The sequence below is a fragment of the Lynx rufus genome, unplaced genomic scaffold (assembly GCF_022079265.1).
Source record: "Lynx rufus isolate CCGP_SWC_20201006 ecotype Redwood Valley unplaced genomic scaffold, mLynRuf1.p SCAF_2, whole genome shotgun sequence".
NCBI classification, from domain to species: Eukaryota; Metazoa; Chordata; class Mammalia; order Carnivora; family Felidae; genus Lynx; species Lynx rufus.
This window is the reverse complement of record NW_025814834.1, coordinates 123,425,195-123,713,552: the sequence shown is the minus strand read 5'-3', so window position 1 is coordinate 123,713,552 and position 288,358 is coordinate 123,425,195. Positions and strand designations below refer to the sequence as shown.

The 288,358-nt window shown below is 46.1% G+C and overlaps 3 protein-coding genes across 3 annotated transcripts; 1 reads left to right on the top strand and 2 right to left on the bottom strand.

The window, feature by feature from the left end:
* The first annotated feature begins 95,534 nt into the window (after positions 1–95,534).
* VANGL1 (VANGL planar cell polarity protein 1) lies at positions 95,535–146,157 on the top strand. The gene is made up of 8 exons (XM_047084365.1): positions 95,535–95,616; positions 104,326–104,529; positions 111,238–111,370; positions 115,481–116,088; positions 135,762–135,895; positions 137,419–137,551; positions 138,445–138,679; positions 142,838–146,157. The coding sequence occupies exons 2-8, from the start codon at positions 104,459–104,461 to the stop codon at positions 143,096–143,098; spliced, it is 1,575 nt and encodes a 524-aa protein (XP_046940321.1). The 5' UTR covers positions 95,535–95,616; positions 104,326–104,458; the 3' UTR covers positions 143,099–146,157.
* A 10,013-nt stretch (positions 146,158–156,170) lies between these two features.
* On the bottom strand, positions 156,171–219,668 carry CASQ2 (calsequestrin 2). Its single transcript, XM_047084927.1, has 11 exons — positions 219,371–219,668; positions 196,125–196,209; positions 193,281–193,381; positions 191,797–191,908; positions 186,327–186,400; positions 180,465–180,595; positions 178,980–179,025; positions 171,762–171,816; positions 161,302–161,402; positions 159,085–159,159; positions 156,171–157,525 (listed from the first exon to the last, which is right to left on the bottom strand). The coding sequence occupies exons 1-11, from the start codon at positions 219,602–219,604 to the stop codon at positions 157,313–157,315; spliced, it is 1,227 nt and encodes a 408-aa protein (XP_046940883.1). The 5' UTR covers positions 219,605–219,668; the 3' UTR covers positions 156,171–157,312.
* A 64,726-nt stretch (positions 219,669–284,394) lies between these two features.
* NHLH2 (nescient helix-loop-helix 2) lies at positions 284,395–284,802 on the bottom strand. The gene has a single exon (XM_047082657.1). The coding sequence runs from the start codon at positions 284,800–284,802 to the stop codon at positions 284,395–284,397; it is 408 nt and encodes a 135-aa protein (XP_046938613.1).
* Between the last annotated feature and the right edge of the window lie 3,556 nt (positions 284,803–288,358).

Sequence of the window (288,358 nt, the reverse complement as noted above, 5' to 3'; positions counted from 1 at the left end):
TTCTGAAGCCTGGGCGGTGGGGGACCACCCTGCTGTGCCACTAGAAGCTAAAACAGCAAGGGAGCAGTGCCTATGACAGAGCAAAGCTGACTACCTTCCTCCAACCTAGTGATCCTGAAGGATTTTGCAGCTTCCTTGTATGTAGGGCAAGTAACCTTGGGACGTTCCCTGTGAGGCCCATGGCTCCTCTCACGCAGACACAGCCCACTTCGTTCATTCATCCATTTGCACACTCATTGATTCGACAGCTCCAATAGCTTACGTGCCAAGCACTGTGCTAGGCTCTGGGGGTCCAGCCATGAACACAGCGTGTGACACAGAGGCCCCGCCTTCACCAAGCTTACAGTCCAACAGGGAAGACAGAATCGTTATGCTGTGATGAGTGTCACGGGCACTGGGAATACATGGCTGAAAACCAGAAGCTGTTCAGGTCTAGGCTGAGCTTCCGTGCCCTTCTACAAGCCCCGGAGGAACGGCCGTCCGCTCTTGAACCGGATGTGATCTGCCCAACCTGCTGGGTTAGGTAGATGGTATGAGCTGCAGACAAAGGGGTCATCAGGGGGCCACCGCCAGTCCAGTGGGTCCTGAGGTTACCAGGGGAGGGACAGACAGGAAGGACTCGAGCTAACACATGCACATGTGTACTGAGTTTGCAGGCATGCGATCACACCCGCACGAAGTCACGTGCACGCCTTCACAGGGCACACACGCGCGTCCCGCTGGGAATGCTGGAAAGCCGCATCCCACGCACGTGCACACCCTGGAAATCAGGCCTATGGCGGCCCCTGAGCCATGGGAGCATCATGTGGTGTGGAGGCGAGAAAGGCACGGGAACCAGCTTCCGACTGTGCACTGGGAGCCCTGGCTCCAGTCCCCCACACACCCCACTAGGCCTGCCTGATTTCGGGGAAGTGACTTCAGATCTTGGTGAGTCTGTGGACTGAAGGGCAATGAGAGAGACTCGTACCCCCCCTGCCAAACAATAGGCTTCACCAGGAACAAAAGCCAGCTTCCTACGGGCTTTCCTCTACAGGTAAGGAGGTGAGCCTCGCGCGGCCCTGACTTGCCAGGACCCCCTGACCACCCCACCCAGAGCCCCATATGCCACCTGCCGCCTGCCCCCAACCCACCTCAGCAGGCTCACGTTCAGCCGCTTCTTCCTGCTGGCCTTACACCCCCGCTCACCCCCACCCAACAGCCCCACCCGCAGCAACCCAAACCCAAGTGAGGGGGACGCACCTGGTCTGCATTATTCTACTCGCTGTCCTTGTGCCTGGCCCTTTGCTGGGATGTCACTTGGGGACGCTTTAATGGGCTCAGTGAGACTCTCCCGGAGACTCCGCGGGTTGGGCTGAGGGAGGAGCAAGGAAGGTGGAGAAGCTGTGTGTTCTGCCTGCTCCGTGACGACAGCTTGCCAGCCTTGCCATCTGTCCCACCTTCCTCTGCCCCGCCGCACCCCTGCCCAACTTGCCCTTGGGTCCCTGTGTCTCGGAGCTCACAGGCCTCCAAGAGCCTCTGCTCTTTTCTTTAGGAGTCCCCACTTGCCGGGGGAAGATTGTGCTGGGAGGCCGTGATCCCCGCTGTCACCGAGGGACTTTCCACCGCTGAGTTGTCAGCAAGAGCGGCCCCCCGGCCGATCGGAGCAAAGGGTTGGGAATCTGCAACCCTCCCTGCTCTCCAAAAGCACTGCTGCCACCCTGCTCTGTCCCCCCTGGCAGCCCCTTGTCAAGGCACAGCCAGCATTTGCTCTGCCCAGCCCCAGGAACGAGGAGATGTAAGGACCGGGTTCGGGGTGGGGCGGCGAGTGAGAGACGGTATCTCCCACCCGCTGCCTTACCTGCCTCTTACTGACCCCACTATCCTCCACCTGCCCTCGCTCAGGAAACTGCAGCCCGCTGGTGCCCCATCAGCTCCTGGCTGTCTGACCGTGGCCTCCCCTGGGGTGTCTGTGAGGTCCGTCGAGTGGCTCTGTGAGGAGGCCTGCAGGAGTGGTGGGTGGACATTAGCCCATCCCTCAACCCAGGGGCCGCCAGCTCCCCGAGGCTGCCCATGGAGACAAGGGGACCGAGGAGCTGAGCACAGATAAAGAGAAGCCCCAAAGGGAGGCAGATGGGGTGGGACACCACCCGGTCCAGGCCCTAAAATCACCCCAGGCGGCATGAGGCCCCACACAAGGCTTTCTCGGGTCTTCCTGCCCCACCTCTCACATATTCACATATATAACTTGTTCCCCCAGGGAAGGAGGGCACAGTCCTCTCCAGACCGGCCAGACACTGGGCTCTGTCTGCCGGGAGGACCTCTGCGCTCAAACGTCCAACGGGCTCCCTCTGCCACTTCCCACAGTACGTTGAGGCTTGTAAGCAAGTGTGACATCCTCTTCCCCCTCGGAGATGTATTACAAGGGAGGCTCAAATCGGACCCTCCGTGGCAGGAAGGAAGGGGGGGAGCAGTGGCCTCAAGGGAGGACAGGTCATTATGCATAGATGATATTGTAGACCAGTGGTTCTCAAACTTGGTGACATGTTAGACTCACCTAGGGAGCGTTTGAGATCCTAACGCCCAGGCCACATCTCCCTATTAAATCGGATGCTCTAGATACGGCCCCCGGGGCATCAGTGCCTTAGAAAACTCCCCAGGGGACTCCAGTGTGCAGCTAAGTTTGCAAGCCATTATGTTGGTCCCTATACCTCCATTTTCTCATCAAACGCTCCCAGGAATCTTTTGCTGGGAATATTCTCATCCCCTTTTCTACTCAACAGGCTTCGGTAAGTTCAGTGCCTTGCCTGGGATCCGAAGCTCTGCTTGACTGTAAGGTGCCTGATGCTGTTTGCCTGGTGTCCGGCCTCGTGCCTGCATCCAGGATGGGCGTAACCCATGACGGGGTTCATGGTTGCACAGCCAGGATGTGATGGAGGCCTGGTGCGGACCGGGAGAGGAGCAGAGGTGTAGCCGAAGATGGCTGTGAGGATCGGGCAGGGTGAGGAGGGAATGGGCGGGCATATGCCAGGCAGTAGGGAAACACTTGTTTTGGGCCACAGCCTCTGGGAGGTTCCTCTGTCTGCTCTGTGCCCTCAACAGATGTGAAGCTCCCCCCACATACTTGCCTGACCCCCAGTGCTGGCTCTCCCTGCTTGGGGACAAAGAACAAAGATTACGTTCACAACACCATCGCTCTTGGGTTTGCTAAGGATTGGGACAGAGGGCATATGATGCAGAATGACAAACCACACACCCTGAGCAATGTCCACAGATGCCAGCATGCAGGGGATGATGCCATCTGTCTGCCATTGGTGGGGTTCCTAAGTGTGGAGGTCTTTACACAACCACAGGTGGGAAGTTTGCAGAGAGCCAGCCCCGTGCCCCCCTCCAGCCCCTTGGGGACCAACGCTACGGCGGTAGGCTGTGCGTCAGAGACGTGCTCGCAGTCCACGGGAGCCAGCCCCGGGCTCAGTCTCTGCACCCCTGAGCTGGCCAGCCCTGCTTCCGTTGCCCTGCAGAACTCGTGAAGCCAGGGTCTCACCTGGCAGATCGCCCTCTTCCCCCGGTCCCACCCCACAGAGCCGTTCACACACACAGCCTAAAGTACCACCACCTAAAGACACAAAACATCGGAAATCTGAGCAACATTTCCACTTTACACAGGGGGAAACTGAGGCTTAGAGAATGGAGGCTGTTCAAGATGGCTTAGAATCAAGAACCCAGAACGCAGCCCGTCTGATTCAGGTCCTGGGAGCTCTCCACCTTACCACGTGCAGTTGTAGTGTCCAGGGACATAGCTTCCCACACCCTGGTATGGGTCCACCTGCACACAGCAGACGCACACAGCACTACTAGGGTTGCAGAGGTGGAACTCGACGGGTAAATGCTCTTCTCCCCTCCCACCCCTTGGGCTGTCTGCAGGGGATGTGTCCCTGGAGGCGGAGGCAGCATCACCTGAAGACAATGAAGCCGTCCCTCTTCAAAGGAAGTCCCTCTTCAAGGGAGGAGTTTAATAAACTCCATTTATTAAAAAGGCTGAGTCACTGAACTGGGTTGCACGAGACCCAGGCAAACCTCCCGCTTCTAGAATCGTAGCCTGGGGCTCCCCTAGGGCAGCATTCCTGCAGACAGGAGACCTCTGCAGCGTCCCTAGTCCCTATGCATAGCCAAGAACATGAGCCCGGGATGGGGACGCTGGCCCCCCGCCTTGTTTCCCCATAGATTCTCGGAGTTCCTGTGCCCTGCCTGGCTTTATTTCCCCACCGCAAAAGGAAGGGTCAGGGTCAGAATCCTTTTCAGCTCCGACATGCTGAGGCCCCTGACCTTAAGTGGGCACCCCCTTCAGTGCGGTAGCAACTAGCCACACATGACTATTTACATTGACATTTAAATTAAACCAAAGGTTGCACTAGCCACAGTTCAAATGCTCAGAGGTCACGAGTGGCTAACAGCCACTGCATCGGGCAGCGCAGATACAGAACATTTCCATGACTGCAGAAGTTTGGTTGGATAAAACTGGATTCCAGACAATAGAAGACCCATGATTAAGAGGCCCCTGAATAGGCCAAAGGGAAAACAAGGAAATAGAAAGGGCCTTCTCTAGAAGCACTTTTGGGTAGGAAGTAAGGGATCTGGCCTCTTAAAAAAAAAAGTGCCGGTGACTAGTTAGGTCCCAGAGGCAGACAGAAGGGGGGCTGACCGAGGCCTCACTAGGGCAAAGAGGGCTGGCATGCTACAGTGCCCTGCTCAGTGGGTGACAGAGGGTGACCAGAGGAGAGTCTGCCTAGCAAAGGGGCTTTCTCCTAAGCTTGCCTGGCCACTCACCATGTCTCCTCCTACCCCCTAGCAACTGTTCTCAGGCCTATACCCCCAGTACACACACACACACACACACACACACGCACACACACACTCACCACCTGATCCCACCTTGGTGCTACCTTTGTGCCAGGCCTTCACCTCTTCATTGCTAGGGCAAGCACAGACTCTCCCCATCACCAGACCTCTAATGCCCCCAGCAAAGTGGTAGGCTCAGGGACACCTGCTTGCCCACCGCCTGCCCCCAGACTCAGGACAGAGGGGAGGCTTTAAGAACTACTTAAAGAGGGGTGCTTGGGTGGCTCAGTCCGGTGAGCTTCTGGCCTCTGCTCAGGTCATGATCTTGCAGTTTGTGAGTTCGAGCCCCGCATCGGGCTCTGTGCTGACAGCTTAGAGCCAGGAGCCTGCTTCGAATTCTGTGTCTCCCTCTATCTCTGCTCCTCCCCCACTCACGCTCTGTCTCTCTCTCTCCTTCAAAAATAAATAAAAACATTTGAAAAAAAAATTTTTTTAAAGAATTACTTAATGACCCAAACTCAGTCTTGCTCAAACTCCTGGCCCAAGGAATGTCCAAACACTCCCATGCCCCAGAATGCTCGGTGGCTCCCCTCCTGCCCCCATCACCCTATGAGCCTGTGGATGTTGGGGGCTGAGCCCCTGAGGCTCCCTGCAGGAATGGGCCTTTGAGGTGCAGCAGGGTTCCCTGGAAGAGCCTTTCCCAGGGGTCCCCAGACTAAGGGAGGGAGCAGGGACGCAGTAGGCCTGTCTGAGCTGACCTCTAGGAGGGGCAGATCTCCAGGCTCTAGGAAGCCTGGGGCACAAGAAGGGCTGCCCCCCACCCTGTTCTGCCCCAGCCTGCCACCAGGGCCCCCAGCCTGGGAGGAGGGAAGAGGCCACCTCACTTACTGCTCCCAGAGAGACCTCCGGGGGACCTAGTGGGGGCGGGGTCTTAGGCGACCTGCCCCAGCGTCATCCTAGCCCAGAGCTCCAGGTAGTGCGGGTCCCCAAGGGCAACAGGGGCTGCTGGCTCACCCTCGAGGCTCACAGGAGGGGACTGGAGGGAGGTGTTTCTGCCTGCTGCTGTCTCAGGCTTTTAGCAAATCAAGAGCTGAGGCCACCCTGAAAGCCGGAGCAAGTTCTGGCCAAGAGGGAGCAGGGCTGGCAATGTGCATCTGTCCCTGCACCCTTCCGGGCGTCCCAGGGGCGCATGGGTCCTGAGCGGGAAGAGGTTTGTACGGGTGGTTTGTGTATGTGTTTCTCTCTCCACCTCTCCTGTTCACTGAGTGGAGGCTCCTGTGCACCTGCCCCCTGTCACCCGCTGTGCGGGTGGACCCATGCCAGGGGCCCTGCAGGGCCCAGAAGCACATAACTGGCCATCTCTGAAACCTGAGGAGACAGGAAGCTTTGAAGGAGCCCCCACACTCTCAGACACACACTGCCGCCCCTTCTCCAACCCATGGTGGAGAAGCCTCCAGGCCCAGACTTGTCCCAGCTGGGCCTCGATGCCCCACTGGAATTCTATTAGCACCTGGCCTCTGCCCGGGGTGGAGACTTCCCCTCAGCTGCAGCCCCCAGGGGCACCCTCCCCTATCCCAGCTGGGCACCTTCTCCTGCACACAGATGTGGGCCGACTGACTCTCCAGATGACCTACCTTCAGAGAAAAGACACCCTCAGCAGTTCACCAGCCCCTGGGGTTGCCTGTGAGGAGGTAGAGATTCACTAGGTTTCAACCTGCCAATGCTTTTGTTGTTTCCCAGGGATTATTATTCAAGCAACCAGCAGAGGTGAAGGCAACTTGAGTGTTGAAGCCTCGGCAGAGGTTGAGGGGCTCCAGAAAGGAGGCAGAGGACAAGGGGCCCTGGATGATAGGGTCCTTATCAAGGCCCTCCCTCTCTGAGTGGTCAGTCCTCCAACCACCCTCTGCTCTCCCAGAAAACTTCTCCAGAGCTGTTTTTTCCTCTTCACACAGCCCCTTCCCTCTCTCCTGGGACCTTGGATAATGCCTCCAAGAGACCTTGAAAATAGAATCCTGGGAATCTCCTTCTGGGGAGACCCTGGTGGCTTGGGGCAGGTTGAGGGGAGACAGCAGGGGGAGCGTCCTCTAGCTTCCCTGGCGGAGGAGGTTGGGAGGGGGTGTGGCCTGCCCCTGGTGCCTGCTGGGTTGGAGACCTGAGCCTCAGGCAGCGGCTCCCAGGGTGCAGATGGGCCCTTTGGTGGGGAGGGGAGGGAGGAAGTGGGAGATCTGAGAGCTGGGCAATTTTGCCATCTTCCTCTGTCCTGAGCCCTGGGGGGATAGCTGCAGGCAGGGCCTGGAACTGAGTTTTCTCCCATTTGTGCCTCACTCAGCCCAGGACAGACTATGGGACTCCGGACTTGGCTGTATTTCCCACTTTAGCCAATGGCACCACGGGAAATATGGCACAAAAAGAGGTGTGGAATGTGCTTGTGCTTTGGGGCTCGCTTACTTCCTGCTCTTTGGCTCCCTGAGGCTGCCATGTGAAAAAGTCCAAACTAGGCTGCCGGATGATGGAGCTAGGTGAGTCATCTCAGCTGAGACCCCCGAAACCCCCAGACCAACCTAACTTCCAACATGGAAGTGAGGCCATCTGAAATCATCCAGCCCTGTCAAAGCTGTCCACACCAGAAGAATATCCCAGCCAACCTACAATCGTGAGGAAAAAATAAATGTTTGTTGCTTAAAGAAGAAGAAGGAGGGGCGCCCGGGTGGCTCAGTGGGTTAATCTGACTTTGGCTCAGGTCATGATCTCATGGCTAGTGGGTTCGAGCCCCGCATTGGACTCTGCTTCGAATTCTGTATCTCCCTCTCTCTCTCTATCCCTTCCCCACTTGCACTCTGTTTCTCTCTCTCTCTCAAAAATAAACATTTTTGAAAATTAAAAAAAAAGGGGGGGGAAGAGGAGAGGGAAGAGGAGGAGGAGAAGGAGGAGAAGAAGAAGGGGAAAAAGAAGAAAAAGAAGAAAGAAAAGAGACAGAAGAAGGAAGGAAGGAAAAAAGGAAGGATGGAAGGAAGGAAGGAACGTGGAAAGGAAGAAGGAAGAAAAGAAAGAAGGAAAATAGGATGCTAGGACCTTTGGTGTCTGGTCCAGAACATAAGGAGCTTGGAAGTCATTACTCCTGTTCACACCACAAAGAAAAAAATAAAAAAGATGAACAAATGGAAAAATCAACAACTTTTCTTAGACCCAAAAGAGAACTGAGGCCACAGTGCAAACCACTGTCTCCAAAATTAGAGAGACAAGACGAACAGGGAATCATAACTTACCGGAGCAGAAGCCTCCATGGGCACCAGTCCACGGCAGGGAAACCTGAACTGTAATTGACAAATTGCTGGAGGCTCAGTGTGGTGAACATGTTTGAAAATTAAAAACTACAGAGAGACCCAGCCTTGGCGAGGGAGGGGAGGCGGTGGTGCACACGCGTTTATGTTTTACCTCCAGGAGCTCTATCATGTTCTCACAGGGAAAATCAGAGAAAAATCCTCTTGTGCTTCCAGCAGTGGGAGAGCAAGATAGACATTTGAAACACTACCAGAGGACTCTGTTCTTAACAAGGTCTGTACCAGAGCCTAACCACATGGGGTTTTGCCAGAGCTTAATGGACCTGGGAGGAGGGACCTGGGAGAAGGGAAACACGGTTTCACCTAAGAAATCAGGACATGAGCATGAGATAGGGTAGTGAGAAGGACTGAAAAAACACTTGCAAAGGTCACAGTCTAGGGACACAGGCTCACCAGAGACTAAGACCTAATCAGAGGACCACAGGAAATGTCCCCTCCCCCTACATCTTACCATCATTCACTAAAGACCTATTTACCTCATTCCCCTTCCCCAGTACATCACATCCAGTTTTCAGTAGAAAATCACGGAGCAAACTAAAAGACAACAGAGTTTGAAGAGACGGAGCAAACAGCAGAACCAGACTCAGAATCAGACTCCAAGGATTTTGGAGTCATCGGCCTGGGAATTTAAAATAATGATAATTAATAGGCTAATGACTCTAATGGGGAAAAGTAGACAGCATGCCAGAACAAATGGGTGATGTAGGTAACAATGGAAATTCTAAGAGAAAGTCAAAAGGAAATGAAGAATGTCTTTGATAGGCTCATTAGTAGACTGGACACAAGCCAAGGAAAGAATCCGTGGACCCGAAGAAAGTATCCAATCTGAAGAACAGAGAGGAAAGAGATATTATAAAATTAATAGAGCTCCAATCACCTGTGAGACAGCATAAAGGGTATAATATATGTGTCATTGGTATGGCAGATTGAAAGGATAATGAAACCAGGGCAAGTATATATAATACTTATTTATGGATATTTTTATTTCTGTAATGCATGTAGAGAAATGTTTAAAGAAACATGTAAAAATGATGTTTCTAACTATAGTATTTGCTCAGCATGAGAACAGTGTTATATACATGAATAGAGGTGCTGAACATTCTATAATAAGTCCAGGTAAGATACATGGACTCCTATAAATAGTTGTCTAAATACAAAATTGGGGCGGGGGCGGGGGGTGGTGGTTGGCTGGCTTAGTCAGTGGAGCATGTAACTCTTGACCTCAGGGTTGTGAGCTTAAGCCCCACATTGGGTGTGGAGATTACTTAAAAATAAAATCCTTAACAAAAAATAAATGCAATGTCAGGTATATCTCCATGATTCTATGTTTTATGTGTGTGTGTGTATACATATAATATTATATATATTATATATCTCTATTATATTTCTCTGTATATCTCTATATTATATATATTATATATATCTAAAATATATATAATATATATTCATGTATATACTATATATAATATAATGTAGGTATATAATATAGAGATATATAATTGAGATATAATATAGATAGATATATAGTATAATATAGATATATATATATCCTCTTGGTTCTATTTCTCTGGAATAGAGGAGAACTTCCTCAACTTGATAAGAACATCTACAAAAACTCTATGTAATACTTAGTGGTGAAAAATTAGGTGCTTTCTCTTTAAGATCAGAAACAAGGTAAGGATATCCACTCTCATCATTCCTATTTCAGCATTATACTGGAAGTCCTAGCTAAGGCAATAAAACAAGACAAGAAAATAAAAGCTATACAGATTGGGAAGGAAGAAATAAAACCCTTTATTTGCAGAGGACATGATTATCTATGTAGAAAAAACCCAAAGTCAAGGAAAAAATCCTCCCAGAACTAACAAGTGTTAATTAGTTATAAGTCAATTAGTCTTATAGCAAGGTTGAAAGATATGAAGTTAATGTAAACCAGTAAAAAATGTACAAAAGTCACTGCCTTCCTATATACCAGCAACAAACAATTGGAATTTGAAATTAAAAACACAATACCATTGACATAATTGCCAAAAGAAAGAAAAGGAAGGAAGGAAGGAGAAAGACAGAAAAAAGAAAAAAAATAACAATATATGACGAGATCTACATGAAGAAAATCACAAATTCCGATGAAAGAAATCAAAGATCCTGGGCCATCTGGATAGCTCAGTTGGTTAAGCACCCAACTCGTGGTTTCGACTGAGGTTTGTGAGTGTAAGGCCTGCATTGGGTTCTGAGCTGACAGTATGGAGGCTGCTTGGGATTCTCCCTCTCTCTGTCTCTCTCTCTGCCCCTTCCCTGCTTGCTCTCTCTCTCTCTCTCTCAAAATAAATAAATTGCTTATAAAAAGTTTTAAAAAAAGAAATCAAAGATCTAAATAAATGCAGAGATATTCCATGTTTATAGATAAGAAGACTCAATACTGTTAAGATGTTGGTTCTTTCCAATATGTTCTATATATTCAATGCAACATCAATCAAATTCTCGACACAATATTTTGTGAGATTTTGACAAACTGATTAAAAATTTATATGGAAAGTCGAAAGATTCAGAAGAGCCAACACAATATTGAAGAACAAGGTTGGACAACTGACACTATCCAACTTCAAGATTTACTATAAAGTGGCAGAAATCAAAGACAGTGTGGTACTGGTGACAGAATAGACAAATAGATGAATAACACGGATTAGAGAACCCAAATACAGACCCATACAACATAGTCACCTGACATTTGGTAAAGAAGCAAAGTCAATTCAACGGAGGAAGGATAGTCTTTTCACTAAGTGATGCTGAGTCAACTGGACATCCCCATGCAAATAAATAAATAAATAAATAAATAAATAAATAAAAGAAAACCATCAAAGCACAGACCTTATACCTTTCACAAAAATCATTTCAGAATGGATCATAGACTTAAATGTAAAACATAAAACAACATAACTCCTAAAAGGTAAAAAAATGGGAAAAAATGAAAAAAAATGGAAAAAAATCTAGGTGATCTTGGTTTGGTGATGACTTTTTTGATAAAACATCAAAAGCATAATCTATGAAAGAAAAATTTGATAAAATGGGCTTCAGTAAAATTTCTCTGCAAAGGACACTGTTAAGAGGATGAAAAGAAAAGCCAAGACTGACAGAAAAACCTTTACAAACTCCATGTCTGTTAAAGGGCTATAACACAAAATACACAAAGAACTCAAACAATCAAGTTGTCCTTCATACAAAAGAATGAAACAGGGCCACTTTCTTACACTGTACACAAAAATAAACTCAAAATGGATTAAAGACTTATTGAGACACAAAACCTAAAACTCCTAGAAGAAAACATAGGTAGTAATTTCTCTGACATCACTCATGCAATATTTTCCTAGATATGTCTCCTCAGGCAATGGAAATGAAATAAAAAATAAACTATTGGGACTACACCAAAATAAAAAGCTTTTATTTTTTTATTTTTTATTTTAATTCACTACACAGTGAAGGAGACCAGCAACAAAATGAAAAACTTAATGGGAGAAGATATTCACAAATGATATATCCAATAAGGGGTTAATATATCCAAACTAGGTTTGGATGCAATTAACACTGAAAGAACCATCAATCCAATTAAAAAATGGGCAGAGTACCTGAACAGAGATTTTTCCAAAGCAGATACACAGACAGCTAATAGACACGTGAAAAGATGTTCAACATCAGTCATCATCAGAGAAATGCAAGTTAAAACCACAATGAAATTCCACCTTATACCCGTTAGAATGGCTAACGTCAAAATGGATGGCAAGGATGTGCAGAAAAAGGAACGCGGGTGCATTACTGGTAGGGATGTAAATTGGTGCAGCCACTGTGGGAAAACAGTATGGAGGTTCCTCAAAAAATTAAAACTAGAAATACCATATGATCTAGTAATTCCATTATCAGGTATTTACCCAAAGAAAATGAAAACACTAATTCAAAAGATATATGCACCCTATGCTTATCACAGCATCGTTTACAATAGCCAAACTCTGGAAGTGGCCCAAGGGTCCGTCAGTAGGCGAATGGATAAAGAAGCATATACAATGGAACACTACTCAGCTATAAAAAAGGATGAGATCTTACCATTTGCAACAACATGGATAGACCTAGAGAGTGTTATACTAAGTAAAATAACTCGGAGAAAGACAAATACCATCTGATTTCCCTTGTAAGTACAATCTAAAAAACAAAATAAACAAAGGCAGAAACAGACTCATAAATACAAAACATAAACTGACGTTTGCCAGAGAGGAGAGAGGTGGGGGTATGGGTGAAATGGGTGAAAGGGAGTGGGAGATACAGTCTTGTGAAATGAATAAGCCATGGGGATAGAAGGAACAAGCAGAGGGAATATAGATAATAATATAATAGTGTTGTCAAATCACCATGGTTTACACCTGAAACTAACATAACATTGTGTCGACTATACTTCAAGTTTTAAAAATGTAAAAGAAAAAAAATACAGGAAAAAATGTCCTTCAATAAGCGAACAGGTAAACTGTGGTAGATCCATACAATGGATCGGTGCTAAAAAAAAAAAAACTTAAGTGTGAAGCCATGAAGAGACATGGAGGAAACTTAAATGCATATTCCTTAGTAAAAGAAGTAATCTGAAAAAGTTATACACTGTGTGATTCCAAATATATAATTCCGTAAGAGGCAAAACTATAGAGACGGTGAAATGAAAAAATCAGTGGTCACCAGGTATTTGGGGCAGGAAGAGGAGTACGTGGAACAGGGGAGGTTTAAGGCAGCGAAACTATTTGGTATGATACTATAATGGTGGTTGATTACATGTCTTTACACGTTTATCAAAACCCATAAACTGCAGACTCTGGTTAATAATGATGTGTCAATGTCAGCTTATTTATTGTAACCAATGCACCACTCTGGTGGGGTTGTTGATGGTGGAGGAGGCTGGAGGGGGTGGTGTGTGGGAAGTCTCTGTACTTGCCACTCAGTTTTGCTCTGAACCTAAAACTGTGATAAAACATAAAGTATATTAATTTTAAAAACTTAGAAATACCTCTCTGCTCCTCTTTTTTTTATTATTATTATTTTAATAGGGAGATCTAGAGAAGATTGGACCCAATGCTTGGTACTCCCTGTCTGCTGCAATGTTGGGACCAGGGGGGCAATGAGTTCATGTAATGAATGAAGCCAGAGAGTTAATTGCTTATTTCTAAACTTAATAGTGTTAAAGATTATAACAGTCAGTTCTAGTTATGTGCAGCAGTTATGCTCTAGAAAGCCACTGTGAACATCAAATTTGTGAATTCTGAATCATTGCTCCTAGGAGAAATCTATATATGTGAACTATAATTTATGTGAGATATGAATACACATGCACATAAACATACATACACGCATATATCTCACATAGATTATAATCTTCAATCCTGAAACAACTCATCCTGGTAGATTCTATTTTCTTTATTTTACAAAAGAGAAGACAAGGTTCAGAGGTATTCAGTGACTTGCCTGAGGCTACCAGTTTGGTTTCTTCTGACATCAAGCATGTCGTTCCAACACCAACCAATTCTCTAATTCTCCAATACCAACAAGTGTCTAACAATCAATTCACTTCTGACGCTAACTTCACTGAGTTAGCACAGACCCCAGACCCCACAAATTAAGGATTAATGAAGAGTATAAGTATTATATAAGGATAATTCTTTTTTTTTTTTTCAACGTTTATTTATTTTTGGGACAGAGAGAGACAGAGCATGAACAGGGGAGGGGCAGAGAGAGAGGGAGACACAGAATCGGAAACAGGCTCCAGGCTCCGAGCCATCAGCCCAGAGCCTGACGCGGGGCTCGAACTCCGGACCGCGAGATCGTGACCTGGCTGAAGTCGGACGCTTAACCGACTGCGCCACCCAGGCGCCCCAATATCAGGATAATTCTTAAGAATTGGCCCCACTGCAGATGGCAGCTACAAATGGGGACCCCAGGAGATCTACATTTCCGCCTGGATAACAACAAATTCGGGGGTTCCCATGACCACCCCACTCAAGTTTGATAATTTGCTAGAATAACTCACTAACCCAGGAAAGCATTAGACTTAAAACTGTAACTTTATTACAGTTATCTCAGGAATGGCCTGAGATGCATAGGGCAAGTTTTGGGGGACGTGCAGAGCTTCCATACCCTCTGTGGGAGGGTCACCCTCCCAGTACATTGATGCGTTCATCGACCCGGAAGCGCCCCAAACCTTGTTGTTCAAGATGTTTTGTGTTGTTTTGTTTTTAAGTAGGCTTCATGCCCAGCATGGAGCCCAATGTGGGGCTTGAACTCACAGCCCTGAGATCAAGACCTGAGCTGAGATCAGGAGTTGGATGCTTAATTGACTGAAACACCAGGCACCCCTGTTGTTCAAGGATTTTTACTGAAGTTTCATTATGTGGGCATGGCTGATTAAATCACTGCTGTTGGATGATTGGACTCAATCTCCAGCCCCTCTCCCGTCTGCAAGGGACTTAGGGCTGAAAGTTCCAATTCTATTCTCATGGTTGGTTCCTCTGGTGACCAGCCCCCATCTTGAAACTATCTAAAGGACTGCCAGGAGTCACCTCCTAGCATAAACTCAGGTGTGCTCAAAGGGACTTGTAACCAATAACAAAAGACACTCTATTACTCGGGAAATTCCGAGAGTTTAGGAGCTCTGTGCCAGGAATCTGGGTACGAAGACCAAATATTATATTATTATCATACCACACAGCCCCGCTAATAGATTCTGCCAGAGCTGGGATTCAAACCCACTTCTAGCTGGCACCAGAGATGCATTTTTTTGTTCCACGCTGCACTGAGAGCTGAAACAAGACGGCAGAGCGTTGCATTATTCAACTTCAGCTAGGTTTTCTTGTGTTGAGTGACACAAACTTTTTCCCAGTATGTGCATATCCACAAATGACCAGAAAAGCACCATGAATACTGATTGGATATTACAAACACATTATTAGCAAATGGGAGAGTTCGTAAATATGAGATCTGCGGAAAATGAGGATTGAATGTATATATGTGTTTGTGTGTATTATGTCTGTGTACATTTGTAGTCATCAAAATTTGAAAACCAAGGGATATCACATACAAATCTGGATTTCAACTTCTCTTGAGGTTGGCCTTTGGAGGCAATTGATTGGAATAGAGCACAACTACTCGCTATGGATGAGCCGGATTATGTTGTCCTACGGCACCCCAATTATAGTCTACGAAAAGGGGACCAAGTATTCACTACGCCATACGATATGCCTTTACCTTTTGTTTTTCTTGCAGTAGAGTTGAAATAAATGTGGAATATGTCCTGTAACCACGTATCTACCAAAGGTGGAAAAAGGCTGAGAGAATGAGTGATTTTTAAGAAAAATATTTTCTTACGTCTAGCTAGAGTCTCTCTTTTAGAGTCTGGCCCCTGTAGGCATTTGACTTTGCAATCCCTGATTTAAGGAGCTGAAACACCTGGCTGACTCCACAGAGACTCTATCTCAGCTTCTCCCATCATTGCCCCCTGCCCTTTGCCGCACCATCGGCTGGGAAATCCAGAGGAGCTGAGCCATCACTGAATCTTGGGAAGCAATTTCGGTGCTCATGCCAGCTTCGGGGCTGGAGCAGCAAATGCCCTTTGCTCATTTGGCCACCCTCCAAAATCACTGGGCAGTCATCCACAATCATCCAGGGATGAAATCAGGGAGCTCTGGATCCCCATGGGACATATAGCAGGTCACAGATCTGAATGAATCCCGGCTCTGGTACTCAACTAAGTAAGTGACCTGGGGCAAGTTACTCGACCTTCCCATACCTCAGTTTCCTCACCTGTAAAATGAGGATGACAAGAGTCCCCACCACTTAAGGTTGTCATGAGGATTGTGCATTGATATTTGCACGGTGCGTATAACACAGCATGACACTGTTCTAAGCACAGTAAGCACAGTATTGGTGGTTGTTAAAACGCGGCTCCCTCAAGTGAAGTCCAAGGCCCCACCACCCCACCATCACCTGGAAACATTCAAGAGGCAAAGTCATGGGTCCTACCCATGAGTCAGGAAGTCTGGGGTTGGGGCTCAGGAATCTGTTTTAGCAAATGCTCCAGGTGATTCTGGTACATGCTAGCTTGAGCAGCATTGTTAGACATAGTTTTAAAAACAATGTTCTGTGTGGGGAATAGATTTGAAGGAGAATATAAGGCAAAAAAATGAGGTATAGTAAAACATCCCTTAAACTAAACTGGAGGTGCGCTGTATTTGTGTAGCGTATCAATCCTGTATAATAAAGTGTTTCTTAGGAAATATATAATGAATAATGCAATTTTAGAGGGCAATGTATAATAGAGCACACTCATGTCCCACTCATGACCTAGGAAAGGCAACAATGTTTTTAGGTAAATAACTAAAAGAGCATTACATATAAAATACATATAAAAATATATGTATATGTGTGTATATATGTGTATATATACATATGTATATGTATGTATGTATATATATATATATATATATAAGTGTATATACATATACACACACATATACAGTTGGCCCTTGAACAAGGCCAGCGTTAAGAGTGCCACCCCTCCCCATGCAGTCAAAAATCTACATACAACTTTTGATTCCACCCAAACTTAACGAGTAACGGCCTCCTGTTGACTGGAAGCCTTCCCGATAACACAAACAGCCAATTAACACATATTTTGTATGTTATGTATATTATATATCGTATTCTTACAATAAAGTAAGCTAGAGAAAAGAAAATGCTATTAAGAAAATCACAAAGGGGGCACCTGGGTGGCTCAGCCGGTCGAGCATTCAGCTTTAGGTCATGATCTCATGGTTCGTGGGTTTGGGCCCTGTGTCGGGCTCTGTGCTGACAGCTCAGAGCCCGGAGCCTGCTTCGGATTCTGTGTCTCCCTCTCGCTGCCCCTCCCCTGCTTGTGCTCTGTCGCTCTCTTTCTTAAAAATAAACATGAAAAAAAATCATAAGGAAGAGAGAATACATGCACAGTAATGTACTGTATACAAAAAAAAAATCTGCATGTAATAGGCCCGCACAGTTTAAACCCATGTTGTTCGAGGATCGACTGTATATATGTTTCATCGGATTCCATCCTAAAGATCAGATAAGACTATACTCTCTTACCCCTTCACTTCCGAAGGGCACAGTTCCCTGGGGGCTGGTGTGAAACCCGGGACAGGGCACTGGAGTGAGCAGAGAGGCATATACCTAACTTTAGGAACATTGGCCCCCTCCCACCTAGGTCAGGAGAAAACAAGAGATCCCAGCTTGCTCTTGGACTTTGAGCTGTGGCCTGGGTCCACTCCTCATCCCCCAGGGGCCTAGAGGGAGAGTGTCCTAGGAAGCAGGAGGCTCAGCCCACTGGGGCAGGAGGGGTGTGTACCAGTGGGCAGACACGACTGAGGGGAAAAGGTTAGGAAGGAAGTATAGTCCTGAAGTCAAGGGCAGCAATTTCATAACAAACCAAGCCTGGGCTGAAGGTGTGAATTAACTGATCCTGAAAAGAAAATCTTCCTCTCTCGAACTTCAGATAATAATCTTCCTCTCTTGAACTTCTTCAACCATCGGGGACACAGACGGCACCCCACTCTGCAGTGCCCTCCCTTCCCTGCTGGGTCCCACCTCACAGGCACAGTACCTTTCTTTTTCCTCCTTGACCTGGTCTCACATAAGCATTCATAAGAGGGGAAATTCCCAGGGGGAAAAGCTATGGCCACTGGCACCTTTGATGCTTAGGTGTAAGCATAGGGTCCTGAATCTCTGGGGTGATGCCTTTGAGGCCCTGGATTCCCCCAAATCCGGTGTCTAAGACAAGGCATGGAGGGGTGCTTTCCCTACATGGAGGGTCACTGGCTCAGAGTACAGCTCTATGGGGCGTCTTCAGGTGCCTATGCTCTCCCCTTTCCCCTCCCCTAACCAACCCTCTCCTGGCCCCTCTGACCCTCTCCCACCCTCAGAAGCACACACCCGAAGTCCCTTTCTATCCAGAATGAGTCACCAGCCACTTCCTCTTCTAATCAGTCAACCATCTGCTGGTTTGGGATTGAAGGAGTTTTCACTCTCACATCTCGTCATCCAAAATATGTAGATGCAGATAAAGGCAGAGATAAATTCCAGTCACTGCAGCTTGACGAATGACTCAGACTCAGAGATCTTCACCACACAGGCCACCACCAGACTTTGGCCATGGTCTTCTTCTATGCCTAAGCTTTGGAGTTGCCAGTGTAGGCTAGGGAGAGGAGGCTTCGATCAATTTCCCAATTAATACCTCTGAGCATCAGTATCGGCATTATACTCTTACCAACAAGGCCAGTGTGATACCACATGATAGTATGGTAGACGTAACCTGAACAAAGAGTCCTACTCAGTCATTAGCAATCAGTTTAGTCCATCATCATGTTACATGACCACAATGTCTCCCAGAACAAGGCCACTCTGGTTTGCAGGCTTCCATTTGACCTTGGCAGGTTTGCAAAGCAAGAGTGGTCCCAGCAATACATAGCCTCTCGCCCTACCAGGAATCTGGGATAAACGAGCTAAGATATAATACCATTTCTTGCTCTGAGTCCCTTTTTTTTTTTTTTAATTTATTTTTGAGAGACAGAGAGAGGCGGAGTATGAGCAGGGGAGGGGCAGAGAGAGAGGGAGACACAGAATCCGAAGCAGGCTCCAGGCTCTGAGCTGTCAGCACAGAGCCCGACGCGGGGCCCGAACCCACAAACCGCGAGATCATGACCTGAGCTGAAGTCAGACGCTCAACCGACTGAGCCACCCAGGCGCCCCGCTCTGAGTCCCTTTTAAAGCATTAATGTAATATTGGATCTACCTCATTGCCTACCCATTTACTCATTCCTTTACCCTCAACTACCATTCTTCTGTATCTCTCTATTTGTACCCAAACTTCTCTATCCTTTTGATGGGCCGTAGGTCTGGCCTCTGTCCTGGTCTAGTTTGTTGGCAGAAATACTAGTCTAGCATATGCCTCCTTAATCCATCAGACGTGGGCTCAAGATTCCCCAGACCACCCTCACTTTTGACCAGCTGGCTCCAGACTCTCCCATACAGAGATCCCTCTTTCCTTCCCCACTCCTTGAGGCACACTGCCTGGCCATACCTGGATACCCTAAACCACAAAGTGTACAGTGGGATCCTTCCTTCCTTGTGGGCCCCTTGTCTGGGATTATGTGCTCGGGACTTTGCCTCCTATAAGCACAAATTCCTTATAGGAATTCACCGAGATGCCTGATAAATGCTCCCTTAACCCTTGAGATTATATTTTCCATAAGATGCCCCAAAATATCCTTGCTCTGTACAAATGGAAAAATGTGAAGCCAACATTACTCTTGGTTATTTTCAGTTGCACTTTGATGGAAAAATAAGTTATTCTTTACATTAGGCCTTAACCTACAGCTATTCCGACTACATTTCTGAGAAACAGAGGGTTTGTGTGTGTGTGTGTGTGTGTGTGTGTGTGTGTATGTGTTTTCACAGGTCCATTTTGTGTTTCCTTTTCTTTATCCTTAGACTAATATGACTGCCATATACATTTTAGGTTTCCAAGTTGTTTATAAGAACTGAAACTTTTTCCAGGAAAAAACACAAAGGTCTTTATGACTCGGCCCTGCACTACAGCTCTCCCTGCCCCGCCCCCCTGCTCCCCCGCCAACCTGTTCCTCTATTTACATTCTACAAGCTTCCTGTGTTCTCTTCCAGCTCCCCACCAGGCCTTCTGGCATCATGTTTGGGAACTCAAAGCCAGGGGAGAATGGACTCAGGTTTAAATTCTGATTCTGTCACATATGGGCCAGGTGACCTTGGGCAAGTTTGTCAGCTTATGTTCCTCATCTTAAAAAATGCAGATAATAACTGTACCCATCTCATCACAGTGCACCATCACTTCATATCCATTAGGATGGCTATTAGCAACAAATGTGAAAACAGCAAGACTTTGCAAGGACGTGGAGAAATTGAAACTTTTGTGCGTTGCTGGTGGGAATGTAAAATAATACAGCCTCCGTGAAATACAGTATGGCAGGTCTTCAAAAACATTAGAAATTGGTGTCCACATTTTTGCAGGTAATGCCAGAAATGCCACACGATCTCGCAATTCCGCTTCTGGGTATAAACAAAGGGAACTGGAAGCATAGATTCGAATAGATATTTGCACACGCGTGTTCATGGCAACATCATTCACGATGACCAAGTGCTAGAAGCAGCCCAGACAATCATCGTTGGATAAACACACAAACAAAATGGGGCATAGACACACAACGGAACATTATTCACCTTAATAGAAGATCAAAATCCTAACATATGGCAATGTAGATGGACCTTGAAGATATGCAAAGTGAAATAAGCCAGTTACAATAGGGCAAATATTGTATGGTTACACTCGTATGAAGTCCTGGAGTAGTCGTGTTCATGGAGACAGAAAGTGGAATGGTGACTGCCAGGGGCTGGAGAGACACGATAGGGAGGGTTACTGTTTAATAGGTGCACAGTGCCAGGCTGGGAAGATTGATAAGTTCAGGAAACAGACAATGGGGCCAGCTGTACAATAACGTGAATGTCCTTAACGGCTGACCTGTACACTTAAAAATGGTTAAAATTATAAATTTTACAGTATATAGCTTTTACTACGATAAAATTGTAAACTATAGTAGCCATCTCAGAAGGTCACCATAAAGACGTAAAGCTGCAGAATATATTTGGCACGATGCTGGCATATCGCAGGTGCTCACAAACTGTTAGCTCTTCCTTCTTTCTGGAAAGCCCTTATATCACTGTCAGAATAACTCCCACTCAAGTTCAGACATCCATGACTTTTAGAGCCCGTTTCAACTTTTATTTTTTTTATTTTTTTTTTTTTTTATTTTTGGGACAGAGAGAGACAGAGCATGGACGGGGGAGGGGCAGAGAGAGAGGGAGACACAGAATCGGAAACAGGCTCCAGGCTCCGAGCCATCAGCCCAGAGCCTGACGCGGGGCTCGAACTCACGGACCGCGAGATCGTGACCTGGCTGAAGTCGGACGCTTAACCGACTGCGCCACCCAGGCGCCCCCCGTTTCAACTTTTATTGACTTTGCCATTTCGTGCTGAGTTAGTGTCCATCTCGAGCTCCAACACAGATGCTTCCACGATTGCTCTGGCTCTTCTGTGGTTCTTGATTTCTTTATCTGCTTTCCCCTCGAGATTCAGAGCTCCTTGAGGACAGTGTGTGCTGTTCTTTTCTTGTCATGGTACCTGTTTATCCCTCATACAAGTAAGAGAATGATTGGGGGAATTGACAATATTTATTTATTTATTTATTTATTTTTTATTTTAAAAAAAAATTTTTTTTTTCAACGTTTATTTATTTTTGGGACAGAGAGAGACAGGGAATTGACAATATTTAAAGAGACCATTGCTGCCCCACTCCTTTAAAATAGAGGCTTTACAGGGCGCCTGGGGGGCTCAGTCGGTTAAGCGTCCGACTTCGGCTCAGGTCATGATCTCACGGTCCGTGAGTTTGAGCCCCGCGTTGGGCTCTGTGCTGACAGCTCAGAGCCTGGAGCCCATTTCAGATTCTGTGTCTCCCTCTCTCTCTGCCCCTCCCCTGTTCATACTCTGTCTTTCTCTGTCTCAAAAATAAAATAAAACGTTAAAAAAATTTTTTTTAAAATAAAATAGAGGCTTTACTTAACAGAAGACCAGGGGGGAAGGGAAGGGGGGAAAAAAAGTTACAGAGAGGGAAGGAGGCAAACCGTAAGAGACTCTTAAATAGTGAGAACACACTGAGGGTTGATGTGGGATGGAGGGGAAAGTGGGTGATGGGCATTGAGGAGGGCACCTGCTGGGACGAGCACTGGGTGTTGTATGGAAACCAATTTGACACTAGATTTCATATTAATAATAATAATAATAAATAAAATAAGATAAAATAGAGGCTTTACTTAAGTGTGAGGACTTCTTTTTTGAAATCAAACTGTCTCACGGATTCACTTCTGAACCACTAGTTAAATTTTTAATATTTGAGGGTGAATATTTTATCATGACCTGATACAATACAGTCTTATAAATAAGTACCTTTAAAACTGAACGGAGCCAGGGGCGTCTGGGTGGCGCAGTCGGTTAAGCGTCCGACTTCAGCCAGGTCACGATCTCGCGGTCCGGGAGTTCGAGCCCCGCGTCAGGCTCTGGGCTGATGGCTCAGAGCCTGGAGCCTGTTTCCGATTCTGTGTCTCCCTCTCTCTCTGCCCCTCGCCCGTTCATGCTCTGTTTCTCTCTGTCCCAAAAATAAATAAACGTTGAAAAAAAAATTAAAAAAAAAAACAAAACTGAACGGAGCCAACCCACAAAGTTTGGTGCGCATACAGATTTGAAAGGGCAGTGACTGCAGCCCCTGGCCTGCGGGGAGTGGGGCGGGAGGGGGCACGCCTGCAGGCAACCATGCCTCTAAAGGATGTGGCATTTTTCGAGAGAGTTGATGACTTTTAGAGTTTACGATTAAGCCCTAAAGACGAATTTAAAAAAAGAATATGATAAAGTGTTTCTGGCTTATCCTAAATGTGGGCATAAGAAATGAAGCCCATGAGAGTTGCTGGAGTCTTTGTCGAAGGAAACATCGTTGGATTCAGGCAATCCCAGAGCTCAAGGTCAGGGGTTGGAAGGCTTATATGTCAAGCTGGGATCTGCTGAGAAAAAAAAAGCAAAACCCCATGGGGTGCCTGGGTGGCCCAGTCTGTTGAGCGTCCGACGTCTGCTCTGGTCATGATCTCGCGGTTCGTGGGTTTGAGCCCTGAGTCGGGCTCCCATGCTGGTGGTGCAGAGCCTGCTTGGGATTCTCTCTCTCCCTCTCTCTCTGCACCCCGCCCCCCTGCCACTCACTTGTGTGCTCTCTCTCTCTCTCTCTGTCTCTCTCTCTCTAAATAAATGAATGAACTTAAAAAAATTTTTTTAAAGAAAGCAAAACCCTTAGACTCTTATGAGCTCAAGTAAGTGCCCCCTGGGAACGCAAATGGCCCCTTGGGAGATGGTCGATGCCAGCAAAGAAAGTCTATGTGGGAAAACTTGTCCACGTGTGCATTAATTTTCTCAGGCAGCAGCAACAAAGTGCCACAAACCGAATGGCTTTAACAACTGAAATGTATCGTCTCAGGGGTCTGGAGGCGGAAGTACAAGACGGAGATATGCGCAGGGGTGGTTGCTTCCAAGGGCGAGAGTGAGGCTCTGTTCCAGGCGCACCCTCGCCTCTGGTGGTTTTCTGGCAATCTTTGCCATTCTTTGGCTTCTGCCACACCGCCAGCCTCACTGCCTTCATCTTTACATGGTGTTTTCCCTGTGTCTTTACCCAGTTTTCTCTTTTTGTAAGGACCCCAAGTCGTACTGAATAAGAGGCCCGCCTGGGGGCGCCTGGGTGGCGCAGTCGGTTAGGCGTCCGACTTCAGCCAGGTCACGATCTCGCGGTCCGTGAGTTCGAGCCCCGCGTCGGGCTCTGGGCTGATGGCTCAGAGCCTGGAGCCTGTTTCCGACTCTGTGACTCCTTCTCTCTCTGCCCCTCCCCCGTTCATGCTCTGCCTCTCTCTGTCCCAAAAATAAATAAACGTTGAAAAAAAAAAAAAATTAAAAAAAAAAAAAAAAAAAAAAGAGGCCCGCCTGAATGACTTCTCCTTCGCCTCCTAATTACATCTGCGACGACCCTCTTTTTAAACAGTCACATTCTAGGTACTCGGGGGGTGAGGACTTCAACGTCTGCATTTTGGGGGTATACACTTAAACCGTTAACAATGTGTTGCTGCTTCAATAAACAAGAGTCCTCGAGAGACACTGCATTAGAGGTCCCTTGGGCATACATTCCTATCTCTTAGCAGCACCTGCTATCGCTTTTTTTAGGAGATATCACATAATATTACTTTCCCAAGAATGATCTGGAAGAGATGTAAGCATATGCAAAATAAGCATAAAGAGTAGAAAATACATGTAGAGTAGAATCAGGCTTCTCCAGCAATCCAAATAGTCCCTGACAGACCAGCAGCATGTGAGTGGCAGAGAGGGGTGTGACGCAAGGACGTAGGAACTGTTTCCGCAAAGGGCAAGATAGTAAATATTTTAGGTTATGCAGGTTATAATGATCTTTGTTACAATTACTCAACTCCATTGCTGCCGCACCAAAGCAGCCATAAACGATCTGTAAATGAATGAAAACTTCCAATAAAGCTTTACTTGCAAAATCGGAGAGCCAAGCCAGATTTGGCCCATGAGCCTTTGGTCAAGACCATTGCTTCCCCAACTGAATCCTCTGTCTTTTTGCTATTATCCCTTGTTGTCATTCCCCACATCAGGCCACGCCCTCTCCCACTTTCTCCCCCCGCCTAACCCTCAGGGTTTTTCTTCTCCTCCATGCAACTTATCACGAAGGGTCTTCTGTCTTCACGGTGAACCCCCCTTTCAGTGCAAACTTCCATTTCCTTTCATCCCTCCCCCACTATGCAGGCTCATCCCTATAAAAGCATTTATTCTCCATCCCAATTCTAGCAGAAACCGACTCAGGCTCCCCACCGGACGCCATGCCCACAGAAGAAATAACACCAGCCTCCCGCAGGGCGATTTGGTACTGGGCTCGGGCCATGCAGTGTCTACATAGCCATATGCGCGCAGTATACGTGCAAAATCCTTTCAGATCATCCGTCGTAATTTATGAACCTCATTGGCGGCCTTTGTTCTGCTCTCACATGAGGCTCTGCCAAGTTTACAAATACTTGCTCTGAATGACAATAAATTAGGTCTCCCCTAATCTCTCACTCGGTAGATAAAATCTCATTGAGGCAACACTAGCGCTAATCCTTAAAGTTAACTGTTTTCTTGCTTGTTCTTCACACTCCAACCAAATGGATTTTGGCGTCCTCCTATTCATGGTTCATGGCAGCTCAACGCTAGAATTTTTGCCTCCCTGTGTCTTGAAAGTTGGAGGTCAACTCACTTGGATGCCTGCCTCTCACACTGCTCTCTTCTGTGAAGTCAAGACCACTGATAAAACCCAGACCGTTTACAGAGGGGCCTAAAGGAGGTCATTTCTCTGGACACTTGGCCGTACCTTCTTCAACAGAAGATGAATTTACCAGATGCAACAGAAGTGGTTCTTTTTCTCATGGAAGACACGATTGCTCTTTGTTTTGACGAGCCCTGAAGAACTTTTATATAAGGGACGTGTTAACAGTATATCATCTCATATTTGCTATTTCTCTGACTTCTTCCCTCTTTATTCTCTTCTGTAACCTACCAATTGCTTAATACGGTCTCAGGTACACAGGGGACAATTTTTCAATGTGTCTGCCTGTCGTCACTGCTTGTCACCAACCCATTTTTTCTTCTAAACCTAGGCAGCTACCCGATACTCACTCAACCACTTCGTAAATTTTGAGAAACTGGTCAGTCTGGGCTAGAATTATCTTAATAATTTTATGTTGTTGCTTGAATTGATAAGTGCCTAAGCAATCATTGTTTTTAATGGAGGGAAATGACCATGCAGTTAACAGGCTGACAATAAGATGTGTGGTGAGGGAGAATCACCTTTGAATTCTATTTTTTTCCCTATTCATCTTCAAATATGTGTAGAGAGAAAAAATAGGGGGATACAAAGGATAAATAGGAAAGAATAAGCAAGAAAGGATTCAGGGGGAAGACACAGGTGCCCAAGCAGACCCCATGCAGACAAGCAGTCTTTTTGTTCCATTTTCATTTTTCTTTCTCTTTTGTCACTCCTTTGTGTCTGTTTCCTCTTTCTCTCTTTCTCGTTCTTTTCATTCTCCCCTAATTTCAAATAAGTTAGGAAATGGAAGTGAATGGTTATGCTTTCAAAATTTTCCAAAGATTATTCAAACCACTGGAATAACACTGACTTGTGATCTTTATCTTGAGGTTTGTACGATTCAATTACTAATAAATAAGTATTTGAGACACTTATTTGAGAATAGGATCTAGTTCTTGGATCCTTAGCCTGCTGATTCCATGTACCTTAAGAGGTATAATACTAGGAGTGATGGGTCGCTCAGTTGGCTGAGCGTCTGACTCTTGATTTCGGCATAGCTCATGATCTCAGGGTCATGGGATGGAGCCCTGTGTCGTGGGATCCCAAGCCCTGCTCGGGATTTTCTCTCTCTCTCTCTCTCTTTCTCTCCCTCTCTTTTGCTCTGCCCCCTCCCCATTCATGCTCTCGTCTCTCAAATTAAAAAAAAAGGTATAGTTCTAAATGGAAAATAAAAAGGTCTTCATTGTCAGAACAGAAGAAAGCAACGATGATTTAGATCATTTTGTTTCTTCCCTCTTTTTCCTCCCTCTCTCCCTTTCTCTGGTTACTCATACTCAGCTGTGTCACTCCGGTGACCAATGAGCAAGGTGCTCCCTTTGGGTGCCTCCTGGGGGAAATAACTTGTGGAAGTCACCTGTAACTTTCCCTGAGATGGGGCTCAGGGCAGGGCCTTGTATACAGCATGCTGTTCTCCCCATGAAGAGTGTTGATGGACTGAGACACCAGATGGCTGACAGCCTGGCCCCAGCAAATGTGTAGGAAAGATGCCCCCAGCCATGCCCACCGTCAGGTGCATGGACTTTGCACTTCAAGCTCTGGATTCAAACCCTGCCTCCAGCTGTTGAACCTAATGATCGAGAGAGCTTGGGCTTCTTGCTTCACATATCTGATTCCCAGTGTTAATGTGGCCTCTCTCTCGGGCTTCCTGTAAGCATCCATGAGGTAATACCTATATGTAAGGCACCTAGCACAGCACAGGGTACATGAGAAAGAGTAAAGGGAATGGAGGGAGGGAAGAAGAGGACAAAGGGCAGCATCTAGGAGTCAATTTGGGGGCTGTATGGGGGAAATGATCCAAACCCGGAGCCACATATAAAGGCACCAGAGGGAAAGTTGGGATTCGGTGCTTGAGGGAGGGTTGTTTCCGAACTTGCTAACTACACAGCGCCATCTAGGGGCCGAGCACGCTCTGAGCAAATGGTGGTCCTGGCAAGGTCCTCTGACCCAACGGAATCCCCTGGTGCCTTTTAGCCCTTTCTCCCGCCCGCCCCCCACCCCGCCTGCCTCTCTCGGCCTCTCTCTTCTCTCCCACCCATGTCCTTTCCCACCCCTCCCTGTTTTCTTCCTCTATCTCCTCTTCCTGGTACACTGTTTTTCACAGTGGGGTCCTCAGGGCTTTGGACAAGATGATGAATCTGTGGGAAGACGGGTAATGACCATTCCCAAACTTCTCTCATCCCTCCTCCTGTACTCCATGTCCTTCACCCCTCTGGATGGCACCGGAAGCTCCTGATCGTGTTGCCATGCTGTTCCGGAGGCTGTGACGAGAGGCCACGGTGGTGCCATGGACAACAGGGTTTTTGGCTTCTACCACTGCAGGCATAAGGCTGACGCTTCACATCTGCGTCCCTTGAGCCTGCTTTCTCCAGGGCGAATCCCACTAGGATTTTTTTCTTGTTCTCTAAAAAGAGCAAGGACTCTGCCCAAAGAGCTTGCAGGCTGAAGGCAACAGAGTTTTCACTAACGATGAAAAAAAGAAAAAAAAAAAAAAACAACATTCAAAAAGTGAAAGACTATTTTGGCCAACATTCAAAAAGTGAAAGACTATTTGCATATTATAAGACGTGCCAATTTCTATTCCTCATTCTAGAAGGCATGATTTAAAAACAATGCTGAATTATTTTTTTTTCAAAATACATTTATAAAGAGATTTTGGATTCAGTTCAGCATTCTCTCCACACCTCCTTAAATCTCTCTCATTCTTCTTAAGAGCTAAGATTTGCTTTCAAATCCCAACAAGTTGCGCTGGAAATAGCATCGAGTTTGTTCAATGTAAAGTGTTTTTGAAAGCTCAATAGGAACATTGTAACATGATAATGAATTTCCTGAAATGTCATTAGAATTCATCACTGCCACAAACATACCTGTTCTTGTGTTTCCCAGCTAATTACGAATGCCGACTTGAGCCTGGAGTGGGGAAGAACATTGAATATAAACTAATTGTGGAGTTTATTTTCCCACAACCAAATGTTATTAAGTGCACACTTCTGCTCAGATTGTGGCCATCAGTAAACTAAAATTTGTTTGGATTTTGCAAATTGTCTAGTTCATGTAAGGAAGTTCGATGTAGCAAATCCTTTAAAATTCCAACAGTTCTGATTAAGGCAAAAATGCATGAGGAGGGGCGCCTGGGTGGCGCAGTCGGTTAAGCGTCCGACTTCAGCCAGGTCACGATCTCGCGGTCCGTGAGTTCGAGCCCCGCGTCGGGCTCTGGGCTGATGGCTCAGAGCCTGGAGCCTGTTTCCGATTCTGTGTCTCCCTCTCTCTCTGCCCCTCGCCCGTTCATGCTCTGTCTCTCTCTGTCCCAAAAATAAATAAACGTTGAAAAAACAAATTTAAAAAAAAAATGCATGAGGAAATGATCACCTGTGTAGACTGAGGACTAAATAGAAATATAATACATATATTTCCTTCTTATTTTTCTCTTGCTGGTGATCATCTATTACACGTGCAATAAAACTAGTCACCCATGTGATTTCTCTATCCAAAGCACCCTCTCCTTCCAATGTCTGACTAGAAAATACCTAATCATTTTTCATATCTCAGCCAAATACCACTACTAGGTGAAACCGTCTCTTAATTCTGTGGAGGAGCTGTGGAGCTCCTTCTCAGCATGCCCAGATAACTTAGGTATATTTAATTTCATTAAGGCAATGACATTATTATATGATAGTTTTTGGTATTAATGCCAATCTTCTCCCCGGTGGCAACTTCCTTCGTCCTCAATGTAGTAATAGCTACCATGCTGCACCAGTCTTCTGAGACCTTGGCCTATATTATTAATTCATTTAAAACCCTTAGGGTAGTTTCTTGAAAGGGGATCCATGGAACCCTAGCAAGGTTGCTACAGGTTTCATACTGTATCTTGCCCACCTGTGTGTAAGTAAGGAAATAGGCAGACAGAATTTGACCCCAGCTGCAGGTGCTACAGTGGCCCATGAACCTACTGGGTTCTGCCTCTCCTGGTATAGTCCAGAAGCCCCTGGAAAACACTGTGTCAGACAATCACCCGTGGATGAGAAAACCTATGTGGAAGTTCTGGTTTCCAGAGGAAAAGTTCCAGCACTCTGTTGGAGTAGACAGATGATAGATAGATAGATAGATAGATAGATAGATAGATAGATTTGGGCACATTGGAGTGGAGAAGAGGAAAGTATGACTTTACCCTCACTACTCTTCCCCCATGGTAGCACAGCTTAGGAGCAGGAGAGACCCTCTCAGCCTGTGATCGATCCTGTGGGGAAAAGGAGAGTACATGGGCACCCAGCTTCCCCAGCTGTGCATACACTGCCAAAGAGGGTCATTTCTCTATCACCCCACCCAGGTACTGAATTGTGAGCTATGTGAGTAGGAAGCAGGAAGAGGCAGAGAGAGCAGCAGATGGGACTCTCTGGGGATGTTAAAGGGACACAGCTCCTGCTACTACAAATGGACTACATCAACAGGCCCACCACCACCTGCTGAGAATGTCCCACCTGCAATCCCCCCCACTCTGGCCCAGTGGCCCCCAGCACTCAGCATGCCTCACCCACACATTTGCTCAGCCTGTAACAGGCTCTCTGTGTATGCTCCCCACACAGACAGATATATAGGGAGCACATACAGAAAGCTGGCCCAAATCTGCAGGCCAGGGAGAGACCACAAATTTGAGCCTCAGTGCCATCTTTGGGAAGACAAAAGATAGACCATTAGCCCTCAGCCTCGTGTGTTGCAGATTCAGAGAAGGCATAGAAGCCTAATAATTCTGAAACAAAGGGGAGCAAGAAGCCTGGAGGAGGTGTATCCATAGAAGGTATGAGACAGCCTCAGGATCCCTAGCAGGGCTGAAGAAAGATATACCTCTCCCAAAGGCAGTTAGTATAGACTGGAGGAGGCTATGCTACTTCAACTGTGGAAACAGCAACACAACACTCCAAGGAACATGAAAAGTCAGGGTAAAATGACACCGAAGGATCACAATGATCTTCCATTAACTGAACCTAAAGACATGGAAATCAAGATTTCTCTGATAAAGAATTCAAAATAGCTGCTTTAAGGAAACTCAATGAGCTACAAGGAAATACAATAAGATAGTTCATCGACATAGGAAAACAATCCACAAACCAAATGAGAAGTTTAACAGTGAGACAGAAATCATAAAAAAGAACCTCACAAAAATCCTGGAGCCAAAGAATACAATGAAAGAAACAACCAAACAAACAAAATCAAGTGTCACCAGCAAAAACGGATCAAGCAGAAGAAAGAATATGTGAGACAGAAGACCAAAACCTTGGAACTATCCAGTCAGAGAACAAAGAAAACATAATGAAAAAGAGCAAAGAAAGCCTATGTGACCTATGGAATACCATCAAGAAGACCAATTTGCAAATCATTGCCATTCCAGAAAGAGAAGAGCATGAGAAGGGGGCAGAAAGCTTATTTAAAGAAATGGTGGCTGGAAGTTTCCCAAATATGAAGAGATTTGGATGTTCAAGTTCATGAAACTCATGGGTCACCGAACAAACTCAGCTTAAAGAGATTCTCTCCAAGACACATTATTTAAAACCTCAAAATTCAAAGACAGACTCTTAAAAAGCAGCAAGAGCGAGAGAAAAAAAAGCTTATAATTTACAAGGGAACTCCCATAAGGCTATCCGTGGATTTCTCAGCAGAATCCTGGCAGCCCAGGAGAGAGTGGGATGATAGATTCAGAGTGCTGAAAGAAAAAATCTGGCAATCAAGAATACTTGACTCAGTAAAGCTGTCCTTCAGAAATGAAGGGAGAGAAGGCTTTCCAGACAAACAAAAGCTGAGGAAATCAACACTAGATCTGCCTTACAAGAAATGCTGAAAGGATTTTTTCAAATTCAAATGAAACCACACTAATTAGTAACATGAACACATTTGAAAATATTCAACACATTAGTAAAGTTAAACATATAGTCAAATTCAGAAAATTCTAAAACTGCAATATAGAGGAGTGTTAAGTATTTAACTCTAGTGTAAAACTTAAAGGAAAAGAGTATTAAAAATAAGTACAGCTACAATCATTGTTAAGGAATACACAATATAGAGAGGTAAGTTGTGATATCACAAACATAAGAGGGGGGCACGTAAAAGAGTAGGGGTTTTTTATATGTGGTCGCAGTTAAGTTCATATCAACATAAAATAGGCTGTTATATCTATAAGATGTTTTATGTAAGCCTCATGGTAACCACAAAGCAAAACGCTGCTGAAGATTTGCAAAAAATAAAGAGAAGGGAATCAAAGCATACCACTACAGAATATCATCAGTTCACACAGGAAGGCAGCAAGAAAGGAAGAAAGGAACAAGAGAACTACAAAACATCCAGAAAACATTTGATAAGAAAGCATTAGTAAGGTCTTAATATCAATAACTACTCTAACTGTAGATTAACTGAATTCTCCAATCTAAATGCACAGAGTGGCTGGATGATTAAAAAAAAACAAAAAAACAAGATGCAACTCTATGTTGTCTACACCAGACTCACTGCAGCTTTAAAGACACACATAGACTAAAAGTGAGGGACGGAATAAGATATTCTACGCAAGTGGAAGCCAAAAGAGAGCAGGGGTAGCTATACTTACATCAGACGAAATAGACTTTAAGACAAAAAAGTAACAGAGATTAAACAAAAGGTCATCATATAATGATCAAGGGGTCATTTCACCAAGAACATATAACAATTAGAATACATATGCACTTAGTATCAGAGCACCTGATCTGAAGAGACAGTAATAGCAGGGAAGGAAAATTTTTCCCTCCATTCATAATAGTTCTTAGCTTTTCTCCACTCATCTTAGGCTGGGCTCTGTATAAAAGACAGGTTAACAAGAGAAAATCAGACAAATTTATTAATATGTGTATCACACATGTAACATATGAGGGTAACCAGAGATGGTAACTCAAAGAAGTAGCTTAGAATTCAAGTTTATAGACTATCCTCAAAAGAACAATAAATGTGTAGAGAAATGATAGGACAAGGAAAGAGGTTTTTGGATTTCCAAGGGCAGCAAACTGTGGGAAGGTAAATATCTAGGTATTTAATGGTAGATAAAGGCTAGTTAGTAAAGTTTGTTATGTAGATCCCTCTGGTGCTTTCTTTAGGCTGATAAATTGTTCTTGGTGATTAGCTCTTGTCCTTCCTGGTAAAGAGGGGAGAAGGGACACCTTTGAAAACTTATGTTCTGCTTTTAGGCAAACAGAGGAAGGACAGAGAGGTTTTTTTTTGTATCTATGTCTCAATTACCTTCGGCTCAAAATAATCCTTATGCCAAAGTGGCATATTTTGGGGTAACATGTTCTGGTTTCTTTCACTGCCAATAGCATAACTGCTTCTTTGAGCACTGACTGTCACATACCATTATGATCACCCAGAGAGATAGAAAAGGCTCTAAGATCATCCCACTTTTGCAGACAAAAGAGCTAATCTCCTGAGCACGTGTAGGCAATGCCTGAGCAAGTCAGAACTACTTGGGAGGTTGTGAACGGAGTTTGTCTTCCCGAAAAGCAGGAAGCAACAGGACCAGAGAAACACCGATCGTCAATGTTAATGTTGCACCTGAGCTAGTGGACCTGACTATGTGAATGATGTGAGCAGGGTTGTAGCACCTCATGCAGTTCAGGTTTCAGGTGTCTCTCCAAAGATAGAAAACACACAAAGCTTTTGTTTACCTTACAGAACACTGGACCACGTCCTGGGACACACCGTGTAAGTGTCGGTTGCTTTCATGTAGCTCCTGCGTCATATGCACGGACATATTTCACCTAAGTAAGCCTACTGTGTCTGCAGCACCACATTTGATGATTTGAAGGAGACCCTGCAGGCCGCCCTCCTGTCTGAAGAACGTGCTTCCCAATCAACACGTTGCCAACCCAAGCTTCCTTGCCTGAGCCTCGCTCCTCAGTCTATGCCTTTCTCAGACCTTGGGTCTGAGCCTGTGTGTCTCCACTTCCTCTGTCCTGTCTCATTTTCATCTCCCTGCTTCTGCTCTTTTGTTTGAGTAAGCAAATAAGCCCAGAAAGTAATGTTTAAGAGGCAAAAATTCTAAAAACAACCAAACAAAACTCCAGCTGCTGCAGTTTAAAGCTCATTAATGCTTCAGGGGAAGATTGCTGAGTGTAAAATGTATGTTGGTAACATTATTGGAGGGGAATTTGGTGATATCTATCAACATTTAAAATTTGTACACCCTGGGGCGCCTGGGTGGCTCAGTCAGTTGAGCGGCCAACTTCAGCTGAGGTCGTGATCTCACGGTTTGTGAGTTCGAGCCCCGCGTCGGGCCCTGTGCTGACAGCTCAGAGCCTGGAGCCTGCTTCGGATTCTGTGTCTCCCTCTCCCTCTGCCCCTCCCCCGCTCATGTTCTGTCTCTCTCTGTCTCAGAAATAAATAAATATTAAAAAAATTTTTTTTTAATTTATACACCCTTTGATGTCACAATTCCACTTGGGAGATTTATTCTGTAGATAAACGTGCACGAACGCGTATGGCTGTGTACAAAGACACGTCATCGTACCAACTTTACAAAAAATGTTGAAAGCAGCACTGGCAGAATGGCAAGTCAGCAACAACCTAAATGCCCATCAACAGGGCCTGTGAAAATAAATTAAAACACATTCATATATTAGATATCCACATAACCATGAAAATGAGGAGGTAAATCTGTATCTACTGATTTAGAAAGATAACTAAGATATATTGAGGATTTTTTTTTTAAATCAAGTTACAGAAGAATACCGTATATTCCTTTTGAGGTAAAAAAAATAAGGGTGTGTGTGCGTGCGCGCGCGTGTGTGTGTGTGCACGCTCATGTGCATATACCAACATTTATTCAATGAACTCAAGAATTGTTCATAGTTGTTGTCTCCGGGAGTCAGACTGTAGGGTTGGGGATGATGGGGGTGAAGACTTATTTTTCAACTTATACTCACCTGTGCTATTAGAAAATCTCCTCCCTTATGGGTATAATTTACATGTATAATTAAAAATACATGTACATACAAAATGTATAATTAATTCAGCAAAGTTGTGTAAATCATCTTCCACACCCCAACCCATTGGTGTCCATCAGCATGCTTAGTTACTCATAGTCAATCCACTCTTGGCAGTTTGAGCAGGAGGGATTTATTACGAGACCCCGGATGACTCTCAGAATTGTTGAGAGGGCTGCAGCATTGGGTTCCACATAGACTTCCAAGAAGGACACCTGGTGACACCGAATTGTGATGGGAGACCCACAGCCACCACTGTCCCAGGTCAGCGTTAAGCCCTATGCCTAGTCTCATGGAACTCATTCCAACCCGACTCTTGTTCCAAGCCGGACAACTCTGACTTCTGGGACCTACATCACATGTCTGTCCTCTAGCAAAAAAGAAGCTAAGAAATATGAGAAATCAACAAAAGGTCTTCCTTGTGGAGACCGAATTCACAATATGGGAAATACCAGAATCTGGAGAGGTGCTATTTAAAAGATAGGGACAGGGGCGCCTGGGTGGCGCAGTCGGTTAAGCGTCTGACTTCAGCCAGGTCACGATCTCGAGGTCCGTGAGTTCGAGCCCCGTGTCAGGCTCTGGGCTGATGGCTCAGAGCCTGGAGCCTGTTTCCGATTCTGTGTCTCCCTCTCTCTCTGCCCCTCCCCTGTTTATGCTCTGTCTCTCTCTGTCCCAAAAATAAATAAACGTTGAAAAAAAAATTTTTAAAGATAGGGACAGTTGTTAGGGCGCCTGGGTGGCTCAGTCAGTTAAGTGTCTGTTGATTTCAGTTCAGGTCGTGATCTCATGGTTGGTGAGATCGAACCCCACGTGGGGCTCTGTGCTGACAGTGTAGAGCCCGCTGGGGATTCTCTGTCTCCCTCTCTCTCTCTGCCCCTCCCCTGCTATCTCTCTCTTGCTCAAAATAAATAAATTAAAATTAAAATTAAAAAGTAAATGATAGGGACAGTGGTGGATGACCCACGTCTGTGACACCATTCTTTAGGCTACCTCCACTGGGATCCAAGTCAATTAAACATATTTTATCAAAGGAAAAAACTTATTCTAAAATTGTGCTGTGTCAGATTGGAAGGGAATGATAGCAGGGAACTGGAAAATCTCTTAGTTGATCACTTACCAATTAAGTGTAGGGAGACCTGACAGAAATAACCAGGATTTCAAAGACTGCCAAATCCAAGTAAATCTTGGATTTAGATGGTTTTCTCTGAATTCTTGAATAGTAATAATAGCTACCATTCAATTAATGTTCATTGTATTTTAGGCACCATACCAGGGTCTTCATACAAAAGAAGGAAGGAAAAATTATTGTGAAAAATGTTGTGGCCTCCAACCTTACACCTTACCATATCATTCAGGGTTTAGCCTGAGAAATAGAACCAACCACAGGTATATATTGAGAGGTTTATTACAAGAAATTGGCTCACACAATTGTCGGGGCTGGCAAGGCAAGTCTAAAATCCAGAAGGCAGGCCATTGGGAAGGGCAGCCTAGAACTCTCGGGCATGTGGCAAAGCTGCTATACATGGGTGGGCGGGATTTCATCTTCAGACAAGCTTCAGTTCTGCTCTTAAACCTTTCAAATGATTGAGTCATAGCCACCTAGATTAGCGATAGGATTATCTCCCCTGCAATATCAGCTGATTATGGACTTTAATCACATCTACAAAATACCTTCACAACAACACCTACCTTAGTGTTTGAATAACTGGGAATTACAGCCAAGATAAATGCATGCCTGCTGCCAACCATTCAGCAAAAGACAGGGAACATTTTATTTTGCAAAGATTGTTAATGGGTTTTTTTTAGCTATGCAAAGCATGCCATTTGGTGCTAAGCTAGAATGGGAATCACTGGGAGAAGAAAGCTTTGTATTCATTTAATTCCTTCAATTCATTCATTCATCCAATGAGTAGTTAGTGAATGCCTTATTGCACATTTTCCTTCTTGGTGCTTGGCATATATCTGGGAAATAAGAGACCAACATTCCTGTCCCCATGGAATTTATATTCTTCGTATAATAGAGGACTGGCGGTTTGGAACTTTCTTTTGGCAGTTGGAAGGGATTGAAATTTAGGGGCCTGACGTCTGAGAAAAGAACGAAGGAAGACAGATTCGGGGAGAGGATGGGCTCCAAAACAGCAGCAGGTTGGGATCAAGGAAACGCTGACCCGTGAGAAATCCTTTTGTGCTGCTCACAGATGGCTGTTAAAAGACAGTGATCTCCAGTTTCCTGCTCTGTTGTATTTCCTAGAGAAAGATGATCATCAGAGCTTCTGTTAAAGTTAATGACATAACCCACCTTGGATTAGTGAAGCTCATTCATGGAGCAAACCGGTGCAGAGTAAGGCAGCAGCCACAGGGAGCAAGAGAGCTGGCAAGAGAACCAGAACCTGTAGGATATATATGTCTATATTTACTTGTTTGTTTCAAGGAATTGGCATATGTGATTGTGAGAACGCAATAGTTTGCTCCTTGGCGAATCACAGATAGAAACTACACTAGGTGGGCTTCTCACACAAAACTTTCTTTGCAGCCAATAAGATCACCAGGGAAAACTTCCAAAGCCATGACTCATCGAGCAAGTAAATGAGTTCCTCTTATTTAGGGTTAGGATTTAGACAGGGAAACTGAAGGGACCCCATGAAAACCAGCTTTGTTCACTCCTTTCCCTGCCTCTGTTCTTGCTAGGACCTGTACCCCCACCTTACACATGCCTCGTAGAACGAATAGCGTATGTCCTCCTTGCCAAGGTCAAGGCTTTAATGAGCTCTTTGGAGTCTTCTAGCACAATAAGTAACATCTGAAGAGTGACCAGACTCAGCAAGACCCTTGGCTCCTGACATAAGCGACTCATGGAGGGCACCCAAACACTCCTCTTTGTGTCCGGATTGCTGAGAAGACAACATGCGCCAGACCGCCATCCTCAATAAAAGCCCCAGGTCCCAAGCAAAGATGAGACTCACGCTCCTTTCCTTTCTGAGTCTCCCAGACACTCCGTCCATATCTCCACTCTCTCTATATCTTTAATAAACTGCTGTCACTTCCTCTCAGCTTGTACTTGATTTCTATCCTACACAAAGCAAAGGACCCTCTTGGTTGGTCCTGCAGGACCCTCTCTGGGTCCTTGGACCCGGGCCACTTGCATCATGATGAATTTTAGAAAGGGGGCCTTGTTACGGTATATAGAGGTAGGTCTAAGATCACATATGCACCTTAAAGAAACATGCCTAGACATACATTGTTGATAGAAAAAGATAGGCTTCAGTAGGCAGAGAAGGAAAGGTTAGGACCTGAGGTCCCTGAATGGGCAAAAACACATATTTTGGAACAATGCTGGGAGTGTCTGACCACAGCAAACCTTGCGGTTAAGGTTCCTCTTAAGAATGTAACAGACCCCACCTACTCCCCATCAGGTTTCCCTCAGGAATTTGACAAAAGACCTAACTAAAAATAAGTAGACCATAAACTGTATGACCCACAAGGAATGATGTAGCCACAGACCACCCCTTATACAATGGAAACGAGCCAATCAGGAATGGACAAGCCAGCACCTAGAGTTATCAAGCCAATAAGGGTAGGACCTGAGAAGGATCACAGGGGAAGGGAAGGAGGGGTGACCAGAACCTTATAAACCAAAGACCCTTGCCTATTGTCACAGGCATTCACTTTCGAATGTCCCCTCTCTGTAAAGAGAGCTTTCCTCCTAGTCTTACTTTCTGATCTTCTACTCTAATGAACTTTTGCCTGTTGCTCATTTTGTATCCACCTCTTCATTCTTCGAAGCTGAGAGACAACAACGAATCCCTCCCGGGTATTCTGGTAAAAAAAAGTCCTCCAACAATTGTATGTTCTGTAAATGAGGCTTGCGCTCCTCCTTGGACAGAGATTTTCATATGACAATGAGGTAAAGATGACTGTCAGTCATTCCATGGGTCTCTCCAGGGTCCATTTGCGCAGGTGTGAATTGGGGGTTAAGGTAAAACTGGTCTGGGTGGTCTGGGCCACTGAAGCTCTTTGTCCGGGCAGTCATTATTGCTTGAGGGCAGTTTCGGTTTCTTTCTTGGAATGTGATGCCCCTCGGGTCTTTGCCTGAGTCAAAGAGAGGAGCTGGAAAGAGGAGCTTAAGGAAAAATGTGGGACAAAGATCAGTGGGTACAAGCAGGTGAGCTGGAAAGGCCAGGTCTTGGGGTTCAGCCGGTAACAGGGGCTGACAAGTCCAAAACATGCTGAGCAGACCAGCGAACTGGGAACTCTCGGGACAGGGCTAAAGCTGCAGTCTTGAAGCAGAATTTCTTGCTCTTAAGGCTTTCAACTGATTGCATCAGGCCCAACCATATTATCCAGTTAATTCCCTTCACAGAAAGTCAATTGACTGTAGATGTCAACCACATCTAGAAAACACCATCATAGCAACACCTAGGTTCACATTTGATTGAATGACAGAGCACCATCACCTGGCCACGTTTGCATATAAAGCGCACCATCACAGGCAGGAAATCAAAGCGACCAGAAGAAGAATCCAAGGGCCCGGGAATCCTAGGACAATTGAGAATGGACCTGGACTCTTGTGGAAGCTAGAGACAGCTTGTTGGTCTGTTAAAGCATCAAGGGGGAAGAACCAACAACTTGGAAATGAACAATAAGATGACTGCGATGTCCTGAGAGTGTCCTCCTGGAGCACCACAGAGCAGCAGCCCCACCCAAGCATTATCTCGTTCTCTGGAGGCATGTGAGTGACTCATCATTTCCTATGCGTTAGGAGATTGTACAACTCTGGAAGGGTGGGTGTTACCGTGTTGAGAATGTGTCTCATTTTTTTTGCCCAGGCTTTTCCTCATTACATTTTATTGTCTCTCTCACAACTACTCACCTCCCTGGACTTTTGTGTCTAATATGAACTCCACGTCAGTTACATCACATAAGGGGTTCCAGAAGACACCGCCTCAAAATGTGCCTCTCTGACATATGGATTACTCTGAGCTAGAGGCCACTGAGAGCCAGCAGGTGCAGGAAAAGCTGTAAAAAGAGGGCGCAAGTTTTCGTTTTGTAAAGGAGAGCTGCGTTTATAAAGGAAGTTTCAATTTTTCTGAAGGTGTCTCCCTATCAGATGAGGACGAAGTAGTAAATGACTTCACTGAAAGACCTTTTTTTACCATACCTCCCCTGCCCCTTCCCATAACTTGCCTCCCACTTCACTCACTTAACTGTCCTGAACCCCAAACCCCTTTTCCTTTGTTTTATCCTACGATGATAAATAAACCCGAGTTCTAACCACCCCTCTGAGTTACACATCTCTGTGTACTCCCATAGGCCACGCCCTGCACATGCTAATGAACTTCTGGGTTTATCTTGTTGATCTGTCTTTGGTCAATCTCATTTACAGGGACTTGGCTGCATAATCTCAACTGAGTAGACAGAAAAAAAAATCCTTCCTCCTCTACACACAGAAATGAAAATGATTGCCACCCTGAGGAAAGATAATCCCTGAAGTTTACAGGGATTCATTAGCCAGTTGTCACTAATTTAGCAATCTTCTTCAAGTAGTCTTTCCTTCAGTGGCTATAAAAAGTCCTGTCTCTACTCTACTCCTTTGAAGAAGCTTTACCGTTGTGGTACTTCCTTCATCAATGTGTTCATTGGTCTTTCACATGTGCACATTCTAAATTATTTAATGTTTGTTTATTATTTTGAGAGAGAGAGATAGAGCACGAGTGGGGAAAGGGCAGAGAGAGAGAGAGGGAGACACAGAATCCAAAGCAGGCTCCAGGCTCTGAGCCATCAGCACAGAGCCTGATGCAGGGCTCAAACTCACAAACCACGAGATCATGACCTGAGCCGAAGTCGGACGCTCAACCGACTGAGCCACCCAGCGGCCCCCGTGTGTGCACATTGTATATCTGGAGGAGAGTCTGAATATCTTGAGGGTATTTGGGGGATACTTCATCTTAGGTAATTTTCACAGAAACCCAGAAGTTTAATGTTATTATTGCTATTTTAATAGATGAAACAAGAGCGATTCTCCAAGGTTGAAACTTTGCCCAGTACTGCGTAATAATACGTGGCGGAGTTGGGGTCTCCATTTTACTCTTCATGATGCTGTGTTATCCACCGCTGAAAGGCAAGTGGAAGGGATTCCAGAACTCTGGGTCTTTACACTGCCGAAATCCCGTCTGTAAGATCCTTGGTAAGTATTGCTCCTTTCCATCCAATGGGACCGTAGTAATTCACTTTGCTATGCTTTCTTTTCTTTTCTGGCCCATCCTCAGTGTTGTCACTCATTCCTCAAAACGTCCCGGACTTCATATCCTAGACCCTGGACCTTCATCAGTTAGTGACTGTCGCTCTTCAGGAGTGGCAATCTTGAATTGCACATCACGATACACACACATCATAGTAATCGGGGTGGTAAAGGAAACGTGGAGAGCTATCAATCACCTTCTTTGTTACATAGAAAACATCCTTGTATTATTCAGTCTAAGACTGCATAAGCTTTCTTGGGAGTCTCCATAACTGATATGGATATTAATTTTGTATGCAAACAAAACGCTCCTATGCTTTTTCTGATTATTTGAATTTTTTCCTATTATTTATTTCACTATTTCTTATTTTCTCGTGTGGTTTGTTTGTTTGGCTGAGATGAAACAGAAATACGTGGCCCAGATCTCAGAAATCTACGAGAGGAGGGGAGCGGCTCGAAGCAGTATCTGTATTTATTTTAATTTAAAGAAAAAAGAGTATCTTCTTTTGCAGAGGAGCTAGGCTGAAGCGGCCAGCTGCAGAAGTTCCTAGAGGACAAAAGATATGGAAAAAAACAGACACTGACACTGGAGGGACATAGTCTAGGACATATATTAACGCAGACAAGAGCCGTTTGAAACTTTCCAACTGAATTTCTGCACCTTCCAAATAAAATATTGCAATGGCACAAGAAATAAAGCTGTATTTTTGAAAACAAACAAAACCGAATTTTGAAAAGAAGTCATCTGTGTTTGGTTTCACGAGGAATTGAATTGCACGGGGAGCTACTTGCTGGAGCTACAGCTGGAGGCGAATGATTGTAGGAGGACATGTAAATGTGACAGCATCATCTTTTTATACCAAGTACAGCCTGGAGCATCGAGCTGAGTCTATTAGACATCTTCTGGCTGCAGATGACAGAAACCTGTTCAAATGGGTCCGGTAGACAGAAGTTTCGTGAACCCGCAGGTAGGGCCCAGGGCGGCCCCTGACGTTCTCTCGGATTCTGGAGTCTCTCTCCTGCTGAGAATGGCTCCTTCTGCACTGTGGGTGGCTCGATCAACCCACAGGCTCACATCCCTACCCCCAGAGAACTGAGACCCTCATGCCAATCCAGGGAAGGGCTCTCATTGGCTCCTCTTACGCTCAGTTCCTATCTATCTCTGAACCACCCGTTTGTGGCGGGGGGGGAAGAGGGATCAAACAATCGGCCTGGCTCAGGTTACATGGTGACCTCTGAAACAACCAGTCTGGCCAGTGGGGTGGGATCTAAAAGAAAATGGCAGATTCTGTTCTTTTCTGGGGAGAACGAGTGTGTCCAGAACAAGGTAGGGAGCTGTTCCCTTGGGCATTCTGAATCACAGATATTCACTGGGCAGGGGCAATCAGTAGTCTGGAATATCATTTTTTTACTCATTAAAGAACACCAAATTGTTTTTATTTCAGAGTGAAAGCACTATTTATTTCAAACAATTATTCCATGTATCCTGTATGCCTAGTGAAGAGGTGTTAGCGTATAGTCTTCAAGCACCTGTAGGAATAGAAAGGGCTCATTGCTGTTTAGGAACATATCTACCTTTCACGCCTCCAAGAGCTTTTGCTTCTTGGCAACCTCTGATTAAATTCAAGGTGATTGGACTGTCATATACATTAATCATACTCGGAGAGACTCATTTCCCCAACCCCCCCCACTCCATTCCTTTGATCATGTACTTTCATTCACTCAACAAATATTTAATGAGTGTCTGTTGTGTTCCAGTTGTCTAGATATAGGAAGATATATGGAGACAAATACAGCATGATCCCTGCCCTTAAGGGCCACATCAGAAAGGGGATATTGGACAAGTCAACAGCCTGCTATCATACAATATGATAAGTGCTGTGATGGGCTACTTTTCACTAGCCTCTAGACCACAAGGAACAACCTGTCCCTTTGCACCTCAAAATACTTAATTCATGCTACTTACTGATGTCTACATTTTTTAAAGCAGTGGCTAACTTTCATTTACAAATACAGAGAAGGATTTAAATGCAAAGGCCCGTGAGAACTGTTTTAAATTCCCACTGAGGTAAAATGACTAATCTTTATGTTCTTGCCTATAAGTGGGATAACCATGTAATTAATATTTTGGCCGGATCATTTCTAAGGGTGAAAGGGGGTGGGACCCAGGTGAGACACCAGGATGGCAGGCATAAGCTGGAAGGATTCTAGGCGAAGTGGGATGAGTGGGAATACGGAGGCCTTCGTCGGAGCTGGGAGGAGCAGGGGAGAAACACATGGAGGAGGGGAGCCAAAGATCAAATCCCCCTACTTCACATTGTCTCTAATGGCCAACGGCAGAACCAGAAGGCTATTTAGGATGGCGGAGGCTGGTTTAACTTGGACCCATGTAGAAGCTCACCTGTTGACCATGAGTGGCTGAGCATCTGAGATGTAGACAGACCACAGGCCAAGACTGTGGATGATTTGGAAGTTGCCCATGTGAAGAAGGTCATGTTAAGCCATCCCAGTCATTCACATTTGGAGGTTTATCTTCATGGAATCTGGTGGAGAGCAGTCTGTAACAGGGTGTGAGCCACTCACGATAAGCCCGGGGCCTCAAGCTCTGGGCAGGCCCCATACCCAGGACATGCTTGCGGAAGGGAGCCAGAAGATGGGGGAAAGCAGAAGGGCTTGGGGCCCTGGAGAGAGCAGAAAAGCAGGACCAAGAGAGTAGGTGAGGAGTTCTGCAGACAAACTTCACTTATGTCCTCAATTTGCCCAAAGGGAGAAATCCACAGAAAAAAGAGAAGGGCTGTGGGGTGTGGTGGTGGGAGGCATGATGGAAAATTTGTTGACAGTGAAAACAGATAAGAGAGGCCTAAGTCGAGAGGCCTAAGGCTTTTATGAAACACCACAATATTCTGCTCCCCGGAAGTTAAGGAATCAGTGCTCTTTGCTGTCTAGCAAGTGAGAACAGAGAGTTTGTATCCCCACAGCTTCTGAGTAAGGCTGGGACACTGGTCAACAGGGATACTCCACGGAAGCCATGATTCTGTAAGCTCCTTACAGGTGGTCCCTTCAATGGCTGAGAAATGAGCTTTGGCCCATGAAGATAAATTATTGGAAGCAGGCTCTACTTAAACGATTTAACCGCATGTACTGCGTAAGATTCCAGGCTTTTATTAGCCAACGTGAAATATTCCTCACAGACGTTTCAACTGATACAATGTTCTGTTGCATCCAGACATGAGCTCTGTGATAGACACTTGGTATTTCAGAAGAGAATAATTGTTCAGGGCAATCCGAGTGTCTTTTCCTGAAATCAGAGGGCTCCAGACCCACGTGCATTTCTCTTTTTTTCCGCTCTGCTTGCCGATTGCATGAAGTGAAATTTGGAGCTCCCTGGCACCATGTGAATGCCTTGTTAAACATCGTCTGTTTTTTAAAACAGAAATTTTTTCTTACATTTATTCATTTTTGAGAGACAGAGCGCAAGTGGGGAAGGGGCAGAGAGAGAGGGAGACACAGAATCAGAAGCAGGCTCCAGGCTCCAAGCTGTCAGCACAGAGCCCAATGTGGGGCTCGAACCCACGAACCGTGAGATCATGACCTGGGCCAAGTCAGACTCATAACCAACTGAGCCACCCAGGCGCCCCTCATTTTTTTTTTTTGATGTTTATTTATTTTTGAGAGAGAGAGAGAGAGAGAGCGAGCAGGGGAGGGGCAGAGAGAGAGGGAGACACAGAATCTGAAGCAGGCCCCAGGCTCCCAGCTATCAGCACAGAGCGCGATGTGGGGCTCGAACTCACAAACCGCGAGAGCATGACCTGAGCCAAAGTCGGATGTACGACCAATTGAGCCACCCAGGCACCCCAACATCATCTGTTTTCCTCCGGCTAATAGCAACCACTGAGCTCTCCCTCACTGTGGAAATATGAAGTAGCACATTTCCTACCCTTGTTTTTACGAGTCCTTTGGCTCTTCTAGGCTTTTCTTTGCTTCAGCTCAGCCCACAAACCAAAGTGAGTATCTGTTAATATCTCCCCAGACTGTTATTCAAGAAAAAGAACCACTTGGTATTAATCATGATGGCAGAACTCCCTGACTGACAGTCTTTGGTTCATTCTCGACGGTTTGGTGCCTGCACCACACTGCTCTGCCAGCTTTGTTAGTCCCAGAAATTCCCCGAGGACTTCGTTAGCAGTGCCAAGTCCAAAGTCAAATTCCACCAAAGATCCTGATGAAGTGGGTTTGAGGTAGGACTCACACATTTGCCCTGGCCGATTCTAAAGTAGGTAAGGCACAGCTGAGCAGCAACCTTCAAAAAACCTTGCAACAGAGGTGTCTCTTTCTTTCTTTCTTTCTTTCTTTCTTTCTTAGTGAAGGGGTTGGCTCATGGGGTAAATTCACTCATTCGTTCACTCATTCCTTTTTGTTACCAAGCACTTACTATGTGCCTCCTAACTTGATTTTCCATTTCCGAAGACTTTTCATTTCAATTCCATCATCAGGTTTTACTTTTCTCCGGAGAACGGCCAAGGGCGAGGCTTGTAAGAAACACAGTGAAGTTGGCCGCAAGAGGGATCACCCAGCTGTAGGCCAGGAGGTGGGAGGGATGACATCCAGGCAGTGGAAACCATCTGGGAGGGAACCAAACCCGATGATGCGCCTCCCCTAGGGATCTTGGCTGTTTGTCTAAGCCTCCGGAGGGAGGTCTCCCTGCCCCATCATGGGCTGCAGCCATTTCAAGCATCAGGAGGGAGTGGAGGCTTCCACGTGTGTGACCGGGAAGCTGAATAAGACCTTTGTTTGGAAAGCCAGTGGAGCCCCTTCCATTTTCTTTACTGGGGTGCTGTGACCAACAATTGAGTACGTGACATTTGCTGTAACTCAAAAACTGTGGCGCGTGTGGAATGGGGTCTTGTAGATACTCCACATGAAGGCAGCCCCCCCACACGCTCAGGTCTCTCAGAGTGTTTCTGGGGAGTCACAATCCCTCAGTATAAGCACGAGCTCCATTTTAGTGCTGACCCTAAATCAAAGAGTTGGATGGAGACTCTGAGGGGGAGACCTCAGCCACCCCATGCTTGGGGCTTGCAAGCGAGCAGTCTTGAGATTTTGGTTGATTGGTTTCATATTTTAGGGTTCTTTTGCGGGGGGGGTGAGGGGGGTAGAATTTCATGAAGATTTGGTGGGGGTCGCTGGGGAGAGAGATGTCCCAGGGAGGAGGAATACTGTACCCCGACATCACCCTCTGACCTGTATTAGCACACTGGGCTGCCGTAATAAAACCTCATAGACTGGGTAACTTACAGACAGCGGAAATTCTCATTTCTCACAATCTGGAGGCAGGAAGTCCAAAACGACAGTGCCAGAATGCTCAGGTGAGGACCCTGTTCTGGGTCACAGGCTTCATGATGTGTCCCCACATGGCAGAAGGGGCAAGGGCGCTCTCTCTCGGGCATCTTCTATAAGGCATCGGTCTCATTCGTGAGGACAGAGCCAAAGGTCTCACAGTCAAATTCCATCACGTTGGGCATTAGGGTTTCCACATATGAATTTTAACATTCAGAGGACAGCGTGACCTCACATTTTTTAATGGACCGTGACTTGTCTCCAAAGCAGACTTGGGCTAAGTCACATTCGTGTGTGTGTGTGTGTGTGTGTGTGCGCGCGCGTGTGTGTCAATCCTATGTGTTTGCCGGGGAAGGCAGTGTATGAGTGACCGGGGTACACAGCATCCCCAAATCTGCAATCGGGTACCCAGTCACTCATCCGTGCCTTTTGTTTGGTTTGCCCCATATGTGTGGAATTTTCAGGGTCCTGATCCTTGGAGTATATGGAGAAAAATGATTTCAGCTGGGATGAATAGTGATGCCAGACGATGAAAACCCAGGCAGGAAAGAGAAATCTCATGGCTGCTCTGGTCCCCTCAGCAGCACAGCCTGTGCTCACCTACCCCACTGTGACAGGTGAGGATGTCCACGAGGACAGGCCACTCACATAACATGACATGCACAACAGGTGCGGTCCTGGGCACTGCAGGCTGACACCCAGGCTCTGCCTTCCAAGAAGTCTTGGCCATGAGTACCCATTCCAACCCTCCACTCGTTGCCATCCCAAGTATGAACAGGGGCTCAGGAGGTTCTCCTGCTCCCCGAGACGCTCTCTGGCAGGCAGGCTTACTGCCAGCTTTTTTTTAAAAAAAATTTATTTATTTTTGAGAGACAGAGACAGAGTATGAGTCGGGGGTGGGGGGGACAGAGAGAGAGGGAGACACAGGATCTGAAGCAGGATCCAGGCTCTGAGCCGTCAGCACAGAGCCCGACGTGGGGCTCGAACTCATGGACCGCGAGATCGTGACCTGAGCTGAAATCGGACGCTTAACCAACTGAGCCACCCAGGCGCCCCTTACTGCCAGCTTTAATAGCACTATGGACTTGCAGGGCAGGACTCCCTTCTTGGGCATGTGACATGGGGTCACATGGGGTGCTGTCACATGGGGTGGTGTGACAGCAGTGCTGTCACATGGGGTCTTGGATGTACAAAGAAGGGCCCCAGCTTGGTTCAATGCTCTACCGTCACCATCTTGAAATTCATAGTGATGTTTGACAACAGGCCTGGAGATCACATTACCAGCCATGCTTTCAGGGCCAGGAGGATGCTTCTGGCTCTGCGGGAGTCAGGACAGGGTGGCTCCTACAACAGAGTGGCCTGTGACTCTCTCATAGGTCTGATATTCATCATTTGCCTCCTCCTAACTCCATCCAAGAAAAGGACAGAGGGGAGACAGCGCTGGTGTAAGTTATTACCCTCTCTGGTAGGTTCTGGGGCAGAACAGAAGATGGTGAATGTTGGGAATGAATGCACCTTGATTAAGAGAAGGGGCAAGAATGAACCTCAAACAGGCATCAGGCCCAGGGGCAAGTGCTGCTCAAGGGGCAGAGGTCAGCTCCCAGCTTTCCATAACCGGCTCTATCAGTAGATTCTCTGTCCCCCGGCCTGGATCCTGGGGAGGACTCACGTGGCTCATCCTCACCGGGCTTGCCTTGGGTTTGAGGTGCTACTGAGGACACAGCCTCTGCCTGTCACAGCTGCCTGCTGTGCCCGCACATCACCTGGCCTCATCATCCCAGGAAGGAGCAAGCTCATCAAACTCAAGTGTGCTTTGGGTCTTTGCTGTAACCAGTACTGGCTGCCATTTACTGAGCATTTAGTATCTATCAGGCAGTGGGACTTGCTCCCATTTAATCCTCAACATGGTGCTGTCAGATAAGTTACACTCTTCTCCCAGTTCATGGATGAGGAGATTGATGTTCAGGGCACCATGTAACTTTCTAAGGTTGAGAAAGCTCCTATTTGATTCCAGGTTTTTCAGACAACAGACACCAGGCTTTTTCTCATTATATTTTATTGTCTCTCTAACATCTACTCACCTCACTGGACTTTTGTGTCTAATATAAACCCTACATCAGCTACAGGTACATACACATGTGTGTTGGTCCAGCGGCACACCCAGGTGGATGATAAAAGAGGCCCACGGGTTATTATTCTCCTGTAAACCTGAAGAATCAGGATAAGAGAGTCTCCCGTCTCTTTCCATGATGTATTTACGCCTTGCTCAACCGTCTTGCTTATACCTGGTCAGTGAGGACCCTTGGTGGTGAGAGCCGTGATGGCGGCTACATCTTGGGCACTCTTCCCTAGTGCTTCCCCAATTAAAACTCACAACAACCCGGGGCGCCTGGGTGGTGCAGTCGGTTAAGCGTCCGACTTCAGCCAGGTCACGATCTCGCGGTCCGTGAGTTCGAGCCCCGCGTCAGGCTCTGGGCTGATGGCTCAGAGCCTGGAGCCTGTTTCCGATTCTGTGTCTCCCTCTCTCTCTGCCCCTCCCCCGTTCATGCTCTGTCTCTCTCTGTCCCAAAAATAAATAAACGTTGAAAAAAAAAAAAAAACTCACAACAACCCTGGAAGTAGTCATTGTCATCGTTTCCACTTTCCAGTGGTGAAATCTTGGAGAGATTAAGTGCCAAGTTCATACAACTAAACATGGCGGTCATTTATTGACTCATTCAACAAACATTCTTAAAGCACCTGCCATGTGCCAGACCCCATGCCAGACACAAAAGTGAGCAGAAAGCAGCACAGAGCCTATCCTTACATGAGTCAGGATGGTCAGAGAAGGCTGATCTCAGGAGATCCCAGGTATGAACAGGAGTTGACTGGGTCAAGCAGGTATGGGACATGGAGGAAAGTTTCAGCTGAAGGACCACTGTGTGCAAAGCTTGTGGCAAGACACAGCATGATCTATTCAAGGAATTGAAAGAAGGTCAATGGGGCCGAAGTGGACAGAAGGAGACGGTCATGGAGCGAGAAGAACCTAAAGAAGAAGGGGGTCAGGCCTTGCAAGGCCTTTGAGAACTTTGATCTTTACCCTAAGATCAGTGGAAAGCCAATGATGAGCTTTAAGGAAAGTGACAGGATACAGACTATAGCTTAAGAAAAGCAGGCTGAGTGGTGGCGAGCAGAGAACAGGCTGAAGAGAGCTAGAATGGAGACACATGGCCAGATGGTTGGCCATTTTAGAAGTCCAGGAGAAAGACAATGGGTTTGGAAGCAGTGGTGGAGATAGAAAAGTCTGAGAGAGAGTAAAGAGGTAAAATCATCGGAGTTGACTATGATTGGATGGGGAAGGTGAGGAAGAGAGAGCTTCCAAGGATTTGAATTCGGCTCTGTTAGTCTCCAAAGACTATACTTTTTTTTAAACCACCAGCCCTTAAGCATTTGGTTGCTCAGGATTAAGTTCAGCTAGATATAACCAAAATCCCCAAAACCAATAGTTTCAATGAGATAAGCATTTATTTTTCACTCACATAAAGAAGTTTGGAGGCAATCCATCCATGACGAGTTTAGGATTCTGCCATGTTAAGAATCCAGGCATCTTGTATTTGCTTGCTCGGCTTTCCTTAGCACACGGCTTCTACTTCTTGGTCCAAATGGCATCTTGAATTCAGCCAGACCTTCTGCATTCCAGCCAGTGGGAAAGAGGAAGAGGAGAAAGGGAATGTCTCTTCCCTGTCAGGTCATTTCTTGGAAGTCACATGCCAAACTTCTGATTACATCTCATTTACCAGAACTCAGTCAATAAACCATGCTAGCTGCATAAGAGGCTAAGAATTAGCACCTTTATTTTGGGTAGTGACGGGCCAGCTTAAATTAAAGGGGTCAACTACTAAGAAGGAGGGGAGAACGGATGGCAGGCTCCACTACAACCACAAGCCCTGAGTCTGTGCAATACCAAACCCCGTGCTAAATGATGAAAAGTCAAAAGCAGAGACTCAAATATACTGAAGTAAATTCCCCTAGGTCTCAATTTTATTCATACTTCCATGTTCCATTTTTGTCCGGTTGTCGGACTGCTTACTGGTTTCAAAATGCCCATCTCGAATGAAAATGGTACAGCCGCTGTGGAAAACAGTTTGGCAAGGCCCTCAAAAAGTTAAACATAGAATTACCCTACCACCCTATAATTCCACTGCTAGGTTTACCCCCAAGAGAACTGGAAATATATATTCATGCAAAAATGTATACACGAATGTTCATGACAACATTTAGAGCAGCCAGAAAGTGGAGACATCCCAAATGGCCACCAGTTAATGAATGGATAAACAGAATGTTTATGTGTGTGTGTGTGTGTGTGTGTGTGTGTGTGTATACATATATACATATATATATGTGTATATATGTGTGTGTGTGTATATATACACACACACACATATATACACACACATACACACACACACACACACATATATATATACACATATATATTTGTACATATATATAAACATATATATATTTGGTTAAATCCAGTGTGATAACACTGTTTAATTCTGGCTTTTGATTCATGACCTCAAAATCATATTTAGTGATAGGAAGCCAAATACTTGTGCTTTTTTTGCCTGAATTTTACAATTTTTCTGAAGGTGCCCGTCATCACACATCACTGAATGCTGCTGTGTATTAGTTATCTAATGCTGGGTAACAAATGACACCATGCCTCAGCAGCTTAAAACAATGATAATTGAGGACCTCACAGCTTCTGTGGGTCAGGTATCCAGGAGCAGTTTAGCTGAGTGGTTCTGGCTCGGGGTTTCCAGAAGGGTCTCAGTCAAGCTGCCAGCCAGAGCTGCTGTCCTGGACACAAGACCGGGGCTGCGGGATGTGCTTCCAAGTGCTCCACTGGCAGTGGACTTCACCGTGAGCCTCTTCACGGGGCTGCTCACAATATAGCCTCCCCCAGAATGAGTGATGAGAAAGAGAGAGAGAGACAGACAGAAACATGCCACCATGTCTTTTTAACTTAATCTCAGAATTGACATTAAGCACTTCTGCCGTATTCTATTGGTCACACAGACCAACCCGGCACAGCGTGAGAGGGGACACACAGGGGGGTGAATACCAGGAGGCAGGGTCACTGGGGCTCTCTGGGGGGCTGGCTTCTCCAGGGAGACCGCAGTACTCAGGCTGGACAGACCCAGATATCGGAAGTGACTCAACCAGAGAGGTTGAGTGATGTGAAGTGAAGTCCATGCTCCTCAGTCAGAGTGACACAGCGGAGGTCCAGCTGTGAGCACTGCTCTGGGAGCTGCTGCTGAGGACAACATGTCCGAGGGCAAAGGGCACCAGACCCGGAATGAGGCCTCTCTGAGTCTGCTGCCCCTTCCACCCTCCATGAGCTTGGACAGACCACTGTCCCTCTCCGGGCCTCTGCTTCCTCATTTGTAGAATGGACAGTGTGATCAGATCAGTGTTTTCCCATTAGGCTCTCTCTGCCCCCAGGGATCCAAGGATGTGCTGTCAGAGGAGTTCTGGGTGTATCAGGCCCCCGTGTAAGGCTTCATGGGGGGAAAAAATAAAGGTATGTCACTGATTAAAGGTAATACAAAGAACAAAGTGAGCTTGAAAGCCACCGTACTGTGTGATGCTCAAACTCCCCCACGTCTTCACTTTTGAATGTCTCGGTCTGAGACTCAGCTAAGCCCGTGCTACGGGATGGCTCTCAGTCACGCTGTAGGTATGCGAAGAATGTGCAGTTATGTTCCATCCTGTGCTTGGCTAACCAGAGGGAAATTGCCCTTGTATCAGATGCCACAATAATTGTCATTCAATCATTTTCTTATTGCCTGGAAGGGGAGTAATCATAAAGGAAGGGTGGTGTCGGCCCGGTTGACACGAGGCCAACAGATCCGGGTGGAAAGAGAAAGATCAGTCATCGGGACTTGTGGCTCAAGCAGAGAATCAGGGAAGGAGCGCGGGGAGAGGACTGGCTCTGAGAAAGGGCTTGCCAGAAGTCCTCAGTTCTTTTCTCCTCGCCTGGGATCACCTCCAGGATGGCCAAGATGAGCCAAGGAGGTCCTGGCTCACTTGGGGAATGTATGGAAATGACAGTGCCTTGGCCCCCGAGGCTGAAATACACTAGGGGTGGTGGCACTGGAGGGGACAGGGAGGGAAAGTCCCTGGAATGGGGGCAGCCTCCGCTGACTGCCTCTCCCACACAGGAATGTGGGCCCAGGGTTACCAGGCCTTCTCGTTTTTCAGGAGAAGCCAGAAATCCAGGTTTTTATGTGCATATAACGTAAAATGTCCCAATTTTTAAAATACTGTGAAGGCCAAACAAAACTCGTCGCCGGGCCAGACCTGATCCAACGGCCACCAGTGTGCGACCCTGAATTCCAAATGAGTGACTCCGTTTTAACCAAAACACCAAGAAAATTAAATAAAAATTTCCATTCTCCTTCGGAGAACTTGGTCCCCTGGACTCATGTTAGTTGTACAACTATTCAGTGCCTACTGTGTGCCAGGCACGGAAAGGATTCTAGAATGTTCCCGTTTTCTCAACTCCTCTCTGACCACAGAGCCCCCCTTTCTCCTTTGCTCCATCTATTAGGTTCTCTGTATGTGGGAAAGTGGGAAGAAAGGAAATAGAAGGGAAGAACATCGGCCACGAAGAAGTTTGCCATGTGTCTTATTCCACGAGTGGAGGGTAAAATTATGCCCCCAAGCCGCCATCTTTGTACCCTCATCAACTAGCCCAGAACTCATTACTATTTATTGAAAGACCCAATAACAATCACAGCATATATCCATTGATCACCTATATGCATGTATCCCAGTGGTAGTATTATCATCTTATTGGGCCATGAATTTTAGTCCTCATGACGTTTCCATGATGCAGAGACAGCTTTGAGAAAACTGAAGCCTACACGTTTCCATGATGCAGAGACAGCTTTGAGAAAACTGAAGCCTACAGAGGCTAAGTAACCTGCCGGAGTTCATAGAGCTGTCAAGAGGTGGGGCTAGATTTGCAACGACGTGGATGGAGCTAGAATATGTTATACTAAGTGAAATAAGTCGATCAGAGAAAGACAAATATCATATGATTTCACTCATATGTGGAATTTAAGAAACAAAACAGATGAGCATATGGGAAGGGCGGGGGTGGGGGGAAGAGGAAACAGGGAAGCAAACCCCAAGAGACTCTTAGAGAACGAACTGAGGGTTGATGGAGGGAGGTGGGTGGGGGATGGGTTAGATGGGTGATGGGTGTTAAGGAGGGCACTTATGATGAGCACTGGGTGTTGTATGTAAATGAAGTAAATGAATTCTACTCCTGAAACCAATATTGCACTGTATGTTAACTAACTAAAACTTAAATAATAATAAAAAAAGAAAAACAAAGATGTTAGTTGGGGAAAAAAAGGAGGTAGGCTAGAATTTGAAGCCAGGTAGATGAGCCTGACTCCAGAGCACACATTTTTCACATTGTACTGAATGAATCAATGAATGAGTGAATGAATGACTGAGTGAATAAGTGAGCTGAGATCCTGCTCGCCCTCTCCCTCATCGGGCAACCCCCAGCCCTACCCTGCCCTCCAACTCAGGGGCTGGTCCTGAGGCATAAAGACCTCAAGAGTCAAGAGACCAAGAAGAGTTACAATTGTGCTGATTTCCCAAAGGAATCTTGGGCCATCACTCTCCTTAGAGGTTCAGGCTTCTCCTTTTTCTCATGGGCCTCCCGGGAGCTGTCAGTGTTTAGACCTGCACTTAGCTCCCCTCCCCCATCACATTGATACACTCGGCCTTATTTGCCTTTCAAACACGCTGGAGAAGGGGAAAGCTTCAAGGAAGCTATAGGGTTTTTTTTCTGCATCAAGGAGGACTATTTACCAGCGCACTAGTTTGTTATTTTATTCTGTACCCCGAGTGTGTAATCAGAGCTCATAATAGTGCTACTGTGTGGGAGGTCTAAGTTTCCTCCCGATTAAGCATCCCCAGATGTTGTAGATCCTGACACTTCATGCCTCCCTGCCTGCTTCCCGTTCACCTTCCAGCCTCACTCTTCCTTTTTGCTCAGCACCGCCCGCCTGCCCTGCGGTTGGCTAATCAGTCAACATTCCCCAACGCGGCAACTCAATGTCTGCCCCAAAGTCTGCTTCCTCCTTGATGTGGTCGAGTGTCTACTGTCTGCTCTGATTCAGAAATCTCTCTTTCATGTGAACCTGATTCCCAACTGCAGTTGGATCTCCTTGCTGCTTTTGGAAATCGCCAACAGCACTCCCCTGGTGCAATCAGAGAAGTCCCTGTGTGGTGCGTGCTGACCCGATGGCCAGACCAAGCATTTCTCCACATTGCAGTTAGTGAACTTGGGATTTCAGATGTCTGGGTGAAGCCAGGAAACACTACGGTTCTCCAGATAGGTGCAATGTTTATTTTTGCAAAGTACCATGCTCAAAGGATACTAAGGAGAATCCAAATAGGGACCTCTCCCCCACCCCCAATCCACCCAGGACCAGCTCTGTGAGTTTAATGGCTCGGTGTCCTGAGGACTTTGGCCTTAATTACCCAGAAAAGGATACTGGGGGATCTTAGAATAACAAAAGACTTTGGAATCCGCAGAATGTGGGGTGGGGGGGGCACTACATGGTGGGAGGGGGGCTACATTCTCACTCCGCCAAGGGCTACTTCTGGGATCCAAAGAAAAGTCCCTGAATTTGGGGGCTTCGTTTTCCTCACCCACAAAAATAGGAATAATAAGAACAAAAATTGCCTCACAAAATTATTGTGATAATTGAATAAATTAGCATATGCACGTGGATGTCCTTGGGACAGAGTAGCCCTTCATGAACTATCCTTTATAAGATTTGGAACCTTGCACAAATTTGTTCATGCCCTACAGCTCAGTTTCCTCATCTATACAATTAGGATTAATAAGAAAACCCCATAGTTTCTTTTTTTTTTTTTAATTTTTTTTTTTAACGTTTATTTATTTTTGAGACAGAGAGAGACAGAGCGTGAACAGGGGAGGGGCAGAGAGAGAGGGAGACACAGAATCGGAAGCAGGCTCCAGGCTCTGAGCCATCAGCCCAGAGCCCGACGCGGGGCTCGAACTCACAGACCGTGAGATCGTGACCTGAGCTGAAGTCGGACGCTTAACCGACTGAGCCACCCAGGCTCCCCAAAACCCCATAGTTTCAATGTGACAATTAAGTGAGATAATCTATATAAATCAATTAGCAAAATACCCCGCACTAGTAAATGCTTAATAAATATTTGCTCTATTATTATTATCTTTACGTTAGGGAAACAATTGCTTCTGAGGCGGTTGGAAGTCCTTTTTTTTTTTATATATATATGTTGATGGAATATTCTCCCTGAAATATTTTTTCTTAATTGTGATACTTTTTACTAATTATCTTCACTGTTATCTGGATTCATTTGCAGAGTTAAAAGTGGGGGTATAGCCTAGGGAAAGTTCATTCCAGCCCCTGGCATAGTTATCAAAACTTCCCAGAAGAAAAGAGGAGCTGCATTAATGAGATGATCCTGTCCTGTTGGAGGTCCCAAAGTCAGATGGCTGGGGGATGTCCTCTTTCATTCCAGTAACCAAGGGCGGAGGTGGGAAGGTTGCCACTGGCTAAGGCTTCAGGCACTTTCCTGAGTCAGAAGCTGGATGACCAAGACACGCATTTATTTACCAGCACCCCAGAGCCCCACTAACTGTTTTCACTTCTGCTTCCCAGCACATTTCAGAGAGAGTTCTTTCTTTTGCTGGTCGGAAAGGGCGTGGGGATACAAAGGTATTGAACTATTGGTGCAAGCAACACCGTGGACACTTCAGGATGCTTAAATAAAGCAGAGTTTACTCGAAGACTAACCACAAATCATTTCTGAGCTGGCCACAGATTTAGAGGATCCAGGTGAGGGATACCCACCTTCAGCAAGAAAACCGACTCTAGAATGCTGAAAGCCTGTCTTGGTCACCGAAAGCTGATGAAACAATATTACAAACTTGGTCGACAAACCACTAATTGGTTCAGGTTCTTCTATTAATACCCGTTTACCTGAATGAACATTTACATTTGGACCCAATCCAGCCGTTCCTGCTACCAGATGGTTTATAGATGCGTGCTGAGACACATCTGAAAAGTAACATCTGGAAATCTTTGAATCACATTCTTCTTGCTAAAAGATCCCTAGGGGAACGGGGGCCTCAAAACGAGAAAGATCCAAACTTGTAATGGATATTGCAAAGGTTAGGAGATAGTAAAGTTTTTCTGTCTTAATTAAAACTTTGAGAGCACAAAACAGAAATTGACCTGAAATTCTGATTGAAAAAGCATTAATGCCATATAAGAAAGAGTGTCACCTTTTGAATTGTATTGTGAAGATGTCATTTATGAGAGTGCCATCTTTAATCCAAGTTTATGAAAATGCCCAATCCCTCATTAGGTCCGTGCTCAAAACCATTTGTCCAACAGTGGTGACAGATTTGCACAGAACTTCTACACACGTGTTTGCTCCGAGGGGCCTGGAGCAATCAACCTTCCTGGGTCGTTTCAAGGTTTAATGAGATAATGTCCCTGAAAGTGCTTTGTAAAACGAAGGACACTTTATAAACTGTAAAGAGCTACATTAACACATGATTAGTTCCTGTTGCAGACAAACTGTTTGACCAAAAGCATAATACAGCAAATAATTAAGGAGCAAAGAAAAGAGCAAAGAAAAATAGCTCCTGCAGGTACAAAACCACAGCTCAGTCTTTATTTTCAGACCAGTGATCAAACCACCAGATTTGAAGGATCGGTTTGCATTACAGACCTGGGGTGCGGGTAGGGAGGCGGTTCCAGTTTTTTTCTAACTTTGAAAATACACTATATAGAATAGTGTCTCAGTTTGGAACTTTCTTCCCTATTTGTGAGTCTCAGACTTTCTGGGGCCACGGGGTATTCCAAAGGGTCCATGAACCCTCATGCAGAGCCAGACCTGAGGGTGGTCTGAACAATGTGCATATAGTAGGCCCTGGGAAATATTTCTTGAATGAATGAATAATCCATGTGATTCATATATATATTAGTAGATTTCAAATTTTGTAAATATCATTGTGTTTTGATTATCTATTGCTGCCTAACAAACTACTCTGAAATTTAACGGCTTAAAACAACACTGATTCGTTATTTCTCGCGATTCTGCTCCCGGGCCGGCTGATGCCGCTGGTTTTGCCTGGGATCACACATGTGGTTGCATTCAGCTGGTGGCTGGGCTGATAACTCAGTTGGGGCAGTCAGGCCTCTCTCTGTCCCCTTATGGTCTTTTATGCTCAAGGAGGCTAGCCTAGCTTCCTCGCATGATGGCAGTCAGGTGCCAAGACGGCAAACTCAGAGGGTAAGTGAGCACTTACCAAGCTGATGCTGGTGTCGAGACCGCTGAGGTCTCTCTGGCCATAGCAGGCCACGCCATCCAAGTCCAGAGTCATTGTAGCAGGAAACTGAACCAGGAGGCTTGACCTTTGCCAACCGACAGTGTGACGGCGTACAACGCCGTCATTAACTAATTATAAACTCATTTAAAAGGGTTACATAAAAGCTGTCGGTCATAATGCTTTGGTCCGTCATCAGAATGCTCATTAAAACTTCAGATACAACTGGGAGCCTCCACTAAGTTGTTTGACACGTTAAAGGGATCCTCACAGTTAAAAGAGATGGGACCCCCCCCCTTCTCTAAATAAATACACCATCTGCCAAAAATTTACAATATTTGGTCTTACTGGGGCACCGGGGTGGTTCAGTCCGTTAAGCGTCCGACTTCGACTCAGGTCGTGATCTCGTGGTTCCTGAGTTCAAGCCCCAGGTTGGGCTCTGTGCTGACAGCTCGGAGCCTGGAGCCTGCTTCGGATTCTGTGTCTCCCTCTCTCTCTGCCCCTCCCCCGTTCACGCTCTGTCTGTCTCTCAAAAATGAATGAACGTTAAAAAAAAGAAAGAAAGAGGGGGACGTGGGTGACTCAGTCGTTAAGTGCCCAACTTCAGCTCAGGTCGTGATCTCGCGGTTCGCGAGTTCCAGCCCCGCATCGGGCTCTGTGCTAACAGCTCAGAGCCTGGAGCCTGCTTCCGATTCTGTGTCTCCCTCCCTCTCTCTGCCCCTCCCCTGCTCACGCTCTGTCTCTCTCTCTCTCTCAAAATAAATAAACATTGAGCAAAATTTTAAAAACAAAATATTTGGTCTTACTGATGTTGGGGATGATATTGGACATAGTTGGGAAATGTTGCTTTAATGTTTACCGTGTTTACTACCGTAGTAGGATGGTATTAAGTGAAGAATGCTTAAAAAGTGAATTTATTGGGGCGCCTGGGTGGCGCAGTCGGTTAAGCGTCCGACTTCAGCCAGGTCACGATCTCGCGGTCCGTGAGTTCGAGCCCCGCGTCAGGCTCGGGGCTGATGGCTCAAAGCCTGGAGCCTGTTTCCGATTCTGTGTCTCCCTCTCTCTCTGCCCCTCCCCCGTTCATGCTCTGTCTCTCTCTGTCCCAAAAATAAATAAACGTTGAAAAAAAAAGTGAATTTATTACTGTACCTTTGCTAGAGGAATAAGATGGGGTGTTTGTTCTTTCTCATCCGGGACGGACCATATCGGTCTGAGGTATTCAGGTATTCAGCCTAGGGCTCCTATGGCTTTAATATGGCAGAAATCAAGGATAAGCACCACAGGATAAATACAAAACCAAGGACAGATACCAGGTCAAAAGAAAAAAATGCAACAAATCTTTCCCAAAAATGCAACACTGTAAAGCTGGCGATGGCTAGATATAAAACCTCTACATTTTTTTGAGATATAACTGACATACATTATATTAGTTTTAGGTATACAACATAATGATTTGATATTTGTATATACAAATACATATATTGATATTTGTGAAATGCTCGCTATAATAAATCTAATTAATGTCTGTCACCATACACGGTTACAGAATTTTTTTTCTTGTGATAAGAACTTTTAAGACTTTCTCTCAGAGCCACTGTCAAATATGCAATACGGCATGATTAACTATAGTCTCCGTGCTGTACAAGACATCCTCAGAATTTACTTTTTTTAAAAAAAAATTTTTTTTTACGTTTATTTATTTTTGAGACAGAGAGAGACAGAGCATGAACGGGGGAGGGTCAGAGAGAGAGGGAGACACAGAATCCGAAACAGGCTCCAGGCTCTGAGCTGTCAGCACAGAGCCCGACGCGGGGCTCGAACTCATAGACCACGAGATCATAACCTGAGCCGAAGTCAGACGCTTAACCGACTGAGCCACCCAGGCGCCCCAGAATTTACTTATTTTATAATTAGACGTTTGTATCTTTTTCTCCCTTCGCTCATTTGCCCACCCCACCCCCCTCTGGCAACCGCCAATCTGTTCTCTGTACCTATCAGCTTAGTTGTTTTTGGTTTTGTTTTTTGCTCTGCTTCATTTTTTTGGTTTTTACATTCTACATCTAAGTGGGATCACATGGTATTTGTCTTTCTTTGACTTATTTCACTTTGTCTTCACTTATTTCAGCATGATACCCTCAAGTTCCATCCGTGTTATCTGGCACTGCAGAGCTAATATTTAAATGGCAAGATTTCATTCTTTTTATATGGGTGAGTTTATTCATTTACCTATCGATGGACACTTGGGCCGCTTCTACATCTTGGCTATTGTTAATCATGCTGTAATGAACATGGGTGCAGACATCTTTTTGAGTTAGCATTTTCCTTTTCTTTTTTTTAAAAAAAATTTTTTTTCAACGTTTATTTATTTTTGGGACAGAGAGAGACAGAGCATGAACGGGGGAGGGGCAGAGAGAGAGGGAGACACAGAATCGGAAACAGGCTCCAGGCTCTGAGCCATCAGCCCAGAGCCTGACGCGGGGCTCGAACTCACGGACCGCGAGATCGTGACCTGGCTGAAGTCGGATGCTTAACCGACTGCACCACCCAGGCGCCCCTACATTTTCCTTTTCTTAAGATAAATACCGAGAAGTGGAATTGCTTTTTCTTCACTTCCTCGACAACACTTGTTATTTCTTGTCTTCTGATGTGGACCATTCTGACAGGTGTGAGGTGATACCTCATTGTGGGTTTGATTCACATTTCCCTGATGTTCACTCATGCTGAGCATCTTTTTGTGCTCTTGGCTCTCTGCGTGTCTTTGGAAAAATGGATATTTGGATCCTCTGCCCATTTTTTTTAAATTTTTTTTAACGTCTATTTATTATTGAGAGACTGAGAGACACAGAGAGTGAGCAGGGGAGGGGTAGAGAGGGGTGAGACGTAGAATCCGAGGCAGGCTCCAGGCTCTGAGCTGTCAGCACAGAGCCCGATGCGGGGCTGGAACTCACAAACTGCAAGATCATGACCTGAGACGAAGTCGGTCGCTCAACCGACTGAGCCACCCAGGAGCCCCTCCTCTGCCCATTTTTAATCCGATTGTTTGGCTTTCTGCTCGTGGGTTGCACGAGTTCTTTATATAATTTGGATATTAACCCTTTATCATATGATTTGCAAATAATTTCTACGATTGCATAGGTTGCGTTTTCATTTTGTTGGTGGTTTCCTTTGCTGTGCGGAAACTTTTTAGCTTGCTATAGTCCCGCTTGTTTATTTTTGCTTTAGTTGCCTTTGCTTTTGGTGTCAGATCCAAAAAAGTCATTGCCGAGACTGACGTAAAGGAGCTTACTCCTAAATTCTGGGAATTTAATGCTTTCAGGTCTTACATTCAAGTCTTTCATCCATTTTGAGCTAGTTTTTGTGTATGGTGTAAGATAGGGGTCTAGTTTCGTTCTTCTGCGTGTAGCTGTCCAGTTTTCCCAACACCCTTTGTTGAAGAGACTGTCCTTTTTTGTTTGACTCGGGGTGTTTTTCATTTCACTTTTGATTTCTTCATTGATGCGTTGGTTGTTTGGTGGCTTATTGTTTCTTCTCCACATACTTGTGAGTTTTCCAGTTTTCTTCTTGTAATTGATTTCTAGCTTCATACCATTTGGGCCAGAAAAAATATGCTTGATATGATTTCGGTCTTTTTAAATTTGTTAAGACTTGTCTCGTAACCTAACATATGATCTATCTTGGGGAATATTCTATGTGCACTTGAGAAGTATTCTGTTACGTTTGAATGGAATGCTCTGAATGTATCTGCTAAGTCCATCTGGTCTAACATTAAAACTTCCTCTTTTAAATATTAGCTCTGTAGTGCCAGATAATGACTATACAGTGAGAAAGGCATCAACCAGGAACAGGAGAGCCAGCAGGGAAAACAGTGGGTGAGTATATGTACACACTGACCAAGAGAAGCTAGTGGTTATCCAACTCAAAAGAATGAAATCAGAAGTGGAAACGTGAGTTTCCTGATGAACTGGTTATTTTTATTGATGGTCTGAGTCCGTGCTCTCTTTGAGCAATCAATCAGCCGGCTATATAGGCAGACCCAGATCCTTTCCCAAGGAGCCTCCCTATAAGGATGCACACTATACATGTGGTCAGAAGGCAATGCTCTGGCTTATGGCTCGGCTGCAGATGGCATTGGTCCAGTGGACTGCGAGAGGTTGCCTTTGGGCACACCGCCACCAGAACGGAGCGAGCCGTTGTGCATACCAATCCATAGTGGCGGCTCCCTGGAGGGCCTCCCCGTCCCAGTCCACGGTTTTCTATGCCGTCCTGATGTTCCTCTTCAGATATTTCCAGCAGACCATTGTCTCAGTTTCCTTCTGTAGCCTAGAACTCCTTTCTAGTCTCTTCATTTCATCATTCTTTTCCTTATATACTCACTGTGTACGGAGTGGCAACTGAGTGCAAGGCTCTATGCTGATCGGGGCTACACCGTAGAAATGTGGTTGGTTAGGAAAGCAGCTTTCCCAAATAGCCTCCACAAAGGTAGGAAGTGATAATCAATGTCACAAGTGATAGAATAAAGGGTCAGATGAAGGAACTGTTCCAAAGCTCTCCTATTTCCACTGCTTGCCAGCTTTCTTAAGGGCTCTCTTCCCTCTTTGCTGGAACTCACTTCCCACCCTCTTGTCTTCACAGTCTCTGAGCCACACAACCACCCCTCTGGCTTTTTTTTTTTTTTAAATGTTTATTTATTTTTGAGAGAGAGACAGAGACAGAGCACGAGTGGGGGAGGAGCAGAGAGAGAGGGAGACACAGAATCCGAAGCAGGCTCCAGGCTCTGAGCTGTCAGCACACAGCCCGACATGGGGCTCGAACTCACCTGCCATGAGATCATGACCTAAGCTGAAGTTGGACGCCCAACCGACCGAGCCACCCAGGCACCCCTACCCCTCTGGCTTTGGTACCTCACTCCCAGCCCTGACCACTCTCCTTCACTCCCAACCAGATTTTCAACTGTCCCTTAGATGTTGTTGTTGAAGCCTTCCAGGCTTCTCTCACGCAGCGTGTCTAAAACTGAACTCATTCTTCTGGAATCTACTGCCCCTCCCATATTCCCAGACTCCAACAATGGCTTCAAGGCAGTCATCTTGGATAATTGTGGATGCATCCTGCCTCTGGATTTCTGACTCTAATACCTGGCCAGGTGTCAGTTGCTTTACCCTGGAGATGCCTCATCCTCTCCTCTTCTTCCTGACTATTGAATAACCTGGTTGTCTTCTCCCAGAACCATCACACTGCCCTCCTAACTGAACCCCTGTTTCCATCTCTTTCTTCTCCAAATGACCTTCTGCTGATTGGTGTTTATTGGTGTTTTTAATATACAAATGTATGTATTTTAAATATATTAGAATTATATGAATAATTCTTAACATATCATTTAACATATATTACATTAAATAGATATTAATCGTATCTCTCTTCATATATTAATTATTGTATTAATTATTGATTATTATTTCTTGATTATATTAATATATAATTATATGTAATATATTAATTATATATAAAATATAATTATATTAATTCTTAATTGTGTAATAATTAAATATAGTTGTATCTATCTTCATATATATTATATATAAAGTTATATAATATATAAAATATTTATTAAAGTTATATAGCATGTAAAAAATATATTTTTAAATATATTAAAATTATATGAATAATTCTTAACATATCATTAACATATATTAAATTAAATAGATATTAATCATATCTCTCTTCATATATTAATTATTGTATTAATTATTTATTACATTAATTCTTGATTATATTAATATATAATTATATATAATATATCAATTGTATATAATGTAATTCTATTAATTATTAATTATGTAATAATTAAATATAGATAATTCTATCTTAATATATATTATATATAAAGTTATATAATATATAAAATATATATTAAAGTTATATAACATGTAAAAATATATATTATATATAAGGTTATATAATTTATATAAAGTTTTATCATATATAACATATACATTATATATAATAATATACGTGATCATGTCACTTCCCTGCTTCAAAACCTTGTTATTGTGCAGAGCAAAGTCTGGATTTTGTGGATGACACAGAAGGCTGTCACAATTCGGTCTCACGGCTGATACATGAAAACCTCCTTGCCTGGCCCCCTTGCACATCCTCCACCCACACAGATGGATACTCTGTAACTCCTCTACAAAACCTCCCTGCTTCTCAGGGGGAAAAAATATGTCAAGGACTCAAAACTGAAGAAAATTATTATTAGGAACACCTTTTAGGCAACGCTGGCCTCGTCTAGTAGGACCGTCTAGCTCTACAGGGGTTGCGTACCCTTGACTGTCTTTGACAGATTCGGCTACTTCACAGCTCTGTGGAATTCAGGGTTAAGTTGTAGAAAACTGATGTCATGCACATGTTTTCTTCTACAACAATGGGAATGGTCCCTGTCCATAACTGAGCAAATGAGTTTTGTTCCAGGGAGACTGTAAGTTACTGTATGTCAAATCTTGATTTAAACTGGTTTTCACATCCCACCGGTTCCCTCTTTAGTTAAAGAGTTCTATAATCTTTGATAAGGGTCCAATTAAAATTTCTGTCAGAGTCATGGATCTGCCATTTTGAAAGTAATGTTTCTGGGGTTTTGGTGATCATCCCCAAACTACTACAGTGTGCTCTCCTCAGGGGGCAGGTAAGCTGCTTACAACACAGTGTGCCCCTCATACACCTGGGGACCTACCAAATCTCTGGGATAACCCAAAGGGCTCCTGGGAAGTGGCAACAATTAGTTATTTTGCCTTGAAAAAAGGAGGGGATGTTCAAAATAATTAGGTTTGTTTGGCATGCTCCGTATTTCCTCACTAGTTCAACATTATTGTAAGAGCTGCATAGGAAGAATTATCAAATCATTAAAAAAAAAACACTTAGCCTTCCTGAATTAAATTAGAACAGGTAAACTATTATGAATATAAATATTTTTTAAATTGTATGCTTTATGTGAAGACCCTGGAAATTTTTCACTGCATTCACTCTCAGAGGAAAACATTGATCAAATCCACGCAAAATGTACCCCATTTTTATTATCTTATATTCTGCTATTATCGGTCACTGTAATGATTGACCTCAGCCTTTCCATCTTTGTCATCTACAAATAATTTTTGTTTCACTTGGATGCTTGCCTGACATCTCTCTAAGAAGCTAGAGTTTGTGTCTTCATCTATACGATCTGAAGAGAAACCAAAGTATATGTGTGTCTTCATCTAAGAAGGAGTCAGGGACTTTGAACTATTGACACTTCAAAAAGTAGCCAGGTGGGTACAAGCTTCCAAGCTGACACTTCCTCGACAACTTCAGACCACACCAGTCGACTAAGTGGGATTTCCAAGACTTGCTCTAGTCTGGAAGCAAACGGCTTCATGAAGACAAACTACAGACTGAAATCTCGGCAGCAGCAGGATTCTTGACATGGGGCGCCTGGGTGGCTCAGTTCTTTGAGCGTCCGACTTCCGCTCAGGTCACGATCTTATGGTTCATGAGTTCGAGCCCCACATGGAGCTCTCCGCTGTCAGCACAGAGCCTGCTTCAGATCCTCTGTATCCCTCTCTCTCTGCTCCTCCCCTGCTCTCACTCTCTCTCAAAAATAAATAAACATTAAAAAAAAAGAATTATTGACATTATTATGCTAGATTGAGTGACCTTGACAAGGTAAGCTTAATTGGAGCTTTCGGTTTAGAGTGTTGTTCATGCTGGTTTTATGTAATTTTTTTCAATGGATCTATCAGGAAACACTTTCTCTTCCTTCTTAAGCTTTCTCTAACCCTTAGTTTAGTAGACTCTGCTTTGAAACAAATTGTATTCAATTCTTATGGGTGCTCTCCTCACCCACCAACTCAGAAACTCATAGGGAGTCTCCTAATTTTTTTTATGAAGACAATATAGTTATTGCATAGGTTCAATAAAATCTGGCTTTTTTTTCACCAGCATATAATTGTGGATGCTGACTGTACAACCAAGGCCATATCTGGTATGCCATATTTGAGAAAGATTCTCATTTAATCAGACATGGGAAAAGGGACACGTGGCATTAATCCTACAAAGCTCTCTGTTAGCGAAATTGGGAAACACTTTGAAAGGAACAGAGAAGAGACACCTGGGTGGCTCAGTAGGTTGAGTGTCTGACTCTTGATTTTGGCTCAGGTCATGATCCCAGGGTCGTGGGATCAAGCCCCATGTCAGGCTCCACACTGAGTGCAGAACCTACTTAAGATTCTCTCTCTCTCTGTCTCTCTCTCTCTCTTTCTGCCCCTTTCCCCTGTTCTTGTGCTCACTCTTTCTCTCTAAAAAAACAAATTAGAAAAGGTCAAAGAAGATGGCATGGTGTCCTCTTTAGTACTCGTGCTAGGTTATCTCCACTGTCATTATCTTTGAGCTATTTTACAACTCTGTATGTTGTAGAAATTAAGAATATATTGGATTCTTGTCCATGGAAAAGCAAATTGTAGTTGGTGAAGGTGAAATTGATGATTGCCCTGTGACTATCGGGTGGTTTCATGTAATTAAGCAAATTTATTTTGACATTCGAAGTGGTTGTAATGTCCTGAGCTTTCTCACATCAATAAGTCAGTTAAACAAGGGTCTCCTGGGTTTCTCAGTCGGTTAAGCGTCCAACTTCAGCTCAGGTCATGATCTCAGAGTTCGTGGGTTAGAGTCCCACGTCAGACTCTGTGCTGACAGCTCAGAGCCTGGAGCCTGCTTTGGATTCTGTGTCTCCCTCTCTCTCTGTCCCTCCCCTGCTCGTGCTGTCTCTCTCTGTCTCAAAAATAAATGAAAACTTTAAAAAATAAAATAGATAAGTCAGTTAAACAACATGTTTCATATGTGTTTATTTTATGTTTGTGTGAGTTGTGATTTTGTTTTTTGTTAAAAAAAAAATCATCTTTTCACAGTTTTGGAGATTATCTAAGTCACATACTGGATTCACCGGACAGAACGCAGTAAATATCACCTCCGGAGGAGTATACTGCACGGGGGACTCAGACCTGGGTGTAACTTTTCTCACTGACTGTTGGCCAACAGCCTTCTTCAGTTTCCAATTACGGGCCCTTTCCATAGAGCAGGTCACATCCAGGCAGCCACCTTCTCAGAGTGAGTGAGCCATAGAGGGGGAGAGAGCATTCGAGAGGGAAGTCACAGTCTTTCTGTAACCTCACATCAGGGGTGACACCCCATCACTTCTGTCATACTTTCTTCATTAGAAGCAAGTCAGTAAGTCCAGCCCACACTCAAGGAGAGGAGGCTACACAAAGGCATGACTACCAGGAGACAGGATCACTAGTGATCCTCACAGAGACTATCCCAAGGACCTTTTATATAAGTGGGTTATAACTGTCAATTCTATCCAGATTAGAAATTGATACTGAGAATTTTTAAGACATTTATTGATTGGTTCATTTAAAGATAAGCAATGATAGGGGCGCTTGGGTGGCTCAGGTGGTTAAGTGTCCAACTCCAGCTCAGGTCGTGATCTCGAAGTTCATGAGTTCAAGCCCCGCGTCGGGCTCTGTGCTGACAGTGTGGAACCTAGAGCCGGCTTCAGATTCTGTGTCTCCCTCTCTCTGTTCCTCCCCTGCTCACACTCTGTCTCTCTCTCTCAAAAATAGATAAACATTAAATAATTTTAAAAAAATGAAGATAAGCAATGACAAATGCATTGCATGTTAACAAAAATAACATCTTGGTATTATTATTAAAATAGTTTCGGGGCGCCTGGGTGGCGCAGTCGGTTAAACGACCGACTTCAGCCAGGTCACGATCTCGCGGTCCGTGAGTTCGAGCCCCGCGTCGGGCTCTGGGCTCGATGGCTCAGAGCCTGGAGCCTGTTTCCAATTCTGTGTCTCCCTCTCTCTCTGCCCCTTCCCCGTTCATGCTCTGTCTCTCTCTGTCCCAAAAATAAATAAACGTTGAAAAAAAAAATTAAAAAAAAAAATAGTTTCCACCTCATGGACCCTTGAGAGAGAACTACCATCCTGATGGAGAAGAATCAGTTTGTTCCAGAATACAAAAAAGTTTAACAAAGGACAAAGCTTGGAAAGTTAAATGTATTTGTCTTGGTTTACCCACATCTGAAAAAACAAACAAACACCAAAGCCATAAAATGTGTTAAAATTACAGCAAAGTTCATTCCACGTTGACGGGCTTACTTTTCAGTTTACCGATTAATGAATCTGCCTATGAAAGACTATTCTCTACCTTCTTTATAATTTACCTATATAATAGAGATTCTGGGTCTTACTAGAATAATTTTCTGAATTCCATATTGACTTCATTAGGACCTTTATCATTTAAGGAAAAAAAACAAGGGTCTCCACTTACAAAAGAACTAAGATTCTCTTCAATCCCATGTCACTTAAGTTTACTTCTAAATGTTTTGTCATTTTGACAGAACAGGGAACTAATACTAATTCTCAGTCAACCCATGATCCTACCTTAGACAACATTCCAAACCTCCTCTTACAAGTTTTTGTTTTTTTTTTTTTAATTTTGCCTGATCAAAATTGGATCCCACATATAGGAAAAAATAAAACTTTCACTATCTCTCATACACCTAAAATTTCCTGGAAATTCATAACGATTTATTTTTTTACTTTACAAAAAGAGAAGTATTAGAAATAATTTGAGGGGCACCTGGGTAGCTCAGTCGGTTAAGCGTCCGACTTCGGCTCAGGTCATGATCTCGCGGTTCATGAGTTCAAGCCCCGCGTTGGGCTCTGTGCTGACAGCTCAGAGCCTGGAGCCTGTTTCAGATTCTGTGTCTCCCTCTCTCTCTCTGCCCCTCCTCCACTCATGCTCTGTCTCTCTCTGTTTTTCAATAATAAATAAATGGTAAAAAAAAATTTTTTTTAGGAATAATTTGATTTGATATGCTTCTACTACAACAGTTGTATGGAAAGTTGTCACATCAGAAAAGCTACTTGACTCTCCCTGTATTAAATTTGCATAGGCAAAATGTTATGAATATAAATATTTTAGGAATTACAGGTTTTTGTGGGAAAACCCTGGGTATTTGGCAGTGCTCTGGCTGCCATAATGTTTTTTCCCTCTGGGATAACACTCATCAAAAACTCTGATGAAATAGTCTGTTGCATTTTCCTATACTTGTCAGAGTCCTAGAGGTGCTTTGCCTGAAAACAATAGTATCATGTTATATCGATAATGATTTTGCCTATCATTAAAATGTTTAATTGGCCACTTCTTTAATTTGCATAAAGCATATTCTAGGCCAGTGACTCTTAAGTTGGGATGCAGTCTTATTCATGGAGTTTAAAAAAAATACAAATATCTAGGCCCAAATCCATACTTATTATATCTCTTTACTTAATATTCTAAGGAAAAAACATGTCTTCGCATTTGTTATATGTTAACCTCAAGATTTTCCAACCTTTATTTTTTATGCCATTGAAACAAACAAATTTCCTTGACAATTACATCTTCAACTTTATTAACATGCCATCGGATCTTTCACACTTGACAGTAATCAGTCATAAAATAACCACAGCCCTTAGGTCTGTGTTGTGGAAATAAACAGAAACCACCCAAATACGAAGCAGCAAAGGCTATTCTGAGCTTGCTACAGCAGAGAAGGCATCCACTGTCACTTACGTGTTAGCTGAGACTCAAAGGCAGGCAGAGTGGGAAATCTCTATAAGCGGGAAAGAGGCAAGACCTTAGATGTGCCCTGATTCGAAGCTGTTGGCTCGGGGAAGCTGTGGATGAACTAACGAGAGCTAACCATGTGGGCATTCTGTGTGATTGATCATATTTAGGGCATCATGTCTGGCTTTCTCTAGTTGGCCCAAAGTTGGAAGTAGGGGCAAAATTTAGGGAAGCTTTCAGTAATTAATCACGTCTTGGCCACCGGGGGCCAATTGCTATAAAAGTTACCCTTTGGCTCCTTGAACAAGTTACTACCTATACAGTGGGTTGGCTCCCTGGGCTGGTTGCTGCAGGTTGTGGGTCAGTTCCACTTTTATCTGTGGTCTGCCTCTCATCTGTTAGGACATTTAGTCTCTCACTGTCGTTTACAGGTGGCTTTAGTCTCACTCAGTTGCTTGCTTGAAGTCTCTTCTGTAAGCTACCGTCCAGCATTCGTGTCTTCAGCAAAGGACCGTCTCTGAGCCCAGATTGCAGGAAAGACTGTACCATGTACTATAAACTACTGACACTTCAAACACCGGCTCTAGGCCCAGGCTTCTGTGCAGCATTGATCAGACAACTTTCAGGCCACAGTAGTGGACTGAGCCAGGATTTCCAGGATTCGTTTTAGTCCAGACACAGACGGCTTCATGAAAGCAGACTCCTAACCCAGGATCCAGCAGAATAAGAACGAATGACATAAGACCAAATAAACTGACTGAAAGGGCGGGCCTACGCCGGCCGACTCCATCTTGTTCTGTGTCCTTCACCTTGACCACACCTCCTCCCCTTGAGTAACTGCCCCCTCTCACCTGCCTAACAAGACTCAGACCCTTCCCCAGCCAATCGGCTGAGGCCACAGCCATTACCTCACCAACTGCCCCTAGGCCCCCCCCCCCCCCCCCCCCCCGATAAAACCTTTGTCCTTTTGAAACCCGCTCTCTCTCCCTGGTATCTCACCCCTGTGTCGGTGCAGGTAGGGAATTGAGCTCGAGCTAGCTCGAATAAAGGCTCTTTTGCTTTTGCATCGGACTCGGCTCCCTGGCGGTATTTGGGGATCACGAATTCTGGGCATAACACTGACGAGGGACATTTTTACGGTTATTTTATTTTTAATATCATCGGTATCATTTTAATGGTCTATCTTCCCTACAGATAAGAAAAGTCCTTTCTCTTTCTTCCTAAGCTTTCTGTCATCCCAATCAATTTAATAAACGACTTTGGTACACTGAAATAAAACATGTAAAAACGTTGTCTGATTATCCTTGAACCCCAAACCAGAAGTTCTGAATTCTAAGTTTCCTTATTGTCTGTGGTGATATATTTGTGTAAGTTCCTGCCAGGATATAACTAGACAAAAGATTTTACAAGCGAGACCTTAGCAGGAGTGGCACGTTTGAGAATAATCCTCACTGAATTAGGTGTGACCAGCCACTTTTAAGGAACAAGGGTTGACTTTACTTGTGGACCTAATGCCTACAAAGTCCTGCTGGGAATAGGAGTTTGGATCCTGTTCTCACAGGTGGTAAAGAAGGTCACTTCCTGGAAAGCCAGGGACCTTAGCAAATTTGGGGGACCTTGAGAAGAAAAAGAGATTTACTTAAGTTCATAAGTACCACAGGTGGCCTAGTAGATAGAGCTTCTTGGGTTTGGCTTTCCAGCTTGCTGTCCACCCCCTCTAAACTTTCTACATCCACTTCTCCAACAAAAGGATTCCTGCACCAAACCCTAACGTTCTTCCAGGCCCAGCTCAAACACTTCCTCCTCCAGGAAGCCTTCCCAGTTCCTCCTTCCAGGCAGAAGAATCCTCCCTCCAACGTCCTCAAAGCACTTGCATGGTTTCATGATCTTGGCAGACCCAGGGCAAAGCATAGCACATGGCACCACATAGAAGATGAAAATATAGCAAATGAAGAGAAGCGGTAACTCGCAGCCAGGAAGAGATAGTGTGTCTGCACTGAGAATTCAAGAGATTAGATTTTAAAACCAGAGGAGGGAGGTCAGGTTTAAGTGTTTGATGCCTAAATGCTACTTCCTAGCAATACTGACCCATTCTGGGGGGTCGGCTGCCAGACCTTCCTTCCCTTCCTCCCTTCTAGGAACGAGGACATGAAACCCTCATGTTAAAAGCTTAGGAGACAGATCTGGTCTGGAATTCTCATCCTTTACTCCTAGGATTGCCAGCAAGTTCCTAACCTCTGTTAGCCCTCAATTTCCTTATCTCTGGAGTGAAAAAAAAAACAATACCCATAGTGCAGGGTGGCTGATAATGTCTGTAAAACCTGTAGCTGCAGCTCCTGGCAAGAAGTAAATGGTAGCTATTGTACCGTTAGCATCCCTCCCTCCCTCAGGGATTCCCACTGCCTGTTATTTTAGCAAGTTAATAAGCGGCCTGACCCAATTGTTCGCCCTTAACTTATTTGTAATCCTTAGTGGCTGCTTCTACTTGCCAAGGCTTTTACTTTGGGGGGCCAGGGTCTGCCTTTGTCATTGTTGCCCAGCTGGGTGTGTGTTTCTGGGACTCAGACTCCAATGCCCCAGGTGACTGCCCCCAGCCTGGGAGTCGGTGCCTGGAGCCACATCCGCAGAGTCTCTTGTGTGGTGGGGGGGGGTGGGGGGTGGGGGGGTGGGGGGGAGAGGGGTTGGCAGCTGCTGCTGAGGCAGGAGAGGCTGGCCTGTGAGGTGCGGCCCCTCCTGGGTAGATTGCAGCTGTGTGTTAGAGAGGGGCCAGCCCACCCACCTGCAGGAAGCAGGGGTGGGGGGGGCTGGGTAGTCCCAGGCCCCGGGCCTTCACAAACCACTTCACAGCCAGACCAGAGTTTCCCCTCCTAATTCTAGGGAGGGGATGCAGGCTAGGACTCACCTCCACCTGCACCCGCATCATTTTAGATACTCTGTGACCCTCTGGAGCAGGGCCCTTCACCATCTGAAGAAAGGCCCAGCCTGCTTCCATTTCTTGAAGCTTCCGCTCTCTTTTAAAGAAATGGGTAAAAGCCAAAATGGGATAAGAAGGGCTCTTTATAAAATTTTCATTAATGCTTTTTAATAAAGAAGCGTTAACGGAATGACTACATTAGGAAATAATATTGGGGTCACATTTCAGGTTTCCGGAGCAGGGGACACTCAGGCCCTCCCGGTTCTGCCTCCTCATGCCTTGCTCTCCTGTGTGTTCCTTTCCAGGCCGGCCGGTAGCAGTGGGGGGCGTGTGGTGTGCATCAGAGGGGTATGCGCTGGTCGTAGAAACACAGGCTGATGCTGGGACTTGTGGGAGACAGTTTCTTCCTGATCTGGGTGTGAGCAACGGACTCCAGTCCTTCCTTCATTGGCCTATGTGGCCTCGAAGCCAATCCAGCCCAATCCAGCCCAGTCCCCTGTTAATTGGTAAACGGTCATTTCTTTGCCCCTAGGATCACAGACCTAGCCCCTCGCTGCAGGAGCAGACCCCGTCTGAGCCCCGAGCCCCGGGAACACTGCCGGGCCTGCCTGGCCTTGCAGACACTCACCGTGGCCCCGAGAACCTGAAGAGCAAGACTGAGGAGTGTGAGGGCACCAGGGGCAGGGAGGATGGAAAAAACAACCTCAAAGGCAATCAGGTAGGAACCAAGGCTCCCACTTCTGAAAAGCAGAAGTGAGGCCCCTTGGGCTGTGTGTTAAAAGGACGGCTTGGGGACAACAATGGGCCCAGCCGAGTCTGACTGGTCCCCAGAGCTAACCTATTGCCTGTCAGTCCCTGTAGCTGTCCTTGGTCTAGAGAAGGCAGCAAGAGAGCCCTTGTGCTGGTCCCAGGCCCCAGCGATCAGACTGTTGGCTCAGCTCCAAGCCACTGGGCCCAGCTATAAGAGAAGTCTCTGGAAGTCCCTCTGGACTGCTAGGCATATAGTGAGGACATGGCGAGCCAAGAGACCCTTTGCCCTGGATCCCTCTGACCACACCCAGGCTAATACGGAGGCACACAGTATCTCTTTGAACCCACACAAAATCTAGAAGACACGTGTTGCGACCCCCATTGTTCCATGTTAGGCATTAAGAAACTTGCCTGAAGTGTCTACGGTGGAGTATGCTGTAGGGGTTGGCACAGCCCCCTCCAGCTCCAAAAGTCCTTGCTTGTCCCACTGCACCATGATGAACTTGCGAGGGGCTGAACTTCCCATGTGTGTCTTCCATGGTCCCAGCTTCTTCTGCTGCTTATTCTCTTCTAGTCCCACCAGGATCCTGTTCTGCCTTCTCCTCTCTGCTCTCTGCCTCAGGCTGAACTTCGCACCTGCATCAGAGGAGGCCTCTGCCCTCTGGCTTCCCACTGGGTTTGACCAAAGGGAGGCCCCAGTAGAGATCCCTGGGAGTGGAGATGGGAGGAAGCAGGGAGCAGAGATCCAAAGAAGGGGAGGTTGGGACATTTACTCCCCTGGTTCCCTCCAGTCCTCCTACAGCCCCCCCTGATGCCTTAGCTCTTATGCTAGATTCCAGTATTTGTCCGTCAGCAGCCCTTAGCCCCGGGGATGGTAATGGCTCGCTTCCCCGTGTTGCTGGCCCTATTGTGGTCCTCAGCTCTTGCTGGTTTTCCGTGAGCCTATAATCCCTTGTCATTGCTCCGTCATGAAACTCTCCTCCATTACTCTCTTCAGGTGTGTCTTCTCCCCCCCACACGGTCCCTGACTGAACCCTCCCTGGTTTGCTCCCATTCCTCCATTTGTGACACTCGTGCCTTCCCTTTCCAGGAGCCCAGTGCCCCCCCCCCCCCCGGTCTCCCATTCCCTTCGCAGCCTCCTTCCACCCATACTCCCCTGACACAGGAAGTGCAGCGGCCTCTCTGGCCACCGGGTCCAGAAGATGAGAACACGGAATGCCAGGCTGAGGCTTGTGGCTTTGAACAGGCGTACTTTGGGATCTCACAGTTGGCCACACACAGACTGGAGGTCAAGGAGCCCAGGTGGGGGGAGGAGGGGGAGTGCAAGTCAAACACTGTGGAAACGACTCAAGGGCGAGGCACAGAGGGTCTAGGGTGAAGGCAGGAGGATGCTAGGGTGGTTCTTCATTCTGTTAGAGGCTTTTGAGACTCTGTGAGCCTACAGACAGAACGTGGGGCAGCAGGAGTGGGTGTTTTTGAGCCAGGATATTAGAGACAACAGTGGAATTAACAGCTCTCAGCGATATATCCTTCCCTACCTGTAACTTTAGCCTCTCCTGGGCAGACCTTTCATGGGCGATGGACAGTGTCAGGGCAGATACTCCAGTCAGATTGCTGCCTCTACCTTTCCTTCACTGTGAAGAAGTCCTGGCCGAAATCCTTTCACAGAATTTCTTGTAAAAAGTCCAGAGGAGCCTCTAACCGGCCCTTTTCCATTCTGGCTGAGGAAGCGTCATAGCTGGAGATTTAGTGTGTGTTTGGTGCCATCTAGTGACCCAGGAGCCATCAGCCACCCTGCCGGAAACCACTCTCCCATGAAGTCAGTTTGCCTTCTCGCTGTGCAGAGAGGTTCTCAGACTCGGCGTGCGTGAAAATCACCCAGATGCTTGCTAAGCATGAGGGCCCCGGGGATTCAGGCCCTGAGGTTTGAATTTAGTTTGTGTGGGAGGAATCCAGGAATCTGTCATTCTAACTAGCACCTCAGGTGTTTGTGAGGCAAGACTCTGGCCCACACTTTGGGAACAACTCTCATGATGGACTGCATCTTCTAAATATCCTGTTTTGCATGGATAGTTATGTACATTCGCATGGTTTTAAGAATTGTGCTGACGACCCCTAAATCTGTATCTTCAGCAAAATTTCCCAGGTTTCAAGCTGATATTTTTTGACTGGTTTGCATTATAAACAGATACACAGATTCAACATGGTCATCTCTGAATCCTTAATCTCTGCGCCTTATCTCAACCTCCTCTTATTTGGGAGAGGATCAGCTGGTTTTGCTCTATTCAGGCCTTCAACTGATTGAATGAGGCCCACCTACAGCAGGGAGAGCAATCTGCTTTACTCAGCCCTGTTGATTTAAATGTTACACTCATCCATCTCGATTTCAGGGTTGTGAGTTCAAACGCCACTTTAGGTGTGGAGCTTACTCATAATAAATAACAACCAATAACAACAATACACCTACATAGAAAGATCCAGAGTGTTTGACCAAACATCTGGGCACCTCAGGACCCGGAAAGATTGACACAAAAAAATCAACCATCATGAGTCCAACCCTTGTCAAGTTGGCCTATCGCCTCACCTTAAACTATATTTGATCTCCAAATAAAGAAAATTAGAAAGTCATAATGCTACCTCACATGAGGCAAATATCCTACATTTTGTGTACAACTGAAAATACACTAAGTCCTTCCTTAGAAGAGGGGATAAAGTCCTTGAGTTATGTTTATTTTTCTCCCTGATATCATGTAAGTTAAATACATGATATAAAATTGACAACACTTAGTTCCCCTCATCTCAAAGACGGCAGAGGAGTACAGGAACCCTATGCTTGCCTTGGCCCTCGCACACAGCTAGATAATATCAAATCATTCTGCACACCCAAGAAATTCATCTGAGCACTGCAGAACAAGCTGCACAACTAAAGGGAGAAAAGAGGCCACGTTGAGGAGGGTAGGAAGTATGGAGACATAATTTGGGGGAGAAAAGAGTCACAGGTACTGAGGGAAGGGAGCCCCGATCACAGAGGTGGTGGGGAGAGAGAGAGAGAAAGAGCAGCACACAGGGGTTCACACAAGAAACACACTTCCTCAAAATCATTGGGAAAACGAGAGTGGCTGATCATCATGAGTTTTTGCAACCAGTGGAGCGCAAAGACTGAAGTTTTAGAAGTCCATGCAGTGGCAGGTGTAGAATCCAGCGGGCATAGCGATGCTCCGGTGGGGAAGGAGGACAAAGGCCTGGGAGTGGAGAGCGTGGTCTGAGAATCCCCTGGGTCACATTGGGAGAGAAGTTCCCCCTCTTGGAGTGCATTTGGGAGAGACGGCAATGCCTCTCCAGGGACAAAAGAGCTGGCGGGCTCCACTGAGCTGTCCTTTTCATTAGCACAGGGGCAGAGACACCCACTGAGGGTAGCAAACCTGGATGCCAGCTTTTTGCTGCTCTTGACTCTAAACACCAAGCACCCGCATGTTCGTGTCTTTCTAGGACAAATCAGTAGCAGCCACAACATGGTGAGATCAGCACAGGTCCGTGCCACACCAGGTCCTTAAAATTTGGAGTTTTGAAACTCAGCTGGAGTGCTTGAGATAAAACACAGGTGCCCTACACCGCCAGGTGGGCAACAGCTCAGATACAAACAAGGTGAAGGCAGGGATCTAAGGAAGGCCTGGGACACACGAAGGGAGATCGTTCATTCTTGTTTGAGGGCTTCCTGAACAGCGGTGGTGCAAACTCTCCTCTGTAGGGGTGAGAGAGCTAGCTGATGCCATTTTTTACCCCTACCCATCAGCACGGATGGACTTCAGTGAACAGCACAGTGCCCACAGTGGAGGCTTGAGCCGCTTACACCAAGACCCACCTCTCCTGCACTCTACAGGTGCTATTTACTAGGGCAAGTATGCTTGAGAACCAATGCAGCAGGCCCCTCTCCCAAAAGACCAGCACAAATTCCCACATGCAAAGCTTCAGCTCTGGGGGAAATACAATCAGGCTTATTTTAACAAGCAGACCAAAGCACACCTAGTTAAAACCCCCCACACAGTGGACGTGGTTCAAACACTCTCCACTGCAGGCAACAAGAAGCTCTGCAGAGGACCAGCCTGAGGGAAAGAACAGCCAAAACACAACAGCAGAGTTCACACAATATACACCAGAAATACTTCTTGAGGTTAGCCCCTGGACTGCATATGACGTCTTCTTAATATAGCCACTCCTCTCAGGAGCAGGAAACAATGGGCTTTCCTAACACAGAGAAGAAGACAGAGACCTAGACAAAATGCCCAGATGGAGGAATTCATCCCAAAAGAAAGAACAAGCTCAGGTCATGGACAGGGGTCCAATGGAAACAGATACAAGTAATATACCTGATCCAGAATTTAAAACAACAATCATAAGGATACTAGCTAGGCTTGAGAAAAGCATAGAAGACACCAAATTGGGGGGGGGGGGACCATAGCAAATTTTTTTTAATAATAAGCACATACTTTAACTACATGGTATGCCCCCCAGAACTGACAACAGTTAGAAAATAACAATTTTCTAGTTATGACCTCAACACTGACCCAAGAAGAGATAGGACCCTGGAAGAGAAGTTGAATCAGGAATTTTGATTCTCATGGGATCTCAAAGGAGGATCTCTACACACATGCTCCAAAAACTGTGTAGAAAAATAAGGGAAACAAATAGGATTACTCTTAACCCACACCTATACTGAAAGACCATTTACTTACAAGTGGGCAATGAAGCTTTACAAGGAGCAAAGCAGAGCCAGCTTCGGAGCCCTCTCTGGAGTAGAGAATTCAGCGGGGATTTCATGAAAAAGGCACACCAGGATTCGAGCAGGAACAGGAGGAAAATAGCCTCCACCAGAAAGTAACACCAGGAGAACCTTCTGTCCTGAGTGGGGAAATACCGATGGTAAGTTTGAGACCAAGTCGATCAGAGAAAAACACCTGAGCCTTGAGGACCTTAGGGAGAGGGGCATCCCTTAGAGGCTTGATAGTGAAAGGAAAGGAGAGGAAACATCTGAATTTCAGTGTCCTCGGAAACAGTATCACAAAATCAGAAGCCACACACCCTTCATTAAGAAGCTGAACTTCATTGTGCCAACTGAAGAGGGCACTGTTGAATTAAGAAACACAGCAAACTGCGCTCAGTCTGGGTGCCCACAAAAGCAGAGTCTGAGACCAGGTTTTGCGTGCAGGTAATCTGAGAAGATCTCAAGTAACAGGAGTGGAGCGTGAGGGCCAAGGTTACGTTATGGAGCTGATTCTTGCTGTATGCTGGGCCCAGTCTTGCTGGGAACCCTCTGTGGAGCCCTGTAGAATGCAGAATCATCTGCCCTGGAGATGGAAGAGGGGAGTGTTTATTTAATCCACTGGTTGAAATTTAATTGAATCCCATTGGTTCACGTGGCGGCCACAGAGATGTGTTGGTCAACGTCCTTTCGAGATTTCCAGGCACTCTGGGCTGGCAATGCGGAACCTGCTTGGGATTCTCTCTCTCTCCCTCTCTCTCTCTGCCCCACCCCACTTTTGCACACGTGCTCTCTCAAAATAAATAAATAAAACTTACAAAAAAAAAAAAAGGATTTGGCATGCAGCTGTAAGGAGTGAGTACACTTAGCCAAAAGTCTCAGCTGCAGGGCCTCCGGGATCGGCCTCAGCTTCTGAGCCAGTCCTGCCTTTCTGGAGCAGCACCCAATTCACCAGTGAGCATGGTGGGGGTCCTAGGATCTTGCCATTTCTGCCCAACATGGGAGTCCTCTGCTGGACAGCATTTGTTCCAGATCTCTCTGTGGGCCCAACGCTTTATCAGATCTGCCTCACCACCCGAGGCTCTCCCTGTCCAATCCGGCTTCCTCCAGTTTCCTTTCACAGGTGTCTGATCTGCGGGTGGCATCTAGGGGCATTTCCTACCAAATTCTCCCCCTGCCCTCATTTTATCTTTCGGTAAGCCCATGCACCCCTCACTCTGTCTCGGCATCTGTTTCTTGGAGGGCTCAGCTGAACTGCCCCGTGGATGTTAACTCCCTTGGACTTCAAGGTTGTCACATGTCGGAGGACAGCCCAGCGCGCTCTTGCGGGCGCATCACAGGGCAGCAGCGGAGAAATCCCGGAGGAAACAGCTGGAGGTATTCAATGCAGATGAGGCCAGGTGCCGTCAGTTGATGCCTGTGCCCAGGTGACTGCCTCAAGGAATGACCAGAGCGACACAGGTGACCTGAGAAGATGGGAAGCCAGACGTCAAAGGTGCCTGATACAACCAGTCGCTCTTGGCACACTCACATCCGTCCCGGACACACCGAACGACACAGCCTTAGGTGTGTGGCCAGACTTCATACAGAGGACGGAGCAAAACAGAGTGCGTGTTGCTGTAACTTCAGTGGGTCTAGGTTGCTTGCCTGGTGTGATGCTTCAAGACCCTCATCCTCGGGGGGTCGGGGCCCTGCTGGGCCACGGAAAGGCAGTCCACGGGCCTCCAGAAGTACTTCTGTACGGCAGGAACCTGCCTCCAGACCATCATGGCAGCTATAGGGCCAATCATCCCTCCCAATATATTTTTTTTTATGAAATTGATTGTCAAATCGGTTTCCATACAACACCCAGGGCTCGTCCCAACCGGTGCCCTCCTCAATGCCCATCACCCACTTTCCCCTCCCCCCACCCCCCATCAACCCTCAGTTTATTCTCAGTACTCAAGAGTCTCTTATGGTTTGCCTCCCTCCCTCTCTGTGACATTTTTCCCCCTTTCCCTCCCCCCTGGTCTTCTGTTGAGTTTCTTAGGATCCACACATGAGTGAAAACATATGGTATCTGTCTTGCTCTGCCTGACGTATCCCACTTAGCACAATATCCTCCCGTTCCATCCACGTTGCTGCAAATGGCCAGATTTCATCCTTCCTCGTTGCCAAGTAGTATTCCATTGCATATGTAAACCACATCTCCATCCCTTCATCAGTTGATGGACATTTTGTCTCTTCCCATAATTTGGCTATTGTTCATCCCTCCCAATCTTGCAACTCCCTTCTTGGCCTGCTGCTCTGCTGTGAGAAGGAGCCCGACATGACCAGGTAGCAGCTATAGTTTTGTTTTATTGGAATCCTTACTGTGTCCCCTGGTGGAATATGTATAATGCACCCTCCCCCCCTCCCCACTAAGTGAACAGCTGGCCAGGATGGGAGAAGGTTAGTCCCCCCTGAGCTTCCCCCATTTTCTAAGGGCAGCATTTTGGGGCTGCTCATATTTGGCTTGAAGGTAAGGGATTCCCCCCCCACATGGGGGAGAGGAGAAAAAACTATAGCGTTCTCCACTCCTCCATCCCTTTCAGAATTTCCTGCCTTCCTCACTGATTTAATGCTTTCTCTTGATGGGCCCAACATGGGCAAGAAACCTCTGGGCCAGCTCAGCTACTCCTTAGCACGTCCTGTGGGGATGGGTCCAGGGCCTCTCTCTAGAATCCAATGATATGCATCACCCACCGCTTTTAGCTGTGAGGATTCAGCAGAAATTCTGAGACCCCCATCAAATGTCCAATTCAAGATGAAAGTACAGTCAACCTCATAGAAATGGAAATCAAAGCAACAATGAAATATCACTCTTGACATACAGGGTTGGCAGGAATTATTACAAATAATCACAGGGGTGCCTGGGTGGCTCAGTTGGTTAAGCATCTGACTTCGGCTCATGTCGTGATCTCACAGTTCGTGGGTTCAAGCCCCGCGTCGGGCTCTGTGCTGACAACTCAGAGCCTGGAGCCTGCTTCAGATTCTGTGTCTCCCTCTCCCTCTCCCTCTGCCCCTCCCCTGCTCATTCTCTGTCTCTCAAAAATAAACATTAAAAATTTAAAAAAAATAGAAAGAATAATCACAACCAATGTCAGACAGGACCTGGAGACACCCTGCAGGCTGTTGATGAGAATTTGGTTATCGATTTTTCTTTCCTTTTTGTGGTACAGGGAAAGAGGCTTTTGTACCTGGATGACACTAATTATAGTTCACTGTGCATGTGTGTGTATGTGTGTGTGTGTGTGTGTGTTTAATCTAATATGCAATATATTAAAGTTTTAATTTTTAAAACCTAGTTTATCCTAAACCTCCAAATTCAACCTACAAATCATCCTGTTCTATTTACAAATTCAACAATTAAAAAGGATTTTCAAAAATCATTTCTACTGGCTTTTTGATCAATGTTCAACTAGCAAGTTTCACAGGTTAAATCCTTCTTAAACATTTACTCCCCCTTATTTTTTAATTAATCCTATTTCCTTAGACATTTGAAAATACAATCACAATTTAACATGTTGGATTCTTCCAGGCAATTGAGACTCTTGTTGTGGCAGACTTAACAAGGAAAATTATTCTCAGCAATTATTCTACTATCATAAATTAATAAATTGGTCTTGCAAATGTGGCATTTCAGATTCTCTTACCCATTTCAAACATCATAAAAACAGAAAAGCAGACAAAGCATATACAAGGCAGCAGAATGATTTCAAGAATTATTACAAATCCCACACAATATCACCAACCGGAAGGAATTTGGCGTCCATTTTTCCATTTTCTGTATACTTATTTGTAGAGCTGTCCAGGGTTTGAGATTGCTCCTTCAACCAAGGGAAACAAAATTACAGCCTCAGCTGAACGATCCTGTTCACGATGCAGATTGAAAAGTTGACCGATCTTACTACCTGGTGGGAGATGGGTCTCTCTTCCACAGCACTTGCTTACTTGCCTCATCGCTCACTTTTTCGGGAGTGCCGTGTTGACACAGGTGTAGGTGTTGAGTCGACAGGGGGTGGTCCCACAAGATAAAGGAACCTCATTCGCAACTCCAGGGTGGTGAGTCTGCACATCTCACACTTAGAGTCTGATCTCTCCTCCATGCCAGAATGAATGGAAAGTGCCATGCAAGCCCACCCCTCTAGAATGCATTCTTCCCATTTAAATCAAGCAGCTTCAATGGGGTGCCTGGGTGGCTCAGTCGGTAAGTGGCCAACTTCGGCTCAGGTCATGATCTCGCGGTCCATGAGTTCGAGCCCCGTGTTGGGCTCTGTGCTGACAGCTTGGAGCCTGTTTCGGATTCTGTGTCTCCCTCTCTCTGACCCTCCCCCGTTCATGCTCTGTCTCTCTCTGTCTCAAAAAAATAAATAAACGTTAAAAAAATTTTTTTTAAATCAAGCAGCTTCCACAACAGGCTTTCCTCTTTGTAAAAATGTGATTCTTGGTTCAGATAGTTCTCTCATATTCAGCCGGGGGAGTAGCAACACAGTGGCAACACTCTTATTAATGAATCTTCCGGAAACAAAGCCCTTTCGTTTCAGAATTCGCCGTGGTTGAAACACGCATACGTATACGCACACCTCATAAGTCACGTTGGCATGTTATATAGTTTAGCAAATTGTCCACTTAGCCCTTCCCTGTTCGTCCAGGCGGAGTCACAGACACACTCTTTCTGCCTTCACTTCTTTCTAGTTTCTCAACTTCCATGCCTGTCGTTCAGGGGACTGGACCCAATACTTGGCCACCAGGGGTGAGCCTGCACGGGCTCACCCTGCTGCTGCCTTGCTGGTCTGTACCCAGCCCCAGACTTCAGTGTCCGCGGTTCGCAGAACATTCCTCTAAAACACCAGAAGCCTCCCCTCGTCTCCAGCCTCCTTGGCCTGGACCCTCCCCTCCTCTATCAGTGTTTCCTCAAGGGTGGCCCACGATCGCTCAACACAGAATCACCTGCAGTGCTTGCTCAACTGCCAAACCCCAGGCCACATCCCAGACATACTGGATCTCTGAGGACAGACACAGCAGTCTGCAAGTTTGAAAGATGACCGCATGCGCTGCAGAGTTTGAGAACCATGCCCTCGATCATTCTTGTCTATGCCTTCCTTGGACCAATGGAGACGGCATGCTGTTCCCTGCAGTGAACGACCTTGGAGTGAAGGCTCTATTGGCCCTCTGCCTGCGGGCATCACCTCTTACAGGCATGACCTTTGCAATGAGTTCTTTATTGGGGGTAATATTCAGTCAGTTTACCCAAATCCCAGCATGCCCTGTCCCATGGCTTGACTTCTATTCTTGCTTAATTTGACTTGACTCCTTTTGTTTTTTAATCTAATGATAATTTATTCCATGAGTGCCCCACTTCTAACAACTTGAAATGCTAATGACCCTGTGAAACTTCGCTCTGGGCTAAGTGAAGATTCCACACCATCGGGATATTCTCTGAGAGGTCGCTCGTCACAGACTGATGGGTCTCAGGCCAAAGAACTACTTCTTCCAGTGAATCATAGAGCTGGAAGCCTGTAATGAATTATACAGCGGCAGTGTGATGCCCTTCCAGGCAGGGTACAGCCCCCTTTAGGAAAGGCGGTCAATTCTCTTAGGAAGATGAGGCTCTTCCTAAGGTTTGAGCTGCAAAATGAACAGTCCACTCAGCTGTTGGGCTGGCCAGGCTCCTGGAGAATGAGTGTGGGCAGCTGGCTCCGCACGGCTGCAGGTAGAACAGGGAAGCCCATCCTTTGCCCCCTTCCACTGATGAACAGAACCCCACGTCCATCCGGGTGGGCCCTCACTCCCACTCTACCCAGCTGTAACACCTGCCTTGTGGGTTTTCACCATCCTATCCTCCCTGGCTTCCCCGAGCAGACCCACACCAGTTATTAATAGTTTGCTGTGTTACCTCGTTTTCGAATCTATCTATCTCGTTATTCTTATCCTCTATCTCGTCTCTGTGAGATACCCACAGAATCTTAGAATGTCAGACCTTAGATCATCTGGCCCAGCTCCTTCTTCATGAACAAAGAAATGGGATGGAAGTCAGGGAATCACCTGTAGAGGCACACACAGTGGTAGCCTGTGGGAGCCCTGCCCTCATTTCCAGAATCTTCTCTATACCCTCCTACGGCCATATCTGGATGGGAAGAAAAAGGAACAGTCCCCAAACACTGCCCTACCTCTCCTCGTCTATCGCCGTCTCCAGACTTACCCTCTCCTCTGCATGCCAGACCCTCATGTCCGTCTGTCCGCTTGACAGCTCCTCTTGTATATCCAACCAAACATGTCCAAAACTAACCTCTCCAAAGTTCCTATTTCAGGAACTGGCGTGTCTGTTCTTGCAGTTGCTTGAGTCAAGACAACTTGGGGGTCACCCTTGCTCTCCGTCTCTCGTAGCATATTCTAGGCATCAGTACCTTCACTTTCTATTCAGAACCTGACTTTGCACTGCCTGCACAGTTAGATCAAAGCCCCAGCCATCATTTCCTTGTATTGCAATGGCATCCTAGACCGTCTCCCTACATCTACACCTTTCCCCTGCCTGCAGTCTACGCTCTACGCAGCACCTGGGGTATGAGTGCGTCTATGGCTCTCCTCTCCTTCAGGCTTCCCATGGCTCCCATCAGGTACAAGCCATGGTTCTCAGCATGGCCCATGAAACCTGCCTGCCATGACACCCCCTGCTGCCCCACCTCTCCCATGGCTCCCTACTTCCAGGGAGCCACTCTGGCCTCCCTCTTCTCCCTCCCACTTGCCCAGCATGCTGCAGGCTCTAGACGGCTGTTCATTCTTCCCTGCTCAGCTGACTCCCCCCCCCACCCCCCCCCCCCCCGAGCTTAGGCACTCACTCCCTCACTTCCTTCAGGCCCTGCTCAAATCTCTCCTCATGAAAGAGGCCTTCTGAACACCCTATACAGAATTTAATAGTGACCCTTCCCCCATGACCCCCTTCCCCTTGCTGTATTACTCCCCAAAGCACTTACTAACTGAAATACTTTACATTCACTTGTTATTTTTTATTGCCCTGCACATGGGCTCCATGACGGTGGGGGATCTGTCTGCTTACTGCTAAATCGCCAGCGTGTAGAGGGGTGCCTGTCATTGCTAGCTGCTCAATAAACATTTGGTGAGTGAATGGACAAATGGACGATTCTTGTGGTGGATGCTCGGTGGGGCATTTGACGTCCATTATCTCATTTCATCGTCTTGACAAACCCGTAGGGCAGGTATCGTTATGTCATTATCCTCCCTTTACCCTCGAGGAAATGGATTCTCAGAGGGTTAAGAACTAAAACCAAAGTGTTCACAGGGCTCATTGCTGGCAACTGGTAGAGTCAGGATTTGAACTCCGTTCTAATGGATTCAAGGCCCATGCTATTAACATAAAATTGAACCAAAGGAATCAAACAGACTACCTACCCTTCTTAGAAAGATTAGCATTTTAAAGACTTGGGATGGAGAACATGGTACACTATTGAATCACTGATGGTGGGACTCCAAACAGTCTGGCACTAGACCTTCCCGAGCCCTCAGCATTCATGGAGGGGCCTCTGCTCATCCTGTTTGCAGCGTGGGGAGCCTCACCCAGTGCCCGTCCATACAGCCAGCCTGGAAGAGGATTCTCACCACGAGCTGTCATTGTTACCCTGCTGGGCTAATTCTGTCTCATCAGTGGCTGGACACCTGCATCTTACCAAGACATTAGCGCTGACAGATGAGGCACATCTCCAGGGATGTTCCGAAACCATAATAACATTAGCAATCCCATGTTTGCCTGCCCCTCCTGCCCTTTGAGCACCCTCTGAGCTGTCTCCCACCTTTGCTGGGGCACTTTTCTCCTGCCATTCATGCATCCTTTCTTTCACCTCACATACGCAAGGCAAACTTACACAGGTTTCCCCTGCTTCCTCAACTTTGGACAGGCAGAACTGCGCAGGGGGAGCGCGGCTTCGTGGGAGTAGGAAGGGCATTGCAGGTTAGGGGACACTTCGAGGAAGTCCATAATGTCAGAGAAGGGAGTGGCGTTCTTGAGAAATGGCAAGTAGGCGAGTGTCTCTGCATCGTGGATGGATGGGGAGCAGGCTGGGTGTGCCTGGGAGAGCACAGCTGTGAAGGTCAGTGGGGAAGACAGTGGAGAGCACAGGGCAAAGCATTCATCTGGACCCTGAATGCAGTGGAGATGCTCTCGTCACACCATCTCAATGCCCCTTCACCCTGGATGGGGCCGTTCTTGGCCAGTGGGGTTTTGGCAAGCAACCGCGTCAGGCTTTTTGTTCTTCGTTGATCACTGGATTCTTGCCTCTGACCGAGGTGTAAACACCTGTGACCCTCACCCCCTGGGCAACTCCTATTCACCATGTGCTCTCACCTCCCAGGACCCTCAGCCTTTCTGCCTGTCCCATCCCAAGGAAGACCTCATACACTTCTCCTAGCTGGAGAGTCCCAGGCTCATCACCTACCCACGGAGGACCATAATCTCTCCAAGAGCTCAGTTTTCCACGTGTAACATGGGAGACTGACCTCTTCTGGCCATTGAGAAATAAAATGAATCTGATGATAAGAGAATGAGGCTTCCTTCCAGGATGAAGAAAGCTGGCAAGATTGTTATCCTCACGCTGACAATGAGGAAAAGCTGGGTAAGCTACAAAATGATATTCTATGGAGCCCATGAGAAGTCTGCGTTCACGAGGCAACCAAGTAAACCAAACTCCAAAGAGGGACACAGGCAGAGTGGTACATGCAGTGTCTCCCTTCGGCAGAGCATGGGAGACAGATGTGGCTGCCGAAGAAACGGGTAGGAAGTGAACTGAAATGTTAGCAAATTCTTAGAGGCCACAGGTGGGCCAGCGTGTCCGTTTGGAATCGCTGGGGGCCTTAGAAACTAGGAAAGCTGCTTCTCTGGCAAACTCTTCCTCATGAGTCTTCACTGGGCGCTCACAAGAAATATTGGGGGCAGGGAAGGAGACTGCCAGAGGCTCCTCTCGGACACAGGAGGGAAGAAGGTAACAGATGGCTGAGGGGGACAGGCACAGAGCCCTCCTTGCTTCTCCGGCCCCTTTTCTCCGATGAAGCAAAAGCATTAAGCCACTGAGGGAGGGTTAGTGAACCTCTAGACCCAGGGCTTCTCAGAGAAGGTAGAAAAGCCTCCCCAGGACATAGGCAACGAACCGTTGCTGCTGGAAAAAAGAGTACAAGTCATAACCCTCTACCCCCAGGGGACAGCAAGAAATACCCAGGGGCCAGACTTCTACACTGATTCCAAGAAGAAGCCTATCATACTGGGATAGAGCAGATCAACGAACAGAAGCGCAAGGGCAGAAGCAGACCCATGTGAATGCAGTCAACTCTATTTGACCAAGTACAAGAGCAACACGATGGACTCTTCAGGGAGTGGTGCTCGCACAACCGCACGTCCACGTGCCAACAGCTTTCTTACCGAGCTCAAAATGTAAAAAAGATTTTAAGCCCAGAACTTAAAGCCTTTTGTAATGAAAAGGAGGAATTTTATTCGATCCTGGAATTTATGATTTATTTGACTTTCAGATTCTCACCAAGGCGAGAAAGAAACACAAAGAACACTGCAGAGGAATTTTTTTTTTTTTTTTTTAAGGGAAAGGTAGGAAAAAAGAAAAGTGGTAGAGGATGGGGTGGGAAGCAATCGTTAATCAGAGACGGGAAGAGGGAATAAAGAAACAACAGAAAGAAATCTGTCTTAGCTATCTGTCACCAGCGAGAAATTCCTGACTGGGAACCAGAAGGCCTGGGTTTAGCCTCAGTCTTGTGAGCGTGGGAAATGTCACTTCACATACCTGAGCTTCTGTAAAATATCTGCTTTAGAGGATTGCCAGGAAAATACCTTTAAATAATAGATTTAAAATTTTTGCGATGCCTGAGATGTAATTGAAGAAGACAACAAATCTTAATTTCTCCTCTCGGCCTGGTCATTTATATGCTTCACAAATCAGCAAAGTTTCCGTAGAAACTCTGTTTTAAAATTCAGGTTTTAATATGATTCAGGTATGATAAGGCCAACGGATCAGGAGACAGTTGCCTTTGAAAAAACAGTTCCTGGGGCGCCTGGGTGGCGCAGTCGGTTAAGCGTCCGACATCAGCCAGGTCATGATCTCGAGGTCCGTGAGTTCAAGCCCCGCGTCAGGCTCTGGGCTGATGGCTCGGAGCCTGGAGCCTGTTTCCGATTCTATGTCTCCCTCTCTCTCTGCCCCTCCCCCGTTCATGCTCTGTCTCTCTCTGTCCCAAAAATAAATAAATGTTGAAAAAAAAAAATAAATAAATAAAAAATAAAGAAGAAAAAGAAAAAACAGTTCCTAAGAGGAGAGGACACACGGCACTGTGCAGGGTCCCATGGGGAGGTACAGGGTCACTTAGGGGGCAGAGAGATGGACAGAGAACAAGGCCCAGAGCCTCTATGGCTGTTTCACGTGAGAAGGAGTGAGGCGGGGCCAGCAGGCTTAGGACCGGCTACCTTGAATAATGTCAGCAGGTTCTGGGAGGAAGGTCTATCTCTACTTGACTGGTACCTGGTCCTGGGGTGATTAGGGCTGGTAGACAGTGGCTCAGAGCGTGAAAGCCCGATAAAGGGGGTGGATGGGGTACGGGGTCTGGATTGGTGCTTTGCATGGGAAGAGCAGGGTCGCAGGGGGGTCTGCCAGCTCCAAGAATTAGCTAATCCTGGGGACGGGCAGTCCCCCAGGGTCAGCAAAGCCCCAGAGGTCAGAGCCTCAGAAGTACAGAAAACAGAAAGGCATGATTAATGCAAACCCCAATCACGAAGGTGGATTCATGGTGGTATCCTGCCATATGCCCAGACTTGCCCCCCCACCCACCCCGCCGCAGCACCCATGAAGACTGTTTATGAGACACGGGTAAGCAGTTCTGAGTGTGGGCCAGAAGCTAGGGCCTTCCTTCCGTGCCGAGTCGGCTCCACAGCCGGGAGGAGCCTGAGCTCAAGCCAGCAGTGCCAGAGGCTGGTTCAGGCTCCGGAAATAATGCCACCTGCTGTTAGTCTAAGTAATTAGCTTAACGCGGCAGGCAGGGTGTTATTCAAGTGTTTCTCATAAATAGGTAATGAATTACTGATGATGACTCCCTAGATTAAAAAAACAACACTGAAGGAGAAACTTCCAGGCCCCAGAAGGTATTATTAGCCAGTTCAGCCCTGCCCACGACGGGCCCTGAGGACGACCCTCTGCACAGCCCCGGCAAGTGGAATCGCTTCCGGGAACACCCAGAAGCACCGAGAAGGCCCTGTGCGCTGGCTGGGGTCTTCATCAGGCGCTCTGCCCCTGGCTCTGTCCTTTCACTGATAACAAAGCTGCCGAAGCAGTGCAAGGGGTGACTGTAGGCTTGGCAGGATCCTGCTTCTGAGATCAGAGCCCTCCCCGGCATTTAGTTCCCTCCCAGCCCCCGAGGTAATGATAGCCGTAGGGCCTGGGCGTGGGCCTACCTGCCCAGACTGGCACGGGCACCAGTCCCTGGCCCGGCTGCAGAGCCTGCAGGGCACTTGATCCGAGGCCACGGCTGCTTGTTTAGGCTCCCGTGGGCCCGGTGGCTTTACACGGAGCTCATCTGCTTTCTGGTCTGCAGACTACACGCCCACGCCCAACAAAGTTACTTGGTAGAAAATCCCACCATTGCAACTACTTTTTCACGTTTCCATTGGCTGTCCTACCCTCACCTCAAACTCAGCTCATCGAAGACAACAATTCTTAGACACAGAAGAGACTTTAGAGAGCATTAAGTCTGGGGTCCCCCTAAGGCCTTCAGGGTATGTGAGCCCACAGAAATCATTTGAAAAATGAGGGAATGTGCATTTTTCTGTGGCTTCGACCCCAGCGGCAATCAGCTTCTCAAAGGCCCCTGAGGAGCCGTCCATACACCTCCTCTCCCAGCCTCCCAGGTTCTGTGAGAGCATCTTGCCTCCTCCTTCACGGAGAATATGGAGATACCCTTGACCTCTTACACCCACCCTGTCTGATCACCTGTCTCCACCTACGCAAGACCTCTCCTTCCACCGGTCTCCCAAGTTACCTTTCCTTTCTTAATTTCAAAATGGAAGATTTCTTCTCCCTGGTCTATAAACAGGCTCCAAGGGCTTCCTCTGTCAGAACACAATAACAACGACACCTGTCTCACCTCCGCCTGTCCCTGTCTTATCTCTTTGCTTCCCACAGTCTGCATCTCTCTACCCATTTCTTGCTCCTTTAGCCACTGCACTGTCAACTGCACATAATCTCCAAAAACTTGATGCGTTGTCAGCAGCCTGTCTCCTCCCGGTTCTAAACCCACACTACTTAAAAGCAGGGTAGCTTAGAGATTAAAGACAGGGCACCTTGGGGCGCATGGGTGGCTCAAAGGGTTAAGGAACCGACTCCGGCTCAGGTCATGATCTCACGGTCCATGGGTTCGAGCCCCGCATCGGGCTCTGTGCTGACAGCTCAGAGCCTGGAGCCTGCTTCGGATTCTGTGTCTCCCTCTCTCTCTCTGCCCCTTCCCCACCCACACTCCGTCTGTTTCTCAAAAATAATAAATACATGTTAAAAAAAATATTTTAAAGATGAGGCATCTGTGGCCGGCCAGTCTGGGTTCAGAGCCCGGCCCCGCCTGTGAGCTGCTGGGTGACATTCTGCAGCTTTCTTCACTTTCCTATGCCCGAGTCTTCTCTGTAAAATGTAGACGATACAATACTTTACAACGGTGAGGAATAAATAAGACCTATAAAATGCTAAGTGCGGTGCCTCGTATATAACGAATGCTCAGTGTGCTCTACTAACGTTTGCATCTACACACCCCAAAGGTACTGACATTTCAACATGCCTAAAACTGAACTTACCTTTCCTCCTTGCACTTCTTTGTCCAGACTCGGCATCTGCCTAGGATGACGGCATCTGTCACTTGGGTTCCCTGTGTCTCCCCAGCCTCCCGTTGGGTCTTCCTGCCTTCACTCTTTCTTCCCCAAACCACTCTGCACACCTCAACTCAGCTCAGTCCTATTCCTCTCCATGAAAACCCTCCAATAGCTCCCGACTGCCCACCAGATAAAGGCCAACTTCCACGTTCCACCCCGTAAAGCCTTCGGAATTCTGCCCCCTCTTCCAGGCTGTGCCCACCCCCTCTCTCACTCACGCCAGCCCTGCTTGCTCCCTTATGTTCACTCCTTGCAGAACTGCTCGCAGGTGCATGCTGCCTTCCTGTCCTCCCCCCATGACACCACCGGCATCGGAGCGCCTCAGCCCTCCAGATCTGAGTTCCATGCTGCCTCCTGCATAACCCCCTGCCCCACTCTCCAGCTCGTCGGCGCTGCACGCTGCCGTCTGATACAGCCTCCTGGACATGCTCTGTCACACTTCTGTGCCTCGGCCCAGAATGTTGCCTCCCTCATTATCTGCCAAATACTCATCCTTCCAGTTCTGCTCCCAGGGTCATGGCCAGGTGAAGCCATGCAGGCTGAGCTCCCGTCCTGGGACTGGCTCAGTCACAGCGCTCTCAGATGGGTTGCCAGGCTGTAAGCAGTAGCCTCATCCAGCAGCCTGGGCTCCTGCAGGACAGTGAGGTTGCACATGCCCGCCCACATCCCTTCTCTCTCTTCCTGCTATGTTTTCTCAGTAGTGCTTGTTATCATCTGACCCCAATACACATGTTGCTCCTTTGTCCATCTCTGTCTCCCCTCTAGAATATGTATTTTACCAAGGCAGAAGCTTGCGTCTGTTATGATGTATCCCCAGAGCCTAGAATAGTGACTGGCACACAGTAAGTGCTCAGTAAATATTTGTTGACTCACTGATCAGTTACATTACCTATCTTTGTATCCTTAATAGTTAATACATCGCCTGCCTTGTAGTAGATACTAAGTGTACGTTTTTGAATGAATGGATGGATGAATGAATACTTTATGGTGTTGTTGCTAGCCTGTTTAAAAAAGTTCAAACACTGGAGTTAGATTCAAAGTTCTCTCTACCTTCTAATCCCGCCACTCAATATCAAATGTGCTGTGTTTAGCATGAGTGCTTATCTGCTACTGCCCTTGACTGTATCCCAGACACTCGTCTCTTCACACCCCTGTCCACACTCTAAACAGAAATACTATTTACACATTTATTCAACTCATATTTATTAAGCACTTGAGATAAGCCAGTCACCATTCCAGCCACTGTCATCTACCTCTGCCTATCTTACTTCTTTCTTTCCTGAAAGTAAGGACAAGTTGACCCTGACTGACCATCCAGGTCCCTGTCACTTCTCTCCTTAGACACTAATAACCCATAGGTTAGCACCTCATCACTGGCATTATTAACCTAGATAAGATGTGGCTTTTACATATGGGCCTTTTTCACAGAAAACATCTCTGTAGAGAATCAGCACTTTATGACATTTCAAACATTTGGATGGAAATCTTTCAAAAAAAAATTTTTTTTTACATTTTTTCCTGTCTTTTTTTTTTAATTTTTTTTAACATTTATTTTTGAGACAGAGAGAGAGAGAGCATGAACAGGGGAGGGTCAGAGAAAGAGGGAGACATAGAATCTGAAACAGCCTCCAGGCTCTGAGCTGTTAGCACAGAGCCCGACGCGGGGCTTGAACCCACGGACTGCGAGATCATGACCTGAGCCGAAGTCGGACGCTCAACCGACTGAGCCACCCAGGCGCCCCTCCTGTCTTCTTACAGTACTGTATACAGGATATCCATCTAATCTTTATAACTCAGGTTCATCACTATTATTCTGTGATGTGACAGTGTGCCAAGAGAGGTAACTGGCAAAAGGGCAGGAATTTGGGAATTAAACAAGCTTAACAATGACCTTTGCAGACCCTGGGGTCTCCTGAGGTCATCCCCTGTTCTGCTTTGATAAGTATCTTATCTACAGTGGGTTTAGAAATCAGATGATGAAGTTTATCAGAAATGTTTGCAAACTAAGTATAGACAGTATCTAAGGGAGGATATGAGAGATTCTCCTACTCATAAAGTCTACCCACTTTAAAGCATGGGTTTTATACAGTCTATTTTGTTAATCAGAGGACTTTCTCCTGTAACTGCTGTTTCTCAGGTGTATTCAGAATTCTTGAGGCTGGATAAGGGACTTTTAAAAATTATGCTTTTGGTGCATTTAGCATTTTATGTACTGTATTCTCTTCTGTTGTTGACTATCTTTATGTACATGTCATAACTTTTCAATTAAATTGTTCCCTGGTTAGATTATAAACTTCTCAGGATGTCTAGGTGCCTCATTCAGTTAAGCATCCGACTCTTGATTTGGCTGAGGTCATGATGTCACGGTTTGTGAGATCGAGCCTCACGAAGGGCTGTGCGCTGACAGCACAGAGCCTGCTTGGGATTCTCTCTCCCTCTCTCTCTGCCCCTCCTCCCCACATAAATAAACAAACACTTAAAAAAAAGATTGTAAACTTCTCAAGGGCAAGTGGTATTTTATAGTCACTCATTTATTTGCTAAGCTTTTTTTTTTTTTTAAGCAACTACTATGTGGAAAGATCTTGGATGAAAATAAAGGTAAGACGTGGTAGCTGCACATTATTAGGGAGCGAAATGCAAATAACCAATAGAAGCTAAGAAGGTAAGGTAAGTGAAAAAACCCAGAGTGCTGTGTGAATTCAAATAGGGGGGAGGAGTGTTTCCTGGTTGTGAGAACCGGAAAAGGCTTTGGTAAGAGGTAGCCTTTGAGCTGGATCTTGGCGGACAGGGAGAATTTTAGTGAGTAGCATTCTAGGCTTTGGGGATACCATGAGCATGGTCAGGAAGGGAGAAATACACACATGAGTTGGTGAAACATACAGTCATGCAGGAGTCTTAAGAGCACCCAACACATTGTACCCCACGCCCCTACTTGAGTTTGGCACAAATGGAGAATTGAAACAATGGAGTGGTCGTTGGAACCCACAATTTTACCTTCACTACTAATTCAGGTTAAGTTGGAGGATTCAACTTTAGGCAAGAGCTAAATAAGCCTGATCCTCTTTAGGATAGAAAACAGAAGCCAGGGCAAGCCTCCAGGTTACACAGACCACCATTCAGCTCCTGACAAGTTTTCCAACTCTTACCTTCTACACTTGGATACTTGAGATTATTGAATTAAAACATAGAGTGGGGGCGCCTGGGTGGCGCAGTCGGTTAAGCGTCCAACTTCGGCCAGGTCACGATCTCGCAGTCGGTGGGTTCGAGCCCTGCATCGGGCTCTGGGCTGATGGCTCAGAGCCTGGAGCCTGCTTCCGATTCTGTGTCTCCCTCTCTCTCTGCCCCTCCCCCGTTCATGCTCTGTCTCTCTCTGTCCCAAAAATAAATAAACGTTGAAAAAAAATAAAAAAAAATAAAAAAACATAGAGTGGATAGCACTTAAATGCAAATTTATTACCTTAAAATAGAGTTTATTTTACACTGTTCCCCTTCCCCCCGAAAGCACATAGTAACGGTAGCTAGATTTAATAAACTACGGTGAATTATAATCACTTCCCAGGAAAATTTAGTGAGGATTTGTGTATTTCATGGGGGCTATCCAGGAGCATCATAACTAGGAATGGAAATCCCTGGCCTGTTCTAACATTGAAGAGTCTATGTTTTAAAGATGAAAGACACATTTTTTTTTATGTTTATTCATTTTTGAAAGACAGAGAGAGACAGAGCATAAGCAGGGGTGGGGCGGAGAGAGAGGGGGACACAGAATCTGAAGCAGGCTCCAGGCTCTGAACTGTCGGCACAGAGCACGACACGGGGGTCGAACTCACAAACCGTGAGATCATGACCTGAGCTGAAGTTGGACGCTCAACCGACTCAGCCACCCAGGCACCTCGAAAGACACATGTTTTTATAAAGCTCTACATTTCTGCACCTGAGCACGGTGGATAGACAACTGGTTTTACCCTTAAGAAGGTGGCTACCCGCGTCACCAGCACCTGCCCTCTGGAGACAGGGGACAGGTTGGTGAGGGGTGGGCAGATGTCCTGGGGTGGCAGGCTGGGGGTGGGGTTCAAGGTTGGCACTTTGAGCATATGATGTCCTCTGAAGAAGTGTGACATGTGGGAGAGACAATGGGGACGAGAGGGATGGGGCAAGAGGTGGTGAGGGGACAGTGTGGGCTTTGGGGCTGAAGTTCCCCCCCCCAAAGCTAGCTTAGGGTGGGCGTGTGTTTCCCCACACCAACTGCCCACAGTGCTTCATTAGACATGCCTCTACACGAGAGCTTGTCACGTGAGCAACTTTGGGTTCCAGCCGGATTCCAGACTCTCCACAGGGATGCTCAGCCCTACCCAGGCGACACAACTAAGTAAGAAGAATGCAGATATTCAAATAAACAGATGACAACTGTTCAGCGCCTGCCTGGGCACCAGCCACTTTCCATCATCCTCCCCAGACGCTGCAAGGTTGGCATTCCCATCCTCTCACTTTCTGGACAGGGAAACAGACTCAGAGATGGAGCCAAAGGGGTTGAATCCGGACTGAGCCCCCCACCCCGGGGGCTGTGTGCCTTCAGAGGTGTGCTCTTCCAGCAGTTTCCAGAAAACTGGCTGGGGTGGGGATGGGGGGGCAGTGACTGCTCTGTCAGAGGAGAAGGGAGAGGGTTGGCTGTGGGGGTGTGGGGGTGTATGGTTATTTGTGGGCTCATTTCCTGGGCTGTGTGTGAACTTAAGTGTGAGTAACGTGTATTGGTTGGGCGTATATGGACATTTGCAGCTCAGTACTTGGGATGTGTGTACATGAGTGTGTGTGTGGGGGGGGGGGTTGGGGTCAGTCCCTGGTCTGTGTGAATGTATGCGGGGCCCCGGTCAGGGCAAATAGGCTTGGATTTTGTGCATGATTGTGAATATGTGTGTGCGTGTGCGCGCGAGCGTTCAAGGGTGCAAGTATGTTGGGGTGCGGGGTGGGGTCGAGGCCGGGACATGCGTTAACGATGTATGAATGAGTGAGTGAGCGAATGATTGAGTGAGTGTGTGTGGTCAGTCCCTGGGGCCTGTGTGTGCATGAGTGTGCACGCGCGTGTGTGAGTGTGTGCGAGCTTCGGGTGTGGAGCGACCGCGGGCGGGGAGGGGCCGGGAGACGCCGGCCGGTCCCGCCCTCCGCTGCAGGTGGGCCGGGCCCGCGGCGGGGCCGGCCGCGCTCGCTGCTCTTGGCTCGCGGCCGCGCCGGGCTCGCAGGGCTGGGCTCGGGCTGCGGGGCGGCGCCGGGACAGGAAGCGGAAAGCGGCAGTGCAGCGGCGGCGGCGGCGGCGGGGCTCTGCCTCTACGGGAGCCCAGCGCAGGCCGCAGAGCCGGGGCCGCTGTGAGCCGAGAGCGCGGGCCGGGGAGCCCGCACGGCCGGCGCGGAGGTGAGTCCCGCGGGAGGCCGGGCGCGGGGCGCGGAGCCGCTCCCCGCCGCGGGACCCCGCGCCCCGACCCCGGACTGGGACCCCGGGTCCCCGCCCTCCTCGCCTCCCGCCCGGGAGCCCGCTCCCCGCCTGCGCACCGCACCCGGATCGTGCCTCCGGGGTCCCACTCCTCTCCCGAGCCCGCGAGGTGCGCCCCTCCTGCCCCGGCCCCGGCCCCGCCGCCCCGGCGCTCCCTCCCCACGCCTCGGACGCCGCCTTCTGCCCCGGCCGCACTTTGGGGTGCGCTCCGGGGTGCGCGTTCCGGCCGGCTGGCGGGGAGTGGCCGACCTTCCCGGGGCACCCGGGCGGCTGTACCGGCCCAGCGGGGCGGGGGGCCGGGCCGCCCTGCGCTCCCTGGGAGTCGGGCGCGCACCGCGGTTCCCACCCTGCCGCGGGGCTCGACCCTGGAGCTGCCGGCCCCGGGCCAGAAACCGGCACAGAGCCGGCCTGTGTTCGCACCTCGCTTGCAAAACTGAGCCGGCCCCGGAGGCCTGGGGGGGGGGGGGGGGCGAGTCCGGTTGCGCCCGGGAGAGCGCAACAGGCAGGTAGGAGTTTACTTTCAAAAACGCCGGGGTGGAGCAGAAGGCGTCCGGCAAGTCCCCGCCCGAGGTGTCCCCGTTGGAGGAAATCTCACCGCACCGGGGCAGCCTTCGCCACGGGCAGGACCTCCCTTCCTCCTGCAGCCTTTGAACTGCCCCCAAGCAACGCGCCCAGAGAAGTGTGAAGCTTTATAAAAATTTAAACGCGTCGCCGGCGGAGGCAGGCGGGGGGCGGAGCCGTGGCCTGGCGGCCGGGAGGTGAGCGGCTGAGCCTCGGAGCTGAGAAATCTCTTGCTCAGTTTTCGCGTCTTCAAACCAGGTCATCAAGGCCCAGCCGAGGAGGTGTCCTGAGCCCGTTTAGCTCCTCGTTAAGAGATGTCAGAGCGCTTAATATTCTGATGATTGTGTGGCTGGCGCGTGCATTCTGTTGAGCCCTTTGGACCAGGCTGTGGTTGGAAGTGCATGTATTTTTAGACCTTTATGCCAAAAGCCAGCAAGCTGTAAAGAATCTGGCCGTTTTCACTGATATGTTTATGAATTTTACAGAGTTGCTGGAAAATATTATAGCTTGTGTCACCCATCAACAATGCTAATTAGCATTCTTCCTCCTCCGGGTGGGTTGATTACACAGCTCCTAGGCTTTTTAAAGTGACATGGCAGAAACTGCCTAAAACCAGGGAAAAGTAATTAGTCATTTTATGTAACTACTAATTAGAGTTTTTAGAGCTGAATTAAATCAGTGTGATCTAGCTGGGGCTTTGATTTGTGGGAGGAAACTGTTTTATTCTGCAGTTCAGAGAAAAGGACACTCTTCACCTATCCATGAGCCTTTAGAATTCCCAAACATTGGTGTCTGTCAAGGTAATTAGTGACATTATTTGGTTGCAACTTAATTTGTAAGTAAAATGGCAGCGTTTTGAGACGGCATATTTGCAAGGACTGCTTGCCAGGCAGTACATTTTTATTGTCTTACATGTTTGAGCACCAGGACAGAACCATAAAGGAAAGTTTCCTTACCAAGCACCAGTTCCGTGTCACCTTAGTCTATTGAAGAACAGACGTTGAGTGAGGAAGTTATTCTCCCCTCCATCCCCCGATACACACAAACACCCTGTTTGTCACCCCAGACCTCAGCGGCATTTTTGGGTTACATGGGTGCTTATCCCATTGTATTTTAATAAGCAGTTCTACCTTTGGACCTGCAGCTATTTCAGATTCTTTTCTTCCGGACTCTCTACAACGCTTGGGACACCGGGCCTGTGAGCAGGAGTTGAAATTGCAAAATTCTTTGTGGGTTATGTGTGGTTTGGGACAATTTATGATGGTTGCCTGCCCTCCAATGTGTAAATAAACAGTTCTGGTAATTGCTGTATTGCTATTCGTTTTCCATAGCTAAGCGCACAGGTTCTGGAATTAGATTCTCAGAGTTCAAGCCCTGGCTCCTTCACTTACTGTGACCTTGCTTTCTTTAATGGTAGCATGACATTAATATCTGATGTCCTTTACATTGTTGTTCTCAGGATTAAGTGGGATATTGCATGCAAATGATTTAAATGGTCCACAACACATAGTAAGCACACAAGTAACTGTAGTCTGTTAAATTGTTATTGTCATGCTCTCTCTCTGTAAGGTAACTAGCTGTGGTTAGGGGACTAGCTGTGTGTGGGCATGTGATGTGGGCATCGTGCTATGCCATTTTCCAGAAGGTGGACAAGACAGGTTTAAGTGGACCATGTTTCTGCCAGCGGCTTTGGTCTTGCCTGCAGCCTGATGAAAAGGTGCATGCTGCTGTCCCCATTAGTGCCTTTCTGAATGCCATTTATTGGACAGCAATCATTGGACTAGGCACCATAGGATTTACAGAGGAGGTAGTACTCATAAAAATCTGTTTGTTTGTTTTTTAAAAATTAATGTTTATTTTTTTAGAGATAGAGAGACAACATGAATGGGACAGGGACAGAGAGAGAGGGAGACACAGAATCCGAAGCAGGCTCCAGGCTCTGAACTGTCAGCACAGAGCCCGATGCAGGGCTCAAACTCACGAACCGAGAGATCATGACCTGAGCCGAAGTCGGACGCTTAACCGACTGAGCCACCCAGGTGCCCCTCAAATCTATTTTTTGAAGCTTAAAAATCTAGCAGGGGATAAGGGGGTCACTTGAAAACAGATACCCATCATAGAACCCCAGACATGTTAACCATTCACAGCTCTTCAGAAATCCACACCCTGCTGCTGGGGGGTGTTCCAGGGGTAATTAGCGACTGGAGCCAAGAGCAGTCATTCGAGGAAGGTGAGTTGAAATCTTTGGCAAAACAGGTAAAAAAAAAAAAAAAAAAAAAAAAAAAAAAAAAAAAAATGAGGTTAACATTTTCTTTGCTTGTGTATAGTGGCCCAGAATTTATCAGAGGTCTGTTGTAATGAAAATATCAATTGGGTTTGTCACAAATGCCACAGGCCTTCTGACCCCCCATCAGCGACCTGGAGGGTGTTTTATGGTTTAGAGAGCACAAGTTCACAAGTTCAGCAAAATGTTTTGCAGGGCTTTGCCATACCCTTCCCACCCTCCCATACTTACAACCCCAAGGCCCTCCAGATAAACCCACTGGAACACACAGTTTTTTCTCTGATCCCTTTGATAGTCACTTCCCACCTGGGACTAGTAAAAGGAGGCCCAAGGAACAGAATGGATGTCACTAAATTACTTAGCTACAGTTAATGGTATTAGTTCGAGGTAGAGTAGCACTGGCCAAAAAATGTACATATAGTGTAATGCAATTGGTAGGGAAGTCTTGTGGCATACTAAGGTATTCTTCCTAAGGAAGAAGGTATTCCTTCCTTGGGGCGGGCTCTGTGCTGACAACTCAGAGCCTGGAGCCTGCTTCGGATTCTGTGCCTCCCTCTCTCTCTGCCCCTCGCCCGCTCACACTCTGTGAGCTTGAAAAAAATAAACTTAAAAAAAAAGATCTTAAAAAAAAAAGTTAATGGAGTAAATAAACCCTTTAGCATGCTATGTATGATAAAAAGTAATATGCACAGTATGCATAAACACGATTGCACCAGAAACTTCTTTCCCTTGGATTTACTGCGGAAGGAGCGGAGTGGTTCTTTAAATACAGTGTATGTGTCCATACCCCTCACAAGATAACTTTCTACCCTCCAAACCAGAGTGCCCGTAATTACTTCATAGCTGTAGGCAGAGCCGTTGATGTTTTTATAATTTCCTTTTCGTCAAGGTTAACTTATGTTTACCACTGTCATTACCGTAACATATTATTTCCCCCATATGATTTTCTGAACACTGTGTTTTTCTTTTAAGTAGTAGTCAGGTATATTTTATGTGGGTGAACTTGACTTTAGGGAAAGATCCTCTGAGGCCAGTGACCTTCAATTTGTTTTTAATAAAGCATGGCGAAGGGGGTTCTCTCTGACATTTGTGCCTGGGAATCCCAGAATTTAAGATGCTGCCATGCAGTCAAAAGTGCCCTGTGCACCTGTCCCAGTGTTGCCCTGCTGGCCTTCATGAGATGCCACTTGACCAGCCCTCACCCTTTCCTGGTGTTTGCCTCTGTCTCCCACCCAAGCAGTGCCTATAGCTGGTACTACAGGGGTGAAAGGCAGGAGGGCAACGCTCAGTGGGGGGGGGTGGGGGGAGAGGGGGTAGTCAGGGTGTTTGTGGGAAGCAGCTGAACGAGACTGCTGCTGATTTTTACTTAGTGTGTCTGCAGTGAGATTGTTGTGTGAGCAAAAAGTTGGTGGTTCTGACATCACCACTAACCTAATCTCTGCGTTACTTTCCTCTTCTGTAAAACTGAGAATGTAAACTAGACAATGGCTAGGGTTTCTTCCACAGTGGATCTGTGGCCTCCACGGCCTGAGGTCTGCCACAGAAACCCTTACTCAGCACACATTATTGATTGCCTGGTATGTTTCAGGAGCTGAACAGACAGTAATGAATGTGGTCCCTGCCCTGGTGGTGCTTACAGTCTCCACTGGAGCCAGACATTAAGTAATCGTGCAATGTATGATTAGAAATTGTGACATAAAGGAAAAGTATAGGATTCTGTGAAGGGGCCTCATGTAGACTGGAGGGTCCCGAAGGGCCTCTTGAAAGAAGCAGTATTTATTTATTTTTGAATTTTTTTTTCATGTTTGTTTTTGGAGAGAGAGAGCGTGAGCAGGGGAGGAGCGGAGAAAGAGGGGGGCAGAGGATCCAAAGCGGGCTCTGTGCTGACAGCAGAGAGCCGGATGGGGGACTCGAACTCACAGTCTGTGAGGTCATGACCTGAGCCAAAGTTGGAGAGCCTGGTGCCTTGAAGGGCCTGGAGCTGGAGAAGGAAGAGTGCAGCCTGGGAGGTGGGCAGGGCCCACACACAAAATGAAGGATTTTGGTTTATGCCAACTGTCTTGGGACACCATGGACTGGTTTCAAGCAGAGAAATGACCTCCACATTGTGATATGAAAGATCACTCTGGGTGCTGTGCACCTGCCAGTGTGGGTCATCTCTGGGGCCAGGATGATAGAGGGACAGTTCCAGATTCCAGGATCCATATTTATACTTTTTTTTTTTTAAGTTTATTGTTTTGAGAGAGAGAGAGCACACAGGCGCGTGCACAGATGTGCAAGTGGAGGAGGGGCAGAGAGAGAGAGGGAGACAGAGAATCCCAAGCAGGCTCTGCACTGTCAGCATGGAGCCTGATGCAGGGCTCGATCCCATGAACTGTGAGATCATGACCTGCGCTGAAACCAAGAGTCTGACGCTTAACTGACTGAGCCACCCAGACACCCCTATGTTTACACGTTTATATGACTGTCCTATTCAGGCCAGTGTAGCAGCCTGTCAGTTTATTACCCCAGGAACCGGATTCCTTTTCATTACTTTATTATTTTCCTGATAAGGCATCCCTCTGACCTTATTTGAATCCTGCTACTTTCTTGTGCATAGAGGCGAACTGTCTCCGAAACATAGCATTGCAGTTTATATAAGCTTCGCCATGGGTGTTCCTGTGGGCTATATCGAAGCTCTTTCGTTGGCCCTTAAAATGAGTCCACCCGGGATTTTGTCCGTTTGCCTGCTGTTGCTCGTGCTTAATCCTTACTCAGATCTTGGACAAGAGTACATCGCTGAAATAGAGACAGCATGGTTTAGGAGAAAGGGCCCGAGCTCTGTGTAGACTGGATTCTGTGGGGAGACCTGCAGGCTTCGTAATACACGAGCCCTCTGTCCGCAGAGCCTGGGGGAAGTGGGTGGCTGAGCACCAGGAGAGTGACGGAGGCTCCTGAGGACTGACGTCAGCACTTAGTGACAGCAGGATGTGTGCGAGTCACAGGAAAGAGACTGTCAGAAGTGGCACCGGGCTGGACTGTACCCCCCCGGCAGAGGAAATTGGAAAGAGGTAGCCGAGTAGGAGATGTGCCCTGGGGATTCTTTCAGTATTTGTTGAGTACCTACCACGTTCAGAGTATCTTGGTGTAGGCAAATCATAGCTCCTGACTCCAAGGAGCTTATGCGAGAATAAATCCGTGGACAAAGAAGAAGAAAGGGCGAGTTTTGAGACTGAAGGGATAACCCGATGGGGGGAGAGGGAAGGCGCGTTGGAGAAATGGTAGCACCAGTACCATCAAGTCAGAAGCTGACGGGCAACAGAGAGCTCTGGGACGACAGGCCGGGGGCCGTGTGCGTGTGCTGTTGTCTCTGCTGTGTCCCAGCAGCGCTTACCGGGGTCTCCTGTGGCTGCTTGCTAACTGCAGAGGTAGATGAATGCAGAAATGGGGTCAGAAGGTCTAGGGAAAGGAGGACGAGGCTGTGACCTTTGGGTTTGGCCCACTTAGAGCTAGTTCAGTGGAGTGTCGAGGGAGGAGGATTGGGGTGACCGTCGAGAGGGAGGGAGTGGCAGCAGATACAGACCACCCCTTTGATGAGTACAGGCAGGACTTGTGGGAGAACGTGGACGTGGGTGCCGGTAGTCAGGTAAAGCCCTTCCCCAGAGGGCACTCGGGAGCCCAGGATTTCCTTTGAGGGACGTGCCTGGAGTTGTCCTAATAGATGGCCGTAGGTTTTAATGAGGACTTGGAATGACATCCTTGCGCGGAGGGAGGAGGGGAATGAAGCCTGGGTTGCCATGTGCCTTCCACAGGGAGCCTGGTTTAATGTTCTCACCAACCTTAGGAGGAGCTCATGTGAAGTGGCCTCATTTTATGGGCGGTGGGTGAAGTGGCTCAGAGATGTCATGACTGGGAAGCATGAACAGGACCAGCCCAGGTCTCAGGGCCTGGGTCACCTGCCTCTGAGACAGGCCAGCAGCATTTAGCCAGAATTAGCTAATTAGCTCCTGGTACTGAGAGGTTTAGTAATTTGAGGTTTCATAACCAATAAGGGAGTAAAGCCTGGGATTGGAAGCCAGCTCCCGATACCGTATCTGTTTCCATTTTCAGATCACCCCTGGGAGAACAGTGGCTGGCTGATTTATCCCAGTTTGACAGATGAGGAAACTGAGGCCGACTTCAAGGCAAGCGGCCCCTCCCAGGGCGTCCTGGACAGTGAAGAGGTCTGGCTAGAACCCATGTCCCCCCACTGCTCACTTTGGGCTCTTGATGGCAGAGGAGAAATGATGAGTCTGGACACCCAGGCCCAGGGAGGTTCGCCCAGGGTCACAGCCCCTGGAAGTGAACGTGCCTCACTTAGAGCGAATGCTGAGGGCAGACGCATCCTAAGCAATGTTTGAGGCTGAGGGCCTCTAGGTTTACAGGTTGTTGGCAGGGTCATTGTGGGGGGCGGGGAGGGCATTGGCATTTGCAGCTCCTTTGTTTTCTCTCCACACTTATCTCACTGGCTTTGTTTGCACTGGAAGGAGGGGCCCTGAATGGGCGGAGACCAGCTCTGGGGTGAGGGATACAGGGGCAGACAGACTTGTGGTTCTCAGGCTTCTAGAAGTCAAGGTTGAGCATGTGGGGCTCAGGAATGTACTTGGAAATGTTTCCCATTTATTTCTATTGCAATGCAATATCTAATGAATTTGGGGAAACACCCAGGAGCCGGCAACAAATAAATCACCTACTTCCATTTTCTGATGTTCCCTCTTAATCATCTTTACATAAGCCTTTTATATGATTGTAACTGTAACCCAGATTCAGGATGTATCTATAATCCTGTAGTGTGCCTTTTATTTATTTATTTATTTTTTTATTAAAAAAAATTTTTTTTTACATCTATTTATTTTTGAGACAGAGGGAGAGAGAGCGCGAGCAAGGGAGGGGCAGAGAGAGAGAGGGAGACACAGAATCCGAAGCAGGCTCCAAGCTCTGAGCTGTCTGCACAGAGCCTGACATGGGGCTCAAACCCACGAACTGTGAGATTGTAACCTGAGCTGAAGTTGGACGCTTAACCAGCTGAACCACCCAGGTGCCCCTGTAGTCTGCCTTTTAAATTTACCATTATATTGTAAAACTTTCCATACTTTGTAATTATTTTAAACAGCTCTATGATTTTTCTTTGGGTGGATGAATCATGTTTTCCTTACCTATTCCTCTGTTTTGGGGGCATTTAGATGATTTCTCACTTTCCACTGTTACAGACGATACAGTAGTAGTTTTTCTTTAAAAAAAAAAAAAAAAATTCGTTCCCTAGGATAAATTCTCAGGTGTTTGGATTCCTGGATTAAAGAGACAAAAAACTTTTTCTCTCTTTTCTTTCTTTCTTTTTTTTTTTTCATTTGTTTTCAGCAACTGCAAGCAACATCCCTTAAAAGCTGCTTCCCTGTGTATTGTTCTTGGGACCAGCAAACTGGCAGTGGGGGCTGGGCACTGTCTAGGCTGTGGGATGGGAAGTCACTTCCTCCAGCCTGAACCCATGCAGCGAGGCTGTGGCCAGGAAATGGCCAAGGGCCAGGTCTCTCCCGGCTCTGGTTTGCCTGCTGCTGTGGAAGGGGTTTGGCCTGCCCCGCACCTGCCTCCCAGACACCCGGGGAAGCTCATTGCTGCCTGGGCGGTGCATTTAACACTCAGACACTTCTTCCTTGCTCACTCTGTTCCGTAACAGAGACCCCAGAGGAGGTGGTTGCCGTCATTTATCTTCCAAGATCTTTGGGTTGCCTTTGACAGTAAATCTCTTTTTTTCTCTCCACTTTTCCTAGAATTTGTTCCTGTTGAAGAGCGGCTCCTGGATCTCCAGACCCTTTGCAGTCTTAGGAGGCGAGTAGGTGAAATTCCCTACCTCTGAGGAGAAACACTGCCCGCTCCTTCATCAAGACCAAGCTCCCCATTGCTATGGATACCGAATCCACATACTCTGGATATTCTTACTATTCAAGTCATTCGAAAAAATCTCACAGACAAGGGTATGTAAGCTCTGGGTTGTTCCACATTTCCTTCTGGGAACCCTGGCAGGTGGGTCCAGATTTCAAGACTCACTTTTCAAATGGCAAAGCCAGGTTGCAGGGCTGCTGATGGCTGGAGGTTCAGCCCTCGGTGCGTGAGAAGCTGCTGGACGTTAAGGGCATTTAATTCGCGTGGGGGGTAACTATACCACCAATGTATATTTTACAGCTGCCATTACAGTTGACCACCTTAAGTGTTCACAACTGATTTTAAATTAAAGTTTCTCCCTGCAGTGGAAATGTTTTTCATTTCTAAGTGCTTCTCATAGATGACAGTTCTCCCAAAGCTTTACCGAGAATGTAAATGAAAGTTAAAAAAAAAAAAAAAGTGTTAATTTGTTGCTTTTTACCCAAAGCTGCTGACTCATTGTCCACTAGGCATTTGCTGTGAGGTTAATGCAGGAGGTGGTGGGATTGGCTGGTGCCATCTCTCTCTCTGACTAGTTTTCCCAGTGAACAGGCCCAGGTTATGAAAAAAACGCCATCCGAGGTGATGGGGCCCTGTTGCCCTCCTCTGTGCAAAGTGCACAGGTCTGCACTGGTGTTCCTAGAGCCTGCGGTATTCCAGACCTGCAGAATGTTTGGTGAGGAAAGGAACAAGGGAAGGTAGGAAGGAAGAAAGGAAGGAAGGGAGGGAGGGAGGGAGGGAGGGAGGGGTGCTACTGTAACTGGTTAAGAATACAGATGGTAAAGTTGTAGTGCTATGTGCTGCCTCTTACTTAGACTCATCACCTGTGAAATGGGTATAGCAGAACCCTACTTACAGGGCTAGTGAGAGGATTAAATTAGATTGTGCATGTAAAGTGTTTAACACAGCACTAGGTGGGAGGTCACTATCCCGTGGCCGTATCAATGCTGTTAATGGCCTTGGCATGTCAGCATTACATTCAAAGGTCCCAACTGGCCACAGCCCAGAGGTCCAGCTGTGGTCACAGCCCAGTGTGGGCTGGGAACGGTAGTGGAGGTGGTGTTTCCCTGACCAAGCAGTTCCTCATACAAGCAGCTGAATGCAGAGTGGGATTTTGTTTTGTAAAACGGCAGTAAGATGTGTCTGTCTAATTGACTTACTCGTTTGTGAGCCCATTTGGATTTACACAGGCAGCGGGAGGTCTGGGAGGATATTCTCCAAGCTGCCCGCAGCGGTCACCCACAGGAAAGGGTCCAGACACGAGATGGTGACTGATGGCAGTTTTGTTTACGCTTTATCTTTCTGTACCCATTCAGTCTTCCCTAAGGGTGTGTTTCGTAATTAAGAATATGAACGGAATGAAAGAATATAAGACAAAAATCTCCGAAGATTGTTTAATGACCCGAGACAATGTTTATGAATCTGTGTTATAAAAAAACAGGAGTCAAAACTTTGCACGTTACAATAGTTACATATTCTTTATGAGAAAATGAATGGTAACATTGACGATGCTTGTCCTGTTTCTGAGTATAGGGTTATTAAGATTTTGATTGTTGTTGTTGTTTTTGAAACCTCCATTATTTTCTAAATGTTCATGTGTTGGTCTTTTAATCCTAAAAATGTGGGGCAGGGATGTGAATGAGCTTGCCCCAGACCCTGGGTAAGCCTTTCTGGCAGCATGTGGAACAGAAGCCTGCTGAGTGAGGCTTCAAGTACCATAGATGAGCCCAGATCCCGAGAAAGTCAGAAACCCTCTGGTGATCAGAGATTCATCACAAATTTCAGCCGCTGGGTACATGTACCAGATGAGTTCTAAAACACCAGAAACAGCTGTTTGGAAACATCAGATCTTTGGCTCTAACTGGAGAAAGCCATTCCCTTGTCAGTGTGCCAAGCTTCCCTTTTCCACATGGTGGTGACAGAAGTAGGAATTTGGGGTTCTGTTGGTGCTTGGAGATAATTCGGGGAAGACGTGTTCTGAGTAGGAACCAACTCTGGCCTCCCCTGCCTGTATGTGTGTCCCAACTGTCACACTTCAAGGCCCCAGGCTGTGCTCTGCTGTTTCCTCCAGCCTTTCAGGGGCCCCCCAGAAATTGATACAGCAGTGCTCTCGTGGTGACTTTAAGAGACAATAACTTCCAATTAAAACAGCCTGCGGAATTCTTAGTGCCTTTTTGGACCCATGCGGAAAGTCCTTGGCGAATGATAGGACAAGCTGAGACTTTTAATAAAGCAATCAAGGAATGTTCCTGAATACCTATTTAGAAAAGCTCTGGGTGAAGGGATGGGGAAAAACAGCACCCACATGCAGTGAGTTCTCTGAGAGCCCTGGAGGGTGTGGTAACTGACGATGGGACCGAGCCTGTAGTCTGTGGATGGTGGATGCCAGGGAGTTCTTTGTCCGGGCGTAAAGAATATTAAGTGGTAATAATACCCCTCACTGGCGCATAAGCAGGCCCTAGACCCAGCCAAGGGTATTGTGTCCCCCAGGAGTGTCCCCGTGAAGGCTGCTCAGGGATTTGTCAGAAATTTGAATGAAAAGTAGGAAAGGGGAGGGACCTTGGTTTTTGGTAATTTTAGTAGGCCCCTAACTCAGGAATAATGAAGTGTACCAAACTTGATATGCCCAGTGACTCGGCGATCATCTTTGGGGGACTGGCTGGGTTCCAAACAGATGACAAGTGACTCCTTTTTAACAAAGAGGTCAGTGGTCTGGTTTTGTGATGTCTGCTGTCTCCAGGGGGTGTCCAGTTAACTTGCTGGGAAAATGGTGCGGACTTCAGCCGACCTTGCCTTACCTTTTGCGTTCCTGGAGTTACATGCTACAGCTATAACAGTGATGCTAATGAACCTTTGGCAGGTACCTGCTAGGACCCTCAGGCTAGGACCCTCGTGTGCTGAAGTGCATTGTTCAAAAGAGGGCTGCCTGAGTGGTGAGGGAACTGGTGCTTTTGTTCCCAGGCCGCCCCAGAGTCGGTTTGCCAGGTGCCCAGCCCTCCCACCCAACTCCATGCTGACCGGAAGCGGCCAGCCAGCCCCGCAGTCAGCAGAGAAAGGACAGGTAGTGGGTGGTGGTAGAGAAGGAAAGGGAGGAGTGACTGGTGGGGCCGGCTTTCCCCAAATAGAAATAGACCAACAACAGACACAGAGCTGAATAGTCTTCCCAGGAAATGCCGACTGTGGTGGGAACGGAACAGGAATTGATGGGGGTTCTGGCTGGAGCAAGGGCGTTTTACAGCAGCCCCCAAGGGCTCAGCTCTAGAGCCGCCTGGGTAGATGCGTTTGCACACACATACACACACGCAGGTACAGACACGTGCTGGGGCCTCCTGCGTGCTGTCGCTGGCTTCTCCACCCTCTCGCCCGCACGCACACGGGACAGTTGCACTGATCTGGACTCTGATGGGCAGATGCTGCATAGAGACCGACTCACAGGTAAAGACACCAGTTCCTGTGACTGACACAGCTGCCCGGCACACCGGTGATCCACACCACTGAGGCGGAGCCGGAGACCCTCCCTGGCGTGCATGCCTTTGTCACAGCCCTCTTGTGGCGTGGTGGCCTTACCCAGCCCCCTGCTTCAGTCTCCTGTTTCCACTCTTAGATCCCGCAAACAGCGGGGAGCCCTCTCCCGGAGTGCACTCGACACGGCATTTGGAGCCGTAGAGATGGACATGTGAGCACCCACTGTAGTGAGGCGGCCATCCTGCGGCTCGAAGCTCTGCACCCTGGACAGCACCGAATGGCAGTAATTTTGTTGGACTTCTCCATTTAGGACTGGCTCTGACACCTTCCCGGAGTGGTAACTCACAACCGGTGATTTTTGTAAAAGCCGTGTGACCACAGGCACCGGCCCAGTGTTGACGGACCCCGCTGCTGATGCTGTGTCCTGACGCAACGCACGCTGGCCTGAGCCTTGTCCCCAGCCTCATCCGCTTAACGCTATTTTAATAAAGAAGCCACGCTACGCCACAACATTGCGCGGCCAGGCGTTACACTCACAGCTCCCTTATTGAGCCCCTGTTGTATACAGGCATGTCACAAACAGCCAGGCTGCCAGGCAGTCACCCCCAACAACCCTCCTCCCCAGAGCATTTGGGGGGAAGCACCTTGCGGCAAGTTTCCCCGGACCGCCCGCATCTTAATCAAGGGGGGGGGGCGGGGGGGGGGGTGCTGGTGACAAATGCAGATTCCCATTGTCTGCCTGCCAGAATTCCCTAGGGGTGGGGCCAGCGAATGTACCTAAATCCCATCCTGGTGCAGGTGTGGGAAGCACTGGTTTAGGGTATCTGGCTCTGGGGGATGAGAAACCTTCCCGGGGTTATCAGATAGTAGGCTCCTGTCTGGTTTACCTCGGATGTCGCCAGGGGAATGGTTAGGCTGTCACTTCTCCTTTGGGTGCTGCGGGGCCCTTTAAGAGCCGCGGGGGGTGGAGGTGGTCAGGTTGATGGCTGGCCCTAGAGAGGCTGTTTCCATCCCTGGGTGCCTCCCCACTTGCTTTCTGCCTTGGCAACGTTCAGGCTCAGCACTTGGCACTCAGTGAAAGAATTTTGATTTCCAGTGGAATTTGTGCTGTCACAGGATTTGACCCCTGGGACTAGTGAATAGATAGACGGGTTGGGGGAGCATGTGACTTGGCTGACGGTGGAAAGAGTGATGGATGGGAAAGCAGTTGGGGATGGTGGAAACACAGGGTGGAAGGGGAGGCTCCTGGGTCTGGCCGATGGAGGCCCTGGGGAGCGGGGGTTCTAGGCTTCGTCCACACTCTTCATCCTGAAGACTGCGCAGGCACGTGGGAAGGCTCTCCCAACTTGTTTTTTGTTTCGCACACTGGGTCCTTTTGAAGTGAGTGTCTTCGGTAGCCCAGAGCGTGGGGCCCATCGCTTCGTGCTGTCCAAGTTCACAGTGCCTTTGTGGCCGTCAGAAGTAGCTCCACAGGCAGATTTCATGGCTCTGGTAGTTCATCCAACAGAGGGTGTCAGGATGAGCATTAGGAATGTTCGTGCCACCAGATCTGCAGATCAGCACAGCGTAGCGGGTATGAGACGCGGTGGTGGGAGCAGACCTGGGTTCACATCCTGCTCTGCCGCTCACTACGACTTTGGGAAGTCAGTTAACCTCCATGACCCTCAGTTTCCTCATCTGTAAAACAGGGACAAGGCCACCAGCCTCAGACAGTCACTGTTAGGATTGAATGAAGTTAATGAATTGAAGCACACCGTGAGGTGCTCTCTAACTCGGAGTGGGAGTGGAATGATTGGCACTGATGGATGCATCTCTAGGTAAACAGATTCTCTGCTGTTGCCCTCGTTACCTGGTTAAAAATAAAACACCCAAGTTGACCAGAGCACGTGTATTTCTAGACTCTAATTTAGCAATAGATTGGGATGATAAGTTATGCTCTAGCAGTTGGAGATGCTGTCACTGAGAACTTCTGGGACCAAGAAAGCCTCCCTGCTCTTTGAAGGAAATAACCAATGATTATCCTAGGGAGGTACTGATAAGGTAGGAGTTTGCCCCCAGGAAGTCTGCATGTGATTTTGTTTGGTAAATGGTAGGTTAACAGGACACTGTGGAGAAGGAGTTGGATTGTGTATTAATAGCTCCTTTTATATCTCCTTCTTTGAGGCCCCTGTACTGAAATCTGCATACATTATCTGTGGGGTATGATCATTATCCCCATGTCAATAGATAAGGAAACTGAGGTTTTCAGAAGTTAAATAATTTGTGCAAATCGAATAGGGGCAGACCTGAGATCTGACTGATGTCCCCAGAGTCTATGTGTGCAGTGCTCTGCCCTGCCTGGGGGGCCCTGGGAAAGAGGGCAAGTGTTTGAGGGAGGACCGATGTCAAGGAGGCCCTATAAGACCGGAGGTTGAGGGAGCTTACTCTTGGCCACCGAGGGGCTCCTTTGGGGGGGGGCTCCTGAACTGAGTGTTCACAGACGGGGGTGGGAGTCCCAGTTTCCGTAGGTGGTTAATGGCCAGGTTGTGACCACACTCAGCTTCACACAGTAGTTGATCCCTGTTGTAATTTCAACATTGACCCGAGGCAGGGTGCTCTCACGGTTGCCCTGGAAGACCACCCAGGAAGTGCATCTGGGGTAAAATGAGGCAGCAGCCTGTTTTCCGTAGGAAGCCTGAACATACACACACATAGACAGTTGCACCCCTTGGTGTCATTTGTACTAGCTTTTTGTGTTCCTCTGGGTCCTTTGGACTCAGCCAGAGGCTACGGGAATGACTTTCAGTTTGAATTTCTAGGAATGAGAAGTAAATGCTTCTCTGTGCTGGTTTAGAATTTCCTTTCTTCTTGTGTTATGCAAAGGTGTAGGGTGACAGTGTGTCCCAGATTTTTTTGGACAGACCAAAGTGTAAACATTTTGCAGTGTTGCCCCCACAAGAAAGTCCTAGAAAATGAATTTAGGCAGATTGTAAGCAAATCAAGTCAGCTACAGAAATTCTAAAATTCACAGTGTGAGGCTTTGAAAAGGTGTATTTTCAATTCCACTGTTGAGGGTGGAGTGACAGTCTCTGTTTTGGGTCTTTGGATGGCAGGAGGAAAATACTAAGTTGGGAGTAAAAATGAGCTTATTCCTTGTAGGTGGGTGGCGTGGGTGGGTATTGGCTGCGTGTGTGTGTATATGTGTGTGTGTAGAATTTTTCTAAGCTCAAAATCAAATCTGCAATGTATTTTGATGAGAAGTGATTCACGTGGTATAAACGTGCTAGCTGATGATCAGTCATTTTTGTTTTTTTCAGGGAGAGAAATAGAGAGAGACACAAATCACCCCGGAATAAAGATGGCAGAGGGTCAGAAAAATCTGTCACCATTCAAGCTCCCACTGGAGAGCCCCTGTTGGCAAACGATTCCACTCGGACAGAGGAAGTTCAGGTAAGGATCAAAGGCAGTCTGTAAGCACACTGCCACTGGATCAAGACTCTTTTCAGTAAATGTTTTCCTAAGTCTTGTTGCAGTAGGTTCTCTTGGGTTTTTATCTTTATTTTTCTAGCATGATAATTAGTTTATCTATGTCTTGTGGTTTCTTGTTGGTCTAAGGACAGCCTGTCCTGCCATTGGCTGCCTTGGGGATTGTTCTCAAATGCGATTGGTTGGCCTGCTTTGACTATGGTGTTGAAAAGAAGCCAGCCGGGCTGATGACAGGGCAGAGAAAGGGAAAGTTACAGGCTGTCGTCTCCAGAGACTCGTTCCAAAGTGGAACAGTACGGGAGGGAAGGAAATGTCCTCTCTAGCAGCCCTGAGTGGCATGGTGAAGAAGAGGTTCAGAGAGCCCAGACTGGCCGCTAAGAGATATATGAAATAAATCGGGGGCTGGACACTTAGATGCCCGGTAGGAAAACCTGGAAGAATGAAATAGGCCCTCAGTCACAGAGAAGGGACACACACATATCAGGCAGGCTGGGGGCTGAGCAGCAAACTGTGGGGCACCTCAGCGTCCGGACAGAGGCGTAGAGCGTTGGGGTCTGTGGCAAACTAGAGAATGCATTTCCTCTGTCAAAGGAGCAGCAGCTCCCCAGCTCTGGACACGTCTTACTGCTCAGGGGTGCAGGAATTCTGTGTTTCTGGGTGTACTGGTACTTAAGAAGAGCTGGAAATCAGGATTTTATGTGAAGTCACCCAGTTTTAAAATATTGGCAGTGTATTAAAAGACACCGTGTGGGTTCTTCTCTCTGGGTCCTGACTATCTGGCAGCCCGCCTGATTTAAATAAACATCTGAGCTGTACTCAGAAACACGCTTGCATACCTTCCACAGCTCTTGAAATATATGCACGTTCAGCCTTGGCCCCGAATAGATGTATGCTCACACCTGCAGCTGCACACATACGTGCATCTTTAAGCAGACAGAGGCGCTGAAATTGGGATTCCTCAGAGCACACGAGGTACTCTCAGAACCCAACGCTCAGCTGTGGGATGAAGGTGGAGTTTGGCCAGTGATGAGTAAATGTCGTCAGTAGGAACGTTGCACTATCTGCCACGGCTCTGGGAGGGCCAGAGGGGTGGCCTTGGCTGGCTGACCCTGAGATTGGACACCCTTGAAGTGCTGCAGGGCGGCAGTTTCCTTCCGCATGTGGATTCCGCAGTGCTGGCGGCCCGCTGGGAGGACATTTCTTCTTTGCCGCTTCTCTACACCTTGGAGCTCGCCGGGAAGCTGTTTGTGTTTACGCTAAGTTGATGTGATGGGAAAGGCCCTGACATGGGTTTTTGGAGGCGGTACTTCTCAGCAGCTCTGTGACCAAGGGCAGTCATGACCTTTGTGGGCCTCAGGCTCTTTAGATATCAGATTTAGAGGATCTTAGATCCTTTCTGTTCTAAGAACCCCAAGCTTCAGAGGACGCTTCGGACAGCTACGCTCTTTAGGCACAAGGTGTACATCCATTCAGGGGATTTAGTTAGAAACGCTGGCTAAACCATAGCAGCGTGGTGGTCAACAAAATGACCACGAGACACTAGGAATAATTACTTCCACACTGATTATCAACTGAATATTAGGCCCAGTACACAACATGGAATCCAGTATTTATGTTTCACTCTTTCTAGGTGTTATAAAGTAAGTTATTTTATGTAGGCTGTGAACTCACCTTATATTACAAGTTGTTGATTTTTTTTTAATGTTTGTTTATTTTTGAGAGAGAGAGAGAGACAGAGTGCGAGCAGGGGAGGGGCACAGAGAGAGGGAGACACAGAATCCAAAGCAGGCTCCAGGCCCTGAGCTGTCAGCACAGAGCCCAAGGCGGGACTCGAACTCACGAACCCGCAAGATCATGACCTGAGCCGAAGTCGGATGCTTAACCGGATGAGCTACCCAGGCTCCCCACAAGTTGTTGATTTTTGACGTTGTGGCTATTTTTTCCTCTATATCGGTGATTTTTTTTTCATTGTAGGAAATTTACCCACAGAAATGAACAGATTTCAAGTGTAGGGTTTGAGAATTTCAAACAGTTGAATAAACCCAGAGAACTTATACTATCGATACATACGTTTTTATTCCTCTACAAAGTTCTCATGTTCTCCCCAGTCAATTCCCGTCCCCACCCCCACCTCTCCAAGACAGACCCTATTTTGATTTCTACCGCCATAGATTAGTTTTGCCTGCTTTAGAATTTAATATAATTGGGATCGTACTCTTTTGTTTGAGACGTTTTTTAGTCAGCGTAATGATTTTGAGATTTACCAAGTTCTGGTGTGTTTTAGCAATTCATCCTTTTTTATTTTCGCTGAGTAGTATTCTGTCATCTGAATATACTACAGTTTGTTACCCATCCTTCTGGTGATAGATAGACATTTGAGGTGTGCCATTTGGGGCTACTGTGAATAAAGCTGTTAAGAACGTTCTGGCACGGGTCTTCTTGCGGATGTGTATTTTCATTGATTTTGGATAAAACCGTGGGAGTGGCATTGTTGGATCATACAGTTCAGCATATAGTGAAATTTGTATGACACTACCAGACCCGTTTTCAAGAGTGCTTGGACCATTCGGTACTTCCCTCAGACATGTGTGAGAGAGTCTTGGTGGCTTTTGGCTGTTGTCCTAGAGAGTTTGTGGTATGGGATACTTGTAACCTTCCAAGTCGAAGACCTGTTTGTTCATCGGTCAAGACCATTGCCACCGCCCACCAGTCCTTGTCATAGCCTATCTGTTCATAGATCGTGATTCTGATCATTTCTAGATCTAAGGTTCTTGTTCAGTTATGAGATCCCAATTCTTGCTGATTCAGCTGTCAACTTAAACCAGATTTTTCAAAGTTGGTGTCTTACGCATGAATTTCACCCAGCTTGTCCCTACATCAGACTGTTTTCTCCAAGTTAAATCATGTACACAAATCTCTGAGGCAAAAACCTCTTTGGAACCCCTGTGGCTTTTCATTGCCTTTGTAGTGAAGTCAGGTTTGCTTGCCAGCGAAATAGCAGAATTGTTTGAAAATCTTAACAAGTGGATCTTGGTAAAGGAAGAGACTGCTTGCTCCAACTGGAAGCTACCTCAGACTTTAAAAAGAGAGAGGAAAGCACAAAAGTCAGAGACACTGCAATAGTCTGGTAGTTCTGTACCAGTCTGTATTCCGTGTGTCAGTGAGAATGTGTGTTTAGGGAGGAAGTTTTTTGTTTTTTTTTTTTAATTTTTTTTTCAATGTTTATTTATTTTTGAGTGACAGAGACAGAGTGTGAGCAGGGGAGGGGCAGAGAGAGAAGGAGACGCAGAATCTGAAGCAGGCTCCAGGCTCTGAGCTGTCAGCACAGAGCCCGATGTGGGGCTTGAACTCACAAACCATGAGATCATGACCTGAGCCGAAGTCGGATACTTAACCGACTGAGCCACCCAGGCGTAGGGAGGAAGTTTTGAGTTGTCCTGGCCATCCGTACTTGAATTTGCTTAGGTTGCTCGCTGAGAAACATTGTCACGGAGTGCTTGACACTGATACTTCTTGAAGAAAAAAAAAAAATAGTTACAGGTTAGCTGTGATTTGTACATAGCAGTGAAGGTCGCTGGCTCTTCAGAGCTGCTGGGGGGTATTATAATACCTCACTTCCGGAAGTTGGACTTTGTCGGCCTTCGTAACCCAGCCATGAACTGAGGCGAGAACAGAGTTTTCTTATGTTACGGGTGAGCCCTCACATGTCAGTCTCACGGCGGGATTGCTTATTGGGCCAAAAAGCCTCTCCGGAGATTCCAGCACGGGGGATGATAATCAACATGATAAGAATGAATCCCCCAACAAACACACCAAAAGGGTAGACTGCGTTTTCTCTGTTTGGAAAGGTCAGTATATGACCCCCTTGGAAAAATGCCAGTGAAAACCGTTCAGGTCAAAACTTCCTGTATTTGAAGACTTAAGCCTCCGTTTTCTGGGATGCCCGTGGGTGTGGGCTGGTTCAGAGAGGAGGGCCCTCGGTGGGCGCCGCGTGTCCAAATGCTTGCTTCGTGGCTTTTACCAGTGACCTGCCACCTGTGGCTCTTCACGCTCCCTGTTTGTGTTCCCCGTCAGGATGACAACTGGGGAGAGACCACCACGGCCATCACAGGCACCTCAGAGCACAGCATATCACAGGAGGACATTGCCAGGATCAGCAAGGATATGGAAGACAGCGTGAGGCTGGATTGCAGGCGCTACCTGGGCCTCACCGTGGCCTCGGTCCTTGGACTGCTGGTGTTCCTCACCCCCATTGCCTTCATCCTGTTACCCCCCATCCTGTGGAGGGACGAGCTGGAGCCTTGTGGCACAATTTGTGAGGGACTCTTCATTTCCGTGGCGTTCAAACTCCTCATCCTGCTCATCGGGACCTGGGCGCTCTTCTTCCGCAAGCAGAGAGCTGACGTGCCGCGCGTCTTCGTGTTCCGTGCCCTTCTGTTGGTCCTCATCTTTTTTTTTGTGGTTTCCTATTGGCTGTTTTATGGGGTCCGCATTTTGGACTCTCGGGACCGCAACTACCAGGGTATCGTGCAGTACGCAGTGTCCCTCGTGGACGCCCTCCTCTTCATCCACTACCTGGCCATCGTCCTGCTGGAGCTGAGGCAGCTGCAGCCCATGTTCACACTGCAGGTGGTCCGCTCCACCGATGGCGAGTCCCGGTTCTACAGCCTGGGACACCTGAGGTAAGGGCTGCTGACTGACGTCTTTCTAGGAGGCCGCATGTGAGGGGTGAGGACAGGTGCCAGGACCAGAGTCTGACTCCTTCCCTGAGGTTCTGGGAAGACGTGTGTGTGTGCGTGTGTGTGTGTGTGTGTGTGGGTGTGTGGTGGGGGGGTGTCCCTGTCCGTGGACTTTCCTGACTGCCGGGTGGGGTGACACAAATGCTGCCTGTCATTCAGGCTGGAGTTTTGTTGGGCGAGCTCTCAAACATGGCAGCTCCCAACAGAGCTGGAGGAAGGATGCCTAGTGATGGCTGCTGGCCTTGCCCCTGAAATTGGCCTGTGGGCAGTGGACAGAGTGGCCAGCACCTCCAGGCTGCTCAGAATTGCTCATTGTTCCTTTATTTTCCACGCCCAGAGGCGTCCTGGTCTAGGCACTAAATTATACGGCCACCCTAGTGACCCTCCAGTAACGAATCAGGTGCAGGTTGGAGACCCTGAACTTGTGAGTTGAGTGTTTTGAAAATGTACGTATGTGGGACAAAGTTAGAAATACATTGAGATGTCATACTTTAAATCTGCGTATATAATCTACTTGGTGGTCAACTAAAAAAGCGATGGTCGTATTTTATCTCATTTATTTTTATTTATCCCAAGGTAAGCGCTTCGTGTAGATTGTCACGTTTAGCCCTCACAGAACCCTTTGCTATAGGTACTCTTCATCCCAGTTTTTTTTTTTTTAATTTTTTTTTTTAACGTTTATTTATTTTTGAGACAGAGAGAGACAGAACATGAACGGGGGAGGGTCAGAGAGAGGGAGACACAGAATCTGAAACAGGCTCCGGGCTCCAAGCTGTCAGCACAGAGCCCGACGCAGGGCTCAAACTCACAGACCGCGAGGTCATGACCTGAGCCGAAGTTGGCCGCTTAACCAACTGAGCCACCCAGGCGCCCCTCTTCATCCCAGTATTACAGATGAGGGGGATTAGGACACTTAAACAATGTGTAGAAACTAGTAACGGCTGGCCTTCGTTCGCAGTCACCTAGTTGTCGTGAAGCTGGGCCTAGGTTAATGCCCTCATCATGGTATGTCTCACTTTGTGTGTACGGGACTATTTGTCTGTTTTCTCCCACCAACTGAGGAAGGGGCTGAGGACAGGGGCCGTGTCTCCTTCTCATCGCACCCCCGGTGTCTGGCCCCGGAGCGTGGCATATAGCTGGCACTCACAGGGCTCCCGGTGAACGGATAGCCTGGGATGACCGACTTGGCCGTCTCGTCGGGCTCTCCTGCCTCCTCGGGCGATATATGTTGAGGTGTGTAACCTGCCTGGCACCTGGTGAGCCCTTAGTTAATTGTGGCCATTACGGCCTCTGATCGTGCAGCTGGCAAAGCGGCCAGTATCGGCAGGCGCACCTTAGTGGATCTCAGAACAATGGGCTTTGTCATAGTTCTGGCTGGGACACAGGAAGGTGGCCCAGCCCTGGTTTGCAGCTGGGCCAAACCGGCTCAGTGTTGGCACACACCCTCTTTCGTTCCTCTGGCTTCACCTGGGCCACCCCAGGCCTGGGCGGTAGGGGTGGGTGGGTTAACATTGGAAGCTGCTGCCATCCTGACCGGTCCTTGGAGGGAATTGATGTCTGAGTCACGCGCCCTGCACAGCAGAATCCTGTGTTTTGAGTCCTTCACAGATGCCCGTGGGGCTCTGAAGGCAAGTAAGCCGCTGCTGCTTGTTCATCTCTGCTTTCTTTTCCCCTGTTTTGCGGTGGAGAATGACCAGCAGACTTGCATTAGACACCTGTCAGGTGTGCAGCCCGGCACTGGGGCTCCTGATGCGCGATGGCTACCTTCAGGGCTCTGTTGCGATGCTCCTGGGGCCCACGGACCTTTCCCGGTTGTTCTCACCATGACCGACAGCTGCCCAGCCTCTCCCTGCCAACCCTGAAGCCACTAACCCCAGCCCCCAGGGAAACCCGAGCGTAGCACCTTGCCAGCGGCCCCAGGGGGGAGCGTACTGAGAGGCTGCCCTGGTCTTCCTGGTGGCTTCTCTCCGGGCCCTTTGTTTTCCTCCTCTTCCTGCCTTCAGTAAGGCCCTCTTTGTCCTCAGGTGGAGACCCTGCTTCTGGGGTGGAAAGGTGGCTGGGGAAGGGGAGACGCCTTTTCTACACGAATGCCTGGCCGCCCCCATGACAGCCGGTCTGTGCGAGCTGGAGCGGGCTTGGCACCTCTCCTGCTGGCACCGTGTGGGCTCAGTCACCCGCCGACTCTTGGGCTAAATCTGGTCTGCGCCCAGCGGTGGCCGGAAGAGTCACGGGGCCAGAAATAGAACTTCTAAACCCTTTCGTAAAGTGTGGAAACGGGAGGGGTGGGGGAACCAGAGAGACAAAGAGCGAGGCCGGGAATCAGATCAGCTGATGTGCGCGGCCCTTCTCCCTTCCCTTTATGTAAAGCCTTCCCCGTGGCAATGACCTGATGGGCTTAGGTGCAGGGCCACGGTGAGTTCTTAGTCCTTGTTTTGTCCTCAAAGATGATTTTCTTGAATCGACTGAGCTATTTTTGACAGTTGTCAAAAGAATGCCTGTTCTTTCGTTTCTCGAAGCAAATATGCTCCTCGTTAGCTCTCACAAAAGATACAGTGGCCCTGTTTGTTGGCAAGAATGGAATTATGGGCTTATTTGAAAACTTCCAGAAAAATAAAAGAATATTGTGGTATGAAGTGAGACATTGTCAATAGACTAAGATATTACTAACGTTTGTCCAGTGCCTTGGGGATGACAGGGGCTTTTTAGATGTCTGCTGTCATTTCCCTCTCTTGCCCTGCCAGGGTGGGGCAGGTGGTATGGGGCTGCCGCCCTTTACAGAGGAGAACCCAGGGAGCCTAGGTGGCTCAGTCGGTCTGACTCGGGTCATGATCTCATTGTTCGTGAGTTCGAGCCCCACATCAGGCTCTGTGCTGACAGCTCAGAGCCTGGAGCCTGCCTCACGTGTGTGTGTGTGTGTGTGTGTGTGTGTCTCTCTCTCTCTCTCTCTCTCTCTGCCCCTCCCCTGCTTGTGCGCTCGCTTGCGCTCGCTCTCTCTCTCAAAAATGAATAAACGTTAAAAAAAATTAGAGGGGAGCCCAAGCTGCACACAGATCAGGGACCTGTGTGCCCTCCTGGGGGTCCCACCCCTCCCCTGCAGCACCCTGGGTCTCAGCACATCTGCTTTGTAATTATGCATGCACACCTCCCTGGTCACCTCCTTGACCCCATTCTCACAATGAGCTGCTGACTTTTCCAGGATGTCACCAAATATTGGTAAGTTTTGATCTGACCACATTTGGGGAGAAATCCAGAAGAGAGACAAATGGCATTTGATTATCATAATTAATATATTTCTCAGTTTTGAGCTCTTTAAAGCCAAATACTGTGAATGTTGGAGCGTAGAAGCCAGTCGAATTGACTGAATCTGAGATGTAGGAGAGCAGTTTACAGTGAAACCCTAAGGTAACAATCACCTGGTCCCTACCATGTGCCGAGCTCCTTCTGCACTCCTAACAGAACTCATTTAATCTGAACAGTCCTGGGGGAGGCACCATCATCCTCATCTTCAGAGGAAGGAACTGAGGCACAGAAGAGTTAAGCTGGTTGTCTGCTTGTGATTGTGGGAGCCAGAGTTTGAGACCAGGCTGTCTGGTTCCAGAATGTTCTTAACCTTTGGATAGATGTGTCCATGTTCACATCACTGCTTTAAGAACACATGAACGAACTCATCAGCAATTTGGAGTTGCTCACCGTGGGCCAGGCTGGGTGCTGGCGATTTTTTTAAAATACGTGATTCTACTGAACTCTCAGCTGCAGGGCTGGAAAGGAGAGAATGCAGAGAGGATTGCCAGAGATGTCCGGCTTGCGCTCTGCAGCCATTCCGTAGCCCATTGGTTCTTTTTGTTCAGTCAGTCAGCACACAAAACCTGGGCCTTGAAACCATAGCGGTTCGCGGCCGACTCCCCCAGCCACCTCGGGCTCCCATTCTCAGAGTCTGCTTGTTCTTACTTTGCATATAGTTCTAACGTTTGCTTACCGACTTCTGTACCTCAAACAAGTCCACAAGTAACACATTTCAAGGGAGAGCTGCTATAGGGAGGCATGTGAACATCAAGGAAAAGTTGTAGCAGGGAGTCATCAGCAGAGAGACTGGAACCACAAAAGCAGGTAGAACTCTTGCCTGTTGACAGTGACCCGTGTTCTGTGAGATATTCATCTGGCTGAAGCTCCGTTGTACCTAATTCAGCGAGCAGGCTTTGACTGTGTGGGTTTCTAGGCATGCTTCATTCACTGACGTGGAGAGTATCTTATAAATTGGTGCCGACCCTGCACCTTTTTATCAAGGGTCTGGTTACTGACCATAGAATCACCTGTGCTTTAGAAAAAAGGATTCACAGATTGCTTTTCAAACAATGCAGGTTTATGGTCATGCATGATCGTAGCATTGCTGTGTTGAAAGGGGCGGTTGTGTCCCACCCCCAAAATTCATAGGTGGAAATGAGAAACATGTCACTGGAGAGTGGCGAAGAGACCATTTTTGTTATAAAGTGGCAAGGAACTTGGCTGAACTGTGTTCATGTTCTGGTGTTCTGTGGCAGGGAGAACTTGTGAATGATGGAATTGGATTTCTGGCTGAGGAATTTTTTTAATAGTTTTTTTTTTTAATGTTTATTTACTTAGCATGCATGCCAGTGTGTAAGCAGGGGAGGGCAGAGAGAGAGGGAGGGAGAGAGAGGATCCCAAGCAGACGCTGCACTGTCAGCGCAGAGCCTGACCAGGGGCTCGATCTCATGAACTATGAGATCATGACCTGAGCAGAAATGAAGAGTCAGGTGCTTCGACTGAGCCACCCAGGAGCCCCGATGTTTAGCTGAGAAATTTCTAAGCAAGGTGTTGAGGATGCAGCTTGGGTCCTCCTTAACTGCTTATAGTAAAATGTGACAAGGAGATGTGTTGCAGAAGGGAAAGGTCGTTAAGCAAAAGGGAATCCAAACTTGAAGGTTTGGAAAATTTTCAGCTTATCCATATAGCAAAAAATGATGAAGTGGATACTAAAGAGAACAACATCAAGGGTGTGGTCACACAACTGTTTGATGTTTTCTAAAGTTTGTTTGTTTATGAAATCTCTACACCCAATGTGGGGCTTGAACTCATGGCCCCGAGATCTAGAGTTGTGCGCTCTACCAACTGAGCCAGCCAAGCTCTGTTTGATTTAATCAGGATTTGATCAGCCATTCCAGCAGAAGCCAAGAATAAAGATGGGAAGATGGGTTTGTCCCAGTAGTAACACTGTCACCTGGGACTAACAGATACAGAGAAGGGGATGTAGAATGAAGAAAGGCTGAGAACATGTGTTATCCTCACGAATAGGGAGGAATGACCCCAAAGATGATCCAGAGATCATCGGGCTGCCACTCCCACTACAGGCCCCAGGGCCAGGTTCCTTTTTCATTGGCTTCAGAGGTTGGGTCCCCCACTTGGGGCCACTGCCGAGAGCTGCTTGGGCAGGGCCAGCCCTGAGCCCCGAGGACACCGTGTTGAACCAAAGAGGATTACCCTTAAGATCAAGATCTTAGGATCTAATGGAATTGGCCTTGCTAGGTTTTGGACTTGTCTGGGACCCATCAACCCTTTCCTCCAGTTTCTCCCTTTTGGAATGAGAATGCCTATCCTATCCCTATCTCATTAATATATTGGAAGCACATAAGTTGTCTGGTTCCACAGGTTCACAGCTGGAGTGGGATCTTTGCTTCACTGTAGGTTATACCTTGAGTCTCAGCACTTAGATGAGATTTTGCGCTTAGGGCTGGTGCCGGAATGAGTCAAGACCTTCTGGGCTGTTGGGATGGAATTGGCATATTTTGCATGGGAGAAGAACATCAATTTTAGGGGCCAGGGGTGGAATGTTATGGATTGAATTGTATCACCCAGAATTTATAGGTTGCAACTCTAAACCTTGTGTGGCTTTATTTAGAGATGGGGTATCTGAAGAAGTCATTAAGGTTCAGTGAGGTCATAGATCTGATAAAACGCATGCTCTTATAAGAAGAGACACCAGAGAGCTTGCGCACACACACACACACACACACACACACACACACACATATGCTCGCTCTCTCTCTCTCTCTCTCTCACCCCTGTGCTCACGGATCGAGGAACGGCCATGTGTAGATATCATGAGAAGGTTGTCATCTGTAAGCCAGGAAGAGGGTTCTCACCAGAAACTGAATCAGCCAAACCTTGGTCTTGGACATCTGGGCTTCTGAACTCTAAGAAAATAAGTTTCTGTTGTTTAAGCCACTCAGTCTATGGTATTTTGTTATGGCAGCCCGAGCTAAGACGGGAACATGACACAGTGGTGACTCTTGAGCCCAGGGAACATGACACAGTGGTGACTCTTGAGCCCAGAGCCCCAGGAAACCATGGGATCAATGAGCGCAGTTCAACCCTGATGAAACAGAGCTCATATTGTCCCTTCTCCGGCTCACGCCTGCGTCCTCACAGCTCAAGTGGGAGCCTTGCTTCTCTTGAATGCACTTGGGTTTTCTAGTTAGAAGTGAGAAAGCGAGAGTCTCTGGGGGAGATTAAGGTTATTCCAGTAATTCCAGGGCAGATCTACCTCCCCTTGAAATCCTAGGTCTGTGATCCTGGGTCAAGCAATATCCAAGCTGGTAATTACACCGCCGATCGGATTTGACCATCCCGCTGAGCTGTGGGCCCTCCCTCTCACATTCAAGACTGGCATCAACGGGTTTGGTTAGGACCCAGCACCATTGGCTGCAAAGCTGGGGAGTGTTTTTAAATGACCACCGGGGGTTTTGGTTCATGTCATTTATGATCATGGTTTCGTACACAGTTTTCATTTTTAGAGAGGTGTGTTTTGTTTAACTGCTTTTCATCGAAGACGTTTGCCAGTCCCCTAAAAAAGCAAAGGATAAAAACGAGTAAAAGCTGAGGAGTAGAGTGGAAAGGTTTTTGCTCGGATCTGCGTTGCTGTGGGAGAATTTGCCGTTTGCGGTTTGGCCCAGGGGTGCCTGTTCGAAGTGGCTGTAATGAGGGTGTGAGACTCTGGACACTGCAGCCCTGTGTTTGGACAGCTGCCTCTTGGCAGTGGCCACAGCTGGGAAGGCTTCCCTTGCACAGTGTCTGCCCATAAGCCCTGCTCCGAGCCCCCGAGGGGCCAACCCTCACAGAGCGCAGCCACCGAATGGCCAAGGAGCCCGTGGATGCAGAACTGGTCTAGATGGCCTTCCCGTGGGGCCACAGGTGGCTAGGACATGCCAACACACAAGAAGGCGGATGGACAGGTGTCTGCGTTCCCTGTCCTGCAGAGCCACTGCCCGGCTCCGCTCTGTGCCCGTTTTGGCTCCGTCTCTGCCGGCAGAGGTCTAGTGGGCCAGGCTGATGGCCCTCAGAATTCCCGACTTTTCATGCTCTGCTCCCATGGTTCTTCCCAAGGCCAGAGGTACTGATGCTGAGAAATGGGAGGCTGGCTAAGAGAATGCCAGTCAGGCATCCCAGGTAGGTCTGGAGGTACTGTAGTTCCTATCTAAATCTCTGTCTTAGCCCCAAGCAGGCAGTTGTCTTGATGTTTATCTGGTGTGATTCAGCTCAGTAATTTGAAACGCTGAGAAAGCTGAATTTCCATCCCAGGCAGGGCCGGCAGGTGCGGCCCAAATTGGACCCTGCAGGGAGGTGGCGGTGTGATGGGGTCGGTGCCCTGTCCCGGAAGCAGGGCTGCGGACTCTTCGGGCAGACCGTGGCAATAGCCAAACCTGCCGCTTACAGGGAGGCGTGTCTCAGGTTTGCCAGCATTTCTGCTGCGGGAAGGGCCGCCAAGGGGACAGCCCGCCATGACGGGATCACCTCCGAAGGAGGTCTCAAGTGTTGACGCCACACTCAGAACCGCCCGCCCCATGGATCATGGCGTCGTGGCCTAAAAGGGAAACACGCGGGACAGCGTTTTGTTGTCTGGCTCCTGAGACCAGAAGAACCAGGCCGGTGTATGTAGCCGTGAGCTACCTCTCATCCTCCCAGACTCCTCCCAGGGAGGCAGAGCGTGGTCTCTGCACATGTTCCCAGTGTGGTCTGCCTGACATTCGGGAGGGTATTTTCCAGGGTGATCGTTTGTTAAGAGGGGGGACGTAAAGTGCAGAGAGAAGGGCTCTGGTGCTCCCCCAGACTGCACTTTGGAGGCCATTCCTTGGTGACCAACCCCGTTTGAGCTGCTCCCGGCCTCTAGTGTCTCTGCCTCCTGATGGGGAGCCCCTGCAGGGCTTGCGTGCAGCCCCATTTGGTGCCTATGCCAGGGACACTTTCCAACCCATAAATATTGATTCAGAGAACTAGGTTTCTGCAGCTTCTGTGTGGCTGGGGAGCCCGCACCCTGGAAGGGAGCCTCCCTGGGCCGCGCCAGCGGGACAGGGCCCCAGCTGTGGGGCCTCCGTCAAGGTCGGCAGTCTGCCTCCCATCCCAGGATCTCAGGCAGCAATGTGTGTCGCACCTGGCCCATTGTGACAGAGTCCCTGAAAATCCAGGCTTGTGCCCAGCTCTTTCTACCGTCCAGTCCAGGTCTGTCAGTAAACACAAGCCGTTTCCCATTTTCGCCCCTCCCTGTCCTCAAGTTCCAAGGTGATCATTGCCTGTTCCCTGTGTGGGATTCGTGTAAGCCACATTCCCAAAGGCAGTCTCGAGACAAACATTTTAATTAAAAGGCAGGAGGGCCCAGAGATGCAAATGCTTGTGTGCGCGGTTCCCAGGAGAGGTGGCAGCGGCACTGAGGGGCTAATTATACTCGCGTCTCTGGGACTCGGCATGAATATTGCTGCACCTTGTCCTGACTCCTGGTCACCCCAGAGTCACTTTATCTCTACGTCCAGGCCAACAGCGAAGGCCACACATCCAGGCTGCGGCCTTGCTGACTCTTGTGGGGAGAAGTTAGTCAGAACTGAGCCCATCTGCCGGCTCGCCCACACTGGGAGTTGTCACAAAAAGTCGAACCATTTTAGCGTTTTCTCAAAGACCCCGGGTTCAGGCCTAAAAAGCCGTCACCGGATCAGGTACGCCTCTAAGAGTAGTAGGAGAGAGGGAGGCCTTGGTACCCAGGCAGCCTTTACTGTTAGCGTCCTCTGGATCTTCCTGGCCGGCTCTCCCTCTCTCCTACCCACACACTCCCTCTCTGTCGCGCTGTCCCCCCTCACCGTCTCCAACCTTTGCCATCCTCTCAGCCTGGCCCTGCTCTTTCCCTGTCTCCATCCGTCTTGCCCTAAATACATGTGTTCACTTCCTAAAGCTGCGGTGGGACCACAGACTGGGTGGCTTAAAACAGTTTTCTCTGTCCGTTCTGGAGGCTAGGAGTCTCAAATCTAGGTCCTGGCAGGGCCGGGCTCCCTCTGAATCCTTCCTGGTCTTCCTGGCTTCTGCTGGCCGTCCTTGGCACTCCTTGGTTTGCGTCCACATCAGCGCTCTGTCATCACGTGGCGCTTTCTGCGTGTGTCCCCTTTTCTTTATAAAGATACCAGTAGGACCTTAACTCGCTGTAATTACATCTGCAGGGATCCCGTCGTGAGGTCCTGGGTACACACGTGGATTTGGGGAGACACTTCACCCCACCAACAGGGTCTCAAAGCTGTTCTGTGACTCAGCAGGGTGGCCCTGTCGCTGTTACTGTAGTTGTTTGGGAGGGTTGCTTCACACCAGCCTGCTTTGCCCACACCCCTTCCTCTGCCTGGAATTCACTTTACAGCCCGTCGTCCGCACGGCGTGGCCATCATCCATCATTTAACGCTTAGCAACTCCGCTTCGCCTCCGCCGCAGATCTTCACCTGAAACCCTCCACCCCTCCCCTGGTCACAGGTTCTGTCACAGTCTGTGGGTCACCACCGATGGGAGCTTAAGCCTCTTAAGGTTCTTTTCACATCTGTTTCCAGGTCCTTGGGATCTAGCGGGTGCTCCTAATTCATACTAGCCTGTGAATGGTGTTGGAGACACTGGTTGGTTGTTAGGATTTTTTTGAGTGTCAGCATCCTTAGCCGGCTAGTAATGAGTACTTGCCCTGAAAGCAAGCCCTTGCGGATTTTGCTGTGACTGGAACCCTGCCTCTTCAGTGCCTTCCTGTCGGCACACACCGAGGTAACCAGATTAATGGCAGCTGGCATTTACGTGGGGCACTAACATGTAAGAAATGCTTCCACGTTTTTCACGCATGAAGAAAGCTGTTTTTGTTGACAGAGCTATAAAGGGAGCAGATAAATATTTAAAAAGAAGTGGCTAGGGGCACCTGGGTGGCTCAGTCAGTTAAATGTCTGACTTCAGCTCAAGCAACGATCTCACGGTTTGTGAGTTCAAGCCCCATGTCAGGCTCTGTGCTGATGGCTTGGAGCCTGGAGCCTGCTTCAGATTCTGTGTCTCCCTCTCTCTCTGCCTCTCCCCTGCTCATGCTCTCTCTCTTTTTCTCAAAAATAAATAAACATTAAAAAAAAATTTAAGGGGCACCTGGGTGGCTCAGTCAGTTAAGTATACAACTTCAGCTCAGGTCATGATCTCACCGTTTGTGAGTTCGAGCCACGCATCAGGCTCTGTGCTGACAGCTCAGAGCCTGGAGCCTGCTTCAGATTCTGTGTCTCCCTTTCTCTCTGCCCCTCCCCTGCTCACTCACTCTCTCTTTCTCTCAAAAATAAATAAACGTGAAAAAAAATTTTTTTTAATTTAAAAAGAACTGGCTAAAACCTGCCTGAGGCCTCCCCACCCGGCCCTGTCAGAGGAGGACCTTTCTAGCTGCCCGGAGAGACATTAAAGCCTGTAAAGCGCGAGGATCTCAGACCGGCTGAGCTCTAAAACCTGAATATTTCTGATTTTAATAGCATGTCTTAATTTAATTACGGAAGCCACAACCAAATCCAAGGAAAAGCGAACAAAACAGGGAGCTCTCTGTGTGTGCATGCGTATGTGTGCATATTTGCATACACGCGTTTCTAGGCCTCGGTGCCCTTATTTGCGCAGGAAGAGAGTTAAAAAGGGGGAAGTTTATGGCCACAATTGTTTCCTTCAAATATTTGATGAGCTTTCACAAGAAAGGAGGGTTTGGGTGCAGAAGGAAGCGGTGGCAGGACCCCTGGGTAGAACTTAGAGGAAGGTCATTTCAAGGCCAAGTGAGAGAGAACTTTCTTTTCACGGAGAGGCTGGTTGCCGTCCGGAGCGCCATAAAGAGAATCGGTATGTGGATTGGGAGTTTGGCCTAGATGGACTCGGATTTCTTTGCTTCTTGTGTCTCTTGCCTGGGTGAGCATTAAGGTTCCCTTCCTTCTGCGAAGAGTAACATTTTGTGATTCAGGGGCAGGGAAGCTTAGGTCGTGCTTTCACGCCCAGAGACGCACGAAGAATCGAGCCAGCAGCCAGCCTCAGCCCTTTGCTGCCAGGTGCTCATTGCCCTTGGGAGCGGGACCGTTTGCATTCCGTGGCCGCATGCAGTTCACAGATGCTTTTCCTGCCCTTCCTTCGTTTGCTCTTCGGGACATCCTCACGCAGCCCTAGGTGCTCTCTGGCATCTCGGCTCCGGGGACCGAGAAACAGGCCCCGGAAGGGAAGGGACTGTACAGAGCTACAGGGCCGTGGGAGCAGATTTGGGGTCTAGGCCTTCTGACTCTGAGTCTGCTCCTCGTCCACAGCGTGCGTCGTGGGCGCCTCCCAGGAGCAGGGCCCGGTTTGCAGGAGGCTGGGGTTGGCAGCAGACGCTGCGTAAAAACAGGCGGTAGCACAGCTCTAGGGTCTGAGGCACTAAGGAAAGCTGTGCAGAGGGGATGTGTCCTGGCTTATTTCCTGTGGCAGCGCCCTGTGGCCTTGCTTCGGGCCAGGTACTTTGGAATGTAGTATCTCATTTAATCTTTCGAACGTACCTGAAGGGGCGCCTAGGTGGCTCAGTCAGTTAAGCGTCCAAGTCTTGGTTTTGACTCAGGTCATGAGCTCACGGTGTGTGAGTTCGAGCCCCGCGTTGGGCTCGCAGCCTCACTGGGATTCTCTCTCTCTGCCCCACCGCCACTTGTGCGTGTGTGCGCCCTCTCTCTCTTTCTCAAAATAAACTGTACAAAGATTCTTCTTCATTTATTTTAGAGAGAGAGCACTTTGGGGAGAGGGGCAGAGGGAGGGAAAGAGAGAGAGAGAGAGAGAGAGAGAGAGAGAGAGTGAGCCTTAAGCAGGCTCTGTGTTCAGTGCAAAGCCTGATGCCAGGCTCAATCCTATGACTCTGGGATCATGACCTGAGGTAAAATCAAGAGTCAAATGCTCAACTGACTGAGCCACCCAGGTGCCCCTAAATAAATATACTTTAAAAAAAAATACACCTAACCAGGCAAGCAAGCAAGTCCTCCTTGAGAGCAAGAAGGTAGAGGTCTCTGGTTTTTCTCCCAACCTAAATGCCAGCTGACCTTAAAGTCTTGGAAAGCCATAGAATTTGTATTTGTCTCCACTGATATTTAAGCTCAGGAGTTAAGTACAGGTGTCACCAGACTCCAGTCAGATCCTGGCATATTTGGATCTTGCCCTCTGTCCCTGGAATTAAAATTGTTTTGTTAATGTTTGTTTATTTTTGAGAGAGAGAGAGAGAGAGCAAGAGTGAGCATGGGGGAGGGGCAGAGAGAGAGGGAAACAGAATTCGAAGCAGGCTTCAGTCTCTGAGCTACAGCACAGAGCCCAATGAGGGGCTCGAACTCACAGACCACGAGATCATGACCAGAGCCGAATTTGGACGCTATTTATTTTTGAGAGAGAGAGAGAGAGAGAGAGAGAATGGGGGAGGGGCAGAGAGAGAGGGAAACATAATTGGAAGCAGGCTCCAGGCTCTCAGCTGTCAGCACAGAGCCCGACGTGGGGCTCGAACTCACAGACCGCGAGGTTATGACCTGAGCCAAAGTTGGACGCTTCACTGACTGAACCACCCAGGCGCCTCTGGAATTTCTTTTTTCTTTTCTTTTCTTTTCTTTTCTTTTCTTTTCTCTTCTCTTCTCTTCTCTTCTCTTCTCTTCTCTTCTCTTCTCTTCTCTCCTCTCCTCTCCTCTCCTCTCCTCTCCCCTCCCCTCCCCTCCCCTCCCCTCCCCTCCCCTCCCCTCTTCTTTTCTTTTCTTTTCTTTTCTTTTCTTTTCTTTTCTTTTCTTTTCTTTTCTTTTCTTTTCCCAGTTTTTTTAATGTTTATTATTTCTGAGAGAGAGGGAGAGAGCAGGGGAGGAGCAGAGAGGGAGACAGAGGATCCACAGCGGGCTCTGTGCTGACAGCAGAGAGCCCAGTGTGGGGCTCGAACTCAGGAAGTTCAAGGTCAGAGAATAAGCGATAGAGCCGAGAGTCGTGCTGTCTGGGGCCAAAGCCTGGTACCAGCTGCTCTGTGCACACGGTTTCCCACAGCAGGGATGTGGAGAACAGTAGCAAGCGTAGCTGTGTAGGACATTGATTTGGTTTGGGTTTAGGCCTTCAGATTCATCTTTCAAAAACGTCTTTCAGGTTCTTAGGAACTAAAGCACGAACTCTGCTCCCAGGTGTTTGTCTTTACCGCAGTGCACAGGCAGGGCGAGCCCCTTGTTTCTGTTCCCACGGCAATTGTAACAGACGCCAGAGGCCACGACACGTCTCATTCCACCGTCTTTGTCCTGAAAAGAAAGTGGGCCAGGAAGGCAACATTGTCAGCAGTGAGTTTCACATTTAAAAGTGGCTGTCGAGGGGCGCCTGGGTGGCGCAGTCGGTTAAGCGTCCGACTTCAGCCAGGTCACGATCTCGCGGTCCGGGAGTTCGAGCCCCGCGTCAGGCTCTGGGCTGATGGCTCAGAGCCTGGAGCCTGTTTCCGATTCTGTGTCTCCCTCTCTCTCTGCCCCTCCCCCGTTCATGCTCTGTCTCTCTCTGTCCCAAAAATAAATAAACGTTGAAAAAAAAAAAATTAAAAAAATAAATAAATAAATAAAAGTGGCTGTCGAGGGGCGCCTGGGTGGCTCAGTCCGTCAAGCGTGCGACTCTTGATCTCGGCTCAGGTCATGGCCTCACGGTTCCTGAGTTCGAGCCCCGCATCAGGCTCTGTGCTGACAGGGGGGAGCCTGCTTGGGATTCTGTCTTTCCTTCTCTCTGCCCCTCCCCCGCTAATGCTGTTTCTCTCTCTCTCTCTCTCTCTCTCTCTCTCTCTCTCAAAATAAAAATAAAAAAATTTTAAAAAGGTAAATAAAGGTGGCTGTTGAATTGCCTCAGACGTGTGTGCTGACCCGTTGCTGGCCTGTCTTTCCCGCGAGTTCAAGTTCGGGTCAGCCTGGGCCAAGCAGAGTAGAGGGGTGTGCTTTCGCTCTGGCAATGATGTCGGCTCTTCTGACCCTAAATATTCCATCGTCCGTGTGGTCTGTCACATACCTGGCATTCCTGTCCGTGTCTTTACGTGCAGGTTCAAGGGAATTTCTGTTACAGTTCTGCCTATCACCGTGCTGTTTTCCACAAATCCGTGTGGTCTGTGAGCAGTTATTTCCCTGGATCGTGATCTAGGGGTGTATGTTGGAACACGATATCGATTGAGCTCAGCCTTCTCCATCTTGGGGGGGTGGTCCTTGCCGTGGGTTTTGGGTGAGGCCATGTCTATAATCTGTACATCAGGCTCCACCTGCCTGTAATACGGGGTTTCTGCGTAGGGGTTGTTTAGTCAGATTACTAGTTCTCGGAATATGACGGCGATAAGAGAGATGGCAGGTTTCTCACCAACTTGATTGTTCTTGCCCCCGCTCCGTCCCCAGAGACGGTCTGGTCTGGAGACTGGGACTAGTTGAAAGATTTGCTTTTCTCCATCTCTGAGGCCCTTTTTGCCTTGGAAACCCCATGGTTTTATGAAATGCATGCTCTGGACTGATCGTATGCCTGTTGGAATTCTGGGGTTTCCTACACGAGCAAGTTGAGCCAGTGAGTGGTATGTACTTGGGGGAAGTCATAGGAGGTGTCCCTTGCACACTGGGGACTTTGGTGGCCTTGCTGAAGAGGGAGAGTAGCACGCTTGAAAACCCCACAGGTCCTGTGTGGTGGCTGTTGATGCTGTGCATTTTAGGGACAGATCAGTGGTGACCAGAGAGTTAGAAAAGGCTTCCTAAAAGAAATTGGGCCTGCTTGGGCCTTGGAAGACCCCAAGTTTGGAAGATGGTGAAGGACAGAGGCGCAGAAAGATACTGAACCTTGACAACGGCCAAGGACAAGGGTGTTCCTGCATCCTGGCATTGTGGGCCATGGCTGAGGCCAGCACTGGTGCCCTGCAGGATGTCCCCTCAGTGGCTGCTGAATTGCTCTTTTACTGGAAGCCAAATGCCATATTAGTAGCATGTTACTTTTAACCTACAGTCAGTTATCGGACAGACTCAGTCCACGGCATGAATCCGGATCCAGAATAGACATGAAAAAGACCTTAGGCTTTGGATTGAAATAGACCTCAGACTCACGTGCCATAGCGGATGTCACTTAGCTGGAGCAGAGTTCCTCGCTTGGGTCCGCCAAAGCCCTTTTCCCTATTTATACCCAGGCTGAGGATGTATGAGAACAGAAAGATGATTGCCAGAGGCGGGTAGGGAGACAGCACCTAGGAAGGAATCTGATAGCCACAGTGAAGGCTGGAGTACAGAAGAGATGTGAAGAAACAGCCTTGAGTACCCAGCGTGGGGCGTGGGGACAGGTGGCCTCTGTCTCCTGTGGGGTCTGACATTTTCACGGGGCTATGTACGTGGCACAGCTCATAATGAACACATGAAACATTCATCCTGAGTCACCAACAAGGCTTAAGTCACGTGTAGGTTACTGTCTTTAAAAAGGTGAAAAAAGGCATATTGAATTTTCTTTTTAAAGTTTGTTTGTTTTGAGAGAGAGCACATGAGCAGAGGAGGGGCAGAGAGAGAAGGAGAGAGGGAGAACCCCAAGTAGGCTCTGCACTCAGCACAGAGCCCAAGTGAGGTCACGACCTGAGCCGAAATCAAGAGTTGGATGCTTAACCGATTGAGCCACTCAGGTGCCCCACATTTTAAGCCAGATTTTGCAGACATTTAAAAAAGATTTTCTTTTAATGTTTATTTATTTATTTTTGAGAGAGAGATAGAGAGTGAGTGAGCCTGAGCAGGGGAGGGGCGGAGAGAGAGGGAGACACAGAATCCGAAGCAGGCTCCAGGCTCTGAGCTGTCAGCACAGAGCCTGATGCGAGGCTCAAACTCCCGAACCTCAAGATCATGACCTGAGCCGAAGTCAGACACTTAACTGACTGAGCCACCCAGGCGCCCCACAAGCAGTTTTTTGAAGTTGGGACTTCAGTTATGTGTTATTTTTAGTTACGTGGAGCTTTCTGTACCCGGCATTGCTAGATCTGTTGAGTGGTGCACGAGGCATGGCCTCGTTTTCTATGGACGAGGCCATGCACCCCTCTTAGAGGCATTTCTAACCTTCCCAGGGGAGTCCCTCAGCTCCTGTGTCAGCTTGTCAGCCTGGAGTGGGGCTGGCCCGGTCCGTGGCTGCTTCTGGGAAACTCTGGTACCTCTGTGGAGGTGATAGTCCTGGGGAAGGCGAGCACTGCCTGACTTTTCCCCCTCATTCCGAACTGAACAGTTTTCCTGAGCAAAGGTTCTCGAGGACTCGGAGAGCCACACAGGTAACGTCAGCAGCTCCTTTCCCGGGTTCCCTGCCCCATCCCTGTGCGCTCCCCAGGGCCGCCTGGGCTTTGGCGTAAGTGGGCTTCGAGGGAGGCTTGTGGACTTGCCCGGTTTGGAGAGTGTCTGCCCGCAGCCCTGTGCCAGAAGGAGGCAGGGCGTGGGGTGGGCACCCCAGCAAGCAAAGCCGTGCTGGAGCTGCGCCTGGGCAGGACATCCCTTCTCCAGGCAGCACAGCACATTGTCTGTGGTTTCGGGGTAGAGAGGCTGGGAAATGGGGCCACCGGGCTCCCATCCAGCTTTCCCTTTCCTGCCTAGCAGGCCCTGACTGAGTTAGCGGGATCCCCTGGGCTCCTCTCTGCGGCCTGGCTGGACAGAAAAGCCAAACCCAGCAACCACAAGAGGGTTTGCTTTGAAGACGGGCCTGAGAATAGCCTGTGAGTTGCCCTTTAAGTTTTAAGTTTTGATCAGGGAATAACTTTCAGCTGGAATCCAGGAGCCTAGGGATGTTTTCACCTTTCACGTGCATATGGTAGTGTGGGAGGAAATATTTGCACGCCAGCGTGTCTGTGTGCATGAACTGAGACACTGTGTGTGCGGGGACTTCTGGTCTCACCGAGCCCGGAGCCTCTGGAGAGACAGTGCACCGGGAAGGGGGTGGGATGGGTGCTTATGAGGGCGGGTGTGTGTGTGTGTGTGTGTGTGTGTGTGCGCGCACGCGCGTGCACGCGTGATCAGGCCACAGAGAGTCTCTGGATGGAGGGGTGGGGGTGAAGAAGTTCTTGCCCCGCTTTGGAAAATACCAGAGACAGCCGTCAAGGAGGAGCCCGGGTCGTTCTGAGCTGGAGAGCCACTGAGCAGACTTAAGACCTGTGACACAAAACCTCAGCTCAGGGACCCCTCGGCTTGCTCAGGGAGTCTGGACCTTCCCTGCACTCTTCCCTGCGCTCCCTCAACCCACACGTATTCCCGTCAGCTGTCACAGGGCTTGGGTTCTCTGTAGGGCTGGCTAACGAGCAGCCCCTTGCGTCCTGCCTTTGCATTCCCGGGGCTGGGCAGACGGAAGCACTCAAATGTGGAAGGGATATTGAGCAGCCGTGTGACTGGATGACTAGGGCTTTCAAAACGCGCATTTGCTCGTAGGACTCTTACTTCCATTATACAGGGCTGGTCTCACCAGATTCTCCCAGCCTCCTGTGAGTGTGCCTGTCGAGGCTGATACTAAGCAGCAGCCGAGGGTAGACCAGTGATTGACTGAAGCACTGTTGGGATATAAGTGGGATAGCTTTGCCATGGCCCTGCTATCAGGGAGGTTAGCTGATTGACTTCTGGATCGTTTTTAGACTCTGTGCCAAACAAGGGGAGCCGAGCCGGGGTTTGACAGAGTGTCCAGCTGATAGGTTAGGGGGCTGTGTTGTCTTTCTGTGAAGTGCACATCCCTGAGCCACTCAGAGAGTTACAGTGGCCATCCAGGAATGGAGGGCAACCCTGTCCTGGCACCTGGGCTATTATGAGTGACCCTGGTAATCTCACCCACTTAGCAGGGGCTAGGAAGGAAAATAAGCAGGGCAAGATAAAAATAAATTTGTAGAGTTGGTGTCAGCACGTACACTGTCCCACAGGGGCCACGTGTCGCAAGGAAAGAGCATAGGCTGGAGGTTTGAAAACCCAGATTGGAGTTCCAGCTCTCCTGTGTGCCGATCAGAGATTTTTTTTTTTTAAGTTTATTTATTTATTTTGAGAGAGAGAGAGAGCACACGAGCAGCCGTGGAGCAGAGAGAGAGAGGGGGAGAGAGAGAGAATCCCAAGTAAGTTCTACACTGTCAGCACACAGCCCGACAGGGTTAGAACTCACAAACTGCAAGGTCATGTCTTGAGCTGAAACCAGGAGTCCCATGCTCAACTGACCGAGCCACCCAGGTGTCCCTGGTCAGAGATTTTTGAACGACAGTTTTCTTACCTGGAATGATTGTGGGAGTCAGACACGACGGTATGCGAAAATCAGTGCTGTATGAACCCAAGTTTTTCTTTGAGGTGGTGAGTGTCCTGACCAAGAGCAGGTTCTTCTGCCGCCAGTAGGGAGCGTGGACGCCCTCCCTCCTCTGCCCCTGTACCTGTAGGCCTTACCTCTTCCCTGCTTCTAGGGGCCTGACCTTGGGCAGGGAGAGCCCACTGCGTATGCCTCTACTGAGGGCCAGAGACAGCAGAGGGCCAAGGGCAGAAGGCCTCGTAGACCAGGAAAGGTCAAGGTCTCAGCTGAGGGTTCAAGGGGTCTTGCTCCCTCTGAAACACGGAGCTCCAGCTGACCTGGGACAGATAGGATGGAACCCAGAGGAGGGATCGGGATTAACTAATATCTGCAGGCAGCATGCACTTATGTATTTATGTGTTTATATTTATTTATTTTATGAGAGAAACAGCGCAAATAGGGGAGGGGCAGAGAGAGGGAGAGAAAGAGAATCCCAAGCAGGCCCCACGCTGCCAGCCTGGCCACCTAGGCGCCCCACTGGAGCCGGCTTCTATCACGCGCCCTCTGCCCTGTGTGGTTGTAGTTGGTTCTGATTTCTAGAAAACCGAAAGCCCAGCCTTCCTTACAACAGGGGCGATGGGGCTTAGAGGGAGCCCCTGCACGGAGACCTGAGAAAGCTGAACCTACACTTGGTCCCTTCACCCGTTAGCCCCGCCACCATCTGTAAGGCTCTTGACCCTTGTGGGCTCCTCGCTTCCCTCGTTTGTAAACTGAGAAAAACGGGAAAGTTCCGTGCAGCCTAAGCAAATCTAGTTATAACTGATTCCTTTCTCAGCCGTTGTCTCGGTGGGATGTGGCTAATGACATAGCCCGGGAGAAGGCACGGGAGCCCCTTGATGATGGAGCTCAGTCTCACCTTTAAATTCTCGTCCCGGAGACAAATGGGGTGGTGAAACCCACTGCCAGTCTGCCAGGTTACCCTTGGTGTCCTGACTCCAGAAGAGGATTTTTTTTTTTTTCATTTAGGACCTGCTTATTCAATGAAAAAGCATTGCATTAATTTTGCCCTCTTTTCTCAGTATCCAGCGAGCAGCATTGGTGGTTCTGGAAAATTACTATAAAGATTTCACCATCTATAACCCCAATCTCCTAACAGCCTCCAAATTCCGAGCAGCCAAGCACATGGCCGGGCTGAAAGTCTACAATGTAGATGGTACGTGCCTTGAAATGGTGTCTCTCGTTGGTGGATCTAGGGAGCACAGTTTGGGCAACTCTTTAGCTTCAACCTTATGGTCCGTCTGTTTGGTTCTCCCTCCCCTCAGTGTCCATCTCTATGGTACATTCTCAGTTCAGAACCATTTTTTTGCTTTGCTTTGCTTCTCTTTTTCCTTTTCTTTTCTTCCCCCTCCCTCCCTTTTCTTCCTTTCTTCTTTTTGTTCTTTCATTCTCTCTCTCTCTCTCTCTCTCTCTCTTTCTGCAGGCAGACATACTTTCAAAGGAATGTTGATTTACAGCCCACACATGTGGGAGGTTCATTCATTTTGGGATTTTCTGATTGAAAACGATAGTGATGTACGTTTCCTGCATCCTGCTCAGAAAGCCGCTTTTGAAATTTTGGATAAGCTACCCACAGACTCAGCTCCCTAGGTCCATGGAGTCCGTAACTTTCAGTAGTTCAGGCATCTGGTAGATACTTACAGGGATTTCTCAATCCTGGCTAGGAGCTGGGGCTGAGTGGGTGGCCGGAGGCCAGAGGCCAGCCTGGGAACGTCAGAGCTGCATTTCAGAGCTATCAGATGGTTAAGTGCAAGAAACAGGACACAGTGTCATTTCTTGCTCAGTGCCTTGGGTCAGGGCAAGAGCTTTGCAGACCCTATAAGAGGATCATATTGTTAACAAGTCAAGTGATTTATGGATGGTGTCAATTTTTAGTGGCGATATCCTCCCCATTTTTGGCGGGGGGAGGTGGTTTCATGAGATATGCACTCTGGTGGGATTCCCAGAGGGTTGGTAAATTTCATCTGCTCTGAAAACTTAGCATAAATTCCCACGAGTGAAACCAAGTTATTAACTAAGTAGTTGATACAGAAGAAAGCATGTGATCTGCCTTGTCCTTCTGAAAAGCGAAGGTGGTCTGTGGGCAGCTGGGAACAGGGCCGCGAGTTCCAAGTCTGTGTTAACAGACGGGCCATATTGCCAGACCTCAAGTCCTTTTTTTTTTTTTTTTTTTTAATAAACACTGTGACCACTGTGATATTCCAACATGGCTTGCTGTCCTGTGCGTAATCCGTGTGTCCGTGTCCCTTGGCTTTCTTTTTTCTCTGTCCTCGTTCTCCCCATTGCGTGTCATTCTCTCTCGTTGTCTTGTTGCCAAAACGTGATGTTCCACATACCCTTTGTGGCCAAACTGAAACTTTATGTAGCCGATGGTGAGTAACCTCTTCAGCGGACTCTGTGTGTTGTTTTGGGCCAACGTTTTAATCATCTCCTCCTGAGTTCTTTCTCCATTTCCACTGATCCCAGGGGGCTTGGGGGAGATTTCCTTCCCCCAGGGAGCGCACTGAATGTGAGTACAGGAGGTCCTGTCCACCCTCCTGGGAAGCTCCTTCTGAGATTTGTGTATATGCGGGTAGGCGGGTAGACGGTACTGACAGACTAAGGTACTGGCTTTCTGCTGTACTTTGCAGCCCCATGGCATTAAAACCGTTCTTCCGCCTCCACTGTCCTTCCCCAAAGGCCCCAGTAACAATGCCACTGGTCAGTCCCGGGCCATGATTGCTGCTGCCGCTCGGCGCCGAGATTCCAGCCACAACGAGTTGTATTATGAAGAGGCTGAGCACGAGCGGCGGGTGAAGAAGCGGAGAGCAAGGTCTGTCGCCCCCCACCCCACCCCGACATAACCCCCTGTCATAGTAGACTTTTTATTTCTTTATTTTTTTACTGCCGGAATGAAATCTCCATGTGTAAACGTGACACGCTCAAGCCTTAGGAGTGTCTCCCGTCCCAGGGTTTCTCATACTTCGGCGCCCTCGGGAGGGCTTATTAAAGCACGGATCTGAGGGTCCGGGCCCCACCTGCAAAAGTAACTGACTTACTATTCAGTGGGGCTGGAGTTGGGCCCAAGAATCTGCACGTCTTACAAATTCCCAGCTGATGCTGAAGCCGTTGGGCTGCGTGGCCCACGCTTTGAGGGGCCCCCCTCCTACACCCCCAGGCCCTTGTTGGTTTCCAAGTGCTGATCATGTGAACGGAAGCGGACAAAGTTGGTTTCCATCGTGGATGCTGGGCCCCTTCCTTCCTTTTCCCCCCGAGGCTGCTGGTGTGGGTGGCTGGATCAAGGGGGATACAGCTCTGGTTCTTTGCAAGACTGCTTCTGAACCGCCGGCCACCCCTCAGCGTGTGCAGAGCCCTGTGTGTGGCCAGAGTTTGAGTAATCTTACAGCTCTTTTCCTCTAACCCTTCGTTGTGGAGATGGAAGGGTTGAAGCGAGGCCCCTGAGCTCGTTTGTGGCAGAATCGACTTGAGCGGTCATCCCCCCGTCCCAGGGCTCCTTCATCTTCACCCCTCTGGCTCCCCTGCCTTCCTTTCTCCCTCTGTCCCCTCTCAGCCATCTGGAGTGACAGCTAAGGAGGTGAGCCCTGGGTGAGCTGGCGGCAGGCTGGGACGCAGAGGCGGGCGGGGGCCCTTCCAGACCCTTTAGCACCGCTCTGCTCTCAAGCCTGCAGTGGGTCCCGTCCTGATGACTGTTCTGTTGCCCGCCAGGCTGGTGGTGGCCGTGGAGGAGGCCTTCATCCACATCCAGCGTCTCCAGGCCGAAGAGCAGCAGAAAGCCCCAGGGGAGGTGATGGACCCCCGGGAGGCCGCCCAGGCCATCTTCCCCTCCATGGCCCGGGCTCTGCAGAAATACCTGCGCACCACTCGACAGCAGCATTACCACAGCATGGAGAGCATCCTGCAGCACCTGGCCTTCTGCATCACCAACAGCATGACCCCCAAGGTGCCACCTGTCCCTGAGCCTGGGAGGTCCCGCTGTCGGGTGTGCCCGGGAGCGATATGGTCAAAGTCTTCTCTAAAGCACCGACTCGTGAGAATTCATGACTCCCACTTAACTTTGTATTATCTGGGTGCGATTGGGTTTTGTTAAATGGCCCTTTGACAGCCTCTACGTTCACGCAGAGGAAGGACTTTGACTTAGAGACAGTATAGGCAGTAGTTAAAGGTACTCGGCGGGTTCTGGAACCGAGCAGACTCCTTCTAACCTTCCTCCTCCACCAACAAGCTGGTCACCTTGGGCAAACGCTTCGATGGCTCTGTGCCTCACTTTCCTGCTCTATCCATTGGGGCTAATGGTTAATACCTACCTCATCGGGCTGCTTTGGGAACTCAAAGAGCTCGTTCATATGAAGTACTTAGAACAGTGCCCGTCGTATGGCAAGGACTGAATAAATGACTGTTATTAGTGGAGGAAAGAATGCCAGCACTCTGTTAGGCGTTTTGGATGTCGTGGAGTTAGTTTTACTTGAATGGTGTTTTGAATTATGACGTGAGCATGTTTTCAGGGATATTGCAGGAAACGGCTGTGCATCTCAGAGAGGGCTGTGGCCAAGGAAGCAGAATAGAGTAGATGACCTGTCACCAGACAGAGGGGAGCTCAGATCCCAGCTCCACCAGTTGATTGGTTGGTGACTTTGTAGAAGTCACTCTACATTTGTTTCCTCTTTTATAGAATGGGGACAGTGGCAGCATCTACCCGATAGGCCTGTTGTGTGAAAGTCATGTTAAATGTGGCAACACGACGTGTAAATCACAAGGTAGGGAGTAAATGAGCTTGGCATACAGTGCTCATGAAATGATTGGTGGCTTTTGTTCTAAGGGCCCGTGTACACGCATCGCCCTGTACGTGTACAACGTGTGGCTGTGTTGTCACTCATCAGTAGCAACCGTCAGGAAAGCAATACAGAGATATTCAGTGGGGGTCTGTAAGGTTTTCCATTTTCTTTGACTCACTAATTCCTCTCCTAGAAAAAGTATTCAGCGCAGTCAGATACATATACAAATATACATGAAGGTGATTTTTGCAAAATAATCTGGAATAACTCCACGCCGGCCATCACTTAAAAATAGAACAGTGGTTTATAAATCACGGTATGTCACCTGTTAAAAATAGAAGAATCTTTGTTAGAATATTAAGTTACAAAAAACGGAATGCAAGAAAGTACGAGTATGATACATCTACACATGCAAAGTGATAGCTGATACCATGTGGAACGGAAGCCGTTTTCCTTTTATTTGAGATGTCTTACTGTCCTGGTTGCTTTTGTTTTTGTTTAAAAAATGTATACTTTTGGGGTGCCTGGGTGGCTTAGTGGGTTAAGCGTCTGGCTTTGGCTCAGGGCATGATCTCACAGTTTCTGGGTTCGAGCCCCGCGTCGGGCTCTGTGCTGACAGCTCAGAGCCTGGAGCCTGCTTTGGATTCTGTGTGTCTCTCTCTCTCTCTCTCTCTCTCTCTCTGCCCCTCCCCCCCGCTCATGCTCCATATCTCTCTCTCTCTTTCTTTTTTTTTTCTTTTAAAAATAAACATTTAAAACAAAAATGTATACTTTTTCTGAATTAAAACTCATTTCACACTCTTTCTTTGTGTAAAAATCCAGGCGTTAAAGAAAAATACAATGTGCAAAGGGAACTCTCCATTCTACTACCCTAAACTGTTCGTAGTGATAAGGAGTCCGTATGTATGCTTCCAGAGGGGTGTGTGTGTGTGTGTGTGTGTGTGTGTGTGTGTCTGTCTAAAGTAGAAGTGGAAAAAAAAGCAAACCACAAATGGGAGCTTATGCACACACACGCACACACACACGCAGTTTGGAAACTTGCTTTTTTCATTTAAAACGATCCCTTGGCTGTTTTCCCATGTCCGTACCTTCCAGATCTCTGTCCTACAGATCTAACTCGTTCTCTTTAGTGGTTGCATCTTATTCCACTGAATAGCACGATTTGTTTAACCGGTGCTTACGATGCACATCTGGATTAAGATCTTTCACTAGTTTAAACCAGGGCTCAGCTGTTTTTGTTAATCGAGTTTTATTGGAACACAGCCACACCCTTTTATTTCCATATCGTCTATGGCTGCTTTCTCTCTACACAGACTGAGTTGACCAGTTGTGCCAGAGTGTGGCTTGTGAAGCTGAAAATATTTACGTTAGAGAAAATGTTGCCAACCCCTGGTCTAAACAGGGTTGCAGCAAATATCTTTTTTACATGTCTTTGTGCATCTGTGTAACTATTTCCGAAAGATAAATTTCTGGTAAGGGAACAGTTAGATCAAAGGTACAGATCTTGCCAAATTGTCCTTCCTAGGCATGTTACTATTTTACACTTTTGCCTCTGAGATAGGATTGTTTATTTCTCCCACACAATTGATGTGTTGGGTGTTACCATTCTTTTTAATCACTGTCCACATAAGAGGAAAAAAAATATTTTTCATTTTAATTCCTGTTTCTTGAATTATTAATGTGGTAGAACATCTTTTTTACTATGTTAATTTTCTATTAATATTTATTCTATAAATTATTAATTTCATTTCTCTAATTGCTGAGTTATTTCTTTTTCTCATGATTCATAAGAGCTGTTTCTTTTTTGTGAGAGAGAAAGAGAGAGAGAGAGAGGATGAGCAGGGGAGGGGCAGAGAGAGAAAGAATCTTAAAAAAATTTTTTTTAAATGTTTATTTTTGAGAGAGAGACAGCATGAGTGGGGAAGGGGCAGAGAGAGAGGGAGACAGAGAATCTGAAGCAGGCATAGAATCTGAGCTGTCAGCACAGAGCCCGACGCACGACTCGAACTCACAAACCATGAGATCGTGACCTGAACCAAAGTCGGATGCTTCACCGACAGAGCCATCCAGATGCTCAGAAGGAGAGAGAGAATCTTAAGCAGGGGCTCAATCTCAGAAACTGTAAGATCATGACCTGAGCCAAAATCAAGAGTCGGATGCTTAACCGACGAGGCCACCCAGGTGCCCCCGAAAGAGCTATTTTTATATTAGAAGGATGTTGAGGCATGGCTGTACTTCCCGCCTTAGAATATAAGTGTACAGATCAGAAATAATATACTTGGCAGCAGAGTGAGGTATAGAAGGAAGGGGATGCGCATAGAAACCATCCTGTGTCTAGGACCAGAGTGCTGTATCCCCATATATCCTGTCTGAATTGCTGGCTCATTCTTTTCTTGCAGCTTAATCAGTGTATTTATTGATTTAATACACCGCTGAGCCGAATGTCACACGGGAGTCAGGCCAGTGATTATAAGCGCTTGGAGGAGGGTGTGTTCATGTGTCCAGAGGTTCAGGTGGTGGTCTGAGGAGATGTAAACGCCCAGGAGGAACAGTGCATGTGGACACCATTTGGGGTGGAACGGGGGCAGGGTGTGCTGTCCAAGAACTCCCAGGAGCTAAGGAGCTAAGCACTGTTGGAGCAGAAGGACAAGGACATGGGCTCTGGCATCCCTCAGACTTGCCCTGTGCACATTGGTCCCACAGGAGATCACCATCGCTCACACTGGTTGGGTTTCCCTTGTGCCATGCGATGGTTGGAGGTAATCTTTTCATCCCCACAGCGGCCCTGTGAGTTAGGAGCTGTTTCTCTCTCCACTTACAGGGAGGTTAAATGACTTGTCCACAGTCACACAACCTGTGAGTGGTACAGCATGCATTTTCAAGCATGCAAGTATATCCTTTTATGTGTTAGGCTTACATTTCCCTGGTGTCCCTCGGGGCCAGCCCTTGCCCTGAGGAGCTGTCCGTGCAAGAGGAGGCAGGCCCAGCCCAGGGACAAGTGGTGGCATGTGTGGTGGGGCCGAGCCTTGGCTGGGCTGGTGCCTCAGCGATGGCTTCCGGGCAGATTCAGATGCCAGCCACCATCACCCCCACCCCGCCCCATCTCTGGTTGGAAGTTGGCAGAGGGGAATGAGGACGTCCAAGGAGGTTTCCCTACCCAACAAGGTCTCCGTTGTGAGGGTCTGATGGGAATACGGTGTGATAAGCTGGGTTCCATCTTGGTTTGCTGGGAAACATTTTCATCGGCACAGGATGAATAGGTCCCTGGTGGCACTGCCGTGGGCGTGGGGTGATTCTTCCCTGATGGCCTTTCCCCTCTTTTCCAGGCCTTTCTGGAACGTTACCTCAGCGCAGGCCCCACCCTGCAGTATGACAAGGAGCGCTGGCTCTCGACGCAGTGGAGACTGGTCAGTGACGAGGCTGTCACTAACGGACTACGGGATGGAATCGTTTTCGTCCTCAAATGCTTGGACTTCAGCCTCGTGGTCAATGTGAAGAAAATTCCATTCATCGTACTCTCGGAAGAGTTCATAGACCCCAAATCTCACAAATTTGTCCTTCGCTTACAGTCTGAGACCTCAGTTTAAAAGTTTTATATTTGTGGCTTTATTACAAAAAAAAAAAAAAGAATATATGAGATATATATATATGTATACCAGAGGGGCATCCTTTTTTATTCTTCTTCATCGCTGACTGAAACTGGCAGATGATAGACCAGTGTCCTTTCACCATCCGCACTTTATTTGGAAGGAAGCAGGGGATGTCCACCCTGGAAAACAGTGACTGACGACATCTGACTTCTGTGGATGGGACTTCTCTAGAAGCTGTTCCCTGGCGCTTCTGTGACAGCTGTAAACCAAAGCGGAGCTGGTGGCTCTCAGGAGCCTCGCCTTACAGCATCTAGTCCCCGCCTCTCGTCCAGGACCACGCCCTCCTGTCACTTCTGGTCCACCCCCTGGTAGAGCTCCCGGGGAACACATCTTTATTCTGTTCGGGGAAACCAGACGCGACATGTCCACACATGTGTTTGTGTAAGTAAATGTCCAGCACCACATCACCCATGGGAGCCACGGGCCGTTCAGGAAACGCCTGCCTTCATCTTTGTTCTTTGTTGCCTTAAGTGCTGCAGAGAGAGGTCACGACAAAATGTGCACTATCCGTTTACAGCTCTACGTGATTTTATGTTGTTTTCTCCCCCAAGGAGAAAACCTGCCTGTCCTGTTTCTGACCCTGCTTCCCTCGAGTTGAGCAGGTAGACCTTTCCTGACCCCACGATTGCCCACCCATCTCCCTCCACCTGCCCTCCCCTGCACACACCACACACCGGCCAGGGAAGGCTGCCGGGACCTGGCTCTTCACGCGGGCTCGCAGGCTTTGTGTGCCGCCTCCAGTGGGCCCCGGGGATTGTTTGCACAGGGAAGCGTAGAATGCCTACCAGCTAGAACACAGGGCGAGCAAGCCTGCTAGGCTGTCCCTCCCAGGCTGCAGTGGGAGCCCCTCCCCTCCCGGTCCTCCTCCCGGCTGCTCATAGGGACCAGGCGAAAGACTGACACCGGGACTCAGGGACTGGCAGGTGCAGCTCGGAGCCTCTCGTTTCCCGTGGAGATGAGTCCTCACCAAAGCTTCAGAGCCGGCTGCCCTGCCACGGGAAGTGCCCGGCGCAGTGACAGCTGCTGCTGTCCACTCCCTGCTTTCTGACCACCATCACTGTGGAACTCGTCACCTCTGCCACTTAGCACCAGGGAAGGAGCTGCTTTGGCCCTGGTGCTGGAATTTCTTGTAGTTATTGGGAAAGTGGGGAGAGGGATTGGGTAAGCGGCCGAGCTTGGGAGAAGGAAAGGGAGGGAGCCAGTCTTAGGATCCCAAGCCATTCATCTGTGACCGGTTTCTGAAATGCCGCTGGTTTCAGTGGGCTCACCCCTGGCCAGAGGGAGCAGCCGCGGCTTGGGGGTGGGGGTTGTGGCAAGCTGACCCGGCGGAGGCCTGCTGTAAGGGAGCCCCTGTCTGTGCCTCCGTCTGCCTTCCTGTATCATGGCAAACCTTTACAAAGTATTTGGCCTTGCTTTTCCCAGGAAGTTGGGGGTATTCAATCACCTCGCTTTAGAAAAGGAGAGTGCTGTCGGAATGTTCTCTGTGTGTGTGTGTTGGCACATACCCTTACTGGGCTGTGCGTTCCAAAAGTGGTGCAGTATTTGTGTATCATTTTTGAAAATCACAATTGGCTTTGGATATTGGTAACGCACCTGTACCTGAAAAAGTAAACAGCATTCTCGAATCAACAGCCTTCTGCTCAAAAAGACAAGTGTTGGAAAAGCAGAAAGGAGACACCAGTCAGTGTGGCCTCGAGCCAGGATGTGCTGTGTCACTACATGGTTCTGTTTATGAAAAACACATACCATGTAACCATGGTGCTTTTTTCCTAGCTGTTGCCTTTAGGTCCTTTCAAACTGGACATTCCTTATGATATCTTTCTCAGGAAATCTATTTTGGGAGATGGGGCGAGGAAAGGTGTAAGTGGATGAGACTTTGGCTGTGCAGCAGTTCTAATGTCCCAGGCTAAGGGTGTCAGAGGCTTCTGCATCAGGGAGGGACACAGCGGCTGGAGACGCTGTAAGTCCGTAGAGTTCATATACAGGACACGTAGTTCGTAATGACACTGTTCATCAACGTTCTAAAATACTGTGCCTCCGACCCGATCTTAAGTCCCCAGCCCAGGAGTTACGTTGGCGTCACTGCCTTGGTGCATGTATTCCCAGCAGGGTGAAAAAGGGTTTAAATTAAGGAATTTGTTTTCTCTCTCCCCTCCCCCCATCCTCCCTCCCCCCAGTCTTTGCATAGGAGAATGTCAGCCTTTCTGAAATTATTGTTTCGGTTTTAAATTGGATATCGATTTTTGACACTGGCTTCGTATTGAGTCCCCTTTGAAAGAAGAACAAAATAAAATGCAGGATCTTTGGATAAAGCCTTTGCACTTTCAAAACCTTAATAACTCGAGTTGCTGGTGCAGTGGGAACATTGTAAGTGACATTAAAGAGATTGAAGGTTTCAGAAAGATGCGTCACACAATCGAAAATGATGCGTTTTCATTTCAGTCCATGGAACCAATAGGCTATTCTTTTTAAAAGAGGGTAAACTGCCTGAGGGCTAGTAAAATATAGGCGACTTCACATTAGAGGAGTCAGGATTTCATTTGCCTTAAATGTTTATAGATTTTCTATAACTTTCAGCCTAAGGTATTAAAACATGAATGTTCAATGTGAGGAGTAGAGGACCCCGATGAGGAGTGCGTGCCTGAGATCACTCTGTTCCCTGCTGCTGTTTTAACCAGTAGGTAATTTTTGTTCTTCGGTGCCTACTTCTGATGGTGATTATAATTTTCAATCGTCCACGAACTGCATGTTACAGTTAAAAAGTCTGCATTCCTAGAAGGGGAAGGAACTCTAAGGCTTTGTGGTTTATTCATCATCCTCTGCGTTATCAGTTAAGTCAGAAGCCAGAATACTTAATGCTGAAGTTCACAAAGCCCTTGAGAAAATGCTTGGCCAGGTTTTTGCCTGGCTCTCATCGTCTTCCCTCTCTGTCCTTCCCTTTCACATCTACGGCCAGGAGAAACTCTGTGCAGAGGCGGGTGGAGGTAGGTGGCCCTGGGGGGGGTGGGGAGGTGTGTGTGTGTGTGTGTGTGTGTGTGTGTGTGTGTGTGCGCGCGCGCGTGCACATGCACACATGCAGCATTGTGGCTCATTGCTAGAGTTCAAGCGCCTTTTCAGTGTTTGGGGGGGTGATGAGATGAGGTGTCCCTCTCCCCTCTCACCCTACTCATGGCTCCCCTTCATTTTGCGTGCATGTGTTTAGATACGGCTGTATCTCTGTGGCAAGTCCTCTGTCGAGATGGCAGGAATTAATTACCCTGACTCTCCTCACCCCCACCCCCGCTGCCTGGGAAAGTGAGTGTTAGTCACTCCACAAAACCAAGAGAATCGGGCCCTTGGTTCACACGCCCTCTGGCTGGGCTCTGTGATGTAGCGTTCCCTAAATGGGGATGCACACTTGTTTGTGGGTATGTGTTTTCATATCTGTGTGCATTTCTCTTGAGGGTAATTTACGAGACAGGCGGTGTCTGGTTTATATGTTAGCCATCTGAACATCTGTGTTGTCTATAGATGGGTTAGTTCTGTCAGCAGGTAATTGATGCGTGTGTTTGTATGGATGAGTGTCTTGAGGGTGTCTGTGTTTCCCCCATACCCTATGGCGGAGAGAGTTCCTAACAGCACCCAATCCTTCGGAAGGCTTCTCTAAAGTCCGTTATTTCTCCCTTGGCTCCTATATTCCTTTCCATCAGTTATACTGGCTTCTCCCCAGGAGTAAATGGCTTTAGCATAGAAGTGTCTTCTGGAAATTTTGATGTCCTGCAGACAATCCATTAGACTCTCTCCTGCCTCAGGACCCTATGACCTGAAAACAGTAAGAAGCAGAGAAAGAAAGGTCAAGCTTTCTGCTGCTCCAAGTTCACTACCTTGGAAGCCTTATTCTATGTTTCTGAATATAACTTAAAAACTGAGCTTCATAAAAAAAGATAAGACTGATTACTAAAAGTAGCACAGAAATGTTAACATAATATTTAAATAGTCCAGCAGTGATCCTGCGATTGTAAAGTGATGTAAGTATTCCTGGGTAGTGTTTATGCTTTATGGATCTTGTTACAAAAAAAAAATAATAAATCACTACTGTGAATTTACTATGAAACCTTGTGATCACATTCCATCGTTAATAAAATATGAGTCGTTCTTAAGCCCATAGCACAGTTCTTAAATGGTATTCAGGGCAGTAGTGAATCAAGGTAATTTAGACACTACATTGAAGTTGCTGTATTGCACTTTAACCAAGTTGATGCCTAGAAAATTAGATTTCAGGTCATGTTTTTGACAAAACATATTTTGGTCAGACAAGGAAGAGAAGGGTGCCGACACTGTGTCTCAGGTATCACGTCAGGTGCTGTTCTAGAACGGGAACTCCTTGGAGGCAGGGTTATCTCAGTTTAACAGGTGAGAAGGAGGACAATCAGGGAGGGAGGGACCAGTCTCAGGTCTCATGGCTAGTGAATGGGATTTCAAATCTAATGTCTGATTCCAGCCCCTCGCTCTCTGTACCTCGAGGTGTGATCTAAATGATCTGGCATCTGGGAATGTGGAGGAGGGACCTGAGGACACTTGACCTTGAATCTGAACCTGGGGGTGAGGGTTCCTTGGAGGTGGTGGAATCTCTTCGATTCTTTCACTTTGCACCAGAGCTGTGGCCCCAGGGGGAACCTCTCTATGGTGCTGGCATGTTTCTTGCGATTTCTAATTGAAAGAATTTGAGAATGCCCCACCCCCAGGAAAACCAGCACGACCAAGGTGCTGTTGTTCTGGCAGCCACCCTTTGCTTTTGCCCCTCTGGCCCTCTGCCTCCATCCTGCTGGCTTGGGCAGGTGGGCAGCGGGCGGACCAGGCTTCTTCCTGAGCTGAGGAAGCTGCTCGCTGGTGCTCTGCTTCACCTGGTTAGGGTGGGAGAAAGACCACCCACAGGCCCCGCGTCAGGAGCTCTGGAACTGGGGGTCCCTGGCCTCCCCGTGACGTCGGTGCTCTCAGCGAGCACTTTGCACCCCACCCTTTTTCCCCACAGTTGCCCTCAACAGTTTTAACAGAACTGATGAAACAGAACTCTGGAAACGCAGTTTTCCTCTCTTCCGATGCCTTTAAGTTTTGTTCCTTGGAGTACAGACTACCTTTTTCTCTCCTGCTGTTTGCTTTCCGTAAAGGACAGGAAAACGAAGATGGGGCTCTCATTTCTCAGCATGGCTGCTCCTTAGGGATTGGCACAGATTTCCAAAGGGTAGAAAAGAAACTGTAAAACTGCTAAATAAAATAGAATTTGGGGACTCTGTGAGTCTCCCTTGCCAGGCCTTGTCCCATTTTTATTTAGATAATCCAGTTTGCTTTGTTTCACCTGTAAAATAAATCTCTTTTAATGGGTTGTCTTAGAGTTTCCCCGGTACAACAACAGATCTCTAACAGCCGAAGCATTAAGTGAAAGGTTACTTCCAATATGGCACTAAGGATCTACAATTACGATATCTCGCAGCTTGAAAACACCAGTGGTTTGTCTTAGGGGAATAAAAACACTCTTACCTTGAGCCTGGGAGGGGTGGGGCGCAGTGGGACAAATGTGATAAATGCCAAGACTTTGGTCTTCAGAGTGTCTTTGGCACTTCTTTTGGCACTGAAATAAGTTTTGCATACAGATATTTGAATGTACAGTTGTCTGATTTTGTGTTTGCTTATATTTATCGGAGTTTGCCCATGTAACATGAGCTTTCATTCTGAAGGAGCTGGTCATTTAGGAGTCGGTAAGCCCCCCCAAAGCCCAAAGCCTAGGAAAGCTTCATCTCTGAGGACCAGAGACTGTCGCTCAGGGAATTAGTGATGGGACCCAGGCATGGGATCTGTGGGTGACAAGTCTAGTTTGACTCACGTCATAGGGAATTCAGATCGTTGCACACTGTCACCATTGCAGGGGCCAGGTAGGAAGAGGTGCCCCTCCGTTATAGAAACAATGGAATATTCGCTTCATGTGGTTCATCATTCTTCAAGAAAAATGATCGTAAAATTCGAACTCTGGTGGTAATTCCTTATTTTTATAATGGATTTGCTGTAGGGTTTAGTTAAATAGCAAACTCCCCTGAGATCCCTAAATTATGACATTACCCAAACTTGATGTCCAAGCAGTCGTCTGTGAGTACAACTGTTGTATAGAGTACAGGACACTAGCCAGAATGAGAACAGCTGGGTCCTGACTCATGGGGGTGGTGAACATCACTCACCTGGTGAATGACCACTTACTCAACAAAGACTCTAGAGAGAAGGCCAGCAGGGCCGAGTCAGGTCTTCAGAGAAGTTCATTTGCCAACAAATTGCTTTTGTATTGAAAGAAATTTTCACTTGTGGATCTACAACCCGGAAGATTCCATGACAAAACCATCTGTCTCTGTCTGAGGGAGCCAGAATGGTTTGTGCAAAAACGGGGCTGGGGGACTTTGCGTTCTTTCTTGGTAGTTGATACTGTGCTTTTTGTAACCGGGAGGGGGCAGTTTTGCTAATCAGTCTCTGCTCCCGTCACCACGTATGTATGAGAACTTCTGAATAGGCTCTGATGAGGCCTTTCGAACATCTAAATGAATGGATCAACCAGCAGTCATCCACACGAGGACACTTACACACATGCACAAGATGTGTCCTAGGAGATGTCTTCTCATTGTGACATCTATCAGTACCAATGTTAGTGTTTACAGCTGACACGGCGTACCTGGCAGCCAAGTCATTTGGTCCCCTTTTGGGTCCCACCCCCAATCCCAATTAACTGTTAAAACATTTTACATGTTGCATTTTTTTATACTGTAAAACTTGAAAAATAAACTGAACTCCCAAATTGTATTTGGCTTCTTTTTTTCATGTGATTATTTCAATCTAAAAAGTTGTTTGGTGTTTTTCTTTTTCTTTTTCTTTTTCTTTTTTTTTAGGGAACATTTGCGCTCTTGTATGATTTTGATACCCTCTGAAAAACACGTCAAGGTTCCGTGAAAACCAAGACAATTATAATGATAGATTGAATGAAATGTGGATTGCCACTGTAATGAAAACTATCTGTTGTGATCATTTTATGCTCAAGAGAATGTTTTAAAATGAATAGATAACTGGACATTAAAATCATAGGGTCTAAAAATGAAGATCAAATGGGCCTTTTGAATAAATCAGCAAGTGAAAAAAGATCCTGGAGTTAAGTAGGGAGGAAGAAAAGTGTCAGACCCTGGATTTGTTGGGGGGGGGGGAGTAAATATTGGATTGTTTTGGTGAGTGGTTTGGTAATTCAATGTTAATTATTGAGGGATTTCAGATAGGTAGGTCTATTTAAAAGGAACTTGATTATTTTCCAAAGAAATATTGGAACTTGCCTTCTGCTACACTCAGCTACTTTTTACCTGGATAGAATGCTGATAGCACACAATCAAATTCTCACCTGTTGCATGGACAGGGGTCAGAGAAAGCAATTGATTTGAAGATATTCACTGTATAGATTATTGACAAATTCTGTTTCTCTGGGCCATCGGCCAAGACGTGCATACTTTCTTTTTTTTTTTTTAATTTTTTTTTTCAACGTTTTTTATTTTTTTTTATTTTTGGGACAGAGAGAGACAGAGCATGAACGGGGGAGGGTCAGAGAGAGAGGGAGACACAGAATCTGAAACAGGCTCCAGGCTCTGAGCCATCAGCCCAGAGCCCGACGCGGGGCTCGAACTCACGGATCGCGAGATCGTGACCTGGCTGAAGTCGGACGCTCAACCGACTGCGCCACCCAGGCGCCCCTGGACGTGCATACTTTCTATCTGCACAAGCAAACCCTGCTGGAGAAAAGATTAAAGTTGCCTGCAGACATAAACCGAAGAGTCCTCTCTTTTTCATTCACTACCCATTCTACTGCTATGGAATTTTGGAAGAGTTTTGAGAATATCAGATGATAAACTATCAGATTACGGAAGTGGAGTGAGAGATACCAGAATGGCACCAGTTAAGTCACTGCCTGCACGCCCAATGCCGGAGACCGGGCTCACCAGCATTGGCGTGACATGGGCATTGTCCCTGTTTCCAGAGAGACTTGGCAGTTCCCTGCTGGTGTCAACGTGTCACGCAAGTATCTTCTGGTTATACAGGCTAAGGTTGACCTGGAAAAACAAAAACTGCACTTGACTTTTGGGTATGTTCTCTGTATTTACAGTTGAATGTGTTACTGAGGTTCTGAGAATTTGTACTATTTCAGACAAGATGATGATGCATTTGTAGGACTGACACAAGCTTCTTTAAACATTTTCCTTCTCTAGCTTTTTGCTCAGCGCTCCATCTCACCCACTCATTTCTGCCTTCTGTGATCCGCATCTGTGAACAAGCGTCAAAGGGCCGTTGATTGAATACTTGAGCGAATGAGTGAATGAGAACACGATAGCATATTCAGGGCTGAAGCCACCAGCCACAATCTAATCACATGTGATTATTTTAAGGGAATCATTGGTATTTTGTAGGGTCCTAGGGTTAACCTTGAGCATTCTAGCCATCGCTACTCTGAAGAGTTCAGACTGCTAAAATGCCAGATTAATTCCAAAGAGGTCCTTAGTTCACCTTGCAAGCATGTGGGTCTGCAGATGCATTACAATAAATGCACAGTCAGGTGGCTGTGGTTATCCTGTTCCCGGAGAGTGGGGTCTGGGATTTCTGCTGCCATCCCATGCTGCTTTGCTTCCCGTCGTGGTGCCTGTATTTCTAGGTGACTGTGCTTACCTGACTAAAGAACTTCACACATCGGAAGCTTCCTCACTGAGCCAAAGAGTTCCTGTGTTCGTATTTTATTATTTTATTTATTTTATTTTATTTTATATTTTATATTTTATTTTATTTATTTTATATTTTATTTTATATTTTATTTTATTTTATTTTATATTCTATTTTATTTCATTTTATTGTATTTTACTCTATTCTATTCTATTCTACTCTATTCTTTTTAGCAGTTGGCGCTCCGAAGCAACACTGAACAGATGATAGCATTGCCAAAAAGTCCCTGCATGACTTTGGATAATCACCAGCATATTCTTAATGGTACTAATAGCTTTTGATAATCACTAGCACATTCTTAGCGGTGCTAATCACTGTTAAATTAGCTTTGCGTAGGGCTTAGAGAGTACTTAGTCAAACAAGTTTATTAAGTACCTATCAGAACTTAGGCACTGAGGATAGAACAGAATTAGACAAAGTCTTTTCCCCAAGGTTGCTTTCAGACGAATAGACGTACACATAAAAGCATAATAAATTGTAGTTTCTATAAGAGAACTTTACACAGGGTGCAGTGAGGGCTCAGCAGATGAGGTGGCCAGTTAGCTCCAAGAGTCACAGAAGAGTCATAGGATGCATCCTACTTTATACTTAAGGTAAGATAGTTGGGAGTTCGTCAGGCAGGCACAGATGGGAAAGGACAGGCATTCCAGTAGACGGAATAGCATGAGCCAAGGCTTGGAGCTGTTAAGCAGCCAGGAAGTTTCCACAGACTTTAGCTTCTAAGAATAGAGGAGGCAGGTGGTCGGGAAGCATCATGGGAGATGAGGCTGATAAGGTGGATAAAAGGCAACACACATAGACCTTGAGTGTCCTGCAAAGGAAACTGGCCTTTACCAATTACAAAGGTACACCTGACCCCGTAGCCTGTTGCCAGTGGTGCTGATAAAACAACTTCTGATAAAACAACCACCGGGCGCTATAATCCCAAATGGGCATGTGGACGCCATAATTCCAAGACAGACACTCCACGTAGGCAGCAGAAATCACCCCGTCTCGTCCGATGCTTTCCTAATCCAGGATCCCAGATCCCGCCAGCATCAGTCAGCGCTACTCACACTTTGCTTTCTTCATATGGAGGCGAGACACTTCAAGGACTTTGGGTTTTACAAAACCCATTCCGTTTCTCCTCCCCAGCCTCCCACGACACATCCTGGCTCTGCATTCACAGTCAACGACCTTTCCATTCATAGCTCACTCTTTGGCTTCTTCTAGTCAGGAAAAAAAAAAAATTTTTTTAAACACCTACTGGGAATAGAGAGGCACTGAATTTTAAGCATGTGTGTGACATCGGTTTTTCATTTTAGAAAGATCACTTGATCACAGCACTCAGGCTGGGTTGGAGATGGGAGACAGTTGGAACCCTGCTGTAACCCAAGTAGGAGATTGTACAGCCTCAGTTAAACAGCAGGGGTGGGCACAGAGGAGAGCCCAGGACTTGCTCCCTAGTCGATGCAGAAGCAGGACACAACGGAATGGCCGTAAGATTTCTGGCTCGAACACTGCCAGAGGGGGATACCTCTTCCCCACTCCTCTGCTTCTATGAAGAAGAATCATTTCCTACATGCTGCTGGCCTTTTGCCTAAACCTTACTCCTGTCCTGAGATAGAGCGAGTTACCCGGTTAGTGGGTAACAGACCTTTGTCCAGATTTCTTGGGGTGAAGTTCTTGGGGCTGAAGTTAGTGTGGAGGGTCTGGTTTTTTTCTCTTCTCCTCCATCCTCGCCCACTGAAAGGCAATGGCCTTGGTCCTCTCTACAAGTCTGATTCCCTTGGGGAGCCCGCAGTTGGAGGCAGGAAGCTTGGGAAGCCCATTCTTCTCATATCTAGTCTCCAAATTGCCACTCTTCTGTAATAATGGTGATTATTAATTATTATTATTAATTACTAACATTGCACTGCTGACTTCTTGACCTAATTTGGGGGAGATCTTTAAAGCCCCCAAACTGCGTTGATCTTAGGTGCCTAGGGGACCTCCAGATGAAGCTGTCCAGGAGAGATGGTTGGGGTGAGGGGTTTGAAAACAGGAGAGCCTGGCTAGAGACACATGATGCTGGTAACCACAGGCTGAGTGAGATCACCTGGGGGAGTGGATGAGCCGTGGTTCCTAGCCTTGGCTTGTGTCAGTCCCCAGTGACTCTAAAATGTAGATGGTCAGTCTCCAGCTCTGTAGATGGCACATCAGGGTGTCTGGGCTCGAGACGGGCATCTGTGTTTTCTAAATAAGCTTGGAGGACAATATTCTGATGCTCGCTGAGCAGGGTGGAGAATCCCAGTGGGAGTGGGAAGTTGGAAGGCAGAGCCCCAGGACCCACCAGCACTTACGAGGGGTGAGTGTGTCTGCATGTATCAGGATTGTTGATCAAAAGCTACTTGGTAATGATCTATGACAAATGACATTACTAGTATGGGCTTCCTGCATTATACACACTAGGGCCTAGACAGTACACAGCCTTATTGTGGAAAAGATCAGCTCATTTCTAGCTATGAGATGTTACTTAAAAAAATACACTGAAAATGATTGTGCATTCTGGATAGCACAATGAATTTTTTCCCCGACAGGATGGCCAGAACTTGCAGTTCTAATTAACCTCCATTTCAAATATGGAATAAGTTGAGTATGGCCTCCAGGGAAGGAATATCTTGGCTTAAGCAGCGAAAAGAATTGTGGGAAATTCACTTGCGTCCATCTCAGGACACCATCCAAGGAAAAGAACTGGGATCCTTTGATTGCTTAATTTAAGGAATTTGATTTAGTTTAAATCCTTGATTTCAGTATAAAAATGAAGTTACATTTATACTCCTTTAAAGTGTTTGTGTGGCCCTGGGAAAATTCCTTGGGCCCTCTGAGTCTTTGCTTCCTCATCTGTAAAATGGGGAGAATAAGAATTTTGTGAGGATTAAATGACATAATACATGTAAAGCACATAGCATCGTGCTCCAGGCACATACCAAACATTCAATAAATACCAGCTCAAGAGGTTTTAGACCAATAACTAAACAGCACTACTACATACAAACGGTACTAACTTAACACTCAGTGCTTCTAATATGGGAGTACCACGACATGATTTAGACTTAATGCATATTACTCAGCCTCCAGGAACAGGGAATTTTTCCTGGGCTGGAGAACAGACCACTTTCATGACAGACCACATTCCTTGACTACTTGAAAGATTAGCTTCAAAGATTGCTTTGAAAATTTACCTCCCCAAGAGCTTATTAGAGGTGTGGTTGGGTCTGGCTGGGTCACAACATAGTCCAGCTTGGGAAGTGTCTGCCTTGCTTTGTGAAGGGGAGGCCTTGTAAGCATTGTTATCCAACAGCGCTGGGGAATGATACGTATTCTGGTGAATCAATCATTCACCCACCAGTTCAAGAAACGAGTGTGTACTTTGTGCTGGATAAAGTGCTAGTTGCTGAGGATACAAAGATAAATTCCTTGCTTCCAAGAAGCCTACAATTTAGTGAAAAGACAGGCACATAAATATGTGTTACAATTTAAATGATTTTTTAAGTTCACTTATTCTGTGAGAGAGAGAGAGAGAGAGAGCACAGGAAGGGCAGAGAAAGAGAGAGAGGGAGAGAGACAGAATCCCAAGCAGGCTTTGCACTGTCAGCACAGAGCCCAGCGTGGGGCTCGAACCATGAACCTGAGCCGAAACCAAGAGTCGGATGCTCAACCGACCGAGCCACCCAGGCACTCCTATGCGTTACAATTAAGGACAATTTCCATGGTTTGGGGTATGCACAAAATTCCATGGTTGCAGAGGGGAAGGCAGCCCCTTCAGATCACCTTGACAATTGGATACACAGTGATACCACTCTTCCAATATAGGACTCCATGAAGAGGAGGAGGAGAAGTTTAGGGGAGAAGGTAATGAGCTGGGGTTTTGCCATGTTGTTTGCATTGCTTGTGCAACATCCAAACCAAGATGAATGGGGTCTAAAACTAAGAGAGTGGTCAAGGTTAGAGACCCAGACTTGGACGTCATTAGCCCACAGGTGGTAGCTGATGGGCACGGATGATAGTACCTTGGAAGAAAGTTAGAGTCAAGAGATACTGTGAAACACTATCATTTAAAGGGCAGGCAGGGAAAGAGGGGCCAGAAAGGAAAACAGAGGGAACAGAGAGGTAGGACAGGAACCAAGAGAAAATGAGTAGGATCAGGAAAACCAAGCGAGGATTTCCAAGACAGTCTCAATATTTTCAAAGTATAAGTTTAATGGCAGTGTTAGTTGGCTACTATTCCATACAAGGATTACCCTATTTCCAAAGCATTTGCACCATGTCTTACACGTGTTAAAAGATTGAGAAAATAAATTAGAACGTTATAATGCACACTTACTGCTAAAACTATCAAGCACAATGTAACTTCTAGATAGTTTTGAAGGCACTTTGGGATTCTCTCAATTCCTGAGGGCGCCATTATGAACTCTAGCTATTGTCCTGTGCAAGTGTGGGAGGGCTGACCAATGGAGCATTGGTTGACCTCTAGATAAACCAACTTTCAGTCCCCAAGGGAGGGCTCACTAGCAGCAACAGAGAAGGGTATCTAGATCCCAGTTCAGACTAGGAAGCCAGCTGACTCAATCAGGGGCATGAACCCAGAAGAAAAAATTAAAAACCTGTAATCCTCCCACTTTCCCCACCCCCTTGTGCATACTGCAAGATTTGTCATCGCTAAAGGGAAGTTCAGAAAGCAAATCTACCTCCGATCCCAGATCCTAACGTACTAGAAATGATGGTGATATCTGTACACATGGGGTTCAAGGCCTCCGGTAGCTATCCCAACACTTGGATCTGAGCTCATAATGGTCTCACCTACATTTGAAAGAATCAGTTTAACTGATTTATAAACTCGTTTCTAAGGCTGAGCCCTCCCTAAGAGAGAACCTCTTGCCTTGAGGAGGGATCCCCACTGATGTTCTAGGCACGGGAACCAAATGGATTAATTGCGGGTCTCCCTGGGCTCCGACTGTAAGGTCACTCTATGCTCGGAGTTTGCCAGCTGTCCATTCTGTTACCGTCACATCAAAGACAACAAGTAAACTTGAGTAGCGGTGTCAGGGGATTGTTCAACCAGACCACTGGATTCCGGCACTGCTACAGCCGCTGACGGTCTGGCAAAGAACAAGAGTTTTTCCAAGACAATCAAGACAGTCCACATGGCAATAATTCCCCCACTTGTTCCTACTGAGTGGGATTACTGGGTTTAGAGGCATTTGCTGAATGGTACAGCTCCTGATGAGAAGGGGTTGGGGAAAGGGATGGGCAAGGGGGAAGGAGCTGGCGGGCGGAGGCCAGGGCTGTGTGCTGTCCCCCGCTGTGCTGTCTGCATGGTCGTGTAGCTGTGATTTTGCTTTTATCAGTCATCCGGGGTGGGGGCTACTCATCATCATCATCGCTGTCATCATTATCCTCATCAGAATTGTCGTCATCGTCATCGTCATCCTCGTCATCATCCCTGTCATCCTCATCTTCATTGTCGTCGTCTTCAGTGTTTATCTTCCCGGAAAGCACATCCTCGATCCAGTCTTCCAGCTCCTCAGCTGTGGGCAGGTCGTCATCATCTGGGATCTCCATCCAGACGCTGTCGGCCTGCAGCGAGGGACGGAGGGACCGAGGGACCGAGTGAGTGAGTGAGTGCAGGAAGGACGAGTCAGACCAGAGGGGTCCAAGCAGCCTGGCTCAGTTGTCAGGGACGTGTGCACACTGTTAAATGCGAAAGCCTCAATGCAGAACACTCTGGGTAGTATCATATTTGTGCAAGATAAAAGGAGGTGTGTGTGTGTGTGTGTGTGTGTGTAGTTTGTGCAGAACGGTTTCTGGGGAAGGAGGAAGAGTGTGGAGGCAGGGCTGTGGAGGGTTGGCAGGGGAATGGGCGGAGCCCAGCATGCTGAGACTGGCAGCTGCTTCAACCCGGCCCCTCCTTAAGATGCCACCTCCCCCCACCCACACACCCCGAATTTCTTCCTTGCTTCTCCACCCTGGAGTAGTTCCTCCAGATCCCCAGCACTCCCCACCCTAACCTGCCTGCTCTCCTTATTCCAAGCATTAGGTCGTTACTGTGGAAAGTGCTTGGGATGGGGAGGCAGGCCAGGATTGGGGCGGTTTCCAGGGGTATTGAAATCAAGTATTATTATGAGTTGTAATTATGTTTGCACTGGTTTTTTTTCCCTCTGATTACATGAGCATATCTACAAGACACCTATTTAATAAGAACAAACATGTATATGACATTTCTGGTAGGATGGCCATGAAACCACTTACCAGTGGTTCCCTCGGGGAACGGGAAAAAGAAGAAGGTCAGGGCAGTGGGAAATACTTTTGCTTTTCACCTTATCGTCTGCTGTTTTACTTAAAAATGTTTTAACTTGAGCAAATTTTAAAACTTGTTTATTATTATTAATTTAAAAGGCAGTTTCGAAAATAAATAAGTACAGAATTCCCCAGGTGACCAGACGCCCAGCAACAGGGTAAAAGGACATTGCTACCTGGGCCCCATTCACAAACATTTCCACCGCCATTAATTAGGGCTCTAATGACTTCTCTGTGACCATCTCTTTCTGTCCATTGTTTGCCCATTATCTGTTGTATCTGTACCCCTTTCTGGTTTTTTTTTTTTTTTTTTTTTTTTTTATGGTGGAGTTGTATCAGACATCTGGGCTGAGATCTAAAATTCCTCATGCTCTGCCAGTCCGCCACACCAGCTTGCCTCCCTGCCCTCAGTTCAGTGGCGCCTGCATGGTGAGAAGAGGCCCCCTCTTCCTATGTGATCTTCCTCCCCTTCTCCTGTAGCCCCCTTGCTGATCAGCCACTGTGCAATGGAAGCTTCATGTGTGGGTTCTTTTGCATTAAAACAGTCTGTTGTTGTGCTTGGGGAGAAAATTCACAGGAGAGGTTACTTGGGTGGAAAGCTCCAAATAGTAAAACAGGACAGCTGGCCCTGTAAGCAAGGAAACATGGCCATACGTTTCCAAGGAAGTGCCCATGGAAGCGAATCATGAAACCATAGATTAAGACTGGCTCAGACACTAGGCTTGGGCCACACTGGCAAGTTTTTCATTTCAGGACAGGCTAGACTCGTATACGTGGTGGCCCAGTCAGGACGGGACAGTCTGAGGGTGCCTGAGCAAGCTTTCATGGGGTATACTCACATCTGTCACATTCACCACCCCAATCTGTGGCTTGAATAGATCAATCTTGAAAGTCTTTTCCCAATAGGCAACAAGCTGAAGCAACAACAAAAAAAATGAGATTAGACAGCAGACAGAGGGCATTCCCTGTTAAAGCCACATTTTGTGGCTGGACCCACCTGCCATCCCATCATCATAGGTCACCATTGATTAAAGGTCTCCAAAACATCTGCGGGCACTTTGAAAACTGAAGACTTGGCCTCAGCCCTCAAGCACTTTAAATAAGTATGAAAACAAGATGTTATAACACAAACTATGAAAACATGTAATATAAAATCTTCTACAGCTGTAAGGAAGTATGTTACAGAGATGGTCTGACGTTGATTCCCAAATTACTTGTGGCTCTTTTATAGTTTATGTGTGGCGAGAGAGCCATTTTCCCCCACTTCTCTTTCAGTGGCCCATTTAAAAATCCCTTACCTTGCACTACTCTGATCCACGAGGTGGCTGGGAAGGTAGTGAAGTGCCATCCAATTAAAAGGGTTGGTGGCGGGGGAGGCGTACGTTGCCAGGCTTGGGATCCACATGGACTAGACTGGGGGGGGGACTGAAGGAGTAAGGGGCCGTGGGGCTAAGACAGTGCAAATGTTCAGTGACAGAAAGTCTCCAAGGCAAATATATGGCTTGATGGGGACCAGGGATAGTCAGGAACCTGGATGTCGGGAGAGTCTAAAGATTTCTCCTTTGTAAAAACCAAGATAAACAAACACACAGGGCAGGTTGGGAGAGCTGCTGGCCATCTGCAAGCCTGCATAACAAAACAGTCCGGGTAAACTAGAAATACAGTCTGGCAGAGGCTAACTAAAAAATGTCATAATATCTAGGATCTTAGGAGGCCATGACTCTGTTACGATTACCCAGAATGATGACAGTGACCTCAGGTGTCAGGAGAGTCTCTGCCTTCGATTCACTTACTCTGTATGTAGGGTTGGGTTTCAGGACCCTCAAACTCATGAAATCCCCTCCATTTTGACTATTTAATAATGATATGATCCGTCGTGTCCTATGCAACAAATGGTAATTTCGGGAAGAAGACAGGTTATCGTTTATAATCTAATGATAACTAAACGTGTACTGGTCACCAGCAGCTGGCTCATCCTAAAGTCCACTGACTAGCAGACAAAATTTTGGCATCACATAATCCTGGCTCAGGATATCACGTCTACCGCATCATAGCTTCAACCTCGCCAGCTGTTTTTCTTTTCATCTGTCAGACAGGGATTATGATAGCCCCTACTTCATAGTGTTGTCAGGAGGATTAGATGAGATGGTCCGTGTGAAGAATTTACTATGGTTCCAAGCATACAGTAGAGTAAATTAGCTACATCCATTATCACAACCACTGGGCTCGTGTGCTGTATGAATTCTGTTTATTATTCTCTTTAAAAGTAAGCATAACCCTCTCTCTCTCAAATAAAATTTGAAAAAATTGGCTCAGGTCATGATCCCAGGGTCGTGAGATCGAGCACCCCCATCGGGCTCCACGCTGAGTGTGGAGCCTGCTTGGGATTCTCTCTCTCTTTCCCTCTGCCCCCTCTCCTTCTCCCTCTCTCTTTCTGTCTCAAACAAATTAAAAAAATAAATAAAAATAGGCATAATCAAGGTTTTCTGGCCGTTGATCACTGACACCAGCAAGAGTTTGGGACTTTAATTTTCTTATACATTCAACATGTGCTAGATACAATGCTAGAACCTGGGAGAACACAATGCACGTGGCAGATGGTCTTTGCCCTCCAAGAACTTGCTCCTTCTCTCCATGAAGTTCTTAACTCCATGCAAAATGTTCAGGTCTGATTTTAATTTCTTAGTAACTCTGGTTCCCTTGGAATGACGTTCCCCCCTCCCCCAGAACATGAAGGAGGCGATAGCAAGGGAGGTGGTGGGATGGGGACAGCAATGGACGTGCTAGCAGAAGAAATTCACCCCACTCACTCGCGTGGGTGGGCCAGAGGAACCCCTGGTCTCCAGGGAGGTGAGTGCTGGGTCTAATCGTGTCAGTGCGAAAGTCAGTGTTGCCCCAGTGGCCAAGGTCTCCCACACTGGATGGGGGTGGTCATCGTGTTTCTGCAAGTGCGTCTCCTGATTCACACCCTGCTTTGTGCTCCTGGGGCTCACACTAAACACAAGCATGAGACTGTGAAGGTGACCGCCAAAGGTGCCGGGGTCTGAGCCACTCACCAGAGGAAAGTCATCCGGGTCAATCCACACGATGCTCAGGTCAGGGTTGTCCGTGTTGTCCCTGGCAACCTGTTTCAGGATTTCCAGGAACTCGTAACCATCTGAAGCAGGATTCGAGAAGGCTGAGTAACCCCAGCACAGACATGGCTTCCAACACCAAGAGCAGGGAGTGTGGTTTTTCCACGAGGGTTTCTTAGGCCTATTTGGTGCATACCCTTAATTATAGGATTATTCTATAAAATGAGTCAGATGAGAACTCCAGCAGCAAAGCAGCTTCCTCAAAGGAAATGATAAAAATTTTAAATAAAAAAATTAAAAGTTCACAGGGAAGCGGCTGCTTCTTAACTCAAAGCTGGGCTCCACTGGCTAATCTGCACGTGAAAACTGACCAGGCTTGAGTCAGCAAGTACAATCCCAGATCAGAGGAACCCATGCCTGGTCCTCAGTGCCCTGTGCCCTCTTTGGAAACCAGTAATTTGCCATCCCTGAGTTCTACATACCAAGAACATGTAGCCTGGATGCTTAATTTTCTACAACCTGGAATTTCTAAAACTTTCAAACTATGCTTCTGATTTACAGCTGGTTTCATAGCTTTGAGATAGCAAATAGGGTTTCTTTTCCTCCCTCACCATTTCCTTGTATGTCTGCCTTCCCCCAGCCAGGCAGCAGCATTCATTGCCCCCAGGGGAGGGATGATTCATAAGAAAAGCAGAGACAAGCCTTGTGAGCCTCAAGAACACAGTTTTTTGTTTTTTGTTTTTTTTTTTTTGTAATAAAAATAAAAAATTAAGCCTAAACCTTTAAGGACTGGGAGCATAAAATTTATACCAGAAACAAAAAGTTTTGGAAGAATGTTTAGTAAGAAAAAGCACACCCTAACCCCACTACATCCCCACCCGACTCCAAACTAGAAACAAAGAGTGGAGACTCTGGGAAGTATCTGAGAATGAGCTCTGTGCCTGTGCGTATGTGTTTGCGCATACGTGTTTGTATGTGCGTGTGCACAGATGTAAGCTGGTGTGTACATGTATGTCCACACACAGAAACTCCACACTTCCAGGGAAAATCAGACCATAGGGGCCTCAGGCTTTGTTTCAGAATGAAACTCAGGAAAATGGAAAGGCCCCCGAATCTCCTGGAGGACCCCTCAGTGCAGGAGCACTGGGGCAGAAAGGTCTGTCCCGAGGCCCCACCGAGTTCTCTGTGGTTTCTGAGGAACATGGACGATGCCACCGTTGGGATGGACAGGACCAGAGGTGACCTGCTGGGAACAAGGGCTGGAGACCATACGCAACCACAGCCGACACCGACCAGGTGAATAGTGCACCTTGTCTGTGCCCCCGGGAAGTGGCAAGACCCCGGACCTCTAGGGATGGTGGGGTGAGGGTTGGGGTGGGGGGCATCGATGATCAGACCCAGTTCCCACTGGGTACAATTCAGGTTTGGTTCTAGACAATAAAGTTCCATGTCTGGCCTAGCTGATGTGTGGCCTGAAATGTACACCCTCTCTACAAGCAACTGGCCACCTGCCTCCTAATTCAGTCTGGTAACTGCACTTTCATTGTAAAGGTTTCTTCTTGTGCTGAGGTCCCAGGCACTTTGTGCTCTTCTCTGTTTAACAAGCCTCGCCCCTCTCCAGGAGCTCTAGCCTTTGCTTGGTAAAGATTTTTCTCTGCCCTTCCTCATCTCCAATACATTCCAGGCAAAATGCATGCCATCCTTAGCAATTTGGCTCTGAGTGGGTGGAGTCACACTGTCACTAGCTCACACTGCTAACTGTTAGATTCAGACTGGGCCCCCTCAGGCCTTGCTATCTGGAGAGCAGAGTTACTGCTAGTAGTCAAGAGGCCGCAGACTCTTCCAGCAGAGATATGCTCTGCCTGGGTGATTTTTCCACCTAGTTTCTGAATTACAGGTCTCCCTTGATATCCAAAAGTAGAACGTTCCTATGAACCAAAATGCTGTAAAGCGAAGAAGCAATAACATTTTATAAAATCCAAAATCCTCTTTGGATCTCTCTTCATTAGCAAAAGCAGGTATTAACACAGGACTTTTGTAAAAGCAATGTGATGTAAAGCAAATGTTCGGTTAGCGAGGGAAACCTGGAGATCACGAGTTACCTTCTAGGACAGACCCTTGTAAGGAATAGGGCCGCAGGCTTTAGAGTTCATTGTCATTGTGGGGATTGGATGGGGTTGGGTCTGGGGATATTACTCCTGGTGCCTGTAGGAGAGGCTGAGAAGGTCGAGCACTGCGTATTATGATACATAACCCACAGATTCCCTGTTCTGTGGCACAGTTCTATTTCCTGATATCTGGACACCACGGATCTCCCTTCTCTGGGGACAGAACTGTGCCACAGAACAGGGAATCTGTGGGTTATATATCATTACACAGACCACAAGGGGGAATTCTCCAAAAACACTTCCCATGACTAGTTTTAGCAGCCAGAAGGAAGTACTCTGGAAGGTAAGAATCAAATTTAAAAGTGAATTTGAGGAGCACCTGGGTGGTTTAGTAGGTTAAGTGTCTGACTCTTGACTTCGGCTCAGGTTGTGATCTCACGGTTTGTGGGATCAAGCCCTGCCTTGGGCTCTCTGCTGATAACACGGAGTCTACTTGGGATTCTCTGTCTCCCTCTTTCTGCCCCTCCCCCACACTCACTCATGCTCTCTTGCTCTCTCTCAAAATAAATAAACTTTTTTTTTTAAAGTGAACTTGACGGGGCGCCTGGGTGGCGCAGTCGGTTAAGCATCCGACTTCAGCCAGGTCACGATCTCGCGGTCCGTGAGTTCGAGCCCCGCGTCGGGCTCTGGGCTGATGGCTCAGAGCCTGGAGCCTGTTTCCGATTCTGTGTCTCCCTCTCTCTCTGCCCCTCCCCCGTTCATGCTCTGTCTCTCTCTGTCCCAAAAATAAATAAACGTTGAAAAAAAAAATTATCTCTTAAAGTGAACTTGACAAATCAGAAATTCACAAAGAGGATGAAATTCAATGACACAGACCCTGATTCGAGTAGAAACTAAACTCGAGATACAAAAGATGAACCCACATAAAGGGAGGCAAGAAGCCAGTTGGACACTATATTGCAAAGGGGCAAGGGTGTCACCAGAACTACGACTAAACAGGGGCGCCTGGGTGGCTCAGTTGGTTGAGCGTCCGACTTCGGCTCAGGTCATGATCTCATGGTCCGTGAGTTCGAGAGGGCTCTGTGCTGACAGCTCAGAGCCTGGAGCCCGCTTTGGATTCTGTATGTGTCTCTCTCTCTCTCTCTCTCTCTCTCTGCCCCTCCCCCACTCATGCTCTGCCTCTCTCTGTCAAAAATAAATTTAAAAAAAAACTTAAAAAAATACGACTAAACACACAAGATAGCACTATAGTTTTCTGATGGAAAACCCTACAGAATGTTGGAATAAATACAAAGAAATGCTACGTACAGGAACCTTTTCTATTCTACATGCTAGAGCAGACTTGGAGATAAAAATAAAAAAACTGAAGGAATAAAAATTGGGTTCTGCAAGAAAAATCAAATGGACCGGAGTTTTTACATAAACAAGAGAAGTGAAAGTTTTGGCTTAATGCTTCTTTTTAGGAATATAAAAGATTTTTGCATCTATAGAGGAGTAAGGAAATCTCAGAAAACATTCACAGTAATAAATGGATAAATGAGGTTGACATTAAAGCAAGAGAAACCTCATCCAGATCCAAAGGCAGCTTTTTGACTTTCAGGATGACGAATTCCATAATGGTCATAATCCTTCTCCTCCCTGGACAGAACAGACGGAAGGAGCCTGGCATGATGCTTAAACACACGGACCCTTGGGGCAAACAACCTTGGTCCAAATCCAGGTTCTGCCATTTTGAGTGTGACTTAGGGCAAGTCTTGGTTCCTCATCTGTAAAGATGGGATGATGATAATCATAGTACCTGTTTCATAAGGTGGTTGTAGGTTACGTGAGTTCATACCTCTAAAGCACTGAGATGGTGCGTGGCACATAGTAAGCTTTAGCCGTTATTCCTAAATCATCTGGATTCTTCTGCTTGAATACAAGGAATTTGACCATTCATCTCTCCATTCAATGCATCGGTAATAAATACAATGATCTGGGCACAAGTGGTGGGTTAGATACAGTCTTGGCCCCATGCAATAGAGAAGACAGACTCATAGGAAGTTACACAGGGAGACAGTATGTGATGGGGTGGTTCCTTCTGGCCCCTGTTAATGACTCTATGACTGAAGGCTTCAGGGTGGCTGTGCCAGTAGGTGTAGCTATGAGAATCTTGCCTCGATATGTGGGTTAGAGCAAGATTTGTCTCCTTTGTCCTAAAGTCATTAAGCTAACTTGGATATTCCTGATTCAAGGTTCACAGCCTGATAGATACATTCTCTCCCCTTTATCCCAGCCTTGAATGTAGACCTCCTGGAATGGATTCTCATGCATCTGGGAAAGCTGGGTTAAGGTAGCTAGATTGGTTTCCCAGGCATTTAGTTGCTAAAATTGTAAGTTACAAGTTCAATTTCCTCTTAGGGACAGCTTCTGTTTCTTTGTAAAACAGGTGTCCAAGCAGGTGTCTTGGGAAAGGGAAACAGCCATGATGGACCCTCCCTTTCTGACCAGGAAGGCAGGCGTAGGAAGACATATTTCACTTTTGTTATTCAATGTAAAGCAGAAGATGAGCCCAAATTGGAATCACATGAAAAATAGGTGGATTTGAAATGAATAAATGTTTACTTCATCAGTGATGCACTAAGCTTAGAGACCTTGTAAGAGTGTGGCTGTATATCTTTAATTGTTTTTTTGGGGGGGGACAGAGAGAATGTGTGTGCAGAGTGGGCATGTGTGTGCATGGGGGAGGGGCAGAGGGAGAAGGAGAGAGAGAATCTCTCAGGCAGAGCCTACGAGGGGCTCAATCTCACAACCGTGACATTACGACCTGAGCCAAAATCAAGAAGTGGATGGTTAACCGACTGAGCCGCCCGGGCACCCCCATGTAACTTTCAGAAGGAATAGTCCACGATTTTTTAAAAAGCTAGATTAAAAAAAAAAGGAGGAAATATTATTCTGTGCTTTTGGGGGGCCAGTAGTTATTTAGACACCAAAACAACTACAGGACTAGTCTCTGCATTTAATCTTCACATCTGGTCCTGATGGGGTTAGGAAGATCTTAGTATCTCCATTTTAAAGAGGATGGAATTGAGACACAAGGAGAGTATGTGGCTTGCCCTGCGTCACCTGAGAGCAAGGGGCAGAGCCAGGACTGTAACTCAGGTTTTGGGGCTGCACGTCTAGAGCCATTTCCGCTGTCGTTTTCCCTCTGAGAGTTCGGCACTCCTACCAAAGCTGTTGCCATCTTCTTCCCTCAAAGTTGTGCCTGAGATTTGCAAGCTGTGAAAGCTTCAATAGTAGGGAAGCACGGGGCTCCAGGAAACAGCATGGGGGCAGCGTCCTCTGGAGCAGGTGGACAGGGCCGCGCCCCTCTTCCTCCCAGCCCCAGTGTATTTGGTTGGCTAACTCAGCGGTGTCCCTGAGTGTGACTGGAGTCTCAGAGATCGACCTAAATAAAGAAGAGGGACCTGGCACTGTGAGAACTGTGATTCCCTCCCTGCCACACAGGCTTGGAACCTGACGTCCCATGACCCAGCGCTGAGGGCCAGTGTGGAGCCAGGTTTCCCACGGCAGGCGAGAGGCCTCTGGGAATCACAGCTCTGTGGGAGGGGAAACTGGTGATTATGCTCTCCTCCTCCCAGGCAGGGAGGATCTGGTGGGAATGAGGCTGGACCAAGCCCTGGGGGACAGTCCCAGCCATGACAGGAGCCAGGGCTCTGTCTGGCAGAGACCTGTGTATCTCAGAGCCAAGCCCAGGGGCTGGGGGCCTGGATTTGAGCCCCAGTTCGACCACTTCTTAGCTATGTGACCTGGTGACGTTATTTAAGTTCTCCATACCTTTGTTTCCTCATCTGTACATCAGGGAAGATGATAAGGACCATACCTAGTACATAGGGTTGTGATACATGCACAGTTAGCACTTAGCAAGAACCCCAAATGCTAAGTTCGATAAATCAGATTTGCATTTGGAAGCCCAAATAAGCAGTCAGCATGCCCACTGCAGACAACTGGTCTCAAAAGCATTTCGTAAGAACCTCAGGTGGTTGCAATCCGGTTGGAACAGGGCTTGGAGACGTTCATTCTGGGGCCAATCCGCGCCTGCACACGGCAGCCCGTCCTTGCGTTTCCAGCTTGTTAGTGCGAATATTCCCTGGGCCCTTGGAGGATATCCATCCAGCATGCGCTCATGTAGAAACGCCAGTCTGCGAACCTTTCAGCAGGTGTTATAAAGAAGATGTCAGCCTGATGCAGACACATCTAGGGGCGACAGAGGAGAGGCGTTCGTTTTCAAACCTGTCAAACTGTGGCTCCGGGGGCATCCTGAGCGCAGGAGCGGGAGAGGCTCTGGAGGAGGAAGACGGAGCCGCACACAGGGCCTGGGATCTGGGGCGAGAGCAGAGCGCCAGACGTGTCCTTCCAGGGCCCAGAGAGCAGGCACTGAAGTCTGGGAACCAAGCTCACAGCTGGCATTGTCAGGACCGGTCGGAGAAGAGCCCTTGAGGGACCCAGATCACTAGGATAGACGGTCGTATTCCAAATCTGGGAACATCAGTGGACAGCGGGGAGGACGGCTGACCTCCCTCCTTTACTTGGCACTCTCTTCTCACTGCCCCCTTTCTCCTGCCCTCCCTGCCCACCCCTCCCTGCCCCCTCCCCATCTCCACGTTCCAGCTGCATTGCGCATGCTCAGAGCCCGTCTAGGGCCAGGTGGCCCGGCAGGTAGGGTGCTCAGCTGCGCCGGCAAGAAATCGAAGCTCCTGTGTCTGCTCTGCCTCTGGCCATGTGATCTCGAGCACACACTATGGAACTTCTCTGTGTCTTTCACATGGTGGAGGTGGAGGGGGTGGTGAAGGGCAGCAGAGAGGAAGGAGGGCGGGCCAAGTGATCACTGGAGGCCATTGAGGTGGTAACTGGGAGGGGCCCCCAAGTCTGCAGCAAGGCCTTCCTGCGAAGGAAGCCTTCACAGCTCATTCCTGCTCTGCTTCCCCCAGCAGGCCACCCTGGCCTCAGCTTCCTCAGTTGTAAAATGGGAACAAAACGAGGGACGCCCGCGTGGGGTTCTGTCTCATAAGCAGACAAGTGATCATGACCATTTATTTCATCATAATCAGGATGGATTCGGAGGTCAAGAAAGCCTGCTGGAATTTGAATCTTGGCTTAGATACAGCAAGTGATTTGGGTCATTTAACTTCTAAAACCCGCTTTTCTCATCTGAGCTGGGTTGACAATAATCGCACATATATCGCAGCGTGGCTTTGGGGACCGGATGAGGTCATCTCCGTATAGCGCGTTTCCTCAAGACTGTTAGCTCTTTAAGGAGAATCGTATGCACTTCCTGGACGTATGATCGTTCTTTGGCCAGCGGGTAAGGATTTGGTTGGGGCAATCGGCCATGTACAGCTTGTTAGCAAGAGCAAAGGTATATGAGCAACCACTGTCTGGGCAGGAATGAAATTCCTAGTCCTGCAGCCAGGCCCCTCAGCCCCGGGGTTACACATCAGTGACCTTCGGATAATGACTGACTAGCCACACAGTCTGGCTTTCGCAGAAAAGCCTTTCCCTTTCCTAGGCCTGAGTGGGCCAGGCCCTCCCTTGATGAAAAAATCTGCTACGAGACCACACGCCCCCTCTTTCAGTGCATTTCTTCCTGCTTCTCAGTAACAAGCCCAAGCTTGGGCTCCTTTGGGGAAAGACACAGCTTCGGGCCCAGGGATATTTGTGCAGGGAGGAGGTGAAAGTAGTTTCAGGAGCTTGATTCATTACAGCAGCAATCTCTGTCAAACAGGTTCCTACAACTTCTTGGAGGCCTCTTTGTTCCATTGTTCCGAAGAGCCAGACAGGCTTCCCCCACCATCCTGGAAGGGAGCAGGTGGGGCAGGGTGGGGGGTGGGGAGGGAGGAAGCCCCCCCACCCCCACCCTGAGTCTGGCAAGCACACTGCTGCTGATGGCAATTCCATCTCTGTTCACACAACACCAGGAATCCGACTCTGTTTGATTATACCTTGTAAACCCTGGGCAATTGGCTTCCTTTGCTATTTTCTCCTCCAGGGGCAGAGGGGTAGCCAGAAACTGTGGAGAGAAGCTGGAACCATTCGGGCTTTTCTTTTTCAGTCAAAGACTAGATATCCTGGGAGAGTTTTTTCAACTCTGCAAGTCAGTGATGGGAAAACTGAGACAGAGTGGACGTTCAGAACTTTTAATAAAAAAAAAGGGAGGAGGAAACCCTCAGATAATTTGGAGCATACATTTGGTCTTGATACAATGGAACAGTGTTTGGCCCTAACACGGAGTGAATTACTGATGCATGCATGCTACATAATGGAGAACCTCGAACACATTAGGCCAAGCGAAAGGTGCCGGGCGTAAAAGGCCACAGATTACATAATTCCACTTCTATGACATGTCCAGAATAATCAAATCCATGGAGATAGAAAGTGGAGTAGTGGCTGCCCGGGGCTGGGGGAGGAGAAACGGGAGCCACTGCTGATGGGCGTGGGCTTTCCTTCTGAGGGCCTGAAAACATTCTGGAACTAGATAGAACACAGCTTTGTGAATATATTAAAGCTACACCGAATCACACACTTTAAAAAGGTGAATACTTTTGGGGCGCCCGGGTGGCTCAGTCGGTTAAAGCACCCAACTTCGGCTCAGGTCATGATCTCATGGCCCGTGAGTTCGAGCCCCATGTCGCGCTCTGTGCTGACAGCTTAGAGCCTGGAGCCTGCTTCGGATTCTGTGTCTCCCTCTCTCTCTCTGCCCCTCCCTGCTCCCACTCTCTCTCTCAAAAATAAATAAGCAATAAAGACAATTTTTTAAAGTGAATATTGTCATGTAGGGATTATCTCTCAAGTTTGATTAAAAATTGTATGATAACAACATTTAAGTCTCAATCTGCAAGAACTACGCAGGCTGATAATGTATTAACAGCATGCCAGTGGAGTCTTGGGGCTCAGTCTTGGTCAGTCACGTGCTGATCTGATCACCTTCCGACAGCTGTTTATTGAGTATCTACTATTCGTCAAGGCACTGCACAAGGACCAGGTAAGCACGGATGGCCAAGACCATCTCTGGCTCCCTCATGACCTACCACTAATTCCTTGTGCCCTCATGGGAAGTTTGCTCAGCTTCTCGGAGCTTCCCGGTCCTCTCTATGAGTATACAAGAGGCCCCAGGCAAAGGCCACAGTCCTACATTGCCTGGAGCGGCAGTTCCCAAACCCAATGCTGTGTTAACTAACTCACCTCGGAGTTCTGTGAAATTACAGGTTTCTGAAGGTCCTGTTATAACCAGCCCCAGGTGGCTTTGGTGCTTGTGCTATACTGGCAGGTTTGGAATCCCTGCCCGGGCACCTTATGGCCCAAGGCCTGGCTGTTTAGCCATCCTAAATGAAATTCCCTGCCTTCCCTGGTTGCAATCTGGATTTGCCAGGTCTCCCCAAACACACTTCAGAATGTCCACTCACACTTTCCCTTTGGGGATGATTTATCACACAGGGCATTGCCAAAGGGACCTAGCATTTTACCGCCAGCAATATTCATTTTTCCTGCACTTCACTCTTCACGGATGTGAAAAAGAGTGAAGCCAAGGGGCATCTGGGTGCTCAGTTGGTTAAGCGTCTGACTCTTGATCGCAGCTCAGGTCATGATCTCACGGTTGGGTTCTGTGCAGACAGCACTGAGACTGCTTGGGATTCTATCTCTCCCTCTCTCTGCCCCCAACCCCCACTCAAAATAAATAAATTAATTTAAAAAAAAAAAAAGAGTGAAGCCAGGAAATAGTCATCCAGGTTCCCAAATAAAACCAAGTTACTCATCCATTAATAGGGTTATTTTGCACTTTAGAAATTAACTGCTAGTTTTGTCCAGTTCTCATTATTTGAGGGAATATTTTCTATGAAGTTTCCCAAGCACATACAGGATTTTACAAACCAAAGGGTACATTTGTTGTAATTCTAACGTAGGATTGTTATTTATATAGGCTAGATCACAACACTGGTAAATGAACTTTTAATGTGAACAGAAGTTCTCTCTCTCTCTCTCTCTCTCTCTCTCTCACACACACACACACACACCCTGTAAAGCTAGGATGTTTTCATATCCTCCCCAGTACTCAGTGCTCCTTCCTAGTTTGGCCAGCTAAGCAGAACAGAATGAGGTTATGATTCATCCACATCCCTCAGCCACCAGCACAACTGAAAATGAAGTCCTACGTAACAAGCGACCACCAGGGGGTGCCCAATATCTTGCAGTGGCCTTGCAGACAGGAAGTGAGGGAAGAGAAAGGAATGAGGGCCGGCAAAGGTGAGAAGGCAGATCTTGCTCAAGGTGCAAAGGGGAAGATTGGGGGTTTCCTACCTGGGTCACTCCTCTCTGCAAAGGCCACAATGTGGATCCCATTCAAATCATCTTCCTGGAGGAGAAAAGAATCAAAGGTTACGCTCCCAGGGGGAGAGATACTAAGGAGCAAGTCAGAGACAGACAGGGAGGCTGGAACGGAAATGGGCAGCGGGAAGATGGCGGAGGGGCAGTGGACACGGGGGCCAGGGGAACAGAGGGGCGCACAGTAAGGAAGGAAATATTGACGAGCAACTGGGAGGAACACGTGCTGTTTGATAAATGGGTTTGCGAGACAGGAAAACACCACTACACACATCAGCACTGACAGGGCCTCACTCCCATGGGCTGCTGGGTCCAGGAGAGCTGCAGTAAAAGGCACAAGGAGGAAAAACGTGAGTCTGGCCCGTCAGGCACTCTGAGGGCAGCAAGCACTCTGCACCTAGCTCAGTAAACGCCGTTGTCGGCCTGTGTTTCGAGAATTCACCGCCAGAACCAGCTATTAGGGGAACTTCTGAATGCTGCTGACGGACCCTGCAACCAGCCGCAAACTGACAGCAGACAGGACTCTGAGGCAAATTAGGACGTGGGTCTGTTCTGTTCACACAAGAATCATATACAAGTGTAGGGCTTCTCCGCTAACACACCTCCTGTTGAAGAACATTTGTAGTCAGTAAGGGGCACCTTGCTGACGTTGACTTTCCGGGTTTCCTTCCTTGGGGTCCTTTCTGCTTGAGTCCCAAAGCTTGCCGAAGCAGTAAAGGCCTGTAACGGATTTCTATGAGTGTCGGGGGCTGTGGGAAGAGTGGATGTGGGAGCTAGCAAAAGGTGAGGGTATGACACTGACAAGTGGGTGTGGCTGTGGAGGCCCGGGCCAGGCCAAGAATCGAGCAGTTATTTCACATTTGTGGGCAAGTGGCACTCCATGTTTCTACATCCTGGACAGAAAGGACCATACACCTGTGTCTCCTTCGCATCAATCCATCCCATCCCATCCATAGCAGGAGCTTTGGAGGACCCTCTGTGATGAGAACCGTGATTCCCCAAAAAACATGGAGAGGAAGATGTATAAGAAGGAGGCACCGGGGACAAATCTGAGTGAATACTAATGAAAGGGAGTCACTGGGCACCCTGGCTGTCACACTAGAATCATCCTATAGAAAAAACTCCAGGCATCTCAACCCTCCCATGATCCTCTGTTTTCATTTCAATTGATTTTAATGCTGGTGCAATCCTATCTAAATGCTAATTTTTTTCCCTTTGAGTTTGGAATGGACAAAACCTCCAAAAATTCTAAGAGAGATTAAATGGAAAATATTATTGTTAAAAACAAGAGAGTGGGCCTGGGCTTGGTCAGATGCCCTGGGGAATTGAATTGTACGGATATATACGTGTGTGCGCGCGTCTGTGTGCAAGTTTATTACACAAATCCGACAGCAACCAGAAGGGGAGTCTGAGGTTTGACTGTTTTACATTTGCTATTATCGCCAAAGAGAATATCCTGATCAGTTCTCATTAGGCGATCCTGTGTCTCTTGTCTCCTGCCATCAGCTGGAAGTGAGCAGTATTAACTCTGTGGAGCAGGCTTCATTTCTGTGTGTGCTTCTGGAATGCATTTGGAAATTGGTTTTGGAATTAAGAATCTATATTTGTTTGCTAAGAGTCTGCTCATAATATGCCTGTCACTCCCCAGGCCTAAGACGGTGCCTGGATGGCGGACTGATGGGGCTCAAAGATTCAGCACACAGCCCTGTGCTTAACACTTGCAAAGAAGCGGGTGCATGCTGGGTGCCAGATATTTTCAGTAATAAACTCACAGAGCGAGAATCCACGGGCAAGCCTAGAAATCAGGGTTGCTCAGTGAGAACCCAACATGCATGAGTGAGGAAGGACCAAGATGGCCACCCACACGACTGAGACCACCCAGGGGCTTTCTCCGAACCCCACAGCCTTCGCTCCAGATCACCCATTTGGTCTTTGGATCATATTGCCTTGGAAACTATCTTTTTAATAGCACCAATATTCCCTTCTCAACCAGATGGCAAGCTCTCGCAGGGAAGGGATTATGCCTTGAAATAACAATGGTTAAAACGGCCACAATAGTATCTGCCACTTGCCATTTTTTGTATCAGTACTTTGTAAGTACATTATTTCGAAATCTCAAATGAAAATCTTATTCCTGTTTAGTGCTTGAAGAATTGAAGTGACTTACCTAAAGCCACAGAACTAGCATGGACATGGCTGGGATTCCAGTCAGTTCTGTGTGGCCCCACATGCTTGTACTTTCTCACTGAAGGAGGTCCAGAATAAGCCACTGTGGCATAAAAATTACTTTGAGCCGAAGGCATATGAATTCCTGAAATCCTTTACCTACCTAAAAACAGAGCCGCCCACAAGAATTCAATTGTCATCAACCCACTCCCCGAAAGTAGCTCTAATTTCTCAGATAGATATTATCACAAAACTATCAAATCTCCCATCTATTCCCCAAGGGCCCATTTCTCTTTCCAAAAAAGTCATTTGTTTTTCCATAAGTTCTCTTTTACCTCAACCTTCTAACAGGTCACCTATTCTCCCAGAACTGCCCCCTGCCTCTTCCATTTCCAATTAAGATGCTAAGCCCCTTCTTGAGTCACATTTCCTTGTAAACTTCCATGCATAATCGGTCATTAAATCTGTTTTTTGCTCATGCTAATCTGTATTTTGTCAGTTTAATTTGCAGGCCTTCAATACTGAACAAAAGAGGGTAGAGGAAAGTTTTCTTCCTTGACATCACCTAAAGCAGTAGAATGGGTTCCATGAATCTGTTGTCCCCTGCAGGGTGTGTAGGTGTTTCAAACTCAGATTAGTGACTCTTAAGTTAAAGGAGGCTGATAAGGGGCCTTTATGTAAAGTGACTGAGCCCCAGATCCCCCAAAGAACTGGAGATCTAGAATTACTTTGGTGAATACTTTACTCTGAATTCTCTTTCACTTTGTATGTCCATCTGTCATAGCATCAACACACTGGACTGGTTTATACATTTTGAGACTGTTTCATTTGTTCAACCTTGAACTCCTAAGGACATGACAGCAATGTTCATTTTTATAACCCCTGTGCTTAGCACAGTGTAATAGGTTCTTATTAATGCCCATTGACTTAAAAAAAAAAAAAAAAGAATATGGTGATGAGAATCTTAAACACTTGTTGAAAAATCTATAAAATATTAGATTCCAAGAAGAAACTAGTTACCCACCAACCAGATAAATTAATTACCACTGTTCCTGTTTTGCTCTGTTTCCTTCCAGGTTCTGTTGAAGGTTTGTTACTCTCGTTGAGTGGAGAGATGCAAAGGAAAAAAACATGCACTTAAAACTGAAGACTCCCTGGTGCAATGGGATGCTCCAGGGGCTTATCTGGAAGTTTCTGCCTCACCCCCACCCCTTTTAGAAGTACTACTTTGTTACTGCCACAAACAGAGGATTATTTTCTAAGGAACTATTGACTCCCATCCCTGTGGGCTTTTTCCCGGGACTCTGACCACTTGCCAGCATGGCGAGCCGGTTGGAAGATAAAGTGTCAAAGAGGAAGGACACGTCAGCACTCAGTCTGGACCACCTTGCCCCACCTTGATATTCTTTAAATATTCTAAATAAACAAATAGCTATTCGATTTATACACAGCAAGTATAGCTGGCCACCAATTTCTTTAGTAATATTCAATTCTGTGTTTTTTATGGCTTGCTGCTTTAAAAACCCGCACAGCTGGGGAAAGAGAAAAGCCGCTAGTTGCTCTAGCTTGACTTAGTTTTTCTATCTTATTTAAATATTTTGCAATGTCTAGGGAAGTGGGTGGTGAAGTTAAAGGCTTCCAAGTTCATTAACTGGTCACTTTCTCCAGCATCTGTAGTTTCATTTGCTGCAGCCAAGTGGCCCATGGAGGTGCTGTTCTTTGGAGCAGAGCTCTTCTAGGTGGGCAAAGGTAGACGGGCAAAGGTAGATGCATGGAGGGTGGCTCCCCAGAAATCCCTCTGACTTCTCCTTTTTACGGATGGAAAGATGATGCTGGAAGGGTCTGTCCTGGCTTCCCACCCTAGATGGAGACTTGGGACTGGTTAGGTCTGGTTATGGCCTCTGGGGAAGTCATGTGGGTTTTCCATGAAGGGGTGTAGGAAAGAAGGAAACCAGTCTAGCTGCCCTTTCCTCTAGCAGGTTTAATACACAGCCCTTTCCTGATTAGAAAACAACTGAATATATAATAATGTAGAATATACCAGCCGTCATTGTTATATCATAGCAAAAGGCTGTAACGTACCTTGTTCCTTAAGTGAAAAGGAAGCAGAGAATGACTTCCAGTGAAGCCAGACAGTGGAAGGGTCTTTCTGAACATCTGCCTCTGACATAATGAGAAGGAGCATTTCTACTGGGCGGCTTGGGGTGGCAGGGTGTTTGTGGTCAGGGGGAGGGGCAGGACACAGGCTCTTGTGCCATAGCACGTGGTGTCTTGGGTGTGATATGCTGTGTCAGTGAGAAAAGGCTTGAAGGCAGGGCATCTCTTAGGGATGAAGAAAATAAAAAGAACTAAGAATAAAGGCCATAGCACAATAGAACAGTGAGAATCACTCTCAATTTAAAATGGTACTTTGTGGGGGCCCCTGGGCGGCTCAGTGGGTTAAGCATCCAGGTTCGGCTCAGGTCATGATCTTACGGTTGTGAGTTTGAGCCCCGTGTCGGGCTCTGTGCTGACAGCCTGGAGCGTGGAGTCTGCTTCAGATTCTGTATCTCCCTCTCTCTCTGCCCCTCCCCTGCTCACACTCTGTCTCTCTCTCAAATATAAATAAACACTTTAAAAAAAATCATAATTAAAAAATAAAATGAATAAAATAAAATGGTACTTTGTGGGGTGCCTGGGTGGCTCAGTTGGTTGAGCCACCTGAGTGGCTCAGTTGGTTGAAAGCATCCTGATTTCAACTCAGGTCATGATCCCAGTGTCATGAGATCAAGCCCCGAGCTGGGGTCTGTGCTGAGCATGGAGCTGCTTAAGATTTTCTCTCTCTCCCTCTGCCCCTCCCCTGCTCATGTGCGCTCTCTTGCTTTTTCTCAAAGATAAGATGAGATGAGATGAGATGAGATGAGATGAGATGAGATAAATAATAAAACGAAATAAAATAAAATAAAATAAAATAAAATAAAATAATAAAATAAAACAAAATAAAATAAAATATAAAATGGTACTTTGTGTCATGAAATATAAACATCAAGAGCCTATTTGGGATTAAAGACAATTTAGAGAAACATAACAACAAAGTATGAATGTGAGATCCAAGATCAGATCCTGGGCCAGGAAAAAAATATATAGGTATATATATATATATATATTTTGTGCTATACAGGGCACTAGTGAGACACTGGTCAATTTGAATACGGTCCATAGATGAAATAGAATTTTACTAATTTCCTGATTTTGGTAAGTATATTGTGGTTATGAGAGAAATTTGCTGTTTTTAGAAAACGTCTGAAGTATTTAGAGGTAAGGGGAGTTGTATCTGCTACTTACTCTCAAATAACTCAGCGGGAAAAAAGTCTATATCTGTATCTGTCCAGAAGTGTGTGATAAAGCAAAGGAGATAAAATGCTAACATTCGGGGAATCTGGTAAACAGATCATGGAATTCTTTACATTATTTTTTGTAAGTCTGAAATTATTTTAAGTAAAAGGTAAAAATGTTTTTAAAGGAATATTATTTTTAAAGCACTGTTATACACTTTTGTTATTTTTAAGTCTTGTCACAAGACCTCCTAAAGGTTAAATTTTTGAGGGGCGCCTGGGTGGGCTTAGTCGGTTAAGCGTGCGACTTCAGCTCAGGTCATGATCTCACGGTCCTTCCATGGGTTCGAGCCCCACATCGGGCTCTGTGCTGACAGCTCAGAGCCTGGAGCCTGTTTTGGATTCTGTGTCTCCCTCTCTTCCTCTGCCCCTCCCCTGCTCATGCTCTGTCTCTGTCTCAAAAATAAATAAACATTAAAAAAAAATTTTTAAGGTTAAATTTTTGAAAGGTTTAAATGTTAGGAAAATATGTTGCCAAAGCACTGGGTTGTTCTTAAATAGGCCGCTCCTCCAGACGGGATTATTTGCTCTTCTGTGTCCCATGAAATGTTTGCTCTGCCCTCAGATGTACAAATAAGTTACCAGGCAGTAAAACACAAAGTGTTAAGTTACTCCATGGTTCTGTTCATCTGTCACTTTGGGCTCTGAATTAAAGAATAAATAAATAAATAAGTGCCTCCATATTAATTCCTTTCTCCTCCCCCAACAGCCCCTGACAAAATGGTGCCTTATGGGGACATGGCTTCCTCCAGGGGACTCTACTAAAGAGAACATGAGATTTGGCTCCAAACGATCTAAACTGAAGTCCCAAGATCTAATGCTTATTAGTTTTGTATCGTTGAGTAGTTAACTTAATCCACATGACCACAAGTTGCGCCATGTAAAATGACGTTAAATATGACCTGTTCTACATCACTCTTTGGAACTGTTGAAACATCCAGCTTAAGAGGATACATGCTTTGAAAAATGCTCCACAGACTTTGGTTGTTATCGTTTAGGGAATTTTGTGTAAAGCTGAGGTAGGAGGGGAGGTGCACCTCCATGGTCATCTTTCAATATCTATCTTTTTGACCCACCTGACGCATCATCTATGACACAGACCCAGGGAATAATCTGAATTAGCGCTTTCTAGCGCCTTGAGTTGACATTTATGAAAAGGGCTACCGTTGACCAGCCAAACACCTACCACGCTCTGGGTTCTTCGCACTGCTCGTCCCTAACAAAAAGCCCTGATTTGAGAAGCAGAAACTAACTGAAGCTCAGAAGGATAACATAACTTGATGCAGGATGCAGACCTACCAGGTAGCAGATTCTGGATTTGAACCCACGTCTCTATCACCCCCACAGCCTGAGCTCCTTCCATTATATGACCCCGGGTCTCTGGTTGCCAGTCAACAGAAGCCAGTAGTCACTGTGGGAAACCAACTCAGAGATGGAGTAATCTTACCTAGTGGGTGGTACCAAAGACTCTTCAACCGGGTCCATGGAGAACCGGGCTTTAATTTAACTTAATTTAAATGTTGTCCACATTTCAAATACTCCACCCTCCAGACATCCATTCCAGCACAATAAAACTTGGTTTAAGTTTGGGGACTCCCCTCTTGGGGAATATACTCGTGTCTAAAAAGGCAGAAAGGGTTTGCCACTTTCTTACCCATGTTTCAAACATATCTTCTGGGCGCAGGCGACGTAAGGTGGGTCTGAAAAAAATAAAGGTGAGCTTCTTTGAGGAGGGATTTCCAAGGCAGACGCTGCAGCCTCAGCCCAGCGAAATGTACAATGAGATGCAGGTTCATCTGCAAGGGCATGAAGGGGGTGAAGAGCTCTAGAAATCTCCCCTAAGGAGACAGAGCTGTTCTACCCTGCTTGGTCACACACAGAGCTGAGCCTGGAGCTCCCAGCCTTTTCACAGACCCATGTGATCCAAGGATTACAAACAGTGGGTCAGAGGGCTCAGGCTGGGCTCATTCCCTGGGCAAGAAGCCATTTCCTTCCCCATTGACAGGGGACACTCCTGAGAACCCAGAACAGGCCCAGAATGAGGACACCTGGGAGAGAAAACAAAAGTCTTGGTTTTTCCAGCCCAGAATTGCATCGTCTTGTCATTGGGTCATCACCCAAAAGCTCTTTAGGGATGTTTAGGAAGAACAGGCAAAACTCTATTTTGCTCATGGTTTTATGTCTTTCTGAATGTTGGCAAATAGTGCTGGACACGTTGATATTTGCTCCTCCAAATGCCACCTCCCTGTGGGGACCAGGACGACCGGGTGATGCAATCATAATGCTCCAGGTTCAATGAACAATGTGGGCACGTGTTGGAGAAGGTGGGTGGTGAAGCGGTGAACCCACCCCCATGTTCCGTGTTTCAATATTGTCCCTCCCTCAAGAGCAGGGGTCAGCAAACTAGAGCTGGAGGGCAAATCCAGCCAGTGCCTCCTGTATTTGTAAATAAGCTTTTATTGGGAAACAGCCACACCCATTCGTTTACATGCTGTCTACAGCTGCTTTCACACTACAACAGTAGAGCTGAGTATTACAACAGAAACCATCTGGCCCGGGGAGCCTGAAATATTTATTCTCTGGCCCTTTATGGGAAAAGTTGGCCGATCTGTGCTACAGCGACTCTAAGTCGTATCAAATATTCCTCTCCCAGAAGTTCTGTGTATAAAATGTTCAGCCATGGCTAAGCTACTTAACTACTCGTAGCCCAATTCTTGATCTGTAAAATTGGGATAATACTAATTACTCCATAATGTTGAATGTTAGATAAATAGTCTCCATAAGCACTTAGCATGGTATTTGGTATTTGGCTGTCACTAAATCACTTCTGTCATTATTGTGGAATTTGACTTGTATCTTACTATGACTTAGGGGGGATTTGCTGATTGTGGGGAGGTGGTCTAACCCCATTTGCAGGTGTAGACCCATATTTAGAAAAGGTAGCAACATCCCTGCCCAACTGATCAGTGACCAACAAAGCCATACTACTGACGTCAGTTCTACTGGGGCAGTAACTCCAGGTTGTTGTTCTCGGGAGGCCCGCAATGTTAGGACCAAGAGGTTCTTCTCCCTTCCCCAGACCCTAGACCATGACCACCACCACCACCACCCCGTATCCCCTGCATGCCATCTGGGGCACCTTTGGTGCTCCTTGACAAACTCCACGAGCTCCTCTTCTGTGTAAGGTTTGTCGGGGATGGCAATGGGCTCTTCCATAAATGGCTCGTAGAAGTCAACCTCATTCATCTTCAAGGATAATTTCTTTGCAACCTGCAACATTCAGAAATCCAACAATAGTTTCCTTAAATGTCAGTTTAGAGTGGCAGTGGGTTGCCCATCTGTAAGGAGTGCGTGAGTTTTCTGGCAAAGACATGACAGTGTTCTTTACAGTTTTAACTTAAATGTTGAAGTAGTAGAAGGGTGCCTGGGTGGCTCAGTTGGTTAAGCGTCCGACTTCAGCTCAGGTCATGATCTTGCAGTCTGTGAATTCGAGCCCTGGGTCAGGCTCTGTGCTGACCGCTCAGAGCCTGGAGCCTGCTTCGGATTCTGTGTCTCCCTCTCTCTCTGTCCCTCCCCCACTCATGCTCTGTCTCTATCAAAAAATGAATAAATGTTAAAAAATTTTTTTTAAATGTTGAAATGGTAGAAACTCATCGCCGATGCTTAGCTCAACTGACTCGAGAAGGACCGACAGGAAGGAAAAAACCTATCTGGCAGATGAGGTCCAGGCAGGAGCAGGGAACAGTGGGAATAAAAAGTGTGAAGTCTAATTGCACAATCGTCATCACGCCACTGTATTTGCCAGGGCTGGGGGAAGAAGCAAATGTCAACAGAGCAAGCTCAGTGTTCTGGGATGCATGGATTTAACTGAACCAATTTTGATAGCACAGGCAATTGATGGAAACCATTTAGAGCATACAAGTACTCAGAATCAGAGGTCAACCCATTAATCCGTCCTCAATCAGCCCCTACCCCCTCCTTTCGATTTAGGCTGAAAGCACTGGCCCTAGGGTTCTCTCTCAGTGCAGGGCTTGTCCTACGGGTTCTCAGGCTCTGGGAACTGCCCGCTTTGTTGCCAGGCAGAGGGTGACCAGCCATCCTGGTTGGTCCAGAGTGGAGGGCTTTCCCAGACTTCAGACTCTTAGTGCTAACACTGGGCTAGTACCCGGCAAGCCAGGGTGAACTGCTCACCCTCTACCAAATAACAAGCTCGGGGAGCCAGCCTGTAGCCCGGAAGACATCGGTGCTCTTGATTAAAGTGGCCGCACGGTCTGCTCTCAGGGCAGAATGGTTGCTGTGTTTGCCTGCAGAGCTGCTGAGCTCAAATCTCTTTTTGTGAAATGATTTGAGAGGCCTGGAATGTGCAACGCTTTGTAGAAAATCAAATGCCATTCTTTTCTAGTTCAGAGCTGTGGTCCAAGAAAGCACAGGGATGAACAGTGGTTCCCTTGAAACGAAAGAGGAATTGCCTAAGAGCTGACGCCCTGTGGTGGTAACTGATGGTACAGAGGCCCCGGGCAGCCGTGACTAATTGGGGAGGGGGAGGAACTGGGTATTACATAAGCTGTTATACAAGGAGGGCCATTCTGAGCCAACACTGGTGTCCCTATGGCTTTTGTCATCAATTGCTATTAATTCCAGGTCACTATATTCCAAAAGACATTTCTTAGGAACTACAGTCAGTCAAAAGAGATTTATGGTCATGTTGATTTTGAGGGACAGGGAAGTGTGGAGTTTTTTCTTACTGATCCCCCCCTCTTGTACGGGGCCAGGGGTGGTGTGGATGATGGGGTGGGGAGTGCAGGAGGGACCCAGCAACCACACAACCAGTGTCTGGGTTTTCAAACTGTTGTTTACAAAGCTGGGCCCGTCAGAGAATGGGCTTAAAATGACACTGGATTCTGGGTTTCTGACTTCACTTACTACATATGTTAGGAACCAGGGAACTGTGCTTATAGGAAGTGGGAATTGACAGGACACAGGAAAACAGTAATAGTAGCAAGCACAAGGGGTGCTCACTGTGTGTCGGGCACTCGTGCAAGGTGCTTTCTGTTGAGTCCTTTATGAATCCTCACTTGGATTGCTGAGGTGAGAACCATCATTATACTTATTTTACAGATAATGAGCCAGAGGCACAATCCGTGTATGCAATTTGTCAAGATCACATATGTGGAGGGGGATAGAGCCTGAATTTAAATCCAGGCAGTGTGTGTGTGTGTGTGTGTGTGTGTGTGTGTGTGTGTGTGTGTGTTTGTGTCCGGTCCGTGAGCGCCAGTGTCTGGCTTTGCAATGTTAAGATCATGAACGTAAAGTTGGATTGTGATGTTCTTAAGTTTCAGTCCTGGGAAACCCGAACAAAATTTTCCAGATAGTCACCATATCCCCGCCACCACCACCACAGAGTGCCCGCTCTGTATCCCTGAGAAGCCCTTTCTTCCACTCTTGCAGTGGCATCTTGGAGAGTAAGCCTGCCATCCTTAGCTCTTAGATTTTCTTGCTCCATTTGCTCCAGAGATGTTGTGGCTTGGTTTAGGATCAGGATGCGTAGATCAATCCGTACTGGTCCCAAACCTGTGGGCCAGGTAAAACTCCCCAGGGAGCTCTCTGAAAACACACATTCCTGGGCCTGGGCACAACCATAAAAAAACACCAACTTCTAGATGTAGGGCTCAGGAACCCATGATTTTAAAAGCTCCTTGGGGGATACCAATATGGACAGAGGTTGGAAACTACTAACTCCCAAATTTACATCAGCGGCCCTGACATCTCAGTGTCTTTATGGTTCTCTTACTCATATATTTAATATAACATATTTATTGGTTTGTTTATTTACTTTCTGTCTTCCCATCTTCACCTCACCTCCTCCCCTGCCACATTAACTCTAAATTCTACAGGGACAGGAATCTGTTTTGCTCGATGTTGAGTTCCTGGCATCTAGAAGAGCTTCTGGCACATAAAAGGCACTCAATAAATATTCTCTGAATGAGAAAATGAATAAATAAATGAAAGCCATCTCTAGTTATACGTCTTCCCTGCTTGCAGAAAGAAAACTCATCAACCCCATCCTTATGTTGCTCAGTAGATTCTTCTTCCTAGATCCCCTAATGTTTTCAGTAGCTTCAAAGTCTTTGCTGTCTCGAAACAGAGACTTGCAATCTTATTTTTGAGTCTTCTCTTGGCTTTCTCTCCCTCACCTCAATAGTGGCCAAGTCCTCTTGTCATCTCGACCTCTGCCAGTTGGCTTTTCTTCTTTGAGACTATATGAATGCCTCCTTGCCCCTGGACTCTCCTGACTTCACACCTCTACAAAGCACCTCCGCTCTAGTGTGTCCCTCTGGGCTGCCATGCTGTCTCAACAAAAGGTTCTTCCAGCTCCCTCTTCTTCACTAGCGCCCCGTGCTGGACACCATTGAGGCAGCTGCTGGGAGCAGCCAAGCCTTCTGGACTTCACCATCTTCTTCTTGTCTTGGGCTCTGTCTCCCAACTGATGGGTGCAATTTTCAAGCCCCAAGTGACACTGAGTCCTCTAAGTGTGACTGCTTTTCTGTGTCCCATGTAGAGGAAGACAGGGTGTCTTTCTCTTTTTAAATGTTATAAAATCCAACAAGGCTATGTGAACGGGGACACTTATGACTCAGTGTCTTACAGAGTTTTGAGTGAAGAGGTTTCTGAGTTTTTAATTATAGCCTGACCTCACCTTCTTCATGGGCCACAGACACGAAGCCATATGGTTAGGCTGGGAGGCACGTCTGAAAACAAACACTACCCTGAACACAGCGTTGGGCCACCCTTCTCAGAACTGAGGCTTTGTTGCTTGGCCAAGCCCGTCTGCCTGGTTCTGTTCCCTCAGATGATTTCTTACCCAGGAGCCACGTCAGTCACTGCTGGCCTATCATAAATGAACATCAATGATGTATTCAGTTTAGGCTTCCCTGTACGTCCCCTTCTCTCTAAAATTATCTTCCAACCTCCATTTTCCTGGGCTTAGATGGCTGCCTTTTATGCTCAGCAGGACTAACATTTACTGAATGTTTACCATGTGCCAGACGCCAATGAAGTGCTTCACATGTATTGTTTCTTTCTCTGATGTACAGTAAGTAGTATATGGCATTGACTTTGAAGTCAGGCTGGGCTGAGGTTATATCAGGCTTGACTACTAACTCACTATGTGACCATGAGCAAATCACTTAATCTCTTGGTGCCTTGGTTTCATTCTGTGTTGACTGAGAATATTAATCCTCCCTTTATAGGCACGTTGAGATAATCGAAAACAGCTATGTAAAGCTCTCAGTACAAAGCCTGGCATGTAAAAAGTACTTAATAAGTGATAGTTACTCTTCTTCTTGGCATTCTTGCCCAAGATCTCTTTGGACTCTAATCCAACCAGTTACGGTACATTTTCTTCAAGTTTAGGTTACAAGACTCAGATTATAGACTCTCTTCTGGATCCTTTTTAATCCAGAATTTTTATCCATAGAGGTGGTTCAATATACACATATACAAAGATTGAATACGATCTATTTTTGTCATACTCCTTCCCTGCTTCAGCACCTACAGGCTTCCTTACAGGCTTCCTCTTGTTCTTCACAGAATACTTGAACTTCTCATAGTATAAAGGTCCATCAGAACCCCTTCCCCCACTACCTTATTCCTCAGTAGGCCACTCTCTGCCTAACTTTTACTTGAATGTGATCAGGATTTAGTCTGTCCTAGATTTATTTGTTCTAGTAAATATGGTGATTTAGGGTTTTTAGTTGGTGTGTGTGTGTGTGGGTGTGTGTGTGTGAGAGAGAGAAAGAGAGAGAGAGAGAGAGAGAGATTGAGAGAGACAGAGAATCATATATGTGGAGGTGTGGATGTGAGTGTGAATGTGTGTATTGAGTATAGCTAGGTAAGTGTGGTGTGGATTTGAGTGTAAGTGTGTGTGAGGAGGTATGTGTTATGTTTGTGTGTTCTGTGAGTGTGTGTGTTGTATGTGTCTTGTGTGTTGTGTGCTTATGTGTGTGGTGTGTTATGTATGTGTGTTGGGTTTGTTGTATGTGTTATATGTGTGGTGGGTGTTTTATATGTGTGTTACGTATGAGTTTTTGTGTTATGTGTGTCTGCTATGTGAGTGTGGGTGTGTGGGCATGCACTCTGAATCTCAAGGGCAGGTACAGGGTATTCTGCTTAAGTGTGTGGTACCAACGAAAGGGCAGGGGTTTGGGGCATAGGCGGGGATCGCAGCACTACCATTAATTCACTGGAGACCTTGGTTATTACTTAATCTTTCTAACTCTGTTTTGTCATCTGGGACGTGGGACTTCTTACCTTTCAAAGTTGTTGAAATGATTAGAGATCATACAAATGCAATATTGCAAGTTGTACTCAATATATGGAAAGCCCTTGATAAATAGTAGCCATTGGAGTCAGAACTCCAACCACAGTAGACCCCAAATAAACTACCCATTGATTCGAAGTCCCTCACATAGGCCGTTCTTTGGCTTATGAAAGCACTTGCCACATCCAGAAAAGAAAGAACTGGATTATAGACAAGTACATCAAGGACTTCTCTTGAAGATGTAGGCAACTTACTGAAGTGCGCGAGGCTCCAAATGACCAGTGGTCCTCCCCATTCCATCCCATCCTAACTCAAGAGAGCGGGGAGCATGCAACCCTGGGAAGGGGGAGAATCGCTCTAAAAACAAGGAAGCAGTGACCGGTGTCCTGTCACACTCCGCTGATGCATCTCCCACTCTTAGTGATCGAGGTGGCAAAGAGTGGTCCATCACTTTTCATGGACTGTTTTCAGAAATACTCTTCGATCCTCTGGATTTATCATCTTTGTACCCCTCTCCCATTCAAAAGTGATGTCCTGCCATATATCTAGCACTTCTGGAGAAAGTATTAATGGATGGAGGATGGTTAATGTTTCCAAAAGAAGAAAACAGTACTGTAAAGTTCAAATTTTAATCCTACTTGCCTACAAAAGTATTTAAATTGGGGTTTCACAGGTACTTACCCCTTTGTCGAACGTAGCAAAAAATTTGATGTAAGGTTGGAAGTGTTCAGCTGCCTCTTCAAAAGCCTTGTAATCTAAGAGGGAAAAAGATCAAAGAAAGAGACCTTTTCAAGATGCACACTGCAGACATTTATCTCTTTAAATAATGTCGAGAAAGTGGGGGGCCAATTAATCCTGACTGGATAATTATTCAGAAGATATTATTTAGATAGATAATGATTTAGTACTATTTAAACCCACAATTTCCCCCCAAGGAGTTTGAATTGACTGGTATTCACTTGAACTAAAGAAGAACACTTTACCACATTTTTATGTGTTTTTGGGAATTGGTAAATGGGAAGGAGAAAATGGAGGAAACTCAGAGAGGGAGGAAAATAGAATATTAGACTCTAAACCCAAGGGAAAAGTTCTTCCACTCAAACTCACCACTAGTTGTAAGTGTGCCCTCTAGAGAGAGTGCAGCTTACTATAAATGAGTGCTAAGAAGAAAATCCACCTTAGTATGTAAAGCAACCTCAATTAAAGATGACATCATGAAGGTACTTTAAACTTCTTAGCAAGAATACCCCTTTTGGTAAATCCTCATTTTTCTTTCCCTCTCATTAATGTTTTATTTTATTTTTGAGAGAGAAAGAGAGAGAGAGAGCGTGAACAGGGGAAGGGCAGTGAGAGAGGGAGACACAGAATCCAAAGCAGGCTCCAGGCTCCAAGCTGTCAGCATAGAGCCTGACGCGGGGCTCAAACCCACAGACTGTGAGATCATGACCTGAGCCAAAGTTGGATGCTTAACCGACTGAGGCACCCAGGCACCTCTCTTTCCCTCTTTTTAAGTTTTTGTTTTTATTCTGACCCCTTGGGAGGATGATTTAAAATTAATCAAGCCTATGCTTGACTCTGGTCCCAAACGTGAGTCCAAACTGGTCAAGAGAGGCATGAGACACATGAGGATGGCCATACTGTGCCTTACTACATCGGGATAGCTACCTGGCAAATACACTGGTCTTTCAGCCTTAGAGGTGAAGGTGATGGTGATGGTAATGATGGTGGTGGTGGCTCTGCATAATGTCTATAATCCTGAAAAGTGGTCATCCTATGATTCATTCTTAAGATTAGCTTTCTCCCATTTTGTGGAATCCCCTGTCTCTTAATCATTAGAAGCATAGGCTTTGGCTAGGATTCTAGGAGCATGCAGACTTTTCTAATAGTCAATCAAAAACATTTCAAGAATAATACTGGCTCAGGGAACACCAAGATGTAAGACAAAGCCACTGATCTCAAAGGCTCACAACCCAGAGAGGGTATGGATCCTTAGAGAATCACAGTGCAATGTGATTGCTAGAATAGAGGTAAACACAATAAACACAGATGGGGGGGCTTGAAAAATTTACAAGAATGCCTGTACAGACTGATACACATTCACACAAACCCACCCCCATAAAAGTAACTGGGTAGCCAGAAAATATATTCTATAGACTGATAGTTGGGGTAGAGAAGGGGGTGGAGAGAAAGAAGATGGGTGGGAGGTATGGAGAATGCATAAAGAGAAGGTGGGAGAGAATAGAAGTGTTTAAACTATACCGAAGTCATTTATGTGTATCTAAAGCTGCAGTGGGCTCCATCAGAATCCTCCTTCCCTGACCCCCTTGTCCCTGATGAATCTCTCCCCACTTCCTTAACTTCTACCCTGATGGAAAGAATGGCCTAAACCTGTGTCCAGAGAATTCCCTTCTTCCCCTAGGGAACCAGTCTATATCCCTTTTAAGATGAAGAAGGTTAGATAGAGCAAGGCAAGTCCCCAGGGTGGTGCTTCAAACTGTGGCTGAACCTTTAACCTTGCCCAAACAGCAGCTGTCTTGCAGGGAACCTGGTCTAACCGCCTGCTCGGTCTCACCTCATGTGGTCCCAGGTATTTCCTGCCCTCACGTCCTGTTCTGATGCTGACCAGCTCCGTCCTGGCTCCTTCAGTCTGACCCTCCAGTTTCCCCTTCTGGAATAGGCTCCTCAACATTCAGCCTTCAACCTCCAGCTTACTGCAGCCTTATCTTAGCATTTCCTCACCTTTCTTCCCATCTCTCAGGGGTTTCTGTTCTGAGTATTGTACCACCCTCCCCCGCCCCCGCAAGCTCCAGATTTCCCCCAGTTTGGAATTCTTAACATCAGCTGAATTCCCCCCAGAGAGTTCCTATCATGCTCTTTCAACACTAGCATCCATAGCTACATGTTAAAGCCAGATGTGAACCTTTGTGTCCAACTTCCTTGGTAGATGTAGCCCCCCAGTTCTTCCAGGTCCTTTCTAATTTGGTCCCAAATCACTTAGGACCCTCTTCTCCCAAGACCATTCCAGTCTAACTATGTGTGAAACCCCTCCAATTCTCCATTGTCCCTCCATCATTCTTGCTCTATAGGATGGCTTGGGATCATTTGTAGGGCCAATGCTCTTGGTGCCATTAAAGTTCCCTGACCAATCACCCTCAAATTACAGCCGAAATACAGGACGGCTTCCCTTGGTGCCTTACCAACTCCTAGCTTCCCCATCCACGGACTCCATCCTCTTTTGCAGGGCAAGAAGAAACAGAGAGATGTGGATGCCTGATAGAACGTCGTGATGCTTTCAGTCAGTGTGTGGTAGCAACCGGTGCGTCACAACAGCCTTGAAAGACATACATTTTCTTGTGGTGATAAACTTCCTACGTGCTTTCCACAACCATTCAAAATTCTACAGTAGTTAGTATTATATCTGAAAGTCATGGCCCCCTCTGTAAACTTCCTGCATTCTGGAACAATTATCTTCTGCCGAAGACGTCAGCAAGCATCACAGCTAAGACAGCCTTGGAGAGGCCACTCCCCTGACTTCCTCACTGGATCTTCTCAGGTGTTGTGATTGTGACCAAAGTCCACGTTTGTTCGTCATCAGTGATGTTTTTTGGTTTGTGACACTCTGTAAAATAGTCCATTTTTTCGGTTTTGATTTAATATACTCTAATGTTTGTATTTTCTACTAACATCAATGGAATGAATGTATGATTGCTCTTTTTTACTGTGTTCATCATCATCATAATCAGTATTATTAACCTGGTCTGGTATCAGGTATTCCTAAAGACAAACCGTGTCAATTTAAAGACAAAAATTCAGCCTTACAAAGGAGATTGAAATGGCTCACTAGTGATTTTATTATTTGAATCTTCAGGGGAAAAAAATGGTAAGACCAGGAGAGCAATATCTGTGTATTCCTAAGGAAATGCTTCATCATTATTTTCAAATATATAATATGGAAAGCTTTGAATTTGAAATCTATTCAGATTATCATAAGAATATTCCATTTATCGATGAAAAAGAAAGTAATGCCATGAGGGCTAAAAGAACGCTCACACCTTGGAAGGATAGTTTAGAGATTAGATTTCCTGAATTCTGTTCAGTGGTGAGAAAAGACCACTCATCCATCAAAGACAAAGCAATGACCATTGTCCTATCATTTGCCACCATCCAAAGTCTCTTGTCAACTGTGACCATCAAGAACAGAAGAGATCATTTAAACCCTTCACCGGGAATAGCATGTTGCTGTTTCAAAAGCTATCTCAAAAATCTAAAAATATTTTATTTGAAGGATTTATGCAATGCAATATTTGATAACTTTTCTCTTCTTTTATTATTATTATTATTATTATTATTATTATTATTATTATTATTATTGGTAACAGTAGTAGTATATAAAGAAAGCAAAAGAATGTTTTGTTTTGTTTTTCCACTAAGTCCAAATCCTTTCCAGTTTACTCCTATGGGCTGTATAAACATTCCCACGTTTTGTGTGTGCCATGGCGTGAAAAAAGTGTGTAAGTCTTGAAAGTACAAAACAGTGTTTAAGTGTGTCAGCTATAAAGTCATCGTGGCTCTACAGTTTACTTACTAGCTGTGGCTCTACAGTTTACTTACTAGCTGTTTAAGTGTGTCAGCTATAAAGTCATCGTGGCTCTACAGTTTACTTACTAGCTGTGTGACAGTGAGTTACTTTAACCTTTTTGTTCCTTTCATTTCCTCACCATTAAAATGCGGATAATACGGTAACCACCCTACAGGCTAGTCATGAGAAAGAAACGAAGGCATCTGTATGTAGCTCCTGGCATAGGCCTTGGCCCATGACATGTGTTTATTAAAGGAAGCTGTTTTTGTCAATTGGTTTAGTAGGGAGAATAGGAACTGAAAGATGTGCTCTTTATCCCAGTCTGGGCCTGGCCTCCCTCCTTATCTGCTATCCTGAGCTTAATGGAGGAGAGAGAAACAGAGGACAAAACAAACGGAGGGGTGGGGACAGAAAAGGAGAAAGTGAAATAGAAGGAAATTAAAGAGAAAGAAGAAGGGAGTAGGCAGAGCACCCCCACAGTAGTCAGCATCTAAAAGAAACAGAAAAATCGAAGTGAAATCACCCAAAGGACAGCTGGGCAAACCTCTTTGGCTAGCCACCTTCTGCAGGCACGCTGCTAAGGAGGGCGAGTGGAGAGGCTTTTATATAACACATGAGGAAACGGTTACGTTTGGTTACGGGGGAGGGAAAATAGGTGGGTTGTTGGTGCAAAGACCAAGGATGCCAGCTGGCAGACGGGTAACAGCTTTGCAAAGGATTTTCAAAATATTTTCAAAATATTTTGGACTTTCCAGAAACATCATAAGCAGCCCTCCTTTGCATGTCCCCCACGCACTAATGCTACCATGGTTATGCCCACTCCTTCTATCACTCTCCTCTCCACGGCTGAGACTTCAAGAAAAGGATTACTTCATTGGGTCATGCTGCCAAAGCTCTTTGGAAAGAGGTACTCCAGTAGTAGCCTTGCTGGTCCCTCCTCTTCCTGATTCCCCCTTTCTACCCTCTCACCCCTGTATGGGTGGTGGTAGCGCTATAAGGCATTCCTGTGCCCACCCAAAACCTGACCACAAAGCGTTCAAAGGGATTATACCCAAGGGTGAAGCTGTGCTGTTGCAGGGAGCCTTGGTGGTCAGCTGTGGGGTTGGCCAGCAATTTTCCACACTGTGCGGCAGCTGCTAAGCCCCGCCTACTCAAATTTTCCTCTAATCCTGTCCAAGTGACTGAGAAGCTCTCCAACTGGTGACCACAGGAGGGGCTAACATCAGGGAGAGAGAGCCTGCTATTTACTTATTTTAGGGGAGAGTCCCACTGGTAGGTGGCCAGGTGGAAAAAGGGGAGGGAGACTTTTCTCTCCTCTGTAAAGCACTCACCTCCCCGCTTCAAGATCAGGGAACATGGCCCCAACCTTAATGCTCTTCCAGCATCCTTGCCTGTTTTGCATAATTCTTGGACATGGGTCCCACCCATGGCAGAGGGTGCAAGAAAGATTCTCCCTCCAACCCACCCAGCACAGGATATGCAGATAGCCCATCTTCTTTATGGGTGACATGTAACATATCTGGTTGGGAATCTAGGCTTTAGACTCCCAGATGGGGCTGACAGACAACTTACACTCTGAGTCTTCACTCTTGAAAAAGCCAATGAGCTTGATGTGGTCCTCAATGCGTTCAAAGGCTTGGACTTCCAGTTTGCTGTTGATGATCTCCACGGGATCCTCAATTAGCTAGAATGCCACACACACACACGTGTATGAAATATGTTCCAACAAGAGAACTGTTCCTTCCTCAGTGGGGAAATCAGGCACACAAGTAAGCTACTTTGGCAGGAAGCTGTGGACCCCATGTATCCCCAGTGAGCACAGCGGCAGCGCCTTCTGAGGAATGGACTTAACTCAGGAGTAGGTCGACTGGGCAATTCTCTCTGTCTCCTCCTCTATTGAGTTTGGAATAGTCTGTGACTCAATTCTGGCCAATGGCTCTCGGGGTAGATTTGCTAAAAGCTTTGGGAAAGTTCTCCTTTCTTTTAAAGAGAACAAAGGAAGCCAGATCCTCCCCGCACCCCCGCCCTTACCTCCCATTGCATGTGAATGAGATGTGAGTATCAGCTCCTGCCACTGGCTTTCTTGTAACCAACCTGAGAAGAGTCAGCTGGAGGACAAAACCAACACTCTGAAAAGCAGACTACCTGTGATTTGTCAGTAAGTCTAAAATCTGCCCTCTCTCTGCCCTTCCATTTGTGCTTCTAGGTAGCTGAATTTGGTTTCCATTATGTGCATCTAGAAGCCTCCACTTGGCTGACAGAGATGGGCCAGTGCTGGGTTGACCCAGAGTTTTCTGTTGCCTCCTTCACATTTTTAGGGCTTGTAGGTATGGGTCCATGAGAGAGCCGAGAGACTCTTGGGTGCTTTTTTGCAGGAGGTGGCCTTCAACTCTCTTTTGACTCACTCTTTCTGGGTTTTTGAGGCCGTGAGGAAAAGGCCACAGGCCACTGTGCACTAGCTGGTAGATAGGAAATCACCAGCGTAGATGTCATTTACCTGTACAGGTATCTGAAAGCATTCGACTTCACAGCTATTATTGAAAGTGTGAGTTTGTTTATGGATAACATATTTTTATAATGTCTGTTCCTCTATCTGCCTGAGCATATGGATCTATAGTGTCGTGCTTCTGTGGCTGAGAGGGAGTATGATATCGGGGGCTCATTAGTCCGGCCACCCTCAGTTGATTGTTATTCTATCTCTAAGTGATTACCCATCTCTCTTTCCCACTCTCTCCAGAAGCCCTGAAGCAAAGCCAAGGGGGCGTCAGGGGCTCCTGGTGTATAACTGCTAAGAAAACTAATGTGTTGCCTACACGATCCCGATTAGTGACCCTCTGGTCACTAATAAAACAGTTTCTAAGGTAACTTAAGGGCCAGCTTCCCAGTAGAAAATAGCACTGTGAAGTAGGTACTCCCAGATTTTTTGTGAAGCATGAGGAATCTGTCTTAGACCAGGACAGATTATCCAGCTTCTCTGTTTCTACTTTGGGGTTTTACATCCCCCTGTAGTTGAACCCAAACAGCTCCAAGCAGGGCCACTGTGCATAAATGCTTACGTCCAGGAGAAACTCCACCAGGACGTCAGCTGCAAATTCGCCATCAAACTCAATTGTGCGATCGCCCTTAAGAACATACAGACTTCCTTCTTCGTCAAAACCTGGAAGAAACAAAGAGTCCCCAAGACAAGGTCATCCTGATGCAAGAAAAATCATCCCCCGGGCTGAAGTCTGGCTCAAGATCTATGGAGCTAGCATTAACCTCAGGATCAGTTCCCCTTGAAACCACCCCTGTAAAGGACACCCTAAGTACACATTTAAATTGAAATAGTCAAGAACCAATGGCCCCACCTGGACTTTAACTTGATAGAAAAATCTATTCTCTACCCTACCACTGCTTTCATTTTCCAAATATGCTGCCAACCTCATTCTCCCTATAAAATGTTTCAGTGCCCACTGCACTCCCTATAAAATGTTTCAGTGCCCACCTGACTCCTTTTAGCCGGGCATTCCAGTCCCTCCATGACCTAGTGCCAATCCTACCCTTCACATTCTCCCTTGGGTAGACTCGCTCTCTTTGTGTGCTTCCCTCCTTCTTGCCCTCATGCTGATGTGAAAGAGTGTGTAAAGGAAAAGCCACAGAGTGTGGTTCTTTACACAGATGTTCTCCTGGTTCCTCAAATTTGGAGTGACCTCCAACCCTGCTCTCATCCTGGTCAGTTCCTTTGGATCTCGGCTTAGGACTCATCTTTCCCAAGAAGGCCACTCCAATCTCTCTCACCACCATTACTCTTCTCTCAGCTTCATTTACAGGTACTCACTGGAACAGTAAGGTCTCCAAAGGCAGGACCACTGTCACCTTGGTGTCCCCAGAAGCTTGCACAGAGCCTGGACACATCAGGCACCCCATAAATGTCCGTGGCCAGAATGAGCGGCTTGCTTTTCTATCGTGGCTGAATTCTGCACATCTTTTCCCAGTTAGCTGATAATGCTGCAAGGGAAAGTTCTGCCTCTTTTCTGCCCTCCATTGCTGCTGGCGTAATGCTATGCACTTTAACAAATGTTTGCTGGAAAACTATGTTTCCCTCCAGGAATGCTAAATAACTCAGGCTGGCATTTAGTCTAACTGCATGGCATCCTTAATTCCTTAGACAAATTGTTTTCAAACTCTCTATTAGCTGGAGAATGCTTTCTCCAAAGGAACTCTCCTGTAGAGCCTCTAGAGAAGAGGGCACATCCCAGGGCACATCTGAAAAACCCCAGACACATTCTGGAGCACCATTTGTAAATCTAAAGGGTCAAGGTGTCAAGTATCCTTGAGGCCAGCAATGACCAACAACAACGGGTAACTTGGGAACATCAGCCAGTGTCCTGATGTTGGAGTTTTCTCTGAGTGAAACCAGTTAGGAGACTTTTGTAGTAGTTCAGGCATAGCCTGACAGAGACCAAACTCAGGCAAATGGAAGGAAGGATGACGAAGAAAGAGCAGGTTCACAAAATACCACTGTCCTGTAAACTCTGAGAGCCAAACAGTCCAAAAGAATCTGCTCCAATTCCTCCAGGCTGAATGTAGAGAAAAGTTCGTTTAGATTTTTCAAGCTCTGTCCACTTGAGAATACCCACTGGTCCACTCTTATAAAAGCCTGTCCAGCATTTGCCTCCCACCGCCCTAAATTCTTAGATCACTGGAATACTAGTATTTTCCCCTAATTAAAATTTACCGGAAATTCTCTCAAATTCAACTTTCCATGAAAGCAATGGGAAAGAAGACTAGGGTATCAATAGAATCTGGGGGCAGAGAAACAAGTCATTAAATTGCTTTTGACTAGGGAAACAGTTTAACATACTCTGTTCCCCCGACCAAAGGGGGAAAATATTCCTTAATTTATCCCCAGGGAAAGAGATACCCCAGACATTCTTAATAATCTGCTATCGTTTTATAACCATGAGTTCTTCTTTGTGTCCAACCTAAATACAATCTCATAAAATTTAAATCTTAAAAAAAAAAAAAAGGCTGGTCTTCTTGAAAATAAAATAGAGAACAGTTGTTTGTAATGCTCTAAGATAATGAACCTTCGTGTACCTGAAGCCACTAATCTTTTTTCCCCCCTGCGTTTACTACCCCAAATCCAATTAACCTTTCTTCAAAGGTCCTGTTTTATAAGCTCCTGCTATATTTAAATAGCCATTCTTCACTGGTCATGCAGAAAAGGCAAAATGGGCAGTACATGTGTGTGGGTGTTGGGAAACCAGAGGAGCTACCCATATTGTCTCTCCTTGGGATTAGGGGTGTGAGCGTCTTAAAGTGCACTTGAACTTGAGTGTGACGTATTGACACAAGAGATCACAACATGCACCGTGTGGTCACTTAACCATGCTGCATCTAAATCCTCCCTCTCACCCTTAATGATAATGCCCAGCTGGGGTTTAGCTTTACATTTAGAAACCACTGGGACCCCAGGGTCACTACTATTAACGTTATCTTGTGTTGGCTGCTTCAGCCAAGAGATAAGGAAATAATAGATGATGGAAGAAGAGATTTGCTCTCTTCCAGAGAGATAACCATGGCAGTGAGATGAAGAGGCTAGGCTTTTAGCCTGTTCTAGGAGCTGAAAAGAAAGGTTTGACTTCTTTGGTGTCAATTTCTATGGTGATACAAAGATATATTTGATGATTCATGTGAAATTCAATTCAATTCAATTCAATTCAATTCAATTCAATTCATTCACTACTTTCATGAAACTCATCCCCAACCCAAGACTAAGGTGTGCAGAATTGTTTTGTATTCATTGAAAAATAGTCCAGTTACCATGCAAGAAGAAATGAAACTGTACTTTTTTTTGTTTTGTTTTTTTGCAAGACACATTTGTTTCTTCCTGGTATGCCTAAAGAAGTCCCACTTACCCAGTTTCTTGGCAAGCTTGGCTTCTTTCTTGGCATCCACCATCACAAAGCCTATATCTTTATGTTCCAGGACCTGGGCCACAAGCTGAAGGGAAAGACAAGCCAGACAGTAAGGGGACCAAGGGCAGAAAGATGGTACAATATGTTACGGGATAATATTCTGACATAACGACAAGAAGATTGTCCTCCATACATCCTGTTACTCTGACAATTCAAGCAGCAACAAAGAGATTCCATGCCATACCCCCAGGAGAAGGATGGTTTAGCAGAATGCTGAGAACCTAGGAGAAAAAATATGAGGACCAGACCTAAGATACAGGATTTGGAAGTACATCCACTGTCTCACACCCTCCTCTGCCCTTGAGGTAGATCAAGTTTGAACTGAGAGCAAGAAAAATCAAAAAGGAAGCAAGGAGTATTTGGACAGCCGCAGGTACATGACAATGGGCCCAGAGCCCTTCCCTTGCCACCAACCGAACATGGAGTCAGGTGGGGACACAAGATATCACAAGGTACACTTTGTGGTCACTTAACCATGCCTCATCTAATCCTCCCTCTCATCCCTGAAAAAGCTGAGGAACCTTAAAATGAAGGAGACCTGTATCCCCAATACTCAAGCATGGTCCTTGGGTTCCTTCAGCCCCTGGGCTTGTGGAGTTGAAATGCCCACTGGGTGTATCTGGCCAATAGACCCAAGACGGCTTCTGATGCTTTCCCACAGCCCACTGAGAAAAAGAACCAGTGGAGGACCAGAATGGAACCATCAGCCCCAAAAGTGAAGAGGGTGCAGCAGGGTCCTAGGTGGACAGATGGTTGGACACCAGCACAGGACTGGCATCACGTTAATCTTCCTGACACTCAGATTTAAGGAAGCAGGGAGACCCTCAACTGACTGAGATCTATGTCCTGCCATCTGGTGAATGGGAGCTTAAATAGAAACAGTGAAGGAGATACTAGAGAGATCATGAAACATTAATGTCACTTTTCTTTAAATTAAAAAAATTTGTTTATGTATTTATTTTGAGACAGAGAGTGACAGCCAGAAGGGGGCAGGGAAAGGGGGAGAGAGAGAATCCCAAGCAGACTCCATGCTGTCAGCACAGAGTCCCACATGGGGCTCGATCTCATGAACCGTGAGATCATGACTTGAGCCACAATCAAGAACCGCATGTTCAGGGACGCCTGGGTGGCTCAGTCGGTTGAGTGTCTGACTTCGGTCAGGTCATGATCTCACGGGTTCGTGAGTTCTAGCCCCGCATCCGGCTCTGGAGCCTGCTTCCGATTCGGTGTCTCCCTCTCTCTTTGTCCCTCCCCCCCCCCCTCGTGCTCTGTCTCTTTCTCTCAAAAATAAATAAATGTTAAAAAAAAATTAAAAAAAAAAAAAGAACCGGATGCTCAACCGACTGAGCCACCCAGACACCTCTTTCTTTAAACTTTTTAGAAAAGGTAATTATAGATTAATGTGCAATTCTAAGAAATGATACAGAGATCCCTTGCACATTTTACCCAGGTTCCCCCAAAGTAACATCTTGCAAAACGATAGTGCAGTATCACAAACTAGACATTGGCTTTAATGTAGTTAAGATACAGAACATTTGCATAACCACAAGGACCCCTCATGTTATCCCTTTATAGTCACATCCTCTTTCTCCCAAACTCATCCCCTCCCTAAAAAGATTTCTACAACCTTTTCATTTGAAGAATGTTACCTAAGTTCAATCACATAGTATGTAGCCTTTTGGGAGTAGTTTCTTTAACTCATCATATTTCTCTGGAGATTCATCCAGATGCTTATGTATATCAAAAGGTCATTTGCTTTTTATGTGCTGAGTAGTATTTACATGGTATAGAAGTACTACAGTTGGTCAATTATTCATCCATTGAAGGACATCTGGGTTGTTTAAATTTGGGGCTATAATGAATAAAGTTGCTATAAACATTAACGTACAGGCTTTTTGTGAAGGTTGGTTTTCATTACTCTAGGATATACGCTCAGGAGTGTGGTTTCTGGGTATAGCAACTGCATGCTTAATGTTTAAAGAAACTGCCGAAGTGTTTTCCTGAGTAGCTGTACCACATGACATTCCCACCAGCAACGCAGTGATGAGCTGTCTCATTCTTCCACCTCCTTGCCAGAATTTGGAGTTGTCACTATTTTTAATTTTAGCCATTTTTACAGACGTGTAGTGATATTTCGTTATGGCTTTAATTTGCATTTCCCTAATGTCTAATGAGGCTGAACATTTTTTTCATGTGCTTATTTGGCATCTATATGTCTTTCTCCATGAAATCCTTATTCATGTCTCTGCTTATTTACTAAACAGGTTGTTTTTGATTGTTGAGTTTTGAGAGCTCTTTTAATATTAGTCCTTTTTCAGAGATGTGGTTTACAAACATTTCTCCCACTCTGTAGCTTATCTTTTTATCCTTTTAATAGGGTCCTTCACAGAAGAAAACATTTCAATTTTGATGAAGTCCAATTTATCGGTTTCTCCATTTATGGATTGTGCCTTTGGTGTTAAGTCTAAGAACTCTTTGTCTAGCCCTATATCCTGACATTTTCTCCTAATTCCTTTTCTAAACATTTTATAGTTTTAATTTTACTTTTGGGTTCATGAACCATTTTGAGCTACATTTCAGTAACGTGTGAGATTTATCTTGTTCTTTTTTGTTTTTTGGCCAGCACCATTGTTGAAAAGGCCATCTCTCCCCCATTGAATTGCTTTTACACCTTTGTCACAGATCATTTGACACAATTATGTGGATCTATTGCTGTTTTCTCTCATATGTCTGTCAATATCACATGGCCTTGATTACGGTAACTATATAATAGCTCCTGAAGGTGAGTAGACTGCCTCTTCCCACATGATTCTACTTTTTCAAAATTGTTTTAGCTAGTTTAATTCCTTTGCATTTCCATATAATCTTTAGAATAATCTTGTCTCTAATTATAAAAAAAATATTTCTAGGATTTTCATAGGAATTACATTGAACCTTTTTTTTTTTTAATGTTTATTTTTGAGAGAGAGACAGAGCATGAGCAGGAGAAGGGCAGAAAGAGAGAGGGAGGCACAGAATCTGAGGCAGGCTCTAGGCTCTAAGCTGTCAGCGCAGAGCCTCACATGGGGCTCAAACTCACAAACCGCAAGATCATGACGTGAGCTGAAGTCAGATGCTTAACCAATTGAGCTATCCAGGTGCCCCTGCATTGAATCTTTAAATCTGTGTATTAACATGGGAAGAAGTGACATATTTACTATGTTGTCCTCCAACTCAGGAATATGGTATGCCTCTCCATTTATTTAGATCTGCTTTGGCTTCTCTCATCTGCATTGCGTAATTTTTACCACACAAGATGTATGCATGTCTTGTTAGATTTATACCTAATTATTTAAATGTTTTGAGTGATTATTAATAGCATTTTAAATTTTGGTGGTCGTGTGCTTATTGATGGTAAATAGGTATATAATTGCTTTTTCTTTTTTTTTTTTAATTTTTTTTTTCAACGTTTATTTATTTTTGGGACAGAGAGAGACAGAGCATGAACAGGGGAGGGGCAGAGAGAGAGGGAGACACAGAATCGAAAACAGGCTCCAGGCTCCGAGCCATCAGCCCAGAGCCCAACGCGGGGCTCGAACTCCCGGACCGCGAGACCGTGACCTGGCTGAAGTCGGACACTTAACCGACTGCGCCACCCAGGCGCCCCAATGTTTTTATTATTTTTAACGTTTATTTATTTTGGGGACAGAGAGAGACAGAGCACGAACGGGGGAGGGGCAGAGAGAGAAGGAGACACAGAATCGGAAACAGGCTCCAGGCTCTGAGCCATCAGCCCAGAGCCCGACGCGGGGCTCGAACTCACGGACCGCGAGATCATGACCTGGCTGAAGTCGGACGCTTAACCGACTGCGCCACCCAGGCGCCCCTATAATTGCTTTTTCTATGTTTATGTTGTATCTTGCAACCCTGCTGAATTATGATTAATGCTAAGAGGTTTTTGTTTTGTTCTTTGCAGATTCTTTTGGATTTTTCTATGTAGACAATCATGTCATTCACAAAGAGGGACAATTTTTTCCCCATATCTGTATGCCTTTCTTTTTTTTGGGTTTCCTTATGGCACTGACAAGAGCTTCCAGCATTATGTTCAATAAAAGTGGCAAAAGCAGACATCTACACCTTGTTCTCAATCTTAGGACTTGGTCTACTTTTCCTTTCCGTTCTATCAGTTTTTGCTGCACACATTTTGCAGTTCTGCCCCTTTGTGCACATCCCTTTAGTATTTCCTGTTTTCTCTGTGGAGTGATCCTGGATCTATTTGGCTCTGCAGTTTGTGCTATAAATCCCTCTACTTCTTCTTCTGTGGTTGCTTCTCTCATTTTCTCTTCATTCCTACATCTGCCTTCATTTTTCCCGGCATCTCTGTCTTTTCCCTTGGATTTCCTTTCCTCTTATAACTTCTTTGAGGGCTTTCTTTGCCTCTTCACTCTTCCTTGCCATTTTCTTTCTTTCTCTCTGCTAACTACTTCTGTTCCTTTAAAGCTAAGGATATTGGTGGGAAGCACAGAAGCTGCTCTGTGGAGTGTCCCAGGTGACCAGGGGTGGAGGGGCAGACAACAAATGGCACCATCTGCCCCTAGGGCAGTTTTCTCTCCTTTCTTGGATTTTGGCTGAGAATAGGGAAAGCAGGCTTTGGATGAAAGACATCATTATCAGTGTTTATGTTATGACTCATCTTGATCTTTCCTTCAATACTTAAACAGGCTAATATTTCTGGAAAGTCACTTGGCTTTAGCCTATTGCATTCAATTCATTAGACAAGGTCGTTTTTGAAAGAGTTTTCTGGTTGTCATTACAAGCCACTCTGTCCTACTTAGTGCTATCAAAATGTTGATTTAAATGCCCCCTTGTCTATCATGCAAAGTTAATAATGATACTATTAAGTTTCCCTACTCCTACCGCAGGAGCCATTAGCAGTGGCTCTTAAAGTATAGCATGCATTTAAATCACCAGTTAAAATGGGGCTTCCTGAGCCTCAGCACCAGAAAGTAGAGAACAGAGTTGGGTGGGGCTCAGAAATTTACATTTTTACAAGCCACACTACCACATCTCATGATTCTGACACAGCAGATTTCACACTACACTCTAGAAAGCACTGCTATAAATGATTGTCAGTTGATCCAAAAGTGATACGGTGTAATTTTTTTCACCTGTGACCCTCAGGCCCACATGTGGCTCTGTTGACCCCTCTACCTCAGGCATAGGAGAGACATATTAATAATAGTAAGAATATAAGAGATTAACTATGAGAATGACACAGAAGTTTTAACTGACCTCTCCTAGGTATATGCCACCATGTTTTGTTGGGTTTTAAGCCGATGCAAAAACCCAGGCATGAAAAGCATAGTCTCCAATTACTTTATTGATATTTATATGTGACTTTTGAACCTATATGAGTGAGAGGTGCTATCTCAAATAAGCTGAGTTCTGTTTCTTGGGTTTCCTGTTTAAGCATAGCCGGTCACTGTCCTAGGATCGGATGGATGGACAGAGCCGGCACTCACAGATGGGCCAGAAACCCGTGCTAGCTGAGACCTGCCCACCTCTTCCTTGGCACAGTCCCGACAGTGTCTGTCACTCTCGCCTCCCACCCTGATTAGGCCCAAAGCCTGCCCACTTGAGCTCTGTCATCGCTCCCATCAACCCTCGCAAGCACCCCTCATGGGCTGAGCCAAGGGTGGCCGGGGCTGGCAGCAACCCAAGAGAGAGCAGTGAAACTGGGTTGGGGGGAACGTCTGTGGTGAAAGTCCGGGCCCCCCTGGGCTGAGTCCTGACATGACCCAGTCTCCCCAGGACCAAGAATCCCTGCCAGGCTGATGGGGGCTGGCCGGACATCGTTTGCCTCTCGCACTTGGCAACATCTTGCGTCGCCCTTGCTCCGATCCTAAATCTCCAGCTCATATGTTCCTTTCCCCACTCTCCCGCAGCCCAGCTCACTGCGCTCTCTCAGCTGCTGCCAGCCTTGGCGCCCCTGGCTGTAAAGCCAGCTCCAGGCTCATCTTTCACTCCAGCCTCCTTTCTGTGAATTCCAATAGCCCATGGCAGGGGCGTGGCTCTCTGACACTTATTTTGCAGTCAGAGTCATGTCTAAGTCTCTTCTGTTTTGTCCATCTCTCCTCCCTAAGGGGAAGGACCCCATTTTGTGCCTTGGGTCTCTCATCTAGCTCCTTAGAGATACTCAGCATGCTTTGGATGAATGGATGGATGGGCCTCTGCACTTCATAAGTTCAAGGGACTGCTGAGCCAAAGTGGGAAGAGGCAATTGTCACTAATTACAGTGATTAAGAGTTACAAACATGAGGAAGAGGAAAAAATAGAGTCAATATGTCTCCTAAATTCCAAGAAAAATGGAATACTCTCATCCCATCTGACTGCAATTTTCTCCTGTTGACTTATCATCTTTCCCCTGCTGGTTTTGTTAGTTTGGTTGGTTGGTTACTTCTCTGTCGTCTGTCCTAGAGACTGGGGTCATCTCTTATTGGTTGGCATATGCAGTCCTGGGCACTGGTGCAATGCTTATTCTTTCCAGAAACATTAGGATTTGCTTTGACCACAGATGATTCTATTTTTTTTAATTTAATTTTATTATTTTTTTATTTTTTTAAGTTGGCTTCACACCCAGCACAGAGTCCAACACGGGGCTCAAACTCATGACCCTGAGATCAAGAGCTGAGCTGAGATCAAGAGTCAGACGCTTAACTGACTGAACCGTGCAGACACCCCAGATGATTCTTTTGAGTACAAAACTAACTTCATAAAAAAAAAGTTGTACTAATTAATATGCACAATTCAGTGTAAATAAGCATATATGATAGTATACCCTTTCTCTCTAACTTTATATTGCATTGTATAGATATTTATTACACCAGTGTTACCTCTGTATTGATGGAATCAAAGTAGATCTCATCTTTAAATGAATTAATGAGTCTCTTCTTTAAATAGTTTATCCCAGTCATTAAGAATACAGCACTTGGCATCAGCGACCTGGATTCCTGACTTGGCCCTACGTGCTGTGACTCTGCTATAAAATATGGATGATTACAGCCTATTTCACAAGGCTGTTGTAAAGATTACATGAGATAATGCATGCAAAGTTGTTGACACAGCTTTGGGCATGCGGTAAGTGCCAAATAAATGTTATATTTTGTTCTTAATATTATGACAGCTGGATAAGGTTCTGGACCTTGTGCCAATTCCAAAGGATCAGAGCCGAATGGACTGGAATGGAAAGAAAGCAAGAACTATGAATTGAGGACCTGCTATGATCAAGGTACGTGCTAAACAAAAGTGTGTAAGACACGTTAGAGCATCAAGGACCGTGTGATTTCATTAAGGGAGAAGCTAATGAAAAATTACCTGGTAGGTACTAAAGAAAACAAGGGTTATGGAGACTTAGAGCTTGTGAGCAGGGAGGTCAAACCATGCAGAGCCTAGTGGGGGCTGTGATAAGCAGCGTGGATTTAACTTCCACACACTCAGAATGAACTCTCAAATCCCTAACGTGGCCAACAGGGCCCTGCCCAGTTTGGCCTGCCTGCCTCTGCAACCTCATTTGGGGCCACTCAGCCTCTTACTTAATACCCTCTTCTTCAGTTCCTCAAAACGTCAAGCTGTCTCCTGCCTCAGGAGGTCTTTGTACAGGGTATCCTCGTTCAGCTGTGTCCCCACGCCCAAGGCTGGGCACCGGCCGCAGCTGTCTGCCAGAAATGCCTGGTTCTAGTCACACAAAGGCACGGAACGTGCCCTGCTTCCACGCCCCCACCCCTCTTCCAAGAAGAGCCTTTCCTTCATATTTCACCAACTCTTACTAGCCTTTTTTTAAAAAAATTTTTTTTTAATGTTTTACTTATTTTTGAGAGAGAGAGAGAGAGAGAGGCAGGGGCAGAGAGAGAAGGAGACACGGAATCCGAAGCAGACTCCAGGCTCCGAGCTGTCAGCACAGAGCCCTGATGCGGGGCTCAAACCCATGAACTGAGAGATTACAACCTGAGCTGAAGACGGGCACTTAACCAACTGAGTCGCCGGGCACCCCTATCAACTTCTACTATCCTTGAAGTCTACACGTAAATGTCAGTTTCTCAAAAGGCATCCCCTGACCCCCAGTCTGAATTGGGTGCCTTCTGTACTCTTGTCCAAGGAAGCCTGGGCTTCGCCTTCATACCTCTTTCTCAGTTCATAAGCATACCTCAACCTACACAATCATTTGTCTATACCTACTCATTTGATAGCCTGTCAGCTCTCTGTCCACTTCTGTTTTTCTCCCCATACTCTCCTCAGTATAGTACCTGACCAGAATGGATCTCAAAAAACATTAGTTCCTTGCTTTTGGTATGATCTCATCTAAATGTAGAATCCAAAAACAAAACAAAACAAAAAACAAAACTGAACTCATAGATACAGAGAACAGATGGGTGGTTGCCAGAGGTGGGGTGGCAGGGAGGGGGGGTGGGTGAAATGAATGAAGGGGGTCAAAAGGTACAAATGTCCACTAATAAGACAAATAAGTCCTGGGGGTGTAATATAGAGCATAATGGGTATAGTTTTATATATATATTATACATATTTACATATATATTATCTATGTTTATATTATATATAATACTATATTGTATGTATATATAATACTGTACTGTATGTATATATATATATATATATATAACTATATGTATACAATACTGTGTTGTATGTCTGAAAGTTGCTAAGAGAATAAGATCTGAAAAGTTCTCACAAGGAAAAAATTAGCAACTATTTGTGGTGATGGATGTGTTAACTAAACTTACCATGGTGATCATTTCACAATGTATACATGTATCAAACCATTATATTGTATACCTAAATCAAATACAATGTTATATGGCAGTTATATCTTAATAATAATATATCTTAAGATTAATATATCTTAATAATTGTTTCATTGAATATTTTCATAAGACAAAAATAAGATATATTGAAGTCATCTGGTTACATTAACTGATGGACGTGTTATATTACTGAATTCATCTGTAAAATGAAAATATGATAAACACTGCCATACTTTTCGCCTATCATTTAAATCCCAAATTCATAGGATATCACATTCAACTCCTGATTTTCAGGAAAATCTATTTATACAGCCAAAATCTGTTCTGAAAAGTAGAATAGTTACTGTCTTTTGTATCCGCACATTGAATGTTACTATTTCACATCCATGTTGCACATGAAGTAACCTATAAATTGCAATTTTAAGGGACTATGGTAGGTACCATCTTTACAATATGGTGCACAAATTTCTAAATTAAGCACTTTCATATGGAAATTGAGATTTCTGACTTTCCTTGAAGTATCAGAAGAGCTAGAACTACATCTCTACTTTTTAGTAGATAAAAACACCATTTGTTTTTTAAGTAAATGAACGAATGAAAGAGGAGGCTCCTTGGAAAAGGAGAGGCCCACTAGACTTTGAACAAGGAGGAGTGTGTGGATAGGCAGAGGAGAGCAGCGAGAGCATCTCAGGAAGACAAAATGGCAGAAGTGGAGGTTTGGAGATGCAGACGTGCAGAGTGATGTAGAAGAGGCTGACTTACTTGAACAGAAAGCTTATTTGAGGGCACTGAATGGAGTGGTGTATTTAAGGTACACGAGAGAAAGAGTGTAAAGGATGTGAATATTAGGACGAGCAGTTCTGAGTTGGGGGTGTTTGGGTAAGAGAACGATATGGCTAATTTGAGCTTGAGGAGGGTTGATCTGAGGGCATAGCCCGGACAGACAGAAAGAAGAGTGGAGAGGAAAGGTGACCAGCTGAGAGGCTGATGCCATTGTCTGCATGGGAGATGACTGATCTCAGACTGAGGCAGCCGCAGTGGATGGAGTGGTGATGCCACAAGCGAAGAGTCCATCAGACTGGCCACTCTTCCATGGCTTTGGAGAGAGAAGGGAGGGAGACCACACAAAAAGAGGAGGCAAGATGACTCCAGGGTCTCCAGCCAGGGAACGGGGTGAAGGACAAAACAATGGCATCAGGAGGGCATGCCAGAACCGGAGGCAGGGTTCTCAGCTTGGATTTAGATGCAATGTGTTCATGGCAAAGTCCAGCCAAGAGCTCGAGGTGCCAAGCTGGCGCTCAGGGGGAGAGGGCCCAAATGGAGTGGTGGAGGTGAGAGGTGGAAGTTTAAGGGTGGGTGGCATCTTCAGGGACAACAGTGGGTAAGGAAACCACAGGGTCAAAGACTGACCACCTCATAGGAGGCAAGAGCAGGAAGAGAGAGGAGCCCGCTCTGGAGGTGGAGAGGAGTGGGGGGCAGAAATCAGAGAAGACAGGGAGCGTAGTGACTCCAAAGTCATGAGAGGAGAGTGGCTTGAGAAGCAGCAGGTGGTCGGTTCGAATATTGCAGGGAGGAGTCACGGACAGTAGGACCACCATGAGGTCTCCTATCAGGACTGGTAAGTCACTGGTGACCTTTTAGAGAAGAGCTGGGCCAGGAGCCAAAGCACTGGGAGTTAAGCATTTGAGTGGGTGGCAAGGACACGTTAGAGCAGGTGTGGATCACTTGTTTAAGAAGTTTGCCCATGAAAGGTAGGAGAGAGTGGCACAGCAGCACTGGGAGGCACGTCGTGTGGGGCACGTCCCGTGGGCCTCAGGACACCATATGCGGAACACCAGGGCCCCATATTTGTCCCTCCAAGTCCAGTCCCTTTGTGGCATGCCTCAACTCCAGGGACAGATTGAAGAAAGTTACATTCATACTGCATTTCATGGTCAGAGGGAAGATGGGGAAGGCATGGGGTAGCAGAGGAAAGACAGTGGCTCCATTAAAGGGAACTGAGTGTGTGTGGGGGATACCTTCTGCAAAGTCAAGAATCCGAAGAAAAGGGAGGACTGAGGAGCCTGGGGAAAAGTATCACTGATCTTTGCTCCAAGTGAACGTCCCTCAGGCCAGTCATTAAAAATACCTTGGCTGTAATCCTGTTCTTCCCATGTAAGCCAAGAAGCAAACTGTTTTCACCCACTGTCCCTGATACCATCTGGCAACGTGTCAAGCAGTTCAACAACTGTGTGTCCTCCCTTGAAACCGGAGAGCTGATGTTTATCCCCGGTAATCTCCTGTCACTTTCCACCACCCTCAAATGAGGCCCGGGCTATGTATAGCTGGGCATTGCACGTGATGTCTCCACGCGGGGAGCAGGCAAGGGAATGGAACAGCTATTTTATGAGAGTGAAGTAAATATTGGGGCCTGTTGGGGCTGGAATGGGTGGCCTCTGATTATTGGGGTAAGAGGGAGGCTGTTGACTGTTTTATTGGCACTGTGAGGCTCTCACTTTGGTCAATGCCAGGGAAGAAACCCAAGGGCCAAGGCTGTGTGTTTTACACTCTATCATGTTGAGAGCAGTAGAGCAACTATAATAAAAGTATCACCCATTGGGTGTTTGTTCTATGCTCCAAGGCCTTGCATGAATTATCTTATTGAATCTTCCCCAAACCCACATAAGAGTAGAAGTTTGCAGATGAGGAAATGGAGGCATAGAGAGGTCAAACAACTTGCCTAAGGCCACACAGTGCTTAAGTAACATAGCTGGGTTCCCAACCTGACACTGTGGCTCCGGAGCCCCGGGTCTCCCCCATTACATTCTACTCCTGCACCTGGGTCTTAGAGAAACCCAGGCTCCAGTCATCAGCTGTGAGACTCTGAGCAGGTCACAACTTCTCCCATCTCAACTTTCTAGTCTACAGATGAGATCTCATTCTTGTAGAGGTTACAAGGGAGCAAGTGCTTAAGGAAGGTTTGTTCCCTCTAAAGTCACTTGGGGCAACACCATGACATTGAGCTGGTAGTTAGTGAATCCGAGCCCACATCAGCATTACTTGGAGGAAGGTCTCGTGAAAACACAGATTTCCTGGGCCCACCTCAGAGTTTTTGACTCATCAGGTCTGGGATGGGATTTGTGACATGCACTTGCATTTATGATGAGCAATGCATCCCTGGTGACCCTGATGCTGCTGGTCCCAGGCCCACACATTGAGAACCACGGCTTACAACGGTCTCTAACCTATAATCACAATCTTTTATCACATAGCATCTTGCGATGTCCATACAGACTGAATGAGAAAGGCCAGGTTTTTCCCTTTTCACACTAAAAACATTGCTGGAATGGAATTTTTAAAAAAAAAAATGGCTTTGACTGACATGGGACCAGGCCGCGCCCTTTAACCTTGTTCTCAGTGGGGTTCTGTTGTGCCCCAGAGGCTGTGAAAATGACATCTGGCAGTCCCGGAGCTGACCTCTTCTGGTAGCTCCCTCCTCAGCCTGCCTTAGAAGGGAGTCCCACAAAGTAGTCACTATGTTCTGGAAGCCAGAGAGACACCAGCCCTTTTCTTTTTAAATTTTTTTTAACGTTTTTATTTATGTTTGAGAGAGAGAGAGAGAGAGAGCACGAGCACAAGAGGTGGGGGACAGAGAGAGAGGGAGATAAGAATCTGAAGCAGGCTCCAGGCTCTGAGCTGTCATCACAGAGCCTGACGCAGGGCTCGAACTCATGAGCCATGAGATCATGACCTGAGCTGAAGTTGGACGCTCAACCAATGGGGCCCCAGAGACCAGCCGTTTTCTAACTAAAACTTCCATAGTTTGGTGCACCTCATCCAAAAACACACACACAATGCAAGAGGTGCTTCAGCTGACGGAGAAGCTTCCTAAAGATAAAACAATGAGCAGACCAGGAGCTCTTTGACTTGTCGCTCCCAGAGCGCGTGGTGAAAAGCAGAAGAGAAGCCTGTTGCTGCTTGGCTGAACCGTATCAAATGTCTGACCACTGTCTGTTCTGCTAGCATCTGCTAATGACAACAAATAGCATGGATATCCAAAGCGTGGGGACAGCAACATGCTCTCACGTACCCAATAGTTTCAAGAACAGCCCTTTGTTGTGCGCCAAACATGTGCCAGTCGCTTTACACATCCCCTTGTTTCTCTTTGTAAGAGCTCTGTGCTGAAGGTATTGCGGTTTCTAATTTTACAAAGGAAGGCTGGAGGAGTGAAGTGACCTGCCTGTGGTCACACACTAGTGCAAGGACTCCAACCAGGTGGGTCTAACTCCGAGCTGTGTGCTTCTCTGCCAGGGGATATTGAGGGCTCCCGTTTATGTGTTGTGTCCACTTTTTTCTTTGAGTCTGGGGGATGCTCTCATTGTCTTCATAAATAAATCGGGTGAGTGTGGTCAGATACGTTTGGTGTCCTGAGCCAACTTGGCCGTGTGTGTCGGTGTGAGGTACAGGCAGGTGAGCATGTGAGGGAGTACCTGTTGGCTCGCCTGGCCCGCCTCCATGCCCAGCACACAGCAGATGGTGAGGAGAGGCCGGTCTGGCGTGGGGCACCGGGCAGCAGGCAGGCACTCCTGGAACAGGCTCTGCGGGCACTCAGAAGCGGGTCTGGCCGGCCCAGCCCAGCATGCTGCAAGATGGCGCACTGGCCATCTTCCTGCATGGCTGTCCAAACAGAAATGGCTTATCTGGATAAAATCACATCCAGTTTTCAGAAGAGGGAGCCTCTGAGGCTTTTTTGTACAGACTCAGTACTCTGGACGGCTGGCTTTCTTGGTGGAAGAAGTCATTTTAGATGCTAAGGCCGAGCTGTCAATTATACAAAAATCCTCCACACCAACCACTGAGACTCAAACTACAGGAGAGTGGGGCTGCTGCTTTTAAAGAAAAACTGAGTGATTATGAAACATTTTATTTTTGACTTTTTATTTTACTGCTTTATCTTATGATAGTTTTATAGTGGTGACTTTCATGGTATCTCACGTCTCCATTTAAACATGTTTAACTTTGGGAGAAGGTCTACCTAAGGGATTTGATGGCCAGACTTGAGTAACATAGTGAGAGAAGAAACTTCCAGTGGTTTAGAAGTTCTGAGTCAACAGTGTGTTTTCCGTTTTGTGAATCTCTATTCCATCTCTATATGGAAGGAAGAATTTCACTGTCGTCAACTCAAGCCATGATCTTATAATAGCACTTCTGTCTTTCCAACATCTGCCCCTGGGAAGTGCACAGCAAATTCTCATCAAATATTTGGGCGGCACTTGGGCTCTAAGGAGATCTGCAATTTAAGAGTGGGCATGGTTATACATCGTGGGAGAGAGGACTGGCTTTATGTGAGGGTTCGTTCCCAAAGCCAAACCAAAATAAGCCTGACCTCATCCAGTTTTACAGAGGGCAGCAGGTGCAAGTTTGGAGAATGCCATTTTTGGGCAGTGAACAGTTGGAAGAAATACCTGAATCCTGTGTGTGTTGCTATTCTCTGCCCACAGCTCCCACATCATTCCATCTGTAGATTTACTCGACTCCAGCAACTTAATTTTGCCTTCCTCTCCTGGGGTTTAGGAATGCAATCATGGGGACATTTGCCAGTGCTAAATAGGTTTGAAGGCAGGGTCAGCCTCACAGAGCCCAGAAGTTTCTGCCCATGCTGGATATATACTTGGGACTGAGAGTCCCGTGGTTTAAAAAAAATCAGTTTTACCCCTATGTCAATGGGACTAAGCAAAGATGACAAACAGGTCCCTGAATCTGACAGAGTCAACCTAATTTTATACTATTCCACTCAATGCTTTTTTGGAATAAATTTCATGTTAAAAAGAGATCAAGGACAAATATATTTTCAATATAGGCAACACATTTATAATTGCTTGCCTTTCCCTCTCTTTCCATCCATCCATCCATCCATCCATCCATCCATCCAGTGTTTTCTGGATTTTTATTAAATCCCAAGTAGGTGCTAAGCATTAGCCCATTTGCTCACACTGGTCATTTTGGTTCAACATAATCCAATTGTACAATTAAATGTTGCTCAAGCATGGGTGAGAATCCAGAATACAAGCTAAAGACTCTTGTCCCTTTTTAAGTTGGCCTTGCTTACAAACACAAAGCAATCCCTTTCAGCTGTTCCTTGGTTTAGTGGAAGGAACATGTCATTTGGAACCAAACAGACATGAATTCAAATCCTGAAACATGCTCTGCCATTTTATAGCTTTGTGACCTTGAGCAGTCTACTTTCAGGATCAGTTCTTTGCAGATGATGTGAACAAATGTTGTTAAGAGTTAAGCAAAGTAACATATATAAAGCGCCCATACTGGGTACGCTTCATGGTAAATTCATAACAAGTGCTATCTCCCTTCTCCTCCTTCTCTTCTGTTCACTTAACATTCACTCAACAAACACCGCTGAGTGCCCACCATGAGTCAGATGCTAATGTAGGTGCTGGCATACAGCAATGAAGAGAACATTTTGCCTCTGCCTTTGTGGATTTTACATTCTCTAAGGGCGTCACACAACGGGCACCGTGCCAGCCAAGCTCTATGGAGAAAAGACAGAGTAGGGAAGACAGGTCAAAAGGAATGCTCAGAGAGTGATCTGTGTAGGAGGTCAGGGAAATAACTTCTTTCATAAGATGCCATTTAAGCAAAGAACTAAAGTTCTTTGAAGGTGAGTTCTTAGTATTAATGAAAGAACATCTCCTTAGCTGTAAGGGGCCATGCCATCTGCATTTTGTAAGGAAGCGGGTATGAATATTTGATGGATCAATGAAAGGGTGAATGTTTCTCTTTGGGGAGCCATGGGCTAAGTTTCACATTATAGAACACTCACGAGTTTGCTGTAACCAGTTTTCTCATAGTTTCCTGTTAAACATGGTATAACACCTTAGTATCCCCTATTCTCTAGGGTTCTCTGATTTGTCATTTCTTGGCAGAAAAGGGCAATGCAACACAGCAACCCAATAGATGTTTTTCGTCTTTCTGAAGGAAAATGCTAGACTCTGACTGAAGATTTTACTTTCTGATCTGACCTTAGAAAACCCTGTAACTCAAAGGGAAACCTCTCAGGTAGGGTAAGGCTTCCCATGAGCCCAGTCATCCCCTTTTAAGGAGGTCCAAAGTGTGAATCACTGACTGTTAGAGAGGACAGTGGGAGTGCACTGGGAGGCTTGGGTGAGACCCAGAGCAGATTTGAATCCCTACAGCCCCAGTAACCAACTTATCCCAGCAGTTCAAACCAGAGGTGTGCTAACCGGTCCAATAGCACTGGAGAGAGGCAAGAGACAAAGGGTCAAGCAATTACAACACGATTCTGGTCATCTAGAAAATTTCTCTAACCCAAGAGGCCAGTACTATGCTTTGGAAACTTTAACATGCCTATGAATCACTTGGGAAATGCCATTTAAATGCAACCAGCACCCAGGTGATGTCACTGGAACAGCTCTGGGTTCCACATTTTGAGCATCAAGTCTCAAGTGCCTGTAAACTTGGCTGCACGCGAGAATCACCCAGGGAGCTTTTAAATTCTGTAGTACATAGATATCATCTCTTACCTCATCATCAATGAAATCAGGATCTGGGGGGAGAAGACCCAGGCACCAGTATTTTTAACAATTCTGTGGTGATTCCAATATGCAGCCAAGGTTGAGACCTATTGCAACCGGCCAAGAACACAGTCTAAATTTCGAGCAACAGGTGAAGAGAATTAGCAGTTGATAAGCACTGGGTATATATTTCAGACTCTCAATTAGGCATCCTACATAGATGAACCTCCTAAACAGTAATCAGCATAACCAAATAATAATACCTGATACGTGTACAGCTTCTTATAATGTTATCAGAAATTTCCATTCACCTGCTTTCATTGAAGTCTTCTCATTCACTGATAGAAACTACGCGACTGGTTTAGCAGAGGAGCAAAATGCGGGGCTCATCTGTGACTTGCCCTGGATCCAAAAGCAAGTGTCAGGGAATTTCGGCACTCTGAACTCCAGTTGTCTGCTTTTCCTGAGCATGGCTCCCTCAACTGAGGTCAGATGTAAGGGGACGGCCATGCTCAGAAAGCGCACACGAGAGTCACGTCAATGACGCTGGGCGCACTGGCGGGTCTGAAGAGGTTGTGCTCCCAGCCAAAGATATTTCACTGATGTGCAAATCGATTAGGAGACTAGGTTCTGAATAGAGAAGGGAGCTCGGTCTGTTAGGGACCTTGGTAGACTCAGAGCAGCAGCAGCAAGAGATTTGCTTAAATAGTGGCAGAACCCAGAGGCTGACATGGCCCAGGATTCTGATCCTTGATTCTGCTACAGATGGTGGAACCGGCCTCCCCCAGCCCCATAGGGCCTCATGCATAATCTGTGCCAGAGTCACCATCTAAAATTATTGGAAAATAATCTGCTTACCAGTCCTGGAAAATTGGTCATAACAACAGGCTGTCTTCTTCCTGGTGGATAGGCCATTTCCAATAATTTTATGTGACCATCCTGCAATCAATATCTAAGAGGGCCCAGGACAAAGCCACTGGGCAGGTTGTGTGTGGATGGCAGCAACTTTCATGTGGTGAGTGGAAGTCGGACTTCCATAAGCAGGAAGAAGAGAAGGTCCCCAGAGGGGGACACAGAGGAGCAGCCTCGGACCTCACACCCCAGCTGAGGCCTGTTGAAAATAACAGGAATACCAAGTCAACCTGGCATGAAACTACCAGGATGGTGTGGCTGTTCCTGCAGGACCCTGGGCTGCCCGCCCTAGGGACTGCCTAAGGGACCTAGCTCCCCCTCAGCAACTGAACCGGTTTTCACTGTTCACAATGAGGAAGGCACAGCTCGTTCATCACTCGTTCACTGGCTCATTTGTTCATTTATTCATGCTAACGTTACTCAGAGTCTGGTAAGAGCAGTGGGTATTTGGTGAATTAATATTTCTGTTCAGGGATTCACGATACTTATTTTCATGTTCCAAATCGCTCAGTAACTTGCCTGAGAAGATCCCCCAAGGCTTCTCCTAATCCAATAAATATATATCGGTTATGGGTTGGCCTGTTTGCATGCTCCCACAAAACACATGTACACACTTAATAGTATCAGCTTTGAACATGAGGGGTGCCTGGGTGGCTCGGTAGCTGAGTGTCTGCACTGTGACTGAAAATGTGGAAGGGGTCTAGTTAATAAACGGTGTTGGCGAAGATTAGTGCATCAGGCACGGACTTGGCAAAGCCGGGGAGAGCAGAGGGAGAGCTGAACATGGGGAGGGGGTGCTTCAAGAATCTGTGATCATGGGCAAGCCACTCGTCCTCTCTGGGGCTTAGCTGCTTACGAAAAAGCAACATGGCACCGTGTCACAAATCCCGAGCTCTCTGAAAATGGCCTGGTGTCCTCAGTCTGTGAAGTGATAGGGTTAGGCTGGGGCCGTCTAAAATCGTGACTCAAGAGTGGAGTGTGGACTGCAAGTTGCCGGTATTTGTGAAGTACTTCCTGTTTGCCAGAAGCTGTGCTCTTGCCAAGCCACCACCGCCGTCTCTACATCACCAACATGGAGCCCGAATGCAGAGGGGCATCTTCCTTGGGAACGGGGCCCCAGGTCTACCTGACTCGGAAGCCCATGTTAGAGCGCACCACTTCTCAAGTATTTCGACCCAAGACAGATGGGTGATGTTGGAGGACTTTCTGTGACACCCTTTCTAGAGTGTGTGATAGCAGCAGTAACTTGCACGGCAGTTTCAAGGGAAAAGTAGAAGCAAGAAACAAAAGGACAAGGAGGAATCAAAATCACCGGGCACATCCTCCTCCTGTGCCTGAGTCCGGTGAGGCTAACAGAATCTGGCTGCTATGGTGTAACTTAGTTATGGTCTGGGCTGAAGCTGGAGGAAACAGCATACAGCATGGCAACTCCCTTTATAATTGTGTTGACACCTCAACAGGAAAATGGGGGAAAGGCACCGAAAAATAATTCATGGGAGAAAGAAATATAAATGGCAGATAATTTTATGGGAACATTCCATCTCGCTAAAAATCAAAAAATTTTCATTAACACTACAATGAAAACCTCAACAGACAAAGATTTTTAAAACTGAAAATTATGTCAGCATCCCCAAATGGACAACTTATCTTAAGAATATGCATGGTCATACCATGGAGTGCTAGGCCAGCCTTAACATTGTTTGTCAAGAATATTAAACTCTTTCGTGACACAGAAATACAATGTACTGAAGTGAAAAAAGCAGGAAATAAAACTGTATAATTGGTATAAACTCACTGAAAACTGTACGTTTACATATAGACAGAAAGTACAGGGGAGAAATCTATCAGAACGTGAACCGTGTTGCTTTCTGGGTGGATGCTTTTATTGCCTTCTTTTTCCTTTTCCATATATTCCAACATTTCTAAGTGAGCATGTGCTATTTTGTGGATAAAATGCCCAACCAGGAATCGGGATTCCCAGCTGCCTGAGTCCTGTCACTACAAAGCCACGGCTATGAAGTAAAGGTTCAGAACAATCTAGATGGTGTTCAAAGAGAACGTTTCACCGAACATGGCATCCATTCAGCCAGCCTCTACAGAACGTCTCTATAGAACTAGCTACCACGCACTGCCCCTGGTGCCCTCCAGAGCCAGACCCCGGCCAAACTGGAATGCAGTTTGAGCTCGGTGTCACCTGGTGACATTTAATTTGCCCTTTTTCTGCCCAAGCTTTTAGTGACTTTCTATTCTTTCCCTACTCCTCTTCCCCCTTGTCAAACCCTGTTCCCGCACGGGACTCAAACGTGGTCAGATGCAGGTATAAGTGACTGGCAACATTTTAAAGGACTGCTACTCTCAGACGGGCTTAACTGTGTTTGGAGAAAAATCCTCCCCTAAAGGAATGAGACCCTCATGGGCAAATTTTAGGAAAATCGGGTGGGAAGATCCTTGAGGGCTGTCAGAATCCTTGCTCTTGCGGTTCCCTCCCCAGCCCTTGCTTATTGGCCTGGTAAATTTTCCTCGTTTTCACAAACCAGTTCTTCCTTGTTATACCTTCCGTGTCTCTCCTGGGAAGCAGGGCCCTTGTTCTTTGTGCTCTGGGAGTACCTCCTAAGTTGCTCTACTCTTAACAGTGACTCCATTGCATTATAGTTTTTTATTTGCCCTTCTTCCATAATAGGTCAAGAGCCACCTGAGGGTCTCATTTTCCTGTGTCCACAGCATCTATCCCAAGACCCACCCTCTAAGTAACAGACAAATGACTGATTGATCAGCATTCAAGACCCTGAGTCAGGGAGTGACCTGCTCACCCTGTGGAGGGGGATGTTTCTGGGTCATTTTTCTTGTCATCCCTTAGAACGGCGGGCAAAATATACGCATGACCATAGTTCCTCTGGGTTTTTAGCAGAATGGGGTGGCCCTTACATGACAGGTCATGAGCTCCTAATCCCTAAAGATGTCTCAGGTGTTTCAACTGGGGGATAGCAACTAATAACTGTAGAATGAAATCAACTTAATAGGTTGGAATCAATATATTTTTTTTTAATGAAGACAAACAGAATAGACTAGAACAGAAAGAATAAAACAGAAGACAAAAGAATTTTGTTAAAAACCCAAGTATTTCTCCAAATAATAATCAGTATTGTCCCATGAAATCTGTGTTTCCGTTGTGTATGTGTCCCTGAGTACTAGGTTGTGGCGAATTATGACACAGAGATACCAGAAGCCACCTTCCTGAACTGGCTGGAGGAGAGGAGCCAACTGTCCCCTGCACTGTCCACCCATGGCTGAGACCTCACTTCCTGTGGGCATTGGCTGGGGGCTGCGTCCTTGCCTCTTATCCCCCTAAAGCCACCGTGCTGGAACAGGCAGCATACTTCCCTTCATGCAGGTCTCAGGTCCAGGGAATTCAGAGGACAAAATAACTGTTTTGACTATGAAGAAAATGCAGAGGCTTAAGTCACTCTCTTTCTACCCATGGGATTCTTGGAATCAGTTTTGTCCTGGACTCTGAGAAAGAGCCTGCACCTGACAGGTACCCCCAACACCCCCAAAACCTCCCTCCATTCCCACCCCTCACCTCCATCCTCACTAAGGGAGCATGGTCTCCTGCCTGGTCGGGGCATCTGCATAAGTAGTGCCTCCCTCCAGGGCTATGCGCTTCTCAACCGTGAGTGTGATACAGCTGGCCTCACCAGGTCTGGGCCCACGGCAGAGCAACTCTAAGGCAGACTCAAAGCGATCCTCAACAGAGTATCTAGCAGCTAACTGAACACTGTCTCATTTGGTTCTAGTAATATTGCAGTGCAGGGGCTAAAACCACCTTTGCCTGCACTAGTTGGGTGACCCTGGGCAACTTACCTTCTCTGTGCCTCAGTATCCCCCTGTAAAATGGGGATGGGAACTGTACCTATGTCACAGAAATACTGTAAGGATTAAACTAGCTAACATATACAAAGTGCTTAGAACCGTCTCTGTAAACAGTAAGCATTCAATAAATCTTAATTATCGTTACATAATTATCTCTTAGGCCTATATGATGGTTTTTTCTATATTTATAGATGAGAAAATGAGACCCAGAGGAATTAAGCAACCTGCCCTATGTCATGTGCCCAGGAAAGGCAAAGCCAGAATATAAATCTAGATCTCCCAACCCCAAGTTCTGTGTCCTTTTCCCCTAAGGATGCCCACCTCAGCTTTAGCACCCTGCAGGGCACCAACTATGTCCTATGGGTCTCTGCCAGGCACTCTTGGATCAAAGGGGCGTGTAGGGATGGTGAGCCCAGGGGAAAGTGTCTTCTCAGGGCCCTAGGTCTTTGCGGGAGATACATTCTTGGGGGAGAGTGTGTGTACGTGTGTGCATGTGTAGGTGTGTGTGCACATGTGTTTTAATATGATGGGGCATCAGAAATGGGAAGTCATTGCTTGTACTAGCATTCTTTTTGAGTTCCAGGCTGCCAGACAGTGATGAGCATATAGGGTAGGATCTTTATGCCTTCAATTAACTTTTTCAGTCTCTCAATAACTGAGTATGGCAGTTTGAGACAGAGACAATGATATGAGCAAGGATTTCAGGGGCTGAGTAGCAGCTATGCTATACGTCCTGGTTTTTTTCCAGCCTGCAATGTTCCCATAGATAGCACAAAGATCTAAAAACTGTTCCTGCTTTCTCTTTGCATGCAACCCACAAGATGAACGTCCACTTGCAGCCCCCAGGATAAGCCTGAGACAAAACATAATGGTAGTGGTGATATTTTCTAAACGCTTAGTTTTTTGTCAACCTGAGCTCTCTGTAATGACCAGACCGCCACATATAAGTGCTCTGAGAATAGGTGCTTGTATGATGATCGGGAGACACTGAGGATTCTGAAGTACTTTTTAAAGTATCCAACATATTTGACTATATGTCACATGGCTTTCATGGAGTTTATTTGAATCTTTTTTTTTAAGATTCAAATCTATATGAGTTTCATACATGGTAACTCTCGTAATCACAATATTTGATTAAGCTGAGCTTTCTGAGGTGCTAGTTAACAAGCTGCTGTAATTCTCAAATGTCTCTTTCCACAGGTCTGTGCCTGGGCTGGGCACGGGGCTGATAAGGGATCTTGGTGACTACTAGAATTCCTGGCACTCACAGGTGCTCCTGAAGTGTAAGTGACCTTACACTGTCCAGGAGGCGCTGCAGGAATTGGCCCTGGAGCCCTCACCAAGGATTAGAGGATGGGCCCCACAGTGCCAGGCTTAACAGACAGGCCATGTAATGTAGATAAAACAAGAACTGACTTCAGCATCTGCCCTGAACTCACACCAAGAACTTTCTGAGGCAAAAAAAAAAATAAAAATAAAAATAAAAATAAATAAATAAATAAATAAATTCCCGTTAATTAGTGAATGTGCAGCTAAAGATCTTCACACATGTACACTGTGCAATGTTGACTGAACCCAGATCACAAGAGACGAAGATCACTTAGTGATATTCCCCGGCTGACCCATGGAGAGAAGCAAGGTCAAAAGCCTCCTGTCTCTCCAGGATTGCGGCAAAAGTTCAGGGAGCAGAGAGTGGGGAGTTAGCACACCAAATGAAACCAAAATCGTCTCTGAATTGCATTTCACCAAGCCACTTAACCAAACTTTTAAAATTATCTCAGAAAAATAGTTGCTGGGACTATTGCCCTTGAAAACTCAAGAGGACCATCATGGGACAGATTTTAAATCAGACCCATGCATTGTGCAACACATTCGATTGTCCCTATTTTAGGAGTCAGGCCCCACCCTGCGTTGTTCACACACCCCAGCTTTGCAACAAAAATATCTTCAGATTCACATGAGACTAAAATGCAGCCGGACTTCAGGACACAGTCTCCGCTCCTGCGTTCCCACATCCCCAGGCCGCTGGCCAGCCCGTGCTTGCTGGGACAAGGTGGTCAGCATGCCCCCTGCTTACCTCCAGCACAATTTCTTTCAGTTGGAACTGTTTCTGCGCGACTTTGTCTGAAGACACGGGCTCGTGGTAGTAGAGGCAGAGCAAGTCGTATTTCTTCAAAACCTGCTTGAAGTTCTTCTCAGTGAGGCTTACCACGCGGTCCTTGCCGTCATACGTGGGGAAGTTGAGTCCCTCTTCTGCCCTGCAGGAGGACAGCAGGTAGACCCCCACGATGAACAGGTGCGTTCTCTTCATCTGGGAACAGTTTTCGTTTCACTTTCCCAGAAAGACTGAGGGCAGGAAAGTGGCCGGAAGACTCTCAGAGGTCTGGTTGCAAGAAGCGGGGGAGCAGAGAGGCAGATTTGGTCCCTCCTCTCTATCCCTCCTGGGCCTGGAGGACCAACTCTCCACTGCCTGGGCTCCAGCTACTAGTACTCCTGGGCACAGGACACAGGCGTGCGGAGACTGAGGGCCGGGCCGGGCCAGGCCCCAGATACTTCGCATAACTGGGCCCAGCCCCTGTCTCATCAGGAACTCCATTTTTAGGATGCAGTTGTCTCAGGCTAAAAATAAATCATGCAATGAATAAAAAAAAAGTTAGATATGACACTGTTGAGGGATTCGCTGATACAGTTTGTCAGAGGGGTAGCAAGGGAGGAGGCAGGAGGGAAAGAGGAGAACTCGTGCACAAGGAATAAGGAGGACAGCAAGGTCAGGGAAGAGAAACTCAAGGAGGGAGAAAAGATGAGAGGGGAGAGAGATGGGACCGTAAACGAGACAAGCTAGTGGAGACGTCTGCATGTACACAGGGCCACCCAGGCCTCAGAATCGTTCGATTAAGAAGAGAAGTCAGCCTGTCCCCTCTGGGTGGGCTGCCTGTCCCCCTACCTACTCACTGCTCACACAGTCCAGTCCAGGCGGACTTCACGTTCTGCACCTGCCTTTCCCTGCCCCCCATCCTCTCTTCTTGGGAACTGGGCCCCGGGTGGCCTCTGTGCCATGCTCACATGGCCCTGACAGGCACTGGGCAAGGGATACAGGGACACCCTCCCTGTCAGACCCCCCGCCCTGGGGCCTCAGTTCCTCTCCTTCCACCCCTGCCCACAGCTGAACACTGCTGACACCAGGAAAACCCATCTCCATTTTAAAATAAATTTAAAATACTTTAAATAAAGTAAAAGTTCAACAGTCTTCCTCAGAAACTCTCTTAAACTGTCTTAGATTATGACAGACCATCTCTGTTATATCTCTTTTTTTACCTTAACCCCTAATGTGTCATTTTGGTCCCTTTCCTCTTCATTAAAGACAGACTGGTACACAGAGTCTGGAAGTTGGACAGATGACAGCTCCAATCCCCGTTCTGCCTTTTAATGGCTGGATGCACTTTGAAGCCTCACTCACTCTCTCTGGTTCTCAGTTCCTCCCCCTGCCTTGTCACATGAGGATAATTATGACTATATTTATTGTAAGGTTTGGAACACAGAGATGGAAAAGCATTGTACAAAGCAGGTGCGTGGTAGCTATTATACTTACTTCATTCTCACTGGAGATGGTGGAACATAGGTTATTATAAGACTTGTCAGTTTCTAATAATAGTGGTTTGTGAATCCTTTCCGGTCCACTTTCTCCTTGAACCAAGCAGGCAATTGGGGCAGAGTTGATAAGCGCTCGTTTCACAGGTGAGCTAACTGAAATTCAGAGAGATCAGCAACTTGTCTGAAATAGCCTTCCTAACTGCCAGTGTGAGGATTTCAGGTGCTGCTGGCTGCTTTCACTATGACTCAGGGCAATTTCTTAAGTGGTTCCTCGACCATCCTTTCTGGTCAAACAACAGCCCAATCATGTCTTTCCACTCTTTAGAGTGGTCTATGGCTCTTAAAATTTGGACCAAAGTTTTGTCTTCCTTTGGTTGGAAAATCAGCTTTGGAAAGAGTGAGGACTCATTCATGCACAACATTTACAGAGGATTGAAGGAAAAGAGGTTTGTCATCCTACTCGAGGAAGACCAGGCCCCTCCTCTACATCCAGAGGGCCTTATGCTGAGAAGTAGGGTGACAAGGAGCTGTCAGGACACTTTCATGTCCAGGAAGCCAGGACCTTGGAGAACCCATCAGTGAAAACGTGAAAACCTTCAGTTCTTTCTAAAGGTGAATTCTCTCTGCTTTTAAAAATGGAGCCAAAAATAGCCATTCTAAGGCGTGGTTAACTTTCCAGGTCATTGGCAAGCACCAGAGATCTCTGCTTTCTTTAGAAAATTTCCCAGGAACAAGATTTCCGAGTGAAACAATGTATGTCTTGTCTTTTCCAGGTCAGTTTCCCAAACCTGTTCCCATTGTCTCAATCTCACGGGGTTACCTTTATTTAGAATATGCCCCACTTTTCTTAATATGAAAGGTTTTTAAAATTTTACTGAAAAATTTGGAAATATTTAAAGTCAGAGTCTTTGAATTTCTTGACTTGAAACTGATAAAAAGTACCAAGGAAAAGAAATACATTTGGAAAATGTAGTTTAAGCCTTCAAGTCTGGCTTCTGACCAACTGCATGTTAACAGAAAGAAGCTCTAGTGTGGAAAGTTCCAGTCCCCAGATCCTGGACTCTACTGGGGGCTTTGCAGCTCAGCCCCGAGGACACATGTTGTAGAAATCAGGTTTCTCGCTGTCCACGGTCTATTTTTTAGGTACCAGTCATTTCTCTGGCTGCTTTTATTTTCCTCTTTTTGTTTTTCCTTTGCATTCTTGCTCACCAGCCTTAATTAATTCATTTTGTAAACAGGGAATGCTTCTGGACATTTCTGAGTCAATTTTGTGTCTATCTACGAAATCAGCCCTCTCATTCGGGTTTTAGCTGCTGCCCCAGTCAGTGTGTCACCCCCACACACTCCTAGTTTGTGACTGTGCAGAAGTGTGTGTATCCTTATGTGCCTGTAGCAGTATTTTCGTTTCGTTTTGTTTAAACCGGAAGGGATAAAACAAACAAAAAAATGCAAATAGATGTTAATTATTATCACAATGCAGGCCCGTTGTTCTTGCCAGTTCTCCACTTTGTGAGAGGGCCCTACCTACAGTCCTTTAATCTAATCTAATCCCTTCCAATTCTTTATTCTCGCCAGGTGCCAGAGTGATTTTGCATATATTATTTAATTTGATCTTTACAATAATTTATTTCACAGATTAATCAGGACTTGAAGCCATGGTCTTCCCTCTATTTGTTAATTATATTTTTATTGGGCATCTTCTACTTACCAGACACTTCTCTGGGTACTGGGGATTGGTCACTAACCTGATTTTACATGAGTTTATAACCTCGACGGACGATCAAACAAGCAAAACGTAAACGCGGGGTGTGCGCACGCATGCGCAAGCACATGAAGGTGTAGGTGCGCGCATGCGTGTAAGCCTGCGCGTGCGCGCATGGTGTGTGCATACGTAAGGACAAATAGAGGCACATGCTCTGAAGAACAACGGAGAACAACGGAGAGTCCGAGACCGTGGGTAAGTGGAGGCACCTTTGGACGGGTGGTTGAGGAAAGCTCCTCTGGGAGGGGACGTGGGAGCAGAAGAGAGGGAGCCGCGAGCAGGCTGCCCAGGGGGAAGGCGCGAGCCTCCATGCTCCAGACCTGGGGAACTCCACCAGCGGAGGGCTGTGTCCGCCCCCCCCCCCCTTCTTCCGCGCTCAGACTGCACCTCCCAGTGAAACATGTGGATGGGATCTCACCTGCACTGGAAGGTCTACAGGGCAGAGACCCCGTCTGAACGACCCGGAGGCAGCCCAGCGAGAGAGCTTCGGCAGACGACAGGCGGCCGGGGGACCTGGGTTCGGGGCTGGTCTGACGCAGCCTGGCAGTGCGACCTCGGTCAGGACTCCTCCCTCCCGTCTTGGCCCTCATATTTCTCATTTGTGGGGGGAAGGGTCAGACTCACTGGTCTCCCCTGGTCCCTCTTTGGCTCTCAAATTTTTAAATTTGCTGAGGCTCGTAGAGGATTTTCTTTTACCAGGAAAGGCCTTGGCACAGCCCTCAGGTTTGAGAAGTTTGATGACTGACTGCCTGCGGAGGAGGGTTTGATGGGCGTGACTCTGGACAAGTCTGGGCTTATCTTTCTCCCAGGACTTCACTGCCTCCAAAGGTCCCTTCTTTGGCTAAAGTACTCCACCCCGTGGATAAAGCGGAGCATGGCATCTTTCTTTCTTTGATCCGGTTCTTCCCTCCCACTGGGCTGGGCCAGTGGCCTGGGAAGTCAGCCTGCTGGCCTGATAGTCCCAGAAGCGCTTGTGTCTAGGGCCCGGTGCTCCCCGCTCTCAGGCTTCCTCTGGTGGATTGGAACAGGCCTGAATTCAGGCCGTCCCAGGAGCCTTCTTCCCAGCACCAGGAAACTCCTACTAAACAGCACCGAGCAGAAAAAGACCAGTGCTGGTTGAAAAAGAGCCCCAAAGTTTACCAATAATAAGTCCAAGTTGTAACTAATGACAAGTAGTCAGGGAAGCGCCCAGTGTAGACCCCTGGCTGACTCACTGACCTTACACAATAGTTCTCCTTGGAAACATTTCTACCCTGGGGATTTGTTTCCCCCAGGTAGAATGAGCCTTAAAGTAGCCGTATAGTAGCATATTATTGTTAACAGTAATCCTCAAAGTCAGCCTGGCCTGTCACAGTTCTCACTAAATAGTCATTAAGTAAATTGGAAGCACTTAATTTGTGCTAGGCCTTATTTTAAAGTACTTTACAGGGGCACCTGGGTGGCTCGGTTGGTTAAGTGTCCAACTCTTGATTTCAGCTCAGGTCATGATCTCATGGTTTGTGAGTTTGAGCCCCACATCAGGCTCTATGTTGACAGTGCAGAGCCTGCTTGAGGTTCCCTCTCCCTCTCTCTCTGTTCCGTGCTTGTGCTCTTTCTCTCTCTAAATAAATAAGTAAACTTTAGAAAATTAAAAGAAAAAGTACTTTACAAATTTAACTCATTTAGTCTGAATGCTATGAAGTTGGTAATTTTAGTATCCCCGTTGAACAGATGGGTAAACTGAGGCACTGGGAGGTTAACTATAGGTGTAATTATCCCCATTTGACAAGGGGGGGACTGAGAATCAGAGAATGAGTGATCCTCGAAAGTTTATTCAGCCATTAAAAGGCAGATTGGACAGAAACTCTCATCTGTCCAGCTTTCTAGACCCCGTGCCAGTCGTTTACGAGAATGTATGGAATCACATATTATCTGTTCTTTATTTTTTTAATCTGGCTTCTGCCACTCAGCATAATTATTTTTTTAGACTTGGTCATGTTGTTGCATATATTAATACCTCTCATTTTTATTGCCAACTAGAGTTATATTGTATCAGTATACACAGTGTGTTTATCCATTCCATATTGGTAGACATTTGGGTTTTTTTCATACATAAACCCTTAAATTTAGGTCTGTGATTTGAGTTAATTTTTTAATAAGTAATGGTGTGAAGTATATCAAATTTGTGGTGTTTTGTGTGTATGTGTATGCGTAAGGATATCCAGTTGATTTTGCACCACTTAAAAAGTCTGTCCTCCACTGAATTACCTTTGCACCTTGTCAAAGATTAGTTTTATGTATACCTATAAGTCTATTACTGGGCTCTGTTTTGTACCTTTGATCTGTTTATCTTTTTAAAATATCGATACCACATAGACTTGATAATTGTAGCTTGGAGTGTTTTGAAATCAGAGTAGTTACCTTCCAACCTCCTCTTTCAAGTTGTTTTGTCTTTTCTAAGTTCTTTTCATTTCCATGTGAACTTTAGAATGAGCTCATCAAGTTAAAAAAGCTCATCAGAATTTTGATTGTGTCAAATGTATAAATCAATTTGGGGAGAACTAACATCCTTACAATACTGAGTTTTCTGGAACATGAATGAGCAAGGTAGATCTCTCCATAGATTTAGGTCTTTAATAATCTTTCAGCAGTGTTTTGTAAATTTCAGTATATTGTCAGATTTATTTGCAACTGTTTCATGTTTTTGATGATTAAAATGATAAGCTTTTAAAATTTTGATTTCCATTTTTTGTTGATAGTATATAGAGATATACTTGGCTTTTGTATATTGGGCTTGTATCCTATAAACTTGCTAAACTCAATTTTGAGTTTCTGGAAGCTTTTTTTATGGACTCCACTGCATCTTCTGCATAGTCATGTCATCTGTAAATAGAGATCATTTCATTTCTTTATTTGAAATTATGATGCCTTCTGTTTCTTTTGCTTGCTTCATTGCACTGGCTGGAACCTTCAGTACCATGTTGATAGACATGGTGAGAGTAGATATCCTTGCCTTGTCTCTGATCATCTGAAAAGAGAATTCAGTCTTTCAGTATTAAATATGACAGTAGCTATAGATTTTTTTTATAGATGCCCTTTATTAGGTTGAGGACGTTCATTTTTTTTTTTTTTAGTTGTCTGAGAATTTTCATCAGAAATGGATATTGAATTTACTTTTGGGGATAGGTGTTGAAAATATTTTTTCTGCATCTATTGAGTTGACCATATGGTTTTTCTTATTTACTTTGTTGATTAGGTGAATTACCAAATTGATTTTCAAAGTTAAATCGACTTTGGATTTCTAAGATAAACCCCATTTAGTCATGATATACTGTCCTTTTTATAAATTTTGGATTAAATGTACTAGAATTTTGTTTAAAATTCTTGCACCTTTGTTCATGAAGGATATCGGGCTGCACTGCTTTGTGAACATCCAGATTGCACATCTGTATTTTCCTTCTGCCCAAAGGACTCCCTTTGCCATTTCTGTGGTATCAGTTTGTTAACAATTGTTTTAGCTTTTGCCTGTCTCTAAATGTTTTCATTTTGCTTTTGTTTTTGAAAGATATTTTCATTGGATAAAAGTTCTAGGCTGTCAGTTTTTTGTTTTTGTTTTTTGTTTTTGTTTTTTTTTTTTTAGTACCTCAGAGTTAGTCTGCTGTCATCTTGCTTGCATTGTGCCCTACAAGCAATTGCTGTCATCCTTGTCTTTGTTCCATTGTACATAATTTTCTTTTTTACCTCGGGCTTTTCTTAAGATGGTCTTTTAATCCTTAGCGTTATGCCATTTGGTTCTGACTTGCCTTGATTTAGTGACTTGGTGATTTAGTTTTCTTCATGTTCCTGGTGCTTGCAGTTTGTTGAGCTCTTTGGAACTTTGAGTTTATATTTTTCATCTAATTTGTTACATATTAAGCCACTATTTCTTCAAATATTTTTCTGCCTCCTCCCCTCTGAAGAACTCCACCCATACAAATAGAGTCACTCGGGTTGCCTCACAGCTCACTGATGCTCTTTCCATTTTCTAAACTTCTTTTTTCTGTGTTTCCTTTTGGATGGTTCTATTGCTGTGTCTTCAAGTTCACCAGTCTTTTCTTCTCCAAGATACAGGATTTGTTAATCCCAGCCAGTGTATTTTTCATCTCAGATATTAATAGCTTTCATTTCCTAAAAGTCTGGCTTCACTCTTTTTATGTCTTCCTTGAATTACTTTTTTGAATACATGGAATACAATTATAATAATTATCTTAATGTCCTTGTCTGCTAAGTCTAACATCTGTGTCATATCTGGGTCAGTTTCAATTTTCATCATTATGAGTCTTATTTTCTGCTTCTTTGAAAAAGCCAAATATTTGACCTGATGCCAGACTTTGTGAATTTTATCTAATTGGGTGCTGTGATAAGTCTTCGTGAACTTTGTTCTGTGATGAAGTTAATTTTTTGGTGGGGGATCGTTTAGTCTCCATTATAGTCTCAGTGTTAAGGTATTTTTTTTGGCAGGACCAGAAGAACACTTGACCTGAGACTAATTATTCTCCACTGCCAAGGCAGGATTCTTCTGAGCAGTCTACCCAGTGTCTCACCATTACGAGGTTTTTCAGTTTGGCTAGTGGAAACTGGCCTTCTTAGACCATACGAGCACTAGGTGCTGTTCCTCCTGTCGCATGTGTTCTTTTGCCTAGTCTCATGTGTTCTCCTTCTATACATGCACTCATCAGTATTCTGCGCAGGACTTGAGAAGGGCCCTCAGGACTTGACCTTCATGGTTCTCTCTCTGTGCAGCTCTCTTCTCTGCTGCAGCGGCCTGTGAACTGTGGCCTTCTTGCCGACCTGGACCCTCAGCTCCTCCTCCTCAGTGCAGAGGCCCTGCTCTGGTTATCCTTCCCTGTGCCACCACCTAGAAGCTCTCTCTGCAGGCAGTATATTGGGGCAGTTGTAAGGCTTACATCATTGGTTTCCTTTCTCGAGGATCACACTCTTTCATCGCCTAATGTGTAGTGTCTCAAAAACTATTATTTCCGGTGTTTTTATGGATTGTTTGCTGTTGTTTCAGGTACAAGTGTAAACTGGTCTTTGTTACTCCATTTTGGCTGGAAGCAAAAGTCTTGGAAAATTGAAATTAAGCTATGGGCTGTACAAACAAAATAGACAAAAACTGTTTTTATGATGTGATGTTGATCATTCTCATAGTTTGCAGTTAGCTCATTTAGTTTTTATAATTTTTTTTAGTTTGTTTCTAAATAGGAGAGCTAAAGCTAAGATTATGTTAGGATGCAAATAAGAAAAACCCAGTGCAAGCTGGTTTAGCTTGTTTTACTGAAGTGGGGAAGGTTGTAGGGTTGGTATGATTCGTCTGCTTGACAGTGTCATCAGGATCTCTTCTGTTTCCATCTCTCTGTTCTACCTTCTTGTGTCTTCAACCATATTCTTATGGGCTGTGCCTGGTTGTTAAGAAATGACTGCCAACAACTCCTGGGCTCCATGTTTTCTCTTCCACTTCCAGGAGGACAGTGTGAGTTCTTTCCCCCCAGAAACCACCAGGAACCATCTTCTCCAATTTCTGAAGTTAAAATTAGGTCATGTCCCCACTTCTGAAAACCAGAGTCCAGAGGATGCACTTATACTGAATCACTGAGGCTCTGGTGGGATCAGCTTCCCCCAAAGCCCTGGACTGCCAGGAAGGCATCATTGTCCGAAGTCAGAGAGGAATGGGGGGAAGCAATCACAGTGTCCACCTGGGTGAGTGCGTCAGGCTGTTTGTAAGCTCTTTGGGACAAGTAATACAACATAGTAGTCTCTTTAATCCTAATAAATGAACAGTTAAATTCACTATGATAGTATATTTCGGACTCTGACTTTAGAAACGTTGGCTGTATCTGGATATGTGAATTGGGATTTGGGTTGAATAAAGTAAACTCATGGATTTATGAAGATACATTTGTAGAATTAGTTAACATTCATATGCTTCCTCTTGTGTCTTAGCACCAGTGTTCCTTGTATTTTTTGTTTTGCACAATAATGTGTTGTAGGCACAGGTTAGAAAACATGATGACTAAGAGTAAAGATAATTGAAAGCTCTGCAGTAGCCCAGACTGCTGTGGCAGCTGAGTGATAATCTGAGTGCCTGAGTCAGGAGCTGGCCTGTCTGACCCCACTAAGGGCCATGTGTACTCCTATTTAATTGGAGGCTCTCAAGCAGTTTTATTTTAAGTGGCAAGATATTTAAGTTATTATTTTGGGTACTTATAAAAAAAAAAAGGAATCTTTGTGCCATTAATGTCATGAACACTTGAACACTTGGAACACCGTCACAACCCGCCCCGACCGCCCCCCCCCCCCCACAGCTGACAAGTGCTAGAATAGATCATCTTTAGGGCTCACCATTTGCCAAACACTGTTCTGAGTGCGTCACATACAACAACAAATATATATCCTCAGATACCTCATGAAGTAGTCCCTGTGATTATCCATAGTTCACAGATAAAGAAACTGAGGTACAAAGAGATGAAATTCCCTTGCCCAATGCTACGCAGTAGTAAGCGATGAAGCTAGAATCTGAACAGCTGGGATTGATGCTCTGGATGGTGTGTAATTAACCACTACACTCTGTTAAGGGCTTGGGGCAAATTTTTATATAAGTAATGGCTTTTTGCTTCACAGGTATCAGTAAACCGACATAAATATGGGATTTTGAGCAGAGGTTCCTGTATTCTACACTGAGCTCTGAAGTCAGGAAATGTGATTGCTAGTGCCGTCAGTTTTTCTAAGGTCTAAGTCCAGAAGGCCAGATCAGTGGTTCTCAACCAAAGGCAATGTGACAACCCAGGAGCTGTTTGGCAGTGCCTGAATACCTTTTCAGTTGTCTCAAGTCACGGGGAGGGGATTGGCGTGTACTGGCACCTAGTGGACAGAAGCCAGTGATACATGAAACTTTCTACAATGCTCAAGACAGGTCCCCACAATAAGGAATTGTCTGTTCCCAAAATGTCACTAGGGCTAAGGTTGAGAAAACCCGGGCTAGACCAAAAGATTCCTGCTGATGTGCTGATTGAGACTCCCTCCATCTGGACATTACCCAGCATTGTGGTCTTTGTGACTTAAATAGCAATGGTCTTCATCTTGCTCACAGAATCTGAAGAGTATGTGAAGAACCTGAAGAATTGGTTCCTTGTTTGGTATGTGAGCACTGGCTTTGCCTCTGTCCCTAGCCTCACGGCTCGTTGTATAGCTTGTTGCTCTTTATAGCTCTGTCTCCTTGCCTCACAGGCTGCAGGATAAGTTTAGACCGGGAAAGACACCCTGTCCTTAACTGTTCCAAGACAAGCCCCCCCAGCCTGCCTGGTTCTTTTACCTTTCCTGTGGCCCTTTGATTAGTCCTTCTGCCTGTCCTGTTTGCTGGGTCCTTTGGTGGTAGCCACCCATTCTCTGAAACTCCCTGATTATCCCCATTCAGGACACAACCAGCCTGCTAGAGCGAGATGCTGAGTGTGTGTGAGATGTTGTCCTGTGGAGAGTTCTCAAGTGCTGAGGAGGGTGTGGACACATGACCAAAGAGGAACATGGGGCAGAGCCTTCTGCTGTTGTTGCGGTGGCACCCTGGGACTTGTGGGCTCTCAAGAGCAGGAATGACATCCTCTAGATCATCATCTCAGCAGTGTTCTGGGAACAGGCCACTGTACCTTGCAGTGTATGGTCTGGACTTGTAGCATCCAAAAACATTCCTCTGCCACTCCTTCCGAACGCAAAGGGACTGCTAATCCTTCCTCTGACTCATGACTAAAACCAGCTTCCAAAGCGGTGAGGTTCTAAAACTTGAAGGAGGGGCCTCATGGCCACAAATACCTCTTCCATCTGTTTGCTGCTCCAACAAATTCCTGCCCATTCAGTGAGCATTATCACTCAATCCCATTTTATAGGTGATTGTTCTTACACTCAGAGAAGTTAAGTGACTTTCCTGTGGTGACACAACTAATAAGCTGGATGGTCCACATCTACGTATTTCAAACTCCCTACTCTGTGGTAGGTTGTTCTAAGAAATTCCATGGCCTTATTAAGTACTGGGAAGGACCAGTCAAATTATTTAAGGGTCTAAATAACAAGAGTATGTCCCAGTAAAAAACTCAAATGGAGCTTCTAGACATGAAAAATAAAATGTCTGAAATAAAAAGTATACTGGATGGGATTAAAAGCAGATTAGTCATTGAAAAAGACAGTAAAAACTCAGGAATTAGAATAAGGGGAGGGATGAGTAGGCAGAGCAGAGGATCTTTAGGGCCGTGAAAATACTCTGTATGCTGTTATAATGATGGATACGTGTTATTGTACACTTGTCCAAACCCACAGACTGGGCCACACCAAGAGTGAACCCTAATATAAACTGTGGACTTGAGGTGACTGGGGGTGTCAGTGTAGCTTTGTTACTTATATGTACCACTCTAGTGGAGAGTGTTGATAACTGGAGAAGTTATGCATGTGCAGGGGGAAGGGGGGGATGTGGAAGTTATCTGTACCTTCCCTTCAGTTTTGCTGCGGAGCTCAAACTGTTCTAAAAAATAAGGACTTTTAAAAAATACAGTGCTAGAAAACCTCTTTGGTCTTGGCCACAGCAACTTCTTACTCAACACCTCTCCAGAGGCAAGGGAAACAAAAGCAAAAATGAACTACTGGGACCTCATCAAAATAAAAAGCTTCTGCATGGCGAAGGAAACAATTAGCAAAACTAAAAGGCAGCCAACAGAATGGGAGAAGATATTTGCAAATGACATATCAGATAAAGGGTTAGTATCCAAAATCTATAAAGAACTTATCAAACTCAACACCCAAAAAACAAATAATCCAGTGAAGAAATGGGCAAAAGACATGAATAGACACTTCTTCAAAGAAGACATCCAGATGGCTAAGAGACACATGCAAACATGCTCAACATCACTCATCATCAGGGAAATACAAATCAAAACCACAATGAGATACCACCTCACACCTGTCAGAATGACAAAAATTAACAACTCAGGCAACAACAGATGTTGACAAGGATGCAGAGAAAGAGGATCTCTTTTGCACTGCTGGTGGGAAAGCAAACTGGTGTGGCCACTGTGGAACACAGTGTGAAGGTTCCTCAAAAAATTAAAAATAGAACTACCCTACGACCCAGCAATTGTACTACTATTTATCCGAAGGGTACACAAGTGCTGGTCCAAAGGGACACATGCACCCCAATGTTTATAGCAGCACTATCAACAATAGCCAAAGTATGGAAAGAGCCCAAATGTCCATTGATGGATGAATGGATAAAGAAAATGTGGTGTGTATATATATATATATACATACAATGGAATATTATTCGGCAATCAAAATGAAAGAAATCTTGCCATTTGCAACTATGTGGATGGAACTGGAGGGTATTATGCTAAGTGAAATTAGAGAAAGACAAAAATCATACGACTTCACTCATGAGGACTTTAAGAGACAAAACAGGTGAACATAAGGGAAGGGAAACATAACATAAAAACAGGGAGGGGGACAAAACAGAAGAGACTCATAAATATGGAGAACAATCTGGGGGTTACAGGAGGGGTTGTGGGAGGGGGGATGGGCTAAATGGGTAAGGGGCACTAAGGAATCTACTCCTGAAATCATTGTTGCACTATATGCTAACTAATTTGGATGTAAATTTTAAAAAATAAAAAACAAAACAAGTTTAAAAAATGCAAAAAAAATTACAATGCTAGAAAAAATTGGATATTTATAAGGGAAAACGGACCTCAAACCTCACTTCATACCATACACAAAAATTAAATAGACTTAAACATAAGAGCTAAAAAATAATAGTTTTAGTTATGTGGGGGAAAATATTTGTGTCTTTGGGTTGGGCAAAGATACTATTAAGAAAATAAGAGCCACAGACCGGGAGAACATTTTTATAAACCCTATATCTGATAAATAACTTGCATTCAGAATATATAAATAACGCTGACAACTCAATAATAAAACAACTCCACAATAACAACCCAGTTGACAGTTGAGCACAAGATTTGAATTGGCACTTCACCAAAGACAGGTGAATGGCAGATAAGCACATGAGAAGGTTCTTAACATCAGTAGTTGTTAGAAAAGCGCTTATCAAGATCAGAGTAAGAGATCACTACACCACCTGCTAGAATGTCTAAAATTAGAAAGACTGATCACACTAAGTGTTCGAGAGCAAATGGAACAGCTGGAATTCTATATTCCTGATATGCATGCAAAATCGTAAGTGCACTTAGGAAAACCTTTATGTGGTTCCTTTTAAAAAATGTACACTCACCATAGAACACAACAGTCTTCTAGATATTTATCCAAGACAAGTGAAAACTTACGTCCACACAGAGACCTGTATGCAAATGTTTATAGCAACTTTATGCATAATAGTCAAAAACTAGAAACCAAAATTACGAATGAATGAAAATTTGTGGTGTTATTCACGTGATGTATACTATGTTTCATCAGTAAGAAGTAACAAACTACTGATGGATGCAATAACATGAATACATCTCAAAAGCATTATGCTTAGCAAAAGAAGCCAGATACAAGACGACTTACTGTATGATTCTATTTAAAAATGTGAAATTCTAGAAAAGTCAAAACCGTAGCTGTTAGTTTTCTAAGAATTTTATGAGATGATTATTAAACACTGCCAATATTAAAATAATATAAACTTTCAATTAAATTACATTAAACACAAAGTTAGTAAATACTCATAACTCGTAAACTTTCTGGGGCTCCTGAGTGACTCAATCGGTTAAGCGTCCAACTCTTGATGTTGGCTCAGGTCACAATCTCACGGTCGTGGGATCAAGGCCCACATCGGGCTGTGTGCTGACAACCCAGGGCCTGCTTAGGATTCTTTCTCCCCGTCTTTCTGCCCCTCCCCTGCTTGCATTCACTGTCTCTCTCAAAATAAATAAAAAAAATATGTATTAAAATTCATAAAGTTTCTAATTATTTTACTACAGTTTATTAACATATATGTTCTTGAGATTAGATCTGTTGTATTTGTATGGTGGGAATGCTATGGGAATTCTGTGTAATGTTGCTATATTGCACACCTCTTTCCAGCTCTGCATTCAGTGACTGTCATGCTGAGAGCAGGAAATTGACCGTGGTGGGAGTAATTACACCATGGAAATTGACAAATGAAAAATCAGGGTTTTGTTTGATTCTTCGTTTTTCAAGGGAGCAGTTTTAAAACATTTTCCAACACACCACTGAAGGTACAGACAGGAGACCCTTTCTCCTGGAAAGGAAAGAATGTACAGGTTGGAAGAAGAGGCCTTTCTGGGGGAGTTTGAATTTGAACTATCCCTTGAAGAATGGCGAGATCGTAGACCAGCTGAGAAGGAAGGAAAGGGCATGTTAGGCAAGGGAGACAAAACAAAAGGCAAGAGACAGCCTAATTTGGCTGGAGTGGAGGCTGTGTGCAGCCTTAATGAGCAGTAGTGCTTAAACACACAACGGACCCACACTGAGGAAGGTTCAGAATGGCAGATACAGTGGACATCTGCTGTTTTTCTTTTCCTTTCCTCTTTTCTTCCCTTTTCGTAACAGCCACATTGGAGCCAGCCATGTGGCTCCGGTGGATTCTACCCATCACAGAGGATACCCTGCTTTTGTCCTGAGCAGTAGATCCCAGGGAGGGATGCCCAGCCTAGGACGGTCCAAGCAGAGTCCTCCCTTTGATGTCTTTTAATGGACGTGGTATGTCAGTGGGTATTTTACTCTTGTCTAATTACTAAGCTTGAAGAATGACTGTCCAGAACTGATGCTGCTTACTTCAGGAGGTGATAATGGGATCAACACATAACAGAAGCAGAGATAGAAGGAAGAGAGAGAAGTTTTGAAAGTTGCTTTTAGATCAGCTCCTCCTGTCCTTGAGGTTGGATATGTGAACCAATAAATTCTCCTTTTTTTGCCTAACATGGATGAAAATTTGTTTTTTGTCCCTTGCAAACAGACATTAGTGAACAGTACGCCGTGATCAGGATTTTATTATCACGTATTCTTTTTTTTTTTTTAGTTTATTTATTTATTTGAGAGAGACAGAGACAGCACAAGTTCGGAAGGTGCAGAGAAAGAGGGAGAGAGAGAGAGAATTCAAGCAGGCTCCTCACTGTCAGTGCAGAGCCCGACGTGGGGCTTGATCTCACCAACCATGAGATCATGGCCAGAGCCAAAACCAAGAGTCAGACGCTTAACCTACTGAGCCACCCAGGTGTCCCTATCGTGTATTCTTTATTCCTGAAGACCTGAATCTATGTGTATAAGAGCAAAAAGGAAGGGCCCAAACCTTTCACAGACAGGTGTCCTACTGCTGGGAGAGTCTTAATTCCCACCTTTTATGCAGTCTTAGAGGGCATTCTTGCAAATGAGGTGATCTCTCCAGCTTGGAACAGGAGGGACCTTTGAGGTCATCTAGGGCAGAGGTTTGTTTTGGTTTGCAGACTGTGTCTTTTCAGCTGTTGGCTTCCACAGTGCCTCATGGATTGTTAAGGACCCTATAGAAAAGTTCTAGGCTCCCTGCTCCAATGAGAGAAGCTTTGCTTTTTTTTTTTTTTAAGTTTATTTATTTTGTGGTGAGGAGGGGCAGAGACAGAGGGAGGGAAAGAATCTGCACTGTCGGCGCAGAGCCCGCCACGGGGCTCCATCTCCTGAACCATGAGATCATGACCTGAGCCGAAATCAAGAGTTGGACACTTAGCCAATTGAACCATCCAGGTGCCCAGCAGCTTTGCTTTTTTCTATTGGGTTCATCTTTAGACTTTATTTGACAAAAGGCTTCCACAGCTTAAAAGACAGGAAAACAAAGCAAAGGGATCGAATCCAGTTCTCTAATGCCCTTATGGGAAAAGTGAGGGTGATGGCCTGTCCGAGACATACAGCCATCCAAGTGGCAGGCCCAGCCTTGGGGCCCACAGGCTCTGGCTCCTAGGGGGACACTGTCCTGCCTGACTTGCTGGGTCTCTTGGACTTTGTTTCCACATTACCCCACGTGAATTCTTCTAGAGCCAGTACCCTGAGGTCAGTGTGCAAAACACCAAGGTTCACATCTGCCCCCTATTTCTAAGAAATGTGTGATTGCCTAGGAATACAAAGTCTGTGAGGGAAGACGGGGTTAGAATGCATTCCCATTGAATGCAGTGCACTGCTTTACAGCATCTTCCATTTCTGAGCACTTCACAACAAAAATGATAAATCACAAATTAGAATCATACCTTGTACAGAAACCACATATGCAGTCTAAAATAGACCAAGACCTTGAAGGTAGGTGGTCGGTCCTCTGGTCACCTTCTGCACACAGCTGGAACCCTCCCTGCCCTCTCTCATCAGTAGTCCCTTCACTCCTTCTCTAGCACCTTCAGGAGCAGGAAGTGCAGTACATCAGAAACAGCCGTTTCATTGGCAGACAACTCAGGTTATAAGTGCTTTATAAGCAGATAAAGGTTAAATGAATTTAGTGAGGTTAAATCAGTTGAGATTGAGCCTGAATCCGCTTCTAAATAATGTTTCCCCTTTTCCCCGATTTGACTGGAAACCATATGCAGCCAGTCCTGACCCCACCAAAGCCTGACAAAAGGTTATCCCGTACTTTGACGTTTTGATACACCTAAAGTAGCAATTTCATTCCCTTCATTTCCTAGAAGGAACAGAACAAGGTTTCCAAATCCTTTGCTACTCAGAGTGTGTTTGATGGACTAGCAGGTCAAAACCTGGGAACTTGTTTAGAATGCAGACTCAACCCACCCCAGGCCCAGTGAATCAGAATCCATATTTTAACAAAACCCCTAAGTGATTCCTCAGCCCATTAAAGTTTGAGGAACGCTCTTGCAAATTGCAACCACTGGCTATAAGAAAGAATGGGGAGAGGTTCTGGCTACCCTTTGTGACACAGAGGTTGACCTGCGTTTTGAGTGTTAGTGACAGATCCTGACCGTCTCCAGCACTCCCTCTCAGGGACCAGTGTGGGAGTGTTTATCAGTTTCCAGAGTTTCACTTTCTAAAATAAAAGTGTTGGTTAACTTCACTTGCCCTAGCTGGACATGAAGACATGCCTGAAACTTGGTGTGTAGGGCCCTGCCTTGATGGTTGGAGCAACTGGCAGTACTTATGGAGGCCTGTCTTGCTAATGGCAAGTCAGCTGGAAGCATTTTGGTTTAGGATGGATAGCACGTTGTTTCTACCATGCTGTAGCCTGACATGTCATGTACACTGAAACTGTTTTCTTACGAACTCAAACCCCAGAATCCTCCAAGGAGTGAGCAGAGAAGAATGCTGGAAGGAGAATCCACGCAAAGTGTGTGTGTGGGGGGGGGGGGTGGAGGGGGGGGAGGGGGGGTGACTACTGAACAAGAATTCTTAGAAACTGTTCCCCCGTGTTTCACCTCACTTGGGATTCTCACCCTGGGGTCCTTCAGTTCCATTTAAAATTCAGGCTCAAGGGTAGACAAAAGTGTTTCTCCTGGTTCTTCATAACAGCTGAGACAATCTGACATTTTCAAAAAGAATTTAACTAAACACTAAGGGAGAACAAAAAGGAAATAATAGCAGACAATACAAATAGTGAGTTTCCAGAGCACTAGTTTCTGATCCTAAAATAACCACATGCCGGTCTTAAGGATGGTGTAATAATTTGCATTATTGTTAAGCAAATATTCATTTCTTACCCTTCCCACTGTGTGTGCAATATACATCCTTGTCACATTGGTGTTGACTTTCACCATGTGACTTTCTTTGACCACTGGAATGTTAATAGACACAACATGAACAGAGGCCTTAAATGTGCTTGCATGGCTTGCTTTTGCATCCAGTGATCTGCCGTGACAAGGACATGCCTTGGGTAGCACTGAGTCTTCAGCCTGGATCTGAGCATGACACATGGAATGGGCCTGAACCCAACCTGAAGCCAGGAGCCCTGCTTGACCCACAGCCTGAAGCAAAGCCTCCCATGTAGCCCATTCTAGATCAGCTGAATAGCAGAAAAACTGTAGACCATGAACATAAATGCTAGTGTGGTGATGCACTGAGTGTTGAGCTGACTTGTTTTTCAGCATCATTGTGACAATAGCTGACTGATACGGATGATGCAATGTCACAGGCCCTGTCCAGAATCCCTTCCGTGGAGCAAGTCCTGCCCATCTCACTGGCTGCTACCCACAAGCTATAGCAGAACCTCTTGACCTTGTTCCTGTTACCCAGACAGCAGGGTGAAACACAGGACCTGCCTCCAGCCCCCTTTGGAGGGTGACATTTACCATCCTACTCAGGCAGAACCTCTCCCTCATCACCCACCTCCATAGTAGAAAGCAGCCTTGCCTTGCAGCTAGCCTGGCCCTCTTCTGTTGACCTAGAGTATAAAATGTCTGAGCCACACAATAATTGATGCAGTGAATAGTAAGACCTACTTGCAATTGCAGAAGCCTTTTTTTTGCCCACCTGTCCCAGCAGCTTGGAACGCTCCTCGTTCCCTTCCACATGGAGTGAACCCTACTTGTCCCCTCAACTCTCAGCTCTGGTGCCACTCTCTCAGGGGCCTTTCCCAACTGGATCAAGTCCCCCACGGCCAATCCCATAGCTCCTTGCTTCTTCATGGCACACAGAGATGCCGTTTTACATTTACTTGTGGGAAGATTTGTTTAATGGCTGTTTGCCCCCCAGACTATAAGCTTCAGGAAAGCAAGGGTAAGCTTCTGGTTGTTTTTGCTCACTGCAAACTCCGTGCACAGCATGTACCTGGTATTCCAAGTCCTTAGTAACTACAAATCGAGTATAGCAGCCTCATTCTCCCTCTAAGCCTCAGAAATGCCCCTTTCCTAGGGAGTTATTTGATTTCTGGGCTTTCCTTCCTTCCTCTAGCACTTTTTATCCCACAGCTCATGAACTTACATGGTTCTCTCCTAATTTCAAGGTCCCTTCCAGCCCCCTAACGACACACACATGCAGGAACAGAAATGGGATCTTCAATCCCAAGAAGATCTTAACCATCTGAATCTTGGATGTGAGAGCACATTCCTCTCAATTACAAAAGAGGGAAACTGAGGCACATTGTTTCTTCCAAATTTACTCGGTCGGCCATTGGCAGGCTGTTGACAGGAAATTGGTTCTGCCCCTTTTGTTGTCACTGTGGGCATAAATTGTTTTCCTCCTCTAACGATGACTTTGGCACCAAATACCTTTGGTCTGAAACGCTCGCTCCTCATTAAGCAACCCTGGCTTTAGAGGGTCTGCGGGTTGAATAAGGACGGATTGGGAGCCGTCCACTGGCCAGGTGTTTGGTAGCAGCTGCCACTTGCCTTCTTTTGTTTTTTTCCACCATCACTGGTTTGAACCCTCATCGAGAAGGCCACTTTGTCCAGGACGGGAAGGTAATTTAGTCTCGCGTCTGTTTGGCAGCTCCCTGATTACCAGCTGAGCCTGATTACACAGTCTGTGTGCCTGTCCCCAGGACAGACGTGCTGCTGCCATGCTGGAGGAAGAAGGTGGCTCCAACTGTGAAATTGCATTTTGGAATCTCACTTCCAGTGCTTCTTTGTGGCTAACCCAGACCCAGTTCCCGTGGGGAAAGGGCTCCCAGTCCCAAAGTTAATTTCAAAGCTGCTTACTTGCACTCACTTTCTCTGTCCAGCAGGGGGTCCTAGTGGATAGACCAGGCTCTCCTGTCTCTAGACCTGTCTGCCCCTTTCCTTGGATTCCCTGGAGCTTCTTCCCTTTCTCCAGCAAGAACAGCTTCCATTCATGAGTTAACAAGTTTAAAACACTCAGCAAATATTTATTAAGGACTTCTGTGCCAGGAACCTGAGGTGTAGGTTGAGTAAGACACACTTCTGACCGCAGGAGCCCTCACAATCGAGATGGAGACAGCCACGCGGCCTGTTGGGAGTTACGGTAGTGGGAACGCAGAGGAAGAGATTGGTTTCCTCAGAGAAGGGATAGAGCAGAGTAGTTCCTGGGAAGGCTTCACAGAAGTGGCACCATCTTGATGGGGCCTTAAAGGGAATGGGATTTTGTTTCTAAGTGAGGAAGTAATGGCAGGACGGAAGGAGCGTTGTGAGTGACACACAGAGGCATGAAAACCCCAGGTGTGTGAACAAACAGCGTGGGTAACCAGTCTGGTGGCGGCGGGGTGGGGGGGTGTTGGACGAAGGTGGGGGTGTGCCTGTAGGAGACACTGTGAGGAGCCTGGGCAAGAGGAGTGTGAAAGATGAGAGGCTGGAAAGTTGGGCTGAGATCAGAGAGTGAAGGGTGCTGTATGACAAGCTGGTCCACCGTGAGGCAGGCAGAGCCACAAACATGGGTGCCTGTTCAACATGGAGCAGGTAGGTCATCAAGCTTCTGCAGGAAAAGATCACTGGTATATGGTAGATTAAAGATTTTTCCTAGAAATGCCAGTTTCTGGAAGGTAAAACACGTGCCATAAATAAACCCAGGAAGATTGTTTTTGAAAGGTCATTTGATAAAGGGGCATTAGGGATACATTGTGAATAATTGTCAAACAAAAAGCTGTGGCTGGCATCCTTTGAGCACTTACGGTGTACCAGACACGATACAAGCACTTTATGTATATTTCTTTCATTTGACCCTTAGAACAACATGATGAGGCAGGTCTTGGTTTCCCTGTTTGGTAGTTGAAAGTGCCTGGTAGTTGGTAGTTGAAACAATGGGCATTTGGTGAGTCAGGCAGTTTGAAGCCGATCAGTCTTGACTCCAGGGTTGGTGCAGTAACTTACATGCTCTTTAGGAGACAGCCAGAATCCTAGGTTAAGGAATGCCAATTTTCTACAGGCATTTGGGAGCCACGGAGGGTTCCGAGCAAAGAGGAGATCTCCTCAGTTGACAATGACTTCTCTGCTGAGCACATAGGGACAGCTTGCAGAACTTGCAGGGGCAGCACTTCAATGAATGGGGCACTAGCAAAGGGAGGCCAGGCCTGTGGGTAGCTCTTCCTGAAGAAAGGCTTTGTGTACATCTCAGGAGCCAAGCTGCACAGAGTGACAGGCTCTGAGGACAGAGGGCTGCCTGTGCACATCGAAGAATGGCACGGACCTGGTTGCCTACTGGTCTTTTTAATCATCCATATGCCTTAAATCACCCCTCAGCAGGAGCACATGCAATTATGAAGGCAGAGAAGAGATCCTAACTTAAATTCCCTATGTCTTCTTGAAACTGAATTCAGCAATCTAAAGACCATCTCGCAGACCTTTACCTTGCCAGTCCGAACACCCAAAATGTGTGGCGTTCCTTAATAAGCAGGGGTAAAACTTGACCACTGCCAGGAAGCTCTCAGAATTCCTGCAGCCTGAGATGCCTTTCACCTGCTGCAATGGAGTTGTTGCCCTGGGATTCCCCATTTCACTGCTTTCCAGCTGCCTTTGTTTTTTTTTCTGACCACCTTTCCAAATGAACCTCTGAATTTCATTCCTGCTCTTCCTGGGGTCTGCAAATCCTCCGTAATGAGTAGCCATCTGCAGATTTCATTTTTATTCAGCCTCCCCTCCCCCTTCAGATTGGTAATAAAAATATTAAATAGGACTAAAGCCAGTGCTGACCCCCACGGCGCCCTGCAAGACAGCCCCCCTTGGGACTGGCTGCCTTTTATCACTGGCCTTTTTTCCCTGTGGTTGTTTGGCCAATTTAGAGCCATCTTCTCTGCCCTCAGCCTGGTCCATCTGAACCGATTTTGAAAATAAAAATATTGAAAGATATTCCAAGATTTTCTAGTTGAAGTCCAGATCTGCATTTTTTTTTTCTATACAGCAGGAAACAATTATGGTATACAACAGAGTTCTTTTTTTCTTTTTCCCTAACAGGATATTGAATATCAGCATGTTTTGATGTGATCCGGATAGTTGACAAAATGTTTTATTTTCAACAGGTTCTTTTGAATCCTGTGTTCCTGAGTTAACAATTGCTAATAAGGAATAGAAATTCTACTCAATTTCTCTTTTTGATCACAAACTCAGGCCTGGAGCATTTTGTGCTTTGGTTTCTTTGGGCATAAAAAAAAAGTAACCTGGCGAATTTGTGTTCATAACAAACTCCAAGGAAATATTTGATAGCACTACAAAGGATCGTTTATCGCCTAGAGATGCTTGTCTTCTGATACAAATATTCCCCTGTGTTTGGGGGATCCCACCAAGGGACATGCCACAAAATCCATTTAATTGAAAAAAAAAAAAGAAGACTGTTTTTCTTTTTTAGAAAATAGACTTTATTTTTTAGGGGAAGTTTTAGGCTCACAGGAAAATTGAGAGGAAAGTGAAAATTTGCCGCGTACCTTCTGCCTGCACACACGCGTCGCCTCCCCCACCAGAGCAGTACATTTGTTACAGTCGTTGAATCTACATTGACACATCATTATCACCCAAAGCCTATAGTTTACATTAGGGTTCACTCTTGGTGGTGTACATTCTGTGGGTTTTGACAAATGTATTTTGACAGATGTTTTGACACGTATCCATCATTATGGTATCTCACAGGATATTTTCACGGCCCTAAAAATCCTCTGTGCTCCACCTACTCAGCTCTCCTTCTCCCCAACCCCTAGCAACCCACTGATCTTTTTACCATCTCCACAGTTTTACCCATTTCGTGTTTATTCTACACATTCCACACCTTTAGAAGTCCTAGAAGAGTAAAAGTAGCGTCCTGCTCCTTGGGGACTACACTTTGCATGTATGAATGTGCTATGAAATATAAATGCATCTGTTCCTGGGCATTTTCTTTTTTCGCTCGCCCTCCTGAGACCTAGGGCTCGTGGAGTCAAAAGCCCATGTGGTAGCATCTGGCCATGAGAAGACATCTTTTCAGGCTCTGTTTATCTTTGCCTCAGTACCCTCATCATAGTAATGAGGATGGACGGAGATTTAAAAGCAAATATGATCTAACAAATAGGCCAGACCACTTTCTAATCCAGCATCCAGAACAAAAGATAGCACTTCCCGGCATTAGCTCACCAGGGGGGAAACACCCTCAGCTCTTTCTGGAAAGCCTTTTACTTTCTCTCAAGATATATATGTATCTATTTCTTAAAGTCTTTTATTTGTATAAGGACCCCGGAAGAGAGACCTTGAATACTTGGACCCATATTTTTAAATTTTTTTGTGACATTTTTCTTGGTCAAGAGCTTTAACAAACAAGACCATCCAAACTAGAAACCTTAATAAAAATTTTTACGCTACAGCTGAACAAGAGAGCATGAGATAATAGGAACCCCACCATTCTCAATATATTTAAGCTCTATTCTATAGAGAGAAGACGTGATAAAGGGGGAAAGGATTTTATAATTCACAGAACACCATTATATTTCATCACAAATATATTTGTACTCAAGATATCACCATAGCTGATAAAGAAATTTCTGAAAATACTATATTATATATACTACATGTAATAGATGGATTTTTCTATACATGTGATATTTGCTTGTGTTATATAGACACATCTTTTTGAGAATGTACTTATAAAAACGTATATAAACATAATTTTACTGGTTAGCAACCTCATTGAAATGGTGATGTGGGCCCTGGGCCTGGCTTTCTTTGTATCTCAGTACATCAGGTCTCAATGGCAATAGAGTGGGAGCTGTCCCGTTTCAGAGTCCCTGAAGCCCAGGTTTGTGTTTGTGTATGGGGAGAGTTAATGAGAACAGAATGGCTTTCTTTCCCTGCTTCCCCAATCCCATCTGTTCAAACAAAAGGCTGAAAGGGAAAGAGAACGGAGACCCTGCTGGTCAAGGGGGGAGGAATAATAACACATATCCTTGGGCAACATTTCAGCACATGCAACCCTTTTATACTGTGCTAAAGCTTTTATTCAGACAAAAGGAAGTCAGGCCAATGTAGGTTCCCTTTTAAAAAAATCATTATTAAAAAAAGTACATTAGGCCCAAAGGCTAGTTGTTTTTTTTTTCAGTGACTGCATTTGTAAGTGTAGATTAAAAAATGGAAAATATGTAACGAAGGAGAAAGCAATTTGGTTGTAGTGAAATCTGCTGTGTAACCCATGTGTGTAGGGAGCTGTAGAAGACCAATTTTACTTTGCATGAAGTTCAATTAACAGTATCACAAAAGGAGTAAAAGAAGGCACTTTCTGGTCTTCCTAAGGAGAGTCTATGAAAATATTATAATTTCCAGTGGTGAACAAGAAAACACAATGCCCTCTGCCCCTCAGGTCAATGGCTTGTCAGCAGAAGCCCAGCAAGGAACTCACTGGAAGGTCAGAGCTTTCCCTGGAGCAGTTCATTGAGCTTGACTGGCTCCTAAAGATGGCTTCTAGAATACCAGTGGGGGCACCTCGAGGTATTATTTTATAAGGTTTGTTGATACACAGTGCTACTTAGCAAGGCAGAAGAAAAGGCTTTCTGGGGATTACTCCACTACATATAGGTCTAAGCTACTGGGCGCTACCACAGAGGGGAAAGCGAAATTTGCCATCAAACGATTAATTTTCTTGTATCTGTACTATAAACCTTATGTTTCAATAAATCAGTCCTCACAGTAGCTGTGTTGCCATCATGTACAGACAGCCTTATCATTCTTTTGGAGGTGTGCAAAATTAATGCTATCTTCTCCTCTCGAGTTAACTCAGATGCTATCACTCCAGTGACAAGGAAGATAAGAGGTGAAGAGATTCACAGAGATTGCCAAGGAGTGAAGAGGTCTAGGTCACTATATATTTGGGAAAAGAAGGAGACCACATCTTCAAAATACTCACCAGGGGTGCCTGGGTGGCTCAGTCAGTTAAGCGTCCGACTTTGGCTCAGGTCATGATCTCACAGTTTGTGGGTTTGAGCCCCGTGTTGGGCTCTGTGCTGACAGCTCAGAGCCTGGAGCCTGCTTCTGATTCTGTGTCTCCCTCTCTCTCTGCCCCTCCCCCCACTCACACTCTGTCTCTGTCTCTCAAAAATAAATAAATGTTTAAAAAAAATACTTTTCCAAAGGATAAATAAGATAAAGGAAGAGAAAAGGCAAGTATGAGTGTTAAGAAATGTCATGTTCAGATCTCCTGGGAATTGTGGATGTCTGAGGAAATTTCATAAGGAAATGCCATTAAGAATCCCTAATAGGCTAATAGGGACACACCAAGGTATAGAGAGCTAATTCCCTAGAAGGTCTACCGCCTATCCATGAAAGGCAAACTAGACCTAAATTCTAAGGGGGCACAGACTCTGAAAACGAGACATTTCCTACAAGGGAGCCTTGAAGGTTAGTAAAGCACAAATTTAGCCACCCTTGGTCATCGTGATGGCAATATTTTCTCCTAAGCGTTCCTTTTCATCAAGTAGGCAACATTCAATTATGCATGCAAATGGCAGAGAAAGCAGGGAAAAGGCAGTCCAAAGCAGTGATTGATCAAAACCGTATTATCTGGCTTTCACCTGCTTCATATTATTCTTTTTTACAGTGCATTTTCTTCCCTCATTATTTATTTTTGCTTGGGCTAATTTTAAAATGAGTTTTTATTCCCCAGGTACTTCGGTCAGTGTTGGCCCAGAATGAAAAACACACCCCTTATAATCCGCGGAGGATGTAATCCACGACATTAATAACTGGTGAGCTGAATGCATTTGCCTACTCCATTTCCCTCCTCTATCCCTAAAGGAAACGAGGAATATAAATATACCTACTTTACAGAATAGATGAGCTTTTAAAGGTTTGGCTACAAAAGGAAATTTTTGGGTAACAGAATTAGATTTTGTCATGGACGTTCATCAGAAAAGTAAAGCTGTGTACCAGATAAACAGTCTTGTTCGAGGGGATAATGGGAACCATACTTAAAAGATAATAAGGCTTTAAAGATCACACATTTGAAGGAAAGGTGGTCAAGGCTACCCGTTGGGGTGTGGCTACCATTATACCATCCACGCTAAGTCAGAAGAGAAATACAGTGTGGTTGGTACAGACTCCTTAGTTAGCACAAGGACTCCTCTGCCCCCACCCCCAACCCTACAGTTTCAGGCACCTTTAAGGAATGTTTGGCTCATTTTTGCCATCGTTTTGGGTAAGGTTGTCACACAAGTACGTGGGACCCCTTCTCTCTACCATCCTTGACAAAGTGTGCATACATTTAGAATGAGCGGCTGTCTTCTGTGCATTTGACTTCAACTCAGATACATGGATGTATTCCATAATCATTCACTGTGAGGAACTGAACAGAGGCTGCAAGTGATTTGGAAAGGCTGGCGCCCAGGTGCATATGAGGGAGCAGATGACACGGTCTGCCAGGTTTGAGGCTTGGATATTTATTTATCCTGAGGGCGGTGAGGGGCTTCTGGAGGTAGTAAACAGGTGACTACAGCAGTAGTGCCTCTCTTCTTTATCTGGTGTAACTGAACTTTTCCTCATTAAATGAATGCGTGGCATTAAGAGATTCCTGTAAAGAAGCAGCAGGCAAGCAATCAAGAGAATGGTGGGGCCAGATCGCCTACTCTTGGCCTGAGCTCTCAGCCACATTTTGGGGTAAAAACAAAATGGATATACTTAGCTCTGACAAGAAGACAAAATAATTAAGATTTGTCAAGACACTTTGAAATATGGGTTAGTAACATTAACTACAGGGTACAATCCATAGGCTTATATTGTGTTTTCATGAAATGAGGTATCTTTTTGGCCAAGTCTGCCATGAAAATCTAATGGGGAGAGGGGTCAAAAGGTACAAACTTCAGTTATGAAATAAATAAGTCCTGGGGATAGAATATATAGCAGTATGGTGACTATAGTTAATAATAATGTATATTTGAAAGTTACTAGGATCTTAGAAATTCAATTGCAAGAAAAAAATGTGTAACTGTGTGTGATGATGGATGTTAACCAGACTTACTGTGTTGATCGCTTCAAAATATGTATGAATATCGAATCATTACATTGTACACCTGAAACTAATACAATGTTATATGTCAATTATACCTCAATTTAAAAAAAAATCTAGTGGGGAAATAAACCAGGCATAGAACTCCCAACTCTGAATTATTGCATCGTGAGTTGTTTATTTGCTTTTTAATGAAGTATATCCAACTATGTTGCTCTCACTAAACGTATCGTTATGAATGATAATATTAAGAGTATAAAGAGTTTTTATGCCATTGATAAAGTAAGATAATTTAGAAGTATTTTACCTCATCTTTGTTTTTTTTCTAGTTACTGTGGCTGTAAGAACACATCGCTCCCAAACTTAGCAGTTTAGAGCACCGACAGTATTGATCCCACTTACCATTTTACAATGTGGGCAGAGCTCAGCAGGGATAGCTGGTCTCTGTTCCACATGGTGTCACCTGGGTCGGTTCAAAGGCTGGGACCTGCATCATCCCGTCAGGGAGTTGATGGGGACTGTCAGCTCCTGTCTGCCTGGGCCTATCTACCCTTCTGTTTCAGCTCAGGGCCCCCAAGGCACACATCCCAAGAGAGAAAGAGCCAAGCAGAGTGGTATCTCCTTTTATGACCCTGTCTAGCTGGGGTAGCCACAAACTTGCACCCAGGTTCAAAGGGAGGGAACACAGACATCACCCCTCAACGAAGGAGTGTCAGAAAGAATAGGTGGGAACAGATGATGTTGATAATAGCCATCTATGGGAAATCCGGTTTTCCAATTGGTCATTTTTATTATCTTGCTGTGTTTTATGTGCTTTACACAATACGTCAGTATATGTTCACATTTCACCCGTAGCCATGTATATATTTATGAAATTGTCCACATGTTTTATAAATTAGGGCACATGATAAAAATCATTTGAAAACCCTTAATTAGAGGATTGAAGGCAAATAAAACATTGTGTATTTGCATAGCATGGCAGGCACTCAGCATATTTTAGCTTTTGGGTTCTTCCTCATCGGCCTTTAGATTAGCAGAAAGGTTAGTACCCTGTAAAAGCAGTGTTACTAGGATTCCTCACCTTAATTAATCTCTCTTTCCCCTATATTCTGATGGTATACTACGCCTTTGGTGCCACATTTCTCACATTTTTTTTTCTCATTCAAGTTATGTATGTAGATATATAAGACCAAGTCTTACTCAGCTCTGTGTACCCAGCAGCTACTAGGATGCTCTGTACATGGTGGGTGTCCCCTCCTCAAATACCGAGTAGAATGAAGTTGCCAGAGATTTAGGACCTTTCCTCCAGGGAGGAAGGTGGTGGTAGGAGAGCTGATTAACTTAGGAGAGAAGGGAGAAGGGATGTCTGATGTCTGTTCCTCTGACCAACAGCTCTCGCTATCATGTCCTATATGTCTTCCAAGCCAACTCTGAGGGCCATAATAGTGCGGCAGAGGAGAATGACTAGGCCCTTAATCCAAAGAACAGTAAATATCTACTTTTCACCTTTGGCACAGTTGCTGAGGTCTCTGATCCCATAGCTCATGGCGAATGGAAATAGGTGCAGATTATCAGTCATGACATGTGTCACTGACTGAATAAAACTTTGAGCCAATTGATTCTTGGTTTCCTCATCTGCAAAGGGGTGGAGTTGTTTTCATAAGTTCTCAGGTGCCCTGCAGCCCAAAAAAGTTGTGGTTCTTCAGACCCTTAAGGTATGGTTCTGTGTGGGTGGTCATGATGGTGAAGTAAAGGTGCTGATCCTGAATCCTGGTCAAGGCATGGTGCTGTTCTGCAGGCTTGTGGCTTAATGAAAACCATTGAAAATACAGATTATTCCCCAGTGCCTAGCATAGTACCTGGCCCAGCGTAAGTGCTGGAATATTTATTGAGTATGATATAATAAAGAACACAGCTGGTCTTTGTCCCTGGTTCCTGGCACAGAGTTTCAAAAATCCTTGGAATTTCCCATGTGATAGTAGAGTCTTTTATTATCCTAAGAGCCCCTTTGACCATACCTGAGTTTATGCTAATGAGGTGACTCTTGACGGGCCTTAAATAGTTTCAAGGGAGGGACTGGTTATGTCAGAAAAACCAAGACATGGTTATGATTAGAGTATGGAACTTTCTTTCAACCCCACCCCCTGACCTCTGGGGCGAGGAGCAGGGCTGGAGATCGAGTTCGCTCAAGCAGCCTGTGATTTAATCAGTGGTGATAGTACAGTGAAACCCCAGACAAAAACTGAAAACCGGCGCTGAGGAGAGCTTCCTAGTTGGTGAAGAAGTGGATGTGCTGAGAGGGTCACATGCCCAGAGAGAGCAAAGAAGTTCTGTGCCTTTCCCGCAAGAACTTACCCTATGTACCTTCAGTGTTTGGCGGTTTCAGAACTGTAGCCTTCAGTCATTCTAGTGAATTGTCAAACCTGAAGAGGGGCTGGGACATTGGAACCCCTGAATTTGTAGCCAAGTCACACACAAGTGCAGGTATCTGGGGATCCCCCTTGCAACTGGCATCTGAAATAAGGGCTATCTTGGGGACCTTGCTCTTTATCTCGTGGGATCTGGTACTACAAGTAGTTAGAATAAAAGGACTTTACCCTTAACTTCTTGGGTCTGTGCTAACTCTGAGTAGTTAGTGTCAGAATTGAATGGAATCATAGGACACCCAGTTAGTGTCAGAGAATTGGTGTTGGAACGTAGTAGGTATTTGTATCAGTGATAATAATGACGTTAGTGAGCACTTACTCTGTTCCAGGCGCTCTTCCGACTGCTTTACATATGTTACCTCATATGACCCTCATGACAAAATGGTGAGACAGAAGACATTATTATCCCCATTTACATGTAGGAAACTGAGGCACAGAGGTGGTAAGTAATTTCAGTGTCACGCAGATGGTAAATAGCAAAATTGGGATTTAAGCCCAAGCAATTTGGCTTCAGAGCCCACATCCTCAACCACCACCCCCACAGTCTCACTGTTCAGCTCTCTTTTCTGCACCCTCAGGCAGCTAGCTGATGCAAAACTAAAAGTCAGACTTGAAGATGTCGGGCATGTCTGATGGCCAATATTCAGAAACATGGAAAGGATTTCTTTTAAGACACTTTATAAAAGAGGCTGTGATGTAGTTGCCGGTTCCCTGAGAATTGAAATGATGCCACATGCCTCATCTCAACTCAGATATTAAGTGTGAAATTCCTCAGACCCTATTAATCAAAGCAATCACCAGAATCAATATTCATTAAACAGCCATGTGCATGAACAAAAGTTAATCACAAAGAAGGCATAGACACTGCTCCCAAGTTGGCTCTACCCAAAAGGGAAGATATCACTAATGGAGACAAACCTTCCTTCCTGTCTTGGGTAAATAGAGGGTAGAAGGGACTCCCACTTATCTGGATGGATTTGAAGCACTCCACATCTGCCCCTGTGCCCTCCTCATATCTCTTCATATGTAAAGTATTTTCTATTCGGAGGACAGAGCAAGACTAGATTAATAGCAGGGCTGGTGACCCCTATCTGTAAAGGGCCTTGGCCTCTCATAAAAATACTTAATAGAGTTCTTTCCCTTTAATTGCATGCCACAATCTTTGGGGGCCCATCCATCTCTACGGCTGCTCCAGGCACTGGCCTCCCTTTGTATGGTGGTTCTGCCTAAGTGTGGAATCAGCTGATGAGGCCAGGGGTCCCAAGGCAGTACACCATCTGGTCAAGGTCATGGGTGGCAGATTACCAATTAGGAAGCATGGCAGGGAGGATGTTGTGTGGCTTGGGGCCAGGAATAGATGGTGGATCAGCCATTAGTAAGGGAACCAGTGTAGGTGTTGCAACAGATTAATACACAAATCTTTGCTCCCAGGGGATCCTGCATGAAATCTTAGATTTGGTCACTAGGAGCTTTCAGAGGTGGATAATGAAGCAACTTTATTAAAAGATGAGCACGCGCTTAGAGCAGTGAGTCTCAAATTTTAATGTGCAAATGAATCACCTGGGTGTTTTGTTAAAATATATTTTCTGATTCAATGGGTCTGAGATGGGCCTGAGATTTTGCATTTATAAAACACAAGAGATGTTGGTGCTCTGGGCCAGGAACCACTCTTTGAGTAGCAAGGTCTTAGAATACATCTTACCTGCTTCTCTCTTCTCTTCAGAATACCTCTTCTGCAGTAATCAACATCATTGGAACCTGGTTTCCATAGATGTGCCTTCTACCCAACTCCTTAGATTAAATGAGGTCCCTCTCATATGTTATGTTGAATAAGAAAGACCTGGTTTCTACACTTTATTTTTTCTTTTACTTCTCATTTTCATTTTAATTATACAAATAATGTGCGAATATATCTGGAATATTTTAGCCAGCTCAAATATCATTTAATCTGAGAACCCTTTTAAGACTAAGAACCATGATACCATTCTTATTCTCAATAAAGGTAATAATAATTCTTTAATATCATCTAATCTCTAATTCATGTTTAATTGCAGGTAATTTTCCCCCAAGTGTCCTTTTATGGTTTGAATAAAGATCTAAATGATCTCTACAAAATTACATTTGGTTGGTTTGTATCTTAAATTTCAATATATCTTCATCTCTAATAGCTCTTATTATTAACCAATTATTATTAGTATTAATAATAACAATTATTATTATTATTTTGGAATTCATCCCATTTATTTGTTGAAGAGACTAGATTATTTGCACTGTACAACTTCCTTCGTTCTGAATTTGTCCGATTGCATCCTCTTGGTGTCATTTAACCTGTTCCTTTAACCCCTGTATTTCCTGTTATTGGGTAAAGCTGACTTAATTAGATTCAGTACTTTTTTTTTTTGCCAGTAATACTCCATAAGTGGTGCTATGTGCTTTCTACTCTGTCACGTTGGGAGGAACGTATGACGGATTGTTTCACTTTTTGAGATGTTACAATTGATTGGCCACTGGGTTCAGATGATGTTAACTTGACTGCTGTGAAGTCCACCATCAACCTTTTGTGCCTGGTGTTAGCCTTCATTGATGACACTTGTCTGCACTCTGTGCTTCCCTATCACACCACTTTATTTATCAGTTTTCTCTGCTTTATGGTGGATCCGTTCAAGGCAGAATTATGTCTCTCTCTTTACCCCCTAACCAAGTACCTGGCATATAGTGGGTACCCAATAAATAATTATTGACTGAGTGAATTCTGCCTCTAACATCTCCTGAGATCAGTGGATGCCTGCCAGAGATCGGCTCTCAGGTTACATCCTTTCTAGAAGGTATGCAGGACTTTTAAAGGCTTCGTAATATCAAAGGCATTCCTTCTAGCAAGGCTGCCACTTTTGAGTTTGATGTCATGTCAGAGAAAAGGTATTTAAGACATCACTGGAGTTCTCAGGCCCCCTGGTGCCACAGAGGAGATAAGGAGAGAAAAGGAAGAGTCTTTGTCAATCTTTGAGTCAAGAAACGGGTTTGGGGGTCAGACATATGGTCACAGGCAGAGCCTTCCTGAGGGGCACAGAGAAGGGCTTGCTTTGGGAGAGAACCAAGGGATATTCCAGGCAGCAGTTTCTTACGTGACTGTGTGCTCATTTGAAGCATGATAACCTCTTTTCAGAGTGGAGGAATCACTGATGCTCTCATTGAACTTTTTTCTCTTTCTTCAGAATGTCTTTGAATTCAACAGCTTTTGTGTGGAACAGTTCCTCCAAACTGTTCAACTTGTGCAGTGATAGATAACCTTTGAGCTTTTTTAGTACATTTGTTTTTTTCTTTAAACTTTTAATGTTTATTTATTTTTAAGAGACACAGAGAAATGGAGCACAAGTGGGGGAAGGACAGACAGAGAAGGAGACACAGAATCCTAAGTAGGCTCCAAGCTCTGAGCTGTCAGCACAAAGCCCGACGCAGGGCTCGAACTCACAAAGAGCAAGATCATGACCTGAGCCGAAGTCGGACGCTTAACCGACTGAGCCACCCAGGCGCCCCATTCTTTAGTACATTTGTGACAGGGAATAAGGGGTGGGGGTTTGCTAAAATATCCTAGCTGAGGGGGCAACATCTTAGCTTTTGGAGACTGAAGGGGAAACCACAGCATGTCCAGTAGGAGGAGCCCTTATCAATAAAGATGCCACGGTATTTTAAGATGAAGAGGAAATGCCGAAAGAAGGTCGAAGATGGGCAGTGGTTCGATTTAGAACGTTCAACTTTCCGATGGGGCAAAAGCAATATGTATTCAGTAGAAATTATACTTTGGACTTTGAATTTTGATCTTCTCTTGGGTTAGGGATATGCAGTAGGATGCTGGAGCTCTCAGTTGGCCACATGATCACGAGGGTGAACACCCATTGCACTGATAGCCATTCTGCATGCAACCATTCTGTTTTTCACTTTCAGTTCAGTAGTTAGTAAATTACATGAGATAGATATTCAATACTTCATTATAAAATACACTTTATGTCAGGTGATGTTGCCCCACTGTAGGCTAATGTAAATGTTCTGAGCATGTTTCAGGGAGGCTGGGCTAAGCTATGATGTCCAGCAGGTAGGTAGGTTAGGTGCATTAAATGCATCTTTTGATTTAATGATATTTTCACTTTATGATGGGGTTTATCTCAATTTAAACCCCCTTGTAAGTCGAGGAAGGTCTGTATCAGCTGAGGTCCTGAAGTCACCGCCTAAAAGAAATATGTGAGATTAAAAGAGAAATGCTAACTTCCCAGGTTCTTCCCCTGTTTCTCTCTCTCTCTGATTCACAAGTTTAAACTTTAAATGAGTGGTTCTCAACTGGGGATAGTTTTGTCCCCTCCCACCCCCGCCAAGGGGCAGTTATCAATGTTGGTGACATTTTTGGTGATGAGGACTGTGGAGTTGCTACTTGCATCTGAAGACTACAGGCTGGGGACACCACTAAGCACGCTACCATGCACAGGACAGCCCCACAGCATAGTATTATCTTGTCCAAAATGTCAGTAATGTTGAGGTTGAGAAACCCCTGCCTTAAAGCAGTCTTTTGTCTGTTCACCAGTTGTCCCTTTCAGTGGTACAAATTCTCCGGCTCTTCAGTTTAGTGTCTTCTAACTGAATTCCTAAATTCCCACTCTCAAATTCCTTGGAGTCTTTCTTCAGAGTTATCCAAGGACTGGAATATCCAGGAAGTTCTGGAATCTTCAAAGTCAGGTGTCCCAAAATGCGTTTCTCTTTTACTAGCCAAATCTCTGCCCCTCATGCCCATCCCAAAGTACTGTATTCCTCTTTGTGTGTATTTTTTTAAAACTCTGTTTTTCATACCTCATATTGTTTTAGGAAATAGAGAACAGAAATATAGAGAGCAACTAACGAAACAAATGAAAACATCTCTGGTTTGGGCGCCTGGGTGGCTCAGTTGGTTAAGCGTCCAACTTTGGCTCAGATCGTGATCTTGTGGTCTGTGAGTTTGAGCCCCATGTCGGTCTCTGTGCTGACAGCTCAGAGCCTGGAGCCTGCTTGGGTTCTGTGTCTCTCTCTCTCTCCCCCTTACCCGCTCACCCTCTGTCTCTCTTTCTCTCAAAACATTAAAGCAAGCAAGCAAGCAAGCAAGCAAGCAAGCAAGCAAGCAAGCATCTCTGGTTAAAATATATATTCTTTCTGAATGCTCCCTATGTTCTCTATATCAGAGTTAAGGAAGGTCCCCCTAAGGTCCAGTTAATCAGGGCCTTTGGGGGACCACTTGTATTCAAAATTAAGAGATTAACACTTGACAGGAAAGGCTGGGACGTTTTAACCTTTGCTGAATTGAAGAGCAAAAAGCTATGGCATCTCTAGCATCACTGAGTTACCTTAAATATTTTGATGAAGGTAGTTGAAGACCCAAGTGATAAAGTTGGGAGACTTACGGCAACTCTCAAGTTTCTAGCTCTTTTCCTTTAAGTAAAGGGTTGTTTCTAGAATCTCTTCCAGCTTCAGACTTGGAGTCATTGTCGACTCTTAGCAACAGGGTCTAGACTGAAAGTAGTCAGAAGAGACACAAGCTAAGAGGGCAGAACTAGTTGGAAATAACTTCTAAGCAGATTGCAGTGGAAGAGGAGATGGTAGCAGAAGGCATACTTTCCTCCTTTATGTCCTTCTCTGGAGATTGTTGTCTTTTCTTATTCAGGATCCTGGTCATACACGGAATGTGAGATCTTGAAAACACCTTAATAGCCTGCAATGGAGTGCAGTGTATCTCCTGACTCAAGTCTCCACCCTCACCTAGTAATGTTTCCTGTACTGAGAATGCTGGAAAAATTCCTAACCTTCCCTCAACAGCTGGGGTCTGGCATCCACCTTACGTGCACGAGCAGGATTTGGATTGTGGAAGTGAGGGAGGGGCTGTCGTCTTGCTCCAGTGGTGGTTGTTGCTGAGCAGGGTCAAGGACAGAGGGAAGGCCTGCAGCAGTGTCATTCTCTAGCTTCCTGATGTAGAAAGGTGGTTTGGAGGAAGTAGCAGAGGATGTAGACCCTTGGTTAGCAGGCATGGAAGTACAGACTTGAACTCTATAGTTCTAGTGCAGGCTTTCCAGAACCCAGCCTAGAATCCAGTCTTCTAGCCCTTCCAATAACTTGCTACCACTGCGTTTCTTGTATTACCCATATTTCTGCTGTCCACATTGAGCCGTGCCTCATACAAGGTCATAAGCAGGTGAAGAACCTCCTGTCTTGCTTCCCACTGATCTAGGTGCAGTACTGAGGGCCCCGGTGTACTGGAGAGAGGGAGATAATGAAGAGGAAGCTAAACCAGGACATGGCAGGGCCTGGGGAGATGCAGAGTGGCTTTACAAATGTGTATAGGGATGTATTCTGAAAAGTCATTCATTTAACTGAAATACTGTAAAAAAGTTCCTGATGCCTAGGCTTGGAGTTGAAGCCAAGAATGGGTTTGGACTGCAAGTTGAGCAGAAATACATATTGGTCCAGATCCTTTTCTGGATAAATGTGAAGAGAAGGTGGGTGCCACTCATTTGCAACATCTCACATTTTGTCAACAAACCGAGCAAGCGGTAAAGTGAGGAGGAAGGTTGCGCACAGAAAGCTCGTATTCACATCAACTCGAACCTCAGATTTCCTGGCTGTAGATCATACACATTGCTGAGAAGCTTAGTTTCCCTGTTGTATCACAGCATGTTATCCGAATAACCTATAAATTTACACCATAGTGATGTATTATGTTTCTAGGGCACACTGTAGATTCTCACATCTGTTGTTCAGGGCAAATTCTCTTTTACAGAATCTGGAAATTGCCGGCAGTTTTGACACAACTATCTGGCAAAAGAAACAAACTGGAGGGGCAGAGGGAGGATATTACACTTTTTGCAAAAGCTGAAAACAAAAAGGTAAAATGCTTTGTTGGATAATAGAGGTCAGAACCAAAGCAAGCTCCTAGAGGCCACAGGGAGAACAGCAGAGCGACCCTGGATTCTGGAGAAGCCGGAAAATATTCTCCCAGCGTTCCAGGTGTCCTTGTGCCCTCTGTGTGGTACACAAAGTATTCCACTTAGGTTGTTTTTGCAGGACCTGACTCTAAAGTTGCCTCCTCTGGGGTGAAATACTGGGTTTTGGGCTGTGTGCTTTTCTGCTGTCACCCCTTGGTGGGATGTGTCAGGGATACCCAAGACCAGCCTCAGGCTCTGTGGTTTGTTAGAGGAACTCCCAGCATTCAGGAAAGCTCTTATACTTGTGGTTAGAGTGTATTACAGTAAAAGGATGCAGATTAAAATCAGCAAAGGAAAAAGGCATATGGGGCAAAGTCCAGGAGAAACCAGGTGCAAGCTTCCAGATGTCCAGTCCCAGTAGAGCTGATGGGATGTGCTTAATTCTTCTGGTAGCAGTGTGTCAGAACATATGCGAAGTGTTGCCAACCAAGGAAGTGCACCCCAGCCTTGGTATCCAGGGTTTTTATTGGGGAGGGGGGGTCTGTCATGCAGGCATGCTGTGCTGTGTGGCTGACCTCAGCTACTCAGACTCCATCCCCAGAGCAAAATAGGTGGTCACCACAAATCACATTGTTAGCATAAACTATCTGAACAAACTGCTAACATATGGCCCAAGACTTCGGGCATACAGAAACACTCTTATCAGGCAGAATATTCCAGAGACTCTAGAGCTCATCTCCCAGGAGCTGGCCAGGGGCCATGCCTAAATCAGGTGTTTCTTGGGAATATGCAGAGCTTGAGAGACTCAATCCTCCTGAACTAACCTTTTCCTGCATGTGGAGAGGGTTACACCCTCCCTTGGCTGGTGGCTCCAGGACTGAAGCCTCACTCCATAGATACTTAGCACTCCCCCAAAAGCAGTGGTTTGGAAACCACAGGTATCCACACAGGCTGTGTGCATTGAGCATAAGGATTGACTGGTATCCACCTACCTGCAGAGAGCCGTTTAGAGTGGAAAGCCTGCTGGTGGAAGAAGCTGCGGACATGAGTCATCCTTGAGGGTGCCCCAGCCCTTTGCTCCCATCTGGAATACTTACTAGGAGTCCCTGTGTTACCCGTAAACATTTTCCAGATCTTTTTCCCACTCCTTGGCCTCTCTGTTGTCCCAAACGTGTACCAGTAGCCTCCTCCCTCACCTTCTGGCCCCCTGTCTCTTCCCCTCTGCAGCCTGAGAGAGCTTTATTAAATATAAGTCTGCCCTTCAGTGGCTACCCATGTCTTGACTCTGAGTGGAACGTTCTCTTTCCCCTACTCTACAGCCTCTGCCTCCTCTGCCTCTCGTCTCTGCCTTTGGCAACCCAAGTTGCTTCTGGTCCTCAGTTCAGAGTTCATCATTTCTCAGGCAGGCCTGTGCATTTGCACCAGCCTTACTGTCTGGAACACTGCTGTCTTCTCACTTCCTCACCTGAGCCCAGCCACCCTTCTAGTCCTTCCAGATTGAGCCTACATATCACCTCTGAAAGTCTTCTTCAGTTCCCCCTTCACCCCCACAAGCCAGGTTAGCTGCCCTCCCCTGTTTGCTTGTCTGCCTCCCCTTCTAGACTGTTCTCACTGAGGGCAAAGATGGCGTCTTGTTAATTTTTTTATTCTGACTACCCAGCACCCTCCCTACCACATAGTAGGTGCTCAGTAATGGCATAATATATGAATAAGTGAGTGACTGGATTAATAACTGAATGAATAGATGTGAGCGCGAACCCAACTTGAGCCAGACACATCTTGCCCACCCTGTGAGAAGTCGATCTACCGTGTAGGCAGTTTCACGCACCAGCCAGAAGCATCGACTTTGCGAGCGTGCGTGTCTCAGCGCTGCCCCTTAGTAGCTGTGTGAGCTCAGGCCGGTTACCTAATCTCTCTGAATCTGTTTCATTATAGTAAAGCAATATAGTGATACTTTGAACATTAAGTGACCTGAGGCCTATGAAGCGCCCAGTACGGGGCCTGCCACATAGTTAGTGCTTCATATAGGGAGGGCTTTTATTGCTCCCAGTTCATTTGCTTCCATGTCCCATCTGGTCTCCCACCTGGACCAAGTGGAAGAGCCCTCATTGCTATAACTTTCCTGAATTTCCAAGTCTCATGGTCAGCGGGTGGGATAGTGTCTTGTTCTCCTGAGACTGGGATGTTGGTGGAGAGGTAGGGGAGCTAAGTCTTGAGACTGCTGGCATTGTTTACCTGGAGCCTTTCCGTCTAGATCTGGTCACTGGTGCCCTTGACTCCAGGAGCTAATCGACCACCAGGTCTTCTGATTCTACCTGCTCAAAATTCTAATGCCAATTGTCATTGCTGCTGCCAGTAGACTTGAACTCAGGCCCTTCTCCCTGAGCTCTAGTCCATTGAAATCATGTCCTCTCCTATTGCCTCTCCCCTAACCATTCTGCCCCTGACCCATCCCCAAACTGCTGTCCCAGTTCACCGTCCTCAGGGGGCCATCATGAAGGCTAAGTAGGTGAATGCCTGTGAAGTGTTTAGTGGGATGCCTGGATCACAGTGAGTACTCCATAAAGGGTCAGTATTATTAGATCTGATACTATCATTCCTCTGCTTAAAGCCTCCACTGGTTCCCCACTGTGTACAGAATGAGCTCCACGTTCCTGAGCACAGCATTCAAGGCCCTCAGTGATCAGAACTCCACCTACCCTAACCCTTTTCAGCTTTGTCCTTGTCTTACACCACTGCTGCCCTATGGAATACCTTTTCCTATTTGGCCTCAAAACCTGCCCACTGAGGCCCAGTGCAGATACAATTTCCATGAAGCATTTCCTGATTCACTTGGTTGTAATTAATCATCTTTTCTTTTGGACTCCCATAGGGTGTAATTTATATTTCCACTCTACTCCTTTTGGCTCTGTGTTTGCTTTGGTTAATCTGTCACCAGATTTCTTTCTTCCATTCAACTGGAGGATAAACCCACAAACAAATTGTTAGCTGAATTGTTGACTATAGGAGATGTTGGCACCTGGCGGTAGAAAATACCTGGGTGGGGACAGAGCATGTGTGGGAAACAGCTGCAGGAGAGGCTGTTGGAGTTGAATTGAGAGAAGGTGTGTGGGGGCAATATGCCAGGGCAGCTTGTCAGGGCGACCATGCTGGCTTTCTAGGCGCTGGAGATACACGGCAGCCAATGGTCCTGGGAAGGCGTCTGCTCTTTAGAGAAGATGTGGACCTCATCTGAGTGGAGTCAGATTAAAGATTAGCCAGCTCCACCACTCCGTGGGCCGTGCTGCCTCAGAGACACAAGACCATGGTGGCACTCCCTCCTCTCACTAAGGGGTCACAGAGTTGAACACAGGCTCCAATGCCACAGTTGGCCGGCCGGCAGGCAGGCGAAGGACAGAGTGAGAGGGAGGGAAACCCCTCTCTATGCACCCAGTGTCTGGGGGTGCGGCGGGTGTTTCCACCTGCACATGGCTTTGAAGGGAGTCCTCTGGGCCTGTGACGGGCAAGAGAGGCTAAGTCTTGGGGCAAAGGAAAAACGTGTCCAACTCATCCTCTGTCACAATTCTGTCTCAGACACAAAGCTGCTCCCTCTTTCTTGCTGGCTTTTCTCTTGTTAATTCCTTCTCTCCTCTTCTTCCTCGCGTGTCTGAGTCACCTTACGCCACCTTGCCTTTGGTAATTGTCCCAGTGCCCAGACAGCAGCTTCCTCGTTCCAGGCTAATGTTCACAAACATAACTTATTTTTCTAGAGTAAGTATGTGGTAATCCCCGATGACAAGTATCAGGAAAGCCACATAAGCGGTGTTTCTATCACACAGGATTTGGGAATGAAGGATCAGAGACGTGATTGTCCTGATACTGACTGTGTCTACACTCTCCCATCACAGTTGGGGTGGTAATGCAAAATGCACCATTTTCTTACTTTGGCTTTGGTCGACGTCCATAGGAAATTATCACTGTTTTACTTGATTTCTTTTGATGGACCACTTTTCTGGAGAGCTAACATGTAAGGTGCCCCATGAGGCCCAGGGAGGGGTTCGTATTGCAGAATGTTTCTCTGTTCATGAAAGAGGGCTGTCCTGTGGCACTCTCCAACTTTCTTTGCTTTTATTCCATAACACCAAGCACACCTCATAATTCTTTATCTCGTAGGTTCACCACAGGAGATGTGGTGGCCAGCAGACCTGAGAATCCAGCCTACTCAATAATCATATTTCTCATGGTAAATCTAAAACTTGGAATGTGCCTTGGGAGAGAAAGGAGAGAAATGACAGGAGACTGGAGGTAGGACTACATACTTGTCTCCTGTTCCCTGGTCCCACCCTCTACCAGTCAGTTCACACGTATTCTTATCTAAATGAATAAATGGAGAGCCCTAAGGAGTAAAGATAAAAGCACAAAAGAGCAACCATTGGCCAGACAGGAGCAGGTGGAGTGGGGAGAAGCTTTGCTGAGAAACCATGGAAGGATTTGAGGCAGGTTGTTGATGGAGCCTGAGGCTTTTTGAGGCCCTAACTGGGGGAGCCTCATCCCTTACTCCATCGTCTACCACTGCCTGTGATTGGAGATTGAACTCAGCCCACTTCAGTAATTTATAGTCTACTTCCTGTTCCCTAGTATGCATGAGTAATCAAATCAATTAACCCCTGGATTTTAATAAAAAGAAAAGAAGTCCCTCTTGGGGCACAGGGATCAGATGGAAAACACAGAAAGACGGCTATAATCTAGTTATTCTTTCCTCACCCCTGGTGTGGCATGCTGCCGCCATGGTTGGGGGTTGTTGCTCGTGAAGTGGTAAGCAACTTTCCGTCTGCTGCGCAGGGGGAAAACCTCCAAACTAGAGCTGGGTCTGTGGGTGTCTGATGAAAGGAAGGCAGCAACCCAAGTTTGAGAGCTCAGATTGTTTAGGGTGTCTTCCTTTCCATAGCTGTCCATTAAATACTCCTATTCCCATCGTCCTCCAAATCATCAGAGTATCACTGGTAGACCTTCCCTGTTAACTCCTGTTAAGGTGGACAGTGCCTTAGCTCTATACACCTTATTGACCCTTCTTCCCTCCTACAACATAGTAACATTACTGTGGTTTAATTTCTCTAACTTCCGTAAAAATAAGTACACCCTTTTCTTGTTTTGTCATTTCTGATTTCTTACTTCATGAAGGCTAATAAAAGCCCTACACTTCTTTCTGCTCTTCCTCACCGTTCTATCCCTCAACTATAATCAGCCATGCTTTTTCTTTTGCATTTCCAAAATTGGCAACATTCTGTTTCATAACTGTTATGATGTCTGCCATAATTTGTCTATAGCTTTATTCTGTAAGGTAAAAATCAATAAACCAAATAGACCTGAATCCGTGAAAAAAATATATGTTCTTGAACAGGAGGCCTCAATATCATAACGATCTTTTCTTCCTAAGTTAGTTTATAGATTTAATGCAATAATAAAAATACCATCAGACTTTTTTTTACAGAGCTAGATAAATTGATTATAGAGTCCACTTCGAGGGAAAAAAGCAATAGCAGTTAGAAAAACCAAGAACATTGGGGCCAGATTGAGGGCCTAAATCTACTAGATATTAAAAGCACATCACAAAGCTTCTCTAAGCTTTAATAAAAACAGGATGGTATTTGCCCATGAATAGACAGAACGAAGAAGAAAAGATTTTATAAAATACAGTAATATTCAATTGCATTTGGAAATTTAGTATATGATTAAGGAGAAATTCTATTAGGGACACGCACATTTAGGATTATGTCTTCTCGGTAAATTAACCTTCTTAACTTTATGAAGTATCCCTCTTTATCTCTGGTAATAGTTCTTGTCTTAAATTCTACTCTGTCTGAAATTAATATAGTTACATCAGATTTCTTGTGGTCGCTGTTTGCATAGTATATCTTTTTCCATCCTTTTGCTTTTAACCTTTTGGGACCTTGAATTTAAAGTGCGTCTGTCTTTGAACTTGTCATTATTTGAGCTAGGAGGGGGTTGGGGTTGGCTGCAATTTCAGATATTTTCACCTTTAGATTCTATTCTGATAAGTTTCGAGAATGCGGTCATTGTGAAAATGCACAGAACTGGAGGATTTCTCTGCCTACCAGCCTGTCCTTTACTGGAAAAAACTTGGGGAAAAATCCCACTTCCAGGAATCTGCCTGGAATAAATAGTAAATATGCACTGGCAGAAATACCAAATGACACACGCACAAAATTATATATTTACTATATAAAAAACTAAAAGCAACCTTAATGTCCATCAACAGGGAACTATCCTATAAACTATGAAACATCTGTGCAAAAGAATATTGTGCAGCTACAAAGTGGCATTATCTAGGAATGGAATGATTGAGTTATATGCTTAAGTGTGTTTAGTTTTTGAAGAAACCAACAAGGTTAAAGTCCACACAAATACTGGTACATGAATGTTCATGGCAGCTTTATGTGTAATAGCCCAAATCCGGACATAACCCAAATATCCATAAGCAGGTGAATGAGTAAATAATGTGATTTATCCATTCACACTGGAATACTTTGGAATCCATTCACAAAAGGAATACTACTCAGCAATAAAAAGCAACAATCTACTTACTGATAATAGCAACCACATGGGTGAATGGTTAAAATCGTTGTGCAGGGTGAAAGAAGCCAGTGAAAAAAAATACATATTATTCCATTTATATAAAATTCTAGAAAATGTGATCTGATCTATAGTGACAGGAAGCGAATCAGAAATTGGTTGGGTACAAGGGTCACAGAGGGATAAATGACACAGAGGCACAGGGACACTTACGAGAGCAGGAAAAGTGTTTGTTAGCTTGACTGGGGTGCATTACATATGTAAAAATGGATAAAAGTTTGTATTTTAGGGGCTCCTGAGTGGCTCAGTCAGTTGAGCGTATGACTCTAGATTTCCACTAGGTCATGATCCCAGGGTCATGGGGTCAGGCCCTACATTAGGGCTTAAGATTCTCGTCTCTCGCTCTCTCTCCCTCTGACTCTCTCCCCCACTCGTGCTTTCTCTCTCAAATTAAAAAATAAATTAAAAATAAACATTTGCCATTTATTATTATCTTTTAACTATACCTTTAAAATTTTTTCTTCAAAAGGAATGTGAATATTTCTATGTTTTCCTATGGAGTGATGTCCAGGATACATTAAATGAAAACACGATATGAAAAGAAGTACATCTAGTATGCCACCATTTAAGAAATTGAAAGATATGGTATCTATCTGAAAGATATGGTATCTATCTGTATTTATATGTTTATTTGCTTACATAAAAAAGTAAAGGATAAACTGTAAAAGCAAGTTTTCTATAGGGAGAGGAAGGGAGTATAGTAAGAGGTGGTGATGGAAATATAAGGTCAATTCTTTACATATATCTAATTCTATAAGTAAAGCTATTGAAACATGTAAATCATCTATATAATTCTAAAACAAAATTAAATTTACAGAAGCAATTCTGGAAAATTGAAAGCAAAACGAAGCAAGTTATCCCAAATATAAACCCAGTTGGTAGGTGGTATTACCACGCAGAGAAAAACTAGTTCAAGTAACTTTAACCATAAATATGATTATGTATCTCTAGTGGTATATACCTTAAGAAAAAAAGAATTGCCAAAAAAAAATTCTTAGAATGTTTCAGTTATATTTTTCATAGTAGTGTTATTTCTGCTATTCTGTATTGTGTTTTTAATGTAGGATAAAGCAAATAAATAAGTAGTTATATTTTTGTCACTGAGAACTGGTATATTCAGCCTAGAAGAAGGAGATATAAAATTAAAAAGGGCAACAAAAAGCCCTATATAGTCTTGAATTTCAATTGGAAGTAGTGGCTTATCCTAAAGCAAAACAAGCAAACAAAAATATTTTCTAGCTCTTTAGGAGTGTAGTAACAATGACCTGGCCAGTAGTAATGAGAATCCCTATACCCAGACTGTGATCTTGTAAGCACCACCGGGCACTAAATAGAACTATAGCATCTTGGAGGAAAGGCTGGTTTAAGAGCTAGGGAAAGATATGTATACAATGTTGCTAGAACATTCTGCCAGGTCAGAAGGAAGAATATTGTGAAATATACTGAGGTCATGTCAAAAGCATATAGAAGCCAACCTGAAAAGGCTCTCATTGGTCAAGGATGGGGCAGTGTATTTTTTTTTAATTTTTTTTTAACATTTATTTATTTTTGAGACAGAGAGAGACAGAGCATGAACAGGGGAGGGGCAGAGAGAGAGGGAGACACAGAATCTGAAACAGGCTCCAGGCTCTGAGCTGTCAGCACAGAGCCCAACGCGGGGCTCGAACCCATGGACCATGAGATCATGACCTGAGCCGAAGTCGGACACTTAACTGACCAAGCCACCCAGGCACCCCCAGTGTGAGTATTAATAAGGATAATAACTGCAAGGAATGGAAACACATCAACTACTTTAGATACATGATTTCATAAACATATTTTTACGACACAATAAAAATTCTTATTAGTCATTTTGGTAGGATGCTAGAGAATCAACTTGTTAATAAAAATGGGTAAGTAAAGTGAAAGAAACAACAATTTATCCTATCTTTCCTATCTGAGCTATGCTTCAGGTTAATCAAATGGTTGATGACAGGAAGTTTGTCTCTACAGAAGTGTCTCAAATAATAAATGAAGAATGACAGAAGTAGAAGACCCAACTAATAATGGCTAATTAATGACCATCAAAGGCTGCTAATATCACAAAAAGAGACCAGCTAACCTCCTAAAGGAAGTATACACCACTGCCTAAAGAGCAAAAAATTCAACCTGAAATTCAAACCTAGCCAAAAATTCAAACCTGAATCTGGCCAAACTTCTGGATCTACTTCTAATTTATAGAAAATGCAAAAGATGAATGATAACAAATGGAGATTAATTAGAAAAATCCAGATCACAAGAAACTCATTGAGAAAAACAATTTGGTTTCTATAAAAAATAAAAATAAATGCGAGAATGGAGGGAAATCCTACAAATTAAGGAGACTTGAGGGACATATCAACCAATGTTTAAAGCTCATTTGAAAGAAGAATTATTATTTAAAAGTAAAAACTGAACTATTTATGGATGTAATGATATAATGACTTGGCTATATTTCCAAACAATATAGGAGGTGAGGAGAGGAAGAAAATATCAATGAAATAAAATTTGCCATGAGGTGGATCACCGTTAAAGCTGGGTGATGATAGAGGCTCATTGTTCTACACCCTATTTTTGTGTATGTTCTGAATTTTTCATAATAAAAAATGAAAAACTGCAAATAACACATTTTATGACCATGAAAATATTAATCCCAGCAAAGTTGAATAGTGTGCTATGGTTTCAGAGTCCCAGTCTGTGTGTCTCTCAAATGTTTCTCATGCCAAACAAATGTAATAGATAAAAACATAAATAAACAAACATAGATACTCTTTTTCTTACAGTATACTAATTATTACTTTTTTGGGGTTACGTTTTAATGTTTTATATTTGGGCCATGTCTTTCCTAACACATTTCACCTTTCAGAATAGATCCCAGATTTGTTCTTAAAGTCCACTGACTTCTTGATTGTATTTGGGCTGGTTGCCTCATATTTGAACTTTGACATTTTAATGAAGCTTTGAATTTTTTCTGACATTTCTAATGACCCTTCTAATTGCTTTAGCATAGTCTCAAGTTTGTTTTTCCTCAGATATCAAGTGTATGGTGTCTCTTTTATAATCAAAGGCATCCTTCTTGATATCTTCCAACTTTCTGCTCCAAACTGGATTATTTATTTGCTTTCAGGGTTAGCTGTACCATTAACCATTGTCACCTGGACTTGGCTGCTTTGCTGTCCTCAGTAGGACCTCTTCTTTGTTTTATATTATCTTTTTTGGTTGAAGCTCTCACTTTTCCTGCAGTTATGTATTCAAATAATTCACTTAGAAAGGATATGTGGAAGGCAAGCTTTCTGAGGTCTTGCATGTTTAAAAAAGATTATATTCTGTCTGTACACTTGATTGATAACTTGGTTGGATATAAAATTCCAATTTCAAAATCTTTTTTTTCGTCAAGTCTTTGAGAGTATTGCTTTACTTTCTTTTGACATAATATAGTTTCTTTTTAAAAATTTTTTTAAAAATTTACATCCAAATTAGCATATAGTGCAACAATGATTTCAAGAGTAGATTCCTTAATGCCCCTTACCCGTTTAGACCATCCCCGCCTGCCACAACCCCTCCAGTAACCCTCAGTTTGTTCCCCATATTTATGAGTCACTTCTGTTTTGTCCCCCTCCCTGTTTTTATATTATTTTTGTTTCCCTTAGCTTATGTTCATCTGTTTTGTCTCTCAAAGTCTTCATAGGAGTGAAGTCATACGATTTTTGTCTTTCTCTGACTGACTAATTTCACTTAGCACACCCTCCAATTCCATCCACGTAGTTGTAAATGGCAAGATTTCATTCATTTTGATTGCCGAGTAATACTCCATTGTATATATATACCACATCTTCTTTATCCATTCATCCATCGATGGACATCTGGGCTCTTTCCATACTTCGGCTATTGTTGATAGTGCTGCTATAAACATGGGGGTGCGTGTGTCCCTTCAAAACAGCACACCCGTATCCCGTGGATAATGCCTAGTAGTGCAATTGCTGGGTCGTAGGGTAGTTCTAGTTTTAGCTTTTTGAGGAAACTCCATATTGTTTTCCAGAGTGGCTGCACCAGCTTGCATTCCCAATTATATTTTCTTTTGACACAATATAAATCTTGTTCTTTTATAGGACATCTTTTTTATTCCTAAAAACTCTTAGGAGTTCTTCTATATCTTTGAAGATCTAAAATTTCCCAGTGATGCCTTAGATGTGGTGTTTCTGCATTTATCCTGCTCAACACTGATAATATAATAATCACAATGAAATAAAATTTACTCATTAGATGTTGAGGATTGTTGGAAGTGCTTTATATGTATTATCACATTCAACAACCCTGTGAGGTAGGTATGATTGTTTCTCCCACTTTACGTATGAGAAAACTGAAACAAAGAGAGGCTATATGACAAGGCCTTTTTAATTCAAATAATGTTGTATACTTTCATCTATGGAAAATTTTATTGTATTACTTCTTTATAATCCCCCCCTTTCATTTATTTCATTTTTTCTTCTGGAATTACTATTTTAGATCTCCTGAAATGAATCTCCATATTATTTATTTTTTCTCTTATATTTTCCATATTTTTGTTCAATGTCATAAAAGATGGCCTTGTTTTTATTCCCTAATACTTCTATTTTTTTTCCTTTAGGAAATACATTGTTTTAGCCCCCAAAATTATGCTGTTCTCTGGTTTTCCTGTGAGTACCTTTATTAGTATAATCTCTCAGAGATACTCCTCAGGACATTTTTAAAGTTATTATTATTTTCTTAATTATCTTTGTTAATTCTGATGTCAAATTTATTTATCTTAGTGTTTCTCTTTTATGCTGTAGCTGTCCTTCAAATGTCTGGTGGTATTTTGTTATTTGTACATATTTTTAAATGAGGAAGTAAAAAGGTTAACCATGAGCTCTATATATGTGGGTGATACTTGTTGATCGTTGGACTATTTCAAAGTTAAGTGGTGAGAATTTCATATTATATGAAATTTGGACTATTTGGCCCCATAAATGCCAAAACAAAAAAGAGTTTACTTGGGCTCTTAGCACCCATGTGAGGTAGTTCTTTTCTAAAGAAATTGAGAAGAATCCTATTTTTTCCTAAAAGTGCATGTCTAGCTGCCTTTTCCCATGGTGGTAGGAGTGAAGGTGGGAATGGCAGGCAAGTTCATTTGTTCCACATTTAAATCTTTAATCACTTTCTCAATGTTTGACTTCACTTCTCACTCCCAACCCTCATTATGTCTGCTATTCACAACTTGAAACCTTCAGAACTTGCTGGACACATCTCTGACGAAGTCTGCTCAGCACATAGTTTAATTAGGCTAGGGTTTCCCCAGTTCTGCTCATCTGTCAGCATGCGTCCACCTTCTACCAAGTGTGTTGAGATTATTCTTTTGCTGATAACTTGCCTACTGTTTTCTTCATTGTTTTGAGCTTGCACCTATGTTTATTCTTTTACTATAATTCTAATGAGGCCTTGGAAGAAAGGAGATAAAACGTGAGATCAGTCTGCTCTCTTAATCTGGTTGCTCCATGACTCGTTCTTTTTTTTTTTTTTAAGTTTTTATCTTAATTATTATTAGTTAGCATACAGTATCATATTAGTTTCAGGTATACAATATAGTGATTCAGTGATTCCCTACATCACCCAGTGCTTGCTCCATGACTCATTTTATTCATTCTGACCTAAAATATACTCAATATCTAAACTTTAAACATTATTTTATTAGTTTTTTTCTTAAGCAAGGAGAAAATAATTCTGTAGAGATAAGTGTTCACTTATCGACCAAAATCACCCATACTTTAAAAAAATCCTAGCCCCTCCTCAAGTTTAATCATTATTAGAATAGTAAAAAATGGGGTGCCTGGTGGCTCAGTCAGTTGAGCATCAGACTTCTGATTTCAGCTCCGGTCATGATCCCAACCAAGGTCATGGGATTGAGCCCTGTATCTGGCTCCAAGCTCAGCATGGGATTCTCTCTCCTCTCTCCCCCACCCTCTCCTCCACTGAAGCACTCTCTCTCTCTCACTCCCTCTCTCTCTCTTTCTGTTTCTTAAGAAAAAAAAAAAAAGTAAAAAATATCTTCAACATTTATCAACATGTGAGACTCTCCCAAAGGTAGAGCCTGAAATCCCCCATACTCTGTATTGTGGGAGGGAAAAAGAGAAGAAGAGAGTGATGGGGAAGGTGGCAGGGGGGAGGGCAGAAGGGGAGCAGTGTTAACTTACTACATCTTTGTCCCCAGTAGGGGGAGGGGGAAGCTTTGGCAGCTTTGGCCCCTCAGTCTGCCTGGATGTCAGGCAAGCATCCCAGGACTCAGTCACCCTTAGACTTGGGATTTGGGGGTTTTTTTGGTCAATTTGATAATCCATTTAGCTTAGGAACTAAGGAATAGGAGCTCCAATTTGAAGGTATTATATAGGAAAGATGTTGATTTTGAATCTGTTAGAGAGGGAGATGAAGAAAGACACAATCTAGAAGACGATTTTTAAAAATAGGTACATCCAAAAAAAGCGTGTGAAAAAAGTAAATTAAAGTTACTTTTACATGGCTTATTATTGTTGAAAGTATGCCCACTTTTGTGAGTAATACCTCTTTTCCCAACACTCAAAAACCATATATAATAGATTTTAAAACTTTATTGGGACTTCATGTCACCTGGGTCATTCTACAATCCAATAATTTTCTTGTTAAAAATTTGCCCAGCTACTACCTTGTGCTAGGTCTATTTCCCTTCATGATTCTGGAAAATTCATCTGTAACAAACCTTCAAGTTTCTGGAAATTTTCAGGATGCTAGTTTTTAAAAGTTGGGTTTAAGGATATAATTTGCATTCAGTAATATTTGCTCTCTTTAGATGTATAGTTTGCTGCATTTTATATAGTCGCATAACTACCACAATCAAGATATAGACTATTTCCATCACCCCAGAAAGTGTCCTCATTCTTTGCAGTCAGTCTCCACACCATCCCAAACCCAAGCAACCACTGGTCTTACTTCTGTCTTTATATCTTTGCCTTTTCTAAAATGTCATATGGATGGACCAATATGGTGTGTAACCTGTTGTGTCTGACTTCTTAGCATAATGTTCTTGAGAACCACCCGTGTTAATGTGTGGATGGTTTATTCCTTTTAATTGCTGCATAGTGTTCTGTTGTATGGTTGTACTGTAACTTGTTTATCCATTCACTGGTGTGTGGACATTGGGTCCTTTCCACTTTAGGGCTATTGTGAATAAAGCTGCTAAAAAAATTTATGCATATGTCTTTGTCAACATACACTTTCATTGCATTTGAGTGAATACCTAGGAGTGGAATTACTGAGTCATGTGGTAAGTGTATATTTATAACAGATTGGCAAATTGTTTTCCAAAGCGACTGTACCGTTTTGCATTCCTGCTTGCAAAATATAAGAGTTCTAGTTGCTCAGTATCCTTACCAGTACCTGGTATTATAAGTTTTTGTTTTTAATTTTTTAAGTTGTCCTAAGAGTTGTGCAGTGATATCTCATCATAGATTCCGTTTTTATTTCCCTAGCAACTAATGACATTGAGCATCTCTGTGTGTGATATTTGCCATCCTTATCTCTTCTTTGGTGAAGTGGCTCTTTAAATCTTTTGCCTACTTGTTTCCTTTAATGTTTGTTTATTAACTTTATTTTGAGAGCGCATGAGAGAGAGAGTGTGCACATGCACATGTGCATGTGTGAGCAGGAGAGGGGCAAAGAGAGAGGGAAAGAGAAAATCCCAAGCAGGCTCCTCACGGTCAGTGCAGAGCCCAACATGGGACTTAATCCCACAAACTGAACCCAACTGTGAGGTCATGACCTGAGCCAAAATCAAGAGTCCTGCACTCAACCGACTGAGCCACCCAGGCCCCTCTTTTGCCTAGTTTTCAATTGGGTTGCATGCATTCTTGTTGAGTTTTAAGAACTCTTTATATATTCTTGGTGGATTCTAAACATCGTTCTGAACACCTTACCTCTTTCAACATTCCCTTGAAGAAGTTGCTATTGTTACACCCATTTCATACACTATAAAAACAAGGTATAGAAAAGCTAAGTGACTTACCCTAAATCTCATGGCTAGCAAGTAGCCGTGCACTGGGATTTGAAACCAGGTGTTTTGATTTTAGAGGTCTTGCTCTCACCAGTGGTTTTAAACTTTCTGTAAGGAGCCAGATAGGAACTATTTTAGGTTTTATGGAGTATAAATTCGGTTGCAACTACTTGATTCTGCCATTGTAGCTCAAGGGCGGTCATAAACAACAAGTAAACAAGTGGGTGTGGCTGTGTTCCAGTATACTTTTATTTATGTACACTGAAATGTGAATTTCAGTAATTTTTACATCCATGAGTATTGCCAACCCTTGATCTAAACCATACTTCACTGCTTTCTGTTTGAACTACTTACATTTCCATTCATATGTCCCCAAACCCCAGTCTTTTTTTAAAAATTTTTTTTACTGTTTATTTATTTTTGAGAGAGCAAGAGACAGAGTGGGAGCAGGGGAGGGGCAGAGAGAGAGGGAGACACAGAATCCGAAGCAGGCTCCAGGCTCTGAGCTGTCAGCACAGAGCCCGATGCGGGGCTTGAACTCACGAACCGTGAGATCATGACCTGAGCTGAAGTCGGACGCTTACCGACTGAGCCACCCAGGCGCCCCCCCAAACCCCAGTCTTAAGCACTTCTGCAAAACATTTATCTTCTTGTCTAAAAAATGTATATTCCTTTTAGCATGTAGGTACTCAGTAGATACCTGTTGAATTGAATTCAAATAGCTGAATTGAATTGGCATATAGACGAGATAACACAGTTCATTCCTAATCCTCTCTCCAGCTATTTTTTAAGTACCTTCTCCAAGGCTGTTGTTCTTTATATGTCCTCCACAATAAGGAATTTATTATATCCTCTATAGTAGTGGGTTTTGTGATTTCATAATCATTTGTCTTCCTCTCTGGCAATTTCTGTGTCAAACCCTCTTTAACAGTTTGCAAAGCTTTCCATGATGTTCTTTTAGTTTATTATTCACGTATTAATTGAGGGTACATCCTAGGTGCTTATGACTCAGTGGCCAATAAGTCAGATTGCCTGCCTTCAAGTAGCTCAAAGCCTAAGGGAGGAGTCAGAAAAATAAATAAGCCAGTACAGTGTAGTGACATCAATGATATGACAGAGGCTGGCACAAGGGGTTATGGGAGCATTTAGAAGTCTCCCGGGTTAGGGGAATCACAGTCTACATTATTGACCCTTGCTAAGTGCCTTGCATTTTGGTATTGTAAGCCATAACCTCTGGAGGCAGGGATGGAGGGGATCTTCAAAACCAACTTTGGAATCACCTGTTCACTTTCTGAAACCTCCTCTTTACCCATTTTATGACTTTCAAATGTAAGAGGCAAAAACATCACCTGTCCCCTGATCCCTCTAATCGTATTCAGGAACTTCGTATATATTAAAAACGCATTTTGGCTTCTCCTCACTGCATCATTCACTCTTACCTGGGTCAGAAAGATGACCAGCAGGTCTGGAACCCTGGTGAATTTCCACTCAAATATTGATACCTGCTCTGAAGGGAGAGCAGACCTCTGGCTGGCATTGTCAGGCATGCTGTCCAGATCAGCAGATTTGCCCGTGGGTCTCCTTGAGACTGGTTTTCTGCAATTTGCCATTGCCTCTTAGTCTTTCCCAATTTGGATCTCAGGTTGTGGCTTTTTCCTTTTCCTTTTTTTTTTTTTTTTTTTTTTTGTTGTTGTTGTTGTTCACAATGTGGTCTTGGCCGAGATGCCTTTCTCCTTATGTTTATCAGTGGTTGAGAATATTGTTACCTGTGGTTATGCAGTTGATACCAGTACTAATGACCACTGTCTGTGTTAGTGTTTGTATTGTGGTGGGGGTTGGGGGGGAGGAGAGGAGGGCCTTGAGGAGGAACAAATTGCTGTATTTGGAAAAGAAAGGCAGAATGGGATGGGGCGAGTGTTGGGAGAGAAGGGTTTCCAATCACTGGCTTGTTATAGACACCATCTTGAGATTACTTCCTCTTTTTATAGTCATAATTATTATGTGAACGTTTTGCATATTGATTGTACCTCTGTTTGCAGGAGCTGGAGACTGTGGCTTGTTTCTGCAAACCCCATTGTGCTTTTAATTCCAGAGGCCATCTCTTAGTATCACTATCTCTTTGAGGGGCAAACCACCAAGAGATCCAGGCTGTCCAATAGAAAAGAAAGCCTGATAAAAATTCCCTTGTTCTTTGTACTAGAAAATAATTTTAGCATCACATTCTGTCCATCTGGACATCATTAATATTGTCAGCCACTCCCTTCAGTAGCCTTTAATGTCTAAATAATTACTCCCTGTGGCCATAATCCGACATGATGTCACTCCCCTCCTGATTTGCATTTCATAGATAACAGACAGCTTGGGAATTGCAGGGGGCTTTGTGAGCTGTTCTGAAAGCCTAACACTTACTCCCACCATCACCTCGATCACATCATGTCCCCTCCTCTAAATCTGTCACCGAACCGCACAACCTCCCCCTCCCCCCCATCAATTACCCTTTTCCTTCTGTTACACCATCCCTGGTTGTGCCGATACCAAGCTCCTCATCCTGATTGATAACTGGAAGTGAAGTTGACTACTCGGGACACTTCAGTGCTTTTCTGAACGTGGGCATCTTGACAGGAAGTTCAACTCTTCATCCTGTGGGATAACCACTTCCCCCACCATGCGGATCACTTTTCCACTTTGCAGTCCCACCTCTCTGCAGGTGCACAGCCACCCGCCTTGAGTAAGCCTCGCATCCCGGCCCGGACCGTTGCTCCAGGCCTGTTCACGGGTGTCTTCCCGATCACCCCCTTGTGCCCTTTACCACCCAGACACCGGCAGGCAAAGCTGCCTGTCACGGAGCCAGGGGTGAGTGAGGCCAAGGTGCAGGCCATTAGGAAACAGAAAACTGTTCTCTTTTGGAACATTTATTTATTTATTTATTTGTTTTTATCTTCTCACTTAAGTTTTTCCCTTTCATTTCTCTTCTTCTTCCCCCATCACCCCGCAATCTCCCTTCTCTCTGTCCCCTGACCAACTTTTGGTGCCTCTCTTTCCAGGTAGTTATCTTGCTTCTCTGTGTCCAGGTTTGGCCTTTGTCTACACAATACCAAGCATCTGGATATATGGTAAAAACATGCTGTCAAGTACCCAGATGTTTGGGAACATCTGGGTATTTTGGCAACCAGCAGCAACAACAGCTGCATAATGGAATTCATGTTTCCCTTTTCAGTCATCACTTGACATCGGGTGGACAGAGTCTCACCAGCCACAATCTAAGCACAGCCACTCGCTGCTGGCAATTCTGTTTTTCATCTCACATGGGGAATTATCTCTGTCAATCATTTTATTGTCGAAGAAAAGGGGAAGAAATTTGTCTCTTCTTGGGCCTGCAGTACATCATCACTCTATGCCTCAGTTCTTTTCTTATTGAAAGAGCTAGTAGGAGCTGACAATTTCTTTAACCTTTCCTACCCCAGAGGCAGGGAGAGAGAATAAGGCATGTGAAACGCTGTTTTCGCCACACGAGTCTAGAGAATCTGACAAGAACTTGTTTCCTATTAGAGTCACTCTCTCTGGTTTGAGATCTTCCCCCCCCCCCCCCCGCCCATTCTCTCTTACATTCTTTGTACCACTCTATCTACAAGAGAAAGCAAAATGATGGTAGTGTATTATTCCTGCCCACAAAAGGCCCACATTATCTGTTTGTATTTTTCTCAGGTAGCTTAGAATAACACTGCTCTGCCCCAGCGGGGCCTTCAGTAGAGGGATGATCTCTAGAGGCTGCCTCAGACAGCCAAGTGTTCATTGTTATCTCTGGTTAGACCTAGCAGCCTCAGTCCCCTCCAAAGGGTTCCTGAAGCTGTAGGACATCACCACGGCAGGGTGGGCGTTAACTCTGGCTGCAGGACAAATCCTGGCAGTGTGGTTCAGTGGCTGTGCCCACCCGGGGCTATAATCAGGGTGGCGCATCTAGGTCTGCACATGCAGATTGGCGCGGCTTGATTGAAGAGTGCACTCGTGAGCGAGCCACTTTCTAGATCAAAAGATTAAGGCAATGGATGTGTTGGAGGTTTGTTTTCAGGAGATGGGACGGAATAGAGACACAGACCCCAAGTCAGTGCAGTCAGAAAATACGTCAGTCTATTTAGTGAAACCAATTCCAGGGTGAGTGCTCGCTGGCGCCGCGTAGACGCGGCCTGAGTGGCGGTGGATCTCAGAGGGTCAGCAAAGAGCCACGGGGTCGCGAGCCTACGCGGCGGCCCCCAGGGACACAGTGTCATCCCCACGCCACGTCCCCGGCGGTGCTCGCTTGCTCCAGGTCCTCTTCGCCATCCTCCCGCAGCCAGAGCCGATTCTGGCTCTCTGTTCTCCTGCAGTGAGGCCTCTCCCCTCTCCCCCTCTCCCCACTCTCTGCCTCCTTCCCTCCCTCCCATCCCCCTCCCTCCACCTTCTCCCAGAGGAGGTGACAGACGGGCCTGTAATTTGGTTCCATTCGCTCGACTGGAGCAACACCTGCCCCCCTCCCCTGGGACCAGAGGGTCTCATCCCAAACCCTACAAGAAGCCAAAGACAAATCCGGGCCCACATGCAAATACAATGACTCCGGGGACAGGGACACAGAGCCCGCAGCACACACCCCAGCCGCCAGCGTCCTGGATTCTGCCTGCAAACCAAGAAAACCAAACACCTCTTGAAGTCCCAACTACCAAAAAAATCACCCAGAACTTTAATTGGGGTTTCAGAGTTTTTAAAAAATTAATCATGAGCTACTGTAGTAAGTACCATTTCCTCTTGCTCACACCACAGGCCAGAACTAAGTGCCTGGCTGGCATCAGGGGATCTGGACAGCAAAGTCCAGAAATAGAACTAGATATGAAGAACAAGGTGGGGAGACATGAGCAGGTGTGTGTGTGTGTGTGTGTGTGTGTGTGTGACTGCCGTCGGCCCGTGGCATCTGTCACACCAAGGACGCAGTAGACGTGCGATTCCTGGGTGGGCTCATTTTCTTTGTGCGAACCTTTAGTGTCTGCACCTGCCTGTCTTGTGGGAACACTCGTTTCTGTTTCCACTGACTCAGAATTGTGCAAGAGCACTGACCACAGAGGCTTTCTGACCACTTCCCAAAGTCTAGGTGTTGTCAAGGTCACCCTGCAACCGTGACTCCTTGTGGACCTTTCCCAGGCTTGGCCTGGGGCCATGCAGCTTGATGCTTTCAGCACCCAACTTCCCAAAGCCAAGCTCAGAACCACACCCCACACTTGGGCCCTAGCCACCTGCTCCACACTAGAGGGCAAGTCCAGTGGGCTGGGCCAGTGTCTGCTCCAGGGCCCAGGATGCTTAAGAGAAAATGTGTTCTTTCAATTCCTGTAGTTTTGGGTAGTGTTTTGTTTCCCACCAAAAAAAATAAACTCTTGTATTTTTTTCCTTTTTCTCCATTTTCAAAGTATAAGGTTTTGAATTTTACTGCCCCCGCCCCAGCTTCATTTTCCATTCAGAGCTTGCCAGCCGTGTGACCTTGGGCATGTGCCTTAATTTCTCTGTGTTCCAGTGTCTTCATCTGTGATTTAGGAAAAATAAGGGCTCCTAAGTCACTGACTGTTGGGGGACCACGTGAGTAATCATCGAAAGTGCCCTGCCCAGGGTAAGTGCTAAAGTCTGTGCACTTCTTGCTGTTTTGCTGTTAGTCGCGGGGCTACAACCCAGGGAGGACAGTGTGGGCTGTCTGGGAGTCAGAGGCTTCTAGGCGGCTCTGCTGCTGACAAGGTAGGAGACTGTGGCTGAGCCACTTAAGCACTCAGGACGTCAGCTGGCCATATCTCTGTCCTGGGGGCCTGAAGGACTCACAGAGCCGGCATATGTGATAGACTTTGTGAGCTGGAAGGACCGTGCTGGGGGCATTTGTTGCTGTTGTTAATAATCCTCAAGCCTCTGCAGATGCTGCTGTCAGGGAGGGCTCGCAGGTCCTCACTTCTAATTCCCCAGAATTCTTCCTTCTCCAGAGCTCCCCCTCACCCCAGTTCCCAGCCAACAGCTAAGAGAATCCACCTGGCTTTTTGTTTTTAAGTCTTTGAAATCTGCCTGAGTTGGGCTCTGGCAGTGTTGTCTTTTATCCTGGGTTGTATGTAGTTAACCAGCCATCACCCACTAACTACCCAGGTGGTACCCCCACAGCAGCTCCTGTGTTAAACTGGCCAGTTCTTGGGCATGTCCCTCCATTGACAAGGCAGGGAGAGGGTGGTAAGAGGGGCATTCATGGTGTGTGTGTGTGTGTGTGTGTGTGTGTGTGAGTGTGCGCACGCACGCGTGTGCACGTGTGAGAGAGGAGAGAGAGTGCCAAAATTAAGAATTTTTAAAATAGAGGACCATCAGGGGCACCTGGGTGGCTCAGTTGGTTAAGCGTCCGACTTCGGCTCAGGTCATGATCTCACGTTTCCTGAGTTCGAGCCCCGCATCGGGCTCTGTGCTGACCGCTAGGAGCCTGGAGCCTGCTTCAGATTCTGTCTCCCTCTCTCTGCCCCTCCCTTGCTGGTGCTCTCTCTCTGTCTCTCTCTCAGAAATAAATAAACATTAAAAATAAATAAATAAATAAAATGGAGAACCATCAGAAAGACGATCCAACTGGCTGGAGGAAAAGATAATTCAGAAAGGTGGGTTATGCCAGCTGTAAAATTCCCCCCAAAAATGTAGGTACTCACTGATGATACTCAGAAAATACTGCTAATTTGTTTCACACTAATAATGGTAATTTAGTTATGTTAAAAGAAGGTCCTTATCTTTTAGAGATATTTACTGATGTATTTATGGATGAATGATGTGATGTTTGAAACATGCTTCAAACAGCCCAAAGGGGTAGGGGGAAAGTGTGGATAAGAGTATAAATGAAATGTCATCATATTAGAATGCAGTGTACTATGCCCTTTGCTTTTGTAGATGTTCTTAAACTCTCCATTAAGAGTGGTTTTTAATGTAGTTACTCAGAAAATTCATGCTGATTGATTTTTACTCACCAGGCCCCAATCACTCACTCCTGAACTGAGGCAGCCTCCCCTCATAGCAGACCTCGCCTGCCTCCAGCGCAGCTCACCTCCCACTGCTCCAGGAATGACCCCTGACCCTCACTACTTTTATCCCCTAGGAGAGGACTCACCAGGTACTGCTCCACAGACTCAGCTCCTTCCCTTGAGTGTGTCTGACCTCCTGAGCCTTTCAGGCAGACTGATCCCCATGTCCTTTCCCCTCCCAGTTAGCCCATCTGGACCCCAGGAGATCCTGAGAGAACCTCCCCTTTCCTACATCCACCACTCTTACACCTGCCCCGTGATTCCTGATATCCTAATATCCTGTCCCTTTTTCCTAGTGTCTTTCTGGAATGATCATCAAGGAGGTGAGGAACTTCCTTTCTGATCTGGAAATACTTAGCAAAACTGGACAGGAAATTCCAACAATTCCTCTCTTCATTACCTCAAAAATAATTTAGTTGCTTAACTTTCAAAAAGCTCACCTGCTGTAAGAGCCATCATAGTAAGTGCTGCTGAGCTCTTAACATGCACCGGACCTGTTCTAAGTGTTTTACATGAATTAACTCAATCTTCCTAACAATGCTACAGGGTAGGAACTGCTATCGCCACCACCACCCCCATTTTACAGGTGAAAAAACTGAGGCAGAGAACTAAGTAATTTGTTTCAGGGTCACTGCCAGGTAGTGGAAGAGCTGGGGTTTGAACACAAGCGTGCTTTGTCAGAGCCCGCGCTCCTGACCACTCTGCCTGTGACAGCATCAGTGCTGAGGGCAGAAACCACGATGAGAAGATAAAAGGCGTGGGACAGGCCTCGCACATGGGGTGGCGCGGGGGCTTCAGATGTATGCGTCACTTGTAATGTCTGCATTTATGTTTCATTCCATCGCATGCTGTTTACTTCCCTGTAATGTTTTCTGTCTTATAGGACAGGGATTTTTGCTGTCTGACCTCTTGTAGACCTAGCAGTGTGTCCTATACACATGAATACAGGTGGTAGAGACCACAGATCGTTAATACACTCATGAACTATTGATGTATTATTTTTAGTTTCTCCTATACAGTGTCCTATGCATACTATAAATGCAAACTAATGGTAATAGTTCGCATTTATGCGGCACTTACTGTATCCTTGCTCTTCTGGCAAGCACTCTACAATATCCTGTGGAAACCTCATGATATGCATTTGAGATAGATGCATATATTGTCCCCTCCTACACATCTGAAAACGACAGCCTGAGGAGGTATGGTAACACGTTCCACATCACACATCTAGAATGGGTTGGAGCCAGAATCTAAACCTGGCCCCAGACCCCTGGGTTTCAAACACAGGGATAGGAGAAACAAATTCTGGTATAAGGTTTGTGCGTGGGACTCAGGGAGCTGAGTGGCTAATGCTGCCCAAAGAAACCGAGGAAAGTGTTGTAAAGTGGTTACATTTGAGTTAGGTGACAATGGAATGATTGGAAGTTTCTGGGCAAAAAATAAGAACGGAGGAGAGCATCCTAGGGAGAAGGAGAGCGAGTACAAAGGCACAGATTATAAAGGACCAGGCATCTCCAGAGAAGAGAGGAAATCTGAATTTGGCAGGAACATTTAACCTCAGGGAGAATGGCTGAAGATGATGCTAGAGAGTGTCTGCAACAAGCTTGTGAAAGATTTCTATGCCTGGAGAAAAAACTTGAGCTTTATTTATAAGCAATGGGAACTCAAGGAGAGCTTTCAGGCAGGGAATGGCAGGCTATCTTTAAAAGCTGTTTCTCGGGGCATCGGGAGAATGGACCTCAATGTGCTAAGGAGTGTGGGTGGGGTAGACTGAAGAGCCAGCCCCACCGTGGTGGTGAATAGTAATGTCGCAGACAGTGTCCTCCTCCAGGAGGAGCCTGTCCACAGCTGCCACCTGCCTGCAGTGTCTTCCTGCAAAGTAGAAAGAGGCTCCCCTACCACCCGACGGCTTAGTCCCAAGCCCAGGCACATGCTGAACTTGGCAAGCAGGGCACAGGCTCAATCTTAGCCTCCACGGGTCCACTTGGTTGGGGGGCCTGCACTCCTTAGGCGTTACCTGAACTGGAGCTTCTCCTAAGCACATGCATGAGAAGATGGGGTACAAGGGCCAAAGGTAGGGTGTGTGCATGGCACGGCCCCCCTTTAACAAAGGAAAACCACTGAGTGTGACCCCTAAAGGCAGGCACTTGGATAGACCGACAGACGTGGTTTCGTGGCCCTGAGAAAGTTATGTAATTTCTCTAAGCCTCAGTTTCCTCAACTTGTTAAATGGAAGTACCTACCTCAATGGGTTATTGTGAGGATTAAAAGAGCTAAGAATGCACGCAAAAACAGGATGTGAGGGCGATCTGGCCACGACATCTGTCACCCCATTGATCACCAGGGTTGATTCGGCTGATCTGGCTGGCTAGGCGGGGGTCCCCTTCCTCCCTCACCGCTCCACGTGTGTCCCTCCGGAAGCGTGCTCGGTCGAAGAGGACGACCTTCCCCGATAGAGGAGGACTGTTCTTCAGTCAAGGGCATACGAGTAGCTGCGCTCCCCTGCTAGAACCTCCAAACAAGCTCTCAAGAATGCACACAAAGGTCTTGGCGCAGTAAGCGCATAGTTCACACTGACTACACGTTAGCTGTTAATATATCTACCACACCAACAATGAGCGAGAGCCCGTCCAGGCCTGGGAAGGGGTATTGGCTGTACATGCACTTGAGTTGGCTGTCCCCTGCCCCTCATCCCTTGCTACCCCAGACCTCAGTGGGAGGAAGATGGCAACCAGAGACAGATAGCAGTGACAGGGACTGGATACACCACAGCACTCCTGAGGTGGGCTCTGTCTGCTTACTTCATCCTAACAGACACGTGGTCATGGGGCGGGGCCACGGGAGGAAGCCCCAAGAACAGGATTCAGAGGGGGAAACAGGCCTTCCGTCCTCCTCCATCCAGCTCCATTTCTTTCCATATACACCCCCTGTCCTCAGTCTGCTCTTCCTTTCCTAATCTATGCCACCACCCGTACTCTCTGCCACTGGCCCTCCCATTATCCTCCCTGCCCCCCTGCCCGGGGAGGGGTTTTTTGCTCAAGACTTTTGCCCCTTTTCTCTGGATGTCTCTGGACAGTGGCAGAAGCGAAGCAGTCATCTGGGCATAGAAATACCCAGCACAGGTGGCCTCGTCAGCTGGGCCAGGTGGGGCTCAGTTTTCTGGGGAGTGGCAGTGCACTGGCCAGTTGTTGGGCAGCTGGGACAGAGGGCAGAAGGTGAGAGAAACATTGGGAGGTACTGTGGTCCCCAGCGTGTCTAGGGAGGGAGCGAGCCGGGGGTGAAGGACAAGGCCCCTGGCAGTGGGGAGTGGCGAGAGATCGGCTTGGGCTGTCTTGGGTGGCTTGCGCACAAGACACGTTAACAAGATGTGAGAAGACGGCCCTCCAAGTAGCAGTGATCTTGGAAGCGGCTGGTTAGGTGGATCCAGGTGTCTGCCTCTTCTGAGAGGCCTGTCCTAACAGCAGTCACAGGGCAGCAATGCCCTCAGCTGCCGTTCTCAATTTACCCTGCTGTATTTTTCTTCACGGCAAAACTTGAAATTAAATACTGTTTACTTGTTGTCTTTTCTCCAGTAGACTTGGTCCCATCTGTTGCTCTTTTCGTGGCATCTAGAACAATGCTCAGCACACAGTAGGTCCTCAACAAATATTTGTTGAATGTAAGATTTGAATGATTGCCGTCATTCTACAGACAAGAATTATTACTCCCTTACCTGTGGCTGAATACATGTCGCTGAGCCCCTGCTACATGCAAGGGATGAGTCAGTTACCTTCTGGTGTAGCAGAGCACCACAGTGCTCCCTTTCTCTTTGGAGGGTGCTGAGCTGCCTTGGATCTGAAATTGCACAATCCTCTCCTGGCCTCACAGGGGCCGTGTGCCTGGGAAAGGATGTTGCCCTTTGCCCTTGGTTCATGTCCGCCTTACTTAACACCAGAGGTGAGGGCCGTGGTCTGGGAAGTGAGTAAAAAGATCCCCCCCCCCAGCTGTCAATGGGAAGTCTGTGTAGGTCAGTTGGAAATCGAGCTCATAAACCAGGAAAAGGGGGCTGTCAGAAGGTTCTGGAGGTCAGAAGTTGACTCCATTTCTTGGCATGGGAGCAGAGCCGATTTTTCTGTCATACAAGAGAGAAGTGCCATGAGGACTGAAACTGTTCCTAGAGGGGGGGAGACCTCAATTCAAACACTCAGTCCAAAGACAGCATGTCTGGAGGCTGGAGGAACCAGCCCCTGCTGCAGTGGCCAGGACTTGGTCCAGGTAGAAAGCCAAAGCAGGTTCCATTCTTTTTCATGCCCTACAAAGTGTGTTCTTACTCTGCACCTCCATGTGAAGAAGAGAATGAAGTCTCACTTACTAGGTATCTGTGAACTTGACTATAAGATACCTGGGTGAAAGGTGAAAAATGCTCAGAATCCCAGATATTTCACAGACATAAAACGAAGCATCCACATAATTATAATTTTTACTTGGCAACCAGAGATTTGGTGTGATATAGACTCATGGTTCATAATATTCTACACGTGTGTGTGTGTATATATATGTTGTACATATGTATAGAGTTTTAAAGTTATTCACGTATTCTGTTTATACACGGACTATTTCACATTTTTATAGGCTTTTGTAGATGACATTCTTCACATCCCAAGGTTGGTCCAGGACTTAGTTTTTTTTCTTGTTTGCAGGTGTCATGTCTGGATTAGATGTTCGAGTGCTACAATGTACACCTTGTTCTTAACAAGTGCCACGAGGACTCAGTGTCATCATCTTGGGGTCTTCTTACTGCCAGTAAGTAGCCGTGTGATTTAGTGTAGGGCACGTAAACTCCCTGTGCCTCAGTTTCCTAAATCAAATTTGAAGAGGTTGAGTTAATTACTAAGACTCCTTTTAGAGCCAAAAAACCAATGATTAAATAATATTTTTCTGTAAGCATTATAATTTATTCCTCATTGGGAGGAACATGCTCTGTGTCACCATCACATGTAGGATATCTATAGATGATCAGTATCCAAGTTTAGGAAAAGTATCAAATACCTCAGTACATAAATTTGTTAATGTTTGGGTTGTTGGGGGTTTTTTTGTGTATATTTTTTAATTAGTTCCTTTCTGAGGATTGTGTCCATTAAGATACTTCATGCTCAGCCAGTATGTTTATTATTTTTCAATAGTATGCTTTAAATAAAGGAGAGAACTTTATTTGATACCTTTATTTATATGCAAAACAGCGCACCATTCATGAGATATGAAAAACTCGTCAGATAGAAACCAGGTTATATCTATTTTCACTACAAAATATTGCATTATATAAAGCAACAGAGACACAAAAAAACCCTGAAAAAGACTAAAATCTTTGGATAGCAGATGTGTGTGTTTTTTTTTCCCTTGTCTCTAAAATACACTCCTTGTTTTAAGAGTTTCACAGCTGAGAACATGAAACATTTTCAGGTTATAGACTTTTCTTTTTGGTTGTCACAGAGGAAAGTAGTTTTGAAATCTTTTTTTTTTTTTTTAGGAAAATAACTTAATTTCCTAAAATCATCCCACGCACAAACAGCACACACACACACACACACACACACACACACACACAAAGAAGCTACTGTCCTTATAAACAGTTTGTAAAGTACTTTTCAGACATAACTACACATAAGAATAACAACACTTTTTTTTAAAAAACTATAATAGTGAAGTGCTAATGTTGCTGATCTCACAACAAAAGAACCTTTTCAAGAACAAACATCTTAATATATAAAATATGTTTAGAAACAGGGAGAAGTGGGAAATTTGTTATACAAGTGCAATATAATTAGAGCAAAAAAGAAAGACCACAGTATAATCTCAACAGACACATAAAAAGTTAGACATAATTATTCCACAGGAAAAATTGTAAACACTTGACTATAAATAAATTGGCACAGAGTATCCAAAGTAAAATTATCACCACTCTGAAAAATAAATGTCTTGAAAAAAATACTCTACTCCTTCTAACATAAATAAAAATAGGTTGTCTTTTGCTAACTGTACCTATGGGTCCACATGTTTAAGGTCACAAATAGATGTTTTTGGATATATAAAGGGGCACTTCGCCTGAAAAAGCAATCAGATATTAAAATTTCCATTTAAATATGGATTCTCCTGTCTACATCAGTGTCCTACCTTGGGGTTAAAATCTCACCAAGATCAAATCTTCCCACAGTGTGTCTGTTCTTTATCTTTTAAGCTTACCAATATTCAGGGTTTGTCTATTTTATTTGGATCCTAATATAATCTTCCCTTCCACAGCAGAATGGAAACTTTCCTGTTCCACCGTTCTGTGCCTTAAATCTCTACACTGGAGGAGAGTCCCTCCCACCCCCTCCAAATGTTAGGTGATTTGTCAATTAGAAAAATCCCAGATAGTCTAAAGTTAGGAGGCTTTACTCTGAGCTTCTGAGCTCCTGCCCTCATTCTTTCAAAACGTGAAGATCTGTGGGAGATAAATGGAGAACTCAAAGCCTCCAGTGAGCTAAAGCAACCACCCTTAAAGGGATCCTAACACACGGAGGGGAGGTTTGGAGGCTGTGCGTTGCGGGTGCCTCGGGGAGGCTCGCCTGGAATAATGCCCCCTGCAAACCCGGGGGCTCGCCAGACAACCCCACCTTCCCGAGTTGGAAACCTTCCCTCGACTCCCCGCTGACCGGAGAGAGCTCGAACGCGTGGCAAGCTTCCTCCCGCGTCCAGGCCTCTCGCGGCGGCTGTCCGGCTGGGCGGCCCTCTCGTCCACCAGCCCTGCGGCTGCCCCCCGGGGCCGGTGGCGCTCCCCCGGCATCCGGACAGGCGGCCTCCCGCCGCGCCCGCGGCCCTACACGTCCAGGACGTGGTTGAGATAGGAGATGTAGCAGATAGCCAGGCGCAGGATCTCGATCTTGGAGAGCTTCTTGTCCGGGGGCAGCGTGGGCAGCAGTTTGCGGAGCTCGGCGAAGGCCAAGTTGAAGGCCTCCACGCGGATGCGCTCGCGGGTGGCGTGGGCCGAGCGGTACTTGGCGGTGGCGCGCCGGCGGCGGCGCTTCTCCTCGCGGCTCAGCTGCTGCGGGTGCGGGTAGAGCGCGGCCCGGCTGCCGCCCTTGCCGTCGCCCTCGGCCTCCTCCACCGGCTCCAGGTCCGACACACTGCCCAGCACCTTGGCCTCCGCGCCGCCCAACGACTCCGGGTCCGAGTGCGCCGAGCTGGGGTGGTCCGAGTCGGCGGCTTGGTCCGGACTCAGCATCATTTTGGAAGCTGAGGGGGAGTCAGAACATCAATCAATAAAAGGAAGGGTCTTCCTTGGATCCGAGGGAGAGCGGGCGAGGGCCTACCGGTCCGGCCCTCGGCGCGTCCCGGGTCTCCTCCCCACCCCAGGCGGGCGCGCTCGGCTGAGCTGGCCCCGCGGGCAGGCAGCGCGCGGAGAGGGGCAGACCCGAGGGCCCGAGCCGCGCGCCTCCCCGCGCCGGGACCAGCGAGGTCCCGGCTGGGCCCCGGCCGCATCCCGGACCCGACTCCTCGGCCTGCGGGAGGCCGAGACCGGCCTGTGGGCCCGGCCCGGCGGGGAAGCGGCAGGCCCAGGAGGCTGCGCGCGCGTCCGGTGCCTCCTTCTGCCAAAATACCGACCCCGCCAGGCCGCCTGCCTTCCTTCCCCTTCCCTGACAAACGAACGATGCCGAACGGCGAGCACTTCTGGGGTGTACGCGGGGCGGGGGGACGCCGTGGGCGCCCCGGCCCCGAGGGCCTGGGACCAGGCAGCCGGAGGCCGCGGCGCCCGTGGGCCTCGCACCAGTCTGGGGCGTGCGGGACGGCCGCGGCCGTGGAGGGCGCCCCGCGCTGGAGGGGAGCCCCGGTCACCAGTGCGGACGGAGGGCAGGCGGCCCGGAGCGGGCAGCTTCTCCGTCCCCCTCGCGCTTCCTCGGAAAAACAAAGCAATGACTGAACAAACGCGAAGGCTCCTTTCTCCGGAAAATTGACCCTTTTGCCCTCGCGGCCCCCCGAAGCACCATCTGTCACGCAGACAGCCACACACATCGGGGACCTAGGGACGCGGCGACGTGGCATCAGACAATGCGCCTAGCAGCCGGCAGACCACCTCACGGGGAAAATGCTGCCGGCGGGGTAGTGGCGGGAGGGGAGGCTGGGAGGGAAAGGGAGACCCGGGGCGGGAGGACGCGACCCGAGCTTCCTCTCCACGGGCCAAGCCCGGTGCTGGGGGGGGGGTGGGGTTCGGAATCGAGAGCCCCGCAGCGGCCCCAGGGCGGCCTGGCCCAGGCGGAGCGGGGCTGTGCTCAGCTCTCCTGGAACGACGCCTTCTCGGGAAGGCCGTCCCGCCGGGCTCCTGCCGGGGCCTCGAGCTCCGACACCGACCGCGCGCCTCCTGGGAGGGGGCTGCCCACAACCCCCGGGGCTCGGGTGGTCGGCGGGGGGGGGGGGGGTGGTCCGGCCTCCAAGAAAGGGGCCGGCACCTGCGGGGCAGCGCGCACCGACCGCCGGCGCCAGTGGGAGAGCACCAGGCCACGGGCCCCGCGCGTGCAGCCTGAGAGACGCTCGCCGCGGGAGAAATCCGTGGCGGCGACGAGTCGGAGGGCTCGCTTCTAGAGAAACAAAAGCCAGGGAGGTGAGATCCTCTCCTCGCGCCGCGCTCGCCCAGGAGCGAATGTGTCTCCAAGCTGGCTCGTACTGCGCTGCGAGGAAAGCGGGTCCTCGAAGGCAAAATAAAAACAAATGCTCCAAGTGAGCTACATGTGACTCCCTACGGGCTTCTCTCGAGTACGTTTATAAAGGAGAACAACTTGCACCTGTACATTCGGCTTGAAAGGGCATAAATAAATTGGCGAGTGGTGGAAAATCACAGTAAGCATCGACATAGTTGTAGTGCGGCTAAAAAGTTCCCGGGTTGCCTTTAAAGCATGCTAAATTCTCCTCCAGATATCTTTTTAAAATAGTCACAAATAGCATGTCGTGCATACATCCATTTCACAATTAGCTGAAGTACATCTATGAAGACGGTATGAATAATCTAACTTAGTTCCAAGGTGGGAAAAAAAAAATCACTTAAAGGAGCCTTACCTTGTAAAAGCCTTCTCGATAATCTTTTCTCCAATCTTTTAGAGCTACAAATCCCAAAGAATAGAGGGGAGAAATTCCGAAGTATATATTAAAAGCAGCAAATATTTATTACATTCGAGTGTGAAAAAGCAGCTGTCATCTCGCTGGTGTCCACAGCGAGGGACGATAGTGTCTCAGGATGTGGACGATGTAAATGATTGTTCACTTAGTTGATAGACCAAAAATGCCTTCTCCTTTTAATTGTTCTCAAACATTTCGGGAAATTCGTTGTTGATTTTTTTTTTTTTTAAATGAGGTGTTGAAAAGTCTCGTGCCTTTTTTCCTCTTCTGGGTCTCTATAAATAACAAAAGAGATGCAGAGATAAACACAATCACATCAAAGGGCTGATTCCTCCACTTTCTAATAGTGGAAGAATCAATAAGAAAGATGGTTACATTAGATAAGATCCCGCTCCTGTAGGACTCCTTTCCTTCCCTTAATACCGTGGAGAAGAAACTGGGAAGAGCAAGGCAGAGATGCGATCTTCCTCAGAAGTGATTTTTTTTTTTTTTTTGAGATAAGGCTTTGTTCAGCTGATGTCTCCCCAGTTCCCAGGAACACAATACTGTAACTCGGGGCTAAGCTTGCCTCTTCCTCTCTCCTCATTTACTTGTAGATTGTATAAACAGGCACCTATTTGCAGTTTCAAAGTCTTCCAAGGCTTGCTAACACCTCCCACCCCCACCCCCTCCTTTCTTTACCTTATAGCAAAATACATATAGTCTGGCTTGGAGACGCTTGGAGAAAGGTTCGTGGAAAGTGAATGTCTCCCGGAGTAACAGTGACAGGGACGCGGAGAAAGACGGGAGAGGGTGGGAGAGCCAGAGCAAAGAGGCAGAGATGCGTGTGTGGCTTCTTGGCTCTCCTGGTACCAATTGATTCAGCCTGGAGATGGTGGAAGAGATAAAGGCTTAAGAAGGGGGATGGAATTTTTTTCCCCTAAATTGATATTTAATGGGAAATCCTATTGGACAGAAACCTGGACATGAGTCACTTAATTGGACTTGACATCTGTCACAGTGTGGGAGTTTTCACAGCCCAAATATTTTAGCAGATCAGATTCCCACTGAATCTGTGCCATAAAATATAACAGTTGAAAGCAGTCCATGATAGAAACCTTAGCCTCTAAACAGAGTCTCTAGCCATTATCAGACTATTTCTCTTTTTCCGATTATTGATGCAGTCTATAAGTGCAAATAAGCAACATATTGACTGTGGAAAATTTCTCCTCACATATTAGAAAACCGGCATCTTCCCCTAATGTTTGGGAAAGTATTTGTGTCCAGAACATGAAAATATATACTATATATGGTACTATAATAAATATATTCACGTATGTAATGACCAACATTTATTAGTGATCATCAGAAGATATTTGATCAAGACTCGATGAAGCATATTCATGTTTTTGAAATATATCCTGCCACTGGACTAATTTTCCAATATGTGGTTTAAAAAAAAAAAAACCCTTTCAATAGATTAAGTCATTGGTGGAACTGGGAACAGAATCCAGGCATTGTAATTTCAGAGAGCACTCTAGGAGACCATCCTACTTTCCTAAACATGTTTGTTTTTCTCTTTACCCATTCGTTCATTCAAGTTAAAGTCTGGCATATTACATGTGTTGATTATTGCACTTCATTTTTGCTTATTTTACCATGTGAATATTTAGCGTAGGGGCAGTGCATTGGGC

Excerpts from the sequence above, each read along its gene's own strand:
- VANGL1 (XM_047084365.1), top strand. The coding sequence starts at position 104,459 with ATGGATACCGAATCCACATACTCTGGATATTCTTACTATTCAAGTCAT. Across the intron at positions 111,371-115,480 it reads CTCGGACAGAGGAAGTTCAG|GATGACAACTGGGGAGAGAC; the intron begins GTAAGGATCAAA and ends GTTCCCCGTCAG. Across the intron at positions 116,089-135,761 it reads TACAGCCTGGGACACCTGAG|TATCCAGCGAGCAGCATTGG; the intron begins GTAAGGGCTGCT and ends CTCTTTTCTCAG.
- CASQ2 (XM_047084927.1), bottom strand. The coding sequence starts at position 219,604 with ATGAAGAGAACGCACCTGTTCATCGTGGGGGTCTACCTGCTGTCCTCC. Across the intron at positions 186,401-191,796 it reads CAAGAGTGAAGACTCAGAGT|ATTACAAGGCTTTTGAAGAG; the intron begins GTAAGTTGTCTG and ends TTTCCCTCTTAG. Across the intron at positions 171,817-178,979 it reads AAGATATGTTTGAAACATGG|GAAGATGATTTGAATGGGAT; the intron begins GTAAGAAAGTGG and ends TTTCTCCTCCAG.
- NHLH2 (XM_047082657.1), bottom strand. The coding sequence starts at position 284,802 with ATGATGCTGAGTCCGGACCAAGCCGCCGACTCGGACCACCCCAGCTCG.